This window comes from Pyrus communis, chromosome 3, assembly GCF_963583255.1.
Source record: "Pyrus communis chromosome 3, drPyrComm1.1, whole genome shotgun sequence".
Classification (NCBI taxonomy): Eukaryota; Viridiplantae; Streptophyta; class Magnoliopsida; order Rosales; family Rosaceae; genus Pyrus; species Pyrus communis.
Window position 1 is genome coordinate 23,737,648 of NC_084805.1, and position 282,287 is coordinate 24,019,934.

The 282,287-nt window shown below is 36.4% G+C and overlaps 33 protein-coding genes and 2 pseudogenes across 39 annotated transcripts; 18 read left to right on the forward strand and 17 right to left on the reverse strand.

The window, feature by feature from the left end:
* Positions 1-13,085: 13,085 nt before the first annotated feature.
* On the reverse strand, positions 13,086-17,197 carry LOC137729688 (potassium transporter 10-like). The gene is made up of 8 exons (XM_068468693.1): positions 17,078-17,197; positions 16,588-16,813; positions 16,093-16,338; positions 15,664-15,714; positions 15,294-15,554; positions 15,036-15,203; positions 14,451-14,705; positions 13,086-14,158 (listed from the first exon to the last, which is right to left on the reverse strand). The coding sequence occupies exons 1-8, from the start codon at positions 17,189-17,191 to the stop codon at positions 13,119-13,121; spliced, it is 2,361 nt and encodes a 786-aa protein (XP_068324794.1). The 5' UTR covers positions 17,192-17,197; the 3' UTR covers positions 13,086-13,118.
* Positions 17,198-20,376: 3,179 nt separating this feature from the next.
* On the reverse strand, positions 20,377-24,901 carry LOC137727872 (potassium transporter 10-like). The gene is made up of 8 exons (XM_068466709.1): positions 24,785-24,901; positions 24,142-24,370; positions 23,360-23,605; positions 22,644-22,694; positions 22,278-22,538; positions 22,024-22,191; positions 21,629-21,880; positions 20,377-21,410 (listed from the first exon to the last, which is right to left on the reverse strand). The coding sequence occupies exons 1-8, from the start codon at positions 24,896-24,898 to the stop codon at positions 20,377-20,379; spliced, it is 2,355 nt and encodes a 784-aa protein (XP_068322810.1). The 5' UTR covers positions 24,899-24,901.
* Positions 24,902-25,588: 687 nt separating this feature from the next.
* On the reverse strand, positions 25,589-32,167 carry LOC137727871 (potassium transporter 11-like). Its single transcript, XM_068466708.1, has 9 exons — positions 31,835-32,167; positions 31,115-31,465; positions 30,545-30,770; positions 29,719-29,964; positions 28,531-28,581; positions 28,122-28,382; positions 27,841-28,014; positions 27,044-27,298; positions 25,589-26,713 (listed from the first exon to the last, which is right to left on the reverse strand). Exons 2-9 carry the CDS (start codon positions 31,274-31,276, stop codon positions 25,671-25,673), a joined length of 2,418 nt encoding a protein of 805 aa, XP_068322809.1. The 5' UTR covers positions 31,277-31,465; positions 31,835-32,167; the 3' UTR covers positions 25,589-25,670.
* An 18,020-nt stretch (positions 32,168-50,187) lies between these two features.
* LOC137728476 (peroxisomal 2,4-dienoyl-CoA reductase [(3E)-enoyl-CoA-producing]-like) lies at positions 50,188-56,938 on the forward strand (annotated as a pseudogene).
* A 4,504-nt stretch (positions 56,939-61,442) lies between these two features.
* On the reverse strand, positions 61,443-63,788 carry LOC137729561 (uncharacterized). Its single transcript, XM_068468535.1, has 2 exons — positions 62,577-63,788; positions 61,443-61,885 (listed from the first exon to the last, which is right to left on the reverse strand). Exon 1 carries the CDS (start codon positions 63,570-63,572, stop codon positions 62,610-62,612), a length of 963 nt encoding a protein of 320 aa, XP_068324636.1. The 5' UTR covers positions 63,573-63,788; the 3' UTR covers positions 61,443-61,885; positions 62,577-62,609.
* Positions 63,789-74,642: 10,854 nt separating this feature from the next.
* On the forward strand, positions 74,643-77,826 carry LOC137727371 (MADS-box protein FBP24-like). 2 transcript variants are annotated; one of them, XM_068466240.1, is made up of 7 exons: positions 74,643-75,117; positions 76,129-76,216; positions 76,312-76,476; positions 76,820-76,861; positions 76,956-76,997; positions 77,115-77,385; positions 77,583-77,826. In XM_068466240.1, the coding sequence occupies exons 1-7, from the start codon at positions 74,930-74,932 to the stop codon at positions 77,585-77,587; spliced, it is 801 nt and encodes a 266-aa protein (XP_068322341.1). In that variant the 5' UTR covers positions 74,643-74,929; the 3' UTR covers positions 77,588-77,826. The 2 variants fall into 2 exon arrangements, with proteins under 2 accessions (XP_068322341.1, XP_068322342.1); XM_068466241.1 differs by having other exon boundaries at positions 76,129-76,195.
* Positions 77,827-79,370: 1,544 nt separating this feature from the next.
* On the forward strand, positions 79,371-82,481 carry LOC137727680 (probable arabinosyltransferase ARAD1). The gene is made up of 3 exons (XM_068466506.1): positions 79,371-80,407; positions 80,661-81,026; positions 81,879-82,481. Exons 1-3 carry the CDS (start codon positions 79,469-79,471, stop codon positions 82,065-82,067), a joined length of 1,494 nt encoding a protein of 497 aa, XP_068322607.1. The 5' UTR covers positions 79,371-79,468; the 3' UTR covers positions 82,068-82,481.
* Positions 82,482-83,208: 727 nt separating this feature from the next.
* On the reverse strand, positions 83,209-94,268 carry LOC137727679 (protein NAP1). 2 transcript variants are annotated; one of them, XM_068466504.1, is made up of 24 exons: positions 94,085-94,268; positions 92,537-92,973; positions 92,362-92,436; positions 91,858-91,938; positions 91,106-91,186; positions 90,894-90,973; positions 90,278-90,362; positions 89,911-90,036; positions 89,658-89,765; positions 89,405-89,449; positions 89,182-89,324; positions 88,799-88,931; positions 88,542-88,652; positions 88,343-88,421; positions 87,986-88,179; positions 87,251-87,396; positions 86,631-86,712; positions 86,412-86,522; positions 86,012-86,137; positions 85,775-85,914; positions 85,573-85,669; positions 84,499-85,490; positions 84,034-84,246; positions 83,209-83,871 (listed from the first exon to the last, which is right to left on the reverse strand). In XM_068466504.1, the coding sequence occupies exons 2-24, from the start codon at positions 92,948-92,950 to the stop codon at positions 83,388-83,390; spliced, it is 4,146 nt and encodes a 1,381-aa protein (XP_068322605.1). In that variant the 5' UTR covers positions 92,951-92,973; positions 94,085-94,268; the 3' UTR covers positions 83,209-83,387. The 2 variants fall into 2 exon arrangements, with proteins under 2 accessions (XP_068322605.1, XP_068322606.1); XM_068466505.1 differs by lacking the exons at positions 92,537-92,973; positions 94,085-94,268 and having other exon boundaries at positions 91,106-91,196; positions 92,362-92,394.
* A 4,805-nt stretch (positions 94,269-99,073) lies between these two features.
* LOC137728477 (uncharacterized) lies at positions 99,074-99,700 on the forward strand. The gene has a single exon (XM_068467254.1). It carries the CDS (start codon positions 99,074-99,076, stop codon positions 99,698-99,700), a length of 627 nt encoding a protein of 208 aa, XP_068323355.1.
* A 901-nt stretch (positions 99,701-100,601) lies between these two features.
* Positions 100,602-101,819, forward strand: LOC137727745 (F-box protein At2g26160-like). The gene is made up of 2 exons (XM_068466563.1): positions 100,602-101,434; positions 101,504-101,819. The coding sequence occupies exons 1-2, from the start codon at positions 100,602-100,604 to the stop codon at positions 101,817-101,819; spliced, it is 1,149 nt and encodes a 382-aa protein (XP_068322664.1).
* A 1,855-nt stretch (positions 101,820-103,674) lies between these two features.
* On the reverse strand, positions 103,675-106,000 carry LOC137729382 (glycine cleavage system H protein 2, mitochondrial-like). Its single transcript, XM_068468328.1, has 3 exons — positions 105,846-106,000; positions 104,693-104,952; positions 103,675-104,101 (listed from the first exon to the last, which is right to left on the reverse strand). Exons 1-3 carry the CDS (start codon positions 105,922-105,924, stop codon positions 103,976-103,978), a joined length of 465 nt encoding a protein of 154 aa, XP_068324429.1. The 5' UTR covers positions 105,925-106,000; the 3' UTR covers positions 103,675-103,975.
* Positions 106,001-107,018: 1,018 nt separating this feature from the next.
* Positions 107,019-110,386, reverse strand: LOC137730057 (pentatricopeptide repeat-containing protein At2g35130). Of its 2 annotated transcripts, XM_068469123.1 has the most exons (8): positions 110,334-110,386; positions 109,709-109,893; positions 109,381-109,613; positions 108,971-109,220; positions 108,658-108,803; positions 108,286-108,491; positions 108,036-108,160; positions 107,019-107,825 (listed from the first exon to the last, which is right to left on the reverse strand). In XM_068469123.1, coding segments are annotated over exons 1-8 (1,731 nt in total). In that variant the 5' UTR covers positions 110,336-110,386; the 3' UTR covers positions 107,019-107,241. The 2 variants fall into 2 exon arrangements, with proteins under 2 accessions (XP_068325224.1, XP_068325223.1); XM_068469122.1 differs by lacking the exon at positions 110,334-110,386 and having other exon boundaries at positions 107,020-107,825; positions 109,709-110,281.
* Positions 110,387-110,776: 390 nt separating this feature from the next.
* LOC137727793 (proteasome subunit alpha type-2-B) lies at positions 110,777-115,754 on the reverse strand. Its single transcript, XM_068466614.1, has 11 exons — positions 115,608-115,754; positions 115,451-115,527; positions 115,053-115,117; positions 114,553-114,599; positions 113,747-113,822; positions 113,522-113,589; positions 112,808-112,877; positions 112,231-112,316; positions 112,029-112,091; positions 111,817-111,882; positions 110,777-111,124 (listed from the first exon to the last, which is right to left on the reverse strand). Exons 1-11 carry the CDS (start codon positions 115,646-115,648, stop codon positions 111,076-111,078), a joined length of 708 nt encoding a protein of 235 aa, XP_068322715.1. The 5' UTR covers positions 115,649-115,754; the 3' UTR covers positions 110,777-111,075.
* Positions 115,755-115,895: 141 nt separating this feature from the next.
* Positions 115,896-119,052, forward strand: LOC137727794 (proteasome subunit alpha type-5). Its single transcript, XM_068466615.1, has 10 exons — positions 115,896-116,014; positions 116,306-116,348; positions 116,481-116,562; positions 116,676-116,756; positions 117,301-117,414; positions 117,488-117,589; positions 117,993-118,051; positions 118,235-118,337; positions 118,560-118,625; positions 118,733-119,052. Exons 2-10 carry the CDS (start codon positions 116,335-116,337, stop codon positions 118,823-118,825), a joined length of 714 nt encoding a protein of 237 aa, XP_068322716.1. The 5' UTR covers positions 115,896-116,014; positions 116,306-116,334; the 3' UTR covers positions 118,826-119,052.
* A 3,936-nt stretch (positions 119,053-122,988) lies between these two features.
* LOC137730071 (probable GPI-anchored adhesin-like protein PGA55) lies at positions 122,989-128,050 on the forward strand. The gene is made up of 2 exons (XM_068469138.1): positions 122,989-123,153; positions 123,237-128,050. The coding sequence occupies exons 1-2, from the start codon at positions 123,004-123,006 to the stop codon at positions 127,233-127,235; spliced, it is 4,149 nt and encodes a 1,382-aa protein (XP_068325239.1). The 5' UTR covers positions 122,989-123,003; the 3' UTR covers positions 127,236-128,050.
* Positions 128,051-128,390: 340 nt separating this feature from the next.
* On the forward strand, positions 128,391-134,383 carry LOC137729556 (uncharacterized protein At4g19900-like). The gene is made up of 5 exons (XM_068468531.1): positions 128,391-129,867; positions 129,955-130,104; positions 132,588-132,722; positions 133,304-133,498; positions 133,808-134,383. Exons 1-5 carry the CDS (start codon positions 128,495-128,497, stop codon positions 133,992-133,994), a joined length of 2,040 nt encoding a protein of 679 aa, XP_068324632.1. The 5' UTR covers positions 128,391-128,494; the 3' UTR covers positions 133,995-134,383.
* Positions 134,384-134,470: 87 nt separating this feature from the next.
* LOC137729557 (protein EXORDIUM-like 7) lies at positions 134,471-135,828 on the reverse strand. Its single transcript, XM_068468532.1, has one exon. It carries the CDS (start codon positions 135,796-135,798, stop codon positions 134,782-134,784), a length of 1,017 nt encoding a protein of 338 aa, XP_068324633.1. The 5' UTR covers positions 135,799-135,828; the 3' UTR covers positions 134,471-134,781.
* A 4,717-nt stretch (positions 135,829-140,545) lies between these two features.
* LOC137727244 (pentatricopeptide repeat-containing protein At4g19890-like) lies at positions 140,546-147,261 on the forward strand (annotated as a pseudogene).
* Positions 147,262-150,342: 3,081 nt separating this feature from the next.
* Positions 150,343-152,223, forward strand: LOC137730174 (heavy metal-associated isoprenylated plant protein 47-like). The gene is made up of 3 exons (XM_068469236.1): positions 150,343-150,452; positions 150,611-150,686; positions 151,842-152,223. Exons 1-3 carry the CDS (start codon positions 150,447-150,449, stop codon positions 151,979-151,981), a joined length of 222 nt encoding a protein of 73 aa, XP_068325337.1. The 5' UTR covers positions 150,343-150,446; the 3' UTR covers positions 151,982-152,223.
* Positions 152,224-153,078: 855 nt separating this feature from the next.
* Positions 153,079-155,556, forward strand: LOC137729501 (uncharacterized). The gene is made up of 6 exons (XM_068468463.1): positions 153,079-153,227; positions 153,936-154,174; positions 154,278-154,454; positions 154,540-154,764; positions 154,884-155,012; positions 155,141-155,556. The coding sequence occupies exons 1-6, from the start codon at positions 153,098-153,100 to the stop codon at positions 155,372-155,374; spliced, it is 1,134 nt and encodes a 377-aa protein (XP_068324564.1). The 5' UTR covers positions 153,079-153,097; the 3' UTR covers positions 155,375-155,556.
* A 2,988-nt stretch (positions 155,557-158,544) lies between these two features.
* LOC137729707 (uncharacterized) lies at positions 158,545-161,347 on the forward strand. Its single transcript, XM_068468714.1, has 6 exons — positions 158,545-158,659; positions 159,530-159,768; positions 159,872-160,048; positions 160,135-160,359; positions 160,479-160,607; positions 160,735-161,347. The coding sequence occupies exons 2-6, from the start codon at positions 159,556-159,558 to the stop codon at positions 160,966-160,968; spliced, it is 978 nt and encodes a 325-aa protein (XP_068324815.1). The 5' UTR covers positions 158,545-158,659; positions 159,530-159,555; the 3' UTR covers positions 160,969-161,347.
* A 4,920-nt stretch (positions 161,348-166,267) lies between these two features.
* Positions 166,268-172,032, forward strand: LOC137729708 (protein NARROW LEAF 1-like). Of its 3 annotated transcripts, XM_068468716.1 has the most exons (7): positions 166,268-166,421; positions 166,525-166,697; positions 167,641-168,153; positions 168,459-168,602; positions 169,581-169,821; positions 170,343-170,843; positions 171,026-172,032. In XM_068468716.1, exons 3-7 carry the CDS (start codon positions 167,653-167,655, stop codon positions 171,457-171,459), a joined length of 1,821 nt encoding a protein of 606 aa, XP_068324817.1. In that variant the 5' UTR covers positions 166,268-166,421; positions 166,525-166,697; positions 167,641-167,652; the 3' UTR covers positions 171,460-172,032. The 3 variants fall into 3 exon arrangements, with proteins under 3 accessions (XP_068324817.1, XP_068324818.1, XP_068324816.1); XM_068468717.1 differs by lacking the exon at positions 166,268-166,421 and having other exon boundaries at positions 166,446-166,718; XM_068468715.1 differs by lacking the exon at positions 166,268-166,421 and having other exon boundaries at positions 166,446-166,697.
* Positions 172,033-188,431: 16,399 nt separating this feature from the next.
* LOC137727613 (cytochrome c6, chloroplastic-like) lies at positions 188,432-190,408 on the reverse strand. The gene is given in 6 exon segments (XM_068466442.1): positions 188,432-188,770; positions 188,863-188,926; positions 189,260-189,291; positions 189,383-189,480; positions 190,143-190,272; positions 190,352-190,408. Coding segments are annotated over 6 exon segments (531 nt in total). The 3' UTR covers positions 188,432-188,620.
* Positions 190,409-191,623: 1,215 nt separating this feature from the next.
* On the forward strand, positions 191,624-196,210 carry LOC137728076 (lecithin-cholesterol acyltransferase-like 4). The gene is made up of 11 exons (XM_068466963.1): positions 191,624-192,053; positions 192,612-192,703; positions 193,157-193,275; positions 193,445-193,580; positions 193,747-193,798; positions 194,055-194,155; positions 194,505-194,687; positions 194,924-195,081; positions 195,236-195,290; positions 195,386-195,439; positions 195,550-196,210. The coding sequence occupies exons 1-11, from the start codon at positions 191,813-191,815 to the stop codon at positions 195,961-195,963; spliced, it is 1,605 nt and encodes a 534-aa protein (XP_068323064.1). The 5' UTR covers positions 191,624-191,812; the 3' UTR covers positions 195,964-196,210.
* An 878-nt stretch (positions 196,211-197,088) lies between these two features.
* On the reverse strand, positions 197,089-198,059 carry LOC137727410 (protein CYSTEINE-RICH TRANSMEMBRANE MODULE 10-like). The gene is made up of 3 exons (XM_068466278.1): positions 197,930-198,059; positions 197,512-197,812; positions 197,089-197,406 (listed from the first exon to the last, which is right to left on the reverse strand). The coding sequence occupies exons 1-3, from the start codon at positions 197,961-197,963 to the stop codon at positions 197,343-197,345; spliced, it is 399 nt and encodes a 132-aa protein (XP_068322379.1). The 5' UTR covers positions 197,964-198,059; the 3' UTR covers positions 197,089-197,342.
* Positions 198,060-198,967: 908 nt separating this feature from the next.
* On the forward strand, positions 198,968-203,170 carry LOC137729091 (phosphatase IMPL1, chloroplastic-like). Its single transcript, XM_068467917.1, has 10 exons — positions 198,968-199,387; positions 199,881-199,948; positions 200,138-200,271; positions 200,670-200,758; positions 201,078-201,135; positions 201,235-201,287; positions 201,430-201,528; positions 201,689-201,802; positions 202,413-202,514; positions 202,861-203,170. The coding sequence occupies exons 1-10, from the start codon at positions 199,082-199,084 to the stop codon at positions 202,957-202,959; spliced, it is 1,122 nt and encodes a 373-aa protein (XP_068324018.1). The 5' UTR covers positions 198,968-199,081; the 3' UTR covers positions 202,960-203,170.
* Positions 203,171-205,692: 2,522 nt separating this feature from the next.
* On the reverse strand, positions 205,693-207,162 carry LOC137727313 (protein PHLOEM PROTEIN 2-LIKE A9-like). The gene is made up of 3 exons (XM_068466179.1): positions 207,018-207,162; positions 206,818-206,897; positions 205,693-206,450 (listed from the first exon to the last, which is right to left on the reverse strand). Exons 1-3 carry the CDS (start codon positions 207,072-207,074, stop codon positions 206,045-206,047), a joined length of 543 nt encoding a protein of 180 aa, XP_068322280.1. The 5' UTR covers positions 207,075-207,162; the 3' UTR covers positions 205,693-206,044.
* A 2,508-nt stretch (positions 207,163-209,670) lies between these two features.
* Positions 209,671-211,324, reverse strand: LOC137730165 (uncharacterized protein C12B10.15c-like). 2 transcript variants are annotated; one of them, XM_068469230.1, is made up of 4 exons: positions 211,110-211,324; positions 210,939-211,031; positions 210,509-210,690; positions 209,671-210,289 (listed from the first exon to the last, which is right to left on the reverse strand). In XM_068469230.1, the coding sequence occupies exons 1-4, from the start codon at positions 211,279-211,281 to the stop codon at positions 210,209-210,211; spliced, it is 528 nt and encodes a 175-aa protein (XP_068325331.1). In that variant the 5' UTR covers positions 211,282-211,324; the 3' UTR covers positions 209,671-210,208. The 2 variants fall into 2 exon arrangements, with proteins under 2 accessions (XP_068325331.1, XP_068325332.1); XM_068469231.1 differs by having other exon boundaries at positions 209,810-210,269.
* Positions 211,325-212,496: 1,172 nt separating this feature from the next.
* On the reverse strand, positions 212,497-215,470 carry LOC137729608 (probable RNA 3'-terminal phosphate cyclase-like protein). The gene is made up of 6 exons (XM_068468586.1): positions 215,206-215,470; positions 214,923-215,072; positions 214,277-214,455; positions 214,009-214,184; positions 213,636-213,852; positions 212,497-213,041 (listed from the first exon to the last, which is right to left on the reverse strand). Exons 1-6 carry the CDS (start codon positions 215,408-215,410, stop codon positions 212,832-212,834), a joined length of 1,137 nt encoding a protein of 378 aa, XP_068324687.1. The 5' UTR covers positions 215,411-215,470; the 3' UTR covers positions 212,497-212,831.
* A 526-nt stretch (positions 215,471-215,996) lies between these two features.
* Positions 215,997-222,066, reverse strand: LOC137729969 (exocyst complex component EXO84C-like). The gene is made up of 7 exons (XM_068469020.1): positions 221,824-222,066; positions 220,632-220,726; positions 218,332-219,361; positions 217,159-217,683; positions 216,816-217,004; positions 216,512-216,648; positions 215,997-216,425 (listed from the first exon to the last, which is right to left on the reverse strand). The coding sequence occupies exons 1-7, from the start codon at positions 221,917-221,919 to the stop codon at positions 216,191-216,193; spliced, it is 2,307 nt and encodes a 768-aa protein (XP_068325121.1). The 5' UTR covers positions 221,920-222,066; the 3' UTR covers positions 215,997-216,190.
* A 1,994-nt stretch (positions 222,067-224,060) lies between these two features.
* LOC137728778 (uncharacterized) lies at positions 224,061-230,452 on the reverse strand. The gene is made up of 16 exons (XM_068467540.1): positions 230,091-230,452; positions 229,959-230,003; positions 229,830-229,870; positions 229,660-229,741; positions 229,468-229,512; positions 228,633-228,689; positions 227,935-227,994; positions 227,725-227,852; positions 227,234-227,471; positions 227,065-227,131; positions 226,729-226,799; positions 226,567-226,656; positions 225,850-225,958; positions 225,570-225,661; positions 225,145-225,250; positions 224,061-224,468 (listed from the first exon to the last, which is right to left on the reverse strand). The coding sequence occupies exons 1-16, from the start codon at positions 230,235-230,237 to the stop codon at positions 224,344-224,346; spliced, it is 1,503 nt and encodes a 500-aa protein (XP_068323641.1). The 5' UTR covers positions 230,238-230,452; the 3' UTR covers positions 224,061-224,343.
* A 3,627-nt stretch (positions 230,453-234,079) lies between these two features.
* LOC137729381 (vesicle-associated membrane protein 721-like) lies at positions 234,080-236,659 on the forward strand. Its single transcript, XM_068468327.1, has 5 exons — positions 234,080-234,419; positions 234,944-235,085; positions 235,175-235,295; positions 236,031-236,093; positions 236,288-236,659. The coding sequence occupies exons 1-5, from the start codon at positions 234,230-234,232 to the stop codon at positions 236,435-236,437; spliced, it is 666 nt and encodes a 221-aa protein (XP_068324428.1). The 5' UTR covers positions 234,080-234,229; the 3' UTR covers positions 236,438-236,659.
* A 931-nt stretch (positions 236,660-237,590) lies between these two features.
* Positions 237,591-238,830, reverse strand: LOC137730260 (transcription initiation factor TFIID subunit 8-like). Its single transcript, XM_068469319.1, has one exon. It carries the CDS (start codon positions 238,598-238,600, stop codon positions 237,860-237,862), a length of 741 nt encoding a protein of 246 aa, XP_068325420.1. The 5' UTR covers positions 238,601-238,830; the 3' UTR covers positions 237,591-237,859.
* Positions 238,831-254,939: 16,109 nt separating this feature from the next.
* Positions 254,940-257,206, forward strand: LOC137729906 (tryptophan N-monooxygenase CYP79A68-like). The gene is made up of 2 exons (XM_068468958.1): positions 254,940-255,787; positions 256,497-257,206. Exons 1-2 carry the CDS (start codon positions 255,002-255,004, stop codon positions 257,124-257,126), a joined length of 1,416 nt encoding a protein of 471 aa, XP_068325059.1. The 5' UTR covers positions 254,940-255,001; the 3' UTR covers positions 257,127-257,206.
* Positions 257,207-279,576: 22,370 nt separating this feature from the next.
* Positions 279,577-281,326, forward strand: LOC137729601 (BOI-related E3 ubiquitin-protein ligase 1-like). Its single transcript, XM_068468579.1, has 3 exons — positions 279,577-279,825; positions 279,919-280,258; positions 280,503-281,326. The coding sequence occupies exons 1-3, from the start codon at positions 279,761-279,763 to the stop codon at positions 281,067-281,069; spliced, it is 972 nt and encodes a 323-aa protein (XP_068324680.1). The 5' UTR covers positions 279,577-279,760; the 3' UTR covers positions 281,070-281,326.
* Positions 281,327-282,287: the final 961 nt, after the last annotated feature.

Consider the following 282,287-nt stretch of genomic DNA (forward strand, 5'->3'; position numbering starts at 1 on the left):
AGCTACTTCTTTTAAACTTCCCAAGGAAGATGCAGGAGTAAAATCAGTCATTGAACAAAATAATTTCACCAATCAAAGTCTTCATACCATAGGAAAACAATTAGATAAATTTGAAACAAAAATTGACAAACTTTCCTAATCAAAATCCATAATCAGGGAAAAACCCTGGTTAATTTCCCAGAATCTTCTTTAAAGGCAATAGCCTTGAAAACAACTTCCACAAGTCAAAAAATTGATCAAATGTTATCGGAATTAAAACAAGAAAAGATAGTTCATGTCTTAAAACACTTACTGATTCCCAATCAGAAGTATCTTCATCATTCTCTGAGTCAGAAACTGATTCAGATTCCATCCGAAAAGTTGAACAAACTTTTCATAATCTTGAACTTAAAAGGATTACCAATAAGCCTGTCAACTCATCATCCCTTACCAAAAATTGGTATCCCAGGCCTACACATTCGGCTATTCAGTTTGAGGAAAGAAACATTCTAAACCAATTCTCAATCTCCTCTGATAAACTCTATGAATGAAATATAGATGGTTTGTCAGAACAAGAACTTCTCAATAAACTCCAACATATCTCTATGGTTGCTAATAGCTATATTACCAATCATAATCTCAGTCAATCACAAGTTGTCGACCTTTTGGTCACTGGATTTACAGGAATGCTCCATTCCTGGTGGGAGAAACATTTCACTGAACAATCCAAAAATGAAATAAAAAATGTTGTTAAACAAGATGAAGAATGAACACCTATTTTTGATGAACATATTGGACAAGATGTCCCAGATGCAGTTAACACATTGCTTTTTACAATCATAGAACATTTTATAGGAACACCTAGTAATGTCACTTCCAGAATTCATGATCAACTCAACAATCTGAGATGTCCTACTCTAAGCGACTTTAGATGGTACAAAGATGTGTTCATGTCTAGAGTCATGCTTAGAGAATACCGTAATCAACCATTTTGGAAAGAAAAATTTATAAATGGATTACCAAATCTTTTTGCACACAAAATTAGAAGTGTCTTAGTAAATGAAGAAGGTATCATACCATATCATATCCTTACTTATGGAAATATAATTAATATTATCCAGAAGGAAGGATTGAAAATGTGTATCGATATGAAAATTTCAAAACAAATTAATAAGGACAAATCCATAGCCAAGTATGAGTTAGGAACATTTTGTAAACAATACGGATTACCTCCTATTGCTCCCTCCAACAAAAAGAAAAAAAATCTTAAGTCTATCACAAGTACTCCAATAAGTTCTCAAGTAGACAATACCCCAAATCCAACAAATACAAATCCAAGAATAAACATTTTGAAACCAATAAATTCTATGAAAAACCCAAATCCAACAAGTGGAAGAGAAAACCCTCTGGAAAAATCCACTCAAAAAATCCAAAACAAAAAGGAAATTGCTACAAATGTGGCAAATATGACCATTATGCCAATGAATGCCGTGTTATAAAAACAATCAATCAATTAAAGATCTCTGAAGAAGAGAAACTTCAGTTAATCCAAGTCTTAGATCTTAAGGACACAGACCAAAGTCAATTAGAAGATGATTTGGAATTATCCTCCTCTGATAATAGTTTCTCAACCAATCTTTCATCTCCCGACATCAAGCTAGGATATACTGATGCTTGTTGTAACAAAATTTCAGTCCTTAATAAGCAAGAAGAACAAGATGATCTTCTTATCGAATTAATAAGTAAAGTCGATGACTTTGAATTTAAATCTTTCTATCTTAAGAAACTAAAGAATGAATCTGGCACTAGCAAACCCCAACCAACTCCAAAAATCTCTCTTAGCACAACCTTGAAAAGGTTCAATAAGACAAAGAAAGAAATTACAATCAAAGACCTTCAACGTGAAGTTAATAAAATCAAACACAAAATTAGGTTTTTAAAGTCCAAAAACCTAGAAATTCGTACATATCTCAGTAGAGTTCATACCCAAACACTTGTAAATAACAATAACGGAGAACATGATGATTCTTCTTCAAGTCATAATTCAAACTCCAAGTATGAAGAAAAAGATTTAATCTTAAGGTCTTTTAGACAAGATAAGAATCCATAAAATGATATTCTAAAATCAAAATAATAATTGATGATTTTCATTTCGAAACCATTGCTTTGATTGATTCGGGCGCAGACTTGAATTGTATTCAAGAATGTTAATTCCTACTAAGTACTTTTATAAGTCAAAGGAAATACTTAGTGCTGCAAACCAATCACCAATGCAACTAAATTTTGAGATTCCGAAAGCGCATGTTTGCCAAAATGATATTTGTTTCAAAACCTCATTTGTTTTAATCAAGAACATTTCTAATCCAGTCATTTTAGGTCTCCCTTTTATACTCATATATCCTTTTAAGGTTCATCATAATATGATTACCACCCAAGTCTTAGGATAGAAAGTCACATTTGAGTTCTGCAAGAAAACAGATCTCAGAAACTTAAAACATCTCCAAAAGGATAGCATATCGCGATCCACAAATTTAATCAATCATAAAACACAACAAATTAATTTCTTAAAAGAAGAAATTAATCACAAAAGGATTGAAGAATAGCTAACAAATAAGTCTTTGTTAGAAAACATTAATAATTTTCAAATGAAACTTGTTAATGATATATGTTCAGATATTCCAAACACCTTTTGGCACCGAAAACAATACATTGTTAAACTTCCTTATATCAAGGAGTTTAATGAATAAAAAATCCTAACCAAAGCCAGACCCATCCAAATGAGTTAAAAAGTTATGGAATTCTGTAAAAAAAGAAATCCACGAGCTTCTTAATAAAGGTATCATTAGGAAAAACAAGTCTCCATGGTCATGCCCTGCATTTTATGTTCAAAAGAACGCAAAATTAGAAAGAGGAACTCCCAGATTAGTTATTAACTACAAACCATTGAATGAAGTTTTGGAATGGATTCGATATCCAATCCCCAACAAAAGAGATTTGATAAAGAGACTTTCTCAAGCAGTTATTTTTTAAAAATTTGATATGAAATTAGGCTTTTGGCAAATTCAGGTTCATGAAAATGATAAATACAAAACAACTTTTGTAACTCCTTTTGGACATTATGAATGGAATGTAATGCCTTTCGGCCTAAAAAATGCTCCAAGTGAATTTCAAAATATTATGAATGAGATTTTTAATCAATACAGCCATTTTTCAATTGTTTATATTGATGATGTTCTTATTTATTCAAAGTCAATAGATGAACATTGGAACCATTTGCATTTGTTTGCTAGAATCATTAAGTTTAATGGATTAGTTGTTTCTGCATCAAAGATTAAATTGTTTCAAACTAATATTAGATTTTTTGGATACAATATCCATTAGTCAACCATTCAACAATATATAGAGTAATTTAATTTGCAGATAAATTTCCTGATGAAATTATTGACAAACCCCAATTACATAGATTTTTAGGTTCTTTGAGTTATGTTTTTGAATTTTATCCTCATATTCATCAGCAATGCAAACCATTATTTGATCGTATCAAAGATAATCCTCTAGCACGGTCTACCATTCATACTTCTATTGTCGAACAAATTAAATCACATGTCAAGACTTTGCCATGCCTTGGCATTCCAACTCCCAACTCATTCAAAATAGTTGAAACTGATGCATCTGACATTGGTTATGAAGGTATCCTCAAACAGTCAATTTCTTCTGGATCTTCTGAACAAATTGTTCATTTCCATTCAGGAGTATGGAACTCTGCACAAAGTAATTATAGTACTATTAAGAAAGAGATATTATCTATAGTACTATGCATTAACAAATTTCAAGATGATTTATTAAATCAAAAGTTTTTAATTAGAGTCGATTGCAAGTCTGCAAAACATGTTTTACAAAAAGATGTTCAAAACATTGCATCAAAACAGATTTTAGCACGATGGCAATCCATATTAAGTATTTTTGATTTTGACATTGAATACATTAAAGGCAGCCAAAATTGCATCCCTGATTTCCTAACAAGAGAATTTTTGCAGGGAAAGAATGACAGAAAAAAGCAATAGCTAGCGAAGGCTTCCAACCACATCACCACCACCATTAACACAAAAATCAAGCCCAGATTCTTCATCGGCCTTAGCCATTACCAATAGATTCACTCCCTTAGGTTCCACCATAGGAAATTTCCGACCAAACTACCAAACCCCACGTCCCAATTATCAAATGGCATTAGTCAGTCAATATGACCTATATTGAATTTCAACCCAGCCATTTTCATCATCCCAATCAACTAGTTATACTAAAACATCCTCATATGTCAATAAAACCCCAAAAGAGTATCTATTCAGTATTCCTTTCAATATTCATCAAGAACAAGCACTAGAAAAAATAGCCAAAACAGTTTTCCCTCCTAATTTTCATTACTAGCCAACTGAGTCTTATAAGACCCTTAAATATTATCAAGCCATTCTCAGTGAGACTGAATCAATTTCAATTAAAACTCTTTACAGCAAAACCCATGAAAACAAAATCCTTTATCATTCTTTTTACATTAGAAAGTTTTTAACTGAATCCGAATGGGAACTCCATCTTTATCAGACTAAACCCCTTCATACCCAGCATGTTCTAATTCCTAATAACCATTATAATTACTTTGATTATATCCAAGCATGGACTAACATTTTTCTCCATTAAACAAAAGACTTTAGTCATTCATGGTTTATCAATTTTGACAAAACTTTCAGACTCAATTTCCTAGCATGGTTTCCCAAATGGTGGTCAGTTTATGATCCAACAGCCAGCCTGCTACTAGAAGATCTCATGACAGTCATTTCAAATGGTTTCCAACAGAAATTCGATAGAAGCAGATTCAACTACAAGATTACACTTTTACCATTGTTCATGGCCAAATACAAAGTTCCACGGATAATGAAGTGGAATTATGAAGTTGAAACAGGTGAAGTCTATAGACAAAGAACAGTCAAGTGGTGGGATAAATTCAACCATCAGAAGATCATTAATCTGGTCCTCTCAGAATTTCCCGTCACTCCAGTCTAAGCCATTCCGGCATCATCCACTCAAGCTATTCCAGTACAACCAAAAATGGCGTTGCCAATTATTCCAGAACAATCTTTATCAGACATTAGTCCATCCTCATCTCTCAAAAGAACTACCAAATCTTCCAAATCAACAAGCTTGAAGAAGAAAGAAAAATCTTCCCAGCTCAAAGATTTAGCCTAACAGCTAATGGCTGAAGCAGCTTTGCTCCATGACAAAGGTTCAGAATCAAACTTTTTGGATGCATCTTCTCAACAACCATCATATTCATCTAGCCAAAAAGCCAAGTGAGTCGATTATCAAGATTCCCAGGACCCGTTTGATTTGTAAATCAACCTACCCATGTGAACAAATAGTTTCTAGCATGTAATTCCAATAGGAAATGTGTCAGCTCCAGCACCGAAAGCAGTAACAATTATCAACAATCATTCCAGACATATCATTATTCATGAATAGTAAAATCACTTTTACTATTCATCCATCATTTCAACAGTAACAGCGTGATTCTACATTAAAAACATCATCATTCCCCAGCCTTTACAGCTTTTAGCACATGCAAGCAAGCGCAATTCCCGGCCTCAATCATCTTATCCAATTTTATAAAACAAAACTCAAGCTTCATTCCAGGGGGGACATTATCCAAAGACTGAAACTTTTATGCATTCTTATACCAAAACAGAAACAATATTTAGTCCAGAATAACCCAGTCAAAAATTGTAAACACTTGTATTTTAATTTCATCATTAAGGATGCCTGCGAGCTCCATTGTTTCTTTTATCAACTGTCAATAGACAAAATTGTAAGTTTCAAGTTAAGTTTTCAATAAAACTTATTTTCAAATATATCTGCATCATTAATTTTAATTTATTATTTTCATTATGAAGAATATTTTCACCACCATTGACTTTGATTCACTTACTCCTAGACAATTCATTGAGTTTCTCAAGTTCAAGGTAAACACCGATCAATTATTTGTTCAATTCTTTCTTTGTGTTTATGGCCTTTGGTTTGATATCTGCACACCTCATCATCATAATGACTGTAGTCTTGATTGTTACTATGGTTTGATATCTGCACACTTCCTCATCATAATGACTATAGTCTTAATTGTTACTATATATATAGGAAACCTTTAAGGGAAGAAATTTTTATTTTTTTTATAAAAATGGAAATTAATTGTGGAGTCCACACCACATCAAACTTTAACGATCTGAACCGTGTATTTTTCAAGTTGCACATCATATAGTCCTTGCAAAGTATTAACCAAATCGGAAATGTTTAAGACATCTAATTGAATTCAAATAAATTAACGAATACTTTGTTATATAAGAAACAATAAAATTTTATCTTGATAATTAAATAGGCAAATGGTTTCAGATTGAATTGAATTTTGTAAGAATGATCTATGAAACGAGACTTACAAAATAGACGGTTCGGATCGTTAAAGTTCGATGTAGAGTGGACCCCACACCTAATCCCTATTTTTTGAAAAAAAATGAAAATCCCTTTGCATACAGGGCATATATATATATGATTTGTTTGACAATGGATGTATGAATGGTAGACCATGCTGGAGGATTATCTTTGAGATGATCAAATAATGGTTTACATTGTTGACGAAGATGAGGATAGAATTCAGATACATAATTTAGTGACCCAAGGAATCTTTGAAGTTGAGTTTTATCAGTAATCTGATCAGGAAATTTATTAGCAAATTGGATGACTCTATCAATGGGTTGGATGGTTGACTTATGAATATTATATCCTAAAAATCTAATGTTGGTCTGAAACAACTTAATCTTAGATGCAGAAACTACTAATCCATTGGACTTAATTATCCTAGGAAACAAATGCAAATGTTTCCAGTGTTCATTTATTGATTTTGAGTATAAGAACATCATCAATATAAACAATTGAAAAATGACTGTATTGATTAAAAATCTCATTCATAATATTTTGAAATTCACTTGGAGCATTCTTTAAGCCGAAAGGCATTACATTCCATTCATAATGTCCAAAAGGTGCTATAAAAGCTGTTTTGTATTTATCATTTTCATGAATTTGAATTTGCCAAAAACCTGATTTCATATCAAATTTTGAAAAAATAACTGCTTGAGAAAGTTTCTTTATCAAATCTTTTTGAGTGTATTTATTTCTGAAAACATTCCTTCTTGGAATATTCTCTTCAGCCTCAATATCAGCACTGAGACGTTTTTTTGTTTCTTTTAAAAGGTTTATTTAAAACTAAAAGTTGATGATTAATCTGACCTGCTTCGAAATCAGATTCTGTTGGAGAAGTTTGTTCTCCTTGATCCTGGGTATGAGGTTGGTAGCTAGGATGTATGACTTGAGAGGTCGTTTTGACTGACTTTAGCTTGATATTAATCAAATCATTGATTAATTCTTTACTAATGCTTGCTGTAACAAAATTTCAGTTCTCAACAAACAAGAAGAATAAGAGGATATTCTTATAGAACTAATAAGTAAAGTAGATGACCTTGAACTTAAATCTTTCTATCTTAAGAAACTAAAGAAAGTAGTTTCTTTTGAAGAACCTGGCACTAGCCAACCTCAACCAACTCCAAAAATCTCTCTTAGCACAACCTTGGAAAGGTTCAATAAGATGAAGAAAGAAATCACAATAAAAAACCTCCAACGTGAAGTTAATAAAATCAAAGAAAAAAAATTAGGTTTCACCAATCAGAGTCTTCATATCATAGGAAAACAATTAGATAAAATTGAAACAAAAATTGATAAACTTTCCCAGCCAAAATCCATAATCAGGGAAAAATCCCTGGTTAATTTTCTAGAATCTTCTTCAAAGGCGATAACCTTGAAAACAACTTCCACAAGTCAAAAAATTGATCAAATGTTATCAGAATTAAAACAAGAAAAGACAGATCATGTCTTAAAACACCCTAGTGATTCCTAATAAGAAGTATCTTCATCATTCTCTGAGTTAGAAACTGATTCAGATTCCATCCGAAAAGTTGAACAAGCTTTTCAAAATCTTGAACTTAAAAGGATTACCAATAAACGTGTCAACCCAACATCCCTTACCAAAAATTGGTATCCCAGACCAACATATCCGGATATTCAGTTTGAGGAAAGAAACATTCTAAACCAATTCTGAGTCTCCTCTGATAAACTCTATGAATGGAATATAGATGGTTTGTCAAAACAAGAAATTCTCAATAAACTGCAACATATCTCTATGGTTGCTAATAGCTATATTACCAATCATAATCTCAGCCAATCACAAGTTGTCGACCTTTTGGTCACTGGATTTATAGGAATGCTCAATTCCTGGTGAGAGAAACATCTCACAGAACAATCCAGAAATGAAATAAAAAATGCTGTTAAAAAAGATGAAGAAGGAATACCTATTTTTATCATAGAACACTATTTTCATTATGAAGAATATTTTTATCACATCTGATTTTAATTGGCATAAATCTCTTACTCCCAGTCAATTCATTGAGTATTTCAAATTCAAGGTAAATACCGATCAATCGTTTGTTCAATTTTTCCTTTCTGTTTATAGCCTTTGGTATAATATCTGTAAGCCTAATGATCATAATGACTGTAATCTTGATTGTTGTCCTCATAATTTCTACCATTGTCAATAGACGGTAAGCTTCCACCTTCAGAAATGGTATTCTAAAATCAAAATAATAATTGACGACTTTAAATGGTATTCTAAAATCAAAATAATAATTGACGACTTTCATTTTGAAACTATTGCTTTGATAGATTCGGGCGCAGACTTGAATTGTATTCAAGAAGGGTTGATTCTTACTAAGTACTTTCATAAGTCAAAAGAAATATTTAGTGCTGCTAACCAGTCACCAATGCAATTAAATTTTGAGATTCCAAAAGCGCATGTCTGCCAAAATGATATTTGTTTTAAAACCTCATTTTTTTAAATCAAAAACATTTATGATCTAGTCATTTTAGGTCTCCCTTTTATGAATTATTTTGATTACATTCAAGCCTAGACCAACATTTTCCTTCATCAAACAACAGACTTTAGTCATTCATGGTTCATAACTTTTGATAAAAGTTTCATGCTAAATTTTCCAGCATGGTTTCCAAAATAGTGGTCTACTCACGACCCAACAACCAGTTTACTGCCAGATGATCTCATGCAAGTTTTATCAAATGGTTTCTAGAAAAGATTTGATCGCAGCTGTTTCGACGATAGAATTTCACTTCTACCGTTGTTCATGGAAAAATACAAGGTCCTTTGGATCATGAAATGGAATTACAAAATTGAAACAGGTGAAGTCTACCGTTCTAGGTGGGTTAAATTCGACTATCAAAAAATCATCAACTTGGTTTCATCATAATTTCACATTATTCCTGTCCCAATGGTATCTCCACCAACAACAAAGGCATTGCCAGAAATTCCCGAACAAACACAATCCTTATTAGACATTAGTCCTTCATCCTCTCTCAAAGGAAAGACTAAATCATCCAAATCATCCAAGACAACAAGTTCAAAGAAAAAAGAGAAATCCTCACAACTTAAAGAATTAGCAGACAAGCTTATGGCAGAAGCAGCTGTTTCTCTTCCTCAGAGATCTTCAATTGATTGATTGTCTTTTTGACATGGCATTCATTGGCATAATGGCCATATTTGCCACACTTGTAGCAATTTCCTTTTTGTTTTGGATTTTTGGAGTGGATTTTTCCAAAGGGTTTCCTCTTTCACTTGTTATTTTTGGGTTTTTCATAAAACTTGTTGGTTTCAAAATGTTTATTTTTGGATCTGTATTTGGGATAATGTCTACCTGAGTATTTATTGGAGTACTTATGATAGACTCGTGATTTTCTCTTTTTGTTGGAGGGAGCAATATGAGGTAATCCATATTGTTCACAGAATGTTCCTAGCTCATACCTTGGCTATGGATTTGTTTTTGTTAACTTGTTTTGAAATTTTCATATCGATACACATTTTCAAACCTTCCTTCTGGATAATATTAATTATATTTCCATAAGTAAGGGTATGATATGGTATGATACCTTCTTCGTTAACTAAGACACTTCTAATTTTGTGTGCAAAAAGATTTGGTAATCCGTTTATAAATTTTTCTTTCCAAAATGGTTGATTACTGTCTTCTCTGAGCATGACTCTAGACATGAACACATCTTTGTACCATCTAAAGTCGCTTAAAGTAGGACATCTCAGATTGCTGAGTTGATCATGGATCCTGGAGGTGACATTACTAGGTGTTCCTATGAAATGTTCTATGATTGTAAAAAGCAATGTGTGCTTTGCTGCACAATGAAGAAGAAGAAACAAGTTCCAACTCATCAGACACTTCGTCTTAGCCAGTCAAGTGGGCCGATTATCAAGATTCTCAAGATCCATTTGAAATTTGAATTTCAAAATGCAATAATTTGTAATCATTTAAATTTTACCCATGTAAATCGTACAGTAGCAACCATATGATTTTATCACCAAAAGCAGCAATCATTTCGTCAAAGAACTATTCATGAATAGTAAAATTACTTTTACTATTCATCGATCATTTCAACAGCAGCGGTGTGAATCCACAATAAAAAGCATCATCATTCGCTAGCCTTTACAACTTTTGGCATATGCAAGCAAACAGGATTCCCAGCCTCAATCATCTCATTCAACTCTACAAAACCAAAGCTCAAGCTTCTTTCATAAGGGAGTTTCGTCCATCATAACTGAGACTTCTGTGAATTCTCTGAAGAACAGAAGCCACCATTCAGTTCCATCCCATATCCAGCAAAATAATAAACACCTGTATTTTCATTTTCAATCAAGGATGCCTGCGAGCTCTTGGATTTCTTTTTTACAGAATTCCATAACTTCTTGACTCATTTGAATGGGTCTGGCTTTGGTTGTGATTTTGGATTCATTAAACTCCTTGATGTAAGGAAGTTTAACAATGAGCTATTTTCGATGCCAAAAGGCATTGGAAATATCTGAACAGATGTCATTAACAAGTTTCATTTGAAAGTTATTAATGACTTCTAACAAAGATTTATTTGTTAGCTGTTCTTCAATTCTTTTGTGATTAATTTCTTCCTTCAAGAAATTAATTTGTTGTGTTTTATGAGTGATTAAATTGATGGATCGCGATATGCTTGTTGTAATAAGATTTCTTTATTTTGTTTGATTGATCTGTGAATTTTATTAGTAGATTATTTAGATCTAATTCAATGGCCAACAATAACTCTAGATCCAGCTCTTCAGGATGCCAAGTCCTTGAAGGAACATAACCCTTGGCCTTAATATACAGAGTATATTATAAAGTCATTGGCAGAAACATGAATTTCCAAGCTTTAACTAAGAGTCCTAGAGACCACACACTTTAAATTCAAACCAATCAAGAAAATGCAAACATCAAAGTTCCTGGAACCATTAGGTGCTCAAATATCAGTCTACCTTCAGATTGGTGTTATATATATAGCATGCAGTGGGTATTCTTGACTACGTCCATACTCAAGGGCTGGACTATGTCAGCAACTGCGTACAAACAATACTTTCAATATGCGCCTTCTTCGCTCGCGTATGTCTGTTTGTTTTGAATATATTTGGCTTCACTGCGTTCACTGTGTATTCTCTCTGATTTTGTCAGTTGACGAAGATGACTGCGTTGCTGTTGAGCGTGGCTGCGATTGCTGCGACGATGCTTCCGTATCTGTCATTCTTTGAGGATCCGGAACCGGCGCCATTAATCAAGGAAATTAAGGAAACTGAGGAAAAGGACGTGATAATCTTTTGTGGCATAATTTTTTGATTTGGGTAACTTGCGTCGTGCCCCTTTGCGTTGTGGCCTCCGACACATTAATAAATTAAGTTTCGTTTTGAGCAACTTTAATTTAAGGGTACCAACTACCAAGTAGGGGAAAATCGAATCCTTTATGTTTCATCTAATTAATTTGCTATGTCAACTTTCAAATTTTAATGAAATTGTGATGAAAAATTCAGATTAATCTTCCAATAGGGATGTTTGATTTGTTTATTTATTCTTTCTTCCTTGTGAATCCTTTTCCTTATCAAAGAACGATGTCATAGAAGTTATACCTAGTTAGGGGGGACATAAACCTTACCCTTCATAGAACAAGAAAAATGAAATACAAAAGGGGGGGGACATACACCTTACCCCTTTTGAAAAAAAAAATTACAGGAAAAAAGAAAAAAAAAAGGCGCGGGGGGGGGGGGGGGGGGACATAGACCATAACCCTCTTGAAAAAGAAAATACAAGAAAAAGATTGGGTGGACATACACCCAAACCCCTCTATAAACCTTAAAAGGTAAGAACCTGCAAGACAAGCTGCAAAACGAAAAAGGAAATCCAAAAAGATTAGGTAAAAAAGGGAAATCACACGTCAAGAAGGGGAGACAAACTTGTAGGCTGGCATGCCCAAGAAATCTGGGTGCAGAAGAGGAAGAATCTCTATAGGAGGAGCGGAATGCCAAACAAGTGAAGATGAGAGAAGCCCTAAATTGGCTAATTTGTCGGTAGCATCATTTCCTTCTCGAAATGTATGAGAGCAACGGAAAACCATGTTTTGCAATCGGAGAATACAATTGTTCTAGCGTGTCTGGAGTGACCAAGGAGGAGAGAAGGATCTAGAAGCGAAGCAAGATATCACGTTAGAAGAGTCACTTTCAAGCCATAGATTTTGCCAACCCCGCGCATGACCCAATTCCACAGCAAGGATGACAGCATGGAGCTTCGCATAGAAAGAAGTGCGATGCCCCAAGCTTAGGGAGAAACCACCAAGAAAATAGCCTGCAGAATCTCAAAAAACCCCTCCACAAACCACAGGACCCGGATTACCTTTAGCAAGGCCATCAGTATTAACCGGTGCGTGCAAATGGTTAATTAACTTAAATGACCGATGTGAGATCTTAATTAGGTATTTAACTTGTTACTTTGAAAAAATTGGCCAAAAAATATATCGGTGTGAAGGAGGTTTTTGATCCAGTTAAAGTAAACTGAAATGGATGACAATATGTAAGATTGAATTGTTAAAAGTTTACAAGATTCTTCGTCCAGAAAAAAAAAAAAAAAGAGTTTACAAGATTGATACAGATGCTACACATAGAAAACCTGCCCGACATCCAAGAGACTCTCATGAGGAACGTTGAACATTACATTGTTTTCCCTACATACCCTCCTAAGAAATGCATATAGGTAGTCGATAGCGATCTTCTTCCATAGTTTCGATTCCCTCCCAGCTTTTACGACTGTATTTCCAAGTATGTGCACCACTCCTGCATTTCTACAGTTGTTCAAGAATTCTATCTCATCAGCCTCGGCCTGCCTGCTTGCCGGAATGGAGGTCCTGTTGTTTGCATGCAATGGAGAATCGTAAGTCACGATCGAGTCCACTGATTCAATTGACAGGTCTACTTGATTGAAGTGATGTATATTACTGCTATCACTCAACTGGCCATCTCCTGATTGATTAGTTTGTTGGCCAAGTAAACTAGGTACATCAGAGTTTGGTGACGCCTCCATCAGGGACTCAAGCTGGACAAACATGAAAAGGTTGTGAAAGAACTTGTTCTCCAAATCATCATCCTTTTTATGGTAGTCTTTATAACCACACCTTACAACACAACGAAACATATGGAAGTTCTTGGCTCCAATCCGCTTTATAAGGAACCGCTCATCTTCTGGGACTGTGATGACAGGAAGGTACTTCACGCAGACAAAGACAACAACAGAATGGATGGCGGGTAGGTTGGTGATAAAGTGAGAGAAGATCCGGGGAACTCCACTTGCTAGCTCAGTGTACACAAGGCCAATCCCAGGTATGCGAACCAGTCCTAAACTTGGACCAAGTCCAAGAATCCATGCCATTGAAACCTTACTGTGCATCTCAGTCTCGTAGCATTTGACTGTACCATAATGCCAAACATACATGATGATAAAGAAGGCTGCTGCGATCACAAGAGGAACCCAGCCCCCTTGATTGACCTTGAGGAGTACAGCAGAAGAGTAAGTGCCCTCCACAACCAATGATGAGCCAGTGAAGATCAGGATAAGAATCCAATGGCAGCGCCACACTAATATCATGACAAAAATCATAAGCAATGTGGTTACCAACATGACTACACAAACTGCCGTCCCTGTTGCAACACGTAAGATTATGTTAGTTGGTGCAATCTTAATCTCAACCAAGAAGCTTGGAATGAGATACGACAAGTAACAGTCAAAACAGAAGTTTGAGGAGAGAAAATTTTACCCTTTAATCCTAACTGCCATCATAGATTTCCTAATGCTATACAAAATTTTCATAGAATTTGAAGATGGCATATAATATGGAGGAGGAAAATTCTTTATTCACTAATGCTATGAAGTTATGTTTTAACATAGGAAGATACGTGCACAATAAAACAAGCGACGTCTGGTTTAACTTACCACTGGCATTCCCTAGGTTGGTTTGATTTTTAAGCCCAGCTGTAACGGCAATGCACAGGATCATAACAATCCAATTAATTTCTGGAATATATATCTGGTGACGGTATTTCCTTGATGTATGCACAATTTTGACTCTTGGGAAGCAGCCTAGTGCATCTGCCTGCTTGATTAATGAAAAAGTTGCAGTTATGGCGGCTTGACTTGCAATGATAGCAGCTCCAGTTGCAACAATAAACACGGGCCAATATATGCTGTCTACAAGAAGTTAAGAACGATTAATCAGAATCCTTCGGCAATGCATTACCATAAATACAGGACATTCATGCCACTCTAACTATATATGTAAAGTTTAAAGGGTTTCCTTGAACAATAGATTTCTACTTTACGTGAAATTTGAGTATCATAGCACGTTCACGTTTCGAAGAAAATACCGTACACTAGTTTTTCAAATGCGACATGCTATCTTGTATCAGTATTCTGACCATACAAGTATTTACTTGGTATCAGTTTCGGCAACATGGAAACAATAAACACCTAAACCTAAATGTTCATGTTATATTTTATAGTTCAAGAAATTAAACAAACCTGGAATGGAATGATAAAAAGCACCAAACACGTTATTTGGATTTTTCGCGAGGTATGCTGCTTGACCACAGTAGGCTAATAGAAGGCAAGGAAATACAACCACTGTGAAAGCAAGTTGTATGGATGGAACTGAGAAATTGGATAAGTCAGCAAAAAGTGCTTCAGTACCTATGAGTGTTCACAACCAGTCTTCAGGGACTAAGTCACAAACTTGCTTGAAATTCATAAGTAAAAGAGGATGGAATGTTGAAATTTTACCTGTTATAGATAGCATAAGACCTCCAAGGGATGTCCACCCATTTTTTCCTCCCCTCTTAAAAAATCGATGTACATATATAGGTGAAAAGGCTTTTAAAATCCTTCTATCATACTTCCAAATATTGAACATGCCAATTCCTCCAGTTACGAGAAACCAAAGGAGTACGATTGGTGCAAACAGGAAACAAAGTTTATCTGTACCATAAGGTTGCATACTAAACAAAAGTACCAGTATAACAACAGCAACAAGCACGACTACCTCTGTATAACAAAAGAGTAGCAATGATTAGATTTGGCATAAATGATAGATGAGAAACATACAAGATGAAACAAATGAAACAGTATCTTTATGCCAAGCATATGGAGATACCATTACTAATCTCAGAGTGGCGTACGTTGATCCCCCCAACCGCTGACAGAACTGCAAAATATAGCATCGATAAGTGTTGCTTGTACTTAGCAAACAGAATATATCTGGTTAAGCAGCTTCCAATAAAACTGATAAAGAATATCAAAGAACGTGTGTAGAATATTTCAATGTTCTTACTTGGTCAAAATGCATTCAAGGAAGTACCTTTTACCATTAGAAAGAAGAAGATAACAGTTTCATAATTAAGATTGGTCAGGGTGCAAGGGATTACAATACGCTTCCTTACAAGTTACTTCTTTAGGAACTAATTACGAATGTTGAATGTGTTAGGATACCCCCATAAAACAAAACTAGATAATTAAGCAAATTACCAATGAGGATAGTTAGGCAGAAGAATGATATTACAACATCAACAATGAAGATGGTTACCTGATATGGCTGGAGTCAGAATCCCATCCCCAATCACCGCGGAAGAGCCAACTAGGACAAGAATAAGTAGTGTGCTCTGCATAAATGTATTTCCCTCCAACCATCTCCTGGTTCTTGCAGCAAATGATTTCTCACCAAATTTAGAACGACTATATGTTGTGAGTGCCTCATCCGTTTGGTCTTGGTTAGGAATAGCCTTTATTTTTACATATCGACAGAGTAATGAATAGAGAGCAAACGTTCCACCTGCAACCATGAGGAGGATAAGTTTACATGAACTGAAAATCGCAGAATCAAATAGAGAAATTTACCTCATTTGGCACTACATTAGAACAAAGCATAACAGCATCTATAGCTCTCAATGTTAATGTCGCAACAATCAAACATAGATGCTTTAGATTAATGATCTGAGCATAGCGTTCAAGGCCTATGGTAAGATTAGAAAGGTAGGGAGGGGAGGAGCTTATATAAGTATGATAGATTGAGATCAATTACCTTCACCATTGTCATTTGCTCTGCAGACAATACAAACGTACTTCAGGAGTATAATAAGGGTGAGGGAATAGATAATAACAGATAAAGCTTCAACCAAATCCTCTGGGTCACCAATTCCATCAGGAAACGTATTGTAGAAAACATACAAAGGAGATGTGCCTAAATCTCCATATACAACGCCAAGGCTTTGGAATGCTACCTGCACGAGCGCTAATGCTGAAAATTTCTGAAGGGCATAAAAAAAAAGTGATCAGCAACGGGAGCAAAGATAGTTCAGAAATACCACAAAAGCTTCAAGATATGTTACATCCATGTCAGATATAGACAGATACGTTCGCTAATACATGTAATGACATCTTTTCAACCATATAGGACGAGAAGTGAAAATCAATAACAGATGTAAATCAATCGACTGCCTATGTCAAAAAATAAAACCATTCGGGACTGACATTTGCGCAGTTTCAATAGGGGTGAGGGAGTGAGATAATACCTTTTCCTCGTGCATGTTCCTCAGCCTTTTAGCCTCTTCATCCATGGGCTGATCAAGCTGCTGATCCAAAACCCGAACGCTGCTGCTCTTATCGGTATTTTCATCAGCAGCCATTCGAAACCCGATAATTCAAGCGATTCTACTTCCTTTCCACCAATTCACGTCTCCACTATATTTTTTTCAATCCTTCCCTCTATATTGAAACTTTAGTCCTAACTGAACAAAATCCAGATCCGATATCAGTAAGAGTCTGAAGATTCCGGTTTCGAATTACTAACAAATGACCAAGGGAAAATCCCAGAAATAACTAAACATCAACCTGCGTTCCCCGATCAAAATGCTTATGATCAAGTATAAAAAACAGTAAAAAAAAATAATTCAAGTGAAACAAATGTGCACTGCCCACAAATCCAACACAGAAGAGAACAAGCTGACCAAATTTGAACAAATACCCAGAACTCCATTGAATGCATGGCAGTCCAAGAACCCCCAGCACATAAATTTTACACAGAAAATGCAAAACAAAATAGGAAAAGATGGAAAATTTATTAGTGTTATTACCTGGTTGCAACTTGCAGATGATCTTCCCAAGTGGGTTTTGCCTCATAGGCTTCGAGTAGCCATTTGAGTATTGAAACGAGGGTGAGAGAGATGAGCACGCGCCATTTTCTAAGAGCAAAACAGGAGTTAAAGACTTCACCCTCATGTTGACCAATATTAAACGACTTCAGTTCATGGAGAATTATATTAATAGCGTGACCAGATAACGTTATTTTTTCCAAGTCTCATTTTTTCAATAATAATATGGAAGATTCTAAACGTAGGCAACTATAAGCACGATGTTTGTGTCTATTTTATTAGGGCAATGATTGTATGCCCTCCCACTTTTGTGCCCTCCGTGTTCTTATATTTGTGTGGTCACAATTAAATTATGTCAACATTGTATATTACTATTTATTTTTGTCTTATTATCTTTATAAAAAAACAATATAAAATGTTGACGTGATTTAACCGTGACCACACAAAACAGGAGGGTACGGGAGAACACCGAAAATGGGAGGGCAGACAATTTTTGTCCATTTTATTAAGCAGCTGAAATAATAAACAAATCAAGGGTGGGTGTTGACTTATTAGTTTTATAATTTTTTGTTTTTGTTTTTTGTTGCGTACATTGATATTTTTACATTAAGGGAGGGGGAGTTCAGCGAAACCACACAATGAGCAGCCTAATTTGGTATCGAATTTGTCATCCACAAGATTTGAACCTAATACTTCTCACTTCTAAGTGAAGAAGAATACTACCATGAGATTCAAATTAGTTTTGTAATTAAGCACAATAAAATATTCTAGAGCACAGGAAAAAACAAATCAAGGGGTGGGATCAAGGGTGGGTGAGGTCATTTTATTTTAAGAAAAATAAGTATAACGAATTTTGAAGTCTAACATATTGATAACATCAAGAAAGTGACTTAGAATATATGTGGCCGTTGAGCTTCACACGTGACATAACCTGCTCTAATACCATGAAGAAGTTGAAGTTTCACCATAAAATCAACTAGTAATATAAAAGTAGACCAACTTATTTAAAAATTCATGCAAGATCCCTCCTTTCTTGGACATGAAATTTATTTTCAACAATTTTTCACAACCATCGAACAAAGACTTTGTGAATTGACAACATTAAAAAAGTAAGTTATCTTCAATCCATTCTATATTGAAGAAAATAGTAGCAATGTTAATTTTAACTAATTGGAGTAATGACACTTTAATTAAAAATTTATAATTATTGGTCCCTTAACTCATGAAATATGTAACTATGGTTCTTTTCGTCAATCCCATCAAAATTTTGTCAAAATGAGTCATGTTAAAAGAATCATTGCTACAATTGGGTTAAAAACTATTGCTTCAATTGGATTAAAGTCGAGGGACCACTTCTCCGATTGGGTTAAATGAAGGGATCATTGCTACAATTTTTCTCATTTAGTTTTTCATATTTGCCCCTTGATTCAGCCTTACATGTGTGACACTAACTCATTTTGAAAGAAGTTCTAACGAAGTTGACAAAAAATGCCATAGCTGTCAGTTTTGATGAGTTAAGGGAACAATAGTTACAGATTTTCAATTAAAAGACCATTGTTCCAGTTAGATTAAAGCTAAGAGAACATATATTTGGTTCTAAAATAAAAGTGAAATTACTTCATTCGTCAAGTCCTCAGAACCTGCACTAACGTTCAAATCTCATTTATTATGATCAAAGTATTTTAGAATATCGGCCTGTCGAAAAAAAAAAAAGGTGGTCTTGTTCGAGTGAGCTTGTGTTTTTCTAGAGCAATCATCATGCTTCTTTTAGCAAATTTTGGAGTGAATGTTCTTGACCCGATAATGATACATGAACGCAAAAATATACGCTCCATTGCATGTAAGTTTTTTTCGAAATTAAGGTCGAGGATCCGCTCGCAGGAAAATTGTCACATCCTGGCCCGGGACGGATCACTTCATGGGCCCACTCCACTATCGTAGCACGATATTATCCGATTTGGGCTTACCATTCCCTCACGGTTTTGTTTTTGGGAACTCACGAGCAACTTCCCAGTAGGTCATCCATCATGGGATTGCTCTAGCCCCCTTCTCGCTTAACTTCGGAGTTCCTACGGAACCAGAAGCCAGTGAGCTCCCAAAAGGCCTCGTGCTAAGTAGGGATGAGAATATACATTTAAGGATCACTCCCCTGGACGATGTGGGATGTCACAATCCACCCCCCTTAGGGGCCTGACATCCTCGTCGGCACACACGCGATCAGGGTTAGGCTTTGATACCAAATTGTCACATCCTGGCCCGAGGCGAATCACTTCCCGGGCCTACTCCACTATCGTAGCACGATATTGTCCGCTTTGGACTTACCATTCCCTCATGATTTTGTTTTTGGGAACTCCTCGGGCCCGCTCCACTATCGTAGCATGATATTGTCCGCTTTGGGCCCCGATCACACCCTCACGGTTTTGTTTTTGGGAACTCACACGAAAACTTCCCGATGGGTCACTCATCCTGGGAATGCTCTCGCGCGCTACTCGCTTAACTTCGGAGTTCCCATGGAACCCGAAGCCAGTGAACTCTCAAAAGGCCTCGTGCTAGGTAGGAATGAGAATATACATATAAGGATCACTCTCCTGGACGATGTGAAATGTCACAAAAATCCACACTCTAGTGGTCCGGTTCCGAACGTTGAATCCTTTGTCTAATGGAGAAGGCAGAAGATGATTTACCGATTACCAATTGTTAATTATACTATCAAAAAAGTTTCACACATAGAAAATCTGTCCAACGCTCAAGAGACTCTCATGAGGAACATTGAACAACACACTGTTCCCTCTGCAAATCTTCCTAAGAAATGCATACAGGTAATCAATCGCCACCTTCCTAAAAAAATTTGATCCACCCCTAGCGTGTACCACAGTGTTCCCAAGTATGTGCACCACTCCTGCATCTCTACACCGGTTCAAGAACTCTATCCCGTCGAGCTCCACCAGCTGCTTGCTCGGCGGGACAGAGGAGTAGGCCAAACTCTGGCCGATATGCACCGGAGAATCATCAGGTTCGATGGAGTCTACAGATGTAATCGACAGGTCTGCATTCGAGTAAGGTATGCTGCTGCTGTGGTTGTTCCACATGGCGTCCTGGTTGAGTATACTAGATACATCAGAGCCTGGAGATCCTTCCATCAGGGACTCAAGCCGGACGAATGTGAAGAGATTGTCAAAGAGCTTTTTCTCAAATTCGTCGTCCCTATTGTGGTCGTCCTTGTAGCCATATCTTACAACACAACGGAACATGTGGAAGTTTTCGGGTCCAATCCGCTTAACAAGGAACCGTTCTTCTTCTGGGACTGTGCAGACAGGAAGGTACTTCACGCAGACAAACACGACAACAGAATGGATGGCGGGCAGGTTGGTGATAAAGTGAGAGAAGATGCGGGGGACTCCAGTCGCTATCTCAGAGTACACAAGGCCTATCCCAGGTACCCGAACCAGTCCTAAACTGGGACCAAGTCCAAGAAGCCATGCCATCGACACCTTGCTGTGCATCTCAATGTCATAGCGTATTTCTGTACCGTAATGCCAACCATACATGACGATAAAGAAGGCCAGTGTAAGCACAAGAGGAACCCAGCCTCCTTGATTGACCTTGGGGAGTACAGCCGAAAGGTAAGTGCCCTCCACCACAAATGTTAAGACACTGAAGATAAGTACGAGAGTCCAATGGCAGCGCCAAACTAATATCATCACTAACATCATCAGAAATGTGGTTACCAACATGACTATAACAACCGCCGTCCCTGTCGCAACACATAAGATTACATTAGCTGATGCAATCTTCATTTCAACCAGTGAGCTTGAAATGGGAAATTTGAACGCTTCGAGGGAAAAGTTGTAGATATGAAAGAAAGTAATCGAAAAGGATGAACTTAATCGGTTCATTCAGTACGTTATAGCTTATTACATGTTATTGTAGGACATGAAGCTGTAGCATGTGGAAACAAGAGGAAGAACTTACCGGCAGCGTTCCCAATTTCAGCTTGATTTCTAAATCGAACTGTTATTAAGATGCAGAGAATCATAAGAATCCAATTAATCTCCGGAATATATATTTGATGACGGTTCCTCGATGTATATACAACTTTGACTCTTGGGAAACAGCCAAGCGCAAGGGCCTGCTTGACTAATGAAAAAGTGGCGGTTATGATGGCCTGACTTGCAACAATAGCAGCAGCAGTTGCAACAGCAAACACAGGCCAATATATGTGCTCTGCAGAAACGATTAACCGGATTCTTTCAGTGATAAATCAGAAATTACCATAAAAACAGGGCTTAAACATATGATGTATATTTACATTCAAATTGTACTTCGTATTAGTTTGATACCAAACGAAAAACACCCAGAACACGAACCTGGAATAGAGTAATGAAAGGCATCTATTACGTGATCTCGGTTTTTCATGAGGTAGGCAGCTTGACCAGAGTAGGCTAAAAGAAGGCAAGGAAATACAACAACAGTGAAAGCAATCTGTATGGACAGGACTGGGAAATGCGATACATCAGCAAAAAGTGTTTCCGTTCCTGTAATGGTTCGAAAGCGGTATTCAGACTATTGATCAGAATAAAGAAGATGGATCAACTGCCATAACAGCATAAAGAATTTTTACCGTTTATACAAAGCACGATACCACCAAGCGATGCCCACCCAGTTATACCTCCCTTCTTAAAGTATACATACACATACATGGGTGAAAAAGCTTTCAAAACGCTAGTGTCATATTTCCAGATGTTGAAGATGCCGATTCCTCCAATTACGAGAAACCAAAGGAGCACAACTGGTGCAAACAGCCAACCAACTTTCTCCGGACCAAATTGTTGCACGATAAACAAAAGTACCAGTATAACAACAGAAACAAGTACAACTACGTCTGTATATAAAAATATGTAATCAGATTTGGAACATTGATAGATTCATTAACAGAAAGGATGAAGCAAATAAAAGACGGACTTTACATCCGGGAGCATGAAGATACCATTACTAATCTGGGACCGTCCCACATTGATCCCACCGACCGCTGACAGAACTGTTAAAGATAGTATGGTTAGCATTGCATATACTGATCAAATAGAATATGGTTTAGCAGCTTTCAATGGAACTGGGAAAGAATCATACTCACCTCATTTGCATTAAAGAAAACATTAAGGCCTCGTGCAAATTGAACTCAATGGAAACAAGGCCTTAATGTCCCCAGACAAATTGCACAAAAAACCAATATGAAAGCGAGTTATACAAATAAAGCTTGCGCAAAATCAACTCAAAGTTCCTCCTGAATTTAGACAAATTGATCGCTAAGGGATACCCCTGAAGTGGTCCCTAGAAAAGTTTGAAATTTCATCCGTATAACTCTCTTTCATATTGCTTTTTGTGCAACGAAAATGTGATTGGCAGAAGTTGTGCAGATAGTTACAGAAAGTGAATAACATATTCAACTTAGGAGCATATGCTCAATATAACGGCAACATGAATATCATTGGAGACAAGAAGTTCACCGCTGTTGTCTACTAATTACAAATAGTATCCGATAAACCTGGCTTATCCCATCACTTGTTCATTTTATACTTGCCTAATCTCATTTACTTTCTTGTGTAACCTACTCACTTTCAATATGTCGAAAAAGATCTGAATCTGTAAGCATATTAAAAACATACGTAGACAGAAGATTGATCCTACTACATGAAGATAGTATACCTGATATGGCTGGAGTAAGAATCCCATCCCCTATCACAGCGCAAGAGCCAACCAGGACAAGAATAAGAAGTATGTTCCGCATGACTGCGTGTCCTTCCAACCATCGCTTGGTGCATTCAGAAAATGATTTCTCACCAAATGTAGAACGGCTAAATGTTGTTAGCTCCTCATCACTTTGGTCTTGGTTAGGAACGGTCTTTATTTTTGCATGTCGACAGAGTAATGAATAAAGAGCAAATGTTCCACCTGCAACCACGAGGAGGATAAGATTACAGGAACTAAATGCTGGTAGAAACAAACAGAGTAATTTGCCTCATTCGGAAGGAATGTATATCAGAAAACTGCATGTTTCAGTATACTAGTATCAGATCAGAAGTATATGTTTCAAAGGATGCATAATATTGGTCAAACGTTTCTATTATGTAGGTGCGTTGTACACATTTACGTAATGTTTGTACACTAAACTTTCGTCTGCTCCCTCTTCCCTACCAACTTTACTCCTCCCACTTTCTAATTCACCAAATCTTCAGAAAGAAAACCTTCCATCAATTCTTCCCAAGGGAAACAAAAATAAGAACCACCAATCAATCCTAAGAGGACGAAGAGGAAACGAGTAAATGAACTGCACGGTTGGGGCAACATTAAACAACTGAACAAGCTCGAAAAACCATCCATAATCTTTTATATAAATCAGCACAGTTAGATTTAGATCAATTATCTGAGCATTTCTTCAAGTATTACCAACTAGTATAAAGGGAATTTATCGGTTGAGATCAGTTTACCTTGACCGTTGTCATTCGCTCTACAGACAATAAGAACATACTTCACGAGTACGATAAGAGTGAGGGAATATATGATGACCGATAAAGCTCCGAGTAAATCTTCCGGGGCATCGATTCCTGCAGGAAATATATTTTTGAAAACATACAAAGGGGATGTGCCCAAATCTCCATAGACCACACCAAGACTTTGAAATGCAAGCTGTAGAACCGTTCCCACTGAACAATACGTCTGAAGTAAACAAGGAGCAATCAGAAACAGGACCAAAGCTAGTCCTAAAAAAACACATTAACCTTAAATATAAGTTAAGGTAGCACATTGAGAACATGCCCGGCATGAAAAAGTTTACAATCAATAACAAAATTCTGACTAAATCTAATTGAAAAGAAAAGCTTTGGTAGGACATCCCGACCATACCATTCGTAGGACACAAATATGCATGGGACCTATATTTTGGACTCACCCGACCCCTGTTACCTCCAACCAATGTGGCGGTATTAAGGAAGTTTCTCTCCTAATTGAAAATGAAATCCTTTGGACAATTTCATTTCACTTATCCCTATCTCAACAACTTATACAAATTAAAGATTTGAACTTTGACATTTCTTGGTTTTAGAGAGAGAGAGAGAGAGAGAGAGAGAGAACCTGGTCCCCGTACACATTTCTGACCGTTTTAGCCTCCTCGTCCATTGGCTGGTCAAGCTGCTTATCCAAATCCCAGACCCCGCCTTTTTTCTCAGGGTCTCCATTGTCAGACATTGTTTGCAGTGATCTGCAACTCAACTGATTCAAATGGGTTCCTCTTCCCCTGCTCAAATGTCACCTATCCGGCAACAATTTTTCAATTTCTTCACTTGGGTAGTTTTTGTTTTTCCTTTTTTTTCTTGTTGCTTTCTTCTGGTACCCCAGAATTTGCTTGGTGCTTGGGACAACAGTTTGTGGAGGATTAGGGGCAGGAATTTTTACTCATCTCATGTTTTTCGGGAGGGCAATGCAATAGGATGGTTTGCTGCCTCGCCTATTTATAGATTTTGCATTGCTTACATGTAATAATGTAACACGCGTGAATTAAAACGAAATACGTACAAGACAAGACCTTTGGAGAAAATTCAGTGACACAATGCAACAAGCACGTAACTTTGCCATGCAATGCAACGAGTTTGTCGCGTTAAGAAAATTCAACTTTTTTTTTTAATAACATCTAGAGTTCAAAACATCAATTGTATTATGACAATAAAAAAAACTTGACGTTTGACACGCTTTCTGTTTAAAAAAAAAAAAAAAAAAAAAAAAAAAGGACTCATTTCAAATTGTTTTCTTATAAACAAAAAAAAAAAAAATTACAAAGGGGATTCTCGACCAATGTCAAATACCAGAATTTATATTTCTTGTGTCAAAAGCTATAAACAAGTACCAAGTTTAACACGACTAGCAAAAAACAGATACACATTTTTTTTTGTGCAACATTCTGTACCGTTTAATTTCATTCCTAATATTATACTATGTACTCGCAGTTGCAATAATAAAAAAATTACACATAGAAAATCTGTCCAACATTCAGTAGACTCTCATGAGGAACATTGAAGATCACACTATTCTCCCTGCAAATTTTCCTGAGAAATGCATAGATATAATCAACGGCTATCTTTTTGTAAAACCTGGCATCCCTCCTTGCTCTCACTACTGTATTCCCAAGTATATGCACCACCCCGGAGTCTCGACAATCGTTCAAAAATTCGAGCTCCTCCATCTCATTCTGGCTGCTCATCTGCCCTGATGAACTCACGGTAAAGTTCGTGTGCAATGGAGATTTAGCCGGCACAATTGCGTCCACTGATGAGATAGTGAGGTCTACTGTAGATGTGGTCGTGTTGCCATTATTAATTAAGAGGCAGTCCCTTGACCTCTCAGTTTGCTGGCCATAGATGCTGTACTCATCTGAGTCTGAACACCCTTCCATCATGGAGTCGAGCCGGACAAACACGAAAAGGTTTTCAAAGAGCTTCTTCTCAAAGTCGTCATCTTTCTTGTGGAGGTCTTTATAACCGTATCTTGCAACACAACGAAACATGTGGAAGTTCTTGGGGCCAATCCGCTTGACGAGGAATCTTTCTTCTTCTGGTACGGTGTATACAGGGAGGTACTTCACACAGACAAAGACAACAACCTGGTGGATTGCGGGCAGGTTGGTGATGAAGTGGGAAAAGATGTGGGGCACCCCGCTTGCAAGCTCGGTGTACACAAGTCCTATCCCAGGGACCCGGACCAGTCCTAAACTGGGGCCAAGCCCAAGGAGCCATGCCATTGAAACCTTACTGTGCATCTCAAACTCATAACGTTTCAACGTACCATAATGCCAAACATACATGATGAGAAGAAAAGCAGCTGCAATCACAAGAGGAACCCATCCGCCTTGATCAACCTTGAAGAGTACAGCAGAAAAGTAAGTGCATTCCACAAGCAGTGACAAGCCGGTGAATATCGCGACAAGAATCCAGTGGCAGCGCCACACTAATATCATGATTAGAGTCATAAGCAATGTAGTTGCCAGCATGACTACTACAACTGCCGTCCCTGTTGCAACATAAAATATAACTCAATTGAGTGCAAGCTTATTTTGGAAGGATGAGCTTATACTAGTATAAAATTCGTCATAAATTAATTTCACAACAGCAGGTCAGTAGCTATTTATCTACATTGTCTCAAAATAGTTCACCAACTCCCTACTACTTCACCTCCTAGTTTATCTCAAATACTTCTCCCGTCTCTTATTTTATTTGAAGTTTTCAACCATTTTCTTTTTCAAAGAAGTTTTTGCAATTACATTGCATGTTCTTCGAGTCCAGTTTCACAAAGTACAGAATACAGCTTAGCTCCACTAGATTTAGCAGAGGATGAACTTACCATAAGCATTTCCAATTTGGCTTTGTTTTTTGAACCCCGCAGTCACAGCAATGCAAAGAATCATAAGGATCCAATTAATATCTGGAATATATATTTGGCCGGGGAACTTCTTTGATGTATGTACAACTTTGACTCTAGGAAAACAGCCAAGTGCAAGAGCCTGCTTGATTATTGAAAAAGTTGCTGATATTGTCGCTTGACTCGCAACTACAGCAGCTAAAGTCGCAACAACGAAGACTGGCCAGTATATTTTTTCTGCAGTAAGAGAAACAGTAAGCATCTTTGGAACAACACACTGCCTACTTACAAGACACTATATAACTCGTTTCCCTGCTTTTTCTTAGATTATGTTGGAGATCGAATAGAGAAATGGGGCAGTGAAAATTCTATACAAAAAATATTAAATACCCACTCCAAAGACTATGAAATGAATTTGGTGTCATATCATTCTAATGATTTTCTTTAAAGCAATCACATTAGTTTTGATTGAGTAATCTCCCAAAAAGAAAAGCAGGGACTCAAAGCTCGACTGGTAGAGAATATTTAGTATTTATCCTGACACCCAAAGTTGAAGATTGAGTGTGCCCATCCCCCTTTGACCTCCATTGTACAAAAAAAAAAAAAGAAAAAAAATAGACCCAACAAGAAAGATACTGAAGAGTGAAGAGCATGTTCTTTAAATTCCATCAAAAATTATATTTTAAAATGTTATGCCTCAATTTCGAGAAAATCGTTTATGTGTACTACCATTTACGACATGGTCATCCTTTAAATGCAAAACAAAGATTAGAACAAACCTGGAATAGAACGATAAAATGCTTGAAGCAGGATTTTGTCTGAATGATTTTTCACAAGGAAGGCAGCTTGTCCGCAATAGGCTAAAAGAAGGCAAGGAAACACGACTGTAGTAAACGCAATCTGTACAGCTGAAACTGGAAAATAGGCAAGGTCGGCAAAGAGTGCTTCTGTCCCTGTAATCATTCAGAATTTGCCATCAGAATCCAACATAGCAGATGTGTTAAGAGTTCGGTGAAACTTAAAGAGTTGGAAAGTGAAATTAGGATACTTAAAACTTTACCTGTTATGCTAAGCATAATACCCCCAAGGGAAATCCAACCCTCTCTCCCGTTCCTTTTAAAATACCGAAATATGTACACAGGGGAAAAAGCTCTCAAAACAGTACTATCATGTTTCCAGATGTTGAATATGCCAATACCTCCAATTAAGAGAAACCAAAGCAGCACAATGGGAGCAAAGAGCCAACCAACTTTATCAGTACCATAGTGCTGCATGCTAAACAGACCTACTAATATTACAACAGCAACGAGTACGACATAATCTGTACCACAACAAAGAAAGTATAAGTTAAGAAATAGTTCACAGTAGTGACTGAGAAAGATGCAGAGGCAGCAATAATAAAAATTAGACAATTATATAAAAAATAAAAAATAAAAACCAAACTTTAGCTCCAAGGAATCTAACGGTACCACTTTTCATGCCAGGGCTGCTTACTTTGATCCCACCAGCAGCTGATAAAACTGCCAAAAGCAAAGCATAGTTAGTCATTTTCTAATGGACCTGAGGAAAATAACACAATTTTAACTTAAAATTATATTCATGTCTCACTTTTTGATCAAATTAAGTAGCAAAAAAAACGACTCCATGTTGTTTGGGAAAGATAACTAACGTAGCGAACCGCAATAATTGGGAAAGAAGGATGAGTCGAGACAAAAGAAAAAGCAATACAGTTGTACTTTCCTAATTATGTAAATTAAGTTGAGTAGGTGTGTTATAGTAAACAGTTAAACGAGTAGAAAATCTTAAGCAGAGAATTTTTTCCCATTTCAATCTTTTTCTGCTTCCAAAATCAAGAGAATAACATAGAAGATGTTGTTCAATTATGTGGTGCCTAAATCTCCAACTTTAATTGTCTTCTATCTATGGATAAAATACTCCTCTATCATGTCCGGTAGTACAAAGTACAGGATTATGTGACGGTAATCAACTTCCACTTATTTCAATCCATGAAACCAGAATTTTCTTTTTTCAATTAAACCTGTGACGCAGCCAGATACCAAGACTAATGGAATTCACTCTCTTGAGAACGGTGAAGATATTGACTCCTTAAAATGAGGACACTGATGGATTACTAAGGAAATCATTGAAGTACTTAGAGAAACATGGAAAACATAAGACTGCGTAAGCATGCAGCACATCAGCAGATCATTTCCTGATACACTGTCATGTGATTTGTCGGTCTTTGAAATTTTGTTATTTATGGATCATGGGTGCTTCCAAGAACATTCTTCGGCACTTGCTTCTTGGCATGGTCCTTAAGTATGATGAGGAAACTAATTTTCTGTTTGGAAATATATGTTAGAGCTTTCCGAATCCAGCACTCTACGTATTAGCTTAGGGCTAACTTTTGAGATTGTTATCCATGCTGATAACAACACTCACCCCTACATTATCTACTTCTAGCTTTCCTCTGTTTCTAGATTACCCCTTGTGTATATACTTCTTATGCACATCGGTTGTGCACCATTGGGCCTCTCCTTAATTAAAATCTTTTAAATCATGGTTCCAAAAAACCGCAGATAGAACAATAAAGGATGAACACAGATGGATTATTAGGAGACAGATCAGGAGAACGTCTACTGTGGAGGGATGTGTACCAGATATAGCTGGAGTAAGAATCCCATCTCCAATCACCATACAAGTGCCTACGAGGACCAGAATAAGAAGGGCATTCTTCCTTGATGCATACCTCTCCAACCACTTCTTGGTTTTTGCAGCATATGATTGTTCATGGAAAGTAGAGCGACTATATGTCGTTAGGTCCTTATCAGTCCGGTGTTGGTTGGGAATAGTTTTTACATTTGCGTGTCGACAGAGCAATGAATAAAGAGCAAATGTTCCACCTGAAACACAGAAACCACAAATTTCATAAGACTTTACGGCAACTCACTACCACAAAACGTAACATACAACTCTTGGAGACATGCAGTTCCAGAGCATTGAATACAAAGCAGAGACAGTATCATGTTTAATCAATTTCTGAAAAAAACAACTATATTAGGAAATTTGTTCAACACCTCCTCTATTCTAAATCAAGAAGTTTACATGTACCAATTGTCGCCAAAATAAACAGTTCATTCGTAAATGTAGCATCACACATTGCTGCGAATAATCAACAGTGACATGAGCTTGGGATTAAATTGGTAAGTAAAAAAAGTTAAAGGCGTGCATTATTAATGTTAGCCGAACACTAGACACTAGTATATGCTACTTTTGTAAACAACTCCGCCAAGAGAATTATTTTCCTTAGGAACTAGTATAACATACTTCTCTGCCAAAGATTACTTTATACTTTTAAGCGTAAATTTTAAAAGCATATTGGAACTGTAATAGTAAACATGTGCTTTGTCCAGTTTACAATCCCATAAAACACCAGAACATTTGAATTTGATGGAGCAAATCTACAGGTAGAGTTTGGTTTACCTTGACCATTGTCATTCGCCCGACAAACAACAAATACATACTTGAGGAGCGGGACTAGAGTAAGAGAGTATATAATCAAAGAAAGAGCTCCAACCACATCCTCCGAATCGTTAATTCCATGGGGAAAGGTATTGTCGAAAACATACAAGGGAGAAGTACCCAAATCTCCAAAAACCACTCCGAGACTTTGGAATGCAAGCCGCATAAGCAACAGCGAAGAGAATTTCTGGACAATTGAAGATTGGATCAGGAAACACAATCAAGAATATACATTATCCAGAATCCACTAATATCAGGCAATTACTCAACCTTTAAGCGTATACCACTTTGCACTCGTTTTGATAACAGTTGTATTATGTCCTACAAATACTACACAAGAATTCCAGATAATTACTTACTAAGTGTGTTCCCAGAAGGTATAAATTCATTGACAGGAGTAAAAACTCTTTTACTTCATTGAATTACTTCTAAACTCTTACATATTGGCATAAACAAATGTGTAAGGGGGGAGCGGGAGGATGACAGAAAAAGAGGGAGGGAGAGAGAGAGAGAGGGAGAGAGAGAGAGAACCTTTTCCCTGTACATGGTTCTAAGCCTGCCAGCCTCCTCATCCATGGGTTGGTCAAGCTTCTGATCCAAAACCCACATACTGCCTTTGTTGGAGTTATCACTGTCTCCATCAACCTCCACTTTTGAAGCCTTTGAAATTTCAAATGATTCTACAGCTTCCATAATTTTATTCCTTCTGGTATCCCCTCTCACTCCTCAAAATCCAAATCCCACAAATGGAAAACTCGAACAAAACCAATATCAACCTACTAAAAACTGACTTAAAGCTTGACCCAGATCTTCAATTCTTTATAAAAATCCACTCCCAATACAGCTTTGAATAAAAACCCAGCAACAAAAAGGCAACACAATCTGGCCACCAAGAAGCAAACAACAAACAAAACAGATGACTAGGATGTTATGTCCAGTTCAAAAACCTTATCTTTTAAAACAACAAATGACAATCCAAAGGCACTATGTAGAAATTGACAGAGCTCATAAGATTAGCACCCCCCAAAAGTTTGAAAGAACAAAAACCAAAGTTTTAGTATTTGATAAGAACCCACCAAGAAAATGAATTAAAAGTAAAGTATGATACTTCAACTCAGTGGCAAATAAACCCAAAATTCAGAAATTGACAAAACCCAGAAACCAAATTTTCAACCGAGGACAGAAGAGGTGAAAGAACACCTCACACAGAAAAGGAAATGGCAGAAGAGACAAGGAAGTGATAATTATTACTTTCTACCACTGGAATTCCCAGGTGGTGTTAGCTGGTGGGGAGGCTCAGTCTCAGCCACTTGATCAAGAAGTATCCCATGAGGCACTAAAGCAGGGAAGATGAACACAGAGAGAGAGAGAGAGAGAGAGAGAGTCGGTTTTCTGCAGGAAAAAAAAAAAAACGAAAGGGGAAGTTCTTTGCTCTGCAGGTTTTACAGTGGCCGTTTTGGCTGTTTATTTGTTCAAGGCACAAGCTTTGCAGCCAAATAACAGAAAGAAAAAAAAACACGGCTTCCTTAAGGAAAAGAGTTTAATCACAAAGCATCTATCTGCCAATTAATGAGAGAGAATCTAGAAAAAGACGCAGAGAAGAAAGAGAGAGACAAATAATTTGTTGATATAATTAACAGATATTCTATTAAAAAATTAAGATGTCATTTTGTATAATTTTTTGGCATGCATTTTAACGTAGTTAAGTTAGTTATAATAGTATTTTTTTGTCGTCAAATTCTGATTTGAATATCTTTTAATTTATAAATTATATTAAAACAGTTAACAAAATAGTTAGAACAATGTGTTCACCGTCATTTTAATAAGAATTCTCCTCTTATAATTTAGAATATTTAAGTTATTTTAAAGAGAGTTTTAACGAAATCTTCCGGTATTATTCATTTACAATACTTTTTTATCCTTTTAAATAAAACTCAAAATTTTCATACTATTTTCATTAGTTTTCATTATTTTAAAATATTGACCGTAAAAGAAGAAAACTTCTTCATTAAATAGACGAAAACTAAGAGACAGTTAAATAAGAAGGTTAAAAATGAAATGAAATTAAAATTTTGTAGTATTTGATATGTGAATCTCTTTTCAAATATGTTTATTTATGACGTGGGCAGGGTGTCACTTGTCAGTAAAAATTACTAGTGTAAGACTGTTGTGTAAAGCTTTTTAATGTCAGTAGTGGGCCCATGAAACTGATTGGTAGATTGGGTGTGTCTAATCTGGTGGAACCTCCACCTCCCTCCTTTCTTTAATACATTCGCACTGATTACCATATGCCTTCAATTATCCGAACTTTCCACCCGCAAATATACTTAGTAGAAATATTAAGGCGATTGTTTTGAAAAATAACTTCTTTATGAATTATTTGTTATTTTATATTTTAGTAGAGTAAAATTAACGTTAAATTGTAAGATGACAAAGAATCAATAAAGAGTTTTTTTAACATTCTCATACATAATACTGAGGCATTTTCCTTTTTTGGTAATACTGAGGCATTTTCCTTTTTTGGTAAAAGCACTTGGTTAATTATTTTTTGAGAAGTAATTAAATAACGAAGTGAAAGACAAAATTTCATTTAAACTTGTGGAAAAAAAAAACATAAAGGGCCGAAAGCAAAAAACTCTAAGCCCCCTTCTTGTCCCCCACTCTCATTTTTGGATGGAGTCGGTGCAACTCCTTTTACTTGTCAATTCAAGCTACTTCTTTCTCTTCTTGTTTGGCTTCTGGATATCCTTTTCTTTTGATCTTTAATTTCTAGTTCAATTGAGCTTTCCTCCTTAAGCTTGTCTTAGATTTGGGCTTTTATGCCCCTTTTTCCTTCCGATGTTTATCCCCGTCGTCAGTCCTCCACTGTCAACCTCAACTACTCAGGCCATTACGTGTCTCTTCTCCACGGCAAACTTTAGTGTTTGGTGGTTATTAAAGTGCTTTTAGCACTATTTAGTAGACTATGAGAGCAGTTTTTGCCCGGGTAGCTCACACACCCTCATTTTTTGTGCATCTAGTTTGTTCGTGGGTTCTTTCTCTTGTTGGTGGTGGCGGATCAGCAATGACGACACAACTGGAGTGGTGGAGTTTAAGTTTTCCAAATCTGGGGTTTTTGTTGTGGACTTACTCTTTTTAGGCTTTTCTGTAGTATTTATGTTTGGGTATGTATAACATCAGTTAGGATGGAATTGATCGGTGATAATGAATTCACTATGGAAGGGCGGTAGATTTTTCATGGAGGCTCATAAAATTTTTTCTAAGGGGAACAAGCAAGGGAGAAATCCTATGATCTTTGCTATGATACCATGCTAATTTAGGACTTTTTAGGCCTTCAATTTTTGATATTATTCTTCTCATCAAGAAGGCAAATATATATTACAAACTCGAACACAAAAATGCTTATTCTACACCTAACCTTTAGATAAAATATAAGCCTTGTCACTTTCTTTTGGTTTTATTGATTCACAATATGAACTTCTCGTACAAGAAGGAATAGTGACAATAAGACAAACTATTTGAATCAAGATATGCATTATTTTTTTAGTTTAACATGTGATGGATTGTCTTAATGATTAGAGTTTTCTTATTAATTTTTGTGTATGTGTTCGAGCTCTTCTCCCTCTTTTTATTCATTTTATAATATATATTGCTTATAACAACAGAAAATTTTGCAGTTTTCTCGGAGGAAGAGTTTTAATATTTTCAAACTTATTTTAATTACATCCAAGGTTGTTTATTTCATTTTATAATTAGCATTTTATGTACAAAAAAAAAAAAATTCCTTCTCTTCTATCTTCCTGCATTGCACTTAATAGATGAGTTATTAATGTAAAGTTGTGTTGTTTCTTTTAACATAAATGACATAGTAATTACGTTTGATACATTTGTCTTATGTATATTTTTATCATATTTTAAAAGTATAATATATAATATGAGCATACTAATTATGTGTTAGAAAACGTTGCACAATAAACCAAAAGTTAGACGTCTATAGGTTGCCGCTTTGGAGAAGTCAACTTATTCTAAATCTGCAAAAGGAGTTGAGCAAAATGAATGAAATCATGCCAAGCTTATAAAAAGTTGGGGCCATTTAGATTTGGATTAAAAAAATCAACATGATTATTAGCTTAAGTCCAATATTATTTTTTTCTCTGTTTTTAGTTTTTAAAATATTAAAGATAAATTAAAATCTTCTAATTTTAGTAAATTTACGTAATATCGTCTAACAAAAGATTAATATATTAACACAAATTCATCTAAAAAATATACGACGCTAACTCAAGTAATAAAAATATGAATGCATATATATAAATGAGATATAAAACCTAATTAAATGGTACAAAAACATAATGTACCTAAAAGCAAGATATATTAATTTGTCATATAAGTAGTTAAATACAACTAACTTGTAATATAGGTTGATTATAAAAATTAAAAATAATTATATATAGGGTCTAGAGCAGAAAGAAGAATCAGAAATAACAAAAAAAAAAAAAAAAAAGAATTAAGAAGAAATAATTAAAGAGATAATCAAGAGAAACTTAATTTTTATAATAAATCGTATCATTAAATATATCATTATTGATAATAAAATATTCCTAAATTTAAAGAGATTGGACTTTTTTAATAAACTAAACTATTTCTTATATTAGCTCAAAAAATTACACTTATATCAAATTTACCCTAAAAATTTTAGTTTTAGATGCTCAATTATTAACAGCCTAAAGTCAATTGCTAAATTGTCTTCTTCTTTTATTAATTTGGTATGTAATTAAGGTTGCTAAATGTAAGCAATGTTATGCAATTTTTTAGGAAACAATATTCTACTCCAAATTATTTTAATTTACAAAAAAAAAAAAAAAAAAAAAAAAAAAAAAAAAAAGGAACAGACTCACATGTAAGTGTCTAAAACAAACCCCACATTTGCAACTAATGTTATACATTAAAACAAACAAATCATGAAAGTGTAATTGATTAAACTAATTAGTCCTATGAAGTTTCATTGATCATCATATTAGTGGCTGATTAAAAAACCCTACATGCAGAGCATATACAACTTTCGAATTAAGCTACTACTAAAAAACACTTTTAATCAACTATATTAAAACGATGATTATTAAAAATATATGATCCACTAAATAACTTAATCAACTAATTTAAGTTTAATGAATGCCTTCGGCCAGTGGTCGCTCTGTCATTTAATGTGAATATAAAATAGTATAATAATTTGCTATCGGTCAAACCAATTCGAACTCTTATAGTCTTATATATTAATTAGTGTTATGGACTTATTCGAATAAAATTAGAAAATTCTATAGAAATTTATTTTCTTAGAGTTTATCACATTTTTTTTATATTTTATTTTATGTGAAGTACATATATAAGTGATACATTTGATTTATGAATAAAGGGATTTTAATCATAGTTTTTTATTTGCATGCACTATATATAAATTAAAATACAATAAGATTAATAAATAGGTCGAACTAAAATTAATTATCATTTGAAAAAGGATATAACATTACAATTAGTGTAACATCCCACATCGCCACATCCCACATCGCCCAGGGGAGTGGATCTTGTAAGCTTTATATGTATATTCTCATCCCTACCTAGCACGAGATCTTTTGAGAGCTCACTGGCTTCGAGTTCCGTAAGAACTCTGAAGTTAAGCGAGTTCGCGCGAGAGTAATCTCAGGATGGATGATCCACTGAGAAGTTTTCGAGTGAGTTCCCAGAAACAAAACCGTGAGGGCGTGGTTGAGGCTACAGTGGAGTCGAGCTCGGAATGTGGTGGGGGCCTGGACCGAGATGCGACAATTAGGGTATATGACTTGTTTAAGATTATTTCTGTAAGAATTATTTTTGCTTAAAAGTATTTTTGTTAGAAGTTCTTTTACTATAAATACGTTTACCCTTACACTATGTTTGGATGAATAAATTTAAAATTACTAAGAAATTTTAAAATGACGGGATTTTATTTTCTAGAATTTGTGAATTTTCTTTTTTGATTAACCTAAAAGAACAATGGAATTGAAAATGGAATTTGTTAATTTTAAACTCTCAATCGTATAATTTGGGAAATGACTCCTATTTATATGGAATTTAAACTTGGGAATTGGAGGCACCAAATTCCAAGTTTTTTTTTTTTTTTTCCCACGGAAATTCTAAATTTCTATGTTTATAAATCCAAACAAGGGAATTTTTGCATGTCAATTTATCAATTCCGACTTTTATCCAAATTCCAAGTTTATTTCCTTCATCCAAACATAGTGTTAGTTTTTTTTTTTTTTTTTCCCCATTAAAAATCATTAGAAATGCTTATTGAAAAAACATTTGGTGATGCTTCTCTAGAAAGTAATTTTATGAGCCAGAAGCACTTTTAAATTTGTTGGAAGAACAACAATCAGAATCAATTAAATTAATGGAAAAGTAATTTCTAATACAAGTAACTATACTATGAAATATATATATATATATATATATGAATATAATCACATAGAATAAAATTACAAAATGCAATGAACTAAAGGATTTTGTAGATAGAGGCTTGCGAATTTGTAATGTCCTTGAAACAGAATTTCGCCCCTACTTAGTGCTTGTGGTTCTTTAAGCGTCTACTCCACCAGGATTCAACTATCTATGATCAAAGTTTTAGCACCGAAACTTTGATTATGGCGAACTTCTATGTGTTTTTCTCTGAGGAAGGATGTATGAATGAGTATGCAAATTGATGTATTTGATGCAAGCTTGCGTTAGAAATATATAAGTAGTAAGATGTTGTTTCACAACAGGTGTAACTGTTTAATTCAAATTCAAACAGCCACAACCGTTTGAAATAATATGAAAGTTTAAAAATTAATTAATTAATCCCTAATAAAACAGTAAACCAATCAACGTTTTAATATGAAAAAAATGGCGTAACTGAAATTTGTGACTTTGTCGGCCGAGTTCAGAATTGGGCTCGCGATACCTTTTCGAAAAGGAAACAACGCCACGAGCAATAGTCATCGCTTTACCATGGTGCACGATGGATTTAGCCATCCAAGATCGTTTACTAGTCCAAAAACGCATTTAAAGTTTTGTAACAAAACTCTCTTCGTCAGAAGGAGAGAACGATCACAACAACGAATGCTCCCCTCAACAAAGCGAGAGAATGATCACTACCATAAACAGTAAAAGAAAGAAAAGGAAGGATCAAGAAAGGTTGCCGTTAACCTCAAAGCAAAAGGTTGGCCGGATTGGTAGCTGAAGGGATTTTTTTTTGGTTTTTTTTCTCTTGCAACTTGGGTTCTGTCCACGAATAGAATGAAGAAGAATATTCTGATTTCATTTCACTATAATTAAATGTGTCTATAAGATAAGAGAGAAGAATATTCTGATCATTTCATCCCACTAATCCAATCTTAATTAACTGTAACAAACTACGAATCAATTAGTCGTATAGATAAGATGGTACATGTATGATGTAACTCCCAGATGGTCACTATTCATGATACACACTATGAAAAAATATATTAGACCTTCAAACAGCCTACAACCTTAAAAGGTAAGACGTAATTAAGTGAATTCCTACAAATTAGAGATCTACACAAATAATTAAGATTAGTGTTTGTAGAGGAATTTTTCAGTGTGTTGGGTATACGGCCCGGTACACCAAGCTTTATAATACAAGTTCTCAATCAGTTGTATTATGACACTTGGTATACCGGGATGTGTTCTTGACAAACTAAGAAATCTCTCGTGTTTGTGGGACACATGCAATGTTTGAAATTTCTTCGGTACAATTGATATCTTCGTAGAAATATTGGAAAAATCAGAGAAAGATATGTAAATAGGGGTTGAAGTCTAAACTTTACTCCATACTAGAGAAACTATTAAATTTTGGCTTAAATCAACATATTTAGTCGATATTTTGACATATCGGTTAAGTATTAAAGAAACTCTTATATTTCATCTAAACCAATGTTTGACATTTTCTAAACTTTTATTTTAAATCTATATTTCCACATAATTGCATATCGATATTTTCACTAATATTGATATTTTATTGGAAACATGTGTGTCAACCTTTCGATTCTCTTAATCTTTTTGTAGGGCAAAATCCTTATCCACCTAATAAGGTATGTGTTTACAGAAACTTTGGCGTCGACCTACCAAATTTGGTAACTAGAATTTTCAGAATGTAGAATGTGACAAAACATTTTGGACAAGTCAATATTCTTTACCAACAAGATCATCTCCAACCGAAGGGTCCAGAGGGCCGAAAATAACTCGAAAATCGTTTCCAACCGAAGGTTAGGCCAGAAGGCTCGTGGAATCTGAAAAGGCCCCACGGAATCTGAAAGGGCTGGAGGGCTGGCTGGGGCTGGCCAGAAAACTGATCAACAGGAATACATTTATATTAAATATAATAAATGTATTACTGTCGGTTATAACCGATAGGAATTCTTAAAAAGAATTTTGAATCCAACAGCTAGCCGTTGGATTCAAATTTTTTTTTTCTGGGACTTTTAAAAAAAAAATTATATTTTTTTTCCTATAAATACCTAAACCATTCCTCACAAAATTTTCACCATTCTTACACCATTTCATTTCTCATATTTTCCATCCTCTTTCAAAAATCTATCCTTCAATTTTTTTTAATAATAAATGGCCTCGTCTGCAATGAAAGGTAGGGCTTGGACCCAAAAAGAAGATGAAGCTCTTTGCAAGGCTTATAGATGGGTGTCGGAAGATAGTGTGAGGAGGAATTGTCAAACAAATGACGGTGTTTGGACTCGTGTGTCCAAAAAATACTTAGAGTTCTATGAAGGCACCACTCCAGTGAATATTTGAAACCATGAGAGTTGTTCTTGAATAGGGAAGAAACATCTTCAACCAAGTTTGAACAAATGGCATCAAGCATTGTTAGCAGCCGCAAGTAGACATGAAAGCGGCACTAATTACTATGACGAAGTAAGTGTCTTCACAATTTATTTTAAATATTTAATTATATTACATTTAATTTCGTAAATGAATTTCCTTTAATTTTTTTCTAGGTACGCCAAGCGGAGGAATTGTATATGGACAACAGCTCGAAACCCTTTCAGTTTCACAGTTGTTAGGAAATTTGTAAAGGGTGGGTGTTATTTGAAGATCCACCACAGAGAGCTCCTACGCCGGTGTTCGAAACTGCATCGTCAGCTGCAAATATGGATGAATATGGATCTCCAACCATTCAACAAACAATGGTAGAAAATCCGTCTTCGGGTGAAGGTTCCATACCTAGGGCTATGGGACGAAACAAAGCGCGAAGGTTGAAGGAAAAGAGCAAGGCAAATGATGATTACGCCGCTCAACATGAAGTGGCGGCCTCATTGCGATTATTGGCGGAGCAAAATGCCCTTGAGGTGGAAGAAAGGAAGTGTAGGCATGAAGAATAGGCCAAACAAATACAAGAAGAGATGGATGATAAGAATATGGAAATGAACACTTCGAATTACACTCCAATGAGTAAGACCTATTTTGATAGGAAAAAAAAAGAAATTATGAGCCAACGGCAGTTGTTTACCTCTGACTATACTCCTATGATGGCGGATGATGAAGATGATGTTGATTATGGATATTAAATTTAAGTTGTTATAGTTTTTAAATTTAAATAATAAATTATGTTTGGCCCTATAACCCTCGGTTGGAAACGGAGGCAAATATAACCATGTACTGTTCATTAAAATATTAATATCTTGGAGGACCAGAGAGCTAAAACGAGTCATTTGGCCAGCCCTCGGTTGGAGATGGCCTAATGTATTGAAAGTTTTTAGTTATCCACACCAACCAAACTTGCCCAATATCTGCTAATATCCGAGGAATTTTTTTCCCCATCATTTTCTTTCCATAGAGCGGCTTGGTTACAATGAGAAATGGTATTTCGGACGCAAAATAGTTGCTAAAAAGTTAGATGCCCCCCATGTGATTTTATTTTTGTTAACATGTAGGTATGATTTATTGTTATATTATGAAATTCACAGTTTATCAACAGTTTCTTGAATGAACTTTGAACGCATAACTTCATTTAGCAAGTTGAATACAAAAATTTTAAAAGCTAACATCCAATTCAAAATTAATTGAGTATGAACGAAGAGATTTTTTTTTTTTTTTTAATCACGAATATAATGAATTGTATTAATATAAAATAGAGATGAACGAATTATATTGAACTTATACGTAAAAGATGAAGACATGGTTCATGCGAATGAATAAAAAGTCTTCTAAGTATTTCAGCAACAATAGGATTTGCTCAGAATGCAACGTGTAAATTTTGAGAGCAAGAATTGCCAAATATATAGTGATAAGGCTTCCACTAATCCGGCCTATTACCGATAAATAAAGCTTTGTCAAATCATAGGATATCATATAGAGTTCTAGTTAGTATAGAAATCTAACCAAATAAGACCTCTTGATTAGTTGCATAGAGTAAGACTTCAAATCTCTATTAATTAATAAAGCTCTCTTTATCAATAAAAAAAAATGGTGAAAATACTACTTAGTCTTCTATCACACAAAAAAAATGATGGGCAATAATGTAATTTCACATGTTCAAATTTTACTGTTTTTTATTGAAGCATTACTTATAGGTGATTTTAAAATACCTCCTAATAAAAATAAATTTAAAAAAAAAAAAACCCTCCCACTCCCATGTTCTCTCTCTCCCTCTTTCCTTATTTTCTAAAAAAATGTGTTCATACACACAAAATATATAGATAAATGCTAGTCTTTAATTAAAACAAGATTCCAAGATGTACTCAACACCAATTAACTCTTTAATTGAGTCACTTGATTGCCAAAAAGTCAATAAATCATATTCGTGACACTCACTAGCTTACAATCCACCCTCTAAAGGCAAAGACTTCTGGACCAAATGGTGATGTGTTGTGGAATGAGTGTCTTTTGCGATTGGCTCATACAAGTGTTGTACCATCTCTTATCGCAAGCAAAATGAATGGAAGAATGTAGTAAAAAGTAAATTTTGGGTGCTATTGACCATTTTGTTTGTTTTAAAATTTGATTCATTGTACCTGCAGTGCGGTCTGCGTCTGCTTTTTGACATTTTCACACAGGCCAAACGTCTTGTAATTTTGAAGAAGATTTTCATTGCAGTGCGGTCTGCGTCTGCTTTTTATGCAGCACGTATACTGTCAGTCTGTCATATGAAATCACGCTTTCATATGTTTTCTGGCATATGTACTGTTATATATATATTTTAATTATTTTTATTAAGAGAAGAGGAGATGATTTAAAAGTATTATAATAATTAAGAAGTGCATGGAATTTTAAACTAGAGATGCATAATATGGTTGTTGGTGATTAAATTATTATCTAAGTGTTGATGAACGTTCTTATTTTATATTGGTTATACATCACACGATTTGTAAATTGGATCTAAAAAGTTGGTTTACCTAGCATTATTCTTTAATTGTTTTCGTGCAAAAAACTTGAGCTTCGACTCTCAATGACGTAATTGGTTACACATTGTTTGGATGAAAAAATTTAAGATTAATAAAAAAATTTAAAACAACGGAATTTTATTTTCTAGAATGTGTGAATTTCTTGTTTTGTTAACCAAAAAGAACTATAGAATTTGGATAGGAATTTGTTATTTTTAAATTCTCTTCTTTTTTTTTTTTCTAATTTTTTTTTGACTCTCACTCATAGAAATTTGTAAATGATACATATTTTCATAGAATTTAAACTTGGAAATTGGAGGTCCCAAATTTTAAGTTTCTTTTCTACACGAAAATTCTAAATTTATATGTTTATGACTCAAAACAAGAGAATTGGTGCATGTCAATTTATAAATTTGAAATTTTGACAAAATTTCGAATTTATTTCTTTAATCCAAATATAGTGTTACAGTATAAAATTGAAACAAGAGATTTCACACAATTATCCTTTCTTCCAATGATATATTTGGGGATATCTTATATATAGATATACAGGCCCTTTATTAAAAAAGGATCTCATTTTTAGGGTTCACTTCACGTCGAATTTCAACGATTCGAACGTCTGTTTTGTAAGTCTCGATTGATAGATCATCCTTACAAAAATTAAATTCAATCCGAAACCATTTGCTTATTTAATTATCACAATTCAATTTCATTTGTTCTTATAAAACCAAGTGTTCGTCAATTATTTGAACTCAATTAGATGTCTCAAATATTTTTCAATTGGCTAATATATTGCAAGGATGATCCATGAGATCCAACTTGAACAATAGACGGTTTAGATCGTTGAAGTTTAATGTGATGTGGACCCCACAACTAATCCTCATTTGTTTGGAAAAAATAAGAATCTCTTCCCTTAAAGTAGGGATGGCAATGGTTCAGTTTGGGGACTGAAATGTTATATCCATCCCCATAACCACAAAAATTAACCATATCCATAACCACAAATTAACCATCGGGGATTATCCATAACCATATCCACCGGGTAACGGATTTTCAATATGTTATCGGTTATATCCATCTTCGTAAAAAAACAAAAAAAAAATATATTTGTCCAATTGACACATTATAAATTTTAGTATATACTAATTCCGTCATTAAATAGCAACATCCAATTACAAAAAACTAACAATATATTTGAAGTTGTTCATGATAACATGCACCAATTTCTTGACAGTGAGACTCTTGAAGAGAGATGAATCTGATAAACTTGTAATATTTGATAATTGATATATAAAATGAGGGAATTGTTATTGGCACTCCAAAAATCTCATTCTATACTCCAAATTTTCTATATTAGGAAAAAAAAAATACACTTCTGAAGAGTGTAAAATGAGATTTTTGGAGTGCCAATAACACTTCCCTAAAATGATTCAATGAATTAATTTGGTTGAGTATAACAATAAGAGTATTGAATTGATGAGGTTGTTGGTATGCCACATGCATGATGTTTGGTGCATAATAAAGATAGTATAGGGTTTGATGCATACATAATGAATTAGTGTCGGGAGAGTTCAGTAAATTGAATAAAATTATATTATATATCAAATATATATATATATATATATATATATATTCGGGTCGGATTCGGGGACGGATATGGATTGGGGACCCCTATAACCATATCCAAAACCATAACCGAATAAAGTTCATGATTTTTCCCCATATCCATATCATACCCGAATTTTCATATCCAAATCCAATCCATTCGGACGTTTATCCACGGTTATCGGATTTAACGGTTAGAATTGTCATCCCTACCTTAAAGACATCTTATAAATATATACATTTAAATATTTGATGAAAGATACAATAATCAAGATTTAATGGCTAAAAATTCTAGAATATAAGTTACCCGACCCCGACACATAATATAACGTTCGTAATATTTGAATCAATTGTATAGTTATTGAACTCATTTTCCAAAAAAGGAACATGAAGCGAGCAAATACAAGCTTTTTACCATGGGATGAACTCAACATATACCTAACCGTAGATTAGGTCATGTATTTCATCATTGGATTGTTGACACTCCCAGACCACTCTGCACCTACCCCGTGGATCTCTTAAGCCATCATGTGGTTTTTCTCGAGAAAATATCCTTCAATCACATTCGTTTATTGTGTATTGTGCAATTAGTTTTCGTCAAGTATTGTTTATATTCAATTTTAAATAGAGAGAGAATATCTTCCAATCACATTCGTTTAAAAAAAATTACAATAATTTTTAACCGTATAATATACGATGAATAGATGTGATTTGAAGATTCTCAAAATCCTCACAAAGAGGATCTTCGTTTTTTCTCTTCCATTTTCTTTTAATTTGGTTTTTGATTTTTGTCAGAGTTGATTGAACTTTAGGATGGTCCACTGGAGAGAGAGAGTTAAGTACATGTGCTATGATTTATGGTGAGAACATGATTAAAGTTACAAATGATTACAAACAATATTAATACTTTAAGCTACATTGAAGAAAAGATAATAATTTGAATAAATGACGCAGTAGATTGAAGAAAAATTCTCCATCTATTGGTACAATCCACTGCTTACATTAAGGCTATATATGATGAGTTCTCTAGTATAATTGGACCAAGATCAAAACCAACTATGAAATAATCGGATATCCATAGCACCTCTGTGAAATGAATTGGGGCTTAGGGTGCATGTTGACCGTTTACCTTTTTATACAAGTTATCCGCTAAACTAATAAAATTACAGCAAGAGTAATTTGAATGCACAAAAAAAAAAAAAAAAAAAAAAAAAAAAAAAACATTGTTCTAATCAATTTGATTAAACACAGATCAATCTTCAATTTTTGATAATTAGGTAACATATCTACGCACATGGAATATTAAACCATATCTTAGGAAAGTGGACCAAGTATATATCTAGCTAATGATATGACCTAATTAAATCATTTTCAACTTAGTCTCTATTGGGCGTGCATAACATATATGTACTCCAATTATTATCATGTCTCGATATTGTCCCTACCACAGCGTGTCTTCATCATTACCACAATTCGACTACAACCTCATATATTGTCCTTGTGGGTTGCTACACACGACATATTATATAAAACCTATGTATATGTCTGCGTTGATAAGTTGATTATTGATCAGCTATGTGTATATGGTCACCATTTTACCGAATTTTTTTTTAGTATGTTAGGCATATGGCCCCATTGTGTCCTAATATAAATAGTTGAATTTTTTTTTCTTCTAAATATCCAAACACATCTATTATAATACTTGATGTACTGAACTATACTCCCAACACACTGAAAACTCTCCCCATTTTAACAGCTTATGCATTGCTTGGCTAATAGAAGAAAGTAGGAATAATTGTTTAGATATCCTCTGACACATGGATTTAGGCCCATAGTTTTCTTTCTTCATTTTCTTATGCTAATCTTTGGGACTGAAATGACAATTTGAGCCGAGAAGGGTCGATCTGAGAACTACAAACCTTGGTTCAATATGCATCTTTTAGGCCAATAGGCTTTTAGTCCATAAGTAGGATCAATTCAACCGATGGACTATAAAGAGATCAAGTGTGCGCGGCTCCGTTGAGCCCTATACAAATTGAAATTGTCAGAGATTAAAATGAACCTTGGATAAATACAAATTACCCCAAGGATCAAAATATCTGCGTAATTGGATAAAGATGAACAAGTCTTACAATGAGATTGGATTCAAAGTTTTAGTTGGAATCAAAGAAGCCGAGACTGGATTATGATGATGAAGTTTTGGCCATGAAAGGATAAAGGGAATATTCAAGCAGATGTCGAGCAAATACAGTCCCATCTGGACTCTAGGTGAAACCCTTCTCATATCCCTGATAAAAAAAAACTAATTATATTGACCCTCCCGTCAACACATCTTTAGTTCGAACACATGAACAACATTGTGTTGACAACCAACGACATCTTCAGTTTGGATTAACAACATTGGAGCCGTAGAACCAGGTGATTCAAGAGCACCTTTAGTTAAGATCAATGAACAACACTACTACTGGTTGACTGTTATTTATCCAAGTCTTGGCGAACGAAGATTTCTCAATTTTCTCACCTAAAAAGTCATTTAATTAGCTTCAACGAGGTGAGATATTACCTAGTTACCCCTTTGTTTCGGCACAACGAAAGCCGAACCAATTATTGAACTTTGCAGTGATCTAGTAACCTTGTCTTCTGATCCTGGAACCCAAACAACGTTCCTTTCTTAGCTGTCGCTTAGGGGTAAAAGTCAGGATGCAGCGCATTTGACCTTACTACCACATTCATTTTACTTGCAAGTTGGCACACCAGTATTCACAAGAATGACGTAGTTAGCTTATAGTTACTCGGCATGTGCCATGTAGGCTTTGTAATTTTAAGATCAACATTTTACCATATATTGATGCATCTCTCGCTCTAATTTGACAACTTCCATTGCCCATGTTAGAGAATGTGAATCCGTTAAGCATTTTCTTCCCTCTTAGGGTTAGGCAAGGATTATTTCTTCTAGTCGTTTTTGTATTTTTTCAATAACTTTACTTGTATCCCAAGTTACTAACTTGTATAAATATATATACATATCATTACAATCATCCAAACTTCTTTTTTATAAATTCTTCTACAGCCCCATAACACACCTGTGTGCATTCATTAAAGATTTTTTTTTTTTAACAAACGATATTATTTACATTAAGAGAGTGGGAGAGTGAGCTAAGTCGCACAATAAACTAGGAATAATGTATCAAAAAAATTTTAAAAAAAACTAATAAAAATTATCAAAAGTCGATCATGATTCATGAAACACTTTGAAACTGATGATACAGTTAGTTAATTAATGAAAAAGGAATGCTAGATAACCATAAATTTATATCATATTGATTGATCATAATGAAATGATCAAAACACTCATTACACCTCATTAACCATATTTTGTTATTATCCTTACCTTAATAATAAACATTTTCCATAATTAGATGATACCAAAATAGAAAACTTTGATAGCAAAACTGTCTTGCCTTCGTTTTGTTGTACTCCATCAACTACTCTTTTTGCATTCCTCATCACTTCTATGAATTCAGATCCTTTCCAGGTCTTGAATATCAGAGCCAATGAATTGAGAAATTTGGACTGTTCAAGAGAGGGAGAGAGAGAGTTGGATCCTTAGTTTGTATGAGGTAGACTAGTTTGATGAGCTAATGAGGTCGTAAGATATAAAATGAGTAGTCCGAATTTTTTGATCTGTCAGCTCTGGATTGCGAAATCTCGATCCCACCTCTATGAATGAATTGTGTGTCCCTCTTGTTTTTCACCTCTTAATTTATAAATAAAAAAGATACTCTGCAAAGAAGTTTTAATCTTTTGTCATTCTAACATAAAGTTTTGAGATTTTATGAATTCACGTATTTCGTTTTGTTGTAGTCTAGTACGTTCTTGCACGTGCATGGTCAATTATCGTGAGGTGGTTTTTGAGCTATGTTTTCTTTGTGGTCCTCTCCTCTCCCATATACATCTCATTTCCACGTGAAGAAAGCTAGGGGATACCATATTTGCACAAATTATTTTCACCCCATGCCTTGAAATACGTACGGACGTACGTATGTATGGTTCGATAAAGTTACATAGAACCACATCCATACAATGATGGGCAATAATACAATTTTACAAAACCAAATTTTGATGTTTTTTATTGAAACTATCTAATAAAAAATAAAAACAAAATCGTCTTTTCTCACTCCCACTCACACGTTCTCACTCCCCCTCTCTCCTTCCCATTTAAGAAACAAAAAATATTCATACGCACAGTGTATAGACATATAATAGTCTTTGTTATACGAAAGACAAAGCAGTCTCTAGTTAGGGGTTTTTTTGTCGGACAAGAAAAGGTGTATATAAATTGTAAAAGTAATAAATAAATTTTTATTTATTATAAGTGATTTTCTACGCTAAAGATAAAGGAGAATGTTAAATCCCAAATGCAGTGAGTTGCCGAATAACTTCTACACGCGCCAAGCAACTGACCATTTGTAATAAAGCAAATATATTAAATAAAATAAGGGGAAACTTAATATGAGTCCAATTTTATGAGTCATTATTAGTTATAGTCCAATTTTGTTTTAAATTTTAGGTTAGGTTCAATGATTTATTATCCACTTAAGCTTATTTGTACTTTCTTGCCAAATTTAACCTCAAATTGACTAATTAAGTAATTACTGTTTTTTTTAATTTGTTATGAATGTTAATCTTATCCTTAATTATAGGGTTAGAGATTGAAAACTCTTTTTTTCATCTCATTTCCCCAACCATTAATTTCTCTTTTCTTGTTTCAATTCTCTTTTCTTGTTTCTCCCTCACAATATCTTTCTCTTCTTGTGTTATTTTGCCGAGTAATCTTCTTCCATAATATTCCTCTTCTCCTCCTCTTCCATAAGAATGATCAATATACATTTGATTTGTTAAAAAAAAAAAAAATAATTGCATTAGTGTTTGGATTCTTCGTCTTTTTTTTTTTTTTTTTGCTTCTTTTTCCTTTATATATATATATATATTAATTTTGAAGTTCTATCGAATTAGCATTTTTTCTAGTGTTTCCTCCCTCAATATCATTTTTCTTCCCCATTTTTTTTGGTTTTATCTACCTATATCACTTGTCCTTTTTTTTTTTTTTTTTTTTTATATTATAATGTACATGTATCATGAATAATTGTATTTATCTACCTATATATATATATTATTTTGTTGATAATTTAAGATTAATTGTATTTATCTACTTGTACCATAGGATTTTTTATTTATAATACTCTACCCATATTAGAGATTAATTGCATATGTATCATATGTTTTTTTGTTTGCAAATTAACTACATGCATCGCAGATTGATTGCATTGCCTACCTGCATCACAGATTAGTTGCATTATCTACCTACACCATAGTTTAATTAGATATTATTTAAATATATCTTCATGACATATTTTGTATTTATGTACCTATATGATAGGTTTTTTCTTTCTGTAATCTACTTTTATCAAGAATGTATATCACAGTAGATTTTGTTGTTGATAAACATGCCATGAATTTTAATTTTAATTTTTTTCCTTGGATATTGAATAGATTAAAGGCTTTAATATTCAAAATTTGGATAAATCAAGAAATTTAAATATATTTTCATTTAGATTATAAAAGGGCAAAATATACATTAAAAAGATCAATTGAACCTAAACTGATAAGGCACATGGAATTGGACTCAATTGGAAAGTAGCTCAATTTTTTGGACTCGGATCTAAATGCCCCTAAAAATAATGACTACAACATGGTTTAAAATATAGAGGTAGATTGTCTGCCCTCCTTTTACCATACCCTTCTCATCTCTTCCTATTTGTACGATCACGGTTAAGCCATATCAACATTTTATATTCCTATTGCTTTTTGTCTTATTATCTCTATTAAAAAATTCATATAAAATGTTGACATGACTTAACCGTGACCGCACAATATAAGAAGGGATGGAAAGGACGTGGTAATGGGAGGGCAGACAATTTGCCTCCTTAAAATATACACATATTGGTGTGATGATACTTACAGTATTAAATACTTTATCGATTTATTTAATTTTGTTACATAAAAGGACTTTTGATGATTAGAATAGGAATCACGCATGATCACATAAATTTTTATTATAAAACATGGTGCGACGGAAATATTCCTTTAAAACTGCCTACAGCGATTGTAACAAAATAAAATATGTGTCAAAAAACGTATATTTCTCAATCCTAACTTATGTAAAAAGAATTAAAAAATCACTACCATACGCTTCCTAAAACTAATTACAAATTAAAAAAGTTAAATGAACTAGGTTTTAATTTCTTTTCTTTTAAAAAAAGGGACAACTGGTGGCAATTCACGGTTATCCACCGCTTTTGGGCGAGGACATGCTATGGAGAATTTCAATCTGCTTGTGACCATAGTCAAGCAGACTCTCCAACTCAGAGCATCAAATCGAAAACCTTCCCAGTTTTTTTTATTTATTGGGGAGCCGATCAATCATTTTTCTTCTTGTCCCCCCCCTCCCCCTTCCCTAAACAATGAACTAGGTTTCTTAAATAATTAAATAAATAAAAATACAAAAACATGGAGGTTGACCAATACGTACATGTTCGAATATGCCATAAGCACATATTGGATTTGGGAGATGCCATTGCCGCTGTCATTTTACATGTGGTGGGGTCAAGGCAGGCGTGAAGAATTTGGGATCCTAGACGAGCCTTCGAAATGGGACCTTAGAGTTCTTTGACTCCTGACTCTCTGTACATTGATATGTGTGAAAAAAATTCACTAAATACATAAAAGTCTATTTCCATATCAAATATCATTAAAAATTAATATCAAAAGAAGAAAGATATACAAATATTACTCAAATATTACCCGTCTCATGTTTACATAATCTAATTTTTCAATCAATTCAAACAGAAAGAGAAGTTCCTACCTAGTACACCAAATTTCAATTATTTTTCTGTTGTTACAATATTACTTATTACATTCAATAAATGAATGAATGGTTGGATTACAGAGACAACATCTTACAACTAGGAAAAATACTAGAGTGACGAGGATAGTAATTTTCGTATAAGCGCCTAGGCGGACGAAACAGATATGAATAATTTATTATATATTTTATAAACTAATTAATTTGAACATTAAATAATGTCATTTTTCAAACAGGTGAGAGTTTTAGCCTTTTAGGTACATAATAAAGATATATGTGTTGTGATCTTAAAATAGGGTAATGAAACCCCATAAAAATAAATATAAAGGTGATAATTAAGAGAGAAGCAAAAAAGTAAAAATAAGATTGTGGGGACTATTTAAAAGGGAGAAGATGTGCAACTATAAAAAAAGATGGTGTGACCATCTTAAGTAAAATCGTGCAATTAAAATGATGTTGGAAATAGGGTTGTCTTCTTCCTCGCACAAGGCCGACCCTGCAACAAAAGATTTCTAAATTATGGCGTTTACATATAAGCCCGTATAGCTCGCGTCCATCCCCATACAGACCCGCCTAGCTCCACCTAAAAATTGGGGTCCGTTTTGAAGTGGGGGCCCTAGGCGGGCGCCTACTCCGGCTACCCTCAAGGCCGGCTCTGGGTGGGGTGACCTTTAATTACCATGTGTGAGAATTATGATCTTGTACTATAAGATTATTTTAAATTAATTATGAATCTTAGATCTAGAAGCACTTTATTCACAAACGTTTCTGATTTGGATCGATGGCTTCCCTTGACTTTATTAAGTGTTCCATTCATCTTGCATTCTCTAATAGTCAGTTAACAGGTTTGTATGTCTTATAGAAACAACACGGATTTATATTTTTCTGTTCAAGCAATCAAGTAGCGCAGCCATGGACATTATGCAGGCCCTTTTCAATCATTATCCAGAAAGGTTACCACTTGGTGAAGTTATGGATCCATGATATGCACCAGCATTACACGCTTCTAAAGATGTTTTGAACGTGTTTAAAATAGAGAAAATAATATTTAATAAACAACTGATTGAATCACATTATTGCTAGCCCATTGTGAGCCTAAGCCCACTTCTCTCTCTCTTAGTGTAGATAATATCATTTGTTACAAAAAAAAAAACAATCATTTGACAACTAATTTAATCACATTCTTATCTGCATTCGAATGATCTTTTTTATAACCGGCATTACACGCCTTTTAAGATGTTTTGAACGTGTTTAAAAAAAAAATTGAATCACATTATTGTTAGCCTATTGTGAGGTACTAATTAAAAAAAAACCACAAAATAATTCATTATTAAAAAAAATACTATTAAAATGATGAAAATGCCCCTACCTTATTTGATGCATTATTTTGGGATGCCTTTGAAGTTTTTTGTTTTGGGGCATTTTTGTCCAATTATTTCTGTTGAAGTTTGGCGACACCAAAACACTATTCGCCTTTTTCCATTCTCTTTATATATAATAGATAAACCCCTTTTTTTAAATATACAAAAAATAATAGAATTAAACATTACAATTTGTTAAAAAAAAAAAAAAAAAAAAAAAAAACGGTTCTTCAACTTAATTATCAAAATTTAGCGACATCAAATTTAAAAGTAAACATGTTGCCTAATATGCGTAACAAACTTCGCAGCAGTGGCCAATTCCAACATAACATCATAGCATATTTAAATGTAACCAACAAATAAAAATATAATACAAGATTAGGGAAAAATTGAGGGCTATCTGCAATATGGAATTGCTCTTATAAAAAGAAATATAAAATTGGTAGTATCTTTAATAATTCGCTTTAATTATATAAAATTGGTAGTATCTTTAATAATTCGCTTTAATTAAACAAGAGGTGGAGAAAAATCACTGTCAATACAATTAGTTAATTATTCTGGCCATACTTCTAAGTCTAACTAATAAAATAGATCACGTTCTTTTAATCATAAACAGACAAGTGCCTAGGTTTAATTTAAGTAAATCAAACTAATTTCGTCCTAAGCTAACCTTAATCAAAATGTAATGTGGATTAGATTTTGAGTTGACACTTGTGGAGTTTGAATCCTTCCGATTTCCTTTTTTTTTTATTAAGTATATTTTGTTAATATTCACAAGTGAGGTATGCATACATTGTCTTTTCCAATAATTCAAGTGAAGTTGGGGGTATATCTTAAGTTTTTTCCAGTATGCACAAAGCAGCGCATACTGATATTTTAGAGTGACAATAACTACTTTCTTAATAAGAAGATCTAAGCAAGATAAATAAAAGATAAAATAATTGACAATATTCGTATGTCTTTTGGTTTGTTTGGCCCATTTGTGGAACACAATGGGCTACTCCATCAACTACTCTTTTTGCATCCTTCACCACTTCTATGAACTTAAATCCTCTTTAGATCTCGCATTTCAAAGCTGATGGATTAAGAAATTTGAACTATTCAAGAGAGGGAGAGAGAGGTTCGGGTCCGGGCAGTGGGATGAGCTAATGAGGTACAAGGATTTAAAATGAGTGGTCCGACTTTTTCAATCCATTAACTACAGACTGCGAAATCTTGATTCCACCTCTATGAATGAATTGTGTGTCCCACTTGTTTTTCCCCTCTCAATTTATAAATACAAAAGATGCTCTACAAAGAAGTTTTAATCTTTTGTTGTTCCAACATGAAGTTTTGAAATTTTATGAATTCGTATTTTGTTTTTGTTTTGTTTTTTTGTTTTTTTTGTTTTTTTGACTATTTTATTCATTCACTAAACTGATGAGTGACAAGCGTAAGAGTATAGAAGCCACATCCGTATAACATGGACCAAAACTAATCATCATGGAGATTTCACTTCTCCTTAACCAATGCTTCTTATTCCCAAACAACATCCAATGACATGCTTTAGTCCCAATGGAATGGTGCACGTGAATAATTAAATTTAACGGAAGATTATATGATCAAAGAGACGAAGCCATACGATTTTAAAATCTCATAGTATAATGTGAGAAAATTAAATTTAAAAGCAAAATGTGTCCAAGGTTTGATTTCACTTTACCTCTTATAAAAAAAATATGACATTTAAAATCATTCACTTTATCTCAAGATCACTGGAGCTTTGATTGCCCACACTCGTCGCCAAGGCAATAGCATAGCCCACCGTTTGGCTTGCTATGCCCTCCATAACGCCCCTCCTGTTTGCTCCTGGTTTGAGTAACCCCTAGAGTTCATTTCCCATTTGCTAGTCAATGATTGTAATGGTCCTGGGCATCACCTTTAATGGCTTGCCTTCCTAGTTCCTACTGTGTAACCGACTTGCTTTGAAATCTTCTATCGTTTCTATCCACAGAAAAAAAAAAAAAAAAAAAAAAAAAAAAGGAAGACGTTGGGCTAAAAATAAGAGGTTCATTGACATGGACCTCATATAAGGTAGTGGTCCGACCCGGCCCAGCCCGTTAAAGAGTCGAGTATACCAAACCGAAGGCTGCCATTCAAGGCGGAGGTATTGGGGGGAAAAGCTTCCTGACGGTAGGAGCATCAGGAATCGGGTACGAGATTTCGGTTCAGTTTGGCAAACATTGTGCTTTGATTGCCGTCATGGGCCCTCGTAAGCATGTCATTGACTGTGCTGTCGATGTCCTTCGTTTCCAAGATGTTTCTGTAATTTTCTCACTACCCATTTTTTTAACTGTAATTTTCTCCAATTGTCATACGATCATCTGGGTATCTATCAGTACCATGTGTTGTGTGTTGTTTTCTTTGTTGTTGATTTTGGTTAACGGGTTTTGTTCAGTGATGCTTGTTTTCTGTTTGGTTGCTGAGAAAATTTTGCACAAAAAGAAAGTTTATTTCAGCTGTTTGCTGTGTTTTCCAACCAAATATGCAACTGATTATCTGCAGTGATGAATTTAACGTTTCTTACATTATATTGATTTGAATGTGCAAATTGCTCGTGTTTGCTGAGATATTGGGATTGTTGTATTTGTTGCAGCCTATCGGATTTGAGGGCGATGTGCGCAGCTAGAGTTTTGGAATCGACAGTGAAGCATTTTGGTAGGCTTGACATCCTTGTGAATGCCGCAGCTGGAAATTTCCTTTGTCCCGTCGGAGGATCTATCCGCGAATGGATTTCGAACAGGTCCAATCTCTACGAGCATCAAAACATAGCTAGTTTAGTTTTACGCATTCTTATTCCGTAAATTGGTTCCTGCAGATATAGACATAGACGCCGTTGGTGCTTTCAGAGTGTGTCACGAAGCGCTCAAGTATCTTAAGAAAGGGGCGTCGGGGAAGAAGAACTCGTCTGCTGGTGGATCGGTAATAAACATAAGCGCAACGTTGCACTATACAGCTACTTGGGATCAGATTCATGTGTCTGCAGCAAAGGTTTGTTAAGTCATCGAAACCTTTGGTATGTCTTCGCTCACGCGTGTACGTTTCATCAATCTGTGACCGTCCTAATTGAATCGGATTCCTCTGTTGCCAGGCAGCCATCGATATCATTACGAGAAGCTTGGCGTTGGAGTGAATGGTATTGCACCAGGACCTATTGGAGACACTGCTGGCTTCGGTAAACTTTTACCTCAGGAGATGCTGAGAAAACCCAAAGAGCAGATGGGATATTGCCATGGCTGCTCTGTATCCTTCATCCGATGCAGGTTCGAATTAATCTTCGTCGTTGAACTATCTGTTCCGAAAACAATCGATCGATGCTATGGTTCTTTCGGATTTCTCGCATGGAGACAAGATCTTATTCATTTGTTGGGTGCTGGAAGGAAAATACATCAACGGAACAACATTGATTGTAGACGGGGGAGGGTGGCAGACCAAACCCGCGCATAGTCCGAAAGAGGCAGTGACGCAACTTTCCCGAGCTGTGGAGCGAAGGTCTAGAGACAAACCAGTTGGTATTGCTAAGAGCAAGCTCTAAATAATTCCATTTCGAGCGCTATGTTTTCGCTCGACATCAAAAGTAAATTCATTGTATCACTTACAAATAAAAAGAAATACAAAGATTCGTGAATTGAATTTGAACACGCCTCACACACCTTGTTGGTTTCCTCCTTTTTCTTTCTCCAGTTGAGAAGTCGTTAATTGTCAAGTTGTTGGGTAAGCCTCTCTCCACTGCCGTTTTGTATAATCGTCTAAAAGGATAATGGGGCCCGAATGTTGGTTTTAAGCTTGTAGATTTAATTAATGGCTATTTTGTTGCAACTTTTGAGAAGGAGGATTTGGAATTTGTTCTTACTGGAGGACCTTGGGTTATTTCGGGTCAGTACCTTGTAATTCATAAATGGAAACCTGGGTTTGATGCTAATTCTTACAAAATTACTAGGACTGCTGTTTGGGTTAGAATTTCAGGAATTCAAGTTGAATTTCTTGATGTTTGGGCTCTGAAACGAATTGGTTCTTTTCTTGGTAAAGCTCTGAAAATTGATGCATTGACCTTGGCTCGGGCTAGAGGAAAATTTGCTTGAATTTGTGTTGAATTGGATCTAACTAAACCTTTGGAGGCTTATGTGCAATTGAATGGTGCAGGGTTCAACTTAGAGTATGAGGGTCTTCCTAATATTTGCTTCAAATGTGGAGTGTATGGTCATAGAAGAGATAGTTGTATTATCACTAATGAGGTGGTTGGTGATGTTTCTAGTGATGTACATGGTATGAATGTTGATATTGGTGGAAAGGAGATTGGTGCAAATGATGGTTGTACTGTTAATTCTGATACTAATGTTTGCAATACTAGTGTTGATGGTTCTGTTAAGGAATCTGTTTTGGGACCTTGGATGATTGTTCAAACAAAGAGAAGGGGGTAAGAAAATGAGTGGGGAAGTAGCTTCTGGTAGTAATAAAGGGGCTACTGGGTCACGTTTTTCTGTGTTATCGAAAGAAGATAATTCTCCTCTAGTTTTCAAGGCCAATATTGGTTCCAATGTTGGAGGAGATGTTGTAGGTACTAAAGTTTGGACTCCTAAGTCAAGAAGACCACTATTTCTAATAGAGCTCCTCTGGCTGATATTTCTAATTCTGTGCATAAAAGTGATACTCAAAAGGAGACTGGTTTTATGAAGAGCACTGATGTGAAAAATTCTAGTGTGATTCATTCTCATTTTGAATTTGGTGAATCTGTTTCAACTGATTGGTTTCGCAGTGAGGATTGGTAGAGACTTGTTGCTAGTCACTCAATTGGTTTTCAGGCTTCATTTAATGGTCATGAACCACATAATATCCATGCTCAAAGTAATTGTGGTGAGATGGACATGACTATTGGTAATGATTTGCATATGCAAGGTCAAGATGATTTGGTGGGTGGCAGTTCGTTACCTATGGATGATATGATTTCTACGGGTGGTCCTAATTCCCATGTTAGGGAGGGACCATTCTTTTCTTCTTGATTTACCTGATTGGGCCTCTTCCTCTATGGTAGTTGTTATGAATATTTTAACTTGGAATATCATAGGAGCTGGGAGAGATATGGCTGCCACTGTTGTGAAGAAGTTGGTGATGCAATATAAAGTAGATTTGTTGGTTGTTGTGGAACCCTGTATTAGTGGGGATAAAGCGAAAGAGATTATTCGAAATTTCGGTTTATGGAGTTGGGAGATTGTGGACGCTACAAGTTTTTCTGGGGGTATTTGGCTTTTATGGAATGAGACTAAAGTTAAGGTGAAGTTTGTTGAAGCTTGTAAGCAAGCTCTTACTGTTCAAGTATTTTATGATTGTAAGTGTAGTTGGCATTTTTCTGCTATTTATGGCAGCCCTGATATCAAAAAGAGAAATGCCTTATGGGATTTTTTCTATAATTTTAAGTCTAGATGTGATCTTTCTTGGCTTCTTGCTGGAGACTTTAATGAGTTGTTGGCCTGTGATGAAAAGAAGGGGGGCTCTGGAAGCATTAGTTTGGGTGGTTTTAAGGATTGGTTTGATGCTAATTTTTTGGTGGATTTGGGATTTTTGGGTCCTTTTTTCACTTGGGATGGTGTTAATAAAAATGGTGTAAGAGTATTTGAAAGGCTTGATAGGGCAATTTGTAATCTTGGTTGGAGGGAGATGTTTCCTGAAGCCCATATCAAACACCTTGCAAAAACTATTTCTGATCATACTCCTGTGCTCATCACTTTGGAAAGCAAGCATATTCCTAATCCAGAGTTCAAACCGTTCAGATTTAAGGCTATGTAGATGAAGCATGAGAATTTCAAGCATTATTTGGAGTCTAACTGAAAGTCCCAAGATGTTGGTATTAATCAGAAAACTTGGTTTTTTTTTTCTGGTAAGCTAAGATGGTGGAATAAAAATAATTTTGGTCGTCTTGAGTGGAAGAGAAGAAGGTTACTTGCTCGAATTGAAGGTGTTCAAAAGGCTCTATTTAATAATTGCAGGCCTTTTTTTTGTTGAGGTTGAATACTTCCTTATCTAAGGAATATAATAATCTTCTTGAGCAGGAGGAAGTTTTTTGGAAGCAAAAATCAAGAGTTAAATGGCTTCAAGAGGGAGATAGGAATACAAGGTTCTTCCATCTTTCTACCATCATTAGAAGGAGAATGAACAAAATTGAAGGTTTGTTAAATAATGATGGCGTGTGGGTGGAGGATAAGAAGGATCTCAAGCAGATTGCAGTACATCACTTTTGTTCTTTATTTGCTGATTCTTTTGATGGGACTTCTAACGGTGTGATGCCTAATCTTTTCCTTTATGTCGATCAGTCTTTGCTTGGTGCTTTAAAAATGTGTCTCTTCAAGAAGTTAAAGATAGTTTGTTTTCTATTGGTGCTTTTGAGGCTCCTGGGCCAAATGGTTACCCTGCTGCATTTTTTTCAGAATTTTTGGGCGTTATGTAGATCTGACATCCTTTGTCTTATTACTGAGTGTTTTAAGAATGGCTCTATTCTAGATGGTCTTGGAAGTACCTTAATCACTCTTGTTCCTAAGGTTGATGGCCCTCAAGATATTTCCCAATTTCGTCTTATAAGTTTGTGTTCTACTTTGTATAAGGTGGTGACTAAAATTCTTGTTAACAGATTGAGACCTATTATGAAATCTGTTATCAGCCCTAATCAGGTTAGTTTCATCCCTGGAAGACATATTACTGATAACATTATAATTGCTCAGGAAGTTTTGCATATGTTTTCCATCACTGGAGGGGTCAGAGGCTATATGGCTTGGAAAATTGATTTATCTAAAGTCTATGACAGACTTAGATGAGATTTTATAAGGGAAGTGCTTGTTGAAGTGGGTATTGATGATTTGACTGTCAAGCTTATTATGGATTGTGTAAGTAAAGTGGATTAGAAGAATGTAGTTAATGGGGAATGCTTAACCAGTTTTAGGCCAGAGAGAGATGTTAGGTAGGGTGATCCTCTCTCTCCATATCTTTTTGTGTTATGTGTGGAGAAGTTGGGGCATCTTATCAGTGAAGCTGTCTCTAATAAATGTTGGAAGCCTATCAAAGTGGCTAAAAAGGGGCCTGCCATTTCGCATTTTTTTTTTTTTGCAGATGATATTATTCTCTATAGAGAGGCTTCTATTTCTCAAGCTAAAGTGGTTAAACGTTGTTTGGACACTTTTTGTTGTTTGTCTGAGCAACAAATTAGCTTTGAGAAGTCTCAATTTTTTTGCTATTCTAATGTGGACAGCAGTGTTGCTGATCTAATTAGTGAAATTTGTTGCTCTCCAATTGTTCAAGACTTGGGAACTCATCTAGGTGTGCCTTTAATTCATTCTAGAATTAATTCCAGCACCTATATGGAGGTTGTTAACAAGGTTCAGAGTAAACTCTCTGCATGGAAAGCCAACACTTTATCTCTTGCTGGAAGAACTACTCTTATTCAAGCGGTTACTTCAGCTATTCCAGTTTATGTGATGCAGACAGCCAAGCTCCCAGTCAGCACTTGTGATTTAATTGATGGATTGAATAGGAAAATTTTGTGGGGTTCTTCTGAAGTCAAAAGTAAAACTTGTTTGGTTAGATGGAGTTCTGTTTGTCTTCCGAAGAACAAAGGTGGTTTGGGTCTTAAGAGAATGAAGTACATGAATGTTGCTCATTTGGCTAAGTCCAGTTGGCGTTTGTTACAACGGGATGATGGTCTTTGGGCTAGTACTTTCAGAGGTAAGTACTTAAGTGGGGTGAATTCCGATATTCTCAAATGGTCAACTGGTAGGGTAGCTTCTAGCTCTTTGAGGGCTGTGGTTTATGGTGGTCAATTGTTGAAGAATGGTCTTATTTGGAGGGTTGGCTCAGGTGCTAATATTAGTTTTTGGTTTGATGCCTGGCTTGATGATGGCATTCTCATTGATAAGGCCTTGATTCCTTTGGATGTTTCTGCTAAAGCTTCAAAGGTTATAGACTTATGCTATGGTAATTGTTGGAATGTTTCTGCCGTGAGAGCTGTTTTTCCGGAGGAATATGTTTAGAAGATTTATGCGATTCCTATTGGTCTCAACGATGGAGATAGTGATTGTATTATTTGGAAGCATTCAAATGATGGAAATTTTAGTGTTAAATCAGTTTATCTTGCAAGTATTGATGATGAAGTTTTTGCCGATTGGAGTTGGAGTGATATATGGAAGCTTAAGCTACCTCCTCGAGTGCTTCATTTTTTATGGCTGACTCTGCATTGGAGATTGCTTTACAATGAACAGAGAGCTAAGAGAGGTATGACTGATAATTCCTATTGTGACTTTTGAAATGGTTGTGTTGAATCTATTAATCATATTCTTCTACGGTGTGATCGTGCAAAGTTAGTGTGGAATCAATTGGGTATGCATTCAATTGTTCTGTCCTTGGTTGATATTGACTTTCATGATTGGATGAGAGTGAATCTTTTTTCGAGAAGATTGCTTTGCCATAATCTGCCTTGGCGGGGTGTTTTTGCCTTTGCGTGTTAGTGGTTATGGAAATGGAGGAATTTAAGCATTTTTGGGTCTAATTTCATTTTCCCAAGTCAACCTCAGATTTTCATTTTTAAAGCTACTAAAGAGTGGTTTAAGGTGCAAAATTTTGGTGCTAAGCCTGTGAAGAGTAGGATTTTTTTAGCCTGGGATCCTCCTCCTCCTAATTATGTCAAGTTGAATGTGGATGGCAATAGTAAGAGTGGCAAGGGGTGCTCTGGTGCTAGTGGGATTTTACGTGTTGTTGCAGGTGTGTGGAGTGCTGGTTTCATTATAAATATTGGTGTGGGGAGTGTGCTTAATGTTGAGTTATGGGGTCTTTTTCATGGTCTGTCTCTTGCTTGGAGATTGGGTTATAGAAAAGTGCTTGTTGAATTGAACTTTGTTGTGGCTGTTACTTTAGTAATGGATTTTAATTCCTCTATGCACCCTCTTGCTCATCTCATTACTGCTTACCGGGAGTTATTACACAGGGATTGGATTTGCTCGGTTTCTCATGTTCATCGTGAGAAGAATAGAGTAGCTGATGGTATGGCAGATTTAGGCCATAAGTTTAACATTGGTCTTCATGATTTTTATGAGCCTCCTCCACTTGTGGATAGGTTGATCTTTGAGGATGCTGTTGGGTTTCCTCATACCCGTTTTGTTAATAGTTAGTTGTTTTTCTGGGTCTTTTGACCCCCAATTTTACCAAATAAAAAGTAAATTCATTGCCAAAGTGAATTCCCTGTTGAGAACTTGGAAAGATTCATGGACACAACTTATAAATGTAACATTAGTTATAAGCAGGTGCCTCTCAAACAGGAGAGATCCAAGAGAAGAACAAACTCGATCATGTAATATTCGTTGGGTTAAGAGAACTTAAGCACAATTTCGCAATATCAACGATCAAAAAGTTCCACAATCCCTGCATTCTTATCAAACTCCAATCTTAACACGAAATTGACGCTGATTTTCTTAATGGCTGCATATAATTCTCATCCGTCCAGAACAACCGCAACAAAGAAATAAGCATTAAGTTACAAACATTATATGTCATGCGTCCCCGAGGATTTCGACATATAAATGATCTTGTACGCACCCTCAATCTGTCGGTAACTGTGTTTTGTTTACATTTGCGGGAATCAAACCTAGACCTATCCTAATCCTAACCCATTATAGCTAACCTCTAAGGCTTCATCATAAAGCAAAACCAACCAAACGATAGAGATCTCAAATTATGAAAACTATTTGAAAAGATTCAAATGGAATCAAGATCCCCAGGAGACATGCTTTACCTAAAGAATACTCCACCATGGACTTTTGGAGGAACACTAGTTTCACAAACAGAAAATATGCAACCATCCATAAGATTAGATTAAGGCAATAAAACTACCCGTAATATACAAAAAACTTGGGAGGTCTATAGGCCTACATGTTGATCATCAAGATCAAAACCGCTAACGCTAGAGACCCTGTAAGACAATCAAATATCCATAAGAGTGGTACCAGGCCAATGTGTTCTACTCAATTATTAGCGGTCCATCCAAACCAACAATGCTACTGTATAGTCAAGCGGCAATCGATATAGAATTAGTTTTAGCTGTCTATGTCCAAACCATAAACGAAGAGATACAGAACTTTTGAATATTGGACTAGACTTGAAACTAGTAAACAACGCTACCTGGCATACGATCCAACAGGAATGCAAACTACTAAGAGAACTGGCTCCTTCTGTTAAGATGATATTAATGTCCTTAGCTTCGGGTTCACGTTTATATTTTCTAAACAACCTGAAGGTTTTTCAGTCAGGTTAGGACAAAATACAAGATAGCATCACAAGATTAAGGAAGCTGTAACAACTAATTTTATTAATGAATCTCGACATTCAGACTTTGGATGTCGAAGTTTAGAATTAATCTGTTGACATTTAACAGTGTGCAATTACATCAGAAAAGTTTTCCGACATTCATCACAACACGAAAACTATAATCCCGAGCAAATTAATGCAATTCAACTAGCTCAAATGTTTATTAAGCGAAAAAAGAATTAAGTAACAAACATGTATATGTATCCACAAAGAAACTAAACTCAATTCCATCAAGGTTTTTTTTTTTTTTTTTTTTTTTTTTCAACCTTTCAAGCATTTAGTACACAGAAACTTACACATTCAATTCAAGCAATGTTGTTCCTTTACCATCAGACATCCAAGTTTTCCATCTGAATGCTGCTCTTGAGAGGTACATACTCTCCAAGATAGCCGCCGAGATGATCGTGCAAGGCGCTCTTGTCAATCTCCTGGTGATGATAACTCTTGCAGACATAGTAAAACACACTCTGCAATAGCAATCCAACCAAATTCACAATCACCAGCACACCCACCAAAAACCCACCAACCACAATCCTCACAAAAACCCCATAATCCTCCCCGCCGTGAACCACCACCGACCCGAAAACGGCACCGATGACCGCGCAGAGGGTCAAGTAGCCGAAAACGAGGACGAAGGCCATCCCAACCTTCCCTTTAAGGAGCTCGTAGCTCTTCTTCATGGCGGCGAACCCGTAGACGGGCTCGAGGACGGAGACAACGCTGGCCAAGTGCCAGAGGGCGGTGATGTAGACATGGACGACGAGGAAGAGGAGGAAGATGACAATGGCGGAGAAGAGGAGGAGAAAGGGGTTATGGGTATCGATGGCGAGGATGAGGAGGATGAGGAAGCCGACGAAGACGAAATTGTAGCAGACCATGAGGAGGGAGACCCAGAGGAAAGTGATGAAGAGGCGCTTGAAGACTTTGGGGATGGCGGAGAGGGTGTTGGAGAAGGAGACGGGCTTGGAGGTGTAGAGGGAGGCAGCGGTGAAGACGACGGCGGCGGTGGAGAGGAGGGAGAAGGCGAAGAGGAATATGAGGTAGCAGAATTGGAAGAGGAGGAGGAGGGACCATTTGTGGTGGAGCTGGGCGGGGTCGGTGGAGGAGGCTTGGAGCTGGTTGAGGAGGGGGTGGGTGAAGAGGGAATGGGCGAGGATGGCGAAGGAGAGAGGGAAAATTAAGGTTAGGGTTATGAGGTAGAAGGTCTTGGGGGACTGTTTGGGGATGGAGGTGGATTCTCTGAAGATGTCTGGGATGGTCAGAAATTGGAGCTCCTCCGGCGCCAGATCCATTGATTGCAGCAAAAAGAAAACTTTTGATTGATTGGGTGTTTGAGTTTTAGAGAGAGAGAGAGAGAGAGATGGTGAGCCCACGATCTTGTTTTTAGGAGATGAAGAGAGAGGAGAGAGAGAGAGAGAGAGGATTATGAGAGATTGGGGAAGAAAGGAAGGAAGAAGGAAGGACTGAAGAAGATGGTGGCAGAAGAGCGGTAATTATTTTATTTTATTGGCCACATTATCTTTATTTCATTGGTTTGTTTGTAAAAGGAGGAATTTAAACGTGTGATGTGAATTGTGAAATATTGATATAGAAACAAGATAACTAATCTCTGGTCTTAATTTCAGTATACATATATTCAAGGTTTTGAAAACGTTAGGCACTAGTGCTAGGGGATTGAGGCTGAGTCGGTTTAAACGATTTTATGTAAATTTATTATATATTGTATAAATAATTATCTGTTTATACTTAAAAAATTCATAATTGTATTGAGATATATAAAATAAAAAAGATAAAATGGCATATAGATTAGAAAGTATTAGAACATATTGAAAACATGGGAAAAAGAATATAATTAGTGTTCATTTAAGTGTTCAACAAGTCTCTTACAATTTATTAAAAAAATAAAAAAAGAACCGAAAGTTATCTATTTTCTGTCTACATGAGAGTCACGATTTAAGTGGTGCCTATACAGGTTATGCAAGCGCCTAAGCAGGTTAGGCGTTTAAGCAGGTTTATGTGTCATTTCTTGATTTACAAATGTCTATGCATTAATTAGTGAGGTGGCCAGAGCCTAACCCTAGGCACTAGGTGGAAATATTTAAAACAATGCATATATTTGCATTAGGCAAATTGATTAATGTTGTGTGTTCAACGTCTTTTCGCTCAAGTTATGATCATTCTGTAAATTAGAGGATATCAGAATCGAGCCCAATCATTGTAGTTACCATGTTATATTCAAACTCAATCGATGTTGCTATGACCCAAGTATCTTGCGGTTTCACTTCAGTTCCAATTTGCAAGTCGGATCAATGCAGTTACCATATTAGATTCGAACCTAATCAATGTAGTTACTTTTCGTTTATCTCAATATCTTGTAGTTTCAATTTGGATCTAATTTGTAGGTCAGGATTGACCTAATGGATAGGACATTCTTCTTTAACTCAATGTTTTCATGTTCTTTTAGTTTAGCTTAGAATACTGCTTACAAACACTCTAGTATATGTGGATCCAAAATGACATGGCACACCTCTTTAGAACAAAAAATGTGTTAATTTTTTTGGGTTAATAAAATTATTGAATCTTTGTGAGAATCTAGAATTTAATAATAAGAAGTCAATTTCTACCACTTACTATCAACTATTAAATTTTTTTTTTTTTGACAAACGATAGCAGTAGTGGTTTAATTTTTCGTTGTGCAATTTCATTTTGTCATTTCTCTTCAACTTCTATAAACCAAATGTTGTTCTTCTCTTTTCTTTTGATCAAAAGAAGTGATGCTTTTTTTTTTCGTCGAATAAAATAAAATACAATAAACTATTACATCTTTTGACCAAAAAAAAAAAAAAAAAAGAACACTTACACAAATACCTAAGAAAGTAAATTTCTTAAACGGTCGTTACAACAAGCACCACCAATACATTGAAATATCCACGTGAAATAAAATCGAGGACATAATAATAGTTTTCTTTCTTACATGCCCGTTTGTATGTGATAAGAGAAACTGAAAATATGATTTTAACCATTTGAATTTAATTTTTTTTCATATAAAACTTGACATAATTTTTTTACTCAAAAAGAACCCAGTGACTAGGATCCACCTAAGTGAATTCATTAATTACATATTACTTTACACATTTTACATTTTTTAAATGCCTAAAATACCCCTATTGCATATTTGATGTGCACAATTAATTCCATGCAGATTGTAAGGAGAGAGTAAACGATTTTGCAAAAAGAAAAATAAGACATTAATGCTAAAAAATTCTGTCACATCCCAGACTCCAACCTCTCGGATATTGTCCGCTTTGGCATTCTGGGCCTGGACTATGTCGCAGCCACCCAGCTACCGCACGGTTTTGTTCTTGCAGGCCGTAGCCCCAAAAGGCCTCCTCAAAGTTAAAGCTCTGGGCATAAATATATAAGGCCCAAAGACCACGCCCTCACGGGCGATGTGAGATACTACAATCCACCCCCCTTAGGGAGCCCGACGTCCTCGTCGGCACACCACGGCCGTGAGTCTGGCTCTGATACCAAATTGTCACATCCCAGACTCCAACCTCTCGGATATTGTCCGCTTTGGCATTCTGGGCCTGGACTATGTCGCAGCCACCCAGCTACCGCACGGTTTTGTTCTTGCAGGCCGTAGCCCCAAAAGGCCTCCTCAAAGTTAAAGCTCTGGGCATGGATATATAAGGCCCAAAGACCACGCCCTCACGGGCGATGTGAGATACTACAAATTCATTGCATATTAATATCAAATATGAGAATTGTTGGCTTAATTCTATGTATCTGGCATTATGAGTTCATATATATATTTTTACAAAAAAAAAAAAAGACCTAATATATGTAATAATACATAAAAAAAAAAGTAATTTACCTACCATTTACAAAAATGTTATTTGATTCAAAATGTGTATATATATATATATATAGATATAGATATAGATATAGATATGTGTGTGTGTTTATATAATTAGACCATATTAATTTACCTACCTACTATTTGAAATGTTCATTTCCAATGATGCAAAATATTGTATACCAACAACAAAATATTGCATAAACTTAGGAATTGGATCATGATTTTGATTTTATCTTTTACCTTCAAACAATCATATACATATTACTTTATATATTTTTACCAAAAAAAAGGTCCCTAATAGGCTAATATATGTAATAATTCATTAAAAATAATTTACCTACCATGTACACAAAAATGTTATTTGATTCAAAATATATAATCTAGGTTTTCTCAAAAAATAATAATAATAATATATATATATATATATATATAATCTAGGTATAGTATATATATATTTTTATATAATTGGAACAAATTAATTTACCTACCTACAAATTATTCCCAATAATTTACCTACAAAAAAATTATACCCCGTGTGTAATATAATATCTTTTTTTTTCACTAATACATGGAGAATAATTTACCCATAACAAGAAGAATTGAAAAATATTATGTCATACCTGTAGTATCCCACATCGTCCGTGAGGGCGTGGTCTTTGGGCCTTATATATCCATGCCCAGAGCTTTAACTTCAGAGAGGCCTTTTGTGGACTACGGTCCACAAAAACAAAACCGTGCGGTAGCCTGGTGTCTGCGACCTAGTCCAGGCCAGGAATGCCAAAGCGGACAATATCCTCAAGGCGGGAGACCGGGATGTGACATATTTGGTATCAGAGCCAGACTCACGGCCGTGGTGTGCCGACGAGGACGTCGGGCTCCCTAAGGGGGGTGGATTGTAGTATCCCATATCGCCCGTGAGGGCGTGGTCTTTGGGCCTTATATGTACATGCCTGGTGGTACCCTTTGAGGAGGCCTTTTGGGGCTGCGGCCTGCAAAAACAAAACCGTTCGGTAGCCTGGTGTCTGCGACCTAGTCCAGACCAGGAATGCCAAAGCGGACAATATCCTCAAGGCGGGAGACCAGGATGTGACAATACCTATATTTATACAACAATAAAACGTGCCTAATATATGTAACAATACATGAAAAATAATTTACCTACAAGTTAGAGAAGTGCTATTTGATTCAAAATATATAATACGGATTTACTATAATTTTTTTTTAATAATTGGAATAAATTAATTTATGTCACATCCCGACCCGAGGTGGATCACTTCCCGGGCCCGCTCCACCACCGTAGCACGATATTATCCACTTTGGGCTTACCATTCCCTCACGGTTTTATTTTTGGGAACTCACGAGCAACTTCCTAGTGGGTCACCTATCATGGGATTGCTCTAGCCCCCTTCTTACTTAACTTCGGAGTTCCTACGGAACCCGAAGCCAGTGAGCTTCCAAAAGGCCTTATGCTAGGTAGAGATGGGAATATGCATATAAGGATCACTCCCCTGAGCGATGTGGGATGTCACAATCCACCCCTCTTAGGGGCCTGACGTCCTCGTCGGCACACCACGACCAGGGTTAGGCTCTGATACCAAATGTCACATCCCGGTCCAGGGCGGATCACTTCCTGGGCCCGCTCCACCACTGTAGCACGATATTATCCGCTTTGGGCTTACCATTCCCTCACGGTTTTGTTTTTGGGAACTCATGAGCAACTTCCCAGTGGGTCACCCATCATGGGATTGCTCAAGCCACCTTCTCGCTTAACTTCGGAGTTCCGATGAACTCTGAAGCCAGTGAGCTTCCAAAAGGCCTCGTGCTAGGTAGGGATGAGAATATACATTTAAGGATCACACCACTGGGTGATGTGGGATGTCACAAATTACTTCCCAATTAATGCAAAATATATATATATATATATATATATATATATATATATATATATGACAAAAAAAGGCAAATTTTTGGTATGATATGGATACAATGAATGCAATACAACAATTTATATTTTTTATTTCACTTTTTCTACAACTTTTAATTTGGAATAAACTTAGGGATTTGGAAAAATAGCATGGGTGTAAATAAATTGTATTAGTAGGTCAATAGTATTCCGATGTGGCTGCAGATTTTAAATTTGAACTTTTATTGGACGTTTATATGTAAATGGGTTTTTATCTAAGAATCATGAATTGTAAGGGCCAAAATCTAAAGCACCCTAAGAGAAACAAATACATATTTAAGGTTTTCTTCTTTCTTGCATGTTCTATGTTTTACATGCTCGTCTAATTAACATATGTTTACCGTTTCTTTGCTTCTCCCACTAGTTTCCTTAACTGGTTTATGTTTATCCCTTACCGTTAAGTTTTCGAAATCCAGGACTTATGGCAGCCATGGAGAGAAGATATTTGCGCTTGGCAGCCTATCGAAAGAGAACCCAAGTTCGAACAAGGTAATGCGCATGCTACATTATTGCACACAATACTCAAAGAAGAAAAATCATTTGTTGATTACATTTGAGTTAGAGACGATGTTTTTGAGAGAAATTTGGGAATAATTAACAATTGGATGTGCTAATTGAATAATGTACTAAAATATAGACGTATTACTTGTATAATAAGTTTGCTTACCAATCACAATCGTATTACTTGTACACAGCCATAGGGTATCCTACAGCACCCCATCTGAACATAAAGTTTTGCTCTAGGTCACTTCTGAACAAGCCAATATTGAGATTCTCAGTACAGGGAAAGTTTCTAAACAGTTGATGACCTTTAACACATCACAGGGTCAAAGCACCTATGCTAATATTTGGAGGCAACTGCAGACTCGCTGCAGTTTACTCTATTTATCTTTTATAAATATATATATATATATATATATATATATATATATATATCGACCTTTCTATCACGTTCTGGATTGGTTGAAATGTTCTTAAGAGCTAGATAGAGAAAGATGAATGGCGGATTAATTTTATTGACAATTAATCTGATAAATGGCCTCATAACGAAATTATTGAGTTGGAACAGAGATGCTAACATGGACAGGCAATCAAAGGACTAAAATCCATTTTCAGTCTTACATCATGTTTTGGATCTAAACTTCAACTTATCTGAACACATGAATCTAAATTTTACAAAAAAGAAGAAGAAGAGGAGATGATGATACCTGCAGATGGCTGCTCCTGAAGGCTGAAAAAGCAAAATATCAGAGAAGTAAGCTAGGTTCTGTAGTAGTTTGTACAATTCAAGGCAATGTACGTAACATATCTTGATGTTACCGTGGGCTACTGGGGCTACTGGTTTTCTTCATTATTTTTTCATCATTATATCTTAGGAAAACTAATGAAAATAGCTTGAAAACTTTGAGTTTTAACAAAAATGACAAAATAAAAAGTAAAGTGAATAGTACCAGAATTGACTTTTTAGTGTAAAAATGTGATTTTTCGTTAAAGTAAACAGTACCGGAAGCTTTTCGTTAAAGTTTCCTTATTTCTTAGGTTGGGATGAAGAAAAAAATATCAACCAAAATTTATTTTGTACGTACATATATACATGCAATAGGAGAAAATAGGAATCCATGCGATGGATGCATGCAATGACTAATGTCTAATTAATGAGATCTTTTGATTTATACATAAGAAGAAAGGAAGAATCCGTTGGAGTTAATATTTGAACATTGAACTTAAATGAATGAAAGTCCAAGAGTGCTTAATTAAAGGAAACTTGTCTAAAGCCCAGCACCGAGCCCAAAGGTAAAATGAAGCCTTCTCAGTCAAATACAAGCCACGTGCTTACCATTGAAGTGACAAGTGATGGAGACTAACCTACTACCACCTAAATAATACTTTCTAGTGGCATTCCAAGTAAAAAGTTGATGAGTCACTACCCTCCAAGTGCTTTCGGACAAGAGCAAAAGCTACAGTAGTGGGGTTAATTTGCCTATAAAAGGAAGAAGAGGCTCTAGAGACAAGGACACTCAACCAATCAAACAAACAAACAAACATACAAACTCTACTCTCAAGGCCAGATTTGCATCCAAAAGCTGAAATCAACCCAAATTCAGTCATTTTTAGCGACAAGCTATCTCTTGTCCAGTTTAAAACTCTGCTATCTCCCTTAGTGGCGTAATCTCGATTCCCTTGTGTAAACTTGTTTACCATCCATCCATTTTTAGCATATAACCCCTGTTAATTCAAAGAGAAGTGATTGCAAGAAGTTCAACCTTGCCAGACAATGTGAAATCTTGCCCGATGCTCTTTGTTTGTTTTCTACATTTGTAGATCTATTACTTAATGCATTATCCGGTATGTATTCAAGTTATTTCCATCAGTTTTCCTATTTTAAGAGTTATTTGTATTTGAATCTGATTGGTTTAATGGATATGTTATCATTAAAATCAATCAAGAACCAAGTAAATGGCTTAAAGGGGCCTGGACTCCCTTCATTGTGAACATACAAAACTATGAACTGAAAGTCCTTATTTACAAGGCAAGAAAAAGAACTTAATGTGGACTTAACCCATCCACGACAATCCTTTGATAACAAGAAGTCTGAGTAACTTAGGGCGCAAGTAATCGACTAAAAACACACTTGTTCTACATCTGCTATACTGAGATAGCAGTGGCACTCGTAGCACTTAGTTAGTTTTGATTGTGAGCCTCAAGGCCTGCACCTAAGGCCCCACAAAGGCACATTTCAGAATGAACTTTGTCCTCTTCTTGTAGCACATTAACAAGCAAGAGTCCAACTACACATCGAAAGTGCCAATTCCTTGAGAAACTGTGCTAAGGTCCAAGGATCATTCTCTAGAGAAATCTTTGCCCGAACAGAATCTATAATTTTTTTCGAATCAAAATAGTTTTCCAACACATATTTTGTTATGGACACAATATCAATTAGAACAACTTTGGAGAGAAAGTATCAATTTGGAAGATTAAACATGCATGTCTTTTAACCTAAGAGCAGGTCAAGGCCCAAAACGCCTACACATAATTGGTTCAAATCCTAAGGACCGCAAGATCGAAAACCCTAATCTAGAACCCCCGAAGTGACGTTTCTACGTCTCTCATCTCTTCATATTTTTATTCAAGCTCTTTACCCCGTTGATATATTCTTTGTTACCCACTCTGTTTGCAGTTGCTTTTTTACTTCATTTAGTTTTCTAGGATGTTTAGTTGTAATTTTATGGAAAACCTAGCTTAATTACAACATTAGTAATGTTTGTTGACACCTATTACATGTGTTCACATGCTTTTTAAGGATGTGTTGTTGTTGGCCTTGTGGGATTAAAAAGACATCAAAGTGAGTTTGGGAGTATAATTTGTAGCAAAAGGAGAATGGTCTTGTGGTTGTGGTCTAAAGGGAAAAACAAAAGCACCTTGTGTTGTTTGATGGATTTTTTTTGGAACAATTTGAAAGTAGGTTTGCGGGTAGGGATTACTCATTTTTTTAGAGTGTTATGTAGTACTTTGAACATTTCATCTGAAATGGGTAACAGATAAAAACCGATGCCTATGCATCGGTCACCAATTAATAAATCGATTTTAAAAACACATTATATCTGTCTTCTAAGCCAAATTTGGTATAATACTGCTCATCATCTGGAGAAACAAAAAGTGAAGATTAAAGTGTACGTGTTCACTTTTAGTTTTGAGCCATATAATTGACCACCGAAAAACATAAGAAACTAAGCTAAATATGAACAACGAAATGTAGATGTGAAAAACAATTCCAGTCAAAATTTCACATGCATGCATGCGCGTAGATGACAAATAATTAACATCAATTTGTTTAATATTTGAGTCTGCGGAAGTCCATGTGATTCTGTGAAGACTGAGAAAAATATCAATGATGAAGGGGACGTAAAACTCAGTTCCATTTTAGGCAAACGACATTCTTAATTCTTCTTTCTGTGTGTGGCTCTCATCCGACTGTCACATTTTGAGCAATGAAGTTGGACCCCATAAAATTGACCTCCCTGCACATCAATATACAGAAGAACAATGATTATATTCTCATTGCAGAGTAGAAAAAATTTCGGGGGAGTAGGGAAGGGAGTGGGGGACCAATCAACAGCGTTTTATTGACACTTGCTTTTCTTCCTAGAATCGTAAATAGGTAGTTTATGACTTGGGGTAAATAATAACTCCGGTTATTTGGCGGAAATGGTAATCTTTTATGGCAAAAAAGTCACGAGTTCGAGTTGTGCAAATGGGTACGATAAACGTTCATCCTCCGACCCTCACAAAGCGGGGTGAGCTTTGTTGATTTGGAGTCTCACTTTTTTTTTATGTTATAACAAGGGCTGTACATATAATCAATTTAGTACGAATTCGAAGTTCGACGTCTCTATTTTCCCTCCTCAATATAGGATTTTGAACAATTTAATCTAGCAACTTTGATAAATAGGCCGACCGTAGCTAGGGTGACATAATCAATGGAGCATTTTATCTAGTACAGAGTTCGTGGTCTCTATTCTACATCCTCAATATAGGATTTGAACTATTTAAGCTAGCAACTTTAAATATAGTTTGAATGTGACAGTCTCACAAATGTGGTATTACTAATTTATTTGTAATAAGTGGACGAAATATAGTTGATACTTAATCAACCTATGATATAGTATTAATAAATAAAATACATGTAATACAAGTAGATTAGTAACATCACATCACAGTGTGTAATTTTTTGTCCTAACATAACTTTGTATATAATATCACCAATCATAATGCATGTAGTCATTTGTTTTTCCTTTTGTGTATATTCTTTATTGTTTATTTTCTTTTCTTATCAAACGTTGGTTGTTCATATTAGAATGCGATATTTTAAATTACTCTAACTTACAGAGAAAAATAATCAAATTCAAGTGCAAAGAGAGTGGAACATTGCCCTAATTAACCAACTAATCTAACTCAGATTCACATATACATAATAGACATATAGGTGTACAAACCAAAAAAAAATTAGTATAAACTTCGTATAGTTCATTAAAGTTGTGACTCACTTATACGTGTGCCAAAACAAAGGTGACTGATGCTTCAAAGAGTCAATTGCAGATTAATGATACATTTGATTAATGAGCAGAAATTTCATATAAAAAAAAAAATATATATATATATATATATATATATTATCTACACTAATTAGAAGGAGAGGTGGGTTTAGGCTCACAATGAGCTATCGATAATGTGTTACAAACTCACCTTTGGTGAGAATCGAATTTAAGATCTCTCACTCATAAGTGAAAAGAAATATCACTAAACCGTAGTACTAAGTGACATAAATTTCATATCATGCTTAATGACTAAGTCAAGAACATTATTAACACTAATCTGTGATCCATATCGAAATACATCAATATGTTTCAAACTGTTGTGAGCCAATTGTCCAAAGTATTTGATTTTCATTTCATTTTCGAGGAAGCTTTGTTTGCTCACACAACTTTAAAAAGCTTTCCAGATTTAGCAAAATCCAGAAAGCTGGGTTTGCAGACAAAAGGGCAGGGTGGTTAACAGTCGCTGCAGGCAATAAGACATCAACACTTTGTAGGTTTTCTCGCGAAATTACGTATATACCCCATAATTCAAAGCTTACATCTGTGCAGCATGCTTGAGTATTGCGAGATCTTCTTCGTTCTAATTAGGCATTGAGATTACAGACCATGGACCACTTTGCTCATCTGCAATTCCATGTGCTCCCGAACCTACAATTTTAATAAGCAAGCGTTAAAATTTACCAGTACACACAAGTAGGTGCAATCGAGTACTTCTCTATATATGCCCTGCGATCTGTATTAAAATTGACCAGTATGAATATATATATATATATATATATATATATATATATATATATGAATATCAATTGTCATTAATTGTTAATCTTTTGGAAAAAAAAAAATTATGAACAGGTAATCGACAATGTATATAAAGATGAACAATTATATATAATTAGTGCAAAATTAACTCGGAAACAAAGATGTATATACATAAATGGAACTGCTTGAAACGATGAGTTTACTAGTCATGGTTAAATATACCATTGTAAATAAATCAACAAAGGTTGTGATTAATGTTTGGTGTGGTTGAAATGTTACCATGCTATTTTTTTTTTTTGGGTCAACTTACCATGCTAATTAAGGAGGCATTTTGGACATATTGATTTGAATTTACATATGCTAAGGAGGCATTTTGGTAATATAGTTTGGAAAGATGGGCCAATTGCCAAGCTAAGTTATCTAAATATAGAGTCTCTGTATAAGTTCATTTGCCACAATTCATCTTGCCAAACTTGAAACCCAACAAGGCAAAGAGAGAAAGCAGAGGTAAAGCAGCAATCCCTCTGAGTCTTTGGCTTCCAAAGTCCTCCTTCTACCTCTCTCTCTCTCTCTCTCTCTCTCTCTCTCTCTCTCTCTCTCTTCTACATATGTCATCATTAGGGTTTTTAGAAAACTAGGTTCTTACTTCTGATCACAGTTCTTTTGTTTATTGTAGGACTCTTTCATTTAAGATTTTTATTGGGTACAACTCTCTCATCATTAATTTTCATCCAACAAAAACAAGAAGCCTTTAGTACTTATAGCATACTAATAATTAAACAATTTTTTTTTCCATATATAATCCACATATACATGCTTGTTTAACCCTCAAATATGTATTTTTAAACTAGCTAATTGTTGGGTTTTTGAGTCTTGATCTAAATCAGGAATTTGAGCACTGGTAGAGTCAGAGTTCCATAAATTTCTTCTAGCTTTTCCTACAAATTAAAGAAGAAAAATTACGTAAATATGGGAAGGGGCAAGATAACAATTTCGAGGATACAAAACAAAACCACAAGGCAAGTGACTTTTGCGAAACGGCGGGCAGGACTGATCAAGAAGACTCATGAGCTTTCTGTGCTATGTGATGCCCAGATCGGCCTTTTCATTTTCTCAAGCACTGGCAAGATGTTTCAGTACTGCAGTGAGGCATCAAGGTGATGAACTAGTCCTCCCACTCTATGTATGTTTTATTTTCTTGCTTTCTTGGGGACTTTTTATGGGTTTGTTTTATTTTTTCTTTATTCGACGTGTTTCTTAGATGGGTTTTATTTACTGATCTGGTTGCATAATTTGTGTATATTTGTTCTGTTTGCAAATTAATGGTTACAGAAGTTTGATTAGTGTTTCTCTTTTCTTTTTACACAGAAGATCATATTTTGGTTTCAGGTTTTGCTTTGTTTCAAATCACAACTTCTCTCTCCTTTCTTTTTTCTTTTCACCGATCTATGAGTTTTACTGTTGTTGTTGCCATTTGGGGTTTTCGTTTTTTCTACACTGTTCTTGCGCATGATCTGATCTTAGTATCTTTCTCCCAATCTGTAACTTATTTATTTTTCCTTGAATTTATTTTTTCTCAGCACCGCAGGTTGATTTTTACACAGTGCTATGCTTTGGTTTTCAGTTTTGGCTCAATAGCCTCATCAAATTTAAATGATTTGACCAATTGAGTTCATCTACTTGCTATTTGCTCAGATCTGCATATCTAGGGTTTTCGAAACCCTAATAATTTCTGACTGAGGCACTCATGCTGTCCTATGTCAGCAAAAACAAAGAGTAAGAAAACAAATAGTTGATAATTCACGGTCAACAAATAGTTCTGCCACAGACTGTCAATTGAATGTTGATGTCTACCTACTTCAATCTCTACCGTCTGATCTTACTCTTTATTTTCACTTGATCATTTTCCGTTTTGAATTTTGGGTAAATCCCTTTTCAGATTTTTATTTTCGTTATGGCACTCATAACCAATATTGTTGCACGACACGTTTTGGTGAATTATTTTTCCAGATTTTTACTGAGTAAAATGTAAATTAATATATGACATACATATGTCTGTTAGTTATAATGTTACACGTCTAATTAAGCTATATGTGATCCAACTTTAGAAATTAAATTCATGTTAATTAATATCATCATCTTCATGGTTTTGTTTGTATGTCTTATAGCGTGGAGGAGCTTATTCAAAGGTACCAGGTTGCTAAAGGGATTCGAATACCGCAACACAACGACACGGTATATGCACCCGGTGATTATGTACTGAATTTCAACTCAAAACCAATATGATTGTTCTAAGTGCTTTTGTTACAAGAATTATTTGTGACACACCTTCTATTTGTGGATATATATAGGAATATATGAATGCTGAGTTGGGAAAAATGAGGAGAGAAACTCACCATCTGGAATTAAGTTTGCAACGCTACACGGGCGAGGATCTAAATTGCGTTCGATTTGAAGATCTGGTGGAGCTTGAACACCAACTGGAGGCGTCTGTTAACAAGGTTCGAGCTAGGAAGGTATAATTAATCTTCAATTGTCTCCAATTACTACATTTTTTAGTTGAGGTTATATATAGTGTTACAGGTTTAAATTCGGTACTGTATGATTTGTAACATGGTCACATTAGAAGGTCCCTGGTCGATGGCCATTCACGAAAATTCTACCATGCTCTAGTGTATTCAGTAAACTAAGACTTTTAACCGTTAGATATTGATTAGTGAATATTTTACCAATGATTTGACGGTTGAAATCCCAGTGTATATGAGTCACGTGTTTTGATTACCTAGCTAACCTTTTTTGTTCATGAATTTCTTGGTTTTTTTTTTCTTTTCCAATGACTAATTGGAAATTGGCGTACAGTTTGAGGTATTGCAACAGCAGATAGCCAATCTTCTTGCGACGGTAAGTTTTTAAACCCATGATCGCTAGCAATATATTCACTTTTTTGGTGAATATGATCTGACATACTGATGGGTTGCATTGTCATGAAACTTAGACCAAAAGGCGGGAGGAAGAAAATGAGAAACTATTCCATCTGGTGAGTATCTGCAAGGTTATATCTAACTTTGAAATTTCCGAAACGTTGCTTACAAATTAACATGCATGACGAAGTGTTAAAAGTTTGATTAATTTAAATGTGTATATGGAAATTTAGATTAAGGCGCATCGGGCAGCAGCATTTGGTCATGATCTGCAGGCGCATCATGAGGCTCACGAGCAGTTGGAGAATCTGGAGATGATACCGAAATCTGAGGAGCACCGACACGTGCTCGATCAATTCCCATTTGCAGGTGAAGAACAACCAAGCAGTGTGCTTCAGCTAGCTACTTTGCAGCCTCAGCCTCAGTTCAACCCTTACCCTCACCAGCCTGCTCATCATCATCCCGGCCTTCTCGATTTCAACCTCAGCGGCCCCTCTATATACGGTATACGTATATATACAGCAGTTATACATATTATATATTTGATCATGATCACACAAAGTGTTTAATTAATTACACTGGTGATATATACAGCCTAATTTTTTATTCTTTTTTTTTTTTTTTCCAGCTACATATTCATACCACGGCTTACAACACTAATATAATTCTGTCTGAAACTTATTAGTTTTGTTGTTCTGCAGAGTGACAATTTATGAGAAGGGATAGCTAGCTTCTGGCATGCATGCATCAAGGAAAAAAGGGGTGTCTGAATCCTCTTCATGCTGGAATATTACAAATATCTGAACTACTTTTTCAGGGTTTTTGGACTTATTTATAAATATGACTTATTAAGAATATTAAGATGTGGTTTTCTAGCAAAAGATGATGTGGTTTTTGTTAAGATATGTTTATATCATGAATATTGATGATGAGTGAATCATAGATCAGTGCGTAATCACTTATATTTTACAATAGACTCGCTTTTCAGTGATCACTTATAGTTTATAATATCATTGAGATCTTACTTGATGCATGGTGCACAATTAATTACCTAGATTGTGTACATTTTTTTCTTCTTTAAAATTTTTAATCCCTTTTTTTTTTTTTACAAACGATTGAATAATTTACATAAATCTACGGGAGGGGAATTCGAACAGGGACCTCGAGTGCAAAAACAAATACTCTTAACCAACTGAGCTACAAGCTACTTGCTATAAGTTAATGCTTTAGAAATTATTGAAGTTAGTAAAAATGTACTAGAAATATATAGAAGTAGAGCTGTTGTAGACAAATCAAGACCAAACAAGATGCAATTTTTATGCATGTTTATCAGTTTGTAAGTAGAAGTAGGTAGTTAAAAATTAAAATTGACTATTCTCCAAAATGTTTTTTGTATATGGCATTTCTTCTTTGTTTCCTATTTCAGATCGATGTGAGGGGCATAAAACGAATGGATTGATGGGAGAAAGTCGGTTTTGGTAGTGTTTGTTTCTTGTTTCTAGGTTCGTTGATGCTGCTTGTGTGATTAGGCAACATTTTTCCTTCCATTGCGAGACTGGGAATCGTAGTGCGACTCCTGCTTGTATTTCTCTTGGCTTCAATCTTGGATCACAAGCTTTCGTTTAAGACAAATTCTTCAATGTGACTGTAACATCACTTTACTGATTCGCACTTTAACTGATTCAAATGTATCGAAGACGTCTTAGCTAACACCATGTCACCATTAATTAAGGTCCTTCGTTGAACCTTTGATAACAAGATAAACTTTACCATTTATTTGACTATCACGCTTCATTTTATAGCCTGAAGGTTCCTAAAATACCTTTGTGAATTTCTCCAATCCCTAAATAGATGGACTGCCATGTCGAAACCACAAGCTAATTTTTTTAAGAAAAAAAAAAAAAGAATAATCAACACACAACGTAGCAAAAATGTTTTTTCTTTTTAGTTTTGCATACACATACATAAATGAAAGGGACAAATTGCATATTTTTTTTCATTCCCAAGGGAGAAATAATTTAAATATTGTAATGTGACAATGAGAATTGAATATTCATATGTTTGTTTAAATACTCTATTTTATCCTAACAACACACATCAATAACTGTTTTTTAAAGGAGATTAGTTTGTGACTTTGTCAAGGTAGTCCATTTTTTCGAAAATTGAGAAAACTTACATAGATATTTCAACCTCCTCTAACCATCATTGTGTGATTCATCAACGCGAGAAATTAAACATAAATCATACCGTGTAGATTGAACATAATTTAATTGTTACATCGTTGCAATAAAAAAGATTCATAAATTCTCCCAATATTTTAAATGCAAGTCTAAAAATTTCCATTATTATTATGACATTTTTTGACAAACCATATTATTTACACTAAAATTTAAGAGCTTTTATTTATAAAAAAAAAAAATATTATTAAATCGTAAGGGTAAATGAAAATACATTCTCAATTCTTAGTAGTAAGTGGACGTACATTCTCAATTCTCAAGGGCCGCTTAAAGAGAAAACATACCTGCCTCCCTGTAACGCACTTGGCGCACGTTAGCATGTACGCCGAGGCCCCAAAACAACGGGTACGATGAGTAGTGAGCTCCGATCCAGCAAAGCCAAGAAGACTGCCAAACCCTCCTCTCCTTCTTCCACCAACTCCCCCCATGCCCGCCGCCGCCGCCGCCAAATCCTAACCCAATTCCTCTCAATGGCGCGAAAATCCTCCCTCCTCAAGCAATCCCTCGCCACCATCGTCGGCGTTCTTGTCCTCTACGCCTTCCTCAACAACTTCCTCACTCCCGCCGCCACTTCCAAGCTTGAGAACGCCTTCCCCTCCTTCTCCTCCGCCGCTTCCAATTCGATCTCCCACGTGTTTGTTTCCCGGGAAAATCAGCTTAATTTTCCCGGAAAGCCCGTCAAAGTGTATCTCTACGATCTCCCGAAGCGGTTCACTTACGGAGTCATCAAGTATCACTCGTTAGCCCGCGGCGGCCGGCCTGACGACGACGTTTCGAAGCTCAAGTACCCGGGTCACCAGCACATGGGCGAGTGGTACCTGTTCCAGGACCTGCTCAAACCCGAATCGGAACGGGTCGGGTCTCCAGTCGAGAAGGTATTGGATCCGGAAGAGGCAGACTTGTTCTACGTGCCGTTCTTCTCGTCATTGAGCTTGATTGTTAACCAGGCCCGACCGGCCTCCGGGTCGGAGAAGCCGTTGTACAGCGACGAGGAGAATCAGGTGGCGTTGATTGAGTGGCTGGAGGTGCAGGAGTACTGGAAGAGGAACAATGGCCGAGACCATGTGATCATGGCTTCGGACCCCAATGCTCTGTACAAAGTGATTGACAGAGTGAAAAACTGTGTGTTGCTTGTTTGCGATTTCGGGCGGTTGAAGGAGGACCAAGGATCGCTTGTGAAGGACGTGATCGTGCCTTACTCTCACCGCATCAACACTTACACCGGGGATATCAGCGTCGAAAATCGCAACACCTTGTTGTTCTTCATGGGCAACCGCTTCCGAAAAGAGGTACGTCTTCAGTTGCTTACTAAATTTCTTATCTTGATCATTGTTGTTGTTTATTGTGATGGACTATCTTGTGGGTTTGTTGGAAATGCTGCATTTTTAATAAGCATTGTGTGATTGCTTCTCATCTAAGTCTATGAATTACGGGTTTGAATATGAATCAAGAAACTTTATGGGGTAAATGTTTGATATTAGGATCAGTTATCTGTCCGCCTGAGCTAATGTGACTTTTGGGGCTTTTTTCGTGTTTGTGTAGGGCGGAAAGATACGTGATTTACTATTCCAATTACTTGAAAATGAAGAGGATGTTATAGTAAAGCATGGAACACAATCCAGAGTGAGTCGACGGGCTGCTACACAGGGGATGCATACGTCGAAGTTCTGTTTGAATCCTGCTGGTGATACTCCATCAGCCTGCCGACTTTTCGATTCTATAGTTAGCATGTGCGTGCCTGTGATAGTCAGCGATAGCATTGAGCTGCCATTCGAAGATGTGATAGACTACAGAAAGATAGCAATATTTGTAGAATCCAATGCAGCTTTAAAGCCAGGATTCTTAGTCTCAGTGCTGAGAGGAATCCCCACTGAGAGAATTCTGGAATACCAGACAGAGCTGAATGAGGTTAGTCCAAATCTTTGTATTTTGGGATTTCAGTTGCCTTTTCTCTCTGATGTTTTTCAAGTTTCATTCTGCTGTATTCGTGCTATTGTTTTCAAATTTTCTTCTGCTTCAGTTCTTGCTTGCTTCTTTTACTCATTTTCAGTTTGGAAGGTTTTACATTTGATTTGGTTGGAGACCAAGCATGGGGAAAAGGGTAATGGCGAAATGAAGATTAAGAAATGGAAAACATATGTAAACCATGAACATGCCTAAGGAAACTAATGCAAACCGATACAGGACTTGTATCATATGAGTGTCTAAGATGTAAACCCTGTACTTAGGTTCTCAGTTTTTGAACTGGAATAGTTGCACCGATTTCTCTTTCCTTGAATCACATGGGAAAGCAGAAGGGGCAAAAAATAATAGAGTTTTCACGGCTAGGAAGGTCTCGTACAGGGTAAAATCATGACATCTTATATCTCTGTCTCACTGGCCACACTCTGGCATTCTCTGTTAGTTGTGCATTCAGCAAGGTCTTTTCTTTTTATATTTCGTTCATCTTTGACACTGGACAGATGTGGGTATAAGAGCAAGGTTGAACACAAAACTGATATGCATCTCCGTAGAACCCTGGGATGATATTTGACAAGTGTCTAGGACTCTAGATAGATTATTTTAATGGTGGACTTTGTGGCAAAGTTGTGTTGATGTGATGCATAAGAGTTCCTCAAGTTTTATGTGCATCGTATATGTGACTGCAATTTAATGTATGAAAATGGTACAAACTTAAGAGTCATCTACTAAGTAATTCCAGTGCACAGTTAATGACAGTGGAAATTGTTATTCCTTACTAATCTAAATTTCGTGATTTAGGTGAAGCATTATTTTCAATATGGAGAACCAAATGGAACAGTAAATGAAATCTGGCGCCAGATCGCACAGAAGCTCCCCTTGATCAAATTGACAATCAACCGCGACAGGCGACTTGTCAAGAGGGATTCGAATGTGCGAGACTGCTCTTGTCTCTGCTCAAACCAGACCGGGATTATAACTAGCCTATGATACCACTCTCGTCAATGAGAGACTATTAATCAATCAGATAACACTCTCTACTTCAAAGGAGGCCGCTCCACCTCTGTCAGTCATTTGGAGCTTCATATTTTGATCGGAAAACCTTGGATCGACAATTAGTCATGAAGGATTCGCTTATGCATCTTCGGAAGAGTGATGAGCAGTCGGTGTTTCGTTATAAGCTGCTGCTGCTTTATGCTGGTTATGACGAAGCTGAATGACACGCAGTTCGTTCTTTCACAGATTGGGGTTTTCGATACGGGGCCTTACACAATTTGCTGTAGTTGTAGATACTGTTGTTTTACTTGGTCATGAAGAATCAGCAGCTGGAAAATTAAAATTAAATTACATGTAACTTGTAATTCATTTGTACATTAGTAGATAATAAAAACCATATTTGTTTCATCTATTGTCTTGCCCTCTATCCGTAAACACGTTGCGATCGCAGCCATTTTTGTCACTAAGGGCTCATTTGGAACTGCTTTTAAGACGGCTGAAAGCGTTTTTTTATGAAAATGTTTTTGAAACCAATTTTTAGTTAAAATGCAGGATTCAAGTGAATTGTGAAATAAAATTTTGCTTTTGGAAGTTGGAACCTACTATCATATTCTCTCAAAATGCTTTTAGTCGTTTTACAAGTATTTTCAAACAAACCCTAAATCGTATCAAACGCAATAGAGAACCATGTTACCAATTCAGTCACATATCAAGACAAACAAACAATATACAGATCTCTTCTGGTGATTCCGTCGAAGTGTTCTAACATCCAGGTTAAGAGACTAAGCATGCCACATTTCTCATATGGTATTAAGATTAAAATTTGTGGTGTGCCATCAGCTTCAGATCCTCAACCGGGCAGCCATTTCAGGCTGATGAAGTTCCAACTTCATCAATTACTGTCTGTCTTGTAATGAAGGCCGCCCGGACTTCTGGATCTAAACTCATCGTCGTTCTCATATCGCCGCTCCTCTTTGTTTCAGAGTGTAGTGTGTAGGGTTTTGGAGGAGAGTTCAGTTCCACAGAGTTGAAAGAGAGATGTTTCGAATACTTTTGGTTTTTCACGTCTCGCATTCTTGTTTCTTTGTGCGAAAATCATTTCCCTTAAATAAAGAAGCACCCAGTGCCGAGTCTCGACTCACATAGGATTAAATTTTATTTCTGTCTTAATATTTCAGCAACACTCTAGATATACAATTTGTCAAAATTCGTATGAACTAGCCCATCTATCTCTAATAACTGAGGCATTGACAGAATTACAGAGTAGATAAATTACCATCCCTTTTACCTTTTAACTCGGTTTCGCTTCGTTTTTCACTTGTAGGATATTGGACCGGATCTTGAGACAGCGAACCTCGGTAGCGGACTTGGGCCGGTACTCCCTGAAGTTGAGCCTTCCACAAACTTAACTTTACTACGGCTTGAGCTGTAATCTAAAGGCCCGGAACGACGAACATTCCTTAGCCTGCTTTCTGTGCTCCGTAAGCTTCCGCTGTCAGTTTCATGCTCCTGGCTATGGGATGATGATCCTTTGAAATAACTTGAATCATACTGAGGAGTGGAATCGCCGCGAGGATGTCGTACTCCAGGAGATGAATGTGAGAGTGATGCAGCAGGTGAATGGCGGGGTGAACCACTTAGTAATGCAAGTGGCGTCGATGGAGAGTTTTCATAATACTGGCTGTATATCGAACGAAGAATGGCATATGGAATATAGGGTTCCAGAGAGCTTCGTGGAAGATAAGGCGAGATCTCACAAAGTTGGTCTAGGAAAATTAGCTGTGCTACGAGATGAGATCTGTGAAGAACAGTTGAAATTATTAGCAGCTTGCACGGGTAAGTAGGAGAATTGTAGATAAGGTACATGAGCATGCAAGCAAGTGAAATCTTGTCTTGGTTTTACGTACAATCAAATGAATTACATGTCCCCGAACAAGTGAGAAGAGACGAATGAACTTACCGGTTAGTTTCATTCCATGAATCCAGTATAATGCCTGCAGAGAATTTGACGAAGAGCTGCATTGTGGATTTTATGCTTGCTTCAGCTGACGAACGGCTTTGCATTTCAGTGTCCCCATTATCAGCAGCATGTCCATTTGAGAGAGACTGTCTTTGTTGATGCTCACGCTCCAGTCTAACAAACTCACTTCCCGCGATTACAGCACTAATGCACCTGCCAACAAAATTTGTCCATGATAGGCATTAATGCATTTGGCAAAAAGACCCATTAATTTTTAGTGATCATGGAGGAATCAAGAAACTAAATAAACAAAAAATTTCCTGTTGGACTAAGCACTAGTGAATAGGTAAGGGTTTGGATAATTTGCCTTGACGAACTTTAAGTAATCACGAATCCCATCTTGTATTCAGAAATATCTAGCGTAAAATATAATTCTACTTAATGGTGAAGTAAATGCAAGTGCACCTTGCCAAGCAGTGGATATTGTTGTTGAATCCCCCTGTGTCCACGTTGAAGGCAGTTGTATTCCAAATATTTGACATCATGAAAGTGGCAAATAAATAAGGCAAGAAGCTCCATGAACCATCGTTTGCACCTCCAACCTCTTCTAAGATAAATCTCACCCACTGAGAATCATGATCGTAGACTACACCAAAATTGTTTGCCACCCCTCTCAATCTCCTGATTTCTATCTTTTCAGGTATTTCTTCAGGTATATGCTTAGCTATCCCGGTCAACAATGAATGTATCAAGGGTGCACCTTCTAAGAGCACAGCTCCAGAAGCTTCAGCTAGAAGTCTGTCAAAAGCCAAGGCCAGCCCAGCTTGGACGCAAAACCCAATCACAGTGTCTATATCAAGTATCTGCTTTATTGATGCGTCTCTTTCTATTCGGTCACCAGAATGCAGGCTTCCAGCAACCGCCTCTAGCACGTCACGGTTCGATCTCAATGTTGTGTCGATACAATTTAAAAGTGCAGCAGTGTGTTCTTTCAGCATTCTGTCTAACCTGTCAACTCCATAGCCACCAAAAATCCGAACAAAGGCCTTCAATTCTTTAAGATCGGTGACTGAATCAGCAAAATATCCACCAACAGGCCTTGTGCTCTTGAAACATTTGTGAATTGGAGCAAAAAGGATTCCAGCGCCAGATATATCCTTGATTATATTTTCAATGTACCAGTTACAAACAGCCTCAGTGGCTGATCCTGTTTGTTGCTCTGCTGGCTTCTCAAACAAATGCAAAGAAGAAACTGGTCCTGAGAAGGCCTCTGAGAGCAGAACTTCTCGAATACCCTGAGTTAGGTCCATGCTAATATGCTGCTCTGCCAGATGGATGATGCTTATGTGTCTGCGAATAAGTGACTCCAGAACAGAAGGCCGTTGGAGATCATTATCAGTTTTAAGTGCTGAAAGCAATCTCCTCCTAAGGTTCCCAAGGATGCATTCTCTCATGTACTGTGGATATAATAATTGGCACACTTCAGTAGAATGCAAGAATCACGTAATCTTGTGGTTGAAGAAAAAAGAGTTTAATTACCTCCCTTAAGACAAAAACATGGTTTAGTACACATATAGGCTCCATATCATTCAAAACTGAGCATAAATTGGTCAGTCTCTGCACTGCAGCTTCTAACCTGCCATTACCAAGAAAAAGCAAAGGCACTGTTAGCTGTGTCAAAATATTGGACTCCGAAAAAGAGAGCACACAATGCATGAAACTATGATGATTAACGACTTACATTTTGATAGAAGTATTATTTTCAGGATGACTCTCCTGACCAGGAAAAGGGAAACCAGATGGGCCCTTTGGAGATTTAGCTGAAAGATTTGATACTCTGGATGCATAATTCATATAATACGCTGCCTGCTCCGGGAGAAGCTGAAAATTTTCTCAAAATTAGTTCTGTAAAACCTAATTGAATAAACTGCTTCTTATTTCCTGTTATTTCAAAATTAGATCAGATAAAAGTGATTACCTGGATCTCAAGGGCACCGAATCCTCCTTCAGAATCAAGTATGTTGATTAATCCCTCGAGTCCTCCCATTATTGATTCAATCAGAGATTCAACATAAAGGACTGCATCCCTGCCAATTTTAGTTACCTGCTTGCAGTAAGGGGTTAAGCACGGTCATTTCATTTCTGGTCTCATGCATCCATGTGCATGCTGAAGCAAGTTAAGCTATACCATCCGAACATCAGAACATGCTTTATTTTGTCTCAATGCAGGACTTAGTAATGAATTTTTGGCAAGCATGTTAAAAGAATTTTTTGTGTTTTAAATTTGTTGAAACAATGATTGCAATTTGCTTGTTGGGACTGTAGATATGTATAGAAAGTTTTAAGGGGGCGTGGAGGAAATTGAGTTTATGGATCACCTCTTCTGGAACAATTGGGGAAGCGCATTCTGGAAAACTACTTGCAATGCCAAGCCATGCACAGCAATGCTGTGGGCGACCTTCTGGGCCAAACATAGTATTCCTGAAGACCTATTTCAAGAGAAAGAATACAAAAACAATTTTAATTTGTGTCAAGTTATTGTTACACTAAATGGGAACTTATCAAACCAATTACAGCTAAAGAGAGAAAGCGCTTACTGCTGTAAGGTGCTGATGGTAGAAATACAATTTCTTAAGACTCGCATGCTCTGATAATTGAGTTTCCAGTTCGTCAACACATCTAAATTGAAACATATACGTGTGTTATTATTGTCACCTTGACACCTTCAAATGCATGTGCAGCCATGTGTTAATCTAATCATGAAATGTTGAAGTTGAAAGCATTTTATTTACTTCAGGAACTGCTAAATAGATGTTCCAATATCAGCTGTGAAACTATTTTGATCATACTATGCTCAACAATATTGAAAGGAATCCATTAAATGTTTTTCACTTTTCAGGCAAAACATTGTGCTATCCTAGCTCCTATAGGTAACATAAAAAATGTTCAAATTATTTTCTTCTTTTTTTTTTTTTCCCCCTTTTAAATATCCAAGATGACTCATGCATCCCAAGATTAACAGCACTTGAGAATAAAATGGAACCGGTTAGAATAGCTTCTAGGAATCACCAATAAGATTTTAATTACCATTTTCTCCAACTGTTCCATGCATTTTTGTTAACTCGTAACAATATTTATCTGCATCGATGTAATTGACTAATTGCAATGATGGACTACAAAATCATCACAACGGGTAAAACAAAGTCAGAAGGAGCACCTGGACCAATTGTATGCAGCATTTCCTTCCGATAATAAGCCTTCTTTCCCAGTAGAAACTGTAGCTTTCTCCAAATGTCGTATGTTTATAGATGATCGGGAAGATGTGACTATCATCAATATTGATAACCAATCCTTTCGAAATTCCTGTTTAGTAATCACAAAATTAATGCCTAAAAAATGTATAAAAAGAAAACCTAAATAATTTGAGAACTAATATTCTAGAGTGAAGAGTACAATACTGAGAACAGTTATTCACATAGAGCAATACCATTAGGAACTATGCTAACAAATATAAGTTAAAACAACTCAAACTGAATAGACCTGATTGCATAAACTAATTAATTAAAAGAAATTCTGATTAATTAAAAGAAAATTTGATCCACCTTAAAACTCTGATAACGCTTTGTGGTAAATTGTTGGGCATGCGGGATTGGCACTTCTGACTAATTAACATACTTGAATATATACATGACACTATCTCTCAAATATTTCCCATTAATCACAATTTATAGTCCTTATAATTTATACCAAACAAGTAGTCTACACCTATTTCAGCACTTTGATATAAATTAAAGTGATGAAATAGCAAATGGAAAACTTTATATCCAACAGAGGTGCCAAATAAACACAAGCAAGTGATATCTCAGAATCTACAAGAAATATCAATTCGGCATCTGAAAACCTGGGAAGATTTATTCTAAAGAAAACTGAGCATAGTCTGCAGGTTTCTTACACTTAGATCACATGTAATGGCAGATACATTTTCACCCTGTGGTTTTGGTATGTTTTCAAGGTGCTGAACAATCTGCTGAAAAAGACCTTTCAAGCTTGAATCTAAGTCAAGAGCCACCATCCCAGGGGTATTCAACAAAGACCGGATTCTAACAGCACAAGAAGAAAGGTATGATAATGCATAACCTCGAATCGCTGCACAAGAAGAAATATCTTAATGCAGTAATATAAGTTTATATAGAATTTATCTTATTTCCTCTATTGAGAAAAATATACACATGAAGATTTCTTAATATAGAAATTATCATATTTCCTCTGTTCAGAAAAATGGCATGGCAGACATTAAGTTCAAACTAACCTGCAATGTACTTGCGTACTAAACAGCACAGATGGTCCATTCCATCTAATAAGAACCCGATAGTTGGATCACTTGGGTCCTGCAAATGAAATCGTCAAGGTTAAAATCAAGCACTTCATTATCAGGTTAAATACTAGGATAAAAGATTGATCATGATGGATCTCAATAGATATTAGATACGGGAAAATATTAAGCTTACTATGTCAACAGGTACCATGCGAGTGGTTTTAGATTTTGATGACGCAATCCCAACATGTTGGAAATACCAGATGACCTCACATTGAGCAAAAGCCAAGGCAGAGAATACCATCTGTAGAATACATCAAATCATCATAATATTATCAACAAGTTCTAGAGTGTTTCATTGTGCAAAATTTTCTACTTAAATTTAAAAAAATGCAGTTGAGCATACCGTTTCCAAAAGCACATTAATAGAAGCCTGCAATGAAAACGTACCTGTATGTTTGGAGCCAACAAACTAGGCTGATCAGTGAAGAAAAGCGCCATTCTTCCAATCTCTTGCTTTAGCAAGATTCTCCTCTCATGATGAATGGCATCACATGAGAGTAATGCTTGCTCATGCACTTCACTGCATGAAGAAACCAATTTTAATGCATTCAATGCACTAACACAAACATTGCCAATCATAAAGAAAGTTCATTTGATGGGAACTAAGGGTACTGATGTATATTCGAAACATGAATACAGATGTCCCAACATGGGATCCATGCAAATGAGAATTGTATAGTTCCAAGTTCCAACTTGAGAAAATGATAAGGTACGAACCTTATCATTTCTCAACTTGGTTTTCATATTTAGACTTCGTGTTATGTACGTACCTTATCATTTTCTCGACTTGCTTAGCAACACTATACTCCAGATCTGCTTCTTTTTGCTTCGTACGACCAGACTTTGCCATCTTCTTTGATTCTAAAATTCGTGGCAGGACATATAGCTGATAATCCTCATGCAAAAGTATATACTGCATGTTTACATTACAACAATTAACTACTGAAAACGATGACAGTATTTCAGCGACGGAAAACTGACAGCAAAAATCACCTCATCCCTGAACAATGTAAGAACCAGATTTTCTTTCAATACGACCTGAAAGCCACAAAAGTGTAACAAAAATAAGGGGAAAAAAAGCCAAACACATTATGCATGGTAATATAACAAAAAGCACCTACACGTCTAAAGAAAATTCCTAAAACAAAAGCCAAAACATGCATATCTTCTCTTCCCTTAAGATACGCTCAATTTATTCAATATAAAATTGGCAAGAGAATTTGAAATCAAACAGTGTAAGGTTTACCAAAGCAATATCAATGCTAGTGACGCGAAGAAGCTCATCAGGACAAACAAGATACCCAAATAATACCCATTCACGATAAGAGGTGACATTTGCTAGATCCTGAGCTCTCTGCAAATGGAAAATAACATTAACCATATAATGCAGTTTGCAATACCACTACTCTAACAAAACATTCAGATTGTCAATATAAAAAAGGAGAAACAGTTTAGGAGATTTTTGGTAATATTAAAATTACAAAGTTAAAATGTCTTACCATTGGATGAGCAGAATTTGTAAGTATGTCTGGATATCGAGGATGATATGGACTTAAAAAACCTTCATTTCTGAGCTTTCTTGTATCTGTTGACAAAAAAATAATAGGTCCCACAGCCTCTAGCACCTGGCAAAAGAAAAATGAAACTCAATGGCAATATAATTGTTTGTGCTTGACTTATTATCAACATCATCTTCTATAAAAACGTGTACAGTTACACTAACCAAACACACTGTAACTATAGACAAATTTGTTATCAATTATGACATTTGGGGAGTGGGGATTTGAACTCAGGTACGCCTCTTTATTCCGTGGCCACAAAATAATAATTATCAAAACCACAGTGATAAATTAAACACAAACTAACCTCTCCAATACGTGGGCTCACAAAATTTAGGTCTTCTTTTAATCCTTTCAACGGTGGATCATAACTGTCTATAAACTGAACCAACCTATTATCAACAGAAAGAAAAACATAAGACCAGAAGTTTTAAGCATGAACAATAAGAATAGGGATTTCCCATTAAGATGAATATCATATTGGGGGTAGGGCTGCACTCAAGCTGAGCCAACAATGAGCTCAGAAGAGCCCAAGCTTGTCACGAGCCTTCTTGTTGAGCCTCAGATCAACTGACTGATGACTGGGTGGCAAGTCACTAAGTTTGTTTGCAAGCCTAACTAGGTGGGGACTTTTGTGTGGGGGGGGGTGGGGACTTTTGTTCACTGGTTATGCAATGATACATGGTACACCAGATCTACCTACAGATATTCATGCATGAATATAACTAGGTCATACTCTTAAGTTCCATATACTCAGTTATGCAGAAGCCTATAACCACTACCCATGTGCTTCATGGAGTCATTTCTAGAATTCCATTTAAACATTTTCTGATCCTCTAATAGAAGAACATAGTAAGTAGAATAATCATAAAATAATTTGATTGATAATGATATGCAGCAAAAACAAGTAACTTAGTTCCTACCGATGATAAAAATCACAATCTCGGTCTCTTGACATGGAATGCAAAAGGTTATACATTTGTAGCATCATTTTCCTTGGTATCTGTTATAAGCATAGTGTTAGCAGAACAGTCAGTACATGTATGTATTAAGACAAAGCAAGTAAGACTCAAAAAATGGACAATGACAAGAAACATATTGAAAAAAAGAGGACGAAGAATGGTAATTAACTTACCTTCTCCGAGAAAAGGTTAACGCGTACAAAGGAACAAAAGAGATCCATAAATGCATGTAGTATAAGCGAGTTCTGATGGGGCTGCAAAGTACTGCACGAAGTTATTAGAGATGCCATGTAAAACCTTTATAAACAATATCATCTACAAACTTAAACTCCAAGGAAATAATGCAAGCATTATTTTTATTTTCTCAAACTCCCTTGTAAAATGTGAGATGTGACCTTAATTACTTGTTCACTTCTTAATAAACTCAAATGCATATAGTGGGAAGCACTTTATCAATTCACCTTTGCTGCATGTCATCAAATCAGTTACATGGAAACATTGCGTTTGTTAGCCAAAAAGGTGTAAGATAGATATTGAGGTTCTTCTTCTGTCTGAAAAGCAGAAATAAAAATTTCTGACTACAAATCTATATTCACATATGGCTAGTTTGAACAAGCACTGTACATCTGTTTCTACTACAATTGTTACACTTACTAATTAGACTACCCTGTTGTGAACAGTTCACTTGCTTACATAACCAGTTTCAAGGTTTGTTCAACTTATTCAATCTACACTTTCAACATGAATCAGTGAGGGTAAGAGACGGAGATATCAGAAAAACTTACCTATTTCACATCAACCCTATCCTTCTAGATATCAATTTGTTTGGCACAGTGTATAGAGTTGAAAGACAAAACAGTGTCAATATCATTGTTCCACCCACAATCTATAATTCAGAGGTAAAATAAGTGATAAAGAGACTCACCAACAAGGTAATAACTGTACTGCTCAGATCCAATATAAGTCGTAGAGCTTGTTCTCGGAATGCCATCAAATCAAGAAGCAGCTGTTGCATGCAAAAGAAAAGCTATTATTTGACTGCATCTAACATATGGTCATCGTAAATCTATAATAGGAAGTGAGCTAGCGATTTGCAGACCATCTCTCAAATGAAAACCACCACCACCCAACAAAAATAATTAATTGTAACCATTGGTGCAAAAGCTCCTGGACAAATCATTCATGAAATTGTTGTTGATAAACTCGCCACAAATTAAGAATTAGGTTTTAGCCTTTTAGGTTTCAGTAATAGTTGATACCTAATTCCTCTATAAAAAGATAGATGAAACAAGCACAATTAGACACTGATGATAACTACCATCTATCACCAAAAACATAAGCACTGAAAAGGAAACTAATAGTTCTGCAAAAGCATTTTATAGAATATGCAGATAATGGAATAATAGAAGTAAATATACTAACTTCATACCTGGATCCATGGCTCTAAGCTTTGTAAATGAAGTTCTGCATTTTCTTGCAAGGCATCCCAAGAAACCTTATCAATCTGCATCAATACTTTTCCATATTAGCAATACTGGCTAGCTCAGTAACGCCGACTAACAAAGGAATACCTAACATTTAAATGAAAACCAATCCATTCTTACGCGTTCAAGCTGTAACTTGCTATAATGTTCAGGGAACTTCTTTGAGAGTAACAAGCAAGTTCTTGGATGGTTTGGGAACACACCAGCTTTCCAAAATGCTTCTGAAAATACATGGCCAACTGGATCCGGGTAATCCAAAATTTGGTTCAGCCTATACATTTTAGCCATAAGGCCTTCTGCCACTTCTGTTAGTTGAACTACCCACTGCATGTTCAAGCCTTTGTGGGAGCCGCCTGAACTATGGACCTGTCCATCAGGACCAGAATTCCTGGAGCTCCTCAAATTCATTGGAGAAGTTGCCTCTGGACCCAAGTACTCAGTCCATCTTGATGGACCCTCCCATTCTCGTGATCGCACAGAAGTTGGTGACAGTGATGAATCTTGGCTAGAGAAATGTTGTCTCGATTTTGCCATTGGTAAGAGAAATCAAGACAAAACTGCATTTCAAGTTTTGGTTTGAAGTCAAAAATATTATAGAGTAAGAAAGAATTCAAATTTGATAACAATGTTAAATTAGTAAGAAAAAACTACAAAGCACTAGTCATAGAACACATTTAAGATAACTGATTCATTTGTTTGATATAAATTTGAAATTAATATATGCTAGAAATCATTTCAAGTCCATTTCTTTTCTTCTTTTGCTCCTAAATTGAAATCTATGAGGCTAGAAATCATTTCAAGTTCCTTTTTTTCCTTCTCTTTCTTCCAAATTGAAATCTATAGGGCTAGAAATAAGCTAATCAACTAATTTAACTATACAATGTTAACTAAATCCTTAGATTTGGAATTACTCCTTCCAAATGAACCCCAAAACTCCTACATATCTTAGAAGTTCTCCTGTTCTACATTGATTTCAAGCAGTTGACAAAAATAAACAAGCAAATGTCAAAGAAAGTAACAAAATTTGAAAAAGAAACTCAGCATTCATTTTCTCGTCCTTTCTGAGCAACCAAATGAGGGGCAGAATCTTGCTTTATTTTCAAACAATACAGCCTTCCAGCTCCTTAGTACTCAAGAATTAAGTTTTTGTTCACCACATTATAGCACAATGGTTCCACTCTTTCATTTTGCAACGAATAAAAGCCGATTTGACGGATTAACAGACTTCAACAAAATAAGACAACCTCACTAGTACTAGACTATTTCCTTTTCGATACACCAGCAGGGAAAACCCTTCAATTAATGAGTTCAAACTAGCAAATTAGTAAAACTAGATCAATTTCCGGAATATAGAGCATTTCGCAGTTTGGAACTGAACCGAATTAGTAACATTTGAACAAAAAGCAACAACATTTAGCCTTCCTAACCAAACAGACACTACATCAAGTAATGAAAATAAAAATCCCATTTGGCTGCTCAGAAAATGAACAAGAAGATTGCAAACTGAAACCGAAAATTACAAGCATTGTCACTACAATTGTCATTTCTCAGACTGTTTCCCTCTTTTCTTCCCCGCAGTTTCTCGGCAGCCAAACAGACCAAATACAGGGAGGGAGTGAGAGAGAGAGAGAGAGAGAGAGAGAGAGAGAGAGAGAGTAGTAGTAGTACCGTACAAGTCAAAGCTGCGAACTTGAAAGGCAGAGCAGGCAGAGGCAGGTGAAGATCATGGAGCTCAGATCTGACTCTCTCTCTCTCTCTCTCTCTCTCTCTCTCTCTCTCTCTCTGCTGTGAATTTCGATTTGAGAAGCTCTCCACTACGAGAAGAATGAATGCATCTCTAGAGAGAGAGAGAGAGAGATAGAGAAGCGTGGTTGGTTTAGTGGGAGAGTTGGGAATTTGGTTTAATAAATATATATATTAAAAAAATTTACAAAAAATGGTAAATTATTTTTTAATTAATTAGTATTACAGGCGGGGGAGCAGGTGAGTTTCTTTTATTTTCTCTCCTCTTTCTTTCTCAGAAGTTCCAAACGGTTAAAAAGTAGGGTGAAAGAAAAAGGGAGGGGATTCCCTCCGGATTCTTTTTGTGGAGATCAAAAGACCAATCAATCACGTTCGTTTATCGTACATCGTACCGTCAGAAATTATTTAAAATTTAAAATTGAATATAAATAGTATCTAATGATTTCTAACCCACGATGTACAATGAATGGACGTGATTGATTGATCCCCAAACAAAAAGAATCCTTGTCGGAAGAAAAATTGGGAATTTATTGTTTTTCACTCCTTTTTTACATTTTTGCTTTCTACTTTGTTCTTGGCAATAACATCCCAATTTACTGTTTCTCAATGTGAGGGTGACAATGACGTGATTTTAAAGTCGTGACATTTTTGTACGAGGTTTGCAGCTCAAGTAATTAAAAGTATTTATCGCTTGCATTACTTTGGCAAATTCTCAATTTTCCAATGTCGCTTTTATAAATGAAATTTTTGTGTCAAATTTGTATTTGGATTAAGTTTTGGTTAAATCTAGCTTGATTTTGATTAAATTTTGGTTAAATAATTTGTTACAAAAATAAAATAAGTTCTTTAAAATTATTACATCATAGGTAAGAATACGACAACATGTGAAAATGCCTCAATATATATATAAAAAATAAATAAATAAATTTATACCCTTTGGTAAGAGATAATAGATATGAAAATCATTTTGCTTTGAAGTACATTTTAGTAGCAATCACTTGAGTTTGAGTAGATAGCATGAACACATGATTAACCTAAGACCATATATATTATTATATCTATACATCTTAGTTAGTGGCACGCATGATATTGCTACATATTAAATTTGTTATATATTTATCTTAGCAGTTTGACTTACAAGATGTTGTTAGGTCTTCCACGGTAGTTTGAATGAGCGTGATATCTATATATAAGAATCAAGCGACCTGAGTTTTATACACATTATGTAGTATCCCACATCGCCCGTGAGGGCGTGGTCTTTGGGCCTTATATGTACATGCCTGGTGGTAACCTTTGAAGAGGCCTTTTGGGGCTGCGGCCTGCAAAAACAAAACCGTGCGGTAGCTGGGTGGCTGCGACATAGTCCAGGCCTAGAATGCCAAAGCGGACAATATCCTCAAGGCGGGAGACTGGGATGTGACAATTTGGTATCAGAGCCAGACTCACGGTCGTGGTGTGCCGACGAGGACGTCGGGCTCGGGCTCCCTAAGGGGGGTGGATTGTAGTATCCCACATCGCCCATGAGGGCGTGGTCTTTGGGCCTTATATGTACATGCCTGGTGGTACCCTTTGAAGAGGCCTTTTGGGGCTGCGGCCTGCAAAAACAAAACCGTGCGGTAGCTGGGTGGCTGTGACATAGTCCAGGCCCAGAATGCCAAAGCGGACAATATCCTCAAGGCAGGAGACTGGGATGTGACACATTACACTTCTACTACACCAGTGTGAGTTTAAGATGTTGATATCACACTCATGAGTTCGTTCCTAGGGATACTACAAGACTGCTATGACCAGGATCATCAACTCTGATGAGGTTTAATCTGTCATCAAGCCGATTGGAAAACTCTACTTCCAAGAAAGATCAAAAGGGCTCCAATGAAGAAGAACCCGTTGAAAAATCTCAACATTCTCCTCAAGTTGAACCTGTATGCTAAGACTACGAGGAGAATGTTGCAATAGTTATGGAGCAAAGTATGACGGCCCCACTCGAATTTTCCGACTCAATGTGATTTCTATATGACCTCAATATATCGGGTATCACATTCACTTTTTCCGACCTACTGTGGAAGGCCTTAGTGGACTTGTTCATCTTTCAAGCTATGTTGCTATGTCGTGTGCGTATATTTGAAGGCTGCACTCCTTGTTTTATGAGGTGGAAGACATACTTGGCTTGGACTTTAAGCAACCATCATTATATTATAATTATCATTTTTTTCAATTTTAGGGGGATTTGTGAGAGATCATTGTAGGATTCAAAACTACGAAAATTCGACTATAATAATACAAAGATTTTTTTCTTCCAATAAGGATGATTATCTTTATGGCCGTCCGTATTCTGATAATAATTAAGTTGCCTAATTAGGATTAGGTCGCAGGTAAGCTAACCATAGGCTTATGCAATGCTAATAGGAATGGTTCCAGATCGACATATTGGCATGATAATATGGGTCGGGTTGGGCCCATTATATGCACCTTGGAATAATTTTGACAATGAGTCGTAGCGAAAAAGTATTTCTTTATAAAATTGCATGAATTAATTTTCAAGTGACTTTACGGAGAAGCACATTTTCGTCAAGTGTGATTTTGGCTCTCCTTAAAATAATTCCAAATGGGCACTAGTCAATTTTGAATCATTCAAGTGGGTTTAACAAGACATAATAGACTACCTGTCAATTTTTGCTTAACAAAAATGAAAATCTTTCATTATAATAAATTATTTTATTTTTATTTTTAAAGAAATCTCAACAATTCGTCATGATACTTTATGAAATTAAAAAACCGAAGTTACACCTAATTAAGAAGACCTTTCAAAAAATGAAAAACGAAAAATACAAGTCACATCTCATACACAAGCGGCACCATAGTGATTTTTTTCCTAATGGTATTGGGTAGAACTTATTCATTGACCAAGACTTCAAACTCCCCATTGACTATTAGAGGACTTATTGACTTATGTTCTTCTTTCAGTTGATGAGCAAGACTCAATCACTCAGTTAACTCTTCCTTTTATTATAATTTCTAAATTAGGTTTCCTAAATCATAATTTTCCCTTTATGTTCTTCAGAAGGTTTAATTGATAATAATTGAGGTTTATTTCTGGGATTAGTTTCCAAAAGTTTGCAGATTTTGTTAATATGGATTATATGAGAAAGGTACCTCCAGCTTGTCCTTCCAAAATGGTTGCTTATCTGATTCTTGTTTGTGTTGGAAAATTTAATAATAATATTATTATATTAAATTTATTAATTGAATGGAAATTAGAGTTGCAACTTTTAACTCTTCATGAATATTCACATGCTTTCCAAAGAGGTATCTCCCATTTTATAAATAGGGAAGCCCCCTATAATCACAAAATAACTTTTCATTGTTTTACATAATCATACATAGAGTGTACTAAATATTAGAGAGTCTCATTGAGTCTATATGAGAGAGTTTTGAACACAATCGTGGTTCATGGAGCCTTGTGATTTGGAGTGCTACTATTACAAAGACGTGGTCGTTGTATCTTGAGAGACATGCGCCGATCAACCATGAGCACCGTAGTGGGACGTAAACTTGTCTTAAGGACAGAGTGTCTAATACTTGCCTCGACTGTATTTCTAGGTTTTTCTAATTCATTATGTCATGTTTATATAACATTGGTTACTCATGTGCATGCGTTACTTTGATATATAATTGCATGAATTATTTCTTGATATTCATGTGATTTAATATAGCAATTAGACCCTATTTTTTCCAACAGTTTGGTCCTAAGCCATGGAGTACTTCTTACTGCCCATGAAACGAATTCTTGTTTCGTTCCTTGACGGATTCTTCAAACTTTGCTTATCACTGGATGTAACAAAGTCTACAATGCGTTAGATCTGTACTTGAAAGACAAGATCAGCCCTTCAGCTCGGCTTCTCAAAAATTGCGCAAGCTCGGAAAAAGACTAATATCACCCTCCAGTATTTGAACAACCAAGAGTTCGATGACATGTCCAAAGGGATCCGGCTGAATTCCAAGAATTTCAAGTACAATTCAACTTCTTCTTCAAAGTACAATGTTCCGGATCGAAAAAGCAATATTTTGGGATTGTGTTTGACTTGCGACACAAGGAAAAGGTCATGAATTCGTACTTGCCTTACGTTATGGAGAGATTTAGGGCTACGAAAGATGAAGTCAAAGTTGTGAGGTTGGATTAACCCAACCGTGTGGCCCGTGATCAAGTTTTCACCACACTATCTGCAGTAAATTAGATTTACTGTTTGCGTGTTAATCTACGAGAAAAGCAAATGTGGGGTTTATTCAATAATTTGTGGGGTGTTAATATGATAAGTCTTTTTTTTTTTGTTGTCACGTTTTATCGTAAAAGGAAATACCCCAATTGCCTTTAGAAGTTACGTATACCCGTTCTTGATCTAGGGTTTCAGACCTCTATCCGTTTCCTGCAAGGAAAGACTACGTAATAATTCAAACATGAAAAGGTTACAATCTTCTGGCCTTACTAGGATTCCAATTGACCCATATAAATACTTCCTACTCAGGACCAACAAAGAACAATAATCACACAGGCCAAACCAAATAATAAAGCACCAAACGCGAAACCCTAACCCCAAAGACAAAAACCCTTTACTTTGCACCAAACCCCCCTTAATCCATAAAACCCCTAACCCTGGTTTATCTGTAAAATCATCGGATTCAAAACCGGTGGTCTGGTTGATTCGTTTGCAATTAAGAGGTAGACTGAAGGATATTTGTCTGCGGTGTGTGGAAGAAAGAGGTCCTTCTTCGAGGATCAATAGCCGCCCCTCACAGAGAGGCATCCTCCGTCGCCAGCCCTCACAAAGAGGCTTCGCTGTTCGTCTTCTACTACTACTCCCAGTCGCTTCTTTGATCCATATATTCTCGATCAGCTTCGCACTCTTTTTCTCTCACATGGACCCTCACGTTCTCGAGAGGGCATTGGAAGAATGTGGTGACGATATTGATGCGGCCATCAAGAGGCTGCATGAGCTCTGCCTAGGATCCGGGGAGGAGACTTCCGCATCTGTTGATCTTGAACAAACAGCTGATACTATAGCTAACGGTGTATTGGCTAATGATGAAGTTGCAGCCACTATGGATAATCCAAGCAACTTGCCTGCAGATGGTGCGGAATGGGTTGAATTGTTTATAAGGGAAATGATGAGTGCCAATAGCGTGGATGATGCTAGGTCTCGTGCTGCTAAATTTCTACACGATTTAGAAAAATCAATCAGTGCACGCGCTGGTGCTGAAGTAGCCAAAAGTTTCGAAAAGGAAAATATGATGATGAAACAACATATTGAAGGACTGGTGCGGGAGAATACTATCCTGAAACGGGCTGTGGCTATCCAGCACGAACGTTTGAAAGAATATGTAGAGAGGAACCGGGAATTCCAGCATGTGAAGCAGCTTGTGTCCCAATATCAAGAGCAGTGTAGAACGCTAGAGGTGAACAACTATGCCTTGACAATGCATCTAAAGCAGGCTGAGCAAAGCAACAACTCCATCCCTGGACATTTGAATCCTCATATCTTCTAATAAAAGCTCTATTTTGTTGAATTCATTTGTGAATCTATGTAAAACCTCACATGCTGAAAAATCGAATAAAAGTAGGAAGGGAAATTTTGCACTCTTTGACTTCTTTTCCCATGTTACATAATTCTCCCTTGTGTACAAAAGAAATCGACTACCCATTCGTGACAAGTGCCTGCTGCTGCCCCATTGGTCAAGACTAGAGATAGATTTTAGCTAAAAACTTAAGACAGGATCAGTTTTATGATGCTATTTTCTAATTCTCTGCATTGTATATACACAATTTATGATGTTAAAAATAAGGTTTGTTACTTTTCGAGCTTTCTAAAATTTTAGCCAAGGAGGCCCGAAGAGAGCACTTGCGTCATTTGGTGTCTAGGATCGATTGGAATTGATAGCCCTCTAGCTAAGTTCAAGGTATATTGAAGATATAGAGGAGGAGGATTTTTCATTTTGAGGAGATTAGGAATGGATAGACATGAAAGAAACTTCTCTCTTCTAATCCTACCATTTTAGGGAGGATTATCCTACCTCAAGTTGCCGTACTTTTTTTTTTTTCACTTCTTCCTTCAAAATACCTCGAAAATAGTAGTTTATCCATTACAATCCAGCTAGCTTGTTACTTTTGGAACCTTCTTAAATTATAAATTACATTATATTTTTGGATCCTTCTTAAATAATAAATTAAATTATGTCCATCTTGAACCATATAATATATTCAAGGAAAAAGATTTTAAATTAAACATGGCCGCACTGAACAGATATACAAGGAAAATGAATCATATTTTTTTCATCGGTTTTGCCGTAACGGAGGAGGACAACTCACCAATGACAAGCCTCCTTTGATTCCTAGATGTACCTTATCAATGAGATGGAGTTCCAATCCAGCCCTAAATACTGCAGCACTATGGAAGAAGCGTCGACCTCAGTCGCAGGCTGGGCATGGCTTCCGGCCGACGTTCTGGGTTTGATACTAGAAAAGTTGATACCCATCTCTGACTATATCCGGTTTACTGCAGTTTGCAAGCATTGGAAATCAGCTGCGTTACATCACAAGCAGCATCGCCTCGTCAAATCACGGCCCAACCAGCTTCCAATGCTGATGGTTCCGACTAAGGACAGCAGCAACAAAGGGCGTTCCCTGTATAGCGTCACACGAGGTAAGACTTACGGGTTTGAGTTGCATGTGCCTTATAGTAAGAGGTGCTGCGGTTCTTCCCACGGTTGGTTGGCTTGTGTCGATGACAAGTTGGTAGTAACCCTCTTAAACCCTTTTACCGGGCGTACCCTTAGGCTTCCTCCCGTCCCCGCATCCGCGTCTAGAGCAAGGGCTTTTTTTAGATGTGATTACTACATTAACAAGGTTGTATTATCTGCTAACCCTTCGTTGTTTCCAAATGATTATGAAGCTGTGGTCATCTATGATGGTTATGGAAAACGAATAGCACATATTAAGTCAGGGGATGAAGCTTGGACTTGCATCGATCAAGTGATCGGATTCGATGATGTGATTTATTATAAAGGTCAGTTTCTAGCTGTTAGTTTGGATGGCAGTGTTTTTTCGATTAATGTTAGTAGTGACCAAACTGCTAAACCCCATGTAAGCGTTGTTGTACCGATGTCTCCTGGCACTGATAACAAAACATACCTAGCGCAATCGTCCCGGGGAGATCTATTGCTGATTAGGAAGTTCCAGAGATTGACTTATTGTAAGCGCTTTGTGAAGTCTTTGAGCTTCAAGTTTTTCAAGTTTGAAAAGCTAGAGTTTGAACAAGTAAATGGTTACGATCGCTTTACGGAGACTCTGAGCTTCAAGGTTTTTAAGCTGTTCTCTTCTTATGAGGATAGACCCCAATTGGTTGAGGTTGAGAGTATCGGAAACGATGCTTTGTTTTTGGGTACAAATCAATCAATGTGTGTCTCTGCCTCGGACTTTCAAGGGTGTCGGCCAAATTCCATATACTTCGCCGATGATTGTGTTGATGTTGCTTGTCATAAACCTAAAGGGCCTCAAGACATGGGTGTCTTCGACATAGAAAACAAAAGCATGGGAAGGCATTACTGCTTGGATCGTTCACAGAAACACATGCCGCCAGCAATTTGGATTTTGCCCACCATGGTGTGAAAATACAGTTCCATTTTTTTCTTTATTGCCTCTTCCATTTGATGTAATAATTTGAAGCTGTGCTTTCATTTGTTTGCAATCGTAAATGTAAGCCTCAAATGTCGGAATAAGGACGTCGAGCTTCCAATGTGCATACCTTTGAAGATAGTAATAATAGTATGAAGTACGAACACTTAAAACTACAGAAAAAAATTGATGACCAAAAAGTATGTGGTACTTAAAACATAGTACTGCAGAGAAAAGTAGGAGAATGCACAATAGCAAGTTTAAGGGGAAAACCTTAACCGATATCAAACATAACGAGCATTCCCAAGTGTCCGAAGCAATGTTTTAAAAGGTGAAGGAGAAGCCAAGGCGTTTCATAGATAGCCCCGCCTAAGCGAAAGCCTTGAGGTTTAAGACGATACCTCACAAGGAGTAGCCCAACTTATTTATAAGCCCATGAAGGTCACTCTCCCATCAATTTGGGATTCATTCTCGACAGAATGCTATGCCCATATTGAACCATACAAGGATAAAAATTCATAACCTAAGGAATCCATAGGCTACTAAGAATAGCCTCCTCCCCTCATACCTCATAAGTAGTCAATGATTGAATCCATGCCTAAAAAAGTCATGTCTACCACTCTGAAAAACGCATCGAGGCCCTCGATTTTAGGCTGGGCATGGCTCCCGAGCCACGTTCTGGATTCGATCCTAGAAAATTTGATACCAATCTCTGACTATATCCGGTTTAGCGCGGTCTGCAAGCATTGGGAATCAGTAGCTTTGCATCACAAGCAGCAGCGCGTCAAATATCGCCACAACCAGCTTCCTATGCTCATGATTCCTACCAAAAACAACAGCGGCGAAAGGCGTGGCTAGCACAGTGTCACGCAAGGTAAGCCTTACAACTTTGAGTCGTTTGTGCCTTAAAAGAAGTGTTGCGGTTTTTCCCATGGTTGGCTGGCTTTTGCGGATGACAATTTGGCAATAACGCTCTTAAACCCCTTCACCGGACGTACCATTCGCCTTCCATCAGTCACGGCAGTCCCACCGCAGGCGGAAACTTTTGAATGTGATTACTACATTACCAGAGTTTTATTGTCTGCTGACCGTTCTTTGTTTCCAAATGATTATGAAGTTCTGGTAGTCTTTGATCATACTAGACGCAATGTAGCCCATTTTAAGTCGGGGGATGACGGTTGGAGTCACATAGTCATACGTACTGCGATCGGATTTTGTGATTCAATTTACTATATAGGCCGGTTTCCGGTTGTTAACTCTGACAGTCAGGTTTTCTCGATTAATGCCGGCAGTGGCTCGACTGCTAAACCCGACGCAACCCTAGTTGTAAAACATGCTCCACAAGGAGAACACCTTGTCGAATCGTCCAGTGGAGATCTATTGCCCATTAGGAAGTCTGATCGATTTGATTTTCGGTTTGGTAGGCTGACTCACAGCTTCAAGGTTTTCAGGCTGGAATGTGCTCACGGGAATAGACCCGAACAAGCGGAGGAGATTGAAAGTACTGGAAATGAAGCTTTGTTTTCCGATTGCCCTGACTTCCCATAGTGTCGGCCGAATTGCATATACTTCGTCGTTAATGACTGGGAAGGTCCTCTTAATGAAGGACCTCAAGGGCCCCTTCACATGGGTGTCTTCAACTTGGAAAATAAAAGAACGGAAACACATCAGTACTGCATCAATCGTCCAAAGGCGAACATTCCACCATCAATCTGGATTTTGCCCACCACTGTATGAAAAGATGCGACTCAGATTCATAAAACAATTCGTTGCTGTTTACTGAATCTATCATCTCATTTGAAGCTTAACCTCGAAAAAAACTATCCACATCGCAATTGACTTCCCAAGATTTGAAATTATTCCTCTTCAATTTGTTGCACTTCATTCTCAATAAAGAACATTTCACAAAATTCCAGATCTGCTACAACATCAATGGACAGACCCAATAGGAGAACAACAAAACTTATAATTCATTATCCAGATCGAAACAATAATCCGACTAAAATTGATTACTCATGTGGAAGAAAAGCGGAGTAAAAACAGAGCATAAAAGTAGAAAGGTGAATTTGCAGTTTTGACTACCCCTGTTACATTCTGTGCAGAAGCAACCCATCCTTGAAGAACCGCCTGCTGCCATTGGCCAGGATCAATCAATGTGCATCTTCTTCTTCACAAAACTTGGTGTACTTTTCTGAGTCCAACAACTTATTCAGTTCACCACTATCGCTGATCTCAACTTTCATTATCCATCCTTCCTCGTATGGGCTTGCGTTGACCTAGTTCTCAAAAAGTGAATCAAACGTTAACACAGGGAAGACACTAGGGGGTGACCGGTGAGGAATCTTTTCTGATGTGTCTATAATGAAGTGATGTTCGTAGCGCATACATAGTTTAACAAAAGCATCACTTTCAAAGACGAAGACTTTTAATGGTTGGGGATAAAAGTTGAAGAGATGATTAAAAATTTCTCAAATGGCCAGTAACTTTAAACTAACACCAATAAACCTATTAGTTGCAAGTGTCTTCTAATGTTTATCCAAGTGTTGATTGTGTTTGTGTCCAGCATCGGAAAATAGATGAGCTTATAACCGAAATAGTCATTTAGAACTAACTTTGTTTACTTTAACCTTTCAAGAGATTACAAAGAAGTCCTTCTTTCATGACTTCTCATTTAAATATGGGGCATCAACAATATTCAAAATGTTAATTCTTAATCATATTTCTACTTTAGATATAAGAACTTACCCAAATTACAACGTAGCAAACTACTAATAAGAACGACAACAAAAGTAGTAAAAATTGCACACAAATGCAACCTGGGCATCACCATGCCGACTCTAGAACTAATATAGGATAAGGGTACCTACCAAACCAGGGGAGTTGCTAAGCTCTTCATTGACTTCAACCACTTTCCCTGATACGGGAGAGTAAACATCACTGGTTGCTTTGACACTTTCGACTGCTCCAAAGCCTTCACCCTGCTTCACAGAAGCCCCCACTTCTGGCAACTCAACATACACAACATCACCTAAATGATCTTGAGCATGATCGGTTATTCCAACAGTTGCAGAGTTTCCATCAACCTTAACCCACTCATGAGAATCGGCATACTTGAAATCCTTCACAACTGCAGTAAACAGAAAAATAAAAGCTGAAACCACCACAAAGCTACGGAAATTTACCCGTTGCAAATCCAAACATGAATCTAATTACAATTCCATCTATCAACACATTAATAACACTTCTTTCTGAGCTTAGACACATAACAATGTAGAACTAGCATTAGGTCCAAATGAACACGATAACTCATCAGGTCATTAGGCAAAAACAGAACAAAAATACTGCTTTTTTGGTCGTGAAAACCCACTTCAAGAGTGTTTTAGTTGCTTTTTACAAGCAAAGTTGCAACAAGAGACAGAACGAGAGATCCTTTACCTCCTCAATGAACTTTTTGCTCATTCAAAGTAATACAGAAACGATATATTTATCTAGACACGAACTTGTAACTCAAACAAACGAAATGAAATTCCCGAATACGTACCAGTCAAACACCATTCACAATTTCACAGCACTTCACAGCTGAAACCAATTCTAATCAATCAAAACAACTGTTGAATCACAACGCACAGATATTATACCTCACTAACATCAAAAGACGGAAAAGACGCACAAACCCATTAACCTCTTGAAGATTAAATCCACAACCTATATCAAATCAAACCATTTGGCAAAAACACACGCAACCCATCAGGAAAAATCAAATCTTTTGCTGCAATAGTCATAGATCAGGCATTTCAACAAACACATAACAGAGATCCACATCATCACCAACACCAAAACCATGTTACAAAATACCAAATCCTCAATAATCCCAGCATTAATCAAGAAAATACAAGCAACCCATGTTCAAAAGCATTCATCTTTCTCAAAGATCATTGCAGAAACAATAAAGCCAATCGGAAAAAAATGAAAAAATGATCCAAGGAAAGTGAGAAGTTTGTGGGGTTTTTGTTAGCTTACCAGAAGCAAACCCTCTATGGGTGGTTTGGATTCTGAGGTAGGAAGCAGCCCTTGAAGCCCACAGCAACCTTGAAGCCATTTGTGAAATCCAACAGAAAAACTCTCTCTTTTATTATAAAACCTACACTCCTTTTTTATATATCGTGGGTTGGTGGGTGTGCTTTTTTATTTCTTTCCACTTTCTCTAATTATTTTTTATTTTTTTTGTTGAATTATGATACGTTTGGAAATAAATTAAAATATATAGAAACGAGTATTTGAGAATACATTTCCGGAAAAATAGAAAAATAAATGGAGATATGAGATGGTGTGTCAATTCATCAAAAAAACCTAATAGGTCGAAGTTGGTGAGTGTCACTGTGGCAGAGTAAGTGATAGTGTCGGATTATTATTAATTAATTTTTATATTGGATATCAGCGGTTGCATGGAAATTCTGTAAAACCATGGCCTTTTTAACACAAGTGGAAATTATTTTATTATCATTTTATTGAAAGTATGGCCACTGGTGACATTTTTGTTTCTCCCTTTCTTGTGACTAAAGCGGATGGAGTGCGAAAATCGCTTCCGTTTCTTGTTACGGTCGAAATATTTGTGTTGTGAGATTGGAAATTTCATTACTCATAGACATGAAATGTTTGTCATACTCTCGAGCGATACTCAAAGCGCAGGTGGAGAACAGAGTAATAGACATCCAAGTTGGTTGAGTGGTTGAACTAACAATCTAACAACGTAACAGTTATTCGGGCATGCTAACTTTCCTTTTGCAGTTACCCTCAATCGCATAGAGAAGATATGGAGCTTGAGCAATTTAGCCATGAGCATACCTTAGAGCATCTATAAAGAAAATGTCAAATTTTGAATATAAAATTTAAATTTGACAGCCTAGGGGCATTTTGACATCTTTTAAAGTTTTACTGTCCACCCGATATGTCAAATTAAATTATTATTTTATTATATTATAAAATAAATGATTAAATTAATAAAAACTTAATAAAAGGCATTTAATAATTATGAAATCAAGACCGTTCATCATTTCTTTTTAACAAAAGGAGACCGTTCACTTGCCTCGATTGAACAAAAGGGAAACAGGTCAACAACAACCTTAATTGCAATGATGATGAAACCAAGAAAAAAATTAATAAAAAGCATTCATAATTAATTTGAAGCTGCTGTCAAATTTGACAGCAACTCTCTTGCTGCCAATCCATGTCATCGCCATATAGGATTTGACATTTTGGATGGAGAACATTAGTGTGGTCATTTTGTTACTGTTATAGCTTATGTAGACATTTTGACTCTTAATGTCTAATCCTTTGTGATGATTTTGATGAAGTGATGGACGGTTAGGATGAGAAGATGTATTACTTCATGATCAGTATTTACAAAACCCATCCATCAGATAGGTAAAACAGTCCTGACCTCCTTGTGCATAGTTCTAATAACAGTACTAACCTGCTCGGTTTGATCGTCGCTTGAACACGCTCCAAGAAGTACCCTGGCAGTTCCGGCATCTGGATAGCAACCGGCATCAATCATTTCTTCGAAAATTTCCAAGCATCTGGTGTATAGTTTCTTTCTCGAGTATGCTCCAAGACGCGAAGTCCATGTCACAACATCCGGTTTCAAGTTTTTGAGTGGAAGCGACTGAAACAGCTCTTCCATCTTGTCGAAAAATCCTGCCCGTCCATATATGTTAATCAAGATGTTGTACGTACTGATATCAGCTGCGTAGGGTCCTGTTTCCATTGCTGTCAAAACTTCTTCCATCTTTTCTAACTGGCCTAACCGGCCATACAGATTTAACATGCTGTTAATGACGAAAGTGTCTAGCTCCAACCCGGACTCTTGCATCTGGTTCACAATGTCCTCGCATTTTGATACGTTGCCAGCTTTGGAGTAGGCGGATAAAAGTAGCATATGGGATTTCACTGTCGGGGTTATTCCTAACCGCTTCATCTCTTCAAACGCAGCTTGTGCATCTGATATGCATACAGAGAAAAAAAATACATGATGAAGATAATAGGATTTAGAATATAGTGATCGAAAACAGACTCTGTCGTATTAGTTTCAATCGCAATCACAATGGTTCCTCGAAACAATTTCATCTCATCTTCAAGTGAAATGAGTGAAAATCAAATTATTTCAAGGGAAATGAGTGAAAAGTATGAGGTCTAATTGTTAATTTTTACCTTCATGAAGGCCAGCTCTCCCATATGCATCTACCATGATATTATACGAAGCTCTATCGGGTTCACATCCCATGTGCTGCATTAGAGAGAAAATTTCTGCAGCTCCGTAAGGAAACCCTGCACGACTGTAGGGAGCGAAATCTTACAGAAGTTCGGGTTTATAGTGCTGCTTATCATACAGTGGAAGTTTTGTACAGTTGTACTTGATCAAACTGCTCAAATTAAACTACAGAATTCATCAGATACTAACCTGTAAGCTTCCATAAGGGCATTGTACGCATACACATCAGGCTCATACCCTGCTTCTTGCATCTGCTCAAAAATTTCTTCCGCTTTCTCACAAAGTCCGTCCCTCGCAAATGCATTTACCAAAGCTGTATACGTGCATATGTTGGGTCTACATTTCTGCCTTTTCATTTCTTGAAACAGCTTTAGAGCCATAAAAGATTTCCTTTCCTGCACAAACCATAAATCTTGAGGAGATTTCTATCGTATTGTTTAATAAGTAAACGACATTTTCTTGTTAGTTATCTGACGGTATGGAACTTAACCAGCATAAGGTCATAGAAAAGCAAAGGACTTGAAGCTCACAGAGACTAGGAGAAAATCCAGCAAGGCTCACCCTTCCGTATAAATTGATTAGCATCGTATACGTCTCAGTAGATGGCTGGCATTGATCTCTCTTCATCCTCTGAAAGATCTCTACTGCTTTTTGAGGGTTTCCGCCTTTTAGTAACCCGTTAATGTAAGCATCGAACACGATTGCACCTGAATAAAATTAGGTTTTTTCTGCATGAATTCACATTGTACTTAGTTTGAAGGAAATGCAATCAGTCACATCTGATATACTAACAAGCTGGGACAAGGTTTTGATTTTTGAGATTCAAACAAGATTTATGCACTGTAAACGGCTACAAATTGGAGCGGAAGCGTACTTGGTGGAAGACCATACTTCCGCATTTCGCCAAAGATGGCTTCAGCCTTATCGAACAACCCAGACTTGCAGAAGGCCTTTAAAAGAAGAGCATAGGTGTCTTCAGTAGGTACGCATCGAGCTTCAAGAAGTTCCAAATATGTCGATTCTGCATCTTTATGTTGCGACTTCTGCCCATAAGCGTCGATAAGCAAATTGTAGCAGATGACATCTGGCTTGAAGGAGCTCTTGTACAATATCCACTCACATATCTGGACAGATGATCACAACATTACACTAAAAAATATCGAGTTGAAAGTTGAGCGTCACGCTATGGAGTGCAAGAATAAGAATAGCAACAAACAAAAAGCCTCCAAAGGAATTTTAGGAAAGGATCAATGATATCAATATGAAGGGATGCTAGTTTCTCACCAAGATTATGGAACCCCACTGTTTGTTGAGACGAAGCTGAACAGCTACGTTAATGATATCGTCCCATATGGTGTGAGAGGCTGGAAGGGTGTCAAGAATTTCCCAAATACTGTTTTGATCGACTTCCTTCTGTACAAAGTCCAGAATCTGCTGACCAGTGGGGCTCATCACAGGGAAAACTCCGTCCACAAACCCCGATCCATATTTCCATCCCCGGCCCCTTAGAGAACCACCTAGACAAAGAAGATGGTATGCATTGTTGAAGATGTACGTATGCGAGATAACATGTATTGCTAAGACAACAAAATGAGTACAATGTTGTGATTACATCGTTTCCTAGACAGTTTCTTGTTATTGAAGCTTCTGAATTTTCCGCGTTTGTCAATGTAAAGTCCGTCGCCCTTGCTCTTCTCAACAGCTCTACTACTGGAACTCTTGGCTTTCCATCTTGCATCACTCTTGCAGCTTCTTGGCGCAACAAAAATATAACTAATGGCGCGTTCAGCGATCAACCTATGCATGCCATCAAATGAAATTTCTATCAACCATCGGAATGCTCATTCGAATCAACTTGCATACCTCAGAAAGTATAGTGCATACAAGCGATCAACACAAACTAAGTAGCCCTTATATTAAATTAAATTAAATTTCCATGAAATTTAACACAATGCACCCTCAATAACTGTGAAGCAGTCAGTATTGGGGATTTTCATGCACACCCGATTCGAAGAATCCGTTGAATCCCTTAGAAACCAACAATCCGGAAAGAGAGAAGTTTAACAGACTCAAAAACCAGTAACAAGAAACAGTAGAACTGTATTGTATGCAGACGAAAATTTTTATGGTGCTCCGAGCATTTTAACTGTTAGATCTTTGATTTTTGTATACCGGGACACCGGAAAAATTCCTGTATGCAGACAGACAGAGAGTGGGTGAAGGAAGAAGGAGCTCACATGAATGTTTGGAAATTGGAGGAGGAGGAGCTTTCCAGTTTGTGAGAAGAAGATAGTGTTTGATGGCATGCAGGTAGGTAAGGACAAAACATATAAATTTCAAAATATCCCACACCTTAGATATATAAAGGAGAATATATCTCTTATCTTTATTGTTTTCTCATTCTCTTGTTCTTATTTACCCACCTTAGCTTCAATCCAAATTTTACTCTCTTGCTAAAATATAAATACAAACCATCTATAGATTCATATTATGACATGCCTTTTTGGAAAAAAGGTTGTTTTAGGATTTAACGACAGTGACCAACTAATTCTTAGTCTAGTAATACTTCTCGCCAAGTGAAAGAGATGTCAAGTTCGAATATCAAAGAATGACGATTTTATGTTGAGTATTCGGGAAAGTATGCGGGCGTGAAGTCCCGTAGACTGGCAACGAACAGATGGAAGTTCCATTTTCAATTCATACATGCAGAGTTCATAAAAAGAGTGCACATTTTGGGGCCAAAAAGTTCAAAGCTGTTCGCAACGAGTATAGGATTTGTCAGGCTTAAGGCTCTACAAATGGTGGCAATGTAATGCCTGCTTGAGCTCGATAAGTTTGTGATCCGGTTCCTGAAGATTCACCCGCCCGCATGAAATCGTGTACCAAATCATTTTTGCTAAAATATGTAACCATCTTGCAACATAAATTGGGAATTTTTAAAAGTAATGTTTTTGAACTTTCTGCAGTAACAGGCACACACTACTCCACCTCAGCCAAATAATCTTCAATCTCTGCTGGGGTTAGCACTCTGCAACAAGGTAAGCACAATCAATTAGAGATACACTACAATGAGCAATGAGCAATCGTTTATAATTAAAAACCATGTTTTGAAGGGCAGTAGCAACTCAAATTAGCTACAATGAAAAAGAATTTGCTGCCATCCTGGATGGCTCAAGGACTCTGGCGCGGCGTCACAAGCGCATGCCTATCTGTTCATCTCTTCGGTGTCTATACCAAGTACATTAAAAACAAAGGAGTTTTAACGGAACACTCCCGGTACTGTTCACTTTTAACGAAAAACCACATTTTTACCTTTTCCTGGTACCATCCACTACACCTTTATTTGTCAATTTTCATTAAAACTAAAGTTCTGTTGGACTTTTCGTTAGTTTTCCTTAGGTTTGGGGTCCAAAAACACAGTCCAGATTTAGTTACGCCTTCTTTAAAGAGGCGGAAAATACTTTCAATTTTGAGAAATCAAAGCTAATCCTTTAGCACTTAGCTAAGAGTTGAGTAAGTTGGCTCCTTGGACCTAAATAAGAGTAGGGGGTGAAGGATTCCCCTTCCTAACACGTTGGCATAATACCATATTTTTTCATCGGATTTTGCATGTCACATTGCATGTTTACATGATAAAGTACTTCATGCAATGAAAAATATCTTTCAGTGAAAGGAATTAAGAGAAACGATGCCTTAGCAGGAAGTAATGACGGAGCTCACCTGAACTTTTTGTCTGTGCCAATTATCCCAATCTCAATGTTTTTTCCTGAGATTTGTCCTTCAAATCTGCATCAAATATAAAGCAACTACTTATACCGCCAACAGATAACAAAGTTTCTTCCTCTTTCTGTGGCTCCTAAGCATTATGTATTCATAAAAGAATGAATAAATAAATAAATAAGTTCACGAAGTTAACAGTTCTGTATATATACCCCTCCTTCAAAGTCAAAATAGCCGTGTGCACAGCATCATCAAGCTCCATATCTTCAGTATACCTATTACAAAAAACATAATAATGAGACGCACTTCACCTTTGAGGACTAAAAAAAAATTGAGACTGAAATTTTAGTTAAAGTATCCAGCATAAACCATGTCCAAGTGTTCGACCGAAAACAAAAATACATGTCTGAGTACCTCTTCTCAAGAAAAGTTTTTGCATTTGAGACATTCTTCCCCATTGCAGATGCTTTCCACGAGAAATATGAACCCGAAGGATCAACCTACAGGGAAATATAGATTAGAAATAACAATAGTTGCAGAATTAGCTATCATATTACTGTCAACATAGGAACACAAATTTCTTAAGACTACTATTCCTGACAGCAGTTTCTCATTTTCGACCATCCAAAATAGAATTATGATCCAAGAAAACTAAAAGCAAACAGAAGTACAACCTATTGCTTGAAGAGGTTGAAATGATTAATTCAGCTCAAGCAAGATTACTAATGGTCAACTTAACAACCCAATTTTTTTTGGAAGTAACATATTCCACATATTAGATATTTCTACAACGGAAAAAAACAATTGTTTAACTAAACAAAACTAAATATTGAGCAGTGACCCAACTAAATATGCTACAAAAATTTGTTCCAAACTCTGTTAAATTTAAATTGAAATGTTCTTTCCTTAGATGGCATCATAATTTGCAACCAGAAACAACAAATAGGGAAAAAGTTTACAAGAAAATAACACATCGGAAAATGAAAAATACCTGGTATAGTTGGGGACCGCTGTCATCAAACCCAGCCACCAGAAGAGATACTCCGAATGGCCTTACACCACTACAAAAGAAGGAAAGAAAACTATTTCAGTAAATTTTAACATGAATATCCTTCAGTTACTCATCTTCAAGTTCAACTACCCAAACTCAGCTGCAATTGCCTTAAAATAATAAATATCACAAGCAGAAACCTTTACTATGAATCTTCATAAGTTATACTTCTCAATTCTCATAATTTATCACCTTTTATATTCTCTCCTCTCACTCTTTCACACACACGAGCTATATCTTGTTCTGCTGCCTAAGACTTGCAATATTGTAGTGACCGATTGCAAGTGTTTTAGTTTATAAGTCCAAAAGCTAAAGATTTTGGAAAAGGATCCAATAAATAAATATCTTCATACAAGAAATATTCACTAAGGTACTTGGTACTCAATGCTTGAAAAAGGTTATTTGAGCAACCACAAAGTTATTGTCGGTCCAAATGTTTGAGAAAAAGCCACCCGTGCAAAGAGCACCTTACACCTGTAAAACTTGACTACAAAGTGTTTACCATGGATGCAACAATCATTAAAAAGCTAACATCATCTAGAGACAATTGGTTTCATATATGGGCAAAAAATTTCTCAATGTGAGAAAAAATGGGCATAGGCCTTGTGTATAATGAACCACAGTTTATACAGATACAGAAAGTGTGTTAATTACCCAGATTGAGTGAACTCCTGCATAACAGCTGCAGTTTCCCTCACAAGTTGAGTAACAGGGATAGGTTCCTAGAAACATGATTGCTTTACACAAGTTATAACCTTCTCAAAAGACAAGAACATCTTATTCTTATAGTTCGGAAGAAATTGATAAGGGAATGATGAACATTTGTCACATCACCTTAAAAAAAAAAGGATCAAATAGAAGAGAAGAAAAAATCAGTACCTTATATAATCTGTGATACTGTTCTGCCTGCTTCCTGCTTTTTCGAACCAAGACTCGAAAATCAGGACCCATGCCACTGCAGGAGAGTAAGTAAGGGTAAGAATAACTACATACTGAATGACGACAAATAAAAGATTCAACAAAGCCACAAAATATTAGGATGCTGAAACTGCTGTCAAAATACAATAGTCAGGTCTCATGTCGATCCAAATGTGATCATTCAGGAGCCAGAATTGTGGTCTCCAAAATTCCAAATGCAAGTTCATGCATGCAGTGTTTTCTATTTTTCTTCATTTAGAATCTACTTATCACACAGTATTGCATAATCAACACATGTTCCATACTCACATCAATAATATGATCCTTTAGAGTCTATATTTCACAGTAGAAAGCTCATCAAGTTTCTCTAAATTCAATAGTGTCTGAATTCATCAGTAGAGTAAATACTTAAGCAAAATAGAGGGGGGGGGGGTGTGGAAATTCCTCACAAGTAACACTAAGCAAAGAAAACTAGTGTTTCTCTTGAAATTGTAGGTAACTCGATATACCAGTCCTCTAGGTTGAGCTTTCTAATGCTAGCTTTATGGTATTATACCCAAGTCTCTAATACACATGACCTTGTAAACCATGTTACAGGGTCAAAGGTGAAAGAACTTTACAAGAAGAGTAAGGACTAATGACTGGAAAGTCCACAAAACGAAGCATCATTTAATCATCCTTACACTAACTACTAGATGCAACATCGTCTTTATGAAGTAACTCAGTAAAAAAGGAGCCTCATCACAGGAATTGGCCAGAAAGCAAACCTGTAAACAAGTCCAATATTTGGCGTCAAACTCTGTATTTTTTGAACCTGGCCAAAGAAAGTAAATATCATCAGAAATGAACATGTTAGGAGAGAAAACCTGGGTGACTCTGAAACCAAGAAAGTGGAACAATTTACAATTCATCACAGTAATTATAGTTTATTGTAAAACGAAGCTCTACAGAAAACAAAAAAAGACACTGTTAGAACAGGAGAGGGGAAATTTAACTATGCAGATCAGACCATAAACAAGAGAAACAACCCTATGAAAACAAAAATGTTGTTCGGGCACATCTATTATATGAAGCATGCTTGGGGGACCTTAAGTTGGCAATGCTAAAAGTGATACAAACTTGTAATCATCATATGACTCATCACAAACCCTAAGCTATATCACTAGCACATAGCCTCGATTTAACATAAACAAATATTAATATAAGATGGTTTCATAAAATTGAAACTTATAATAGAAACCATCCTGAGAGACCACGAGTGACTTACGGATGCTTCATCAACCAAGATTGAAGGTAGCTTCTTCTCGGTCGCAATAACAACCCCATTAGCAGCTGCAGTAACCAGATAATCACAATTAAACAACCCAACTTTTAAATGTGCCTTTCACATCATTACTAAATTTTCCAATCGCATCTAAATATCAAATAAAACATTTGAGCCATCAAAAAAATTGTACACAAATTATTTTCTCTTAAAACTTTCAGCTCAATTCAGTTCGGAGGTGAAATAAAAAATCGAGCTTTTCATCCAGATTTTACTAATATTTCAATAATCTAATTACTGATTCAGCAAACCGATTCGATAGTAAGGATCCCACATCACAAAGAAGAGCAAAAGGACTAATCTTTCAAAGGGTGCAGACTAAACGCTGAGTGCATTGTTACCTTTGATCCCCAGAGAGGTTTGGCCAGACCCGACTGCCGTCAAAGCATGCTCGATCTGCACTAGCTTCCCTGAAGGACTGCTCACCATACACAGCAAACAAATCAGAAAACACAAAAACCAAGCTAAATTTCTAGAGAGAGAGAGAGAGAGAGTTACCTGAAAGTGGTGAGAGAAAACGAGTATTGGCTGTCTCCCATTGTTTTCTAGAGAGAGAAAGACTGAAGCTTTTTATTTTCTTCTGAGAATCGAAGACAGAGAGAGAAAGAGAGAAATTTGAGGGTGGTTTTGGCAGAAAGAACAGAAAGGGGGTCTAAAGACTGGAGCTTTACTTGTTGGAGAAGAAGGTTTTGAGTGGGCTTTTCATCGATTCCGTACGGGTTGGACCAAATAATATAACCCGACCCGAGCCTGTTTACATTTTTTGTTTTAAATTTTTTTTAAGAACACGAAGAAAGAGGAAAAACCCTTCTTCTCCAATACGAAAGCACATCATAAATCTCTCTCTCTCTCTCTCTGTGCAGAAGCAGCACTCTTCGCATTGAAGCAAATCGCGTACTAAATCGGTAACTCTCTCTCTCTCTCTCTATACACGCACTCATGCTGGTGTGGATATCTGTGACTACTGAATCACGAGTAAGAGTCGATACAGAACTGAGCTCTTTTCTCGCGATTTCTCACTGTTTTCTGTTTGGGTTCCGAGAAATTTCAATTCTTTACCATTGTATTTAATTTCGCCCTATCATATTTAGTATAGAATGTAGTTGGGTGAAACCCCTATTGCTGGTTTACGAGCTAGAGATCGATCTGTCTGTATTCTCTGATAGAAATTTCGTTTTTTATTGTTGCTGATTCAGATCAATCTCAAAGTTCCAATCCGAGCAAAATGTTTCTCACAAGGTGAATTGCATTTTTTGAGGATTTTTTGAAGTGAATTAATCGTCTCAAATGTATATACACATATAAATATATATTTATATTTATACTTATTTTCTTCTTGATTTGATTATGGGGATTGTGGGTGTTGTGAAGGACTGAGTATGACAGAGGAGTAAACACTTTCTCCCCCGAAGGCAGGTTGTTTCAGGTTGAGTATGCCATTGAGGCCATCAAGGTACTTAACCTTATTAGTCCTCGCTTTTGCTCAAATTCAAAAATCTTAATGATTTTTGGCTGTATTTTTAATGAAATGTAGGATTTTGAGTAGTTGGTTTTGATGTATTACAGCTGGGTTCGACTGCAATTGGCCTGAAGATGAAAGAAGGTGTTGTGCTTGCTGTGGAGAAGCGTATTACTTCGCCTTTGCTGGTCTGCAAACTATCTCTTTATATGACTTCGTTGTACTTACCCATTACCTTTTTATTATTAAAAGTTTTTATGGCTATAAGTTTAAAGTTCAAACCAAAGCTGCTAGATCACCTCTCTTCTGAAGGAAAATTACATTCCTATGAGGTTGTTTCAAATGTATATAATAGCATCTCTTACTTTTTGGAAGTTGAATTGTTAGAGACCCTTTGTCCTTCAACACTTGGTACTTTTTATGTCCGGCGTTTGCAAGCTGTCAGTATCATGTTGTTAAGAATCATGCTTATATTAGGAGCAATAAGGCCTCTGAAAGGTTTATATTAATATCTCATCTTAAAATTGTATTGGGTGGATCAACTTTTGTCTTCCAAAATGTTTCCTTTTTCCTCTCTCTCTCTCTCTCTCTCTCTCTCTCTCTCTCTCTCTCTCTCTCTCTCTCTCCCTCCTCCGCCTCCTCCTCGTTTTTCATGGATATAGTTGTTCATTTTCCATATCTGGAGATTTGCAGTTTCATTGATGAATGCTATTCTATACTTTTTGCTTTCAGGAACCCAGCAGTGTTGAGAAAATTATGGAAATTGATGACCATATAGGATGTGCCATGAGTGGACTCATTGCTGATGCTCGTACACTTGTTGAACATGCACGAGTTGAAACTCAAGTAAGTTTCGTGGTGGTTTTTCCCTTTGATCTCCTAACCTTTTTACTTCTTTTCTAACTTCCAGTTTTTGCAGAATCATAGGTTCTCCTATGGTGAGCCAATGACTGTGGAGTCTACAACACAAGCTCTCTGTGATCTTGCCCTAAGATTTGGTGAAGGTGATGAAGAGTCCATGGTAATAACCGTTTCTTTTGTTAGTTCTATGAAAATTCCTGTTTTTAATCTTTAGTCAAATGATTAAATTTGCTTACTCTGGTAGGAGTTTTTTTTAATGTCAGTTTTTATTAGGATTAGCATAATTTTGGGAAATGCTAATATAATATAATACTCGTCTTCATTTAACTGGTTATTATATAGCAACTTATGATCAAGCATTTTAGGATGATATTCCAGAGTTTTTAAAGATACCTGTTTATCTTTGAGAAAGAGATGAACCATGATATACTTGGCTTTATTTTTTATACTGGTGAAGTAGCTTTTGGCATCTATTTAACATCCCGTTTGTATTGTTCCTGTATTCTTACTGATAAGTAATACACCATTGCTATACGCTTGGCTCTTTATACTCCTTTTCGCAGTCTCGACCATTTGGGGTATCTCTCCTAATTGCTGGTCATGATGAGCACGGGCCCAGCTTGTAAGTGATACTTTGTCTACTTTGTCTTGCAGTATTCGACATGTATAAACATTGATAGGTTATAAGATGCTTTATAAAAACTGAAAACTGAAAAACTCCCTAATCGTTGCTTCTATTTCGTATGTCCTCTTCTCGTTTACATACTCATGTTTCTCTGAATTAAATCTGTTTCCTGTACTGCAGGTACTACACTGATCCATCTGGCACATTTTGGCAATGCAATGCAAAAGCTATTGGTTCAGGTTCAGAAGGTGCAGACAGCTCTCTTCAAGAGCAATACAACAAGGTATCTTTGCTTGTTTTAAGTTTAACTGTGTATTCTTATTTCTATAAACATATCTTATCGGGTCATCAGAGTTGTCAACCTTCCAAATAAGGAGCATGAAATTTTTCCACACATGATTGACCTTCTAGGGCAAAGCCATTTTGTTTTTTCGACTATTTTATGGTGGAAACAAGATATGGAGGAAATTCCTTCTTCATTTATTCACTTATCGATCGTTTGCAGGACCTGACTCTTCAAGAAGCTGAGACAATTGCTCTGTCTATCCTTAAGCAAGTTATGGAAGAAAAGGTGAAGCTTTATATTTGATATAGATTTTGTATGCATACTATTCTTTCTTGGGCGGTGTTCAAATTTGCATACGATTTACACTGGTTGACCTGTGGTACTGTTTTCAGGTGACACCCAACAATGTCGATATCGCAAAGGTTTCTCCAACGTATCATCTGTATACCCCTGCTGAGGTGGAGGCCGTCATTGCTCGCCTATAAGTTCCCATGTTTCTCTGATCAAATCTGTTTCCTGTGACTGCTGTATGTGTTAAGTTTACAGAAAAGGATTTTCGGATTTGTTTCTGGTTTGGTGTTCCTAACCAGTGAAATCATGCGGCAGTGCAGTACAATGCTAAACATATTCCATGGATATTATCATCAAACTTCGATGAGCAGATGCCATCCTGTGCGCCTCTAATGAAAGATTTCATGTGAACTCGAGAAAATTTTGTTGTCATTTTGTTTTGTGCTCAAGTTTGCGGTCGATGCTTGGTAGCACTGCAAATTTGATGCCTTTTATGACATCTGTTTCTGTTCATGTTTCAACTGCATGCATGCAACAGTACATTTTATCTTACACATTGACATATGATATTATTGAAACCAGCCAATTAGTTCATAAGGGTGTTTGATTGCAGGACGGTAATTAAATTCGGAGCTATGAAGGCTGTTTCTTTTACAGAACAACACTGCTCAAAAACTTCATAGTTTCGGGTATTAATCTGCATCCCTTGAAGGCCAGTTTATCAAACTAAGAGATGAGAGCTCAGAAGTTGAACTCGCTCATCCGGGCGTTTAAGAATATCTACATTTTCGGATATTCCATGGTGCGTGTCACAAACATAGATCTCTTTGGTAAAGATCATCAGAAGCAGCGTCAGCTTCGCGACATAAAAGCGAAAGCGATCGGAAACAAGAACCGTGTAATTCAAATTCAGAATCAAATATAACTACATATGAAATTAGAACAAATCAAAATATACAATCAACTACAACAATAATAACAAAGCCTTATCCACTAAGTGGAGTCGGCTGTATCTCAACAAAGCCCTAAGTACAGAAAGTCATATCTTGCTTTACCTGAAGAACATTAGGTCATTAAGTTCAGTCATAACTCATGCCAGGGTTGCCCTCTTGCCTTTTGCATCTCCCGACTGCAAAACCGTTAGTCTTACAGCAAATTCTTTCTTTAAATAATGGAAGCATGAGCATTGCAACAATAAAAGGAGCTTAGAGAGGGATGGGGAGAAAGACCTGTGTAGCAACACATCTCTTTGAATCCAAGAACTGGTTGTATATGCCATACAACTGAATCATTACATGCCCTTTAACAACTGCATCGGAAATCAACAGCCGAACAATTGCTTCACGGTTGTCCTTTCTGATATTTCCACCGTTAGATTCCTTTGGAGTTGACCTGCTTCTTGTTTGCAACCCATCGTTTTCAGAATTTTTCATGCTCTCTTTTGGTGATAACCTTGGCACAACAACTACGAACTGAAGAGATTGTAAAGAGAACATTTTGTTTCTGTTTCAGGGTGAATCATAGGAAATTAACAAAGTATGAATAATGAAATAATATTGAACAGAAATATAGAAGATCGAGGCTTGCGTACCACAATGTCCTTGAAACAGAAATTTCGTCTCTACTCAGTGTTTGTAGTTCTACGGACGTCTGCTTCACCAGGATTCAACGACCAAGTCAGAATTTCAGCACCGGAAAAATTGACTTCTGGCGAATTTCTATATGGTTCTCTCAGTAAGGATGTTTTGGATTATAGAAGAAGAATTGTTTTTTCTGTATTCTAAATGTCATGTAGATGGATGTATATATAATATGATTATGCCTGTTCGCAACATATATGAGGAAGGGATGCATCTGTCAGGAGACATCTTCTCAGAGGGGTGTCTGTTGGTAAAAAATAATTAATTAATTAAATTGGAAATTAATTAAAAATAATTATTTAAATCCGAACAGATTAGTACATCCCAAAGTCCAACCTTAAGGGTGAACCCAATTTTAGTCTCCAAAGTCTATCACTCTCACTCCAATCATTTTTTATAAGGGACAAAGCCTTATAAAGTGAGGAAACCTTTTGGGAATGACCAGTGTGAGACAATGAAATTTCTGCTCAAAATTTCCAACAGGAACAACACCAAGCTCAATGCCTTTGAAATAAGTTTTGTGAACTAGTCTCCCGTCTGAATCTTGAACGCGCAGTAGTGCCCTTGTAATATGATTCTTTCCATCAGAAGAGAGTATGGAGGATCACCATGCCGGTTCACGTATGGAGGATCACCATGCCGGTTCACAGTCTTCTTTTTGGAGCAACTGCAACTTCAGTCCCTCTCACCAGTTGCACTGGCAATATCCCACAAGTAGACCAAGATATCAGAATACAAGCGTTAAGTTGCGCCTCATGGATTGCAAATGCTCAGAATTCATTGAATAGTTGAATTACAACAAAGCATACAGCATCTTACCCACGGCTTTCTTCGGGAAGGTTGAAGCAACTTGGAATGTAATGGTAGTGCGGCCGTTCAACCACAAAAGGAAACCTCATTTCTTCATGGAGAATCCTCACCTGCATTTACCAAAGATGCAACAAACTGATGTAAACACACAAATGTATTGCTTACAAGCAACCGAAAAGTACCTGATTTAAAATTGCAGCCTCTGCAAAACTCAGCATTAAGCTCCAAAACTCCCAATCATCCTCCGTAGAAGGCTCAATTCAACTGTGACCAGAGTAGCCTTCGGCACGTTCAAAAGAGCTCGAACTTGAACCCTGGAGCTATCCGGTAACGAAATGATAAATAATGTATGAAATGGAAATGTTTTATAAATGCTGTATGAAATTGTAATAGCATCCAAATTTGAGGGGGTAAAATTTAATTTATCTAAAAAGTTAATAACTTAAAAAATAAAATTTTTCACCATTTATATAAAAACACATAATGTATTCTCCGTTCTCCAATCATAATAAAAAATTTCTCGTCCCCACTAGAGCTTTCTCGAGTTGATTAAAATTACTTCATCTTCCTTCCCTACAAAAAAAGAAAAAAAAAAAAACCAAAAAAGAAAATATGAAGATACAAAAAATGGAAATGACACCACTCCAATACCAGACGACACCGTATGGGATCCCGTGTAAGTAAGGAAAAACCGTCAGAGGGTCCCACTCAGGCACGACGTGGTATGATATATTATCGCAGCTCCACCACCAAACTTAGAGCCGAAGTTCTGATCGCTCACACCACGCTTGAGAAGCCACACCACCACACGACGTCGACGTCCTTCCTTCTCTCTCCCTCCTCCTCCTCTTCTCTCTTTCTTCTGGTAATGTCCTTTCATGTCCTCCTGCTCTCCCCCGCTCTCTCTCTTCTCTCTCGGTCTCTCTCTGTAAATGCTTGGATTGCGTCCACATGTATTCTTCTATTTTCTCACTATTTTTTCTCTGAGGTTTTTTATTTAATTTTTTAGTCTGTTCGTTATTGCTCTCTGTCTAATCTGGTCTAGGGTTTCAGTAAAAGTTTCTCGAGAATTTTATTGTAATTGTTTGTTTTTCGCGCTAATCTTTGCACATTTAATCGTGAAAGTACTTTTCTGTAAGAATAAATGCCGTTTTAGTGATTAGGAAGAGTTACATGATATTAATTACATTTTAGTGATTCGTGTTTTCGGCATTCGGGGTATGTAGTTTGAGAAAATTTTGTATTTGCTAGACTAGGGTTTAGTGAGAGAGGTGGAGAAAGAGAGGAATCTGTGTATGGTATGAACTTTTTGATGGAATCGGAGTGGTGTATAAACTGCATTACCAATTTAGGATACATTTTTTGGGAATATGTTCGTAGTTGTACCTTCGTTGCTGTAATAAATTGTGTTTAATTATGGTGAAAATTTGAACTAGACATGCGTCACTGCAAGGAATTATATATCGCTCAAAGTACTTTGTTTTGGTTGCTATGATTACCTGAGAAAGGGATAGTTATGGTTGCTATGAATAGTGAATTTGGTAGCCTTTTGCCAAGAACACCAATGGAGTCAGACAAGGGGCAGGATTCTTTTCGCGGGGTATATCCTGAATACGGTGCAATTTTCATGTCGAGCGGTGCAATGAAAGATGAATGTTTTAAACGGGGACTGTTTGGCCTTCCATCTTCACAAGGCCAATTTGTAAAGCAGGTTAAAACTGGAATGATACTGTTTCTGTTTGAATATGAGAGGAGAGAACTTCATGGTGTTTTTCAAGCATGCTCTGATGGTGAAATGAATATTTCGCCTTCTGCATACACTTTATCAGGAAAGCAGTTTCCTGCTCAGGTACGAATAATGTCTAGTTTCAGTTCAACAATCCACTATTTTCATTTATGCTTTGATTTATTTCAAATTTCCAATGGGATCTATTCTTGTTATATTCTTTATGCAGGTAAAAGTCAAGCCAATTTGGCGTTGTCATCCGCTGGCAGAACCTGAATTCAGTGGCGCGATCAAAGATAACTATTTTTCAAATTGGAAGTTCCATTTCGGTCTCTCCAAGGCTCAGGTTTTCTCCTTTCCTATTAACTCAGACCTTGATGGGATTTAGAATTGCCTTCTTTAACAGTATTGTTTCATGTATATGTGTAGGTCCGAAGGCTTTTAATGTTGTTCAGTTCACGAAAGTTAGTATATCAGCCGTGGCAGAGAGAATTAGCCAGTAAAAGAGAACCGATATCAGTAGACACTGCTTGTAGAGTCAAGGAAGTCGATGATGGCAGGTCTGTATTGAGTGATAGCGTAAACAACAAGCTTGATGCTGACAATCATAATGGGTCAGCAATGACTCAGTCACCGGGGAATGTCTATGAGAATAATGGAAAAGAAGATGGTGGCATGTTGGCAAGTGATAAAGTGGGTGATCTTCATAAAGTAGACAAGAAGGTTGGGGAGATCATGCAGAGTGAGTATCTTGGGCCCATTCCAGGTGAAGTTGGGAAATTGCATGCTGCTTTTGCAATGTCTGAGAGGGCAGGGAATAAATTTAATGTGGATGTTGAATCCGTGTCATCTGAGCATCCTATGTTGGGTCAATCTGGAAGAGGTGACAACAACCTGGTAATTCATGACGATTCCAGCCGTTTAATGGGCAATCAATTACAAATTGGCAGTAGTGAAGGTAATGTTTTTGGGCCAGTTGGACCAACTGAGAACCCTGCTTTCTTTCAGTCTAGTCTTGATAGACCTGTCTGTCGTGGCATGCCTGTTGAAGAAACAGGTTCTTTGATTCAAGATCAAACTAAATCAACTTCGACTGTTGGCCTGCAAATCACTAGCCATTCTTGTTCAGCATCTCCATCTTATAGAGATGCAATTGTCCCCGCCACTCTTCCCTACGATCCTGATGCTCTTAGTCTGAACAATTCACTCTCACCATCAATTGGGGTCAATAAGCGTTCAAATTCCGTTCAAGATTGTTATAAACAACATGGCATTCCTTCCATTACAAATCAATCATATACAGGGTCAACAGGAATCAGTCAAAGCCTAGAATCCACTTCAAAGTTTGATGTTCATGTTCCAATCGCATCCCCTGACCATTATGAGCACTCATGTCTGGGGAACATCATGCATTTTCCAGAGGTGGCATATTCTGAAGAAATGGCTGTAGATTCTTCTGGAAAACAGTGTTCCCGGGAGCCAGTTTTGAAGAATTCTTTATCAACTGAAAGTTTATCCCAAATTGGAAGTAGTGCGAGGGAAACCAAGAGCCCTTCATCTTATTCTCTCAGTCCTAGTAACTGTCTGTCCTTTGTGATTGATCGTGCTCATCATGTAGCATTACAAGAAAAACTTGAGCAAGAAATGGCACAGAAATTGAATGATGAACCATGTACTGCTTATGTAACTTCATCAGATGAGCTTCAGTGCCAGTTGCAATGTAGTGTTCATCCTGATGATCATAGCAGCGTGGACCACCGTGATCAGAAATCTTTTGATCATGATCTCAAGTCTTATGCATGTTCTGAAGGAATGTGTTCTGATCTGAAGAATCAAAGAAGTGTATTTTCTTGCTTGACTTCAGATACGCCTGGAAAAGAGAATAGTACGCATGCTGACTACGAGGAAACTGATAATGATGCATCAGTGGATGAAGTCATGGCAATGTTGAGTGCGAGTAACTACAGCTGGGTGAAGTCAAAAAAATCTAAACGACCTACTAGATTGCACGATGACGAGAAGTTTAGGAGTAATAAAAAGACCAAAGTGGACTCTGAGTTGGATAGTAATGACTTGGAGTCAAACATGGCTTCTGCTACACGCGTTGAAGATAAAGTTGATCAAAGGCGTGAAGAGATACCATTTGTGGATTTCAAGAGGCGGAGTGAACTGTGGAAACGTAATGGTGATACCAATGCTAGAGCGAAGGATGAAATTGCAGGAAAATATAGACTGTTGGGTGGGCAATGCAAGAGAAGGAAGTTGATCAGGCCGAAGTTCAATGACAATGAGCAACGCGATGAAAAAAGCATAAATGGAAACATATCTCTGAATTTACAAGCATCATCACAAGAATCTTCTGTTAGTGAAGATGTTAATGGAAAGAGAAGGAAGCTGGTGAGACCAAAGTTCAGGGTGAATGAGCCATGTGATGACAAAAGCATGAATGGAAACACTTCTAAGATTTTACAAGTGTCATCTCAAATATGTTCAACTAGTGAAGAAAGTGGAAGTTGCGAGGCTTCTATTGGAAGCCAAGGTATGTTGTTACCGCAAGGTACCGATTTGTCGCTTGTGGTGTGTCAGAGCAGTCATGAGAATGCGAATAATCAAACTGGAAGATCTTCAAAATATGAAAGAGAAATTGAAGTTGACAGCTCTGCGGCATCAGTCAACTTTGGAGATGAAGGTCGAAAAGAGCCTCTTTGTGATGTTGGCAGCCAAATTGCTGACCTTGCAATCCCTAAGTTGTTACTGCAATGTACAGAATCATCTCAAGTGGTTCATGAAGACCTAAAAGAGCTTCTTCTTGACGTTGGTAGCCAAATTGTTAACCTTGCAATTCCTAAGTTGTTACCGCAATGTAAAGAATCGCCTCAAGTGGTTCATCGAACCAGTCGTGACAATGAGAATATTGAAATGGAAAGATTTCCAGAATACGAGCAGGATATTAAAACTGAAATTTCCGGGCCATCTCTCAAAGTTGGAGATGAAGGTGGAATGGAGCCTCTTCATGATCTTGACGGCCTTGCAATCCCATATGGAGACAAAAAATCTAATGTTCAGAAAGACTCAGATTATAAGGTTCCTATTGTGAACAAATCATCTCCAGATTGTAATGATAACAGGCACATCACTGTTCAGAAGTCTGCCCTGCGATTACCTGAAGCAAATTCTGGAACAGAAAATGCATTTTATGCAATGGAATGTGCAAAAGGCAATGAACTGGAGTTGCTTCCAATAGTAGAACTTTGTGCGGAAAGTGGTGATCTTAGTATCAGTAATGTAATAGGCAGCTCAAGGAATCTAAACTCTGAGTTGCAAAGAGGAGCCAAAGAAGTTGCTATTTGTGTAGATGCTGGTGTTGGTGATAACCACTTTGAATCCAGTAATAAACAGTCTGAGGCATCTCTTGACACCATGGGTTGCTTGGACAAGCAAGAACCATCTCAAGAGCACAGATCCGGGAAATTGTCTGAGGCATCTTTTGGCACTGTTGGTTGCTTCACAAAGCCAGAATCTTCTCTAGAATTTCGGGACCTGAATATGGGATTTGGAGAGCGACTTTTTATACTTAGTAATAGTTTCAAAAGCTCTGATGTTAATGCTTCCAAGCATGTGGGTGAAAGGAGAGATGCTCTTCAAATCAGCGGTAGTAGTGTTTGCAACAGTTCTGACATTCGTACTTGTGAGAATGTAGAAGATACAATTAGCAAGGATCTTGTTCCAAGCAGAAAATGTGAGCTCAAGGCAGCCAACAACCACTCTGATATTAATAGTTCTAAGCATGTGGGCGATGCTCAGGATTCTTTTCCAGTCAGCGGTAGTAATGTTTGGAAAAGCATTGGCACCTCTGGCAATGTGGAAGAGAGAAAGGATGTTCTTGCAAGCAGCGGTGGAATTAGAAAACGTGTCCTCAAGAGAGCAATCAACCGCTCTAAATTTGATACTTCTAAGCATGTGGAAGATGTGAAGGATGTTCATCCACTCAGCGACAGTAATGTTGACAAAAGCTTAAGTACTTCTGAGAATATGGAAGAGAGGAAGGTTGTTTTTCCAAGCAGGGTTATAATTAGAAAACGTGTACTCAAGATAGCCGACAGCGGCTCTAAATTTGATACTTCCAAGCATGTGGACAATGCAAAGGATTTTCTCCCAATCAGCGGCAGTAATTCCTGCAAAAGCTCAGACAGTGCGACCTCTGAGAGTGTGGAAGAAAAGAAGGATGTTCTTAAAAGCAACGTTGAAATCAGAAAAGATGAACTCAAGAAAGCCTGCAACAAAGATAGTTTAGCTCATGATTTTGAGTTTGGCGATGATAGTGAAACTGATGATAGTAAAAGAGAAAACAAGAGTCTGTGGAGTATTCTAACGGCCAAGTTGAAGCAGTTGAAGGCGGCTCAACAAACAACAGTGACAAGGTTCTAGCTTTCGGTCGATGCTCATGCTCCTCAGCATCTACTCTAGGAAAGAGAGTCATTGCAGTTGACAGATAGTTTTTCAAGTTTTCGTTTAGTTGAAGTTAAGGATCAACCCGCATTCCTGTAAAAGCCAAGTACTACGGCTTTTCAGCTTGTCGTGGTGTTACTAACCGAAGAGCTGGAAATACACGCATGAAAGCTGCCGCGTTCTTGAATTTCTTCCGTTAGCTGTTTTCGAGTTGCTTGGAGTGGAGTGGAAGAATGCAACGTTTATGCATGCAAAGTGATCATTTTTTTTGTTAAGCTCTGATTTTGGTTAAAGATTGCAGTTTTTTTTTATAAATATGTTCCCAGGATTTGTGAATCTTTTGAATCAGGAAGAATGAAATTATAATTTTGCTTTTTGTACTGCAGTTGTTTGTGAGGGTGATGCCTTTACATTGCACGTTGAAAATGTGAAAAGGTGATGACATCCAAATCAATGATCAAATTCAGGTTTAATTTATGATGTAATTGACCATTTGCTCAATCCCCATATTTCATTTGTACAGGGCTAGTGGCACAAGTGATTAAAAATGTTCATTTTTGCACGTCTTGTTTTCGAATTCCTCCTCTATAATATTACTTTATAAGGTTTCGTATTCTGGTTGTGAGGTCTTATGTTTAACTCCTTTTTATGAGGTTTTTTGTTCAACTCTCATTTCTAAGGTCTTATGTTCCAGCCTTTTCTTTTTTGAAAGGTCAGGTGTTCGAATTTCCTCTAATATTGCTTTATGTGGTTTTGTATTCAAATATACTCATCTTGTTAATAAAAAACAAACACTTGGGGCATTCGGCCACAAATTAGGTTAGGATCTTTACTGAGAATTTCTTTAATATGTCGAAAACATGGTACGTTAAATTTAGTGTACTGTATTAAGTCCACCATTAGACTTCGATTGAGTTCTTTGAAAATCGTCAATTCCGCTACTAATGACTCTACCTTACAGGAATAGAATATAACCATGAATAGTTAGTGTTTTTTCGCTGCTTTGATGCAGCATTGTTAGCTTTGTTGTCTGTTTTTCTTTTAGATGCTCCTCTTTGTTGCGTGTTTGTATTTTCAACTAATCTTTGCTACTTGTATTTTATTTACACAAAAAAAAAAAAAAAAATTAGTGTGCTGTATCGTATTTCAGACAAGCTAAAAAAAATCTCTCTTTTCTCACTGCCCACTTCCGATGCCGCGATGACACCCGATTCCGTTAACTCCCAAACGGACCCAGAATGCTGAGAAGTATTCGATCCCGGCGGCCCCACCGACCGCGTTACGGCGTTTACATCTGCGCCGTTATCTCCGCTCTCCTCCTCCTCCTCTCCGTCTCTCTCCTCTACACTCGCCTTTCTCATTCCCAATCTCACCACTTCCACTACCGCCGCCAGAACCCCGATTCTCAATACGACGACGTTTCTCTCAGCAACCCCCTCGTCTCCGATGAGGGCAACGACGTCGGCTCCATTGCCACCGAGGACAAGATCGACGAGCTCGACGACGTCGTAGAGGAGACGCCCAAAGACGAGGAAGTGGACGATGAGGACGACCCCCAATCGGAGATTTCGCAATCCAGGGTTTCCGGGTATGTATTCGATCACGTGACTGGGGTTATCAGGAGGGGTTTCAATAAACGTAAAATTGAGGATTGGGAGGAGGATTACAATGGGTTTAACATGGGATTGGGTGCATCGGATAAGAGCAAGGTGGCGTTCGGTTCGGACGATGTGCCGGTGGATATGGAGGTGCGGCGGAGGATGAGTGAGGTGGCGGGTATTGAGGACGCCCTATTACTGAAGGTGGGGAAGAGGGTTTCGCCGCTAAGGGAGGGGTGGGGGGAGTGGTTTGATAAGAAAGGCGATTTCTTGAGGAGGGATAGGATGTTTAAGTCCCATGTGGAGATGCTGAATCCGTTGCACAATCCAATGCTGCAGGACCCTGATGCGGTTGGGGTTACTGGGTTGACAAAGGGTGATAAGGTGCTGCAGAAATGGTGGCTGAATCACTTTAAGAAGGTCCCGTTTCTCGGGAAGAAGCCGCTGGGAGTTTCGGGGAGGCCCCGAGAAGTGAAGCTCCGGGAAAATGGCCATGAGGGTAGGAAAATGGAGAGTGATAGTGGAGATGGTGTTGTGAATGGAAGGGGAAATGGAATAGGTGTAGGAACAGAACTCGCTGAAAATGAGAGTAAGGGTTTGAATTCAGGTTCAAGTGGTAATTCTAGTACCGACAGGAATTTGTCTTACATGAGTAATGTGAGTGATAAAGCGATAGGGAACACCGTTGAACAAATTAGTGAGTCGGATCCGGATCAAGTGGGTGGCTTTAAGGATGAGTTTTCAGGTGTTATATATGCAGATGGCAAGAGATGGGGTTACTATCCCGGTTTGGATCCGCTTTTATCATTCTCTGATTTTGTGGATGTGTTTTTCAGGAAGGGGAAATGTGAGATGAGGGTTTTTATGGTGTGGAATTCTCCCCCTTGGATGTATAGTGTAAGACATCAGCGGGGACTTGAGAGTTTACTATCCCGTCATCGAGATGCCTGTGTTTTGGTGTTGTCTGAGACAATTGAGCTTGATTTCTTTAAAAATAACTTTTTGAAGGACGGGTACTTTTTCAAACTTTGCTTATCTGATACATTTATTTGTTGGTTTTCTAATTTTCATTTTGTACTGAGGCAATTCTTTTTCCGTAGTTACAAAGTTGCTGTTGCTATGCCAAATCTTGATGAATTACTAAGGGATACACCGACCCATATATTTGCTTCTGCCTGGTCTGAGTGGAGAAAGACCAAGTATTATGCTACTCATTACAGTGAGCTCGTCCGCCTTGCTGCTCTCTACAAGTAAGTTTATTTATTTGCAGATCTGTCCTTCTATGGGTCTGTCAATTTTTATTTTTATTTTAAATCCAGTTGGGACTACTGTGAACGTTTTGATTGGGATGGAACAAAAGAGTATCGCTGAAGAGTGAAGATAATGCATGAGAAATCTAAGTTCTTGTCAATTTACTTTAATGGTAGTTTAAGTTTTACTGTAGCTATTCAACATTGTCAATCTGATATGCTTAGGTTGGCATAATTCATGGCTCTAACTTTTGTCTTTCTTGTCATTTGGGTACACAAAGTTTAACAAGTTAGAGTTGCGTTAGGATTCATTATTGATGTTGAAATTAAATGCACAATCATATTCAGCTTTTTGGCTAGGAGCTTTCACCAGTTCGGAGCAGGAACTTAAACTAAGGGCTAAAAGCCTAGAAGTTTTAATATTTACCCGGCTTTTTAGCCAAAATGGTCGCTAAGATTTGCATAACTCCGCACTTTGGTCCCTGAGTTTTGAAATCAATAGAAGTGGTCCCTGAGATTGTCTACCATTAATCATTTTGGTCCTTGGGTGACAAATTATGTTAAATAAGGATCAAAATGACAAAATTACCCTCAATTTAATAAACAATATGTTGAGAATATCACGTTTAAAAATGGGAAAAAAAGGAACAAACTCCGAAAATCGAAAAACAAATAACCAAGATAAATAACACCAAGAATTTACATGGTTCGGCAATATGTCCCTACGTCCATGGGACAGCAACAACAATCTTTCACTATATCAATAATGAGTACAACCAATAATCTTGCCAAATCTCTAGAACTAGGAATTGACGAAAAACCTGAAAGAACAAGAACAAGAAATACACTCTCTCTTTTCTTTTCTATCGCACACACTTTACAATATTCTCTCACTCTAATCCCTTGAGTGGTATACAATTTATTGTTTTGCTCCCTCCTCAAAACTAGTACAATAGTCCCTTTATATAGACATAATAAAGGTCTTCTTCAAAAAGGATTACTAATCCTAATTGGAATCTAGTTATGAATCGTTCTCCAATTGAGAAACTAACTCCAATTGGGAAAACAATTTAATCCTCTAAGATTATAATTCCTTATAGACGTAGGACAACTTATCATGGGCTGGGAAAAACCCAACACAATAGGCCAAAATGGTTTGACCAAAATGATTGATTGTGGACAAACTCAGGGACCAATTCTATCTATTTCAAATCTCAGGGACCAAAATGAGGACTTATGCAAATCTCAGGGACCATTTTGGCTAAAAAGCCATATTTACCCCTTGCCAATCTATGGAGGAGATAATGGGTAGAAGTAGGATTCAACATAATATTTTAACTTGGTCGTTTCATACATGCCGACCCCACTTAGTGGGAATAGGCTTTGTTGTTGTTTTTGGTCGTTTCATACATTATAGATATATCATAATGGAAATTTTCCCTTCGTATGTTTCTGTTTATATCCATTTTATATAATCTGGTATTTCATCAAAAAGAGAAATTCTGTCACTTTGGCTTAGAAGAAGACTATCTGGCTGTTACTTGGTTAAAAAGAAAACTACAGCCATTAGCAACTTTGGGTGAGATGGTAGTAACTATCCATAGGTTGTTGATTCTTTATTTACTACCTTAGGCAAGGAATTTAGCAGAATAGCTACAAGTTAGTATGGAGTTTGACATCTCATATTAACTGGACCTGCACAATTGTAGTCAACCTTGCAATAATTTTCAAGCATTCTTGAGTGGGCACTATTAGTCTATTAGTTCTCCTTGTCGTTGCTAATGTTGTGAAAGGAGTTTAAACCTTAATCTTTCCTAATTGAATTTCATCTCTGTACAATTTTTATTTTTATTTTTTTGAATTGTTTGTTGTAACAGAGCTGTGTGCTGTAAGTTTTTGTTGTAAAGAGGGTAATCAAATGATTTCTTTTCCTTTTCTGGCCTGTAGAGAAGTATGAAATATTGTTTATGCAAAATGTAATTCCTCTTCCTGAAGTTTTGATTTTCCTTGCTCCATTTTCACTTTCAGCAAAAATTCTTGTACAAATAAATGAGTTCAAGAGTTTTCATGGTATGTGCTTTGGTGGTGAGTTTTAACAAGTCAATGAGCTCCATTTTCACTTCAGCAAAAAATTCTTAACAAATAAATGAGCTCAGAGTTTTCATAGTATGTGCTTGAGCAGTTGAGTTAAAGAGACTGCAAGTTTTGCTAGATGAGCTCGATGCTACTAAAGAAGAGTTAAGTTTCCTGCTGAGCCATATATCATGGAAAACTTAACGCATGTGATGACTTTTTAGGTTCAGAGTTTTCATTCTTTATGCCAATCTTAAGCATGGCTATTATCATCCTGTCTGATATGATCTGGTTATGCATAACGTTTTGGATTTTAGATGCTGATATGTGCAAACAGAATGGTGCATTAAACATAACATTGTTCTGTTGAGTTTAAAGATCTCCCTAACTTCATTTCTTTGCATTTGCAGATACGGAGGAATATATCTTGATTCTGATATCATAGTCCTGAAGCCTTTATCATCACTTCACAATTCTGTTGGTAAAGAGGATCAACCTGTGGGAAGTTCTTTGAATGGTGCTGTAATGGCATTTAATAGGAGGAGGTATGAACATGACTTCATCTCTAATTGTGGGAATCAAAGTACTATTTCAGTTGAAATCATTTTGAATCAGAACAGACTTGTATTTATCATTGAATTTTAATAACGAGGTTTATTTTCCTTTTTATCTAAGTGTGCTTTTTATACCGGTGCATTGCGTAGAGTACTAGAGTTTTCACTTACTGCTGTCCCTTTACCTCATCCATCCTACCGGTTTAGGATTCATAAACAGGAGCTTTCGATGATTCTTCCTGACATTACACTAAACCCTAAACCCTTAACCCTTCAAAATAATTATATTTGTTTGTGTGTGTACTGGGCTATATGTTTGCGTGTTTTATGTGTCTTAAATTGTTTTGAATTGCAAACCCTTTATTGGGTAAACGCCAAAGAAAGAGTCCAGGAGAATCGCATGAAAATTAGGAAATTGTGTTATATTTGAAAATTTAGTGGCATTGATCTGTACATTTATTAGCTGTCCTATATACAAATTTGAGCGCCACTGATGAGGAAAATTATAAACTAGTATATTTGACTTGTATGAAAATTTTGGATTTTGATATTTGCATCACTTTTCCATGTAGCCCCTTCATAATGGAGTGCCTGAAAGAGTTTTATATGACATATGATGATACTCGTTTGAGATTGAATGGGGCTGATCTTTTGACAAGAGTTGCACGAAGGTTTTTGAGTGGTCGTAATAAATCAGTTAGACAGCTGGAGCTGAAAGTGCAGCCTTCTTTCATATTTTTTCCAATTGCTTCTCAGAATATCTCAAGGTAATCTTATATGAATTCTTTTCCAATGGAGAGGAGTGTTGTGGGCTGTGAGTGCCTATCGATCTGTGAAAAGTCACCTTTGATCGCCACTCATTTCCCACAGCAGTCGGAATATTCATCCCGCATTGAAGAAAACCCCATCTTCTGATTTCTTACACTTCCGTGTTTTATATTTGGATGCATGGTGGTGCATTTTTTCAAATATTCTTGAACCTCTTGTGCTTTTGTATAGCAGTTTTTAACTTTTGGTTTACAGTTCTCCCGTGAGCTTTCTTCCTTTATGAATTAACTCAATTGATGTGGAAACAGATACTTCACTGCACCGTCAACCGAGACTGAAAAGGCTCAACAAGATGCCCTGTTCAGAAAGATTCTAGATGAGTCGTTAACATTCCATTTTTGGAACAGCTTGACATCTGCTCTCATTCCAGAGCCAGAGAGCCTTGCTACCAGGCTTATTGACCACCCTTGTATCCGATGCACTGATGTGTTGTGAGTTAACATAATTCCTCTGGTTGGTCGGTACTGAATGGGCCAATAACACTGAAGCTTATCAAGTTTTCACTTCCTGTCAATAATTAAAAGATAAGTGCAAGCCCGTTCGTGTAGCTGTTAGATTGTGTATCTTCTCTGTATGCTCGTGAAAAGACGGAGTTCTTTTCTTTATGAAATGCTGGTAGAAGCTCTGTTGTATTTGGAAATTCTTTTTTCGATCTAGCTAGTTTCTGAGGTGGCTCTTGTTGTTTAATCACTAGTCTGTGCCATTCTTCTTCCGATTACCAGCGGTTAAAGGTTTTGAATTCGAATTCAGGTTTCAGCTGTAGTGAAGAAACTATTTGTTACTAGTTTACATGGAAATATAGAAAGATGTCTGATTCTTTGTTATGTATGCCTTCTCTCTCTCTCTCTCTCTCTCTCTCTCTCTCTCTCTCTCTCTCCACACAGAATGTACATAATCTTATTTATTCATATGGTGGTACAATTGCAAAATAGTGCCTTCACTTGCATCTTCTACATCAATTATGCATTACAAAAAAAGCAGCCTATAAATAGAACACGCAAAGCATGAAAGTGCTTTTGTCTAGTCTCCATGACAACCGCTAATAAGTAATAATTTCAAACAAATCAAGCATCCTAAATCGCCAATCCCTTTACCAATAGGGCCCTCCACCATCCCTCTCTCTCTCTCTCTCTCTCCTCTGACCTCAAAAGCAAGAAAGAGATTCATGAGAACTTTTGCACAAAAGCATTAAGCAGCTGTTAACCACAGTTCCATCCTCCTCCTAGTCCATAGCATTGGGACCAAAGCATCTTCTTTTCACAGGGTTCCAAATCCACTGTACCAAAAACTTTCTTCCTTTCACCCCATTTACATTAAACCCATTTCCCCATCTGTCCTTTGAAACCGCCCCAACATACCCTCCACCCCCGCCACTACCATAAACCCCCATACACAAATCTGCAATTTCTGTCGGTGCAATCGGATCGTCACCTGCGTACCACGCATTCACAAGCGGGTTGCTCGAGACCTCCGCTAGCTCATGAGCTATCACACTTATCATCCCATCAGTGCCCGCATCCCCGTTGGGCGCGCGCATAATGGTGTTCCCTCCAGGTGTGCCTGGTGGCGGCCTGCCTGAGTCCTTAGGCCAGGCAAAAGGGTAAGCGCAGACGCCCGGACACTGACTCCCGCTATAACCCACCCATGCATACGGCACAGTCACACCAACTAGGGTTGGAAATGTGAAGTAGTGAAAACCACAAACCGCCCTGCAGAAGTCTTGAACCCTAACATCAGATGAGCTCAGAACTAAGTAAACCCCGTTTCTCGGGTTGAGAGGCAAGGCTCTTGGATGTGAAGTGACAGCATTTTTTATGATGGACTGCATCGAAAGGCGGCTGAGAGAGCTTCCATGGGAGTAGGAAGAATCGTAAAACTCTCCGGAGAGAGCAATGGTTCTAGTGATGTTTGAGCCAGTTTGATCAGTGTAGAGCCTCACAGTGCTCCACCAATCAGCAACAGAAGGGTAAGGGGCAGGAGAGGAGAGAGAGTAGAGGAAGTCTCTAATGGTGGATTGATAAGTAGGGTTCCAGTGGCCATACCATATGACATAAAGGTTGATGGGAGAAGCAAGGACAGGACCCATATGGTACTGAAGGTCCACCAGATCTGATGAACCCTCATAGTTTTTGGCTTGGTTGAATTGTGTGTTCTGGCTCCATGAATATTGAGCCAGAATTGTAGAGAAAAAAAGGGAAGAGAAGAAGAAGAAGAAACTGCAAAGTTGCAGATTTTGCATGTTTAATGGTTGGTGGTGAGAGACCGAGAGTGGGAGGTTCTTATAGAGAGAGAAACCAATGAATGTAAATAATGGGGTTGGTGAAGATTCTTATATTATAATTTTTGCTTGTGGCAATGAGCAGTTGTTTGCATGTTTTGCATAATTTCAAGTCCTCGTCTACTTTTCAATGATAACTATGTTGTTTGCATTTTCTTTTGTTTTGGTAACCCTTTTTCACTTCTTACATTCTTATTTATTTCTGGTTTTTAGATCAAAGAAATAAGGAACGAATCAAGAGACATACGTAAACATGAATGTGTACAAAGAAAAAAAAGGAATTGTTAAAATTATTTCCCTTTCCTTTTCTATCATTATAGGAAGAAAAAAAAATTGCAAACATGTTCATCAAAACTCTTTTTTATTGTACAAATTTAAAGATCTAGTTTTTGAACGGAAAAAAGCTATGTACACGACTGTCATTGTAATCGACTGTTATTTCTTAGTAACGATTTAAAGACCTAAATTGAACAGAAAAAATTATAAACATAATTTATTGCACTCAATCGTTATAACACTATAGATGAGGAGTTTTTGTATTATGTAATTTTTGTTCTTTTGTGTGTTTTTTACTAAGATCATTAGTTGTCATGAACTAAATTAATTAAATAAAAGAAGAGCTCTATGATATTCTTATTCCCATATTAGAATAAAGGTGTTATGCTAACCAACCTCTTCATGTATATATAATTGTTCTAGCCTACACTTGGGGGTAGAAGATTGGGATCATAGAAGAAACAGTTTGTTTGTCCCCAAAACAATTATGGCACTAATTTTTATATGTGATTCTTTCTCGACTGAGAAATTTTTCAGTGTGTCGGAAATACTGTTACATCAAATGTAATAATACAATTGATTGAAATTTTTTATTTTCAAGTTTCCAATCAATTGATTATTACACTTGGTGCACCGAACCTTTATCTAAGCACACTGAAAAATCTCTCCTCTCTCTTAGATTTTTCTTGCGTCTTGCCACCTCTCTTCAATTTTTCAAGTTTAAAAATTTGTGATACCATCAGATGCTAGATTACTGTTGTCTCCATGTAGTATAATACTTTGTGTGATGAAAACATTGGTTATTGTCAAACTCCACAACTTTCTTTAATACAAAACTTATTTTTCTGCGGTTGGCCACATGTTATGGTTCTTGCTCATAAACTAACTTATCATTTGGATAATCAGCAACCTGATTAACTTCCAATGACTAGAAAGACTACTTAATTTGTTCAGTTTACTCTGACAACTGATAATATTTAGTGAGAAACACTGAAGGAGTCAAACTCCAGAAGGAAAAGAAGAAGAAAAAATGAAAAAACCCTAGCTTGTGGTGCAATAGCAATCGGGTAGTGCAATTGAGAGTACATAAATTTTTTCTTTGTTCAAAGCGGAGGTTTAAGGGTTTTTGATGTTCACGTTTAAAATCAAGAGTCTTATGCACTGCCAATTATCCTTAAAAGAGTCCCACACGGTTTTGCATCAATGGAATTGTGATATACTTTTTTTCATTAAAAGTTAGAACAATCGACGAACTGTGATTACCCCATCTCTTCTCAGATGGTTGTTCGCCTCAATCCCCGATTGTCGGTGGTTGTGGCACTGAGCAACATTTCAATTTGGGAACTTAATTTCCTCTTTTTGTTTATCTTCCAAATTCTCTCTATTCCTTGCTATTGTGTTCCAAATTTCCATTAGCCCCAAATGAACCTCAAATCCCTAACGCATACGGATCCAGCACTCAAGACTCTATTTTGCCGTCAATTTGCCTACTTTCGATTGAGAAATCCGACCGAGCAGCTGTGTCCGCTGTCCACCTCAAGAGCGAATCGTCGCTCATTTAGTTGAAGGTGTGTGGAACTAGGACTTTGAAGGTTAATTGGTGATAATTTTTCAGTTTTGTTTTGGGTATTTTAATATTGTTTGTCGCCTGCTTCTGATTTTACTTGTTATAATCCCTCACGTAGGCTTGGTTTTCTCCACTAGCCACCCTTGACCTCTATTGTTTGGCCTTATGTGGAGGATTTTCTTTTTAGGTTGAAACCCTTTCATGTTTTTTCATTTATGTAATATTTCGTATTTGCTGTAGAACAACCATTACTCATGTTTAGTTAGCGTAAGTGGCGTTTTCTTTCTGTATGCCGGTCCTTTCTAGAGCTATTAAAGTTATAATTCGTCTGTTTGACTTCTTTTTATGAATGTTTCTCTACCATTGACAAAGAAAAACTGTGATTAGGGTTTTGGATAAAGGTGTCACAGGAAAGAAGAAGAAGCAAAATGATGAGGGTCAAAACCAAGTGTAAGACAATGAATGATGGGTGTGGTAGAAAGCAAAGCATGTGATGCCTTTCCATAATTTTCTCCCATTTCGACTACAGTCTACACCCCTTCCCTTTTCATGATCATTGACTATCTATGTTCTTCCCTTTTTTTCATTAGTTAATGCATCAAATGCATGGAATAGTGCCTTCTTATGAAATTTTCTGACCAAATTGATTTCTCTCTCAACAAGTTAATTAGTGTAAACCACTAATAATAATTAATAACAGCGAAAAACATTTCAAGAATTAAATTACACATAAAAAAATTTCACGTATCAATATATAATAAATGGTGTAATGCAAGTTTTTTTTCTTTCCAAAACAGTATTTTAAGTGTTTTTAACTGTAAAATAGTGTTTTGAAGAGTTGATTTGTGAATATATATAGGTAACTTGAATTGATGGTATTTCATAGTCTAGAGATTGACAATAGGTGGGAGCATAGCACATATTCAACTCTCATCGGCCCTTAAAATTAGGGATTCTTAAGGGCAAAGCTTAAAAGAAGGGAACTATGAGAATTGCTGGTCTGCTGCCACCTAATCATCGTAAAAGTCTTCCCTTCCAATTGAGTGTCAAATACCCGAATGCTTTTCAGCTACCCTTCAGAGTGGCACTCTACTGCTAGTACTTCCTAAAGTTCTAAACCCGCTTTTAAATAACTAAAAACACTTGTAACAATTTGTACGTAAAAGAGCTTCTTTCAACACTGGTTGAAAAACCTTGAAGACTTTTTTTGTAATAATCACATGTTACGTGTGCTTTCATAGAAAGCAAGCAATTATAATAGAAATGTTTATAAGCAGTATTGACTCATATAGGAGCAGTCTTCACGGACCTTAGAAGTATATTATAAAAATAATTGGATAATAATTTTTTTTATTGTGCTTCTCTAGTAAGTGCTTCTAATAAAAAGCACTCCTATACAAACATCAAAACCTATTTACCATATTAAGGGGAGCAGAAGAAAAATAAGAATCTAGTGCACTACAATCTGAGGCTATATATGTTCATGACAACATCATAAAGTGCACCCCAAGAGAATAATTGCAATGGATTATGCTTAGTTCTTTTGTCTTTTTCAGTATATCTAGAGATGGTGGTTAGAAGGATATTAGAAGATCTTTATTTTCTTGTAAGTAAGTAATCCTATCACATTACCAATTAACTATGTGATTTAGTTAATGTGTCATTACAATTACTTAAAAAACGATTCATAATTGCTAATGAAAATTGCAGTGTACCTTGAAAAATTTGGAAGTTCACATGCAAGTTAAATAATAAAGTTAGGTGTATACTTATAGGAGGGCGAGCTTTGGCGCAATGGCCATGTTGCTCTTTTGTGATTGAAATGTCACATGTTCGAGTTGTGAAAACAGTTTTTTTTTGCAAAGTAAGGGTAAGATAGGCATTCCCTCCTAACCCTCGCAACCTGTTTGCAAGACAAGAGTAAGAGACTATGTACGATAGGCGTTCTCCCTGACCCTCAAAAGTAAGGAACCTTGTTAGCTTGGGATCACCCTTAGGTATATACTCAGTAATAAAACAAAACCAATATTTTTGTACATGTGAGTTCAGGTTCTGAATCCAATCACTTCTTTTCTTCCATACGAATTTACTTTATACTTTCACTTTGTATGTATTAATGTCGGACACGGTATGTAGAATGTATTATACTAGAATTAGAATAATTAATCTGATCTGAATGCAGTGAATTATATAGAACTTTACTTCAACAGCTTCAAAATTATAAAACTACTACAATTAATTGCAGCCATAAAGATTAGAGACAAATAAAAACATCATGGCAAAATCCCCTTATGATCTGGAACCCAAAGAAAAGCCCAATGTTCAAATTCGTCCAGCCCGGCCCGTCCAATGTCAATGAAAATAATAATTCAAAAACATTGAAGGAAAAAACAAAACTTGAAAGATATAACTTAGAGCATCTTTAAAAAAGACGTTAAATTCAAAACATTAAATTTAAATTTGATGACTGACTTGTCAATTTGATATATTGTCAATATTTTCCTTCCATCCTATGCCAAATTTTATTGCTTCATTTATGTTTTTTTAAACAAAAAATAATAAAAGTTTGATTGTTGTTGGTTTAAAAATAATAAAAGAATACTTAAATATGCTAGCATTTAAGATAAAACAAGTGCAATGCTTTTGGAAATATCAAAAATCAAATTTGAAGGCCGCTTCAAATTTGATATCTTTTTATCCATGTAAGCTTAGCTTTCTTTTCCATGTTTTCTTTGATATCTCGATTGAAGTAAATGATACGTTATTGGTTACTATTATAAATCCATATCATCTGTTACCGTTATAAGTCTACGTTAACATTTTGAACATCATTTGTTACCGTTATATATCCATCTCAGATGGGTCATGGTTTCTCTGCGAATTCTGAGAACCCATGAACTCCAACAGCAACAGAAGCTATTATCCCCTGCTCCAATACCCAGTTATCTATTCTGCACCCTCTTCTCTCTCAGAGCACTCTCTTCCTACACTCACTATGACGCCCCAAACTCCACCGCCGTCGCTACCGCCATCGCTTCTTCCCAATCGCAGTCACTGGTCAGTTCAGTCTGCTCATTGGTATTCCAATCGTATTCCCCACAAACCCATCTGAGATCTTCACCACCCAAGCTCAATATCGACTTAAATTCTGAATCTTTGACCCACGAGCAGGCCATTTCCGTCGTCGCTTCACTGGCTGAGGAGGCAGGTTCCATGGTGGCGCTGAGTTTCTTTTACTGGGCAATTGGGTTTCCCAAGTTTCGATATTTCATGCGGCTGCTTTACATATTCTGCGCAATGTCGATACTTGACAATGGGAATTTGGAGAGAGCCCATGAAGTGGTCCATTGTATGGTGATGAAATTCGCTGAGATTGAGAGGTTGAAGGAGGCTGCTGATATGGTGTTTGAGATGCAGAATCCGGGTCTTGCGTTGAGCACTCGGACGTTGAATTGCGTTCTCGGGATTGCCTGTGATCTGGGTTTGGGTGAGTATTCAGAGAATCTGTTCGAGGAAATGTGTGAGAGAGGTGTGTCTCCTGATTCCTTGAGCTATAAGTCTATGGTTGTTGGGTTTTGTAGGAGCGGGAGGGTTTCGGAGGCGGATAGGTGGTTCAGTAAGATGCTCGAGAGAGGTTCTGTATTGGATAATTCTGTTAGGTTTTGAACCCACGTTTAGGTATCCTTATCATGATATGTGTAAGTTCAAAACCTAACATTCTCCCACTTTTGAACTTCCACTTATCATGTTCCTTGTCCAACGTATTAAGCCAATCCCTTTGTGATCACTCAAGTCATGTCAACCATACAACAACTCATATCTGCCATGAATAGCTTCAAAAGTTGAACCCCAGAAAATTAGTACTTCATAATTTGTACTAACACTCTGAAATCACATCCCCCAAAACTACTCATGCATGATATTAACAGAGCAAACAAACATATTTAACATGTCTATTATTTACACTCCCACTGATCAAACCAAACATCATTGTCAAGCCATTGTTTGGCTCCAATGATAAGCCTTTTACAATAACCAGCACATTAAACCTCGGTTTGATTAGTAATTCATCATTTCAAACATTGCATATATATATGAAACAACATCAAATATGATACAATCATATTCGATCCTTTATCAAACTCCAATGAGTTTACCTAATGCTTCCAACCGAGCCTCAATTCTGCCTTATGTAGATAAACTAGTCATTGAGTGAATAACCATGACATGCAATTTTATGTAACACCTTTGGGCAAGAGACATAAAATATCAGTTATGCAATCTTAATCATGCATCCTTATTTGCAGAGCTATTTCACAAAAATTTCAAGTTACAACTCAAATCATGTCTTTGGACAAGGGAACAAAGTTGACTTTAAACTTTTATAAAATACTACACACTACATCACAGTTCAAGCCATTCACTATTTCTTTCTTTTGAAAGATTGGTCTTATGCAATGAATTGTCACTCACAAAATTCAATTAAGAATCCTTTGAACAAAATTTCCTAATAATTCCCACTTTGGTGAAGATTTATTCAAACATTTGTTCAAGTATAGAGATTATTAGTGTTGAAAACCTGCATAAAACTTTAGCATTTCAATTTGATTGTAGAAATCATCCAAACGTCAAATGAAAAACCAATTTTCTACACAAGTAAGTTACAATTATAGATTATTTTCACATGTATCAGGAACCTTGCAACCTACCAGCCATATTCAAGTTCAACATAAATTTACTAAGCTACAATCTACACCAATGCCTATTGCCAATACATATTTAGATATCAAGAAACTGATTTCAATCATATACCAGATTTCAATCAGATATCGATCATCGTTTGTGAATCTGAAACAACCATGACTACCAATTCTAGAATGATAAAAGCGCAGCTTACAGTGTTTTAATCTCCAAACCATATATTCCTTTTCCTGCTGTGAATAAAACTTTGGCAGCAGAATATGGCATTAGAACAATTAATCATGCTATAGAAAAACTGTACCAATCATCATACGAATTTTATACATGCATAAAGCATTATGATTTCTTATCACAATAAACAAATAGCACAGGTTCATAGCCGAGGTATTCACTGAAGAAGACATGGAAAAATCGTTGAAATGCATGCTTATAACATACCTTTAGTTAAAACTATAAGCAACCATTCATTCTTTATTGTACACCCACCATTACAAGATCTTTTCATGCAATTATATCAAGTATATGGCAGCACCATCTGCTGTCTTCTGACAGCACGGAATGGAAAGACTTGTGTAACACACATGGGAAAGAAGTCTGAAGGTTATACTTTAACAGTAACAACATGGGAATGCTTCTGACAGCATACATGGGAAAGAATGAAAGCATTAGAGTGATACCTCAGCATCTGCTTCTGCCCGCATAACACAGCAGCGGCACAATCTCAAAACGTGAAGATTCCCAGTCCTTAAATCTATCCTGATACGCCAGTTGAAATCATCTGGAAAACTATAAGGACTATCTTAAGAAGACATGGAAAACTTGAAACAATCATTAGTGATTGTTAAATGCATGTTTATATCACACCTTTGGGCAAGAGATATAAACTGACATTGACCTTCATTGTATAGCCATCATTCAAGGATCTTATCATGCAATTATTACAAGTCTTTGGACAAGAATATGGCCTGATCTCCATGATGCCATACACTGATTAAAACCACCAACAATTTATACATCCCCTTCTTTGGAAAAGAATGCGAACATTTCTTGAGTTTTAAACCACAACCATTCTTCCTTTACTGTAATCGAACAATGTTCTTAATTGTTCTTAACATTTACTGCAAACCAAACTGTTAGTATAGTGGCAAAAAAGATAAAACTCAAAGTGATATAGTCCCAACAATATACGGATCATTATATTGATCACAACAGAAATAGATGAAAAATGCATTCTCACTGCAGCCAAACACGTTGCATATGCAGATCATAAAGCCACTTCATCTTCCATTTTTAAATAAATGGGATATAATCATACTAATAAACTAATGAAAAACATCATTTGATTAGTCATGTCCCGAAGCATGCACTCAATCTGTTGTTTAACGAGGAAACTTTACCAGAAGAATCACAGCAGCAGATAGCACACACACTGCAGTATAATTTTACCAAGATACATTCTCGCAATGTTCATTTACACACCATCAACCAGTGCATGAAAATAGTTTAGTTTCAACTTTACTTGCATGCACCCAAGGAGATCAAGGAAGAAAATTGAAATAAATAAAAAATACGCATGCTTATGAAGAGAAAAATTTACAAGCATCCAACATTGCACAAAAACAAACCACTCAAAATTTCCCTTCTTTGTAGAATTTGCCTAATTTTGTGTCTTTTCAACCAAGATGAACGCCACATGCAGGTTCTCTAAGCAGAGATTGGGTTTCACAAATTTGGTGACCTAATCATCTTTTTACTTGTACTTGCATATATAAACAATCAAGAAACATTACAGGAACTTGTAATTAGGAATTAGGCAACAATATATCGAGGCAATCATGAACCAAGAAATCAAAATAGTCATAAATAAATGCCTCAAAATAATAAATGAAACCATCATTAACCAAGGCAGCCATGACGTAGGGAATTAGATGTTGTCATGAATGAAGGCAACAATCACCGATGCTAACATTAGGGGCTAGGTTAAGGCAATTTTCTTCCCCGTACAGCAAATATTCCCAGTTAATGATATAGGTATAAATGTTAAGATAATAAAGTTCGAATCCAAGTAGACTAACCTTGCTCTGATACCAAATGTAGGAACTATAAATGGTTAGTCTTCAACAAGGATCACAAACAACATATCTTACATATAACATTACAAGAGTTGGCATTAAAAAGAGATCGACCATACCTGAGAACCCATCTGCCCAGCAACAAAGACAGCATCAACACCAACTGAAAAACCTGGGTTGGCATTAAAAAGAGATCGACCATACCTGAGAACCCATCTTACACATATCATGATAAGGATACCTAAACGTGGGTTCAAACCAATTAGGAGTCATGGCCATGTCAATAACTGATCTCCTAGAATTAAGGGATATGGGACGTGATAAGGATGCTTACATTGCTCCACGTCAAAAGAAACTGATTGCTGCAGTTCATAGCAGTTGCTATCCAATCATCTTGATAGATGGAAGTTGGAGAAGTTCAGTTCGATATAACAAAGGATTCCCTGCTCACAAAGAACACGTTCTGTAATCAGGGTTCTATCACCATTGGAACATAAGGTCTTAAGTGAGTAGAAGAATTCTTATGTGTTACCAGTAAACACACCCTGTACCAGGTTTTTCAGTTGGTGTTGATGCTGTCTTTGTTGCTGGGCAGATGGGTTCTCAGGTATGGTCGATCTCTTTTTAATGCCAACTCTTGTAATGTTATATGTAAGATATGTTGTTTGTGATCCTTGTTGAAGACTAACCATTTATAGTTCCTACAAATTCATCGTTTACTTTGATCATAAACATGTTTTGCGAGAAGGGTCTTGTAGGTCGAGCGTCGTGGTGTTTTGAAAAGATGATTTGGATGGGTGTGAGGCCGAATTTACGATGATTAATGGGTTGTGCAATGGAGGAAATGGTGAGGAAAGGTTGGAAGCCTAATGTGTATACACACACAGCATTGATTGATGGGCTCTGCAAGAAAGGTTGGACTGAAAGGGCGTTTAGACTGTTTCTTAAGCTGGTCCAGAGCGATAATCACAAGCCAAACGTGCATACGTATACTGCTATGATCAGTGGATATTGCCGTGAGGACAAAATGAGCTTCGCAGAGATGTTGTTGAGCAGGATGAAAGAACAAGGATTAGTTCCTAACACCAATACATATACTACTCTCATTTCGGGGAATTGTAGAGCTGGGAACTTTGAAAGAGCATATGAGCTCATGGATATAATGGCTAAAGAAGGATTCCCTCCTAATATCTGTACATACAATGCAGTAATTGACAGTCTCTGTAAAAAGGGGAGGGTTGAAGAAGCAAATCAACTGATTAGGAGAGGCTTTCGCCGAGGATTGGCAGCTGATGGGATCACGTATACCATTTTCATATCCGAGCACTGCAAACGGGCTGATATTAATAGGGCCCTGGTGTTTTTTACTTAGATGGTGAAGGTTGGATTGCAGTCGGACATACATTTGTGTACAACTTTGATTGCTGCCTTCTGCAGGCAAAAGAAAATGAAAGAAAGTGAGAAACTTTTGAGTTTGCTGTGAGGGCTGGCTTGATTCTCACCAAGGAAACCTATACATCCATGATTTGTGGCCATTGTCGGGATGGAAACATTGCTTCAGCTGTTACGTATTTCCAAAGGATGGGCGACCATGGTTGTGCACCGGATAGTATTACTTACGGTGCTCTGATGAGCGGGCCTTGCAATGATGAGACATTGGAAGAGGCTCGTAGGTTATATGATACCATGATGGACAAAGGGCTGTCGCCTTGTGAAGTCTCTAGGTTGACATTAGCGTACAAGTACTGCATGAAAGATGACTCTGCCGCTGCCATGGTTATGTTGGAAAGGCTAGAAAAGAAGCTCTGGATCCGCACAGTGAATACATTGGTCAGGAAGCTTTGTAGTGAGAAGAAAGTAGGGATAGCAGCATTGTTCTTTCATAAATTAGTGGACAAGGACCAGAACGTGGATCGCGTGACATTGGCAGCATTTATGACCGCATGCTATGAGAGCAACAAGTATGCTCTTGTTTCGGATTTGACTGGGAGGATTACTAAAGGAATTGGGTTGCAGCTGAAATATACGAAAAAATTGGCTCGACTTACTGGCTACCAAAATCTGGTGTTCTTCAGAAGTTGAACTGCTGCAGCAGGTCTCCCTTGTAAGAGTAAACAAGTATTCAATATAACCACCAGGAACACAAGGATTGATCAAGTAAATCACAAATCTTGAACTATGTAAACAAGAAGCAAATAAGATACAAAACATGTTGATCGAAGCATACCTGGAGACATGTTTGTGGATGTAGAGGCCATATGTAATCCGCACACAACCTTCTTCTCTCTGCAAAGCACAATACTCTCCAACTTATAGGCTATTGGAACAATATGAGCGATACCTTTGTGAGAGCAGGGATTGTGATTTTATACTACAAGTTCCGGACTACCTATAACAATCCTACAAGGAATATGAAACTAAATCCTTGTATAATCATGAGTACTAAACTCATGTCCCAAAACAGAGCTCTAATCCAAAACCAAATAGGATTCGCTCTCATAAACATATTGAGACTTCTTTACGTTAATCCACAATAACTTAACCGTGTGAAAACATACTCACATTCCTACATCCCTTTCATCGGTGATGGCACTGTAGCCGTCTCCATTTGTAACTGAAAGGGTCGAAGCGCAACCAGCATGCTAAGCCGCTGATTCTTCTTGCTTGTGCTTTGAGGTGCTCTGCAACTCAAAACTGCAATTGATATCGACTACTCTTCTCCTAATGACAGAGACAGGTTTTCTAAATTGTTTGTGTACACTGCAGCTTGCATACCAAACTGGATGTTTGTTATACACTTAAATATGATCAATTAGGGCCTTCAATTTTCAAAACAAGTTGTAATTACTTTAGTCTAAAGTAAGGTTTTCAAATGCGATGTTCAAATGGACATTGTTCAAATTTTTGTTTGTGCAAATATTTTTGAAGCCCAAGTGATTCAAATTTCAAATTTATGTGTAAATTGATAAGTGTGGGTGTAGACACCCAATATGGCTTTTACATGGTGTTGCTATCTGGTTTTTGACAGAATTATATTGGGGACTGTGCAAATTTTGGTTTAGCTGCAGATTAAGCAAGATCAAAAGGTTATAAATTAGAGGTATAATTTAATTTTTATATGGGAAGCGACACTTCAAAAATCTCATTCTACACTCCTCGTAAGTGTATTTTTCTTTCCTAATATAGAAAGTTTGGAGTGTAGAATGAGATTTTTGAAGTGCTAATAACAATTCCCTTTTTATATTTGATGCATTGTTAGATTAATGAATATAGTAGGAACATTGACTTGACGTATGTGTTTTCGTTCATTTTTTAGAATGGAAAACTGAATTTTGTGTGCTTATAAGTGTGTATATACTCGGTACTTATTTTAATTACAATGGAAGTGATTGAAAATTATCGAGAATTAGTACAAGTTTACACACCAAAAGAAATATTTCGAAAATAGCATTATTTAGTAGTAAGGAAAATTAGGGCAAACACCAACTTGAGCAGTTGTCGATGCTTGTTTTGTTTTGGTTTTGATCCACATCGAATATTTCATTCATTTAATTGGAAATGTTTCCTTTAACACGTAATTAGGTTAATTTCATCTTACGAAGTCACTTTCGGGTTTATTATGAATGCGAAATGAGGTATTTTGATTAAATTTTAATTGCACTCCTTGCAGTGGTTGACTAAGAGAAACAAAAGAGCGCTCTATGAAGCTCTTGAGAATATACTATTAAGGCTCCCATCTTCGCTTCTTACAGTAGGACAAGACCACGTTTCAAATATGTGCACATAGAAGGATGTTGAAGCAACTTGGCATCCATACAATAATAAGCAAGCTGTCAAATCACACAAGGGCAAACATAATGGACCTTTGTCTGCCCTTTCCATCTTATACATTTCTCATCTTCTCCTATTTCTGTGATTATGGTTAAGCTATGTCAACATTTTATATTAATTTTTTTATAAAAATAATAAAACAAAAAATAATGAGAATATAAAATATTGACGTAACTTAACCGTGACCACTTCCGCATAATGGGGGTGGGGGCCGATTTGAGCTGCTGGATATGACAAATGTGCAACCAAGGTGCACTGAATTGTCCATGCATTTAGTTTTATAAAATATGACAAATTGATATACATGTTTTCTCTGTTTTTTGACCTATACGAATGAAATTAAATGTGATTTTGCAAGGTGCTTTGATTGCTGCCAATTTGATTAGGAAAAGCAATTTACACTGTTGTCTTGCATATGATCTTAAATGTTAACTTCGTAACTACGAATGTGCTATATTTACTGTTAACGTGATTCTTAAATCATCTGTGTTAATTGTACAATGTCTTTTCATGTCAGCGAAGTTGAATGTATATAAAAGCCAAGTTGCTTATCTTACCAACTTCATTCACTCATCTATCCCTGTGTTCATTCATGATTGTGTTGAATTTATTTAGGTTAAATATGTCTTATTCATGCGGTTGAGGTTAATACATTCAATTCTCGCAGCAAAGCGTAGACATATTTTCTAGTTAATTAGAAAAGTCATCCAAACTTTTTCGTTAAAAATTTCCTTGCACAATCCAATGTAAGTCTATGGCTTATGTTACTTTTATGGGCCAAACCTATTATATTATATATCTTTCAAGGTCTTTATAGGTCATTTTACAAATGGATAAATTTATAATTAAAAATTTTATTAAAAAGTGGGTGAAGACATGAGATACTGGGGTTAAGAATAGCTCTAATTTAAAATGAGTTACTCAACTTTGAGAGGGCTCCGACTCGAACTCCAACATTACAAACTTCAAAAATACAATTTTCATGACACGAGTACACTATCATGTAATATCTCGTATCAATAAAACAATGATATGTGAACAAAAACTTAAACATGTCTTTATTTTATTAAAACGGAACACCACCGTGGTGGTTTTAAGCCCATACAAAATAGCTATAAAATTATGTTTTCAACCATTAGGGATTAGAAGTAATCTATCCCTTGTACCACGTCAATGATTGAGGCTATTTCTCTTTTTCTTTTTCTTGAACTGTCGTCTTCATTCGTACTTCAACCTAGAAAAGGCGTTGCATAACTTAAACTGCAATGAAGAGAAACTACACCTAATTTGAGTCATCCAATAAGTTAGAAACTTGCTTAGTTGAAGCCTAATCAATAGGTTCTTCCCCCGTGAAAAATAAATACGCTGGTTGAAGCTGAATGGAAAAAGTCAAATATTGTAATAAGAAAAATTGTTGTTAACCATCACCATCAAGTCGTCTTGCATAGCATATATGCAATATGGAGATAGCAAAGCGCACAGCCATCGGGCATATTTCTGGTATGTGCATGCCTTGTTGAAACAGTTTGATTAATTTGTTTGAGACTGTCAAGGCTAAAAGGCTAAAGAACAGCCATTATTGGCCTAGATATGTGCAAAACTAAAAGGTCAATAAAAAAGATAGACTAATAATTAGGGTAAGCTTACCATACAAGTTCATTTTCGATGACGCGGTTGTACCTGCACTGCAGGAAATTTTCCAGAAAAAACTAAGTGGGAGTGGGGTAGTCATAAGTCATGACGCGGCGTCAATGAGTCTTTGAGTTGGAGTCTTTGAGTTGGACCCACAACAGTTTCTTTCAACACAAGTTAATCTTCACGGAAAACTTCCTAGGAATCGTAAAGATTCCGTGATCTCATCTGGTCATTGTACATCGTGCGGTCAGAATTATTTTAAAATTTAAAATTAAATATGAATAGTACTTAACGAAAACTGACCGCACGATGTACGATGAACGGATGAGATCACAAGATTCCTAAAAAAAGGATCCGCCGAGAATCCTTCTCCAATCTTCACACCAAACTACTGCTGACATCAGTTCTATTAATTTATAGCTATAAAAGTACTGCATGAACGTAATATTATTGTCTCTGGCAAATTTGGCCTTGGCTCTTGCAGATCGCCGAGTATCGGTATAAGTCTGGGCAAAGACTCGAGCAAAATGAAGGTCTATAGATTAATCATCACCGTCACTTAATTTAAAGAAGAGTTTCTTCCTATAATATATAAATTACATTTATAGCTATATATATACATAAATTATATCTCAGCGGCCTTCCCTCCCCCAATTACATAACCCAATCGATTTGTTTTTGTTTTTTGCAGAAGATTGTGATGAAGGTATCGATGAATTGCCGGAAATGCCAAACGAAGGCGCTCAAAATTGCTGCTACAGTAGAAGGTATTTATGTTTGCTCCGGCAGCCATCACTTTCATTTACTGATTATATTAATTATATGCGGTTTTACTAAATTAGCTGAAGAACATCCGGTTTCATAGGATATTAAATTGTGAAATTAATTAACTGAGGTTATATTAATTTATGGAGAAATTAGGTTCTCATGCTTCCTTTTGTTATTCCATTAATTAAAATCCTATTCCTTTTCATTTTTTGATCAAGGTTCTTGGGTATTACTAACATTATTAATTATTTCAATAATAAAATATATTTTTATTTCTAAATATAATCATTTAATGTTAAAAATGTTACAATTAGTATATTTATATTTATGACTAAATTTTTTATCATATATTTTTAGTTTTAGTTTGTACCCATTTTTAATTTGTAATTCTTTTTTTAATTTGTACCAATTTTCTTTTCAGTTTTAATTTGTACCCATATATTAATTTCTTTTTGTGCCATATTTTTTAAAGTTTATTAGTATTTGTACCTATATATTATTTTTATTTGTACTTTTTATTTTTGCTAAATGTACCCATGCGAATTATATGTACCTATTCATGTAAAACTTTTTACTTTGTTATATGTAAAATGTACCCTTTTTTTTATATATAAAATCTATTCAATTTTTTTTTAATCCATTTTTAAACTTATATGGTTACATTCTTTTTTCTTTGATTTTAAAATGTATCCATGTCAAGTTTAATCGAAGAAATTTACTAATGTTATTAAGCCTAATATCTTTTATTTTATTTTATTTTTTTATTTTGAAGAATGTACTCATGTTTTGATACCATAATTTTTTTGGTTAATTTTGATGAATGTACCCATTTTTATACATATATAAACACACACAATAGTATATTTATATTTTAATATTTTTAATCCCGCAAATTATGGTTTTTTATTTAAAATCTCATTTATATAAACAACTAAAATTTCTAATTTTTAATTTAAAAAATATAGTAATGTACATAGAAATAAATTATCACATTGATTTCAGGGATCTTGATAAAAAATTAAAAACCAACAAGGTTTCAATCAAAGAATATTTATAGCTAAGGACCGCATCCAAAGTCTTCCTTAATTTATTGTGATTAATAATACTATTATTGACATGACATGGGATTGATCATGGATACATGCAATATGCAGGTGTGAGTTCTGTGGCGTTGGGAGAGGAAAATGACAGAGTGGTGGTGATTGGGGACAGAGTGGACGCCTTTAAGTTGGCCAAGAACTTACGGAAGAAATTCAAGGCCGCCGACATTCTCACCGTCGCAGAAGTCAAGTGAATAAGTGATCATCCAAGATTGCCTACCTAGGACGTCCTATCTCGCTGCAAATTAATTAAGCTACCTGATGATGATCAATTAATATCCATATACATTATAAATTACTCGTTAATTTAATTAAGTACTTCATACATGTGGTATGACACTGAGATGTATTTTATGTGCGATTGAGATTCTATATATTAATTAAACATGTTTAACTAGATATCATGATTGAAATATATTTTATATGCGATTAAAAATCTAAGATGTATTTGGCAGGCGGTGTTATTGAATTGAACCTTACAAGGGAGAAGATGATGAGTAGTGAGTACTAGTTTATTATGGAAAGTTGAAAATTCCCAGCCTTGTCCTTGTTTTGGAGAATGTGGGGTCTTCTACTTAAGACTAAAATAATACATAATTCATTTGGTTCAGTCTTCACTTTGTTAAGGAGCTCTTGAATTCAAATATTATGAACGACAAATGTTAATAAAAAGAATGACTTAACTCGATACAAGTAATTCAAAATTGAAATTTCATAAAAGATAAAAGGTAGTTGGACTGTAACTAAATTTGAACAAGAATATGATCACAACCACAATTACTTTTTGGTAAACGGCTAATTAAGGGCTTATTTGGAGGTGCTTTTAAAATTATTGAAAATGTTTTTGATGTAATTAATTTTGGATTCTAAAAGCACATAAGTGCTTTTTGAAAGAAACATCAGATATGTTCTTCTGCATAAAGTACTTAATGTAAGATCCCGCATGGGAGTAGATTATGTAAGCCTTATATGTATATTCTCATCTTTACCTAGCACAAAGCTTTTTAGGAGCTCACTGGCTTCGGATTCCATAGAAACTCCGAAGTTAAGTGAGTCCGCGCGAGAGCAATCCCATGATTAGGTGATGGGTGACCTAATGGAAAGTTCTTGTGTAAAGTCGAGCCAAGCTTGTGGTGGGGGCTCGGGCCGAGATGTGACACTTAAAGTGTTTTTTTCAAGATCCACTTAGATTTTTACTAATGATTGGTTTTAAAAACATTTTCATCAAAACCGTTTTCAGTCATTTTAGAAGCACTTTCAGATGAGTCGTGATCTCGATCACTCTTCATCCAAACAAGATGACGTGACTGATGATGATCTTTTCCTCGTTTTCAGACTTTTCTTTTTCTAGTTGGTCGGACGCAGAGCTCACCAACAGCACTACATCACGACTCTCTCTCTCTCCAAGTCTCTCCCACAGATCCCCTTCAAGCCTTCAAGGTAACAATTTAATCTAAGTTTTCATTTAGTTTGCTCTGTTTTCAATTTTCGCATACAAAGCTGCTGAATTTTCCTTTAAAAGTTTTAATTTTGTTATTCTGCTGCCTTTGCAATTCATATTTCCTTTTGCTTCTGCTGGATTAATTCATATTGTCTTCGTTTTAATTGCTAGTTTGATGATTGATTATTACTCTTAAGTTTTCTTGTTCTTCTCTTAATTTGATGCATTTGGTGGTTGTGAATTTTTGAATCACACTGCAGTGGAAAACAATGAATTTGGGGTGGTTGGGGAAAACAGTCTAGAGAACTTTCCAAAAACAGTAATCCATTTAGTAAGAATCTAAAAAATGTCGAATTGATTATCGGTTAACTACCCAGAAAAAAAGATTGTCCATTTAGTTTCATCCAACTAACTGCCCATTACTCAGATTTTAGCGAAAATTTTCGTGTCAGTTGTAATCAAGGGTTTGAAATTTCTAGGTGTATCTGGTTCTAGCTGAATTGCAGATAATGATGTAAAGTTTCTTTAAACAGAAATCTTTTCAATCCATTCAGGTTTCCTTTGATTTCGAATCCAATCCCGCGGGTTTGTTTGCGTGTGGCTGTATGAAGCTTCAATATTTGCATTATCATCTTAATGTACACAACGTTTCTTAGGTGTGCTACTTCAACAATTGGATAAAATCTTAGATGTGCCAATTTCTGCAGGTATTCATTCTTCAGCACGCAATCAAATGGCTCGATCTGCACTAGACGAGACCTCACTATCAGGTGCATTTGTGAGAACTGCTTCTGTATTTCGTAACTTCATTTCGCGGGACCCGAATTCTCAATTTCCGGCAGAAGCTGGAAGATATCATCTGTATGTATCATATGCTTGCCCTTGGGCTTCCAGGTGCCTTGCATACTTGAGCATAAAAGGACTCGATAAAGCCATCAGCTTTACGGTATAGTACTGTATATTAAATCGTTACTTACTAGATTCACTTTCTAAGTGCCAAATTAATCTTATCTGTTTGTTTGATTGTTTGCTTGTTTTGCGTCACTTAGTCAGTCAAACCGATATGGGAAAGGACAAAAGAAAGTGATGAACATATGGGTTGGGTTTTTCCTGCTTCCGAAACAGAGCTAGCGGGAGCTGAACCTGACCCTTTGAATGGAGCAAAAAGCATTAGAGAACTTTACGAGCTTGCAAGCACACAGTATACTGGAAAGTACACAGTTCCAGTATGTTCACTCATATTAAGTGGCCTTTTTTTTTTTTTTCGTTGACTATCTGATACCAAATGACTGATCATTTTACTTTTGGTAGGTTCTATGGGATAAAAAACTCAAAACAATTGTGAGTAATGAGAGCGGGGAGATTATTCGCATGTTCAATACTGAATTCAACGATATAGCTGAAAATGCGTCTTTGGACTTATATCCTCCTCACTTGCAATCCCAAATTGATCAGACAAATGAGTGGATATATGACAAGATAAACAACGGTGTCTATAAATGCGGGTTTGCAAGGAAGCAAGAGCCTTATGATGAGGTATGTTTTTGAAGCTGTAATTAGTTTCGACTGTGTAGGTTCTGGAGTTTACGTTCTCTTCAAGGACCATTTGTGCTATCTCAAACACATTGGTTAATCTTTCTCTTCCACTTTCTCAGGCTGTGAAACAATTGTATGAAGCTTTGGATAAATGTGAGGAGATACTTAGCAAGCAACGATACCTGTGCGGGAACACATTGTCTGAAGCAGATATTCGGTTGTTTGTCACTCTTATAAGATTCGACGAGGTACTGTTTTTTGACTCTTCAAGCAAGATTTGTTTTTTGTCAGAAAATTCCGCCTATTTAATGTTTTTCGATCTATAATATGAAGAGAACCAAGAGCCATGCTAGTTTTTTTTTGTCATTGATGACAGGTTTACGTAGTCCACTTCAAGTGCAACAAGAAAGTACTACGAGAATACCCGAATTTGTTCAACTACACCAAAGACATTTTCCAGGTTCCGGGGATGAGCAGCACAGTCAACATGGATCACATAAAGCGGCACTACTACGGAAGCCATCCGTCTATCAATCCATTCGGAATAATTCCTAGCGGGCCAGATATCGACTACTCTTCTCCTCACGACAGAAACAGGTTTTCGACGTAGGTTTTACACACTACCGATCATAAATCGAACGACGTATAATTTGCGAATTGAGTTTGTGCGTCTTTGTTGTGTCTGTAAAGCTCGTTTATCAGACCGTCTATCGTCGTGTAACATGTTATGTTATTAAACTATTACTCAGATCTTTGAGATCAGCTGGTGCTTTGAAAGAGTGTTGTTTATCATGCGATGGCCACGAGTGATAAGTCCATGTAATCACTTAGTTAATAATCCTCTCCTAAGTTGATGACGTCCGCGTTTCAAACTGATCATGCAACACTGAAAATTTAAGGTTTGGAATACTATCACCTTAAATGATTCCCTTTCGTATAATTCTTCTGGTATTATTAACTTCTCTGATTTATAACTTTTCCCCTTTTAAGTAAAAAAACAAGACGAGACTGGTAGCAAAAATATGTTGATTGTATCGTCATTAGAAAAGTTCGATGTGAAGAACGTCTTCCTTCAAAACGGCGCACACAAAAAAAAGGCTTAATCCAAGAAAATGGAAGAGGATCCTCTCCTGAGCATAGGATGGGGATCTTCCTGATCACGAAATTCAAGCCATTCAATTTTAATTCAACGGTTGAAATTATTATAATTTTTTAGGGGACTTTCTGTTTAGAACCGTTGGATTAAAATTGAACGGTCCGGATTTCGTGGTCAGAGGATCCTCATCCTGAACTCAAGAGAGGATCCTCATCCCAAGAAAATTACGTATTTTCTCTTTTTAGCATTCTAATTACAAACCAATAATTACTTAAATATTATTGTATTGATCAACATTTGAGCTGAGGCGGTGTTGGTGCGATGAGAGGCAGACCGAGAGCGACAACTGAGCCTCTTGGCACTGACTCCACTTCAGCCCTGTTCCGCCACTCCCGCACAGGCTCCGAACCGCTTCCCACTCGTCCTCGCATGCCACCGACACGAAGCACTCTTCAAATCCTCTGTTCAGGTGTCGGCACTCCGCCTTCCGACCCTGACCTGGCCCGATCCGCTTGTGGAAATCCGATAACGCGCTCTGCAGCCCATCGCACTCGCTCAATTGCGTCGTCGTTCTCGGCAGCTGCGGTTCTGACATCGTTTGTTAAATTCGTTTTTCGCTCGTCTTCTCCTGTTAGGCCATCTCCAACCAATGACTGGCTCGTTTTAGTCATGGCCCTCTAAGATTCTACAAGATATTAATATTTTAATAAACAGTACAGGGTTATATTTGCGTCCGTCTCCAACTGAGGGTCAATGGGCCAGAGGGCTCGTTTTAACCCTGTCATAAAAAACCGTCTTCAACTGAAGGCCAAATGGCCATAGGGCCAAACATAATTTATTATTTAAAAACTACAACTTAAATGTTGTTGAATGTTTTTTTTTATGTTGTATATTTATGTTGTATAATTTTTATATTGGTTAATGTTATTAATATTGTTTAATGTTGTTTCATGTTACTTAATTTAATTTAATGTTGTATGATGGCTTAGGAGGTTATAAAAAAAATATGAAACAAATTTTGTGAAATAGAAGTTATAGGAAGAAATGAAATTTAAAAAAAAAATGAAACAAATTTGTAAAATAAAAGTTATAGGAAAAAAATAGAATTTAAAAAAAATTATATGAAAAATAGAAGTTATAGGAAAATTTTTGTAAATAAAAAAATAAAAACTTTTAAAAAAAATATTCAAAGAATTCCTGTCGGTTATAATCGACAGGAATACATTTGTATTATTTAGTATAAATGTATTACTGTCGGTTATAACCGACAGGAAATCTAACATAAGCAAAAAAAAAAAAAAATGGCCAGGCCCGGACTAGCTGGCTGGCTGGATGCAGCCAGCCCTCGAGCCCTCTAGCCCTCTCCGATTTTGTGGGGCCCTCTCATATTCCAGAGCCCTCTGGCCTAGCCCTTGGTTGGAGACGATTTTCGGACTATTTTCGACCCTCTGACTCTTTGGACCCTTCGGTTGGAGATAGCCTTATGCCTCCTACGTTTTGAGCTGAGCTTACGGAAATCATGCCACGTCAGCAATTCGAATGGTGAATTTGGCCCAGTGGGCTGTTTGTTTTAATCTCTTCCAAGTTGTGTTTGGGCCGAACTGGAAACAAAACCCAATTTACAAACAGAATTATTAGCAACCTTTTGTACTAAACTTTGCATTTGGACTTTTTTATTTTTTCTTAAACAATACGTGTTATTTTCTTACATTTTCCTTGGTAATTCTTAACCAAAAACATTAAACGTTTTGTTTTTATAATAAAAAATGATACGTGTCATTTTTTTTATTAATGATATTATTTACATTAAGAGAGTGGAGGAGTAGATTAGTTACAATTTGAACTCTTTTTACGATAATTAAATTTAAAATCTCTCACTTACAAGTGAAGCAGAATACCCCTATATTTTATATGCGATTGAGATTCTATATATTAATTAAACATGTTTAACTATATATCATGATTGAAATGTATTTTATATGTGATTGAGAATCTAAGATGTATTTGGGCCGACGGTGTTACTGAATTGAACCTTACAAGGGAGAAGATGATAAGTGGTGAGTACTAGTTTATTATAGAAAGTTGAAAATTCCCTGCCTTGTCCCTGTTTTGGAGAATGTGGGGTCTTCTAGTAAAGACTAAAATAATACATAATTCATTTGGTTTAGTTGCATTCAGTCTTCACTTTGTTAAGGAGATATTGAATTCAAATATTATGAGCAACAATTATTAATAAGAAGAATCACTTAACTCGATACAAGTAACTCAAAACTGAAATTTCATAAAAGACAAAAGGTATTCGGACTCTAACTAAATTTGAACAAGAATATGATCCACAACCACAATTACTTTTGGATAAACTGCTAATTAAGGGCTCGTTTGGAGTTGCTTTTAAAATGATTGAAAACGTTTTTGATGTAATTGATTTTGGGTTCTAAAAGCACTTAAGTGCTTTTTGAAAGAAGCATCAGGTATGTTATTCTTACATAAAGTACTTAAAATATTTTTTCAAGATCCACTTAGATTTTTACTAAGGATTGATTTTAAAAACATTTTTACCAAAATCATTTTCAATTATTTTAGAAGTACTTTCAAACGATCCATAATACCCCACACGATCACTATTCATCCAAACATGACGTAACTGATGATGATCTTTTCCTCGTTTTCAGACTTTTCTTTTTCTATTTGTTTATTGTTACCATTCAGATCTGGTTGGTCGGACGCAGAGCTCACCTCTCTCTCTCTCTCTTGCTCTCTCTCCGAGTCTCTCCCTCAGATCCCCTTCAAGCCTTCAAGGTAACAATTTAATTTAAGTTTTCATTTAGTTTGCTCTGTTTTCAATTTTCGCATACAAAGCTGCTTAATTTTCCTTTAAAAGTTTTAATTTTGTTATTCTGCTGCCTTTGCAATTCATATTTCCTTTTGCTTCTGCTGGATTAATTCATATTATCTTCGTTTTAATTGCTAGTTTGATGATTGATTATTACTCTTAAGTTGTCTTGTTCTTCTCTTAATTTGATGCATTTGGTGGTTGTGAATTTTTGAATCACACTGCCGTGGAAAACAATGAATTGGGGTGGTTGGGGAACCTTTCAAAAACAGTCTGGAGAATTTTCCAAAAACAGTAATCCATTTAGTAAGAATCTTAAAAATGTCGAATCGATTATCGGTTAACTATCCAGAAAAAAAGAGGGATGTGCTATCCACACATCCTTTTTTATTTTTCACACACCTCTTATTAATTTATGTACTTTGATCTTATTCAATTCATCTGATCCAACAGCCGAAAATTAAAAAGGTGTGTGAGAAGTAAAAAAGGGTGTGTGAATATCACACCCCAAAAAAGATTGTCCATTTAGTTTCATCCAACTAACTGCCCATTACTCAGATTTTAGCGAAAAGTTTCGTCAGTTGTAATCAAGGGTTTGATATTTCTAGGTGTATCTGGTTCTAGCTGAATTGCAGATAATGATGCAAAGTTTCTTTGAACAGAAATCTTTTCAATCAATTCAGGTTTCCTTTGATTTCGAATCCAATCCCGCGGGCTTGTTTGCGTGTGGCTGTATGAAGCTTCAATATTTGCATTATCATCTTAATATACACAAGGTTTCTTAGATGTGCTATTTCAACAATTGGATAAAATCTTAGATGTGCTAATTTCTGCAGGTATTCATTCTTCAGCACACAATCAAATGGCTCGATCTGCACTAGACGAGACCTCACTATCAGGTGCATTTGTGAGAACTGCTTCTGTATTTCGTAACTTCATTTCGCGGGACCCGAATTCTCAATTTCCAGCAGAAGCTGGAAGATATCATCTGTATGTATCATATGCTTGCCCTTGGGCTTCCAGGTGCCTTGCATACTTGAACATAAAAGGACTCGATAAAGCCATCAGCTTTACGGTATAGCACTGTATATTAGATCTTTACTTGCTAGATTCACTTTCTAAGTGCCAAACTAATCTTATCTGTTTGTTTGATTGTTTGATTGTTTTGCGTTACTTAGTCAGTCAAACCGATATGGGAAAGGACAAAAGAAAGTGATGAACATATGGGGTGGGTTTTTCCTGCTTCTGAAACAGAGCTAGCGGGAGCTGAACCTGACCCTTTGAATGGAGCAAAAAGCATTAGAGAACTTTACGAGCTTGCAAGCACACAGTATACTGGAAAGTACACAGTTCCAGTATGTTCACTCATATTAAGTGGCCTTTTCATTTTTCTTTCGTTGACTATCTGATACCAAATGACTGATCATTTTACTTTTGGTAGGTTCTATGGGATAAAAAACTCAAAACAATTGTGAGTAATGAGAGCGGGGAGATTATTCGCATGTTCAATACTGAATTCAACGATATAGCTGAAAATGCGTCTTTGGACTTATATCCTCCTCACTTGCAATCCCAAATTGATCAGACAAATGAATGGATATATGACAAGATAAACAACGGTGTCTATAAATGTGGGTTTGCGAGGAAGCAAGAGCCTTATGATGAGGTATGTTTTTGAAGCTGTAATTAGTTTCGACTGTGTAGGTTCTGGAGTTTACGTTCTCTTTAAGGACCATTTGTGCTATCTCTAACACATTGGTTATCTTTCTCTTCGCACTTTCTCAGGCTGTGAAACAATTGTACGAAGCTTTGGATAAATGTGAGGAGATACTTAGCAAGCAACGATACCTGTGCGGGAACACATTGTCTGAAGCAGATATTCGGTTGTTTGTCACTCTTATAAGATTCGACGAGGTACTGTTTTTTGACTCCTCAAGTAAGATTTGTTTTTTGTCAGAAAATTCTGCCAATTTAATGGTTTTCGATCTATAATATGAAGAGAACCAAGAACCATGCTAGTTTTTTTTATCGTTGATGACAGGTTTACGTAGTCCACTTCAAGTGCAACAAGAAAGTACTACGAGAATACCTGAATTTGTTCAACTACACCAAAGACATTTTCCAGGTTCCGGGGATGAGCAGCACAGTCAACATGGATCACATAAAGCGGCACTACTACGGAAGCCATCCGTCTATCAATCCATTCGGAATAATTCCTAGCGGGCCAGATATCGACTACTCTTCGCCTCATGACAGAAACAGGTTTTCGACTTAGGTTTTACACACTACCGATCATAAATCAAACGACGTATAATTTGCGAATTGAGTTTGTGCGTCTTTGTTGTGTCTGTAAAGCTCGTTTATCAGATCGTCTATTGTCGTGTGACATTATGTTGTTAAACTATTACTCAGATCTTTGAGATCAGCTGGTGCTTTGAAAGAGTGTTGTTTATCATGCGATGGCCACGAGTGATAAGTCCATGTAATCACTTAGTTAATAATTCTCTCCTAAGTCCATGACGTTGGCGTTTCAAACTGATCATGCGACACTGAAGGGTTAACACGTAGTGAGGTATGATAGGTTTGGAATACCATCACCTTAAATGTTTCCTGTTTGTATAATTCTTCTCGTATTATTGACTACTCTGATTTATGATTGTTCTTGTTTTAAGTAAAAAAAAAAAAAAAAAGACGAGACTGGTAGCAAAAAATATGTTGATTGTATAATCATTACAAAAGTTTGATGCGAAGAACGTCTTCCGCTTAATCCAACGAAATTACATATTTTCTCTTTTTCTAATTAGCATTCTAATTACAAACGAATAACTAATTAAACATTATTCATTCTTCACATCTTCCGCTTAATCCAACAAAAGTACATATTTTCTCTTTTTCTAATTAGCATTCTAATTACAAACGAATAATTAATTAAACATTATTCATTGATCAGCATTTGAGTTGAGGCGGTGTTGGTGCGATGAGAGGCAGATCGAGAGCAACAGCTGAGCCTCCTGGCACTGACTCCGCTTCAACCCCGTTCCGCTACTCCCGCACAGGCTTCGAACCGTTTCCCACTCGTCCGGGCACGCCACCGACACCAAGCACTCCGCCAATCCGCGGTTCAGGTGTCGGCACGCCGCCTCCCGACCCCGACCCCGACCCGGGCTGATCCGCTTGTGGCAATCAGTTAGCGCGCTCTGCAGCCGATTGCACTCGCCCAAATTTGCCATCGTTGTCGGCAACTGCGGTTCTGACATCGTTCGTTAAATTCGTTTTTCGGTCGTCTTCTCCCCTTCTGCCTCCTGCGTTTTGAGCTGTGCTTACGGAAATTGTGCCACGTCAGCGATTCGAATGGAGAATTTGGCCCAGTGGGCTGTTTGTTTTAATCTCTTCCAAGTTGTGTTTGGGCCAAACTGGAAACAAAACCCAAATTACAAATAGAATTATTAGCAACCTTTACACTAAACTTTGTATTTCGATTTTTTTATTTTTTCTTAAACGATACGTGTTATTTTCTTATATTTTTCATTATTAATTCTTAACCAAAAACATTAAACTTTTTTTTTTATAATAAAAAATGACACTTGTTATTTTTTAAATTAATGATATTATTTACATTAAGAGAGTGGAGGAGTAGATTAGTTATAATTTGAACTTTTTTTACGATAATTAAATCTAAAATCTCTCATTTACAAAGGAAGCAGAATACCACTATATTATAGTACTGAGCGGTGGCACGCGTCACTTAATAGGGTAAGAAGGACTACCAAAAACAAAATTTAATGCGAATGTTTCAAGAAATAATATGCAAAAATGGAGATAATTTAGATTTAGCATGTAAAATGGAGGATGGTAGAGAAAATTCAACCTTGTGGGACTTAGAGCTTCACCAAAAGGGTGAATATTGGGTGGGCCACCGCATTAAGAAAACTTTTTCATGGGGTGTGACAAAATTCAAAAAAGTCCACGATTTTGTGCGGTTGACCTCATCATTGACCAAATTTTTTTCTCCATTATATACTATAACAACACTAAGGAGGCTCTCTCACGTCACCGTTTAACATTAAGTTATGTGCCAATATTATAACATAGTGTGCAAAAAAACATAAAGAGTTTCACTTTTAAGAGAGTTTTCGTAGCATTTTTCTATAAACTATTATTATTCACATTTACAATACAACTTTAGTGAAATTTACAGTATCGTTCTTGATATTTTGTACTTTTCACCTATTTTTGTACCAAGAAAATAAAAGTTTGTTTAACTTTTTTCTTCGGGATATCGGATATGAGGAAGGTATTCTCACAATATGTCCCATGTAAGGGCCCCCAAGACTAATGAGAATGAAAGGGGTTACAAATTGTGAGAGGACCTTTTTTCTTACGGGTTTCGTAGGGAATAATGCTTCTTCAATCCACTCATAAGTCTCACAGACCAAATTTGAACCTCCAACCTTTTCTTTAGACGGAAAATATGTTACTTTTGTAAGTAACAATATAATATTCTAAACTGCTCTAATTTACGAGAATTTAAAAAAGCATTTATCAGCTTTGATTATCTCTCGACAAATGGTTGCACTTTTGAACCAGAAGATTGGCATATTATGCAACAAAACAAAAGACAATAAATGGGAGAGAGAAGAAAAATTGTGTAAAAGAACAAGATCATCGTGGTGGAGTGCTCCTACAATTAACAAAATCAAAACTCCTTTTTTAAAAATAGAACAAGATCATTGTGGTGGGGCCCATATTTATGGACAGTGATCAAATAATTGCATTGCAGAATTTTTTTTCCTGAGGATGATGACACCATATTGGAGTCTTTTGATCTCTCTCTCTCTCTCTCTCTCTCTCTCTCTCTCTCTCTCTCCGGAAGGATTGAGGTATCTGAGTAAATTGCAAATTTAAATCATTGTCAAATGTAGAATACAAATATATACAAGACACAAAAGATTACATATCCAAAGTTGCAATCTTCCATATTGGAGTCTTTTGATCCCTCTCTCTCTCTCTCTCTCTCTCTCTCTCTCTCTCTCTCTCTCTCAAGCTTGGGAAGGATTGAGGTATCTGGGTAAATTGCAAATTTTAAATCATTGTCAAATGTAGAATACAAATATATACATGACAAAAAAGATTACATATCCAAAGTTGCAATCTTCCAACTTCAAAGGGTCCCAAGCAATAGACTTTGCAGGCTAAAAGTGATTGCTGGCCTTGTTTGCTTGCTTTCTGTTATCTATATCTCATATAATACACACACACACACACATATATATACCTATATATATGTATGACTTTCAATTATGTGTGATGTAGTATTATTTAGCATGAGCAATCTCAATCTGTGTTTGATAATTTAGTCAGAGTAGAGTGATTAATATTATCATTATATCATGATTCATAATTGGATGATGAGTGCAGAAGATAATGTGGTGTGGTGTAGGAGAAAAGTTGGAAGATAATGCAGTAAAGGCATTTCTGAGTGGATGTAGGGAGAGAGAGATAATTAGGGTTCTAGTCTTCTAGAAAGACAGTGAGAAACAACTTAGCTCTTTTAAGGTCAAGAAATAGTTTCTCTTCAAAATACTTCATGACCTATTCACAGAACTCTATGTTTATGATTGGAACCGTTCACATTATAAATTACCCTTAAAAAATTATCCATATCAGAAAATAAATTAAAACTAAGAACGTTTAATCAATTAGTTGTAGCAAATAGAAAGACAATTCATCATGCTTTTACCGAATCCGTCCATCTACTTTTATATTGTGACATCCCACATCGCCCAGGGGAGTGATCCTTATATGTATATTCTTATCCCTACCTAGCATGAGGCCTTTTGGGAGCTCATTGGCTTCAGGTTCTGTAGGAACTCCGAAGTTAAGCGAGAAAGAGGCTAGAGCAATCCCATGATGGGTGACCCACTGGGAAGTTCCTCGTGAGTTCCCAAAAACAAAACCGTGAGGGTGTGCTGGGGGCCCAAAGCGGACAATATCGTGATACGGTGGAGTCGGGCTCGGGAAGTGGTCCCGCCGGGGTTGGGATGTGACAAATTGGTATCAGAGCCTAACCCTGGTCACGAGTGTGCCGACGAGGACGTCGGGCCCCTAAGGGGGGTGGATTGTGACATCCCACATCGCCCAGGGGAGTGATCCTTATATGTACATTCTCATCCCTACCTAGCACGAGGCCTTTTGGGAGCTCATTGGCTTCGGGTTCTGTAGGAACTCCGAAGTTAAGCGAGAAGGAGGCTAGAGCAATTCCATGATGGGTGACCCACTGGGAAGTTGCTCGTGAGTTCCCAAAAATAAAACCATGAGAGAATGGTAAGCCCAAAACGGACAATATCGTGCTACGGTGGTGGAGCGGGCCCGGGAAGTGATCCGCATCGGGCCTTGTAACATCCCACATCGCTCAGGGGAGTGATCCTTATATGTATATTCTCATCCCTACCTAGCACGAGGCCTTTTGAGAGCTCATTGGCTTCGGGTACTGTAGGAACTCCGAAGTTAAGCGAGAAGGAGGCTAGAGCAATCCCATGATGGGTGACCCATTGGGAAGTTGCTCAGGAGTTCCTAAAAATAAAACCGTGAGGGATTGGTAAGCCCAAAGCGGACAATATCGTGCTATGGTGGTGGAGCGGGCCAGGGAAGTGATCCGTCCCGGGCCGGGATATGACAATTTGGTATCAGAGCCTAACCCTGGTCACGAGTGTGCCGACGAGGGTGTCGGGCCTCTAAGGGGGGTGAATTGTGATATCCCACATCGCTCAGGGGAGTGATCCTTATATGTATATTCTCATCCCTACCTAGCACGAGGCCTTTTGCGAGCTCATTGGCTTCGGGTTCTGTAGGAACTCTGAAGTTAAGCGAGAAGGAGGCTAGAGCAATCCCATGATGGATGACCCACTGGGAAGTTGCTCGTGAGTTCCCAAAAATAAAACCGTGAGGGAATGGTAAGCCCAAAGCGGACAATATTGTGCTACGATGGTGGAGCGGGCCCGGGAAGTGATTCGTCCCGGGTCGGGATGTGACATATACAGTTTGATGACTAAACGATCTTTGTTTTAATTGATTTTTGCAGAGATGATCATTACATAATACAAAATATTTGAAGGAGTGGAGGGGGGTTTATAGAAATTTCACTATTGAGATAAAACCAAAGAACTCTCTCTCCCACATGCCCCCACATGTAATCATTCCCTATTCTTTGACTAATTATCTATCAACCCTTAATTAGCCATAGCTTAAAAAAATTAAACACATTGAAACCCTAATGAATTAAGCAAACAAAAGGAGCTTAATGTGAATTACAATTGCTAAAGAGAATGCAAAGAACATGGAAAAATGAAAAATTGATCACTCTTCCCCCAAACCCTAGATGAGAATTGAATTGAATTGAATTATTAGGGTGAAGAATGTGCTACTTTTGGGGAGCAAATATGGATGGGGCCTTATTCCCCACTACCAAATTAAATATCAATGGGATCCAAGAAAATGAATTTCCCTTTCTCTGCCCATCTCTCCTCCATTAAAACACCCCCACCAAGAAAATGTGATGAGGTGCGAAAAGGAGAAAGGAAAAAGAAAGAAAATAAAGATAAAAGTGTGCCATAAACAAATACTCAACAAATTGGTTCTTTGTATTATTTATAAAACAAATACCAGATACTAGATATCTCCTCTCTCTCTCTCTCTCTCTCTCTCTCTCTCTACAAAGTCCAAACCAAAGTATGGAAAGTATAAACCTTCTCATTCTCCTAAGCTTTAAAGCTCCTCTTTCTAAATATAGCTGCTCTTTTTTCTCACTCTGTCACTTTTTCTCTCTCTGCAGAAATACAATTTGATCCTTTTTGCTGGATGGTAATTAGATTGTTTGATGGAGTTATTGTGGCACACAATCTAGATGTTTTAGATGATGGGTGTGGGGGGAATTTTTCACTAGGGCATGAAAGTCTTCAAGGGGCTTTGCTTTGAGGCCCTCCACAGCTCCACCATTGTTGTTCAGTGAGCTCTCTCTCTTTCTAAGTATGGATTTTAAATTTGCTGTTGTTTTTGGTTTTGATAAATTCTATCTGGGTTCAGTCTCTTCTTCTCATTATGAACAATATGAACAATCTAGGTCCCATTTTCTCAGTTTATTTCAACCTTTTTCATGAAATGGTATGTGGGTTTTGCTCTCTCTCTCTCTCTCTCTATATATATATATATATAGGATATATATATATATATATGTATGTATGTATATGTATTTTTCTTCTGCTTGTAGCAAGCCATCCCGCCGTTTATCCCTCTTTTGCTTTAATTTTGCTTGTTATTTCTGCATAAGAAAGGGGTGTTTTTCTTGTCATGTATATGCATTTATTAATTTTCTTAAAGTTCCAATCTTTATCATGGGATTAATTTCCTCAGATGCATTTTGAAGAGTTTGTGAGCCCGTTTGAAACAGAGAGAGTTGCTGATATGCGTTTAATGTCTGTAATTTTTTAGTTTTCTGGACGAATTTTTGTATGTAGTGTTATGCTTGAGATGATTAAACGTATGTAAAATTGTCAGTTTAGATAAATGACAGCTTAAATGTGTACTCTGTATCAAAAGAGCTTCTGCCATTGTCCCCTTGTTTCAACATTTACTTCTTGGATTTCTTTTCAGATTAGATTGATTTCATCAGTCTTTATGAACTCGCATAGTTAGTTGGCATGCTAATAATTTTCTTTGTTTTATCGAGCTATCTCATAGTAGTCTCTTATCTTTTCTTTATTTCTTTCTCCCCTTCTTGTGTGCTTTTTTTTCCGGGGGTCTCTGTTGACGAAGGGATCAAAATTCTTTTGTGATTGAGTGCTTCTTTTCTTTTGAATCTAAGCATCATTAAAGGCAGGTTATCTTTATAGACTTTGTGCTTGTGAACCATAAATATGGATCTCCTGAGAGATGTCTTTATGTGATGTAGGAGAGCGGGAACATGGACAGGACCAGATTAGATTTAAGATTTCATCATTACTCTGGATCAACACAGTCTGGGGAGTCTGCTTTAGACTTGGAAAGGAATTACTGCGGTCATCATCCTAATCTACCTTCAGTTAGTCCATCGGCCCTCCAGCCTTTTGCATCTAGTGGTCAGCACTCCGAGAGCAATGCTGCCTACTTCTCATGGCCTACATTGGGTCGATTAAGTGATGCAGCAGAAGATAGAGCAAACTATTTTGGAAATCTTCAGAAGGAAGATCTTCCAGAAACTTTGGGCAGGTTGCCATCAGGGCAGCAGGCTACAACCTTACTTGAGCTGATGACCATCAGGGCATTCCATAGCAAGATATTGCGGCTTTTTAGTCTTGGCACAGCAATTGGGTTTCGGATTCGAAGGGGTGTCTTAACAGACATTCCGGCCATTCTTGTCTTTGTTGCCCGTAAAGCTCACAGGGAATGGCTCAGTCATGTGCAGTGTCTACCCGCTGCCCTTGAGGTGGAATTTTGGTGTCCTTTTTCTATGTTTTGGTTTTCAGATTAGATTATGTTGTCAATGACATTTTACTTTGAGGTTAGCTGCATTATATTTGTTTAATCACAGTTAAGTTAATTTCCTTATTTCACATCAATCATGATACTGGTCTGAATGATATGCTTGTGTATTTTTCTATTGATTGAAACGATGCGGGTCAGAAAGATAAGCTTGTCAGGGTATTGATTTTTTTTAAGTGCTAATTCGTTGTTTTGATCCTTGACTAGGTTCTTGTTTTGTTTGGTTTCTATATTTAAAAAATGGTGCAGGGGCCAGGAGGTGTATGGTGTGATGTGGATGTTGTCGAATTTTCCTATTATGGTTCCCCAGTTTCAACTCCTAAAGAACAGCTGTACACAGAGCTCGCAGATGGCTTGAGGGGAAGCGATCCATGGATTGGTTCTGGTTCCCAGGTATTCATACAAATATATATGTTAATATTTCGTACTTTTCTTAATTTTAATGTGATATAAAGATTTTTTTTTTTTTTTTTTTTTTGAATAATGCGTAAAACTTCCTTTTGGAGGGCAACAATAGCTGTGCTCATAGACTGAGTATCCAAGGTGGAATTGACCTGAAGAGAGGGTTACACAAGTTAGCTAGTTGATAAGGTAATAATCTTATGAGTGGCTGGTCTAAGAAGATTATTACTTCTATCAAAACTGGAAAAATACCTGAGTGCTATTTAGGCCTTTACAGCTCCATTAAAATACTATTCAAGGATGACATAATGAATTGGTGAGGTAGTTTGCAATATATAATAGAGTTACCGTTGCTTCACTTGGCTTGCTTGAGTTCAAGTAAATGGTTTCCAGGGATGATGCATGTCATGTAATTGGTTTGGTTCATATCCTTAAACACTTATCGTATGAGTTTCTTTATGGCTGGATGGTAGTAACAATACAAGCTAAAATCATGCATTGGTATATGCTGGATGTGATCTAAAACATAATCAGTACATAAGATTTGGTTGGGTCTTGTTTGGCCAGTAATTTGCTCATTACTCTCAAAATTACAGGATTTGTGGTTCGCTTTATTTCTAATTCAAGGAACTGAAAGTATTGTGAATGGTGGTAAACTGAAGAAACTTATCAGAGTATTAAAGCGGGTGATCTTGAGTTCATATCCCTGCCACTGCAACCTCTCTATGTTGAGTTTTATGTGTTGGTTCCACTAGTGCTAGGGGGAAGCCCAACATGAGGGAGAGTATTAGAATATTGGCCTGCACCCCAAGATTTCCAACCGTTTAAGCTTTCAGGAATAGTCATGAACTTACAAAACTTCCCATACCCTAGTTGTCAAATTTATTTATTGATCAGAGATCTGTATATACATTGAGCTCATTGTGTCTCAACTATTTAAGTTTACCTAATTGCTTTTTTCTTCTTTAGGTTGCTAGCCAGAAGACGTCTGGAACTCTGGGTGCTATTGTTAAAAGCCGAACGGGAAATCGACAGGTTGGTTTTCTCACAAATCGGCATGTGGCAGTTGATTTGGACTATCCAAACCAGAAAATGTTTCATCCATTGCCACCAAGCCTTGGACCTGGGGTGTATCTTGGCGCTGTGGAGAGGGCAACATCTTTTATCACAGATGATCTTTGGTACGGTATATTTGCTGGAACAAACCCAGGTAACAACAACCAAGCCTTATCCCATAAGTGAAGTTTATGTGCATCTTCCGTTGCAAATAGTCAGCAGCTGTTATTTATGAGCTTGAAGGTGTGTCTAGAACATAGGGGAAAATTAGATAAGGACACTAGGGGCTATCGTCGCTTAGTTGAGGAAACCAGTTTGTGTATCCACAAGTGGGGATTGATTGATTTGTAAGTTTATGTACCTTGCGCCTTGTCCTAGCCCAATATGTTTACATCATAATACTTTAAATTCTGTCTACACGGTCTAAGAAACAAAAGCGTTCAACCATTCAGTATTTGGAAGGCACAACTTGGTTTGAAGGATTTAAGGCACAAACATACAGTTGAATTTCTTGTTATAAGGTTGAGTTTGATCTGCCACTAATTTATTTGAGTAGCACTCTGGAGCAAGATAATTTGTAGTTTCTCAATTTTCTGCAACTTATCACTTTTGCTATTGGGTTCTCATCGTGTTCTGACTCCAGCCTGTGCCTATTACGATTTGGTGCCCCTGCAGAAACATTTGTGCGAGCTGATGGTGCCTTCATTCCTTTTGCCGAAGATTTCAACTTGAACAATGTAATTACAACTGTAAGAGGCATAGGTGAGATTGGTGATGTCTACACCATAGACTTGCAGTCTCCAATCAACAGTCTTATCGGAAGGCAAGTGATGAAAGTTGGGAGAAGTTCAGGCTTGACGACTGGGACCATCATGGCGTATGCCCTAGAATACAATGATGAAAAAGGGATATGTTTCTTTACTGATTTTCTTGTTGTCGGAGAGAATCAGCAGAGTTTTGATCTTGAAGGCGATAGTGGAAGCCTCATTTTATTGACCGGTCAGAATGGGGAGAAGCCACGACCGGTTGGGATCATTTGGGGTGGGACAGCTAACCGTGGTCGCTTGAAACTAAAAATTGGCCAACCACCTGAAAATTGGACAAGTGGAGTCGATCTTGGACGGCTTCTTCAGCTCCTTGAACTTGACCTGATAACAACCAAGGAAGGGTTTCAAGGTTTGTGCGTCTAAACCAGCCAATTGTTGTTTTTCCATTTCCCCTTTTTTTGGGTTCTGCTGTTCTTAGTCTAACACCGTCTGCAAACTCCTAAAATACGAATGGAGTTCTATGTTTTTGCTGACTCTTGGCTTTGTTCAGCATATTTTCCTGACTCCTGTTCTGCTTTGTTGTTAACATAGCTGCTATCCAAGAGCAACAAAATGCTTCAGCTGCGGGGATTGGTTCCACAGTTGGGGAGTCATCCCCAGCTGTTCGGCCCTCATGTAAAGATAAGCTAGAAGATGACTATGGACCTTTGGGTTTCAATCTTCAGAAAATTCCAATTGAAGGTGAGTCCCGTCAGGGACTGATTCGACCATTCATGCGTGGTGACTTTCACATAGAAAATTGTGTTGAAACTGCTCCAAATATAGAACACCAATTCATTCCCAGTGCCACCAGCAGATCTCCAGGAAATCAAAACAAGCAAGAGGGAAATCAGGTACCAAAAAACCTTTTGCCATTGCAGAGTAGCTTGGATGAAGAGATATCTGTTTCATTGCAGTTAGGTGAGCCTGAACCGAAGAGAAGAAAAAACTGCAACTCTCTCTTTAGCAGTAAAGGACCCGTATGAAGTAGGAATGAGTAAACTGTATTTCTTCTTGGAGTAACTGTCATGCGAGGGGTTGCTTCAAAGCGAGGACTTTAAATTCTCAGTTCACTTTATTCCAGATTGCAACTGCAGTGAACTTCATTCATCAGTTGCTATATTCCTCCTGAGAATATTTTGGTAAGGGCAAAAAGTATAGGTCATATATGTGGAGCATACAATGTTTTAGAGAGATGTTTAGGCATTACCTGTGCTCGATTTTACTTTTGATTTGTACCGCTTTAGTGAATATCCTTGTTCCTTATAGCATTAGCACCCCGAAGTGGGAATATAAGCAGCTCTTGTAATCCGAACGACATAATGTAAAATGTTGCGTTCAGGTAGCGAGATTAGTTTGTTCAGAGCCGAATTGATCGAAGGTCTCTTTTTGATGGTTGAAAGAGGAGGGAGCATGGTGGACTACACCATTTGTATCTTCATAAGTGATAAGTCTAGTAGTAGCCTATAAGGGAACTCACATTGTGGCTATATTTGTAAATGCGGCTTCAATGGAGACATTGTCTTCTTCATTATCTTATTTGTTTGGCATGTCCTTTTCGTTCAAGTTCTTTAGATGCCATGGAAATTTAGAATCCTTTTGGTGTTGAATCCTTTTGATGTTGAATCTTGCACTGGCATGTATATGCACTTACGTCATCGTTTTCAAATTGTATTTATTTTTCCTTTTAAAAATAACCAGTTAACGCCACTTAATACTACGGTTTAGTGGTATTCCTCTTCACTTGTAAGTGAGAGGTCTTAGGTTCAATTTTCGTCAAAAAATTTGAACCAAATTATTATTAGCTCATTGTAAGGTTAAGTCTATCTCTTCCTTTTATGTAGATATTATCGTTTGTCCAAAAACAAGTTCACAAATTGAGGTGAAATGGAAATAAGATGATCCTTGTCACTGTAAGGTTGAAGGGAATGCTCATGTGGTGGAAATTGTTCGTGATGGACTAGATTTGTGCTTGGAAGTTCAGTTTCTTGATATATGGAGTGAATGTTTCAGCACTACTACTCTTCCACAGGGAGTGTTCTTGGACTAGAGAAAAGTTTTGGGTTTTTAGTTGGAATCGCTATTTAGCTAATTGGGGAATGCTATTAACACCCTTTTTTTTACGTCGCACACACATTTTTTAATTTTTGTCCATTGATATTCTTCAATTCATTTGATCTGGTGGTGGAAAATTGAGAGGGATATGTAAGAGGTAACAATGAGCCACCCTAGCTGATAGTGTAGAAGCTGCCCTCATGTTTTTCTTTTAGAAGACTTCATGACACACAAATGGAGTAAAAAGATGGTCATTCCCTTGGAGTTTTTTAAGGGGTCAAGTAAAAAGACGGTCATTGGAGTTTTTAAAGGATGACCCATCCTGGAAGAATGAAACTCGTCATGTGAGAGTTGATGGTCATGAACTACAGTTGCATCAGGGTGCGAAAAATCTTCTTGTGTATGATCTGAAAGAACATACGATTACGAAGGTCGCACATAATTATAGAGAGCCCTGGAAGAAATTCTTTGTTAGCTACAGTTTCACTTGCATGCATGGGTTCTGTTCGACACGGTTACCTTTTGTGATCTATTAGGCATTTGATTAATCTGTTAAACTTCTATCAAGTTTAAAAAGGAGAGTCTCGTGGAAATACGAAAAATCTCAGTGAGTGTTAGTGTAATTAATATTCTATTATCTTTTACGAACACTTTAATTTTGTCTCTGAGAACGTCGATCGGATGGTTTGAAGTGATAAGAAAATTATAATTTCACACTGGGAAATTTGTTCTACTAGAAAATTAAAAAAAAAAAAAAATGGTAATCCAAAAGATTTCGGGAAATTAGCCTTCTGAGATGTATCAATATTTCTTATTAAGCACTACAAATCCAAGTGCTCACCAAAGAACTTGCGTAACCCAGAACCTAAACCCTAGAAATGAAAATATGAGAATACTAGAACCGAAAGAAGTTGAAGAACTTTATCGGGGTTTTCACTCCTAACCCTTTTTCATTGAAGAAAGCAAGAAGAAGAATAAAAAAAAAAGTTGACATGGATGGGGTGGCAAGGTTTTATACCATTTCCAGGAACACAGTGTACAGGGGCGAAGCTACATAGGTGAAAGGAGGGGCGGTCGCCCCTCTTCTCGCCGGAAATGATGCCCAGCAGCAATTTGCTGCCCCCTTTAGATCGTCGAAAAACCTGCAAACCATTCCTTTTCCTTCCTGCTGCTGCGCTGCGGGCGTCTGTTCTTTTGGACCTGGGTTTATGAAAAAGAAACCTTAAGGAGAACGACATCGTTTCGGCGTACTAAACAAATAGTAAGAAGCTAAAAACGGCGCCGTGTGATCATTGAAAGTTAAAAAGATAAGGGGACCACCTTCCATTCGTCCGTGTCCCCTTCCATTCCAGCTTCAAGCCTTCAAGCCTTAGCCAGCGGCTTCCACCTTCCATTCCAAGGAGCCTCGAAGCCTTGAAGCCAACATCTTCCAAGCCAACTTCCATAGCCACTTTTAATGTAAATATCTAATGTTTTTTTTTTTTTTTTAAATTTAATTATCCTTAATCGATAGTTTAATATAAAATTTTGTTTAATTGATATAGAATAATTGATATGAATTGTATGGTTATTGATGAATGAATTGTTGATTATTGATGAATTTAACTGTTGATAATTGATTAATTGAATTTTTTATTCTTGATTAAATTAATTGTTAATTATTAATAAATTTATATAATTATTAATATTAATTAATTGAATTATTGGTCTAATTAGTTATTACTCGTGGGAGACTCTACTCTAGGATTAAGTGACTTTTTTTCTTTCCATTATACATTTAGGTAATGGAATGATACTATAAGTTATGGGGAAGGACAATCGATGTTTTATCACCTGTTAGTTTGATAATTTTGAATGATTGAAGTATAGTATAGCAAAAGATGTAGAATTTTGCCGTTATTGCTACTTTTCAAATGTGATTTTGATAAAGTGAGAAATGATGGAAGTGATGTCTTCACTGAGAAACGGTTTACTAATTGGAGGTAAGGATTCGAAAATTTTCTCCCCTCCACCCAACAATTCCTAGCTTTGCCACTGACAGTGTAGCAGGTTTTTACCGTTTTCAGAAGTCAACAGCAGTCCATTTCTTGATACATGGTCCAAGGAAAAGAACTCCAGAAAAGGTGAAAGAGAAAAAGAAATGGCAGTGCAAATTTGGCAAAATAACATGTTACATACACAGAAGGATTAACGAGTCCTTGGAGCCTCTCCATTATTACCGTGCAGTTTAGGGGAAGCTAGCTTAATTGTTTAAAATTGTTCGATCTCTTTCACTAATAAATGAGTCCCCATATGCAAGTGCTTTGAAGAACTCATTGTGTTCGACCAAAAAAAAAGAACTTATTTTGTGTGTGTGTGTGTGAGAGAGAGAGAGAGAGAGGGGTCACAAGTGTTGGTTAAGGTACATTTTGCACTGCGAGGAACTAGGTACGATGCCAAGGACTCGCTGGCTCATTCTGTATGTTTCGGTGGAGAGTCTTGATGGAGTCACTAAGCTTGAGCCGGAAGTTGGCTGGGAGATCCCTTCCCTCCGTTACCACATCCAAGTTGATTGCAAGAAATGTAACAGAGAGATTTTGGAAATTGGTCATCTTCCATTGTATTTGTGTGCAGGTGTGATGGAAGATGCTCAATACCATAGAGCCTTAACTGTAAGTTCTAACTAGAAAGTTTAGTCCTTAAGTTTTATTTGTCTCTGACATATGACTTTCTCTGATATTGCTTAGCAAAATGCATGTGTGACAATCAGTCACATGACACAATGTATGAACTAACACACACACACACATATATATTAATGTGTGTATGTTTTTATGTACATGTGCAGTGCCCAAAGTGTATGGGGAACGGTGGTTTGAGGGTTCTGAGAAGGGGAGGGAAACCAATCACTGTTGAAGGAGAAGAAGTGGCAGTGGTAGAGATAGAGGTTGTTGGCCCTTTTCATGTGCACAAGAAGATCAAACTGTTCTACTTTTGGTGGATATGCAGAAAGGTAGAATACATATAAAACTCCACAAGTTCTTTCTTTGTTAGTTTCTTTTCTTAGTAAATGTGCCAATTTAGGGTATTACAGAAATAATCTTCATTTCGTATACGTGTCTGCAATTTGTTCGAATCCCCCAACAACTTGTTCTAGTGTAAATTAGAGTAGTGTAAGTATCAGTTTGTCACAGGATGATGGCAGTGGAGAACTTGTGGGGCCTTTTTATGTGGAAAATGATGGAGACTCTGCCTTTAGGGTTTCAGGCGACGAATCTGATGATGAAGGTGAACTTTTGGAAATCAAAGGGATCAAAGGATGGTTCCAGGTCACACCATGGGAAGAAGAGGTGGATGGACTCGGGATCAAGGAGGCTTCCAGGTCTTCCCAGGCTTCCGATTCTGATTCGAGTTCAGAGGATTCAGATGATTAATTCAGGCGCATTGGTGCATGCTTTAGGGAGGCTAATATATATACATATATATCTATCCATCTATCTTCCAACTATTAATTATATTTTCTGTGTAAGACTGATATCTTAGTTTAGTTTTGCTGGATAGGATGTGGAGGAGTTTGTTTGAACTTTCTGGTATTTCTTAACTAGCTAGTTTTCATGTACTTCAACAACTCATTATTTGGTGTTAAGTTGAAAACTTATCGGTTTCCATATATGTATGCAGTTGCTCTGGTAAAGCAGCTAAGCATAGGTTTGCACTTGACTGATAGAGGGTAAAATGTTCATCTTTCTTTATTATACAATTAATTTAGCAAGCTTTTTTTGTACATGTCATTTCAATTCATAGCATGTGGTGGTTTAGAACAAAGACCTTGATTTGTCGATTCATAACTGAAGTAGATAGATATGTTGATTAATGTATACCTAAATGATGTGGACTTTTAACTCATAATTTGAAAACCCCATCTCCAAAAGTAATTTGGGACAAAGAAATTAAGTTATAAATTATAAATTAACAATAAATGCATATGTGTGAGCTGGCTTGGTCATTATGCTTGTGCTTCGACACACAGTTCGAATCTCCATCTTTATAAACTAGACTAGTTTAGAATATCGCTTTCCATAAAGAAAAAAAAACACATTAAGCCCCAAAGCTTTAGCTGTTGATGTTCAAGTTGGACCTTGTAATGTTGTTTAATGGTTAAATTAATAGTATAAGTGAACTCTGTACATGCTTTTCTGATTGGTGGTTGAAACATTAGCCATCCATGTTTATGTCATGAAAACTAAATATACTACTGATGTGGAAATAACAACGAAATTACAATCATTGCATATTAATTAATTTTAGCAGAACCATATATCTCGAAGAACTTGTTTCCTGAGACTCTTGAGTCACCATTTATAATATAAATCATATAAGCTGTTGTGTTTGTGTAGCTTGGACGACGGACATCCGATAAATTTGGAATTATACGAACATTGTAGTTTCACACTGGTATGCAATCATAGAAAAAATGACTTTCACGCACTCTTTTTTTCTTTTGGATGACCCTCGTATTTACTCATGTCATTTGATTGTTTTTCAATTTGTTTAATTCAAAGGTTAGAAATAAATAAAATTGTGCATAAGAAGAAAAATGATGTGCAGAAATTACTTCTTTTTCTACATTCATATTTTATGGGTTACAAAATAACTCTGCAACTATAAAATATATACTATGCCACAATTAAAGAACTTGTTTTGATGAGAACCTGAATCACCATATCACTTCATATCATCAAATAAGCCACTGTGTTTTGTAGCATTTGATTTTTATATGCCAAGGGATGTAACCCTGCACCAAAATAAAGAGAGAAAAAGAGAAACCAATAATCCTAGTACCACTAGTGTTTTGCCACTTTGCAAGGCTAATATACAAATGTAAAAAAGAGAAAGAGATCCTCTCCGGATCTCTTCCATCAAGGTCATCGGATCAAGTGATCTGGACCTTTAAAATTTCATCCAACGACAAAAAATTATTATAGCTCTTAAGGGATCAAAACAGTTGGTCCGTTGGATGAAATTTCAAAGGTCCGGATCACTTGATCCAGTGACCTTGGTGAAAGACATCCGGAGAGGATCTCTTTCCGAAAGAAAGGCCTTTGATAGAGACTTCTATTGAAGTAATTAAGCTTTTACTATAAGATTAATGAACAAAAGTTTTTCACAATCTTGTGAAGATGGTCCAGCGAAAGATAGATTTGGATGAAGAAAGTTGAGGTTCCACAATAAAATCAATTGGCGATATGGAGAGAAACTAATTATTTTTAAGCACATGTAAGGTTCCTCATATTCCCGACGTGAGATTGATACTCTCAACATGGCCCCTCATGTGTGGGGATTTTCAAGTTTAGCGCGTGGACAACACAAATCGGGTGATGTGGAGCATGTGTGGCTGTTAGGCTTCATGCACGAAGCAACCTGCTCTAGTGCTATGAAGAAAGTTGAGATTCTACCAATCAATTGATAGTATGGAGGATAACTCAATTACTTATAAGCACATATAAAATCTCTCATTTCTCGAGGTGGAATTAATTCTCTCAACTTAGTGCCGGGAATTAACCAGGGACATAATATGATTTCCACTTAATCGTTTTAGGCGAAGATGCACGTTCAGTGGTCTCAAATAAATAAACAGCAGGTATACCTTTATAGATGGGACTTAAATTATAATTGAATTATGAAGATAAGATGCACAATAATCAACAACTACTGTTTTCAACACCTTAGGAGCTTCGGATGATAGCTAGAACTCATATAAGTGGTGCACTACAAACTCATTGTGGGGAAATGAAATTTCAGTACTGATCAATTGTCTCAGGCTAAAAAAACAAGTACTGACTTTTGTCACTAACTCAAACACAAAATTAATAAATTAAAAAACATATAATCATTAGTCTGCTGCTATTCTTCCTTTGACAGATAAACACAATATATGTGTGTGTATTCTACATGCAAAAACTTACTCAAAACACAAAATGAACCAAAAAAAAAAAAAAAAAAAAAAAAACAAAAAAAACAAAAAAAATTTGTAACTCAATTGATTAAGAACATTCACCTTACGACTGAGATCTTAAGTTCATTCCCTCGCTTATATGAAAGAAAAATGAACAATTGGATTTTTGTAATTATATATCTGGCTTATGGGATTAGGTACTTCTATATAATCTCTACATTACAATCACAAAATCTAACTAATGAATGGTAAAATTTGAATATTGTAATTCCAATATCAGATTAATTAGTGATCCATTTGAAAATAAGATGAACTATACTGGTGCTCTAATTAAATGACCAAAAGCATGCATCTTTTATATGTTAGTTTTCTTGAAGAACACCAGTTGGTGATCTGATCTGATGAAAGTACATTCAGATTATCCCCCACCAAAAAAACAAATTCAGTATACACTTAAAATTCCTTGCTTAACTTTTATGTCTTAAAATATGAAATTTGTTTTGCATATGCTAATTCTACGAGTTTTATATTGGCAGCCTCCAAGACAATATGCAGCAGGCATTACACACAGAGAGAGGGAGGGAGAAATAAATACCTCAAACAAAGCTGTCCTTGGGATGACAGTAATCACCTTCTCCACAAGAGACCTTTTGTATTCTTAGTTCAGAAACATTTTCTATTGTTGATGAGTGAGTGATTGAAGCTGCAAGATGATCTGGTTGAATAACCTATATACATATATATATATATATATATATATATTATATCTAGTTAATTGAAAATATGAATGCAAGATTGTTTTCCAAAAACAGGCTTCTGATCAATCTGTATAATTTTTAATTGAAACAGAAAAGGAAAAAAAATTGTAATCAGCAGGATATATGCCAATTACTCTCTTGGTTAATTGACTAAAAAATAAAAACCCTTTTCTCCAAAAACATGAAATAATCAAGATCTATATATAATTAAATGAGATCTCAAATACATATATATGGGGAATACTACGTATATATGATAGCTGTGGTTATGTACATCAGATCATGCTGGCAGCTTCAAGCTCTCAAACCAACAAACCAGACAAGGGAAGAAAGATGAACCAAGAAGCTGCATAAAGGTTTGGCCTTCGTTGGAAAATAAGCACTTTTTAAGGAAACAGCTGAAGCAGAATTTCACTCTCAGCTTAGCCTAGATATAGAGAGATTTGCTGAAAGAGGCACACACAAGGTATGCATGTTCTAGGTAAGAGAAAGAGGGGGAAGCCTCGTGACAATCCTCCTAGCTTTCTCTCTCTCTAGATTTATTCTAGCTAGCTAGCTTCGCTCATCTCTATATACATGACAGCTTTATGCACCTCTAGCCATCACCCTTTCTCTACATCTTTCATCCTTTATAGCAACATACATGGCATGCCAAGTACGTTGATCATGTCCTCATTGTAACATTTGGTGCTAATAAAACCATAACATGTAGAAAGAATTTTACACATAACATTTTATTATTGATACAAGACATTATGATAACCAGGTACATGTACTTTATGAGTCTCGCTTCCAATGTATATTTACTGTAGCATTACGATGTAGAGTATTTAATTCTTAGGTGTTTTGGAACTCCTTACAACTATTGACCTGACCCCTCTCTCTCTCTCTCGACACTTGTTTACATAACATGTCTATACAAATCCCTATAATGAATAGATTTAAAGACGAAAAAGGGGACGGATTTGGATCTTCTCCTGAGTCCAAAGTGAGAATCCTCCTGACCAAGGAGTATGGGCTGTTGGATGAAAATCCAACGGCTACAAACTGGAAAATCCCTTTAAAGTTATAATCATTATAGTCGTTAGATTTTCATTTAACGGTCCACACTCCTTGATCAAGAAGATCACACCTTGAGCTTAGGAGAGGATCCAAATCCAAAGGGGACCACCACGTTCTGTTCACAAGAGTAATATTAAAACCCTATCTTCTTATACTTTTCTTGTTTTCCCAGATGATTTTTTAAAATTGATTCATTGTGTAGTCAAAACTTGTGACCTATGGGGCAATATTAATTTTTCTAGTTAAGGGATCAAATTTGTCCAATCAGTTGACTTGAATTACCAAATTCTAAAGGAAAGAAGTATTTCTGTAGTGACCTAATTATTCATGATGACTCTACAGTCTCTGGCTCGATTGAGAAATGTTTTTTAATGTTTGAAAATGCTTTTTAGAAAAAATATTTTTGAAATCAATCTTCAATAAAAATGCATGTTAATCTTGAAAAGAATTTTAAGTGTTTTTTGCAAGAAAGCATTTTAAGTGTTTTCTAAAAAAACATTTCAAGTGTTTTTGAAATTCAAAACTATGTTCTCTAAAAACATTTTCAATCATTTAAAACTACTTCATAAACGAACCATATATCGTGTGTGTGTGTGTAATGCAGCTGCAGGGAGCCAGCCATAGATATTATAATCTCATATGGGTAACATTAGGAAGACTAAATATGTAGACTAAATTTTGTAAACTAAATAACATAGAAGTTAATAATTAGATTATTACTTAAATGTTAATTAACGTGTTTATTTCTTATTGATAACATATTATTTAATTTGTAAATTTAATTCACAAATTTAATCGATTTAACATTACTCCACTCAGTCTATTTGAGCAAAAAGAGAAGTTTGAAAAGTTGATCAGCGTGCTTTTCTATATTGGTCTGAAAAGTTAACGAGCAAGCATGCTTGATTTGTTACATTATAGGCGTGTCTTTTACTCAAAGCATGGTGTAGGGTTTCTCCATCCATAACTACTAGGATGGTGACAATTAATAGACCTTACTCTTCTCAATAGATTTATAATCACTACCAAATTTGTAGCATGTCTGAGAAACCCTTTCTAGGCCATTTGAACGTGGGATAACAAATTTAAGGATTTAGATAAATATATTATAAGGCTAAATAGTTTGTTTAGACTATTACAATTCCTAAATCGCAAATTTGAGTGAGAAGAAAAGGCAGACAAGAAATGAGTCTCCATCATAATTTGTAATGTCACACAATGATCTAAACCGTCTATTTTTTGGATCGACTTAAAGATCAACTTTCCTAGAAATCAACCAAATATGAAATCGTTTAGTCATCTAATAAGTAATCCAATAAATATATAAAATAACCATGTTATTTAGTTAAAATTGAATTTTTTTACAACTTTGATCGAACATTTCAACGATTTTTTATATGATTGACTTTTGCAGAGTTAATCTTTAAGGGATGAATCACAAAAAAGATGACATTGATCATTGTGCAATGTTGCAAGATGAAAAGAAGAACAAAATAGATAGAACGAGAAGGTTTAACTAAGAATGTCCTCTTATTTCAACTAACGCATTGCATGCATATAGTTATTTCAATTCATGTGACGTCTAAATGCTTTATTTTTTTTTTCTGAGTAGCAAATTTAGCATTGTTCTGAAATCCCGGTCCTTTCTTTCAACTCCTCCAATTGGCCATCACAATAATTAAGACTTCAATAACTAATGGGATTAATTACTCCATCAGTTTTAGCAGCTAGCTAGTAAGAGGAAATGTGTGACCATGCATGTGACTATAGCGGCCGCTTGGTCCCTACAACAATACAACTTGAATATCTTGTGTTCAATATATAAAGTTAGATGATGGGCAGGAATTGGTCTGGTTGGTGGAATCGGTTGATCGATAGAGTGCCCTCCTTTTGTCTTTAGCTTTGGGTGGTTCCTCTGTCCTTGGTCGACAACTACAATGACATGCAGACAGACAAGTCCTAATGGGGAGATAGGACCACATCTTTTTAATTAGGGTTTATAAATTTAGGCTCCAAGTTGGTATTTATGCTTCATTTCATTAAGGTTCAGACCCCAAAAAAATCATTAAGGTAGGTCTAGCGGTAGTTGTAAAATATAAAAGGAAAATTAATGAAAATGATTTAAAATCTTTGAGTTTTAACGATAATGACAAAATAAAAAGTAAAATGAATAGTATTTGAATTGACTTTTTAATATAAAAATGTGGTTTTTGGTTAAATTGAACAGTATCGGGAGTTTTTTGTTAAAGTTTCCATAGCAATATATTCCAATATTAGGGTTTTATTTGCAAATTCTGTTGCCATTTTCATGCAGAGAATGATTCTCTCCCCATCAAATTTTCCTTCTTTTCAGTTTCTTCATATTTGAACAGTTGTAATTAAACCACGTTAATATCTTATATTGACTTCTTTATAAAAAGAAAAAAGTGAGAGAAAATCCTACTCATTTCATGACGGAGTAGTTGTTGCATGCAGATGCAGATGGGTTTTGTTTGCTCCCTCTTCTATATTATTATAAGTTTCTCTCTCATATTTGTTATTTAAGAGTGGTGGAGAATCATTTTGTAGATTACATTATCTCTAGCTAATCAAACTTTTGTGATAACTGATCTTATATGATACTTGAAGGTGAGAATGCTTCACAAATTGGTATATAAGAAGACCCATTTCTTTGGTTGTCATATACTTAAGATGTTGCATGTTTTCCCATTAAATCTTGCCTTCCATCCTCAAGCCTTTTATCTAATGTGTCCTCTTTTAAGTTTTCCATAGAAAACTGGATAAACCTTTGAAGTATGTCAAAGACTTCATTTAATGCAACTACATTACTAAATTTAAGCATAATTCATAGTCACGCACAGAGTAATTAAAATTCTAAATTAACCCATAACTCTAAACCTTGACTGCCCTGTACTGTTATAGAATTTATCGCACCTCCATGAAGAACCTCTAGAACAATTAACCGATTTATGGACCGGAACTTGGTCTCCACCAATCTAACTACACATAAAAACGAACAAAATTCCTTAACTACCTCACAGTATAGTCCTTCAAATTACTTATAGATTTTAAAGTTCGGAGAAAACAAAAGATCATGAAATTGAAGGTGAAATGGCATAAACGAGGAGTTATACTTCATCTTATAATTAAATTTCATTTTTTCCTAGTTGAAATTTGGAATGTAGATCATAAACTTTCCGTGCCAAGGACATCAAGTGGCACCATATGTTGAACAAATATTGGGGATGACACGCCTCACATATGACAGGTTGTGCAACCAATTTATACTTCTTTCGTTTATCTTCCCATTGACATTTCTGTCCCACTTAATATTCATTGAAAAAATGGATCTATAGGTTGTCTTATCCGCTGAGCATCATTCATGGAAAGCTTTCTCCCTTCATTTCTTGTATTAAAAAGTAACAACAACTAAAAGAGGGTTAGCGTGACTTGTTAACTGCATTACAGTGACCTCTATGACTTGATCAGTCATTGCTATTTTATGATAAATTATAAGAAAGCTCTCTCAAAAGTGAGACTCTCCAAACTTTCTGTCTTGTCATGTTTTGGACACAATATTTTATAATGTTGGTATGAGAACTAACGTTAAACTGTAAAATGAAAGATATTTCATGAAGAGTTCCACTTTAAAAGAGTCTCCTTACCATTTCTCATTACTTATATAACCAAGATTGATTAGTGAGAGGGAGAGCTTAACTACCCCATATATGTAGGAATTAGAACTTAATTAAAATCTCAAAGCTCTTGAGATTGATAGTGTTGTTCTGTTAGACTTCATGGTCCAAGAGAAATGGTGATCACTCACTACTGAATCTTAATTCAACGGTAGGTAATCATTTAACTTTTGTTGTTATACTTTTTCTCTTATTGTTAAATTAAAACCAAACGTAAGTGACCACCATTTTTTTGAACTATAAAGTCTAGGAAAACAGGACTTTGAGATTTAAGTAACTCATTTTTTTTTTTGCTTAATCCCCTTGGAACTTGGTAATTAGTTTTTCAACCTTACTTTTTTTTTTTTTTCTTCTTAATATGAGCTGGTGCAACTACTAAATTAATAATCTTCAGTCTAACATACTACTAATTGTCGTAAAAATAATGTGCAGAGGACCATTTTAAGTCACTTTCCCAACATAAAACCATCACAGCGAAGACAATCGAATCATCTTGTATCATGTACTGAACATCTATTTTTCTTTGTTTACAAAATTATTAAGTTTAGTAAAAACGACTTTCTGCCACCTTATATTTTTGGCATAATATTTTATAATGTTTGTAAGAAAATTTCCGTTAAATATGAGGTGATAAAAAGTCTATGGAAAGTCCCACTTTGATAGAATATCCTTAGCATTTTTCTTCTACAAATTCTAGTTTTCTCGCTTAACAGTTCATGACTACAAATTGTATCAGAAAGTGATAATTAAGAGTCAAATAGCGATGTGTGATGATCTTTTCTAACATTAAAAAGAAAAGTCTCACTAAACTGAGAGCTATTATTTTAGATAGCCGGAACTATCTAGTAATTTGCTTTCTTGCATAAGAGTCTTTTGATCACACTCAAAGTTTTATTAATTTAATTTTGTTTGGTTAAATTAATTAGACATGGCCATTAGTTGGTGACATTCCACGTGGTGGGGGGCATGTATATTGTGATCATGTTTCCATGTTTGCTATGCTAAACATATCATTAATTTTTTTTTTAAGAGATCAGGCTAGTGAACTCGTCACAATAGTTCATCATTTTCGGAATTAAGAAGGCTTACAAAGGCATTAAGTCTTCTTCTGGCCAACATTGTGTAGTTCATAGTAGAACCCGTGATGTGCCGTGAAGTATACGAGCTGGAATTCATCTTCAATTACTAATTCACTTCGTAATGATATTAGATAATGATGGTTTTGTGAGTATAACTAGGGCTGGAAAAAAATCCCAAAAATCCCAAACCAAACCGAAAAAATCCCGATCCCAAACCAAAATTCCCGAAATTTTCGGTACTTCATCCCGAACCAAACCGAAATTTTCGGTATGGGATTCGGTATTGCAGTTCAATTTTTTCGGTATTCCCATACTGAATCGAAATAAATATTATATATATATATATATATTATTTTTTAATTATAAGAGAATTATTTCAACCGTTCATTTTGTTTTAGATTTAATCTGTGCCGTTCATTTGTTTTTAGGTTAGATCTCTCCCCCATTTCAGTTTTCACTTCCGTTTCCATACTTCCATCAGCGCAGCCGCTGTGCCACTCCCACTGCCAGTGCTGTGCCACCAGCCATCACCACCCAGCTTGCCTTCCTTCGAATCGTCTCTGACTCTCCAGCGGCTCAGCCATCCTTCTCGTCTCTGACTCTCCAGCGGCTCAGCCTTCCTTCACAAATCAACACCCAGCTTGTTTGACTATGCTTTTGCGCGGGTTCGTTTTGTTTTGTACTTGCTGTCAACTGTGCACTTTTCTAGCTTGCAGTTGCTAATGTATTCACCGAATTGTAGTTACATTTTTTTAGTAGTTACAAATGAATTGATACAGTTTTATTTTACCTGTTTCTTCTTCAACAGCCTTTTATTTTCCTATTTAGGCATTGTTCTGTTGATTGCGAATCTCATACAAGATATGTGATTCTGAACTTGAGCTTTGCTGTGGCTGCTTTCAAATAATATTGGTTGGACTGGAGTTCTCAGAGCTCAGGTAAAAGCCGCCTCTTACCTTTGCAAATCACCAGCAGGATGTAAATTGTGATGAACTTTGTTAATGTAAAGAAAACTGCTTCATTTCACTGCCCGTATTTGTAAGAAACATTTAAGACGGCCTTATTATGTGCAAGAGTTGCTAACATTCATAGAAAATCTATGGGCATGTGTTCTTCATTGCCCTTCTGCTTGTCATAAACTCTTTGTTGCCGTTCATAGAATGTAGTAATTCAATGTAAATGATTTGTGGTTTATTGTTTTAGGCACGGCTAATTTGGGAGGTGAGGAGAATACAACACAAGAAAATGAAATGCCACCTCCACCTCCTCGACCACTCCAAGTTGAAGTTCAACAACGTCAAAATCAATCACTACCTCCACGACCACCCATTGCAAGGGGAAGGGCTCAACCATCAACATCAAGGGGAAGAGTACAATTACCAACAAGAAGGGAGCAACCACAAGCATCAACAAGATCAAGGGGACGAAGGGGCCGAAGAGGCCGAAGAGGCCAACAATATTTATAGACTTTAAGCTTTGCTTTTTAGCTTTTGGTTTGTAACTTAATTATTGAAACTTTGGCTCATAACTAATATTTTTGATTTTGGGTTTGTTACTTTATTTATAGACCTTGGCTTGTAACTACTATTTTTACTTTTGAGTTTGTTACTTTATTTATTACTTTATAATATGTCAAATTTTAGCCCAAAAACATAATATGTCAAATTTTAGTCCAAAAGCCCAAAAGCATTTCGGGATTCCCGATTTGTCCCGAAATCCCGAAATTATTTCGGGATTCCCGAAAATTGGGATTCCCGAAAATTTGGTTTGGGATTGGGATTGAATTTGGGATTCCCAAAAATTTCGGTTTGGGAATCGGGACAATGGTTTCGGTATGGGATCCCATACCGAACCACCCCTAAGTATAACCACCATGGCAAACACGTTTAGTTCATACCAATGTATGAGGTAATTATTATTAAGTGCATTAATCAAAGTGACATGATATGAATTATTTAGTTGTACCGTCATCTAGGACTCGTGTCAAAACCATATGCATGTTGCTGCTGCAAACTTTAACTTGGTTGGACACATTCCATATTCTCATTCATTCACACTAGCTACATAGCCAACATTTTCAATTAGCTTCCTTCTTTTTCACATTTATTTATTTATAATATTACTTTTGAGGTTTTCCTTCTTATTGAATTAGCATTTCTCAACCTTGACAAGTCCCAGTTATTTTCATGTTAGTAGCTCTTATGAGTACAATATATATGGCACGAGTGCGTTATTATCACGATATATTATTGTTAATAATACAATATTATGTAAAGAGAAATTTACACATATTATTGTATTATTGACAAGATAAGTTGTAGTTGCATTGAAGTCCTCATCTCTTACAGGAGAAACCTTAACACGTTCCTTATCCTCTTGTCTACTCTTCAGGTGATATGTGAGATAATAATGAGTCGAGATTGATAAATTTGAAAATGATAACCACATTCTCTCCCTACACATCTTTATTTAATTTTACTTGGAAAATGATAACCGCATTCTCTCCCTACACATCTTTATTTAATTTTATTTGTTGTTTCTATTTGATTTATTTAATCCATATCTAAAAACAAAACAAAAAAAATGTGTAATAAAAAAGCAATGATGCGTGGTTATTGTTTTCTTGATAAATATTTTGTCTTCTAGGGTTGGGACTTTTTCCATCTTGCATAAAATTGGGGCGCAAAAGTTGAATTGGGGTTGGATTATCCTCCCACAACTCAAACCAACCACTTCATGTGCATATGACTGGAAAGACAAAACCCAACCCAGTCATTTGCCCTCTCTTTGCCTGTCCTCTCCCTGAGGAACAAAATCATAAGCCCACCCCAACAGAAATTCTTGCTAATCCTCTTAGCCCAACCCATATAACAATCCGCGATTGACTTAAATATCCAACATGACATCTCAAGTCAAGGCATGAGCAGGCTTAGATACCGCTAGCGCAGTACTCCAGGTGTAAGGAAGTCATTTTCCATGAGCTAGTGCCCAAATTAAATCATCTTCTACTTCAATGGAAGATGTTGGAAGCAGAAGCTGCTCTTGCAACGTTTTCCATGGTCTAATTTGGAACCAGAGGTTCCAACAGATGATCTTCTTTATGCATTCACTACATACATGTTCTAAGTATGTAGTGATCGAGTGAGATCGTAAAATCAATGTCTCTCCTCACTCCTCAGACTTCACACGTGTCATTACAGGACTGAATCAAAACAGTGCTCGATCTACATATCAGTAGAATTTCCATTAAGATCATGAAACATTGAAGTATAAGGTGTACAAATCACAATCTTAAGAAATATGAATATATGAAACCAAGCTCATGAACGTGCAAGAAATTACAGAAAAGGCCTAAGGGCAGAAACGGAACATTATCTTCCTTGCATGTAATCCAGCATTACGTCGATCAGTGTTCATTTTTGAGAAGTGAACATGGCGTAGAAGGATTGCAGGCTGAAACCAAGAGTGTAAGAACACTAGCTACACTGAATCATAAACCAACATAGATTCATGCCCAGAATTAACGTGCCGATTGAATATATGCAAATAAACAAAGAAGCATTTTACCGAAAACTTGAGTCAACAATTACAATGTTCGGCCAGTTTTGATCAGCCTGTAACTTCACAAACTCAGCCAAAATCTTTATTTCTTCATCCTGCAAACGGGCTCCAAACGTGCACTGGCCCGTCGGTGCGCATTTCTCAACAAAACCCTAAAAATTCCCACAACATACACTGTCTTCATTTGGATGCAAACAGGATGGTTTGAAGGAAAAGTTTTCAAATTAGAATTGGAAAAACTTACGGGCATTCTTCCCTTGTCAAAGTAAGTAACACGGTATATCTCCTCTTCTGTGTCAATTCCGTTTCTACAGAAAAAAATGTTCTAGTTCTTTTTATCATTTAGTTAATTTAAGGCAACTAAAATCATGGCATACTATTACACTCATTCAATATCAAGTGGTTCAAAAAGCTGAAACCGGTCCAAATTATGAAAACATGGCCTTGTTTCTTCTTCCTTAATCGTGATGGAAGGACTAAATTACATTGCACATACATGGCTGTAAGCAACATCGTACTAAAAAATTCTCCAATATCGATCATTCAATTCCATTACCGAAGGGTTTTCAAATTGTTATCTGTTTGCCTTGTTAAGATGCATGTTTCTAACTAAACAATTGATGGAAGTTGCGCCCCATTACCTTTTTAGATCTTTAGTAAAGAGTGTTGCGCCCTAGAAAGAAGAGGAAACAACGGGATAAGATCAAACAAATATTTTGAGCAACAAGCATGTGAGATCTGTTAACAGGTAAATGGAGGCTTACTGGTTGTATTATGTTACCACCTGCAGCATGGCATCCAATGCAAGTTTTACGAAATAATGCAGCTCCTTTTTGAACATCTACGGCTCCTGCATGTGAGACTGCACAACAGCAACAACAACAACAACCAAATTTGATAACATATTGTTGGAAATTATATATTATAATATGAAATATTGTAATATATAATTTTAATAATTGAATGAAAAATATTGTTAACCAATTTCTTAGAAAGGTTATGTTGTTTAGGTGTATTCCCTTGATAAGTGATGTAAATTTATAGATGAAAAGTTACATCTCTTTAATAAGCAAAAATTGGATTCTATATAAACCCATGAAACCATTGGTATTAGTATACATCATTGGAATTATATTCTTATTTTCATATTTTCTAATATTGCTCCCACACATATTTGTGTCAATCTATATCCTTTTACCTGCAACGGGGTATTGTGTTCGAATCCCCCCTCGACCACATAGAGACTATCTAGATTCGAAACTAAACCGACTACAACTACTATCAGTAACCACAGAACTACATGGTTTTAACTGATTAACCTATTACCTGTAGAGCAGCAGAGCCAAAACATCATAAACAAAGTTTGCAAACATGCCCAACGCCAAAGCATCACTGCATAAAAAACAATGGCAGTGTTGGAAATTCGAGGGAAATGCAGGAGGAATGATTAAACTATGCACGGGAGGATAAACCCTGAGGAATTTGTGACAAGTGTGTGGTTGGTTACTTAACACTAGTAATTACCAGGAGTGATGGAGAGTGGAGATAAGGTCAGAACTGCAGCCATTAGAGGGGGAGCCAAGCTCTTGAGAAACTATCATTCTTCTTGCTTTTGGGGAATTGGGTTATGTCCTCCTCCTTGCTTCACTGCACCCTTTGAGAACACACACTCAACTTTCTCAAACTTCAGAAACTTTCATCTGCCAATTAAAAGAGAGGGAGAGAGATATTACCTTAGGGAAGCAACAAGTACCATTACTGCTAGTAGATATCAGAGATGTAAGCTGCATCTCTCTCTCTCTCTCTCTCTCTCTCTCTGGACGACACAGTGAAAATGTGCTTGAAACTTGCAGGCCCAAATGCAAAATAACACATATGCTCACTAGTTTTTGAAGTAGGATTTTCTCCCTTATTTTTTCCCTCCCCTTTATTTTCTTTTTATTTGAACAGTCACGGTTAAACCACATCAACATTTTATATTAATTTATATAAAAAAAGAAAGACAAAATAGAGAATGTGAGAGAATGGGAGGGAAGGAGATGGAAAAGGAGGGAAGAGAATCCTAATCTTTATTTTTTGGTTTTTGGTTTTCTCCTTTCCTATTAACAACTCTTTTTTTTTCTTTTTTTTTTTTTTTTTTTTTTTTTTTTTTTTAATTTGATGAAATTTCCATCTTTTTATTTGTTGTTGGACTTCATAGAGGAAAAAGGGTTTACACCACCAAAATGATAAATTTCTTCAAAATAAAAACTAATGTGTCAATATTATTTGTTAATTTTAACAAGAAAATACCAAAATTATGAATGTGGTGTTACTCGCAAATACGTGAATTATATATGTATTAAACTTCAAAAGTACATAATATGTGAATAATAGTAATTTTGATTTAAAAAAACTGCATACTTTGTTGTATCATTTTTCATGGGCGAAATAATTTTTTTTGTATCATTGAAATTTGAAAAGTTATGAACTTAACATTCTCCTACTCATCACTTCTCATTCTCAAGACTACATTTACTGCCATGACTTCATAACATATACGTTTTAGATAACTTCTTTTCGTCAAGGTTGATTGGTAATTTTAATCTAAAATTTTAAATTTAAACACATCCATGCTTCCTTAATATAAGTAATATCGTTTGTTCAAAAAAAAAAAAAGTTTTCAAGACCCAAATTAATGTTATTCATAATATGTTTTTGAACTACATTTTCATACCATCTTTGATGTGGACAGTCACATCATTTGAATTAATTAACTTTTTAAATTTAGTTCATTATTTAATAAACTAATAATTAAGAAAAATTAGTTAATTAAATGATGATTGTATTATACGAAGAATCCTTCCCCTTCATTTTCTTGAATTTTGTAAAATTTTTAAATGATGTAATTCTCTATATCAGATAATACAGTATAAAAATATGATACGAAGAACATTAGTCAAAAAAAACTTACCTAACCCGCATATAGAACCTGTCCAATAATTCCGCCGATTTGTCGTTTTGCGAGTTGAATCTCTCTATTTCTCGCCATCGTCTCCCATACTCAACGTGGAATTGCATACCTTCCTTCACGGCTCTGGAGCCCTAATTTCCCCAACCTCCATCAAATTCCTTCAAATTTCAGGCACCATTTGCAACATTCGACATCTGTTCAAGTCGAAATTCGTAATTTAGGGTTTTGATTGGGGGGCGAAATGGCGATGCTGTTGGAGGATATTTTGAAGTCGGTGGAGCTCTGGTTGAAGCTGATCAAGAAGCCCCAGCCCTACGTGGACCCTCATCTCGACCCGGTTCTGCTGGTTCCGGGTATCGCCGGTTCGGTCTTGAACGCCGTCGATGAAGAGAGTGGTGCGGAGGAGCGCGTCTGGGTTCGGATCCTTGGTGCTGACTACACGTTTCGGACCAAGCTTTGGTCTCGTTTCGATCCTTCAACAGGTAAATTCGTTGATAAGTATGAAACTCCTGGGAAGAAAATTTGGCTGCTTTGTGTTTGGTTGCTGAGAAAATTGTAGAATTTAGAGAGAGAAAATTCTGCTGGTTCTATTTGCACGATAAAGTTTCTTGTGTATACGAGTTGCCATAGTTCAATTTTGTTTCTGAAGCTGAAATTGTGTAACATACAACTTTTTCATATGAAGGGAATGCTTTGTGATACAAATGTGATAACAAAGTATCGTCTTTTTTTGATTTACATATACATAATTTGAAAGCCAGCTCCGGCACTTTGCTGGTAAACTTTTAAGAGATTGTTACTTCAGTTTATGTGTGTGGCACATGTGCCCTACCTGCAATGGTGTATGGCAGGGCACGAAAACATATCAGCTCTAGCTTGAATTGTTTGGAAAGCTTTCTAATGCACTGGTCAATATCCATCACTCCCTCACATGCATATAGGAAAAACAGTTTCCGGATTCGAACTATATGAATGCATTTGGTATAAATATGTTGGTGCTTCTATGGAGCAATAGAAATAATGATCTATTTGTTAAACAGGTAAAACTGAGTCTATGGATCCAAAAGCAAGGATAGTGGTCCCTGAAGGTAGATATGGACTTCGGGCAATTGACGCCTTGGACCCTGACATGGTATGTTACTATGTTGTGTGTTCTAAATTTACATTGCACATGTATAACATAATTACTTTGGAAGATAAATTTGATTTTTTATGGTTCTTTTCATGCATGCCAAACTGAAATTGTATATTGGCACCTATTGCTTCTTTCCTTGCTAATTCCTACACCAATTGAAACTTCTTTTCTTCCCAACTACAATCTAGAACTCTCAAATAACCCTTTTATTTGCTTTCTATAAATTGTGCAAGCGGTTGTTTTTGGCTATTTATTTGTTATAAACTTATAACTTACAAGTGGATGATTCATTACATGCCAAACTGATATAGCAATGTTATTTTGGTGAAAACTTATAATAATAATTTAACTTGTTATAGGAAATCTTATCTCATGATTTCTTGAGTGGTTTTCTGGAAGTAATGAGGTTGAACCAATGATAAAATTCTATTGACGGTTTGTCCCATGCAGGTCTTTGGACAGGAATGTGTATATTATTTCCATGACATGATTGTTGAATTGACCAAGTGGGGTTTCCAAGAGGGGAAAACACTTTTTGGGTTTGGATATGATTTCCGCCAAAGCAACAGGTATCTGCTTTATTTCAATGCCACTTAAAAGTTCAAAAGATTTATTTGAAAGTTTATAAATGGTTTTCGCCCTTTCTCCAACTCAACATAGAATTGTGAAGGATTTGCTTTGTTTAGGTATTCACCATGGTCATGGTTTTCAATAGGGTTATGCTTTGTTTTCCTTTAGGCTGCAGGAGACATTGGATCGCTTAGCTGCAAAATTAGAGGCAGTGTATGAGGCTTCTGGAGGGAAAAAGATAACCATCATAACTCATTCTATGGGGGGCCTTCTTGTGAAATGTTTCATGTGCTTGCATAGTGATGTAAGGCGTTCACTCTTACCTCTTGAGTAATAATATTCTTGTTCTTTTTCTTCTTTTGCTAAGGTCACCCCCCCTTTCCTTCATTGAATCAAATGCAGCTTGATAATATGGTCTAATTTGTGTCTTACAAATTATATCCTATAATTTGATGCCATGTGTTTCACAGGTTTTTGAGAAATATGTGAACAAGTGGATTGCAGTTGCTGCACCATTCCAGGGTAAGTGTTCATGTACAATTATTATTTGTATAACAAAATGTAAACTGAAGTTTAGTTTGAAGTCAACCTATAATAGCTTGTATAATCTCACTTTGAAGTGTAGAACAAATTGTAAACTGAAGTTTAGTTTGAAGTCAACCTCTAATAGCTTGTATAATCTCAGTTGTTGCGCTGCTCCTAGATTCATTTCTGAAGTTTAACTATTCAGGTGAAAGATCAAACAAAAGCTAATTTGTGGCTTTTCATTGTTGTGCAGGTGCACCTGGATATATTACATCTACCTTTTTAAATGGAATGTCATTTGTTGATGGGTGGGAACAGAATTTTTTTATATCAAAATGGAGCATGCACCAACTGGTATGAGTCCATTAATACAGGCAGTTAACATTCTAGACCTTAAGCAGTTACACCCCATTTATGGAATTTGAAACAAAATCGTCATCTTTTTATGGGGTGAAGAAACTTATTGGTTAGAAGAGAATATTTTTAAACTAAAACAAAAGAGAACATAAGATGGTAGACGTATTTGATAGTATAGCATTTGACAAAAAATTTCTTCATGAATTAGTTGGATTGTTAAAGGAAGATCCTTATTGGTGCATAGACACACGCATGTATTATATTCTAAATCTGTGCATTTCACAAACAGTTATTTCTTCTTTGCATCCGTTTTTTTTTCTTACTGAGGATTGTTGCAATGTTCCAGCTTATTGAGTGCCCATCAATATATGAGTTGATGGCTTGTCTTGATTTTCAATGGGAACATCCTCCGCTTCTGGAAATGTGGAGAGGTAGGCCTGATGGTGATGGGAAATCTCAAATTATGCTAGAGTCTTACCCCCTGGTAGAGAGCGTACGGATTTTTAAGGAAGCTCTTGCAAATAATACGGTATGTGCAACCATATATTATTTGATGTTCCTTTGAAATTTAATTTAAAGTTAAAGAGTTTACTTGCATGGTCCCTTCTCTCCTATGAGATGAGGTTGCTTGGTCTCTTCTCTCCTCTAGATATTTTTTTGTTATTCTCTTTAAAGTTATAATAATATGTTTATAAATTGGTTTTCCTTTTATTATACACTTGTATGGCTTATTTAAACTTACACTGCATGTTTTCATAATTTCAGGTCAATTATAACGGTCAAGATATTCCCCTACCATTTAATATGGAAATCTTGAAATGGGCTAATGAAACACGCAAGATTATATCTCAAGCGAAACTTCCTCCTCAAGTTAAATTCTACAATATATATGGGATGAATCTCGACACACCTCATAGTGTTTGGTAATGCCTCCATGAAATGTTTTAAAATCTTTCTGCTGCTTGCCTGCTATTTTAGATAATTCTAGTACAAAAGTTTCAAGTCATAATAAAACGCTTCCAGATATGAATTTCTTTTATCATCACTTAATTTAATATCTAAGTCACTACTCTGCAGCTATGGAAATGAACAAACACCTGTCACAGATCTACAACAGCTACGATATTTCCAGGTTATTATCTTTTCATGGTGATGTTATGATGTGTTTGTATGATTTTTCAAGGAGATAACAATTATAAAACCTAACCCAATTTTGCATTTGATCAGCCTAATTATGTATGCGTTGATGGTGATGGGACAGTCCCAGTGGAATCAGCTAAGGTTCGTCAACTCATCTGTCCATACTTTTAACTGGATTTTCACTCATTCAAATCTGTTTTGGTCATATGAATTGCCAATATTAATAAGCTTCCATATTTTGTGAATTCCAGGCGGATGGGTTTAATGCTGTCGCAAGGGTTGGAGTCCCTGGTGAGCACCGAGGAATTCTCTGTGAGCACCATGTATTCCGGATACTGAAGCACTGGTTGAGGGCAGACCATGACCCGTACTACAACCCTGTAAACGATTATGTGATTCTACCCACTGCGTTTGAAATGGAGAAGCACAAAGAGAAAGGTCTAGAAGTAACTTCTCTAAAAGAGGAGTGGGAAATCATCTCAGAATGCCAAGACGCTGATCACAAGAATTCTGATTCAGCCGCCGCTGATGAAAAGCCTGTGGTGAGTTCCATATCCGTTTCTGAAGTGGGAGCTGAGGCCTGCGCAACTCTTACTGTTCACCCTCATAGCGAGGGAAAGCAGCATGTGGAGCTGAATGCTCTAAGTGTGTCAGTCGATGCCTGAATATAAGTAACGCATCCTCGGTTGTATTTCATGAAACAATGCTCTTCTGTATATATCCATTCATGTGCTCGGATTCGCTTGTGTGATTGTAACGTGTAAATAGGAGCTGCTCGTGAAAATAGAGCTGCATTCTTTCGTGAATGTTGGATATGCAGGTGCCTTTTTATATATAACAAGATCTTCAACTCATTGGCAGATTATACAATGAGTTGTTCGAACTGATATCAAATGACACTTTTGTGCCTTATTTCTTCTCCCTCCGTTTATTGTTCACGTGCGATAGGGTCTTGTATGCGGGTTTAAGTAGTTACTATATAACGATCAACGTTTTAAAAGGCTCGCCTCAGGGCGCGCCTAGGCGCCCTGTGAGGCTGAGCTTGAGGGTTGACGTCTCTGTTTTGAGGGAGTGGGCGGAAGGTGCCGGAAGGCGTCGCTGGAGCCGCCTAGGCTCACCTTAGGAGAATTTTTTATTTTTTTTATTTTATTATTATTATTATTATTATTATTATTACTCCCAAACCCAAATTTTCGGTAGGGTTGTAACTACCTCATACATTTTCCTTGCACTATCATCTCTCTGCCTTGTTTTCTGATTTTTATTTTTTATATAAATGATGTGTGTGCCGTCTATGTGCATTGTTATATGTGTGCTCATTATGCTTTTCATCATCTATTATATATATATATATATATATATATATATATAATATGTGTATATGTATTTATAATATATGTCTGTGCTCAAGATGATTATTGATTAATAATTTTTTTTTTATAATATATGTGTATGCTCAGTGTATATATTAAAAAATTTAGGTCTTGTGAGGCTTCACTTCACGCCTCATGCCTAGGCTGTGCTATTCCTTGGACGCCTCGCCCACGCCTCACTCTTTTAATACATTGATAACGATGAAATGATTTGTCCTAAAATTTCGATGTTATCTTATTTAGACGAGAATGGTGAAGCACTCGGATCATCTTCTTTCAAGGTCATGCAATTCGACGAACAATAAACAAATTGCGCATTCTAATTGAACTATTGTGAATCGAATGGGGAACTTGCTTAATGGATTTCTCTATGCATAGAATGAATCAATTCAAACTGAATAAAGTTAAGCGTGCCGGAAATCTATAAAAATTGCGGTTGAAATCGTTGAATTATATTACGAAGTACACAAAATGTGTGTCAAAAATCGTGTGCCATTATATACTACAAAACTTTACACGTAAGAGAATGAATCTTCACTGTATGGAAAGCAGCTCGCATAGACAGAATTAAGGAAAGATTATTGAGATTTGAGAGACCGGCAGTCGGTGCACGCACGAACCAGATACAAGTCAAATTTATAGTTACAAACACCAGATGATCTTCCAAAAGATTAAAAGACTGAGCAGGGCAAGCAGCATAAATCACAGAGGCAGCAGCAAAACATGGCAGAACAACTGCAACATATATACATAAGAAATAGTTAGTTGATTTTGATTACATATTTTACAGAAATTAATTAATTAAGTAGGAGGATATATTAAGAGAGAATGTTTAATTACCATCCGGCCCAAAATCCACCACCTCTGTGATGGCGATGAGAGTTTGGTGGCTGCTGCTGCTGATAGGGAGGTGGCTGTTGCTGCTGCTGATAGGGAGCTGGCTGTTGGGGGTATCCAGCTCCAGGACCATCACTTTTCATAGGGTAAGCAACTGGTGGTGCAACAACATATGGACCGCCTTGAGTACTAGTATTGTATCCTTGATGAACTTGTGGTGGTGGTGGATACGACGGAGGCGGATACCCTTGGTATGCGCCGGCAGGCGGCGGAGGGTATGAGGTGGGGGGTGGTGGATATACCGCTGCAATTCGGTACGTCAAATCAAATTATTATTTTGTTGAAGATAATCACAAGTACTAATTAATATTACTACAACCACTTAAAAACAATTTCGTAATTATGTATGGAAGATTTTTACCTGGAGCCTGATGATGATGGTTGTAGTGACTCATGCTACAGATTTTTACAAAAAAAATGAATTTAATTAGGAGAATGCGGATTTAGGGTTTTGAGAGAGTATTTGTATCTCTGCTCAATGAAAAATCTTTCCAGGATTAATTAGCTTACAGCATATGGTTTTATGTATATATAATTGTATAGTCCTTCAATATAATTTTTCAGACTTGGCGGCCCCAAACGCGTGAATATATGAAGTTTCGTTGCATTTGTAGCAGAAATCTGAAATTCTGAAATAATCTTTCGCCTCCATTTCTCCCTCTCTCTCTCTCTTACATAAAACTCATGCAGACCTATCAGTGTTTGACACGTGGCATACTGACCTGCTCCTCCTTCCTGTCTGCTTGTTTGTTTGTTGGGTAGTTGATGATGCTTTCAAAGTCAAAGGAGAAGCTTCTCTGCTTTGTTTCTATGTTCAAACCGTGAAGTCTTGAAGACGATGGAGAGAATAAACACAATAGGGGTTCGTTTGTTGCACCGCGTTATGTGGGAGTAGAATGGCTAAGATTAAATCCTTACATATATCTTACTCCTAAAACGAGTATTGGTATAAATTTACTTCTTAGATGAGGATTGATATAAAGGAGTTTTCAGTATGTGCATTCAACCGTCTATTACTTCGATGTCTGTCATAATGCTAGAGCACATAATAGAACTTTCGTGGTATATAACATCAATCAAATCTACCAACTAAACGCTTCATATCTAAATACAAAATTGGATGTAGTTACATGCCAAAATAACTAAATCATTAGCAAACATGTTAGCTTCTTTGGAAATGTATATATTTAATGGTGAAAACTGAAGTCTTGCTAAATTGAATGTTACAAATCGATGGTAGCAAAGAAAGAAAAGAAGAAGAAGCAGCCATATTTACAGTGAGTAAACATTATAGAGGTTAAAGTTTTTTTTTTTTTTTTTTTTTTCCTTTTTGGAGGTAAAATATGAAGGTAAAAGGTGAAAAATGAGAGGAACAAGTGTCCAAAGTGTGTGGAACACAAAAAGATGCTTCCATCTTCATCACCTGATACCCTAGAGCAAATTTCGTGGCAGAAACACACTGCAAGTTAATGCTGAGGAAAATTAGCAACACCTTAATCTTCATTCGGTTCAAATGGGCAGGTCCCTGGTTTTCTCCCCAAACGTTCCTCTGAGAATATCTCAAATACCCAGATCAATTTTACCGCCCAATCGACCTAACCACTCACTTTTACTGAACTCAAAGCAAAAATTGCAACATGGGTTTCAAAGATTTGGACTTTCAGTTGCCAAACCGGCGAGAAGTCTCTGCACAAAGGCTGTGTTGTCTGAAACTCCAAACCAGGAGCTGTATGTGAAAGTTGGCGCCAATTCAACTGGACCAATTCCAATTGGTCAGCTCGTTGGAGTGGTAGAGAAGGCTGCTAAGACTGGCGCTGAGGTTTTCTCTTTAGCACTCTGCTTTTGTGATTCTTTGAATGTGCCGGCATTTTGTAAATTCTGTAATTTGAAGAAGAACCCAGATGGAATTTGCATTTGTTTCTTCTGGGGAATGCTTGAATTTTATTGTTTTTAATCCTGTTGGGTATGTTAATTTGATTTTGGAAGCATTGTTGCCTTTTGATAATGCCTTTGTTTGCTCTGAGAGTGTGTTAATTTACTCCGATAACGCCTTTTGCCCGTTAAATATATGTTTAGGGAATGAAAGTTGTTAAATTTCATCCTGATAGGAGTTAGCAACTGCACATAGTTAAATTATTTCCACTAAAAAGTGGTATTAAAGAAGAAACATTGCCGTTGTGATATATGATATTATTGTTTTGTTGCTAGAAAGTATGTTGATTCACGCGTTATCTGTGGTACTTGCCGTTTTGTCCATTGTTGAATCATCATGAACTTCTTATAGCTTATGGTATTTACGTCTTTTTTTTCAGGTTGTGATGGAGGCTGTTAATAAGCCTCGAAATATTACCTATAAAGGACTAACAGACTTAGTCACTGAGTAAGAACTAAATCGACATGCTTTCACTAGCAGCGTATGCTTTCATCCTTAATTGACTTGTAATGATAACACTTTATAATATAGAGTAGAAGTTTAAGGTTGAACCTTTTACTTACAAGTAAGATTCACTAATCATGAAGGGAAATTCACTTATCTGGAATTTTCGTGTGATATGACAACAATTTGCAGGACAGATAAAAAGAGTGAAGCAGCAATTTTAGAAGTTGTGAGAAAGAACTTCGAAGATCACCTTATTCTTGGAGAGGAGGGTGGAATAACTGGAGATACATCATCTGATTATATGTGGTGCATTGATCCTTTAGGTTAGTATCTTCTAAGGTGCAGTATAGCTATGCTTGTGCATATTGGGGTTTTCAAGACTCTATCAAGTATGATATGGTTTCTGATATTGGTGTTTCGGAACATGATTTACTATAAATCAGTTACCAGGTTGTTGCAGCCTTCATAATTCTTGCTTCAATACTTTTGACCGTTACTTTTTCCGTAACTAATAGTAGCTGTAAACCTTATGTTTATATAGATAGCCAAAAGTTCATATGAGTGAAAGTGTAGAGTTGGACTTTCTAATGACAAAAATAAAATTGGAAAGAGATTTTAGGGTGGTAGCTGGTTATGTCCAGATACCCGTTATTTAACTAATAGTAGCAGTAACTTGAAAATTCTTTAGTTTTGTCTTATCTAACATCTGATATCTTTGTAGACGGAACAACAAATTTTGCACATGGTTATCCGAGTTTTGCAGTTTCTGTGGGAGTTCTATTTCGAGGAAAACCTGCCGCTGCTGCCGTGGTACTGATCGCATATAGTAGATTTTATTTGACATGTTGCTTGCATGATTGCATAATGTGTTAAGATGTCTATTTTATTTTCTAGTACTCCCCCTTCACATATGGGCCTCACTATTAGAGTCAAAAGTGTTATTTTGCAAGGTTGCAATGCGATGATTTGAACTCAGGATCTCTTACTCTGTTACCATGACAAATGTTATTGATTTATCATTATTCTTAAAAGCTGAAACTGTTATGTGGACCAAGAATTATGTTATACTATAATGTCTACGATTGACATAGTGGGGAAATAACATGTTGGTTTTCTGTTATATTTTCAGGTAGAGTTCGTTGGGGGGCCTATGTGTTGGAATACTCGCATTTTTTCTGCTAGTGCTGGTATGAAAGTTCTGTCTAAATAGTTGTCTCTGCTTTATTTGATTTTCTAAGTATACTGTGGAGATTCAATTGATGACCTGTGTTATGAACTTATGATAGGTGGGGGAGCATTTTGTAATGGCCAAAAAATTCACGTGAGCCAAACAGATGAGGTCAGTTATTGATTTTATTAGAAGGAAAAAAGTGTTGAAATTTGTAAGAGAGAATGATGAGCTATCTCATGTGTCAAGGCGTACTCTGTAAAGGTGAAACCATTTCATATTTCATAGAGGCTCATACTTTTCCATACTTCAGGTGGGACGATCACTTCTTGTTACTGGATTTGGTTATGAACATGATGATGCATGGATCACCAACATAGAGTTATTTAAAGAGTTTACTGACATCAGCAGGGTATATATTCACCTTTTTTTCCGTATCAAGCTCTTTTTATTTGAGCTTTAGGATTAATTAACTTCCTAGTTCTCTCTCTCTCTCTCTCTCTCTCTCTCTCTCTCTCTATGAGTTTAACTCATTGTTCGCCTTGCTTTTATCCCAATATTGTAATCTTCAGGGTGTTAGAAGGCTCGGTGCAGCTGCAGTAGACATGTGCCATGTAGCTCTTGGGATTGTAGAAGCATACTGGGAATATCGACTAAAGCCATGGGATATGGCAGCTGGTGTTTTGGTATTGTGTTTTCTCACACATGCATCTGTCAGGGTTTACAGCATAATAATTTTAATTCACAAGCGGTCAAATGAATGATTATGTGGAAGTATTCATTGTTATAGCACACTCAACAGAACACCTTCATGTTTTCATTTTGTTAAAACATAATAGTTGCCGTAGCATTTTCTTTTTTATCTCTTAATTTTAGTTTTATTGTTTTTCTAGCAATTTGGGCCGATTTAACTAGCATAATTCTACAGCAATTTGGTCCTATTTAACTCGCATAATATGTTCTCTATTTAATTGTCTGGTTGTACTTAATACTTGGAAAAAGTTGTGAATACTCAAAGTATTCATCAGGAATCAAACACGTAACGAAATAATGTCAATGAATAGTTTATTCATGATGAATATACAAATAGTAGACTTTCTGTCATTTACATATCCTTTACATTTTTATGGCAAGTATTTGGAAGTGTCGTGTAGGAGTAGGACAATCTAAATCTCATGTGACAAGATGCTTAAACTGATGCATGAAGATTTAGTCCCCCTTTCCCTCAGCAGATATTTTGGTGACCAGATGTGTGATTTCAATTATTCATAGAATATGTAATGCAATTTTGAGCAGATAGTTGAAGAGGCCGGAGGAAAGGTTACGTGCATGGATGGTGGAAAATTTTCTGTATTTGATAGATCTGTCTTGGTATCCAATGGTGTGCTGCATGGCAAGGTTAGTCTTATCTTCTTCTTTATCCATATTCTGTTTGCAAAACCTTATGTGTTGAGATCTAACCACGTTTATATAATGCATGATCTTAATTTTCATTGCCTTTCCATTACTACCACTAATCTCATGAAGAGATAAGTTTTCCTTTCCCTTTTCCTTTTTTGTCCTCCAATTTTTGGGTTAGGGTAGGTCGGGGGGAGTGAGTAGAGCAGATGGTTACTGTAACTCTGTAACAGAGGTCTGAGTAGTGCTTTACTTTCCTTTGAAAGACGTCGTAGATTGTAATCGTATTAAATGTACTAGTGGTTTTAAAGAAATAATTCTAGAATTTACTTATTGTACAATGCAGCTTTTGGAGAGGATTGCACCTGCAACTGAGAAATTGAAGAGCAAAGGAATCGATTTCTCATTGTGGTACAAGCCGGAAGATTACACAACAGACGTTTGATGCACCTGCCAGTTCTTTTTTCTTTGTTTTTGCCAGTCGTGCTGAGAACTTATCTTCAACAGGAAGGTGGTCTCTCATTGTTTCATTAGCGACGTTCTCTGTAAATTACATGTCAAGCGCAAATGATATATAGACAAGTGGCCGGAATGGGTTTTAATTGTTCTAATTCAGAAATAATCGTCGTTAATGATCATGGACCATCTTTGTCGTCGATCCTATGTGAAATCATTTTACTCACTTTACTGAAGAAGTAAGAAAGAAAAATGTGAAGTTTGGGGAGTTGTTAAAAGTGTATCATTGTTTTATTATTCTGTTCCGATCATTTCGTACATATGCACTTCTCTCATTTCTGCTTTAATAAAAGGGCCCAGAACGTTATTTCTGTGCTCATCAGCGAAGTTGTTGAGTACTCTGCAAGGACGAATGACGACGTCCTTGACGATCACAAGCCCTTTCTTCCATTTCCCACCTCACTGCTCGATAAATTGCTTAAGTTTTGATCATTTGGAGCTAACTTGGTAAGGATCTTTCACTATGGCTTCATAGTTATGTGGGAGCTGCAGCTGCTGTCGTTTTCTCTATTTCCTTAACTTCTTTCGCTGCCGCGGCTTCCTGGTTGTTATCCACCGAGAGTTTGAACTGATGATCAGCAGCTGTTCTCTCTACTGCTGTGGGTTTAGAGACAGTCGCTTTGCTTCTGCTCCCTTCTCCGCTTCTACCTTATTGTTAGGCGGTTGCTCACTAGGCTGAGACTCTCAGTGTGAGGCCTCATCTTGTGACCAACTGGACCCCATCTCTTCATGCAGTTCTTCAATCCAGTGATGTTTTTACTTTATATAGATAGCAAGACAGGGCTAAACTAGTCGTTTCTACGAGTGAGGACTAGGGTTGTTGCTTGAAACCCAAGAAGATCCCTTGCGAACCTTTTATTCTTTGGTTTTGGTCTCTCAGAATGTTGATATCAAGCATGATTAGTAAGCAATGGCTTGGAAACTCTGAAATTTTGACCATGTGGGAAAGCACTAGATTGGGAAGTACTTTCAGAAAAGCCTTTATCCCATACGTGGTAAAACTTTTGTTTGTTTTATAATATATATTCCATTATGCAAGAAAAAGCTTCATTCTCAAATCTGGTGTCTAGCATCACATTCGATATATTATTCTCGTTTATAACGTAATCATTGTTTTTGCAAGTGATCATGTGTGGGAACATAAAATATCACGATGAACAGGAACACGCCACATTTACAACTTATCAAATATGACTTCTTTATCCTTGAAGGAATACATAAACCATTAGTAAAATCTTAAAAAAAGACTAACAGGTTACATTCTTTACGAAGGTCCTAGAAGCCCACAATCAACATGCGCCTCAGAGCCCAATTCATCGCAAACTGTCAAAGTTGATCACCGACCTGCGAAGATTCTCTGAAGCATATTCCAAGAATCTCAAAGGAATATTCTTTCATCGGTGTGCAGCCTAACACTCTGGTAACGGGTTTAACGAATAACTCGTCAATTCTCTATAAATAGTCACGGTTAACCACTTTATTAGTAATCAAGAACTTTCAACACTCTTATTACTTCCTACAATTTTTCTGACCCAAATCTTTTGACTAACACCATATATAACGATGGTAATCTTAACTCTGTTTGTCACTTTTCTTTGTGTATAGGTTTTTGCTAATTCAATCCAAGGCGGAAATTTGCTTCTACATGGAGCATCTTAAATTCTTGATTTACCTTGGGAAATCGATTGAGAAGTTTCCTTTACTGTTGTAGATTAATTATTTTTTAAGGCCTTCTCCTTTTCTTTATATAAGTTGGAAATCTACCCGCTAGAATTTACATTGAAGACTCCCGAACAACCTTCAAGCTGACCGGTTTCTACTGCCAATATCTCTTTTTGGAGGTGAGTTTTTGCTCCTGCAGTTGGAAGCTTTGTTGTTTTAGTAGGATTTGATGATTTTATGAACTAGTTTTCTGAAAAAAATGAACATGAAATGAACAATGGCAGTTGCTCTATGAAGGAGAGTGCATTGCTCTCTATTTCCTTCCTTGTATTTTCTTAGATCCGATTACAAAGGGAAGCCATCACGCATAAAGTGTGATGCTAGCAAGGGACAAAGTAATACCTTTAGGATTTCACATGGTTCACTCGTATTAGAGTGATCACGTGCACCGCATGGGTAAACTTAAAAACACCATTCACTAATACACGTGACTAACTCCACATCGTTTAGATGTTCTAATCTAGGCCGTTCATTTCATTTGAATATAGGGACCTTGAACGAAAAGCTCTTGGTATTGTTCACTTTAACGAAAAACCACATTTTTACACTAAAAAGTCAATCTTAATACCATTTACTTTACCCTTTATTTTGTCCTTATCGTCAAAGGGTAAAGGGTAACTTGGGTTAATCACGCTAGCTAACTCATGAACCCGAGTTCCAAATGTTCAAAATTGAGTTTGTTTAGTTCTACAAACTAAATAATAATGATTTATCGTACATAAACAGTCACTTTCGTTCAGTACCAAGATGATGATAAACGTCCTTTATTAATCCTGATTAAAGAATAATGTTACGCAGAAACTGGGAATTAATTGCAGCATCAGCACATCTAGCTATATGCGAGTGTAGTTCCCGTAAACTATATATGAGTGCGCTGTATGTTTAAATTCCGTGAGCAGTGATTGGTTGTCTTGATGTAATTTCAGCCTTCTGAGTTCTGAGTGTTTTAGTTCCCCTTCCTCCAATTCTTGCTGAGTTGCTGGTGTGGTGCATCCATTGAAAATTTGAAGCTAAAACCGGGCATATATATTCTTGGTGTACGTATACACATACATGTATTTCATTAACTGGCTCTGAATATATAAGAACTAATTTATTCATGTGACTCTGAGATACAAATAGATGCTACAGTAGCAAATACTTCATCCTAGCTAGTATATGATCTCAAATAACCGTATATGAGGTAAGTTCTCATTATTAAATAGTCACATGTATAAAACCCAACGTAGAAAATATTTCAATACGTACGTGTATTGTATATACAGAAAATACCATGTGAACTGCGGACTAATTTAAGCTAAGGTCGAAGTTACTTCTGTCACATTTGCTTGATGAATTTTCAAACCCCCCTTCCATTTTTCACTCCAGACTTCATACAGACCAAAGTGAAGCATGTTATCGACACTAGCGGGCAGAACTTCAATTCTCAATGGCGGGCTGGTTTTGTCAGGAATTGTGAATCTGCCTACGTTTGGATCCTGCACTACTTTAACTTTGGTCCATTTGTACTTGCCCCTTTTCCCTACCTTGGCCATCAAGAGAGCTTGTATGTCTCTCCAACCAAATGCACAAGGTGTCAGTTCTACGTCAAAGCTGATTTGGTACGTCTTCGTAGGTATTAAACTAACTGAGCCGGTTACTTCTAGCCAAGAAACCTGTTTCAGCTCCGCAGGGTCATTAGAGTCACCTTTGGATAGCCTGAAAAATGTATAGTACGTAGCCAATTATTCACATAGGCGAAGCCGAAACAAAAGGGCTTGGTGATATTAGAAGTGGAAACTCCCATATATAAATTGCATATTATTTTTTGTCATATGCCTGATGTGGAATCCTATTCTTCAACAATATTTAAACGTTAACGAGTGCAGAATAACAAACTGGAACTGTGTCTAAACATTACATTTACCAAACACAGATCTCAGAAGGCGGGAGAAGCACACATAAGTGGAGTAGATGCGCAGTTCCCATACTTGTGAGAAATGATATTAGCATTTTCCTATTATCTGATGTATATAACCAATTACATTTAAGATTTTGTCGTAGTTCCAGATAATTTATTCCTTACTTCTTAGGTAATTTCCAGTAGTGTTCAACATTGCCCCATACAATGCTAAGTCCCCGTGGTTTGAGGATGTAACTATCTCCCTGTAAACACGAAAATACAATTAATCTCTTTTTAACAGAAACGGATTAGATATATGCGAAAGATTGTTTTCCGATGTTAACAAGATTTAGCAATGAATTAAGAAATTTGTGAGGCCTTACCTGTTTTGTTATTTCATCTTCCTCTGCTTGGAAATGAGGTTTAGTACTCAGAGACATTTCGAAACCTAACTAGGTTTTCTGCTTCTTCTTCTTTCTTCTGCTGCTGCAGTTATGTTTTCTTCTTTTTTTCTGGCTCTATTTTTATTTTTGCCGATGTTTTGATGCTTAGAACCTCTAGTCTACCTCCTTTATATAAACCCTTGATCCATTGGGAAGAAGAGAATCTGATGCTTCCAGAAAACAAAACGAAAATGTGAAACCAAAACAAATTAATAATGAAATTGAATTATGTACAGAGAATCAAGTGATTGCTTTCGACTTGTTATAAGGTTTTTTTTGTCGAAGGGATTCCTTAGCTTTTTAAAAGAAGAATAAATATGTGAGAGTTTTAACAAAAAGCTCGTAGTACTGTTCACTTTAACGAAAAACCATATTTTTACACTAAAAAGTCAATCCTGATACTATTCACTTTACCCTTTATTTTGTCCTTATCATTAAAACTCAAAGATTTCAAGCTATTTTTATTAATTTTCCTTAAATATATATATATATATATATATATATATGTATGTATGTATGTATGTATATGTATATGTATATGTAGTTGGATTGCTAGTAAACGGTATTGATTAAATGTTCCAACGTGTGATGTTCTTAAAAGTTTGTCAACCTACTTTCTTCGGCTGCTATGTAAAATATGAATTTGTATTAGAATTAAGCCAAACTTTATAAATAAATAAAACAAATTTAACAATATCAATTGCTGGACGAGAACAGAAGTTCAACTAGCTAGACCACGAGCAAGTTTGTTTTGTAATACAAATGTTGAATGTGCCAAATTCTATATCCCAAGTTCTTTCTTGAATTGAAGAGTTAAAACGAAAACCTTTTCACCCTATAAATCCAAAGCACAAATAATTAAGTTAAAAATTTCTAGGTTAAGTAGATTGATAGATTATGATCTAAGATTTCTACTACTAATATTTTTCAACGGACGAAACTAGCCACTTATAAAAGGTTTGGCTTTGCATGCATGCATGCATACTACGTACCATGCAAGCTGGCTTTGCCAACCAAATCCATGCACACTGACAAGTGACATTTATAGAGCTTTTCTGGATCAACTTGATCTCAGTTTTCAATGGTGGCCGCCACTTCATCAAGAAGCTGGCATCCATTACAGGTACGAGAATCAATATTAAGAATATATATATTGTTTCTTAATTTTCATTGCCCTTTCGCTTTTCGGGAGGCTAATCATATATAAGTTTACCACCAAACACGTAATCGTGACAGAAGAGAAACTGTTAGATGCATGAATCCCCTACGGCTGCAGTTGCCCATTGGTTTCTTTTCCAAGGGTATATTATATATTTTGCAACTCATACTTTTGGGACGCAAAGCATTTCGATATATGGATCCCCTCGAATATCACTATCTAGGTGCCAAACGCGTCCTGAGTTAATGGGATAGGACTATCACTGGATCCCAATTGTAAACTGGTAAACCAAAACCAGTTGACAAAATACACCTTTTCAATTTCGCATATCAACTAAAGTAACGGGAAAGTTCATGCATGCGTTAGTGACATTCCATAAAGGTCCATTTGGTCAAATTGGAATCCAATATGCAATTTGGGTTTCACTCTCTGTGGATGTATCTACACGCCCACCTAGAAGGGGATCATATTCCCTTGTGATTTTTTCTAAATTCGCAGAGTAAGATGTTAAATATTGACGTTTACAGAACCACAGCAGGTATGAAGGAAGAAAACGAGCAGTTTGTTTTTTAATTTTATTTTTTAGAGTTCTTTTTTAACACTTAACCTTACTAAAAATTTAAGTCTGCAAAACTGAGATATAAGTAAATTCATTTCTTACAACCTCAATGAATATTACAAAGGTTCCAATTAAAAAGCATTTAATGTACACAAGTGTTGTCAAGGCAGCTACTAAAACATCTAAAGTCTTCCAAAATCATCAAAAGTTCCTCAAATACATCCAAAACATGTAAACTTCTCAGCCAAGCTGATCTGAAAGGGAAGGGTAAAAGAGTGAGCTATAAAGCCTAGTAAGTAACGATATCTGAAGCGCAATGATTCGAATGCACAATCAAAGGATTTGGATGCAAGAGCGGCAACACAATGAACACAAGAATTCAATGAATCAATAACAAGACAAATAGCTTATGTAATTCCTCACTAGTAAATCCAGTGAGAACTTATTCCCAGGTGGTCACATGTGTCTTTATACCAACTGATCGTCACAGAGAAGGCACAAACACTATGATTCGGATGAACTGAATCAACATGTTCAGATGCTATTTGATGTTCGATTACAAACACTTTGAGCAATGAAACAAGGCAATGGTATCTGAATCAATCATCAAAACAAGGTTCAAATATCAGAGGCAACTGAACTGAATCCAAGGTCAAAATCAAAGTAGCTCAGAGATTTAGAAACATAGAAACAAAGCAAACAAAACCAACAACACTCAGATTCTTCCAGCTTCACTAACCTTGAAACCATGAAATCATGCAGCTGAATTCCTAAGCTTAAATAAATCTCTCACAAACTCTAACCTCTTAGTTTTGGTTCTAAAATAAGCAAAATGGGCTAAGAGAAGCAAAAGCTGTCACTAAAAAGGAGATAGCTTTCTTTAGGCAGGTGGTAGAACTAGAAGGTTACTTTAGTTATGGTTTGCTTGTCAAGAGGTGGCAGCTTACTTCAAGTGAAGATTTGCTTTAAGTAAGGTGACAACTTAACTTTATAGATGGTGCCTAGTTGTTGTGCTAAAATCTATCCTTTGTCACCCAAATGTTTGACAAAATAGAGCCTCAAAAGGCTGGGCTGTTACAAAAATAGCAAAGTTCTGATCTTTTTAGACCTTGCATCCCAAACTGCAGAAGAACAAAGCTGTTCATGAAGCCTTGGTACTCAACTAAAATGAGGTTTGTTCAGACCCAAAAAAAGGAACTCCCAAGTGTTCCCAAATTGGTATTTTTTCTAAATTAGATTCTATTGCCAGTATAATACAAGTCTATATGTTAATGTTACAACCTTACAAGCATTCAAAATACAAAAATGCTAATTTCTACCAAAGAGTTATTAAGTACTTTGACATTCCTGACTTTTTTAGTACAATGAAAACGCGGGGGAAGAGATACAATGCTTACTGTTTCTTTAATCAGTTCATCTTTTCCAATGCAGCTGATGCAGAAACCAAATCTCCGGGTGTTGCTGGTTTGTGCATCTGCAGCCATAAAAAAATATCTGGTGTAAAGTGGCAGGAAGATTTCAGTTTCCTAAAAAACAAGGACTTCATGGAACGTAAATATTGGAAGCTAATCATAACTGTTCCAGATTAAATATGTACTGACAGATGATAGAGAAACAATAATACACGAAACCGAAACCAACAGACAACACACATGGCCATAGAGTAATGTAACAAAGATTCATGAACCACCATATTGTGGAGAACAGACTTACAGATTTTCCTACGGAAAGCCAGTGAAAACAACGCAAGAATGCATCATCCTGTGAAGGAAGGCTGTCGTGATTCCAATATGAGATGCTTTTGTATTTCGCATTCATCTCCCAACAGTTTGAGCTCCCATCTGAATTATCGGAAGCTTTTCTCTTGCCAAGACTCTTCTTCCCTAGAACAAATCCTGCAAAGAAAATATTACCAAAGAGGGTAAGTTTACAATTTAAAACAAGTTAGCTTATTTGACTAACTCAGACCCAAAGTTAGAGTCTTTACTTGCCACCATAAAAGTCCCAACTCAAACATCAATACAGAAGCACCGAGGTCTAAATAAGCCGAAAAATGATGGAAGAAATCGAGGTCACAGCAACCACAACTCATACACAACAATAAAAAGGTACTGCATTTACTGACTGAACTACATTGACATACCAGAATACCCATCTGGAATCGGAATCGAGGCTCCTTGCAACTTCCTTCCTCTGAAATAAGCTTCCTGCGTCCTTAAACCCTCCGATTCGATTCCTTCAGCCCCAAGAAAAAACCCATTACTCAATTATGCCTTGTAAATTGTATGTAAGTAAAAGAGGGAAGATTCTTTACCAGTTGATTTGGGTTTGAAGTATTGGGAGACGGAGGAAGGGCCATTGAATTTGATGGAGCAGGGGAGGAGGTGCACCTGACCACTCAAGTCCACCACTCTTTCTTCTTCCCCCTGTGACTCTTCGTTTCCATTTCTTCTCAGAACTATGCTGCCTTGGGTGCCCTGCTCCATTCGATTTACCCCCAATTTGTTCAGATAAAAACCCTAATTTCTGTATCAGTGTTTCAGTCTCTCTCTAGTTTTGCTTTCTTCGTAATTTGGCTACATATGGGCCACCTTTCCCGCGCTTTTTCAATCTTGGGTTACCATTTGGTCCAAAGTGATTATATTTAGGCCCAGCGCAACCCCATATCTTAGGCTTTTATACAGAGATGTTTAATAAAACATTTTCGATACTGTTCATTTTTAATGAAAAATCACATTTACATCTTTCTCTGGTACTATTTACTATACTTTTAAAAAGGGCTTTTCATTAAAAGGTAAGTTTTTTTGGATTTTTTGTTAGTTTTCCTTTTTATATATGTAGGTCTTTTTTTTTTTTTTTTTTGTATTTTTTTTAACAAACGATATTATTTATACTAAGAAAATGGAGGAGTAGACTAAGTCTTACAATGGGCTAGCAAATAATTTGGTTTAAATTCGTCTTTGGCGAGAATTGAACCTAAGATCTCTCACTTACTAGTGAAGAGGAATACTACTAGACCGTAGTACTAAGCAACATATAATGTAGGGCTATTAAGTCATTCTTTTTAAAAGTAGAAATTCTTCTTTTTTATATTTTATTTTGTTATGTAAGCAATAACGGAACGGAGGAAGAATTTAACATAAGACTTTAAATACGGAGATAAATGCTCTTGAGTCTTGACTTGAGCTAAACCCTAGTAATTTTGATTACACCAAAAGTTTTCTAGACACCCTTTCTCTAGGCGTCTATGCTAATGCTAGTTTTCGGATACCCAAAATTAAATAAAAAACAGCCAAAAATACCTCTCACAGTCTCTCACAGTCTCACGTGAAGTTATTTAGTTATTTATTTTTATTCAAGTGATATTTTAATTTAATCCTAGCTCCATCTTAACTCTGCAAAGCCAAGATTAATGCTATAAACATTGGATTATAATTATGCGTGATGCTATAAACTCAACTTAGTGGGTTCAATAAAACAGGTTTATCAAAGAAACTTTAACCCATTGCGAGAAGCGTACTTGAGTTTGTTCACTATCAATATATTCATTAAATTATCACATGATCAACCACGCGTCCATCTTTTTAAGGGTAATTATTGTCAAACCAACTCCTTCAATTAACAAAGATGTTGATAAATTTTTCATCAAATGATCAAAATAATTTACGATGAACAAACTAGGAGACCACTTCTGTCAATTTGCATTGTCAAGCACCAAAGTGAAGAGTTGTGCCAAACTATTTTGGCTAAAAGGCCTTTATATTAGCACATCAAAAGAAAATGTTCCCATTTGTATCACAATGAACTGCGAGCATAGATATTGGTGATCGAAAAGAAAAAAAAAACTCGTTTACAACATCAAAATCTGAGTACATGGTCAAAAATTTCCAAAACTTCTTAGTGCAAATCCATTAGATTATATTCCTCCTCCACGGTGTGGATCCCTGAAATGCCTCCCGGAGTCCCTACTGCTATTTGCCATCCAAAGAAACATTCACCAATACTTTAGAAATACGTACTCCTCGTATTGTGACAATCATGAGATCCTTCTCGATAGGTTCCTTAACCCAGAGCCAACGCATTTAAGTATAACAGTCCCTGTGGATGGGTCGGGCTTAATGACAAATTTAACACCGAGAAAGTCCTTGATGTTTCTGAGTGTTTCTATGCCATAAGGAGAGAGCTTTCCAACACGAACCTTTGAAACATCCTGTGGACATAGTGCACAGAGAAGAAACAACAAGCCCTACAAGCCAAAATGACAGCAAACTATCAGGGATCGACAGAATTCAAAAGGGAGCATAAAGGGAACCTGCAATCGAATACCGTATGCATTTCTTATAAGGGCCATAAGGCGCACCCTATTTGTTATAAGAATGCCTTTTAGTACTTTTACCTGTCATGGAACAAGCTGGAAATAAAACAAAGCAGGAAAGAAGAGTACGACTATTGGAAAAAGCCATCATACTTGCATCATTTGATTTTAGGACTACCTTTAAATCAACATTAAATTGTATTTTGGGGATACTATATGAATCAACATCACAAAATCCATCTATAAACAAGATTTTCCTTTTCCTGCTTTACGGAAAAGAATTCCATGTCAAATTGTGAACAAAAGCAACTTGATTAAAGATCAGAGACAGAGAGGATGAACATCATGATAATCAGTACGGACCCATACACATGTATTGACAGAAAATGTCTTCAATATAAATTTGAATAAATTTGTACGATATGGCTGAATATTAATGAGCATGCACTAACAATCTAAGATCAATAAAAATGTGAAAGCAAACTCAGCCGGTATGGAAGAAGTACAATACATCAAATCACAAACCTGATGTGTTGAATCTACCACTCCACCCTGCTCAATCTCCCCAAGCAGAACATTAGCCATTTGCACACCAACATCCTCTGGAGGCATAAGATCTTTCTTCTCCTCATCTTCAAGTTCAACTGTTTCTTCCCCTCGAGAGTAAGAAATTGCTGTATCAGCAGAGATACAGCAACCAGAAGTTGTTTCCGCAACCAGTGAAATTCCATAACCAGGTGAACTGCCATAAGATCATTATTGTCTACATGAGCCTAAGTGTTGCTAACACTTAAATATAACCAAACCTCAAAACAAAATAAAGAAATACTTCAAACTTCTAAAATGTATCTTCTATAAAAAAAAATATAATGATATTTTGTAAAAAATGAGAACATACAGTCCAGCTTGTGCGCCACTTCTATGGTCAGTAAATATGTGAACATCTGGGAGTAAGAGATTAAAGATTCCACGCGCGGCATACACCATGGTATTTTCAAACTGCGTGGACACTCTTGTTGAGAACGTAACCCCTCTAATCCTCTTAACCATCCCCTCATCAGTCCAGTTTACTGCCTGTAGAGCAAAACACATAAACAATAACAAATCCAAAACCCGAAAAACTGGTGAAAAACATATATAGTATCTCATAAGTCTCAGAAACTCACAGTTAGACTTTGAACAATCGGGATTGACAAAAACACTTCACCGCCACCTTGAGGAGCAGATCCACGACTCTGTATTTTAAGGTCTAGCCCTTCTGAGGGAACTCCAAAGTGTTTTAACATGGGTAAGGTAGTGGACCGGAACGTATCAACTGATGGGTCCTTGGGATCATTTGTAATTCCTAAAAAAAAATTATGAGACTCACAAAAAATGGCAGAACCTTCTTAAAGCTCAATTCGACACCCACAAAAGATTTATTGTGCTCTATCTACTAGTATGGTCAGGGGAACCCTTTTTCGGTTACTGATTGGGGTCAGGTCATTTGTTCATAAGTAGAAAGGTAAATAGTCAATATACAAAACAGAATAGAAAGAATTTAAAATTATCAGAACTGAGCTTTTCTGTTCCCATATTGGTCTGTGACTCAATATTAAAACAGTACCAAAAACCTCAAGGAATTGTCTTGAAAAATTAGATAACTGGCAGTATCAGGAGATCATTCATAAAAGAAAAACAAGACGTTAGAGCATGAAAATGTTCTAAAATTCATGTTCCTTACCTGGACCAAAACCAGAACCTTGATTGGGGCATTAATTCAACACCAATAAAAAAGCTGCACACAAAATTCGCAACAACGAAAGCGGTTACCTTTAAGCGTAATGGTAAGCGGTTTTTTGGCAAAGAGTCCAAGCACAATCAATGGCTCCAAGAAATATCCAATCGCCCGACTGAGCCCGCAGTCGTGCACCAAATTCCTCCCACCCATCACTATCCCCGGCTTGAACTTCAATTTCGTACCTGCCCACAAACCCAAACACAAATTCTCAAAAACCCTAAAACCCTAAACCCCGAAACAAAATTGGAACTTCAACTTTTCGCTAAATTCGAAAAAAACAAGTGCTTTGTGATTGGAATCAGCTAGTAAGAGTACCAGTCTCGTTGATTTCGACGACGCAGTCATCGGAGACCTTCTCGAGGAGGCGGAGGAAGGAGACCTCGTGGGGGCGGAGGCCTGGCCACGTCTCCTCTGCGCGAATGTCCTCGATAAGAACCGGTGTGGACGCAAGCGCCGCCAGTACGAGCCGCTGTCTTAGGTTTTGGCTTCCGGTTAGCTTCTTGTAGCTTGTCTTCCCCATTTTCGCTTCTCTCTCTGGTCTCTCTGTTTCTCTGCTCTCTGCTTTTGGTGGAGGGGGCGGGGCTTTGCTATCAATTTCTCGTCTTTCTGATTTTTCTCGTTTATACTTACATAGAGGGGTAATATAGGAATATTATGCTGTTCACGTATAAACAAGGGTAATATAGGAATATTATGCTGTTCAGACTGAACAGCAAACATTAGATTTTCAAATTATAAGCTAAAAAAATATTATTAGATCGTAATTTTCATAATTTTAATTATTTTATTTTAGTTTTTGGTTATATCACACAATGATCTACCATAATATAATATTATCGTTCACAGAAATGCTCTCCTAATGTCCTAAATCCTTTTTCCTAGATTAATCAACTTATTTAATTTATGTTACACTAAAACATAATACTTCTACAAAATAATTAAATTAATAAAAAAATTCTTGCATAAAACATTCCATCTCCTTCCCTCTACCGTCTCTCCTCTAGATCCCCTTCCTCTCTTCATCTCTCCCTCGATCGTTCACTCCCCTTCTCAAATACTACAGCTATCCTCGGAGGAACCCAAACAACGGTATTTAGAGACATGAAAAGCAGAAACAAATCTATAAATACAACACTCAGAGAGAGTGACAGATACTTGTGAGTCTCTGTCCTGCTTTTCATATAACAATACTACAACTTGCATAAAAATTTCATAACGCTACGAGAATATTGTCAACATACTTCCTACAAACAAAAACTTTTTTTGTTCTTGTTTCCTTTTGATGGGAGGGCAAAATTTTTCAACCCTCTGAATCGTCGAAATGCTTCGGGCTGTCAAGTTCACCCATACTTGCAGAAGCAAAAGACTCGGAAGAATCTGCACTTGAAAGGGAAGAGACAGAATCATCTGAATCCAACACGATGTGATCGTGAAGAGCAATGTTATCTTCATCAATTTCGGACTCTGCTCCTATAAGTAGTTTGCTTATTGCTGACTTTGCAGTTTCTACAAACCACTCGTCCTCAGGTAGTGCACTAATAAAACAGAAGAACTTTAGTTTCGGGTCGTGTTAGGAGGATAAAAAGGGGAAAATATATACGCCCACATGCATACAACTGACCTTTGTACTTCTATGCCTCTAGCAGCAAAAGCCCGGATAGCACGAGCAATTATGGCTGACGCGATCTGGTGCACATGCCTAGATGGGTAACCCGCATAACGTGCAATTTCAACAGTGAAGTGCATATCGAGAATTAACTGCAATAACAAAGTTGATTATCAGCTAACTGTGAAGCTAAATTGCGAATATACAATAACTTCAAGATAGAAAGATAAATAATCGAAGTTCACCCCACAATTTTAGATTAGTAGCAGGGTGTAACCAGGAAAACTCTAAAATGGACAGTATGGAAGGATACAAGTACCTGCTGCAACCCAAGTGGCTGAAGCGGACCTGTATCATCCTCGAACACACCCCAAAACTCTTGTTCATCGGACAACCACATTACAACCGTCTCTGTTAACCTAGCAAGCAAAATTTTCTGTATTTTCTCTTTTCCAAGTAACACATCTCCAGCCACCGTTGCTAACTGCTGTAGCTTTGCGAATAATGCCTGCAACAATAGGACAATCTCATTACTTGTGCCAAAAATGGCACGATAAAGAAATATTTGGATATATAAAAACAATCATATTAAAATAAAAGTAATTAATATGATTACATAGAAACCGTGTATATAGAAAGCATAATAGAGGAAGAAACGAGACCTGAAATGGAAGCGATGGCAAAGGGGCTGAGTCCAAGTACAAATCATCACCATTCTCATTTAAATATATTTGGGCATCCAATCGTGTCTGTCCTTCTCTTGAATAAATGAAGCTCAAGACATATTGCCGACAAAAATGGTCTCTTAGCTTGTCAAATGAATGCTGAAGATGGCGCCTCCAATCCTTTAACTCTGTAGAAGTGCTTGGAATAGGTGTGACATTTTCAGCAAGTCCACTTTTTGGTTCCCCACTTTCACTCTGCAGCTTCCAGAGGGTCATTACGGCATTTGGCAGTAGTTCATCCAAGATGGTAAATGCAACTCCCAAAACGGCAAGCTGTTCTGAATCTGTTTCAGCTCTAAAAGATACAAACTCCTTCAGCTCAGTGAGATTGTCATCATCAGATGGTCCTGGTAGGGCTTTAATTAAAGCATCCATGTATTTATCAAAAAGTTGTCCAATCCTACTCAGTATGTTTCCACCAAAATGAAAAACGGTCAAAGGGGTCAACTGTTCCAATATATCCTGCGAAATTTTTTACCAATATTATGAACTGATAGTTGAGTCATTACTTGCAAATTAGTAATGCATCGATGAACTTGGTATTACTAGTGAACAATACCAATTCAAATGCATATGCACAGACAGACAAAGGAAAGTATACTGCAGAAACAAATTGCATCCTTATAAAAATTCTGTTTACACGCACAAATCAGATGTGCCCACATGCAAGTACGAACAAAAAAGTAGAAGGTACCTGCATACTTAATTACATAGGAAGTGAGTGTACGATTGTAAAATTTTATTTACTTCAATACTTTATCGCACATCCAAATTCATGAAAGTCTGGCTGAGGGCAAGCAAACCTTTCCCGAAAATAAAAATAATTTGAAGAATTCCAAAATTTTCATCCTCAGAGTAGTTCAGATGAAGGCTTTGTTAAATCACCTAAATATAAAATTAAGCATTCTATAGCATTTCCCTAAATCATAAGAATCTTTTTTTTTTCCATGCGTCATTAGTTCTGAAATTTTGCCACCATCTTAATTCCTCATGTTCAATCCTCAACATAAAACCTAACAAGACCAGCATAAGTTAATATAATGCTTGTATCAGTACAAAGACATGGAAATAAAAATTATATGAAGAAAGATAAGTATGGGACTAACTTACTTCAACAATGCACATAAATCTTATCCCACTATCAGCAAGCAAGCTATGTGATGACGTTGTGAATGCAGACAGCAGAGGTGCAAAGCGAGGTGACAATGACATGCACTCATCAGTTTCTATCAAGTCAAGGACACCTTTTCTTGCTCGTCTAAAGTTCAACTCTAAAACTTCTTCAATAAAAGGCCGCAACAGCACCAAAATCAATTTTGACAGTTTCAGCCCTTGTCGTTCCAGCATCAAGGAGTAGTTGAGACTAGCCTGAACACAAATGCTAGCTCCACGTAAAGCAGACACTGTATCAGAAGATGCATTCTCTTTCACCAACCGTACAAAGTATTCGATTTCCCACTCTGCCCATTGGACTACTCTGTTTGTATAAACAGGATTATCACCAAATATTAAACCGGACTTCGTCGTTGCCAGTGAGATTGTAGAAAAAACAAGCTTAGACAACGTTGCTGGATATGTCCTTGGACAGACAGAAGAAGAAGGAAAGAGAGCTTCAATGCTCTTCTCAAGACGGGACCCATAAAACTTCAGCAGTAACTGGTGTGCCAAAGGCCCTTTTCCAAGCTTGATTAGCCCACTTAAGGCCTTCTTCAACTCAACAAAATTAATAAAAGGTTGTCCAGTAATCTCAACTAGCTGATCTTCAAGCAGTGCTTTTCTTTTCAAGAAAACGGATCTGTATGAGGATCCTTCAGTCGTTGAAGTATCTCCCGAGCTTTTCAGCTCTGGAGAGTTTCTCTCTTCAGCATCTAAAGCCTCCAATGCTTCTTCTACTTTATGTTCAGCTAAGAGAACATCAACTTTCTCCAAAAAAATCTTGTGATGGTCAGTTTCAATTGGCAATGGATCTTGAAGTTCTTGATTATCAGGGTTTGGCTGGACTTCACTACTAGACCGATTCCATTCTTCCAATTGATGGCATACACCAGTCATCAAATCCTGCACAAGAATCCCTTGAGTTGAAATATGCTTTCGGAGCTCAACCAACTCATGCTCCATTTCTACAGCCTCCTCAGATATCCTGCAATTAGCAGTAAGATTAGATCATGCATGCATGGATAAGCAGGATTAATGAACTTATTGAAATTAACTGAAAATCAAAACAGTTTACACCTACTAAGAAAGCAAAACAGCTTTGGGGGGACCATGTTTCAGGGTTCTGGATGGCAAGCCCAAATAGACCTCAAAAGATGTTGTTTTTGATATAGAGATACAGAGAATTTAGAGATAATCAACGAGCCATAGGAGAGATATCAAAGAAGCATAGTTTTGAGAAATGAAAATATAGAGGTTAATAACTTAATATGAATTGTCCATGCCCTTCTGGGGTTCCAAAACAGTGTGTCTCCAAGAAAATTGAGGTGGGAGACTTGATCAGTCCTGTAAAACCCTTCAGGGCTATGTTGGAGAAGCTCTCACACACAGCGTGTGATTATCGGAAGGGAAAAAGGTTGAGATGCATGTTAACTTTTTTTTCAGTTAATCAGCCACACACATGCAAACGCAGACATTGAGACAAACTTCCAGTTAAATTAAACTAGGCTAGCATCCCCCTGCTGAAGAATCAAGCCAAAATGGAATAATGGTCAAAAATTGCTCAAAACACAAACTTACCATTATGAGCGAACTTTTTCAATGCCATATGTGTAATAGTTTTCTAGGTTTCAAGTTATAAATCTAACAGTTGAGCTTTCACATCCCCTTCATGACAACCATTACTTCAAGTTGCCAATCTTGTTGGACTAGTTACATAATAATAGAATCATATCAAACTAAGTAGTTTTGCTTCACATAAAAAGTTTTTCTTATATGTAGTTAATATATTTCGATTACTGCTTTAGTGTTTATGAAATCCTCATCATGTCACCTATAAAAAATTTAATACTGGTAAATCTCTCCACATAAGATAAGAGGCCCTTGATGTGATTTGAACCATATATGATCCCGAAATTTTGGAACTTTTTATTTTGTTATAAGATATCCTAAAAATTTGTAACTAGAGTACACTCTTGTATATAGGATCACTGAGCAATGTTCTTGTCGAGTATAATACAAAGAAATATTTATGTGGCAGACTATGTTCCTTAAAGCTTTTTCCTATATTCTCTTCCACTGTGCCCCCAAGCTCAAAATAGTAGATCATAAGCATGAACTATTTCAAACTTGTGAACTTCTTGCATGGACAACTTTGTACAGATCTTCCTTTTCCAGTAAAATACTAATCGTAAATATATACTTATATTGCTTTATTGTTTCAACAAAATACAACTGATTCAGTGTTACTGATTTACCTCAAAAAAGCCAAATACTTTGTTCGCATATTCCCACATAAGTTCTCCACTGCATCTTTTAAATCTAACAGCTCACAGCATAGCTTTCTAATTCCCTGCATAAACAACATATACGTATAGGTGATAGGAATGTCATTATTGTCCTTAACACACACACACACACACACACACACGCGCACACACACACACACATACAATTATGACAACAAACTGCTCACTGAAAGAATACAACAGAAGCATCATCAACAAAGCTTATATGAATCTCTACAGTAATGCAATACTTGCAGCTGCTAACCTGAGACAGCAACTCACTGTCCTGATGGTGGCAAAGTCCATAGATCTTTACCGCAAACAAGCTTACAGAAAACAGAATGCATTACTGCGTGTTCCGAAGAAGAGCATAAATTCATCATTTATATCTACATACGATTCGCTTGTAATGAGCATTGTGACTCTCACATCATATATACCACGCGGATGGACAATGCCACTATACTATTACACTTTTTCATAACAGTATATATTCTAAACAAATTGCAGTGAGCCATTCCTATTGCAAGATATTAATACTACCGTAACCAAACTCTAATTGTTAACCACCTTAAACTAAAAACCCTTAAGGGCTTGTAAACTTAAGGCCTACGAGAATGCATTCGGAAAGCAAACACTAAGTACAAATGCACCAACCGATAACAGAAAATCAATTGGAGTAATCTTTTCAGTAAACTTAGTCATATTTCTATGCAATTGATAACAATTAGAAGAAAGATGAGCCCTTTCGGTGCTGGATGGTAAAGGAGCAATCCTGAAGTTTCGCTCTTTTACAGCATTAAATAGGCAACCCAGATGGAAAATCCAACTGTTCCCTCAAATTGTACTTAAGAAAGTGAAAACCCAGATAAAAAAGTAACAGATTCAGCTAATAATGTGTGAAAAATCATAATTACACTCAAAATTATTGATTAATTTGAAACGGGCAACTCTCAAACAACTCAGAGAGATAGAAAATGGGGTCCAAATAAATTGATTGACAAAAAAACAAAAAAACAAAAAAACAAAATAAACCAAAAGAAAGGGTGCGAAATCAAATGTTGAAACTTGCATAGAAACAGAGGTGGGAGGGCAAAAAGAGCATTTATTTGTTCATATCGAACAACTTGACATCAGTTGAAGAGGGAAGAAGAAGAAGAACCTTTTCAGTATGGGATTGGTAAAGAGAGTCGACTTTGGACTGGGAAGTGATGCTCTCGATCGATGGGAAGTCGTCTTCTTCTTCGCTGCTCTCCATTTTCTACTGATCTCTGCTTTTGCCTTTTGCCTTCGCTCTCTACGGAGACGGAGTGGCTTCAGCCTCCGTAATACTGCGACTGTGTTCCTGGAAATAGTAAAACCTTGCCACCCCAACCGTTTCAACATTTTTCTTCTTCTTGCTTGCTTACTTCAATGAAAAGGTTACGTGTGTCTTCAAAAAAAAAAAAAAAATGAAGGGGTTACGTGTGTGAAACCCCAATAAAGCTTCGGTTTAGTATTCCACGTAGAGCTGTGATATCCATACGCTGTACTTTACTTCTTATACACCTTTTGAATTTTCGAGCGTTGAATCGAATGAATTGAAGAAGATTAATGAATAAAAATTATCAAGAGGTGTATGAGAAGTAAAATAGGGTGTGGATAGCACATCCCTTCCACATATTTGGTTGAGTTTGCCCACCATCAAATATTTTGGTATCTTGTAAAAAATATTCATTAAATAAGCAATAACGTAGCCAGAAATTATTTAGTGGTGGGTTAAGCTAAAATTATTATTACGAAATCAAGTTTTTAATGTTTCTTTGCTTATATAAAGCTATATAAGGAACTATTAGTGGGAAGAGTCTTGCTCTCATAAGGTCCTCATTTTGAGGACTTGTGAGGACAAATGCATTATTAGTCACAAAATTATATTAGTTTGTATCCAAGGGCTAAAAATATTTGGCAACATAATAAAGCAAAACAAGAAAATAAGTTTTCTAATGATTTGAGGATTTTAAGTTGGTTTTGCTTGATTAAGTTGTCAAATATTTTAAGTCATTGGATCTAAAATGATATAATTTTGTGGTTAATATGCATTTGGTCCTCACATATCCTCAAAATGAGGACTTTAAGAGAGCAAGATTGTAGTGGGAAAGGGATTCTCTTCGAATCCCTTCTACCAAGTCCACCAAGGCTACAAATCTGAACCTTTGAAATTTGATCAAACGGCTACAAACAAGGGCCCACTTTAAAAATTATAATAACTTTAACCGTTAGATCAAATTTCAAATATTCGGATTTGTGGCCTTGGTGGACTTACTTTACCCTTTATTTTATCCTTATTGTTAAAACTCAAAATTTTCAAACCATTTCATTAGTTTTCCTTTTAATTTATTACTATTAAATTATAATGTTGGTTGAAGTGATGAGTTTATTTAATACTTATTAACTCTTATTTTCCTTAAATGGAGCCTTAAGAATAAAAATTTCATTTGCTAAGTAGAATGACAATTAAAAATCATAAAATAGCCCCAAAGATTAATATTTTTAGGCTTTTTTAATTTCAATCATTTGATCTTCTTCAATTCATTAAATCCGATGGTTGAAAATTAGAAGGGTGTGTGAGAAGTAAAAAGGGATGTGTGGATATCACACCCCTATTTTTAAACTTAAAATTCAAAACTCTCCACTATAGCCTAGGGGAGTCTTATACTTGACTCCGCTAGTGTAAATAATGACTAAAATAACAAAAATACCTTCAATTTAATAAACCATAGGCCAAAATGATTTGATAAAAATTGAGACATTTTTTGTCATTTTCTCCTTATTTAAAGGAGATTTTTCATACAAGAACCAAAATGGTTGACAACAGTTTTCTAGTGCTTAATTAGAAACTAGTATATGCCCACACTGTGAAACTTTTTGCTTTTGTTTTTAAAATTGAAGGAGTGAGAAAGAACGTGGGAGTGGGAGAGAGAATGAGAGAGGTTCCTTCTTCTTTTTTTTTTTTTTTTTTTTTTTTTAAATTAGAAATTATAAACTCATCCGTAGGCGAGACTTAAACAAAAAAATAACAAAATTTTATTTGTGAAGTTATGTTACTATCCTTAACTTTTTTGTTGTGATAAATGACAAAAATATTTTTTCACCCTCTTTTGATTAACAACTAGATTTCATTAATATGTAGTTTAGATATTGATCTTTTTGCCGCCCTAACAACTTAGACTTCCAACCACTTAGTACTACGATCTGATAGTATTCCTCTTCACTTATAAGTGAGATGTCTTAGGTTCGATACCAAATTAGGTTGCCCCTTATGTGATTTAGCCGAACTCTCATTTCCCTTAATATAAAAATACCGTTGTACTAAAAATAAAATAAATAACAAAAAAAACAAAAAGGCTGAGACTTCCAAAATAGTAAAATTGTACTCGCTGAGATTCACATTTTGCTAAAATTCGGAACATTCGGGTTCTAAAAACATGGTTTGAGTTTGCTTCTAAAAGTCTTTCCACTGCCGACCAAAACATTGGCCCCTTGTAAAGTTCGATCATTTAGTACCATAGAAATGGACGTTTATATTCCATGCAAATTTCACATAGCAGCATGAGCTCATACATAGTAAAGTTACACAAGCTCGAATTAGTACATAGCATTCCTTTCCCGTCGGAAAAAATGGGAAGAGAAAAGGGTAATAGAATTACACCGCCGACTTCTCTGTTACTGCACTATCTTTCAAATCGTAAGCAGCATCAGCGGAAGAGGTGTCGATGTCATTCAGACCCAATTCTTCGTTTTGCTCCCATGACCTCTCGTAATCCTCAACTGGAGTCAGCCGGCACCAAAGAAAATAATGTCAAGCATAAGAAAACAACGACTGGTGTCTTAATCGGGTAAAGGAAATGAACAAGCAGTACAATATAAGGAACTTGGAAAGAAAAATTAAAATCAAACGCAAATGAAAAAACTGGTTAGCATATGACGTCTGCTTGCCACACAAGCGTTTTGCGTAGATATATGACTTGACATCAGTTTTTAATAATGTTCTCCAAACAAGTTCTACCGTGACTTAATCATTATCGCACTTGAAGATTGTCTGCAAGAAAACTGTAGATCCGCCAGAAATTCATTGGTGGTGAACAAGGTAGCTAAAACTGCTTAAGGTGCCTACCAGGTTAGGTTTGTGAGACACCACACAACTTGAGATGCATACAGCGACACACAACTGATGTAGTTCTAAGAATCTTTTTGCAAGTAAATGTAGTGACAATGTAGAAAAACAACTCGATTACATAGACGCTGCAGAATCTAAATGAACAGACAAAAAACCCTCTCTTGACCCAGCCAAGGAAAAAAAGTTATCTCTCTTGCATGTCACATATATGATTGTCAGCAACTCAGCAATCATCCTCTACTATTGTTAAGTGTTAACTATGACATTTTTTTAAGGAGGAACCATGAATTTTTAAAGTACACCTGAGATGGAAGAAAGAAGTCTTACACATCAACTGATGGTCATCTTTTATATCGTCAGTCGCCGGTGCAATAAAAGAATTAGCCAATGCGTCATCAAGAATTAGAGTCCAAGGCTCTTCTAAACACAGAAGCTGCAGCAGAGGGAGAGAAGTTAAGGGAAAAACTGATATTGTCTGTGGAAAAAGTAAAGCCACCATAATTATACATAAAAAACAACTACAATAAAAGAAAGAATAAAGCAAACCAATTTTCTGCAGCCATTACGAAAAAGAACGTATCCATATTTAGAAATTTATGCCATCTTTACAATGTTCGAATAAATTTCTGGCACGAAAATTTGAGTCCATCTACTATGTTCCATGCATTGATGAAAAAGACTATTACAGAAATTAAAGGCTGAGACTGCATATTTCTTTTCTATATATGTTCCAGTGAAAGGCCATCTAGTACCTTTTTCAGGCTTGTGTGAAAATTTAGCCACTTGCTTTTCTTATTCTCATCAATACTGTCTCCAAAACTAAATCCATGCACTCTTTCAAGACCTGCAAAACAAATTATAAAGTCACCCTCTCAAAACCATAACGCAGGTGAACCATATCAGTTCCAGGTAATTAGAACAGATACCAACGTTAAATTCCACTCTTTTAAGGTACTCATAAGGAATTAAAAGAATCATAAACTAGAAGCACAGCATGTCACGGACAGCATAGACAGAAATATCAGCACTTACTTTCACTAATTTTCATTATCAAGCCTTCAATAGTTGTAACAACCCCTCCCAGAGTGCCACTAGCCAGCTCCAACTCAATTTCTGGAATTATTACGCTCGCAGTATCTGACTGAGCCAGCATGATAGTTTGTCAGAAAACGGTTTGCAACTTTATACTAAAAATAAAGGTATTAACATCTCATGGACTCGAAACCAACACACGTGTCACATCTTAAGTTGATATTGTTATTCTCCACATTCAGAATGCTTGTATGTATGTCTATAACTATATAAACAAACTAATCTGAACAAACGAAAAAAATCTTGTAATACACTTTTTGTCACATTCTTATGGTATATATCTGTACATCACTTAGTAGTTAGCACCACAAGCAACGGCAAAACAAAACCTTTATTTTTAGAGCATTGATAAACCAATAAAACAGTCCATACTCTCCCATCCTTTCCACAATTTTCTGTCTGATGGAAATCTAAAGTTCCTTATTCTTGTGCAGAAATTGCAGCAAAATTCTCTAAAGATTCAGCCAACAACCACTCTAATCGGACCCATTAGAACTCAACCATGGGAAAGCAATGTCAAGTGCTACACGTTACTGGTATACGGGCAAATGGAAGTGCTATATGCACAGATCATAAGATAAAGACAAGATATGATAAGAACATGGTAATAGACATCATAAGATACAGATGAGATATGATAAGCATATGGTAATAGACCTTTATTACATCACGACTAAGATCCTTAACATTCTTCACACGAAGAATAATTTTCTTTCCTTTCTCAGGAACTCGTCCACCAGGCTTCAACTGCACAAGAGAGCTTAATTTAACAACAAAGCATGGAAGAGATTAAAAGAAAATAAGCAGATCGGTACAAACCTCAGAATTGCGGTAACCGCAATTGTCACAAGTGGATGCCATGACAATTACCTCTTGAAAATATGGAATGTCTGTAAATGGTTAAGAAGAAAAAAAAATATTGCAAAAAGAAGTTCTAGAGGTATCCTAAATTTCTTTAGCAACCAACTGGATTGTTTTAATCTCTCTTTGGATGTGTTCTTTTCCAGTTATTGTGGGATCTACAGATAGGCCATTGGTTTAAAGCAGAAAATCCATTTTCACAAGACTAAAAACAGTTCCATTAGATCAGCAATAAAAGAGAAGCAACTTATTGACTCAAATATCTGAAGACTGGTAAAAGATGCAAAGGGATACGGGTGACAAACATTCGAGTTTCACACCGAGCAGTACAACCTCCGCATGTTGATGGGAAAGTCATCACCTGTCAAACAGTGGAGATATTCACTAAATATTTCAAAATCTAATCTATAAATGCTGAAAAGATACAGAATTGTACTGCATAGAACACTTAATAAATGTGTACCTCCTCTGGAGCTGTGTATCGAAACAAAGATTCAGCAATTTCAGCACTATTACTCTGAGCAATGGCCCGATGACCAGCTGCTGCTCCAATTGAGCCATGTGGGACTCTTTGTACTTGGTCAGAAGTGCTAACTGCTTCTGTTGATGCTGCATCAACAACATACCCTAATGTTTTTTGTTGCTCTGGAGTTCGCTCATAAAACCTTATACTCAATGATGGATCAGGGGATGGAGCAAACCTGCACAAATAACATTTTATACCCTCAGTCAGTGAAAGGTTCGAACAGAAAGCAACATTTAAGTGTCAAATTATAGCGACAATGAAGAAAATTTCTGAATCCACCACAAATGCAAGGCACTTATGAGACATTAGCTGCATTCCTTTTAAAAGTGACTCCAACTTAAACTGTATATTGAATTATTGATAGAACGGACCCCAAGGACCAAAGTTATAACAAAATGGTTCTCTTTTCAAAATTGATAATCTCTTACAGGTTCTCAACAAAGCTGTTTCCAGCTGGATCATCAAGGATGAAGGTGAAGGACAAGTCTGCTGTAGCACAGGCTCTCAACTTTAACAAAAACTGGTCTAATGCTTCAGCAGTCTGAGGATCCACTTTCTGAAAACTCAAAAGACAGCAAGTAAATATTGAGAAAAACTATATTATCTTATAAAACAGTAACTGTCAGACGTATATGAACCTTGCGCTCTTCTTGAAGTGCTTGTAATTCATCTGCCGCTCGTAACAATATCCCCTCAACCTAAATTATCAGACAAATATAAGATGTTTGAAAAGGGAGAGGTTGGGGTGGGAGTGGAATGAAGGTACTTCGGGAAAAAAAAAAGATGAGAAAAAAACTGAACTGAAGATACAAATATATGAGAAATTATACACTAAAGACAAAACTACATAATTAAAAAGGTGATACAGGGAGAACCAACCACTTAAGCCTACCCATCCTAAAAGATAATAAATAAAAGGTATTTAATTTTCCTAGTTATCACCCTTGCACGTATGCCTAAAATATGTGCCAAAGGCTAGAGCCAATTACAAATAGATTTACTTTCAGTCAGCACCTTTTGCATATAAAAAAATTTAAATCAAACCTTTACTCTTTCAACTATTACAGAAACGGTCCGCAAGTCCCAAAAGGGGATAAAAGAAAATGATTGCCTTGACTGAAGGAAAACAGAAAAGTTAAAGAAATCTGTTAAACTCAAAATGCTACAATGTACAATCTGTTGAATACAGACCACAAGTCATACAAGTAAAAAATAAGATATTGCTACCGACCACAAAATTACCAAAAAAGAGAAAGGAATCCAGGTGAATGGAGCTAATCCACTAAGCAGCAATTTGTACAACTCTACTAAAGAAGAGGGGGGAGTAAAACAATACCGTTGACAGAGATCCACGCTGAGACTCCGGAGGAATCTCAAAATCCAATTCGGGAATCTGTGGACACAAATGAAAGAGAATGCACAACTCAATACATTTTTGTTACCTTATAGAAATAGATATTATAGACAATCCCACAAGCAATAAGAACAGATAAAATTAATCTTAGTTTGACTAATTTTGTAGCTTTTTATTATCACTCTTCTTGATCATCTAGTAAGAGGAATTATAAAATAATAAATACGAAAATCATTATCATTTCTATTAGTGTCAATTAGCACCACAAAGGGATATATTATAGCAGACTGGAAACTCTAGGTCAAAAATTTTTATCTGCAGCTCTTTTTTAAAAACAACAGAAAAAATCTACAATTTATATTTTTTTTTTATACCACCTGATAACCTAATTAGCTAAGATCTGGAAGTACTTATGTACAGTATATATTCAACTCGATTCATTTATCTCACAAAGGAAAAATCGATGGGCCACTACTGGGATACAACCCCAGTCTCCCCAGCCAGAATGTGAAAACCTTACCACTAAACTGGCTAACTAACCTACATTAAATCAAAGTTACCACTAGAAACTCTAAGTCAGCATTCAACCAATTCAAGATTTAGAACTTTTTTAACAATAATGAATAATGATTATGTTACTCTGAACTAACAAATCCAATAAGCTCTCCAGCTAAACTCGGATAATATGAAGACAACAAAAACAAGTTCTTTTATTAAAGTCAACATAATTGAAGATGTTAAAGAAACTGTACATTACAGAAATGTAAAATGGAAAAGAATTAATGCATTGAACTTCAAGCAGGATATACTCAAGTACCTTAATAGTAGCAGACTCAGACTTCACCACTTGTCGATTAAGCATCTGCACAGATAAATTCATCAATTCTGCAATTCTGAAGGAGGGGGAATGTTCAATACACTTCAGCGAAAATATCATGTATCGCATTGTGTAGTATAGAGATAAAATGATCCATATAATGTCAATTAACAAAATTTTGATTAGTCTAACCTTGGGGTCGCCAGAAGGCACCTCCAACTGGTAGCAGCAACCTTTGGGTTGGAGCTCACCAGCAAACTGAACCTCATTATTCCTGCAGCAAAACAAAACATACAAGATCGAAAATTTCAATCAGCAATCAAAAATTGAACAAATTATCATCACATAGTTTGAACTTTTACCTCTCATTGCAATGAGGGCACTCGAAAGCCGAAAGCAAAATCTGCACACCAACAAACACTTCCATTTACACACAGCAACAACAGAAAGAACACGAAATTGGCGAAATTGATCAGAAATTAGATGCATACCTTTCTGAAGTGTGGAATCAGAGTCAGCAGAAAACTGGTAGTACCCTGAAATTAACAATAAACTTAACAAATCGGATGATAAAAATCAAAACAGAGAAGCCCTAAGAAGCAATTAAGAGGGAGAGAGAGTACGTTTTCGCCGCAGCGCATGCAGAGGCTTTCGACTCGGTAAAGGGGGGCGTCGGAGTCGTCGGCGGAGACGGCTTCGACCACCGAGCGGACATCCACGATTTGGTTCTGGTCTTTGGCGTTGCTATTGCTATTGCTATTGCCTTCCATGATTATCTTTCCCTGCGATTGAATGTGCGGGAGTTTTGAGGTTTTGGGTTGGAGGCAGAGGCAGAGGCGCTGTGGTTGTAAAAAGAAGCAACTCTCAGTGTTGTATGTTTGGAAGTGACCTACGCAACGCGCGCAAACAACCGTTGAGAAAGTGCTTGGAACCCTAACACCTCAAATTCACCTCCCATTGTCTTCTCCTAATACATTGGAATTGAAGTTACAATGCATTTTTTTTAATACAAACTATATTCTACATAAAAGAAAAGAGGGAAGAGTTTAAACGTAGAACGCACTGAGCTGACAATAAAGATTCTAACCACCAGAACAATCTACCACTTCCAGAAAAAGAAAATAAAAATATTATACAACTGAGGTAAAATCTACGACCTAAAATCTACCTAATCCAAACCCACTCAAGCTCAAAGACTACTAGTTTTGTGTGTTATGAATAGGCAAAAGTGAGAGAGAATCTTTGTTAGAGATCGAAGTGGAACATGAGTTATCACAATGTTTATTTTCGTAACTGTACTAGACAATGGATGCAGGTAAAGAGAATGGAGGGATATTGATATGATCACTTTCTACTTTTGATCTTGTGTGTTGTTTTGAAGATACAAGCATACCTCTGTATATAGAGATTTTGATCCAACATCTTTTGAAATGTACGAAGAAAACTTTACATATCAAAATAGTAAAATTCAAACGTATACTATTTAAGTTTACAATCTTCACCGATAATATTAACTTTCATTCTTTCATTTTTAGTCAAATTATGTGAGTAGCCACATAGTTTTACAGCATTGTGAACATTTTTCAAGTTGTGACATTTTTACAATAGGTTTTTCAAACCGTGCTAATTTTGGATGTTTTTTTTAAACTTTTGCTTGTGTTCGGGGTTTTGGGTTTTGAGTTTATAGCTCTCTTTCTCTCAGTCCCTGAAAATCGAAGAAAACGAATAAAAAAATCCGAAGACTGGTTTCCGCCATGAATTCAATAAGCAGAGCAATACAGTTATGTGTGTTTCTATGCATCTAAAAACTAAGGTCTAACCTTGTTAGGTTTTGGTGCATACCCTCAACTTTGTTGAAGAATCTTCACAACTAAATAAAAGTTCTAAAGCTGACGGAAGAAGAAAGGACTACCGATCACACCGGTAAGTTTGTTCGAGTGATCATCAGCTCCTACTTTGTCACCTTAGTTGGCGTTGTACATTTATTTTCATTTCTGGGGAGGTTTAACCAAAAGAAAACATAGCAAATGAGTTGCATGCATACCTTTTGGTAAACTTAGAAATTCAAGAAACATGAGACAACATTTGTCCCCCAGAAAATATGCTAGGAAAGTACAAACATGCAATTGAGATATACGACACTCAATTAGTGATTACTTTGATTCAAAATATATGGTTTATATCCGTTCAAAACGTTTATGCTGTTCCTTTCATGCTTGGCATGCTCGCAACTTTGTATGATGTTTGCGTGCATTTTTCTTGTACCTTCCTCCATGTATTGTTTATGTTTATCGATTTAGAACCATTTGTCGTAGCAGTTGTCGAGGATGATATGGATCAGTCATGGAAGAAAGACACCTCGCATGGAAAGATTTGAAAGAGGTAGCAAATTTTATATGGGTTATTTCATTTGATTTTTCGTTGTTACACACTCGTGTTTTATATAAATGGGGATGTGGATTCTTTATTTAATTTTTTTGTAAATAGTTAATCGTACCTGTTATAATTTGTGCCCAGGATCCAAAAGATGCAGCATTTGAACGGAAGAACCATGCACTATGGAAGGCGGTCATGCACTATGGCTTAACAAGGCACCACACTCGGTTTTGTCAGAACTTGAAAGCGTGGACAATAGTAAACGAGAGTAAAGGTAAGCCTGCACAAATTTATCCTTACGAAATAGAATGAGATAAGGCGTTCCATCCCACGTTTGGTGCGCCTAAAACGGGTGGAACGAGCTGTTCCACGGGACGAGTTTTGAGTGAATTTTCGTTCCGCCTCACTCCCCTAGAACGACTCGTTCCACATCCGTGGAACACAAAATTATAACCTCTCCGTCTCCTTCTTCTTCCTCCTTGTTTCCATCCGAGGACATCTTTGCTCCCGTTCCGTTCCGTTCCGTTCCGTCCTGTCCCGTCTGCATACCAAACGAATACCTTATGTATTCTGTCATCATTTTATGCAACCTTTGAAGGGTTATGGATTTTCTTAACTTTTTCTGGGTTATGGATTTTTCTTAGTTTAGTTTTGACAGTCAAGAGCATAGAGCACTCAAACCAACTGCACAATTCACCGAAAACTGACTCCGCCTATGATCAGTCATTGATGTCGAAATATGATTCTAGTTGACCTCTGGCATCTGAGTAAAATATCGAAATATCGAAGATTAATGAATGTGAACTGTACTTAAGTTGTATGTTAAGATTCTTTATTTATGGTTAATTAGCTAAAAGAATCCTTGATTGCTTGTAGGAGCAATGTTCTTATGAAAATTATTTAAGCTCTTAATCGGAAAGGCATTGGATGAAATATGTCATTTTCTTTATGCTTTTTTCACTTTTAACAACACTTCTACTCGTATTTTGAAACTTGTTTTTCTTTTTGTGATTTAAGTTCATTTTACATATTCTCGTATTGAAATTTGTACAATAGTATGTAAAATTTTTTGTTTACAAAAAAAAAAAATTTCAGTACGACAGTATGTAAATTTTTTTTCTATTTTCCTTCTTTTAAGCATATGTACTCTATATTTTGAGATAAATATATTAAAAAAAATCAAAAAACGAAAATAATTATTATATTTCTCTATATCCCTCTCATTTCTTTCTTGTGGGTGTGAGACTGAGACGGTGATTGTGATGGTGAGGTGACGTGTGAGGCAGGCAAATTGATGTTTTACCTCTCTTCATCTTTTTTATTTGTTTACGCTTCTTTTTTTGGATTAAAAACCTGAAATATTTGTTATTCCATGCAACGCAGGTTGGAGAGCGGTTCTCACATGGCCACCTGAACTCTGCCACGTGTACGAGGCCGAATGAAACTTCCTACTCAAATAGGGAACGAAATGCATTTCCGATTTTATGTTCGGAGCCTAAGGATCCACCACTCAATTTTAATTATACAGCTTCTATTAGTCTATTTTACTAGTTCATCCCATAGAATTTAAAAAATTTGAACAGCTTAGATCTCTTTCTCTCTTTCTTGAACTGCATAAATTTTAGAGTCTTTAAACTTCGAGTGAACCTCAATTCCTCAAATAATATCAACTTGAGTACAGTTCACATAATATACATTAAATGATAAAAATGTGCAATAAATTCATCTAAATTGAGATAAAGAACATATTGTTAAAGCTAATTTGGTTAAACATATATATGCATATTTAATTTAATATTTGATACGAACAATTGTCATATTACGAATCAAAATTGGAAATTTTTAGATAATTTCACTTAATCAACGGCCTTAATTTATACATTAATGATGAAACATATCAACAAATACGCATTAATCATTACAGATCCGTTCCTATAATCTCACTTTCATTATGATAATCACCTTGATTAAGAAAAGAAATAAAGAAAGACCTCATGAACCTCTCATGATCCCTACCTCACAGCAACCTTTCCCCAGAAAATCCCTCTCACTCTAGTTTTCCTTTAAAATTAGTACTCCACATTTTAAAAATTTAAACCCCCACATTTCTTCTTCCACACTTCTATCTCTACTTTTTAAAACCTCATTAAAACCCCCTAACCTTCCCTTCTCTCTCGATCTCTTTCTCTCTCTAAAACAAAAACCAGTGTGGGAGGACAGATCATAGAGAGAGAAACAAAAGGTGCGCTTCACAAATCAAAAACCCAAAAAATCCAACCCCTAAATTCGGAAAAAAAAAAAAAAAAAATTACAAAATCGCTGTGCGTCTCTCTGAAACCGAAACGCACAGCAGTAAGCAGAGAGAGCGGAAGGTTCCAGAGAAAAAATGGGGCAGAAGGCACTGATCTACGCGTTCGTGGCGCGAGGGACTGTGGTTCTCGCGGAGTACACGGAATTCAGCGGCAATTTCAACTCCATTGCCTTCCAGTGCCTCCAGAAGCTTCCTGCTACCAACAACAAGTTCACCTACAACTGCGATGGCCACACCTTCAATTACCTCGTCGACAATGGCTTCAGTAATCTCCTTTCCCTCTCCTTTTATTTTCCGTTTGTTTCCCGAGAAAATGCTAGAAATTCTACTTTATGCTGTGTTGATTGTTTGATTTGTTCGTTTCGCTTGTTTGTGCTGCGTTTGATGTGCCTAATTGTTGCTAGATCTGCGCTTGATCTCGATTCTTTGGTTTTGCTTTGTAAATTTTGATTTTTCGGCGCTGAATTTCGGTTTCTGTGCATTGGAGTTCAAGATCTTGGATCTTAGGCTAATATTTTGAAGTGTGAATTAGTGAATGCAAATCTGCTTCCAATTTTATCCAATTATCAAATGCGATTCCGCTGTAGTTATTGTAGTTGCATCTTATTGCATTTCGAAAATATTTCCAATGCCTTGATTTCGTGGATGCTGAAATTGTTAGGATATTTGAAATCCTATGTATTTAAAATCTTAGAGATGAGTGTTTTTAACTTCTTTTTAGTGTCGATTCGAAAGTTACAGTTACGTTATTTAATTGTTTATACCAACAGAAGTTTCCTCTTGTTGCAGCATACTGTGTGGTTGCGGATGAATCAAGTGGAAGACAAGTACCTATTGCATTTCTGGAGCGTGTCAAGGATGACTTTGTTGCAAAATATGGCAGTGGAAAGGCTGCTACGGCTGCTGCGAACAGCCTGAACAAGGAATTTGGGTATTATACCCGACCAGATCATGTAAAATGCAGGCTGATGGAATTTTATCTAGTTAAAATTGCTAATTTTGTTCTCCCGTTAATTGCAGGTCAAAATTGAAGGAGCATATGCAATACTGTGTTGATCATCCTGAAGAAATAAGTAAGCTCGCAAAGGTGAAGGCCCAGGTTTCAGAAGTTAAAGGTGTTATGATGGAGAATATCGAAAAGGTAGACAGCATTGGTTTATCTCTATCGCTCACTTGGCTTGTATACGATTGTTTGATATGGATGGGATACAGTATTATTGATTCTAATTAGTAACTGCCTGAGCTTCGCGCATCCATTTATTTCTTAATTGTTTATGTCTTTTGGCCATTTTACTTATTTCGAATATGGGAAAGAGATAGAATTGAGGGTTTTCGCCCTGACTTTAGGAAGAAATGCTCTTCAGTAATTGTTGAACATTTAGTTGTACACAGATCCGGACACATGTCCATAATTGAGCACGTGCAATCTTGTGTGTGTTGTTAGAACCTAAGCTACTAACAGATCAGGCAATGTGGAACAAGTAATGATAGTTGGGACTTGGGAAGGGGATGTGGCATGAGTCTTGAGGATAGTGGTTCATTCGAACTTTGTTTCAATGTTAAGCTTCTCTTTTTCCCGGTCACAACTTTTCTGTATTCTTCGTGTATATGAATAAATTCATAATAATAATGTTGGTGGTATCCAATAGCAATGTTTCTGTTGAGGTGTTGTATTTTACATGGGCTATGTTCGATCATTGATTCGTTGTTGATTTTGGGTGTATAATATATACATCCATTCTTATAGAGACGTAGAACAAAGGTCATTTGACGGACTTGTGACTTGTTTGCTCGCGGTGTCTTTCTCATACCTTGGATCTCTACACACTGTAGGATAATCTTTCTTCTCATATGTTTGTTTTGCATTTTGATGCAGGTTTTGGATAGGGGGGAAAAGATAGAGCTTTTAGTCGATAAGACTGAGAACCTTCATCAACAGGTCATATCTCGTTCTCTCTCACAATTGCATGCCCTTGTTTAATAAACTGAATAGTTATTGTTAAAAGTGTTTCCCTGTTGGATAGCATGCCACCCGCATAAGTACAATGTGTGGTGTCTCATTCTAAATTGATTCATCTTTTCAAAAATTTGTTTACGTTGAAAGAATCGTTATTCTGTGTTCCCTGCTTACAGGCACAGGACTTTCGGACTGTGGGGACTAAAATGCGGAGGAAGATGTGGCTGCAGAACATGAAGGTGAAGCTGATTGTTTTGGGAATCCTGATCGCCTTAATCCTTATCATAATCATGTCTGTTTGCCACGGTTTCAACTGCGGTAAATGAGTCCGTTGCCGTTCTTAAGAAAATATTTTCGCCTTGTCACCGAACTTTTGCAATTTTATTGTAGCATTATAAGAGAAAGATCATATATCTGTTGCAACTCTGTACTTAGTTAAAAGTAGTGATTTTCCGATGTGGCACGAGTCGGAAGACGTATTTTTTGTGCGAATGGACCTCATATATTGTGTTACTATGTTATAAGAAATGAGTGCGTTGCTTAATGAAGTGATTTTTTCTTTGCGGTGGATGAAGAGATAGTCTTTGGTTTCCTGATCCTAGTTCTAATTGCTCACTCATTGCTTGGAACTTGTAACCTACGACCTTTGGACCCCGATGGTTATGAGAGAACAATTCCTATGGCACAAGTTGACCGCCACCGTGGCGTTCTATGTCCATAACACAAGGACATGTGGAAAAAAAAAGCTAACAAATGTCCTTGCATTATTGGCACGGGATGTCATGTGGCGGTGAATTCATGCCTTGCACCTTTGGGGCATAAGCACCCTCTTGCTACCCACATGCTAGGCGCCGTAGTCCTATGAGCGGCTATGAATTGCGCTAATTTTGATGGGGATATGTTAGGGAGGCGTGTGAGATAACCTTTATCGACAAATAGCAGATCCCTTTTGACATTGCATGAACTTATATCTATAGACTTGTCAATAGATCGGATTTTAACCCGAATTTAATCCGAATCTGATTGAATTAATAGGATATAGATTGCGACTTTCAATTCGATTATTCAAACAAGATCTGAATTCGATAATTTGATTGTAAATGGATCCAGATCGATCCGATAATAATCCGACCCAACTTAATATATTATTTGATTTTTATATTATTTATACTTTTGTGTGATGGTGGTTTTTTATACAATAAAGTTAAACTTATATCCTATTTGCTTATTGTTCAACATGAAGCTTTTAATTAGAAATAGAAAAATATAATCCACGAATGAGGTTACTAATGATATTTTAATATTTTCTAAGTCTTCAATTAAATCCGATAAAGGTCCGATTTGATTATCAAAATTCGATGCTAATAGTATTTGAACCAACAAATCATATCCGATGATCTGAATAAGTATCAAATCTGTTAATCTAATTATAAATGAGTACGAATACAGTTCAAATCCGTCCCATTTAGGGGTCTAAATATGTATCACTATTTGGACTGACATGATTGAAAGCAGCATTGGGCCACCAACACTTTTTGAAAGCGGCTAGAGTAACGTATTCGATCTAGTTATCAAGGTTCAATTCCAAATCATTATTCGAGAACAGGGATTTGAATTTGAATTTCTTCTGTAATTTTAAAAAATAATCCCGTTAAAATCACGAGATTTGAACTTAAGATTTCTTGTATAAACTCAAAGAGAGTCCCACCAAGACCAATAGCCAGTTCATTTACCTTTGTGTACACATCTCACTCCTCAAATCCACATCCGTTCCCTCCTCCTATCCTAAACCTCACTCTTCCCCTCTTACTCTTTACCCCCGATTCCCAGCATATCGCTTTACCATTCCCGCTCCCACTTCCACCGCCATCGCCAACATTTCCGGCCGCCACGTTCTCCCACAGCTCCTCCACATTCCTCCTCTTCCCAACCGCCTTCTTCACCTCAGGCAACGCCGGCAGCCATCTCGGCACGTGCAAACCCCTCCGGGAATCCAATTCCCGCGGAATGGGAATCACAGTCCCACCTTCCTCCGCACCCAATTCCTCTCCCCGCGGAATCGGTCTGGCGAACGGGGTTTCCTGATTCCGCCTCACGAAGCCGGCGAGATCGCTCAAAACACTCGAACCCAGTACGCAGAATCCACTTTCGTGGAGGGCGGAGGCACCCATGAATCCCTGCACCGACTGCAAGTCGTGGAGGGCATTGGCGAAGTCGAAGACATTCGTTTTGGTGCGGTTGGTCATGGCGGCGTAGGAGGCCGAGGCGGAGGCTACGGCGCCGATGTACTTGACGGCGATGTGGGTTAGGGTTTCGAGGGCGGAGGGCTTCGTGGATTTGAATCCCACTGATTGGGTGATCTGAGAAACCGCGATCCTGGCGATGCCGAATTGGAACTCGGGTGGGGTCGGGTTTTGGAATGGGGGTGTTGGGGTTTGTTCTTGTTTTGGGGTTTTGCGTCGTGATTTGGATTTGGATTTTTGGGACATGGTGGCGGTGGTGGCGGTGGTTGATTGGGGAGGTGGATTCTGTGCTTGCAGGCGGTTTAAAGTCCGAATCTTCGTGTTGGTTTTCTTCTGAGCCCTAAACTATTGGAAGAAAGTTTGGCTTTTTATTAGTGGGTTTTTATTTTTGTTTTTTTTAGTGGGAAATAATTTGTTTTTCTTTAAGATGGTAAGTAATTTTCATCGCGTTTTTATTTTATTTTCAAACAGTTCATGCTTATTTTTTTTTGAAAATTAAATAATGTAAGGAGAATTATGGTAATTTAAAATCGAATTGTGTAAATGCAAAAATTTGATCGCCATTTTTATGTTTTTGAATTTTTTCAAAAAGAAATAATGGTTTGAGTTTTCATTTATAATTCACAGAATATGGTTTGAATTAGGAGGAACAGTGGTGCTCTGCTAAGGGCATTCCATGAATGCTTCTATAATACATCTCATAATAACTAGAAGTGTTTTTAAATTTAGAAGTTTCTGTGAGTTGTAAAAGTACTTTCTAAAGAAGCACACCTTCATAAAGTCCTTTGGAGTGCTTTCAAATTTTTAACAAAAATATTTACATGTAGGCTCGGCCCTGGCCTAGTGCAGACAGTGCAATTGTCCAGGGCTCAGAATTTTATGGGGCACCAAAATTTGCTATACTAACAAATATGGGGATATATAAGAAAATAAAAAAATAAATAAAAATTTGCAAACCCAGAAGTCGCGTCTTTTGAGTTTGACTCTTATCTTCATATTCCTTCTTCGCAACTCGGAAGTTGCGTCATGACAGGCCACAGATCATAGAGTTTTATTAGGTATTATTCTATATATTTTTTTTTTGGACGAGAGGTATTATTCGATATTATATATTAGGTTTTCTGACTCTTTTCTTAGTAATTTATTAGCATTTGCCTACACACTTTGTATGTATAAACACATGTTTTAAGGAAATGAGAAGGAGAGAGGGAGAGAGAGAAACCTTGGGGGAGTAGGAGATTTTTGTTTTTGGTTTTTTTTTTTTTTTTTTTTTTTTGGGAATTGTTATTGACATTCAAAAAATCTCATTCTACACTCCTCACAAGTGTATTTTTCTTTCTTAATATAGAAAGTTTGGAGTGTAGAATGAGATTTTTGGAATGCTAATAACAATTCTTTTTTTTTTAATTTTTAATATTGGAGGTATTTTAACATCACATGTAGATGAGGTTTCAATAAAAAACTATAAAATTTAGACATGTGAAATTACATTATTGCCCATCATTTTTTTTATGTGATAGAAGATTAATTTATCTTTTCACCATTATTTGATTGATCAAGAAGATTTTATTAATTAGTAGAGACTAATTTTTACGATGTATGTTTGTTGCAATGATTGCGGTCTGGCCTTTCCTCCGATTTGGCCTCTTTCTTTTTAATGGATTTATTTTTTATTGCAGTTTGATAATGGATTTCTGGCTCGATTTGCAGCCAAATGTGAGACTGCATTTTGAGACGTCTGCAAAACCCGATTGGCGACTGCAAATTGCAAAACTCCTCTTCTACGAATTTCAGATTGGCATGGTTTGCTAGCTTGGGTTGATAATATTAGGTACTTTTCATAATATATATTAGTAATTTTCTATTATATAGTTGGAATGATATGTGCAATGATAATTGATATGTTAATGATTTTTTTAATATATATTTGAATGATAGGTTAGCATTTGAAATCTTACTTGCGACCATTATGACTCAAGGTAGGCTAAATAAATTAGCAATTTTATGCATTTGGAGACTTGAATTATGATAATATAATTGATGATTTCACTTCAATAAATGAAGAAGATGATTTCTTAAAGGTTGAAATTTCAAAAGAGTTTTGTTTTGGAGTTGTTGAATATGATTTTTCTTTTGATTGTCTTTTCACCCCTTTTGGTTGTCTTCAAAGTAATATAATATGAGCGTGAGGCTCTAATCTTCAAACTTCGATTAGATTCTAACTCTCTTTAAATATTTATTTTAACATATGTTCTTGTATTTAAAAAAAAGGCATATTTTGAGCGTTTGCCCCGGACACCAAAAAACTCAGGACCGGCTCTATTTACATGCTTATAGTAAAAGCACTTCTACAGAAAACACTTATGATATGAAGGGTTTCCAACAAAACCCAGTTCCGAACCGAGCTTCTTTCTTTCTCTAGGCTGTTGAAATTTTGGACAATTCAAAATTATTGTTTTATGGTTGGACAATTGAAACTTCAGCGCGTTGGATTTGGGCTAAGCTCATTGTTGTTGAGCAAAGGCGTTAAAGTGATGTGTTTATTTGGACCCGCCCAACCCAAGATCATCTTGTTTGCTCTATGGGGATCACCATCACTCAAAAGGAGTTGTATGCAATGCAATGACATTGGGAAAATGTGATATTGTCCTTGGACTTCAATGACTGCTTACTCGAAATTCATACCTCTCGGATCGTATTGCGAGATTAGTTTTGGTTAGCTCGATTAAATTATGAAGCAAAGGGGTTTGTAACTTAAGTTGCAAAGAGCAATTCATGCACACCAGATCTTGTGTTCGATTTCTAGTTTCCTCCCTATCTTTGTTGGCTTGTTTAAGAATTGTAATCAGAATTGGATTGAGGATAGTCCAAGTTCAAATTTCCATTGAAGCTATTACTCAAATATTTTGGTATTGGAGTAAGAATGATATTAATGTTATATAAGTTGTTTACTAAATCACTTGAATGAACATCAATATGATTACTAAAACGTCATTGTTCTAAATTATAATACATTATTTTATTAGTAAACTGGAAGATAGACCCACCCCATTGTCCTATTTTCCCATCCATATTATAATTTCACCCACTATAAAAATTTTAAAAACTAAAATCCCAGTTCCCCACCCAATATTATTCCTAAAATAACCTTATATCACATCACCACCTCTTCAGTGCACTCTTTGCACCCCAATCCTTCCCTCGACTTCCTTTAGCAGCAAAATCCGTTAATTGGTAGCCATGGTTGCGAGTCAAGAGAACAAAGTGGGGAAGAAAGAGTAGCCCGTGAAGGACAACTAACCCTCTTCCCCCTTATCATCCCACCCCTCTCCCCCTTTCGCCTCTATTTTCAACCTCGCCAACCTAAAATCCCTATTGAAATGATACAAGGGCAAAATCCCAGACCCACCCCATATTCCATATTTAATTGTATCTAAGTATTAGAACATGAAATGAATTTCAGGGAAAAAATGACACAAGGGCAAAGGAAGCCTACAGTGAGGCTACAATGAAAGTACTAGACCAATAACAACTTCAGTCATGGCGGTTGAAGCTGAGGAGAGAGATGAAAGGAAAGAGAGAAAACTGGAGACAAAGAGAGAGAGAGACGGTGAGGGAGAGAAAATGGGTAGGGTTTAAAAGTCTTTCTCTAGAAGGATAAACATGTCTCTAATATTTTCATTAAAATGTGGGTGAAGAAATAAGACAATGGGATGAGTTTATCAGCACTCTAAAAATAATGTGAGGGAAAGGGATATTCAAACTTGGAATTTTACTGCTATAGCCCTTGGATGCTGATGGAATCATTTTTAAACTTGGAATTTTACTGCTATAGCCCTTGGATACTGATGGAATCATTTTTGCAATTTATTAAACCCTATATTTATGACTTGTGAAGCAAGGCATCATAGTTTGGCGTTACGTTGTCATTTCGACTCACTGCCAAAATGATTCTGGACATTCTACTACTAACACTCTTGCAGTATTGTTCATCTTATAACGTATTGACGAATTATTACTTTGTTTTACATTGTTTGACTCAGTTCTTAAAACGCTCATCAGCCGAATAAATATGCAGGTTGTAACTTGTATGACCTTAAATTGGCGCAGGGAGCATGTTCTTGGTGGGTTGTTATCTAATTTTGGAACTTCATTCAGTTACTACTTCATTACCTTCCTTTTTATTAGGGTTTCTTACTGAATGATTTACTTGTTTGGGTCCAAGAGTACATCGGGTTGTTCTACGAGCACAGTAACTGCGTACCATAATTTTAGACCTACATTCCTACAAATGACCAAATTATAGACATTTTGACAAAAAAAGGAATTCATATATAGAATGTAGTTTGACTTTTTATTTAAGGTTATAAAAAATGCTAGGTTATAGTCAGGCAGAGAGCAAGGACCTAGTGTATAGACAGATTTATGTAAATTTATTATATATCTTGTAAATAAGTGCCTATTTACATCTAAAAAAAAAAACTAAACTTGTATGGAGAATAAAAGTTCAATATATAAAAAGTTCAATATTAAAAAAATAGTAAGCATATAATCATAATGAGGAGGATTCTTGGATGATAGACTAAATTCTTCTTATTCATGATCCTTGCATTGGATTGGACATAGACTAAATTATTTAACCTTGTTGTATCTAGTTTATTTCTTTTCTTTGTATGTATCCCCTCAAAAATGCTCCAATTCATTTCACTATTGGATGAACTTGTAGTAAATCCATCATTTGCAAATTAGGTACACCATTTCCATAAGTATACCACTATGAAACCAAAAAAGAAAAAAGCACACAATTAATAAAAAATTAAAAAAACTACCTAGGTGCCGCCTAGCCCTCCACCTAGGAGCCACTTAGCTCCAGACCGATTTTTCGAAACAATTTGCCCTAAATCGCGATGGGCCTTCACCGCCTAGCGCCGATTTTTAGAACACTTTCATCGCTTGAGATTGAGGGGGAAGTATAGACAATTTGTTTCTAAACTCTTTTTGCACAAAGAAAAGCGACAAATTAGTCTTAAAAACAACGCATTTGAATCGTGCCCTGACTCAACGTTCTCATTTTTCTGTTATTGCCTTCATATCATACCTTTCCTTCATTTCTTTTATCTCTCTCTCTCGCTTTTTCTTCTTCAAGCTTGCTTCTCTTTGATTGTTGGATTGACATGTTAATACTTAGATTGTACAACAAGATCAGTTTGGTTAAGCTTCATCGTTAACCTGATGAAGCAAATGATACTTGTAAATCAAGTGGCCAAGAACAATTACCGGTGCTCCCGAGATCTTGTGTTCGATATCATACTCTCCCACTACCGTTTTGCATGAAAATAAAAAACAATAACTAGATGAAAAGAATTGGGTATGCAATCAAAATTTGCTGCTTGTAGGCCTTTCAAGTGTGTTTAACTTGGGCTATACTTGAAGTTGAAGTTGCTTTAGGCTAATCTAGAGTTGAATGTTCAAACTCCAAATGTGAGTTGGCCCAAATGCTCTTTTGCTAATTTTGCTCTCAACGCTCCTCTATCACACAATCTTCGACCAGTATTTTGAAATATCTATATAGGAAAAAATATTGATAAGCAAATTTATAGAAAATTGATGGATATATCAATATCGATATCAGTTGCATTTGATGGAAATTATGTAAATTTGCAATGGGGTGGTATATCAACTCACTAAGATTTAGTAAAAAACTAGAGAAAAATTTCAAAAAAAAAGTTTAAAATCCCCAATGGATTTCAGCAAATATCATTGATATTCATTGATTTTTCTATATCTCACCAATATTGGGTGAACTTTGCATTTCACACCCCTCTCTATATCAGTCCTTAATTGTTCGTATATTTCGACGAAAATATCGACAATTTCGTAGATATTTTAACTCAACCAAATTTCGTTTTCCTTCTCACATTTTCTTGATGATTTTTACTTGTGGCTGTAATGGCTTCTTCTATTTGAGGTTTGTCCACTCTAGTTGTTACACATCATATTATCACTATCTATTAAATCACCTATAGGACAACCTCACCATCCTTGACCAGGCCATGCTTTTCCTTAATAAATTTTGGAGCAGATCTGGTTAGACCGACTTTATTATTTGATGATACATTACAGCAGTAAGGTCTACCTGCCTCAGCATGCTGAAAAGTTGAGATCCCATTTAGAAAATTGCACCATATCCACCCTACGAATTTATTCACATGCTAAGAAAATAGAGAAAAGAGATAAGTCCTGTTGCACATAACTTAACCTAATTTTGGAAGATTCTTTGTATGTCTTGACAAAGATTCAAGGTTTTGGATTCCTTTATAGCTACACATGCAATGTTGGGGGTGGCCAACAAAGCGTGATGGTCGAACTTACTCTCCTTTTTTTCAAACGTTCATGGTAGTTGTGCTTAAAGTCTTACTATATTTTTTCTGGCTCAAAATTTAATCGAGTATGTAATATAGGTGCTAATTCTACTATTAGTTTAGGGAATTGTTATTAGTACTCCAAAAATCTCTTTCTACACTCCAAACTTTCTATATTAAGAAAGAAAAATACACTTGTGAGGAATGTAGAATGAGATTTTTGGAGTGCTAATAACACTTCCCTTAGTTTAGTTTTAGGTCACTTTCTATGCCATCACCCTTTTTCTTCAACGCTAAACATGCTTCTTTCAAAGAGAGGAAAAGTTGGAAGAACATCTGTTTTCCTCCTCTTCTTCTTTTTTCTCCTTGTTATTTTTTTTTAATCTTTCATCTTTGTTGATTATGACTTTGAAATTACTCTCATAACCACAAACTTTTGTTGCAAATAAACATCTTGAAATTACTCTCTCTCTCTAATTGTATACATATGTGTGTGATTTTTAAAAATAGCCGTTCCATATGGACAACCTTTAACAAGTTCCCATATGTTGTCACCATTATTCGTAAAATATTTACAAAACAGTGTTAAGATGATTTTTTTTAAATTCAACTTCAAAAGGAGTAGGTAGTTGAACCCTAATTTAAAAGAAAAAAAAATAAAGTCAGTGATGTTTAATTTAAATTGTTAAGTATCACATGAATTATAAATTAATTGTTAATTTGAAAAGAAAAACAAGTTTTATTTATTCATCAATATATATCAATCTGATTGAGTATAAATTTTACTTGTACAAAGATGTAAAATTAAAACAACCTAACACCTATCCCTCCACATAGAAAAGACATATTTTACTCTGTAATCAAGACTTTTAAGTTTAGGGTTTCAAACATAAATCAAATATATATATATATATATATATTTGGGTGTTATAAAACAAGTAAATAATAGAGAAAATTGAAGATGATGGGGTCTGCACTAATTAGATTTGATGTTGCAATCTTAAATAAACCAATGAATGGGATTACGGGATGAAGAGGTTATAGAATTGTAGGCTTTAGCTTATGGGATTTTTGTCGGTGGGATAAGATTATGTGCTTACAACAAGGGCATATATTTTCTAATTCAAGACAAAAATGGGGCAATTAAAGGTCCGTGTTATGCATGTGTGTTGAACAGAATTACGTTCCTGATACTTCAAACTTTACGGGTTCTTGATTCCACCATGGAAAATTAATAATCGCCCATAGATATTATGCCCAACCTTTGCTTCTACTCCACGATCTCTCTTATCCTACCAAATCCATATTCCTAAAGCAAACCAACGGTAGTCCTCAAAATTCCCACATAAAGGATATGCTCCTCTCTCACTCTCTCTCTCTCGTTCGTCAATTGTCATATGAGTGGGGACAATGTTATAAAGGGAAAATGTGTTGTGAGAGAGGAGAGGGAGCAACATCAAATTTTAAGGTGATGATTAAAGCTGACAGCTGGATTGTGCCTCTCACCCAACATTTTACTACACATCATATGTATGGGACCCTAATATTTTTCTTTTCTTTTAATGTCTGGAGATCCATATTTTATGCCATGGCTTTGTCCACTCCATCACCATCAAAATTCCCCACCACCTTTGAGCATGGATTGGAATATGGATATATCTGCAAAGTAGACTTGCCATCTTTATGACACCTTTCCATTTCTTTACCTCTTTTTCCTACTGGGACCAATGCCCTAATCGAGCATTCAAAGACTAAACAGTAGGGTAGATAGACATCAAAATTGCATACTGGGATCCTCCAAATTTGGGTCAGCTAAAATTGTGCCCCCACTCCTCACAAACTATAAAACTAAATGAGTGGGGCTCTGTGTGTGTCATTTTCTTACTTGTTTGACAATACAGAAGATAGAGGAGGGCCAGTTGAGCATACCATGTGGTATGAACTAAGAAGTTGTCCTCTTTGCCCTCTAGTATTGTTGTCTTTACAATATGGACACATATATATGCTGTCAACACATCGATTCATAGTTTATTTTTCAATTTTTAGAAGGCAGGAAACACATCATCTTATTGTTTGGTGTGGTGGGTTTGTGAAAATTAACTTCAAGTCTCCACCACCTTGAAATGCGACTGATCATCATTGTACATTTTCCAGAGAAATTATTACATAGGCCAAACGTACTCTAGATCTTGCAGGTTATATTTTCGAGAGTTATATTATACAAATAAAGTTTTGAGTTAAAATTTATTTTCTTTATGACTCAACACACAAATGGTAACAAGCAAATCAAAGTCTTAACTCTTAATACAAGCAATTAAGAAGAAGATTAAGATTCTTTGATATAATTATCTTCTCTCATGACGGATATATATATATTGTGTTTGTTGGACTAGATCTCCAATTACACGGTTAATCACATTTATAGATTTACAATATGACAGTTGACGAGTTTGCTAATCTAAGCACATACTTATAGTCAATCTTGTATTTAGTTTTTTTTATTTTTCTCCTAAAATAGTTCCTAGGCTCTTATTTGATTTTTATGGTAATATGATCCGTATACGATCCAGTTTGTGATGTTTATATTTAACAAAAAAAATTACAACCAAACATCATAAATGTTATACAAGAGAAAAAAAACAGAATTAGATATAATGCATGCATGATTAGGATTCCTCTTTGACCAACCCAGAAAAGAAAATCAGCTTCATCTTTGTCAATGCTTATTTCAACTAAATGCAGAGTTTATCTGTGCCATACGTACTACATCGTGCAGTGTTGCACGTTACCTACATTTTATAAATTATTCGTGCAGAGTTAGCAGAACTCAGTTTTAGAGAAAGGTCTAGGAGGCCATATACCTGGCAATGTGAAAAGATATGATTCTGTTACACAAAACAAAACCTTTGATTTGATATTATTTTTAGGTCAAGAACGGCATGGAAATTGGAAAGCAACAAAGTTGGGTTTACTACTTTGTTCGCACTTCATCGATCTCACCCTTATTTTATGAATCGAAGGTGACAAATAAGGTGGTTAGTTTCTCTTAATCACTACATCACACCTAGGAAAGATAACCCTATCAAGTTATCATATTTAATCAAAACCATTAATTTAAGAACACCTCACAAGTCACATACGCCAATAATCTTCACAACTACATTGCATATGACGGTGACAAAGAATAAAACAAAAGTGAAATATTCCCACTTATGTACGTACACATATAATATCTTTATATTTGTTCAACCAAAAGATTTAATAAATATTGAGTTTTGATGTAAGGTGGTGGCCATTTTTTTATCTTGGATGCGTGCCGATATTAGATATCACGCATATATAATATTCCTATAATTATATATTTGGGATGACGCTGACGAGATGGGATGATGGGTCTTCTATGCCACTACTTTTTTATGTCATCTAGTACATAAACACATGGTCACGGCCAAAAATCCCACGCAACAAATAAAGGCCAAAGATTCATTGCAATTTTGAGTGGTCCGGACCTTGAATGATTATGAGGAATAATAGATGACCAACACATAAACTGAGTGATGCCCTCAAGGAGTTCAAAAAATTTAGTCAATTTTGAAAGAATTAACGGTTAATTTGGCCAACAAGTGGAGCTCTAGAGTTCCAAATCCAATTATATGGGGACACTTTCTAACTTCCAAATGTCTGAAAGTTAGTTGGTTGTTAATGTAGAGGTATTAAGAAATCTACCAAAATAGATGTGGGCTTTGTGAGTTCGAGGTTAGGGTTAGGGTTTTACAGATAAATTAGGGTTTTAAAGTTTAGGATTTATTTGTATATTCAAATAGTTAGAACTATTATTCAGGGTTTGTTTGTAAGTATTTTTAAAATGGTTGAAAGTACTTTTAGTGAAAATGTTTTTGGAACTTATCCTTAGTAAAAATGCAAGTGATACCTGGAAAAGCACTTGAAGTGCTTTCTACAAGAAGCATAACTGGAACCACTTCAGGTGATTTTGTAACCCAAAAAATGTTGACATGTATTAGGATTCCTACCATATTTGGTTTCCTAGTTTAGGATGTAATGATTTTTTCCTTTATTATGATAGGATTGTATATGATTGTACATATACCTTTGATAGAGATGAAATGCATTATCATTGAAAAGCATTATTTCTTCTTGGCACCAGAGCCAGGTTAGAAAAAAAAAAGACAAGGAAAACACTGAACCCTAACTGTTTTTGTATATGCCGTGTCCCTGATCAATTGCAGCGAGCAACTTAAAGTTGTTGCTGCCCGTGTTCCTGATCCATTGTAATGAGCAATTGAGAAGTTGTTGCTACCCCATTCTATCAGTTCATCCATATTGTTCCAGATTCCACAACGCTGCCCAATTTTTTTGTCAGTTAATTACCGTGTTCCAAGTTCCCATCAACGCTGTAAGTTTTAGGCTATACCGACAGCAAGAGAGATGGCTAAAAAAAATGGGGTTGGTTCTCAGATTGTTCCAGCGGCTGCTCCAATTGGGGTAGTCAGAGAATTCAAGCTTTAATATTGGTATGATTTTGGATGAAAAAACCTATGATTTATGGGTTCCTCTCATTCAAATCCATATTGTTGGAAGGAAGAAGACGGGATAGCTTTGTGGGTCTATCAAGGAACCTAACGAAGACGATCCTAAATATGATGATTGGTTCTCTGAAGATCAAAAAAATTAAGAGTTGGCTTTTGTCTTCAATGAAGCCTGAGATTATGAAATGGTACATTCGGTTGTCTACATCGAAGGAAATTTGGGACTCTCTTAAGGCAGCCTACTATGATGAGAATGACGAGGCTCAAATTTATTCGTTGAATAAGAAGGCATCACGTCTTCGTCAGAATGGCCGACCTTTGGCTACCTATTTTGGGGAGCTAACTGAGATTTTCTAATAATTGGATCACTTTAATAAAGTATCCATGAAGTGTGAAAATGACGTCAAAGTGTTTCAAAAATCCATTGAGAGACAACGAGTCTATGTGTTTCTTGGTGGTCTCGATAATGGGTTTGATCAAGTGCGTGGAGAAGTGCTGCGAAATGATCCCCCACTTGGTCTTTAGGCTTCTTATTCATATGTTCGTCAAGAAGATGGTTGAAAGGGAAACAATAAAGATGGAGGTTGATAAGAATGAACCCGCTGCCATGGTAGCAAATGCCAATATATCATCTTCTTGGTCGAATCGAGGCGGGTTACAAAACCGGTCAGGACAAACTCGTCTTAGCCAGACAATCCGGGATCATCCCCAAGGTAAATGCCCACACTATAGCATGACATGACATTCCAAGAGTCGCTATTTTGAGCTAATTGGATATCTCGAGAATTAAGATAAGACATGTAATACTCGGTGCAACAAATCTCGAGCCTCTGTTGCAAAAACCAAAAATGATTCGGACCAGATAGCAGACAAGGCATCTGCCATGATTGCTGCAGTAGGTAGTGATGGTAAGACACTAAGTACTTCTACTCCTGTTATGAATAATACATGGATAATTGATTATGGGGCTACTGAACATATGACTTGTGATTCTAGACAGATTCCATCACTAAAAACATCCACACAAACCGTGGTCAATGTTGCTAATGGTAATGTTGTCCCTGTTACTAGGGAAGGCACTGTTTCCCTGTTTGATACCATGAAACTTGACACTATTCTTGTGGTTTTCTCTCTAAATTATAATTTGTTATCCGTTGCCCAAATAACCCTTGCCTTACATTTTTTGGTTGTTTTTTGGCCCTATTTTTGTGTATTAGAAGAGGGAAACTTTATTACTTGGAGTTGACCACCAGTAGTTCTAGCTTGCTGACTCAAGCTCTTTCCGTTGATGATTCTCAAGGGGATACTAATTAAGTGTCAGATATCTGGATGTGGCACTGGCACCTTGGGCATGCTATATTTGGTTATCTGCATAACTTATTTCCCAGTTTGTTTATCAGGAATGATGTTTCTTAGTTTAAGTGTGATGTTTGTGAAATGGCTAAGAGCCATCAGACTTCTTTTCCTCCCAGTTTAAATAAAAGTACCATTCCTTTTATGATTGTACATTCTAATGTATGGGGATAGTTGAAAATAGCTACTCTTGGTGGTGCTCACTGGTTTGTTACTTTTATTGATGATTGTACCATAATGATTTAGGTTATTTTGTTAAAGTCGAAAAGCGAAGATAGTTCGGCCTTTCAAAAGTTCCATAAAATGGTTGTTGTGCAATACAACAGGAATATCCAGGTTCTTAGAAGTGACAATGGTGGCAAATATGTTAATATGGAACTTTGTTCCTTCCTTGAATTGCATGGTATTGTTCATCAGACCACGTGCCTGTATAATACTCAACAGAATGGGGTTGCTGAACCAAAAATAGACACCTATTAGAAATGGTTCATGCTTCACTCATTGAAGCACATCTGCCCCTATATTATTGGGGAGAGGCACTTACGTGTGCAGCCTATCTTATTAATTATCTTCCTTCTCGTACTATCAACTTCCATACGCCATTTCAGGCTCTCACATCTCAGACTAGCAGTCCACCGACTTCAAATCTTTCTTGGGGTATGTTGCTTTTGTTCACCTCTATCCCCCTCAACGAAATAATAAACTTGAGCCTCTAGCCATTCATTGTGTTTTTTTGGGTTATGCCACTACCCATAAAGGATATCGTTGTTGTATGAAGAGCAGTTATTGCAGTCATTACACCTGGAGTCCATGGTATCTAGAGAATGGTAGCAGCTCACGTGTTTTGGTGATCAGCCGAGGAGCAGCAAAAAAATCAGGAGGAAGAGCAACCCACTGGTCCATGAAAATGAGTTGCAGCCCACTATTTGTAATGGAACCGAGCAACAACTGCAGCAACTGTCACGAGATTTTTCTCCCGATGTTATATCAGGTCCAAGTATGAACTCGTCTTCTGTGAATTCTCATAACCAATCGTCTCTTACACCGAATGCACCTCCATTTCGTCACCTTCCTAAGTGTAAACATAAGTATTCCGTGAGTGAGCCAAATTCAAATTCAAGAGTGAGATATCCATTAAACAATTATGTGTCTACCTGTCACCTGTCGTAATCAAATAAGTCATTTGTATATCAATTATCTACTGTATCTATTTCTAACAGTGTGCATGAGGCCTTAGCAGATTCCCGCTGGAAAGATGCAATGAACGAGGAATTGAGATCGTTGAAGAAGAATGCTACTTGGAAAATAACTGACTTGCCAACTAGAAAGAAATATGTGGGATGCAAATGGATTTATAGAGTGAAATACAAAGCAGATGGAACGATAGATCGTTTTAAAGCAAGATTGGTGGCACATGGGTATACACATAAATATGGCATCGACTACACTGATACGTTTACACCAGTGGTAAAGATCAATATAGTTTGTGTTCTACTGTCCTTAGCAGCAAATTTAGATTGGCATTTGCAACTGTTCGATGTAAAAAATGCATTCCTCCATGGAGATCTAACTGAGGAGATTTACATAGACCTTCCACCATGGTGTAATGATCCGAACATACGGAAACAAAAGGTATGTAGACTCAAGAATCATTGTATAGGTTAAAGCATTCTCCAAGAGCCTGGTTTGGTAAATTTTCCAAGTCTATGAGAGCATTCGAGTATAGGCAAAGTAATTGGGATCACATGTTATTCCTAAAACGCCAGAATGGAAATATTACAGCTTTCATCGTATATGTGGATGATATGGTGATTACTGGTAATGATCCTGTTGTGCAAGCAGCCTTGAAAAAATATTTGTCCACAGAATTCGAAATGAAAGATCTTGGTTCTTTAAAATATTTCCTTGGGATTGAAGTGTCCAGATGCAAGTCTGGGATATTTCTATCACAAAGGAAGTATGTTCTTGACCTGTTGGAAGAAACAGGTACGATGGCGTGTAAGCCATTGTCTACTCCGTTGGTCAAATGAATGAAATTGGGTATCGATTGGAACCAAGTACTGGTTGATAAAGGGAGGTACCAAAGGTTAGTAGGAAGATTAATGTACTTGGCTCACACTAGGCCGGATCTTGCTCATGCCTTAAGTGTAATTAGTCAATATATACACAATCCAGGAGAACAAAACATGAGTGCAGTTATGAGAATATTGAGTTACTTGAAAGGAAACCCTGGTAAAGGAATTTTATTTTGGAAAAATGGGCATTTCAGAATTGAGTGTTATACGGATGCTGATTGGGCAGGATCGACGGATGATAGAAGTTCGACATCTGGGTATTTGACCTTTATTGGGGGAAATCTAGTAACGTGGAGAAGCAAGAAGCAGAATGTTGTATCAAGGTCAAGCGCAAAAGCTGAATTTAGAGGCATGGCACTTGGTATTTATGAAATCTTGTGGCTTAAGTCTCTGTTACAAGATTTGGGGGTCAAACATGATCAGCCGATGAAGTTATTTTGTGACAATAAAGCTGCTCGTGATATTGCTCATAATCCAGTGTAACATGATAGAACCAAGCATGTAGAGGTTGACATGTTCTTTATTAAAAAGAAGCTAGATAGCAAAGTAATTGAGGTTCCTCCCATAGGAACAGAAGACCAAGTAGCAGATATTCTCACTAAGGCGGTTTCTAGTGACAAGTTCTCGAGGTTTCTAGACTGGGCATGTGCAACATCTATGCACTAACTTGAGGGGGAATGTTCACTTGTATTAGGATTCCTACCATATTTGGTTTCCTAGTTTAGGATGTAATGATTCTTTCCTTTATTCTGATAGGATTGTATAAGATTGTATAAGATTGTATATATACCTTTGATTGAGATGAAATACATTATCATTGAAAAACATTCTTTCTTCTAAAACATTTTATTCAAAAGAGCTTTCAATCATTATAAAAGTGCTTCCAAACGAGCGATTATTCTAGGCAATTTTGTGGTTACTTATCAATAATTAATAATATCTTCCTAAGCCTGGACATGTAAGCTCGATCGTGCCCTGAAGACAAAGCTTGAGTTTTCAATGGGCACTCTATTTTTAATCAAGGATAAAAGTCAATTAGGCTAAACCGATCGATCCAGGCTCTAATTTTATACTTTAAAAGGTTAGATAAGTCGGTTTTTATATTCATAATCTAATGTATGATGGAGATACAAAATATATAAGAAACATTCGTTGGGCAAATGATGGAGATACTAAATCTTTTGCAAGAGTTAATAATCTTAGAATGAGACTCTTGAAGAGTCTAGAAAGATTTTAAAGTGTCGAAAGGAATATTGTCTCGAGCTGTAGTCGAACAATATGTCAACGTAAGTCTTATCCATGATGTTTATAGTATTAAAGAACCATATGGATTGAAGATCATGAGTTGAACACTCAAGTGGTTAATTATATTTAGACACTAAGAAAAATCATTCATCCTCGTGAAGGAAATGATGAATTGATGTTTGGTCTAGGAGTACCATATCTTAGTGAAGAATTCAAAATCAGGGGGAGATACTCATTGGGAGGAGCATCCAAAACAGATTAAGGTTTTAACGAGGCAACCGAAATTGACATATGACTATCCAAGGGCGAGTGTTGTAATATAATGTGTGGATGGCCCACAATGAATAGTTCATTACTATTCATCCAAAGAAAAGCAGATGGATTATTGGATGAGTATTTCACTATACATTTGAGAAAAGTTTGTAAAGTGAATAATGTTGCTATAGCGATTCTTTTGTCTATAAAATGAATGAGAGGAGAAGGAGGAGAACCATACAACAAACGGAAGAAAGAAAGAGGAAGGAAGCAAGAGAGAAAGAAAAGAAGAGAGAGGAGAGGAGGAAGAGAAAGAGAGATACATAATGAAATACCAGTGAACTGGGCTAGAGAGAAAAGAGAAAATAGTGAGAGTTATCTTTATATTCCTATTATTTCACGTAATGAAAGAAAGTACTGCTGCTGCCTCGAGGACGTAGGCATACTTGCCGAACCTCATAAATATTATGTCTCATTTACTTTATATTCCACTACACACATATCGTCGATTTTATAACACTTGATGCTTATTTTATTTCCGTGTCTTATTTTTCTGAGAGTGTTGGTGAGAGGTGTGGTATAGTTTCTAAACTTATCAACCACATTGGTTTGGTAGTAGTTCATAAACTAAATACCAACAATTATTCCATTCACATTTGAATCTTAACCATGAATATTCCAATTGCAATTTTCCTTGCATCAATTGCAATCTTTCTTTTCCACTTCATCAGGTTGAAAACCAGCAAACGAAGCAAAGAAATTCTCCCTCCAGGTCCAAGGCCATGGCCAATTGTTGGTTGTGTACCACAAATGTGGAGGAACAGGCCAGCCTATAAATGGGTACATAGCATTTTGGAAGAATTCAAGACGGACATTGCCTGCGTAAAATTAGGAAATGTTCATGTCATCGCAGTGAAATCACCAGAAATTGCCAGGGAGTTTTTGAAGAAAAATGATGCAGTTTTTGCATCAAGACCTGTTACAATGGCCACCCATATTTTAAGCAGTGGCTACGTGACCACAGGCGTTGTGCCTTGGGGAAGCCAGTGGAAGAAAATGAGAAGGGTCTTGATTGCTGATGTGTTCAATCAGTCTAGGGTTCACTGGCTACTTGGTAAAAGAAATGAAGAAGCTGATAATCTTGTTAAGTTCCTATATAATCAGTGCTCGGTGAATCCGAATGGTTCAGTAGTGAATGTGAGAACTGCAGCCCTATTTTACTCAGGATGTGTCATGAGAAGGATGATTTTCAACTCAAGGTACTTTGGCAAAGGGAGAGAGGATGGAGGGCCTGGTTTGGAAGAGGAAGAACACGTATCCGCCCTTTTGACCATTCTTTTGCATGTGTACGCATTCTGTGTATCGGATTATCTTCCGTGGCTCAGAGTGTTTGACATAGGCGGCCATGAGAAAAAGGTGAGAGATGCTTTGAAGATTACCAAGCAGTATCAAGACCCTGTTATAAACGAGAGATTACATCAATGGAGAGATGGGAAAAGGACGGAGCCTGAAGACCTGCTTGATGTTTTCATATCACTCAAAGATGCAAATGGACAGCCTTTACTCTCTAGTGAAGAAATCAAAGCGCAAATCACAGTGAGATATTCTTACCACCCTCGAATATTTTGTATCCTTTTGTAATGTTTAATTTCCTAAATAAAATTGTGCGCTTATGTTAAAACTATGATTTATACGTATTTCCATTTACTGTTTAATGTTTTGTTGTCAAAGTTGTGGTGTCGTCTCGATGTTTTGTTGATGTTTATTGAGCTAAAAAATTTCTCATGCCCTAATTTACGAAGATTTAGACTTTCATTTCATTTTTTGCCCAATTTAATTATATGAGTTCTAAATAGTAAAAATAAAACTAAATGTAAAACGTTCATAACTTTGAAATGCAAAAGCGTAAGCATAACATAATAGAAGCACATAAACATAAGCTGACAGTCCTATTTCTTATTGTTTACGTGCAGTCTAATTCGATTTTTGTCAAAAGAAAAATGGTTTCAATATTAGGAACTGAATGGAAATGTTTTTTTTTTTTTTTTTTTTTTTTTTGACATTTTTGCATTTATATTTAGATCAAATTTGAAAATTTCAACTGAACAACCCTAAATGATTGAAAATTATGCAGACAGTAGTTTGAAAGTATAATATTAACGGTATGCTTAATTCCATAAACTACTGTAAGTCAGACTTAAAAAAGGAAATGGATACCATTTAATTCCCAAATTTAAAAACTATTTTGTAACCAAATCAAATTATCTAGAACCCAACTTATGTATGCATTGTATTAATTGAATAGGAACTGCAGCTTGCAACAGTGGATAATCCTTTCAATGCAGGAGAGTGGGCTCTATCGCAAATGCTGAACCAGCCTGAGATGCTTAAGAAAGCAGTAGAAGAACTAGATCGGGTGGTTGGAAAGCATAGGCTTGTTCAAGAGTCTGATATCCGTAAGCTCCCTTACATAAGGGCTTGCTCAAGAGAAGCTCTTAGGTTGCATCCAGTTGCACCGTTTAACCTACCCCATGTGTCCAATGCAGATGCTGTAGTTGCAGGCTACTTCATCCCAAAGGGGAGTGCTGTTCTCCTCAGTCGTTTAGGCCTCGGGCGCAATCCTGAAGTTTGGGAAAATCCATTGAGATTCAACCCGGAACGCCATCTGAATGGAGATGCTGGTCAACAAGTTGAACTGGAAGAGCATGAGCTGAGATTCATTACGTTCTCTACCGGAAGGAGAGGATGCATGGGGGGTTCGCTTGGGACTACCATAACTGTAATGCTCCTTGCAAGGCTTCTACAAGGGTTTACGTGGAGTATGCCACCCAATGTAGACAAGATTGACCTCACTGAGGCTCTATCCCTCTTCAAAGCCAACCCTTTGTATGCACATGCTAAACCGCGGTTGCCTGCTACTCTATACTTGGTTTAGTGACCATGCATAGATAATTTGCCGTTAATAAAAAAGTAATTATGGCGTATTTCTTATGCAAGCAATAAATGAGATGTTTTGTTTGTCTTTTTTGTTTAAGAAACGATATTATCTATACTAAGGAGAAGGAGTGGATTTAGCCTCACAGTAGGCTACCATGACACGTCCGGACCTCGATGTCTGAAGGACAACGAGATGGCCATGTGCTGGACGACATCCGAAAGTGACACAAGCCATTTCATGAATGCATATGACGAGAACATGTAAAACATGCATAAAATTTTCGCGCGTAACCATGCAATGTAATATCCAAAAACAAACCTTAACAAAATAAAAGTAATAACGTACGGGTCACTGGATCAAACGAGAATATTCAACTACGAACAATTTAAAAGTGATAATGCATGAACATGTTCAGAGTATACTACTAATTCAAAATACAAGCAGAAGGAATATTGAAACTCGGATTTCTTTCTTTCTTTTGTTTTGGTAAAGTCGATACTCGGATTTCTATTCTTTCCAACAGAACTTTAAAAAACACGTTATATGCGACGGTTAAAATTCGTCGTATAAAACGAAAAAAGAATCGCAATTGGGCTTTGGTAACGGTAATGCCGCTTGTGATAGAGTCACAACAGAACTGTGTCGAAAAGTTTCTCCAAACTTATTACAACGGATTGTCAACGTCGCAAAGTGATTTTGGACGGCTTTGGGACATGAGACTTTGGCCTGGTTTGGTACTGAGGTGATTCTGAAAAAAACTGGTATAAAAAAAAGCTGGGAGCTGTTTTTGTATTTGGTAAACATTCAGCTTCAGCTTTTTTTTCATAGTTTTGGGTTGAAAAAAAAGCTAAAAACAAGAAGCTGAAAAATCCAGTTTTGAAAAACCGGCTTTTTTTCACATCTGTTTTACATAAAAGTTTACTAAACACTATAATATTGCTTTTTTTTTTCCTTTCAAAAGCACTTTTACAAAAAAAGTTTACCAAACACTATATTGCTTTATTTCACAGCTGCTTATTCTTACAGCACAGCAGAAGCAGCTTTTTTTTCAAAGCACAACAATACCAAACCAGTTCTTCGCGTCGCAACAACTTTGACATTGGAATTAAGCAAACCATTTAGGACATGTTCATCGCATTGTAAATGTATTAATTCCGACGGTTCAGTTTTGTCGTAATAAAAATACGTTAGAATTGAAATTCTTCATGAAACAGTTTGATTTAATTTTATTTGCGACATTTTAAAGTTAGGCTTCAACTTTTAATCTTATACACAATAATGCTAATAAAAAGAATAAAATAATATATGAAATAAAGAACTGCACTTTTGTAATTGCCATCATTAAAAAAAACAACATTCATGTACTAAAAGTGTGCCATATAACAGATCAACTAAACATAATACATAATCTGGCTAAAAAATCTAATGTCATATACAGAAAAAAAAAAAAAACTTGTCTCGAAAGTGCTAGAATATATATTTGGTTTCAAATGCCCTACTTGATTTCCATAGATATAATGCTAAAAACATTATGATCGAGACTCCATAATCCTTCCATCCAAGCCTGAAAATCATGATTACACGCACGTCCATGTCCATCAGGTCCCCTAACTTGATGAAATTGATAAGCCTCATCTTGTTCATACTGTTCTCTTTCTGCCAAGTATTCATTGAATTGATTCTACGTAAACATTATCCAATCAGTTCACATGACCAAAAAGATAAAAATGATGCACAACCTCACTAATAAAATGATGTGTATAGTTGAACTACATCATAAAATTTGTTTGAGTAAAAAAACAAAGTACTTCATACTTACAATAATGCCGCTACTTTCCTCATCAAAAATATCCTCATCATCATTCTTTGTTTTCTTAATTTGTCCATGTTTTAATAAGCATGCTCAACCGATATGTTTTTTCTCCTTTCTCTATCATCTTAGGAGCACAAGAAATTCAATCATGTTAGCAATGAAGGTTCAAATTAAGATATACTCGCACGGTAAGTTTTGTAAGTGATTTTTACCGTGATGTCTTTCCAAATGTCATCTAATATATGATCAGGCATTGCCTTTTATTACAGGTGTTTACCAACACCAATTACCTTAATTAATCCTTATATCGCCCTTATTGCTGTAAATTTCAAACTTCAAAATATTTTCAAGCCCCTTCTTATTTACCACAAATAATTCATGTTAAATAAAGTAGTTTTGAATATTGCTTTGTAAAAAAAAAAAAAAAGAGTACATTTCCTTTTTTCCTTTACAACTTGTATCTTTGAATTGAAATTCACTACAAGAAAATTTTCAAATCTTTCAAATCACAATTAGCCAAAGTGGCCCTTTATCATAGTGGTGGAAATGTGTTTAGCCCTTGCATGACGGCTTGGGTTCGAACTATGTCTGTAACTAATTTAACATCTAATCTAACAAAATTTATCGTTTGACCCAAAATAACAAAAAATCAGAATTAGCCATTTCTTTTGCGTTTTCTTTTCTTCAACAGAAAAAATCAAAACCTAGAACCTCCCAAACATGCCCAACAATTGATTAAGTTATCATTTGAATTGAAATTAACTAGAAGACAATTTGTAGAACTTTCAAATGTAAATGGCCCTTTCGGTTGTAGGCAAGATTACAAACTAGCTAGACATCATAATTATCATAATTTTGTTTTGAAAACAAAGTTTGAATTGCACTTCATCACTTATAAGTCTTTTTTTTTTTTTTTGGTTTCATTCGTTTATTTTCATATAGTTTTTTCATGTCGTGGCAAACTGTAACAATGTCAGAATGAATAATTTGACTATTTTTATGAACCAAAAAAAAAATATATATATATATATATATGTGTGTGTGTGTGTGTGTGTGTGTGTGTGTGTGTGTGTGTACTGTTCAATCATATCGGTAATAATTTCATAACGTTAAGCCGGTGTTTGAAACCAAATTCAAATATGGAATGGTGATTGTTTGGGGTAAGTCTACATAGTCTAGACTACCTAGTAGTTCGGTTTGATATTTTATTAGATTGACAAGTAATACAAAAATAGTATTGTGTCAATTCAATCATAACTGTTAATTTTTTTATTAGTCAATTATCTGGATTATTGAAGAAAAATTGGGGTGTCAGGTTAGGAATATTTCGAAATTAATGTTTGTTCTGAGAAGGGCAGCTCCGTGGGGGAAGTGAAAGGGAAATGTTTAAGTGGTAGTCCATCTGTCAGCATAGTGTTAAGATCATGCGAATGCGAAGTGTAGCTTATAGGATTGCTTGTTTTGTTTTGTTTTGAAATTGTAGTTATTTGGATGGAGAAAGATCCAATTTGAGGAGAATGACATTGCACATTTAAAGTCACTAGCATCTTCATCAATTAGTCTCAGTTGCATGTTCCAACTTCCAACTTGAACATTGATGCTATCAAAGCGAAAATTTCATTCGCATGTCATGTCTCAATACATGACGTATTAGAAAACAGAGACCTCATCTATTGCCAATTGTGTTTTACTTTTCTTCACAGATAACCAATTAAGGTTAGGCTGGACACTCCAACTAATTTAATACAAATTTCATCATATCTCCACAAAATCTAGAGTGATTTTCGAGGTGTGTTAATGAAAGTGGATTTCATCTTAAACAAACAAAAAGCTATAATAACTTAATATGAAAACAAGTTAATTAGTTTCTATCACGACAATCAAAGTGCTTGTGACATAATTTTGTATTTGATTATACGAACATGATTAAAAGAATGGTCCCAATAAATGATAACGAATCCTATCGTGTGACCCATGCAATTTAATTTACATATTGAATTTATGGTTAAATTCTGAATTTTTGTTTTATTTAATGAACCGATAGTAAAGAGGGTGAATTGAATCTAGAATTTTGAATACTGATAAATATTCTTCACTACTTGAGCTACAAGTTTCTTAGAATGATTAGTACCATTATATAGCTATGAAATTAAAAACTCATTTTAGGTCAGTTTGAACATTTAGTGTAGCGTTATATCTAATTAATTGATTCTCCTTGAAATTCCAATATGAGCAATATGACCAAGTTCCCATTCTTCAATTTCTTCTTAACAATTTGGACTTAAATTAACATATAGAGGGGACTTGATAACAAATTATTAATTGACATTAGAGATGGTCTTACCAATTAGTTCAACTTTCGCTTTCATTTGTTAGCAAAAGAACACAGAAGAGAATGACAAAGAAAAACCTTCACTTTCTGTAGTTTCATTTCGTGTGAATCTATTTGGCATTGCAAATGTTCTTCATATATGACGCCTTGATTAATGCAAGAGCAACATTTGTGCCTCAATGATTTGAAAAGTACTTAAAACAATCATTTTTTTTTCTCTCATTCTTTAGTCTATTTCTGTCAGCAAATCGCAATGAGGTATCTAACTCACATCCATGGAGAATTAAATTAAACGAATAAAGTAATTAATAATAACTCATTTTTGAGTCATTGAACCACCGCAGACATCATAACAATATAAAAAATTGGCTACAGTCACCATCCAAGATTCGAAATATGCATATAGTTTGGATAAAGACGGCCATATTACATTTAGGTTTTTCAGTCAGTGGGAGGGATGGATGATGCTTCATTTAGTTTATAAATTATGATAATACCTATCCCGAAGGTTTATGAATAGTATTTTAATTAACTAACTTGTTTTGCTTTTTCAATTAGTCTTATGCTGGTCACGCAGGGACAAAAGATCCCAGGTCACGGAGGGACAAAAGATCCCAAATAAATGGGTCCAAACCAGTTTTGGCAAAATCCCACAACAAATCTGCGTCATCAAATGTTGCTTTCAAGTCGACCATCCGTTATTTATTTATTAATGATAGCAACTGCAGTACTGCTACAGATACACGCACAAATAAGGTTTACAGTTTAGGATTAACTAAAAAAATACAGGGAATATTATAAGTTATAGGATTCGCAGGTGACTAATATAAAAACCATATGCATGTGATGAATGAATTTATTTGAATTGTACGTGTGGTGTGGGGGTTGTGTATAAACCCAGTCATTTGCCCAACAAAAAAATAAAAAAAAAAAAAAAAAAAAAAAAAAATAACTCAGGGCTTTTACCCCATATATCTTGTGTATCAAGCTGCACTGCTAGTTTATCAGTTGTAGCTGAGACACATCTTGGGTATATTTGTTTTAACAATTGTAGCTTCTATTATGCATGTTGAATTTCCTGCTTGCTACGAAGGGGACGACAGAAGCGCTGTTGGGAAAAAAAAAAAAAAAAAAAAACTTTTTGTTTGTGATTTATCAGTACTGATGCTGTGAAAGCTTACCAACAAAACCAACAACAATTCATTTTTCTCGTTGTTATTGTGTTATTGTATATTTCACACATATTGGATCGAAAGGTCATTTGCTTTGGGGAGACTTTGGATGTGGTCCTTAGTTATGAATATTCTTTGATTGAAACCTTGTTGGTTTTTAATTTTTGATAGAGGTCCCTGAAATTAATGTGATAATTTATTTCTAAGTACGTTACTATATTTTTTAAATTAAAAATTAGAAATTTTAGTTGTTTATATAAATGAGATTTTAAATAAAAAACCATACTTTGTGGGACTAAAAATATTAAAATATAAATATACTATTGTGTGTGTATATATAAACATGGGTACATTCTTCAAAATAAAATAAAAAAAAAAGAAAAAAAGAAAGATATTAGGCTTAATAACATTAGTAAATTTATTCGATTAAACTTGACATGGATACATTTTAAAATCAAAGAAAAAAAAATGTACCCATATAAGTTTAAAAATGGATTAGAAAAAAATTGAATAGATTATATATATATATAAAAGGGGTACATTTTACGTATAACAAATTGGTATATTTAAGAATGAATACATTTTAAGATTAAAAAGTTTTACATGAATGGGTACATATAATTAGCATGGGTACATGTAGCAAAATAAAAGGTACAAATAAAAAAAAATATATGGGTACAAATACTAATAAACTTTAAAAATTATGGGCACAAAAAGAAATTAATATATGGGTACAAATTAAAACTTAAAAGAAAATTGGTACAAGTTAAAAAAGAATTACAAATTAAAAATGGGTACAAACTAAAACTAAAAATACATGATAAAAAATTTATTCAAAAATATAAATATACCAATTGTAACATTTTTAACATTAAATGAATATATTTAGAAATAAAAAAAAATATTTTATCATTAAAATAATTAAAGATGTTATTAATAACCAAGAACTTTGATAAAAAAATTGAAAAGAAATAGGATTTTAATCAATGAAGTAGCAAAAAGAAGGATAAGAACCTAATTTCTCCTTTGCTATGTTGTTCTCAAAAATGAATGGCCCATAGTTGATAAGAGCAATCTTGGAGATATAACTAAAATCTCTCGGAGGACCGAATACATCATGACTTAGCAGAAGTGACGGTTCCGCTTGTTTTTTACGCTATTTAGTTTATGATACCGGAGTTTTCTGCAAGTGTAGTTCTATCAATGGACTTCTGGGATGTGCCTGCAGACTAATTCGATATCCTCTCAATTTGTCCTAGTGTTGATAGACTTTTTTAGGGATTGTATCTATTCCGGTGCACAATTGATGTATATACTGTTAAAGCGGATGATATTCATCTGAGGGCTTGCTATATGTGCAGTTGTCCAGAGGGTGAGCTGGCCTAGCTAATACATTGTAGGTGGACTCTATGCCCTAAATATGATTTTGTATTTTAGGAATTAGAATACAAAATTGCTCTCATTTACAAAGAAAGCGTGGGTCTATCATGTACTAATTTTGTATTATACTTTTATTATACCTTAATTAATACTAACGTACGTGTAGAATTATCATAAAGACAAGCCGAAGGCTCATTTCCAACAACACCGACATTGTCCCTAACTTGATAATTCCCACCTGCACAATTTGTCAGGTGTGGGGTTTTATCACTAAAGGCATTGGTATTAGTTGAAGTGAGATTAAGATACTTAAACTCTTCTTTGTTTCTTTCTCTAGCCGATGTGGGATTTCAACAGTACTTTCCTGTTTCAACCCTAAGTAATACATTTCTATCTTGCATGAAATGCATTGTATTAACAATTATTTGTTAAGCAAAATGAGCAATGGGAATGACCACTTTGACTTGACAATCGGGAATCGATAAGGATTCATTCTTTGAAGTTGATATATCAACTCCAATGGATGAATATCTTTCCACACATATATTATATATACACATATGATATATAAATATATGTACTAATTTCATTTTGATCTTTTTCTCAAATACTAATAGCTTCCACGTCTTTCTCCATTACCCTCAACTTCAACTTTGCGATGTCCAAAAACTATTTAACCATAAAAAGATATATAGTACCCTAAAAGACTCAAACCAATAATACAAGTATTTAAATAATTTAATAACGATAGGTTCAATCTCATCGACCTGTTTAATTTGTTGTTTGTTAGCTAGTGACCGATGATTATCATATTGATCCAACCTTTTATTTTTTGTTTATCGTAACTTCCACGAATGCATTTAGATAATGGAGAAAGCACGACGATATACATTGAATCAGAATTAAGCTCCAGATACATATGAGTTAGAAATGGGACACACATATTCTACGCACATTTTAACATATGTTTTTGTGAGATTCATTTTGTAAGGGAATTGTTAGTAGCACTCTAAAAATCTCATTCTACATTCCAAACTTTCTATATTAGGAAAGAAAAGTACACTTGTGAGGAGTGTAGAATGAGATTTTTGGTATGCCAATAACACTTCCCTTCCGTAATATATCTTTATTATCCAACCATTTATCTTTTATGTCTTTACTCAAAGATATTGTCTACCAAAATCACTTAAATCCAAAGTCATATGACCATTGGATTAGATTTAGTGTTTCTTTGTAGAACTGTATTCGTCCATGTGTGTTCACTACAAATGAATGTCTTAATGATTTTAAATTTATAACATAGCACACCCCACCCCATCAAAAGCCAACATTAAGTTTGTGATTGTACGTAGCATCAAAGGCATCATTAAGGAGAAGAGATACCACTTCACCATAAAAGAGTCCGTGATAAAAAGCTTAACTATATAAGAATTTCTGTATATAATTATGTAATGTCTGTCATCTACTTCTCAATAAAATAGACAAAAATGTTATCTTCTTAACTTCTTCTGAGAAAATATCAGTTAAGAAAGACGAGGTTGAATTCATTAGTTTGAATAGTACATATTTTTAAGATAATATATCCCAATGGAGGAATGAACATATCTTATTTCTTATAATTTCTTAATCTTTTTTTTCATTTAAGTAATATAATTTTTTAATCTTCATTTGTCGATCATTTCTACAAATAGATTATTTAAATTAGAAATTATTTCGGTAAACCAAATGTAATCAATTAAATAAATAGATAGTTCATCATAAATAATTGAAGATTGTTATTTGGTACTCATACCGTCAATTATTTTATACATTTGGATGCATAAACAATCTCTGGTTTGAATGATTTTTTTTTTTGTAGGGATGATATTTATATGAATATTAATAAATTGAATGGTTCAGGTTATAAAATTAATGCACTAAATATATGTTATTTGCAAGAAATGAGATATGTGTCTTCCCTTATGAGAAGATGCAAATATTATTTCTTCTTTTTTATGTAAACAGAAACAATACACCCAAGCGTTTGTTTGGTTTCAATAAAAAAGTTACAACTTTGCATTGAATTAATTTTTTTACAAGAAACGACATTTTGATATTTCAAGGATCATTCAAAACAAATACAAAGGTGCCAATTATGTGACATCCCACATCGCCCAGATAAGTGATCCTTAAATGTATATTCACATCCCTACCTAGCACGAGGCCTTTCGGGAGCTCACTGGCTTCGGGTTCCGTAGGAACTCCGAAGTTAAGCGAGTAGCGAGCGAGAGCACTCCCATGATGGATGACCCACTGGGAAGTTGCTCATGAGTTCCCAAAAACAAAACCGTGAGGGAATGGTAAGCCCAAAGCGGACAATATCGTGCTACGGTGGTGGAGCGGGCCCGGGAAGTGATCCGCCCCGGGCCGGGATGTGACAAATTGGTATCAGAGCCTAACCCTAGTCGTGGTGTGCCGATGAGGACGTCGGGCCCCTAAGGGGGGTGGATTGTGACATCCCACATCGCCCAGGGGAGTGATCCTTAAATGTATATTCTCATCCCTACCTAGCACGAGGCCTTTTGGGAGCTCAATGGCTTCGGGTTCCGTAGGAACTCCGAAGTTAAGCGAGTAGCGCGCGAGAGCACTCCCATGATGGGTGACCCACCAGGAAGTTGCTCGTGAGTTCCCAAAAACAAAATCGTGAGGGAATGGTAAGCCCAAAGCAGACAATATCATGCTACGGTGGTGGAGCGGGCCCGGGAAGTGATCCATCCCGGGTCGGGATGTGACAAATTAGGTACATTGTTCCAGTGATCAAAAGAAATGATTTGGAGTGAATTTGCTCGAACAGACAACTCAAGTAAAACCCTAAACACAAAAACTACAAATGCCACCCATACTAATAAATTATATGTCACAAAATAATACACGCAACAAATATGTATTGGCTACTACAACATGTCATCACTAAATAACGAGTTCACATAAAGTCATTACAAAAGAGTGAGGTCATATAAAATCATCATTCATAAATGAGATCACATAACTCATCCCAAGGCGAAAACAATATACATTGAATTGTTACTTCCATCTGAAAGGTAAAAGGAATCAATAATATTCCATGTCGACATGCGATGCCAATGCTCACTTGATCTTTTCTCTTCTTTTCTTTTCTTTTTTCTTTTTTTTTATATTTTTATATCTATACTTTTTTTTAAATTTTTTATCCTCCTTTCTTTTATGTTTTATCAAATGAATCTTAACTAATATAAGGATCAAGAGTGCACATATGATAGGCATATAACATGTAACTAAGAGGTCACTAGCTAAATGAAAAATACAACTTAAGTTACTTAACAATTATAAATTCATCAGAAATAGGTATAACATTGAGGACTAAAACCTTACAAGTCATATAAATATCGCAAAGACACCATGAGAAAAAAAAAATGCACCGTTAAAGGAAGTAAAATAGTGAACGATCTGATTATGATATGATTTGGAGTAATTGTACATAGTATATCTCATCTGGTCGAACCAACTTCCTATGAACAGGCCTGTCATATGACCTCAAATGAATTGTAGCATGCATTATAAGAATCAAGCTCATAAAGACAACCACACCTCGAGTGTGGTTCCCTTGCCTTTTGGCCAACGTTGCATTGAATGCAAATGCATCTTCAAGATCAAATACCATTTCGACAACACCATCGAATAGTACAAAGCCCGTCTCGTTGTAAAAGAATTCGCTCAACGTGAGGGTATCGATTACAAAGAAATATTTGCCTTGATTTCTAAAATTAATTAGTGTTTATTGTCTCTTGACTATTGTCGTTGCTTGAAATTGACATTTACACTAGATGGATGTGAAAAATGCACTTCTTCATTGTGAACTCCATGAGGACGATCATACATATGTTACCGACTCGTGATTATCTTTGACTGGGGAGAACATAGTTTTCCGACTCTACAAGTCTTTATATGGACTCAAATAGGCCTATAACAATTGGTTCCAGCGATTCTCCTCTGTCATTCAAGAAATTGGTTTTCAACAGTATTGTGTTGATTAGTTTTTGTTTACTCAAGTTCATGGAAATTCTATTACAATGGTGTTGTTTTACGTTGAGACATGATCATTACAGGGAATCAAAAGGAAGAAATTAGTAATCTCTAGAAGTTTCTCAGTGGTTGTTTTCGAATTAAAGATCTTGAACCATTGAAATACTTCCTTGGTGTAAAAGTTGCACGTTGCAAAGTTGGGATTTTCATATGTCAACAAAAATATACATTGATATATTGGAGGAAGCCGATTTACTTGGAGTAAAACCCGCAAAAGTACCTATGGGACATGATTTGGTATTGACAACAACGGGAAACATTGCTCTCTAAGACCCAACTCGATATCGAAAATTGATTGGGAAATTGATCTATCTTACAATCACCATGCTAGAGATTACATATGCATTGAACATCCATAACCAGTTCATGCAAGAACACAAGCAACATCATCTTAAGGTACCACACCGCCTTCTTTAATACCTCAAGAAATCACCATGACAAGTCTATTGTTTTCTTCACAAAATCAACTCAATTTGATTGGTTATTATGATACAGATTGGGCTAGATGTCCAATCATACATCTTTAATGACATGCTATTTCATTTTTCTTGGTAAGTCACTTATATCATGAAGAAGTGAAAAGAAAGTCATTGTCTCAAGGTTTTCAGTAAAAGCTGAATATCGCTCCATGGCTGTAACCACTCTTAAACTTACTTGCATGAGGTACTTTTTGAAAGATTTACGTGTACATCATCATGGGCCATCGATATTTTTTTTGCGACAATCAAGTTGCCTTACACATTGCAGCAAACCCTGTGTATCATGAGCAGAGCAAATACATTGACTTAGATTGCGATACTGTCCTTGAAAGGATTCAAAAGGGATAAGTCAAGACCACTCATGTGCAAATTGGGAATCAGATAGTTGACATGTTTACAAAGACATTAAGAGCACCCAATATTCACTCGCATCTTAATGAGTTGGGTGTCATTGACATCCACACTTCAACTTGAGGGGGAGTGTTAAAGGAAGCAAAATAATAATGATATGATTTGGAATAATTGTAGGATTACATAGTCAATGATCCATCTTGGAGTGATTGTAGGAATGCATTGTAACTAGCATAGAATTAGCTTCAGTTTAGCTAGAATAAGTTCATAACTTTGTAATGAGGATGTTGACAGAGTGGCCATGGGCCCACTCACTTCACCAGCAACTATTCCAGAAGATTGGAACCTGGACCTAGACAATTTGGGCCCACAATTATGTCTACTAAATTTGATTACTTCTCAAGAGCAATCCGATGATCCAGTTAACACAAGCACAACTTTGATTGCATCTATTGATCTTGATATAGGTTGGATCATTGATTTCGGAGCCACTGATCATATGACTTATGATCGTAATTTATTTAATTCTATAACACCACCACCACAGGATAGTATTGTCACTGTCAATGGAGGTATTGCCCTAGTTACAAGGGAAGTTTCGATAGCACTCACTCCTACTATCTCATTACATAATTGTTTACTTGTTCCCATACTCTCTAGCCATTTGTTATCAGTGGGTCAAGTCACGGAGCAATTAGACTGCGTTTTGCTAATGTTTCCATCTTTCTGTTTACTTCAAGATATTAAAACTCAGGCAATCATTAGGCGTGGTACTAAAAGGAAGGGGTTGTACTATGTTGACGATGTTGCACAAGGCCGTGTTCATCAAGTTCAAGGTTGTAATAGTGGGAAGTTGAAGACTGTTTAGTTGTGGCATTGTCGTCTTGTTCATGATTCCTTTGGTTATTTACGGAAATTAATTCCATCATTATTTCATAATATTCCGAATTCTTCACTATAATGTAATGTTTGCACTTTAGCTAAAAGTCATCTTGCTTCATGTTCTCCAAGTTTTACTACATGAACAGTTCCTTTTGAGTTAGTTCATTCTGATGTGTGGGGACCATCTCCGGTTACCACTCAGCATGAAGTGCGTTGGTTTGTAACATTTGTTGATGACTGCACCAAGATGACTTTGTTGTATCCCATGAAAAATAAGAGCGATGTGGGTGACATCTTCAAAATGTTTTATCACATGATTTACACTCAATATTCGCTCTCAGTTAAAGTACTTCAGTCTGACAAAGGTGGTGAATATCTTAATCAAGATCTGTCTCAGTTTTGTAAAGAAAAGGGTATTCTCCACAAAACTATTTACCCCCAGACCCCACAACAAAATGGAGTTGCTGAATGGAAAAATTGACACATACTTGAAATTACTTGTGCCCTCCTCATTGGTGCAGGTGCACCTAAGACTTATTGGGCCAACGTGGTAACTTATGCCATTTATCTCATGAACCGAATGCCATCGCGTATTCTCTCTTTTCGAACTCCCTTAGCTGTGCTTGCTGATCATGTTTCTCTTCTTTCCACCCTTCATCTCGAGCCACGAGTTTTTGGGTATGTGGCTTATGTCCATCTTCATAAAAATCTACGGAGTAAGCTTAATCCATGTGCAGTGCAATGTGTTTTTATTGGTTTTAATCCTCAACATAAAGGGTATAGATGTTAACATCCCTCTACTCGACATGTATACATAACTATAAACGTGACATTCTCCGAAGATAAACCATTTTTCCTCCCAACCATTCTCTTCAGGGGGAGACGACTGGAATAGAAGATTATGAATGGGTGGATGTCCCTGGCCTGCTGTATTTGGGCCCATAGAAGGTAGTCCAAACAATGGCAGCAACATAGTAAGCCATGGTGATTATGCTACAGGTGGCAGCAGCCCACGTGATCGAGACCCTGCATGTGGTAGCACCTAAAGAAGAATAATTGTTGATGAAGAAGGCCCAAGTGGGCACGGTAACCAACAAGCCCCCAATGGGCATGGCAATGAAGTATGCTGCTGAATTAGACAGCAGCCCACAAAGCCCAAATAGGCACGGTAATGAAGCAGATCCTGCTGAAATGGATAGCAGCTCACAAAGCCCAAATGAGCATGATGTTTTTGGATGTTACACCGAGAACAACCAAGCCAAGACAATAAGTGGGCATGCTGCTATCTCATGGCTGAGTGAAGTCCAAGGCTTGGGTGTGAATTCTTGTGAGCACAACAACTTTTCTCTAACTTCTCGAGTACATACCCTTGGTCATATGGATATCCTTCTTGAGGTAAGTATTGATTCAGAATCTAATAAACAAATTTATGTGTTGCCCCTTAGACAAAATCGACGAAAACCATCAGATAAGTACTCTCCAGAAGAGAATGTACGATATTCAATCGCTAACTATGTTTCCATTCACTGAGTCTCACCAAAGTACTGCGTGCTAAATGGAAACTATTAAAATACCTACCAAAGTAGAGGAAGCCTTGAGAGACCCAAAATGGACAGAGGCAATACAAGTTGAAATTGAGGCATTACAGAAGAATAAGACTTGGCGTGTGGTTACACTTCCCAAGGAAAAAAAACCGGTTGGGTGCGAATGGGTGTTCACCATCAAACATAAGGCGGATTGAACGATTGACAGATACAAGGTAAGGTTAGTAGCTAAAGGGTATGCTCAGACCTTTGGTGTTGATTATTAAGAAACTTTTTCTCAGGTGGCTAAGATGAATACCATTAGAGTTCTATTATCTCTTGCAACTAATCTTGATTGGCCTCTGAGACAGTTTGATGTAAAAAATGCGTTTTTCCTTGGGGATTTAGAGGAAGAGGTATACATGGATTTTCCACCAGGCTATGGCATTGAAAACTTCAATGGAAGGGTATGTAGACTTCAGAAGGCATTATATAGTTTGAAATAGTCAGCAAGAATGTGGTTTGGGTGATTCACTCAGGCTCTGAAAAAGTGTGGATATCGTCAAGGGAACTCAGATCATACCTTATTCATCAAGCGTAAAGGTGGTAAGGTGACTTTGCTCATTATTTATGTGGATGATATATTGTCACATGTGATGATACAATAGAGATTGAACAATTGCAGGTGTACTTGTCCTCTGAGTTCGAGATGAAAGATCTAGGAGGTCTTAAGTATTTTTTGGGAATAGAAGTTGCCTGGTCTCAAGAAGGCATATACTTGTCACACGTAAGTATGTGTTGGATTTATTCTCAGAAACTGGTATGTTGGCATGCAAACCAATGGACACTCCGATTGTGCAAAATCATCACCTGGCAATTTATCAAGATCAAGTTCCAACGAATAAAGAGAGGTATCAAACGTTAGTTGGGAGACTGATTTACTTATCACTTACGAGACTTGATATTGCGTATGCGATAAGTGTGGTAAGTCAGTTCATGCATGCACCAAGTGAGGATCACATGACGACGGTAATACGAATACTTAGTTATTTGAAAGGGGTTTCTAGAAAAGGTTTGATGTTCGAAAAGCATGGGCACATGGAGATAAAAGGGTATACTAATGCTGATTGGGCCAGGAATATTACTGATAGGCAATCTACGTCAGGTTATTTCATGTTTGTTGCTAGTAATCTTGTGACCTGGAGAAGTAAAAAAACAGAATGTAGTGGTGAGGTCATCAGTAGAGGCAGAATACAGGGGAATGGCTCACGGTATTTGTGAGCTTTTATGGCTTCGGATTTTACTCACTGAGATAGGATTCAAGCCCAAAGAATCTATGATATTTTATTGTGATAATCAAGCAGCACGAGAGATAGCTAACAATCCAATACAACATGATATAACCAAGCATGTTGAGGTGGATAGGCACTTCATAAAGGAGAAGTTAGATGTTAAGCTCGTCGATATTCCATTTGTCAGAACGGAAGAACAGTTAGCAGATGTTCTAACTCATGTGGTCTCTGTTGGGAGGTTTTAGGACTCACTTGACAAGTTAGGGCTAGCACCAACTTGAGGGGGAGTGTTGACTTGAGTCCCTATTCGAATAGGAAGGTGAATATAAATATAATTGTTTGATTGTGTTTCCTAGTTAGTCTAGGATTCATTTACTTTCCTTGTGCTGCAAGATGTGCGGCGTATGTATTTATATGTTTCCTCCGAGAGTGAGAAGAAATAGAATGGAGATTAAATCCTAAACATAACTTTTATCTACTACTTCATTTCTTAATATTAAAAGTAGTAAATCTAACACGTGCAACTCTTGATTTTTCCGTTGGTTTCTTTAATTTTAACAAGGTGTCATAAGAAGAATCATCAACTTACCTACCTGCTCAATCCGTCAGGTGTAGAGTTTTACCACAAAATGTCTCGATATTAGTTAGAGTAGGGTAATCATATTTAAACCTCTTTGGTTTTCTTGCACCCACCAATGTGGGAATTTAACACTGACGTGCCTCACACCTAAAGCCAATAAATCTAAAGTGCGTACGTGAAAGAGCCATCAGCATTATCTCAAGACTCAAACTACCCAATATTGGTAATTACTGTGATATATGCATGAAGCTGTATTAGTCCCAAATAATTCATAATTTCTCATTTTTAATATCTTCTTAACAAGGTTCTCCAATTGTGATTACACAAGTGATTACAAATGATGCGTCACCGTAATGGGTTCATGTCAGATATATAGAAAGAACAAAATTGCATACTTTTCTGAGGTTTTTCTATGCATGCGTTCCAGAATGTAGTTGGAAGTTGAATTATACGGGATAATGCTATGTTTTGGCTTTATATAGCAAATGCATGGGGTCTCATTAGGCACATTCGTTTAAACAAGAAAAGCTTGTCATAACAAGTTAAGGCTTTCTTAGTCAAAGAAAGAGACATTTTTAGATTGAGGTTTTGATTTGAAATAATAATATATACATATATAAAATAACTTATAAAACAAATTAGGGTTACATTTTTCTTGCGGTTTCCATTTGGAAAAGACAGAGAGATACATCAATTTTTTTGACTAGACCCAAAAGATAGAATCACCTAATTCAAAAAGGAATATAACCCTATGATATAATCATATCATTGAAAGACTGAAAGCAAAATATTGGCCGACAATTGCAGGGAAGTAGCATAATTTTGATAAAGTACGTGACTAGTGACCACACTATGGCCCCTATAATATGCACAAATTTTCTCTATCAATCCATGTTTTGTCCTGCAGCCTCCAATAGAGAAATTCCAAGAAAGTGACATGCCCACGTCTCAATCGATCGGTTTGGTTTCAATTTGGTGTTTGTTTGTGTTGTCAAGAAGTTTACAGTTTTTACTTAGCAAGCATTTGTTTGTCAATTATACACACACAAATCAAATAATGGAATGGTGTGGAGGCCTACGGTTCACGTAGTTGCGGCCAAGAATAATACTAACCCTAATATGCCAAATAGTCGATTAGTCTCTCGGAGGAAAAGAAAGGATGGCAAAATATGGACTGTAAATGTCTCTGTCTTCATACTTCGTCTTGTGAAGGGAACATGGATGAGTGGGAGATTTCAATTGTTTCTTTGACAAAATAGTATAACGCGTCTAAAGTTGGGAATCAAATTCGTTTGATGCAATGATTTTTCAACTATATATATATATATTTTTTTTTTCTTTATTTCTTTCTTGAATTCTAAGCTGATCAATTCAAAGATATCATCATTGAAGGAATCATGATTAAAATTTTTATTCAAATCTAAACAATTTAAATAATGGGTCCAATTAGTTATTATTTTCAACAGCGCTGAAGGTGCGTTTAGGTGAGCAACACAGGAATCTTCATCCTGACTTTTTTTCATATTTTTCTTAAAAATTAAAATAATAATTCGTAATCAACGAAAATTACAGATCAAAATAATTTAAAAGTGCGTGCTGTACTGGCCATGCAATGTGCATAATTTGCCTACTCCATAACATGTGAAACAAATGATTATTAAATTGAGCCAAGTTAATTAGGAAAAGTTTCACGCTAAAACATAAATTAACAATTGAGGCGGCGGCACTAATGAACACGAGATGGTGGTGTCGAATCATCTGATCTCAATGAGTGACCTAATTTACACTAATTGGGTTTGTTTCTTTTTCAATTAGGTCGATAATCACATGATTTAAATAAGCGAATGTCCTCAAGTTGCGGATCTCTGGACTTTTGAGGGACACTTTCGAGGGACCAAGTGCTCCTTTTTTGCTTTAGTATAAAAGCATGATAACTTTATCATGACTTCCCAGATTTGATCATTTAGCTACCCACTTGAGAAGAGCTCCCCAATCTTACATTCCTACTTCATCTCTTCTTTCACAAGATTATATTGCTTAATTAAGGTAATTGCGTTTTCATTGGCAGTGCTAACACGTCATATTGTCAATTTACCAATCCATACATACGACCTTTTCACCTCCAATTCTATAACTAATAGTTCAAAATTCATCATTTTTCGCCAACTAGCATAGCATATCAAATTGTATAACCACAACATAGTGAAATAAAAGCGTAATTGTTTTACTAAAGATTCATAATTACAGTCTGAAAGTTTTTAGCTTTTCGAACGATATATATAATCCAAGTGGAGTACTAATCATAGCGCTTATAAGATCAAACAAGGAGATATGCTTCTTGGTTATCAGAACCACACTATATACATATGGAGATGCTTTCGCATCATGATGTTTTTTCGCTATTAGTGTGGTTCCCACATTTGAAAAACTTTTTAAAATCGTCATGGGATCCTCCGAGTGGTTTTAGCATGTAAAACCGACCTCTCCAGATATAAAAGGAGAAAATAAAGTGCCGGCATGGCTGGGTAGTGGCCATTGATGCTTGAAACACTAGATGTGAAAAGGGGGAGAGAATTCTAGGAACGTCCTTGGAAACTTCTAAAAGAAATCTAATTGTAACCAGCTCTCTCTAACAAATAAGGGGAAATAAATAGTGCAGTTACGGTCACCATTAAGACTCCACGTAGATATCGTAATAATGCAAGAAAAACAAACGCAACGTTAGAATATGCCATTGTGCTCCATATTTTTAGAAACTAATATGTCCACTAGTTTTTTCTGTCATGTGCTTGGACGGGTAATTTTTTGACAAATCGAAGACAAATCTGCTAATATATCCCATAGCTTTATTTTGTTTCCTGCCCTTTTTCACATATTCCAATCCCACATATTTTTGAGATATTTTATTTAGACCCATGTATCATTTCTACACCCAGCTTAATCATTTTTTATTTTTGAAATTCCGAATCTACCACAACAATTCTCTTGCTACACCAACTGATGTGAAGATGGTGGTGTATATGTAACGTGTTGGGGCACAAATTGTAGCATATGTCTGAACGGGTGCAATGAACCAGCAAAGTTGTATAAAACCCTCAAAGAGTTTCATAGGCACCATTGTGGTGCCGGCCAAGAACCCTGCGATGATTAAGTCATAGAGCGTATAATTCTCCATGACATTCGGGTACCTCCCAAGTTCCTACCATTGTCATAGGCAGACAATATGTCAGCACATGTTGTGGCTGCATTTGCTCGTAGGGAGAACAACAATTTTTATTGGGATAAATTTGAGTCATTTGACTCTTCGACATTGAAGAAGTTGAGATATCACCATAAAACCAGTTGGCAATATAGAAAATACCCAACTACTTATAAGCACATGCAAGGTCCATCCTCTCATCAGTCTGAGATTCATTCTCAACAAGTACCCTTGTTGCAGGTGGAATATTTACACACGTCTTTGATTTATTTCAATAAAAGTTTGTCTTTTGAAAGAAAAAAACATAATTTTATTTTCCTATTCTATATATGTTACTATTACCAAATAGGCACACATTACAAATACCAAGTTACTAATATATGCATGCAGCAATCTTAACAATGCAACGTACTATATTCAATTCAGCCATTTGGTTTTCATCGATCTCCCACTTTTATCTATTTCCTTTGCCTTCTTTATATCATAGGCATTTGCGTTTGCTTGTGTATCTTACCCTAATTTTCTTTTTCTTTTGAGGTGGTTAAAGTGAAGCATACGTTACGAACCCTATTGGGATGATGAACGCAAACAATATATAATCGGTGGAATGAAAAAAAAAGAGAGAGGTGAGTAGTGATAGTGGATATGGGAATCCATCTGTCTTCATTTATATTTGCTGTCTTTTTTGGTGGCAACTCCTTTTCCTTTTTTTTTCTTTTTTTTCCTATTCTTTGTGTTCTCCTTTTCTTTCCTATTCAATTGTGCGTGTTCGTGTGGGAATTAAAGAAGATGTTAGATAATTTCAGACAATGTGGGGTTCACTGTTCTGTCGAATTCATCTCGGATTCTCAATCGGTCAATACCCCATAATTTGGTTGCACATTTTGGCCCCTCCAATTCAATTTTGGTGTCGGAACTAAGAACTTTGATGCCAATATTTTGATTATTTTCCTTGCTGTTAATTTATCTGGTATAACTTCATCATTGACCTTGACCGTATGTTAATGTCCTGTATATATTGGTGCAACTGCATGTTGTGAAAATTTGGTAGGAAATGAAGAGAAAATGCAATAAATATTTCTTGTACTTGTTAGGAAATTTTTTAACCGGAAATTGAAAACATATATGTGATTTTGACTATAAAAATTGCAATATCATAAAATCGATTGGGACTTATTAGCAAATAAATCCGTATGAGAGAGATGAATTAATTACAAAATTTTCTTACGAGCAACCTATTCCAAAACGCTATTCACATAATTTCTAAAAAGAAACACTTTTTTTAACAACTAACTAGCATATGACCGCACACTAAGTGTGTGTGAATTTTTTTTTTTTGTTTTTTTTTTGTTAAAATAGAAGGAGAGAGGAAGAGAGTGAGATAATATGTGAGTGGGAAGAGAGTAATTTTTTAATTAGAGATATGTTAGAATCACATGTAGGTGAGGTATTAAAAAAAAATAACAAAAATTTTAATTGTATGAAATTACATTTTTACCCATATTTCTATCCATGTTCAATTTTAATTAGAGGGTAATTTTATATGATTTTGGTTGATAATGAGAGTTCTAGGGGGTTAAAGTTGTTTCAGTCGTAAGCTACTACTCAAATCTCCTTTCATCATTTTTTTTTAATCAGAAACGATAGAAGATTTCATTGAACCAAAGATTAGTTCAAGCACAAGAAACAGACCACAATTACATTTTTAACCAGTAATAAGGTCGGGAGGATCTTAACGAGGAACAAAATGTGCCGGAAAGATGAGCAGTTCGAACTAGTCGGGCAATGCGGTTTGCTTTCCGATTGCCAATTACCACATGGAGACAGAAGTTTCTGCGTACCTTCACCACTCTAATATTATGCTATTTGGCTTGGCTTTCTAAAGGGTAATAGTCATTTAGTACTACGGTCTAATGACATTCCTTTTTATTATTGAGTAGTCTTATGTTCGATTCGCGCTAAAAGCAAATTTGAACCACATTGTTACAGGTCTTTTATTATACTTAGCCCACCTTCCAACCATCTTAGTGTAGATAATATCGTTTATTAAAAAAAAGGTAATAAAACAACTACGCACAGTCTTACAAAGGAAATTGATTATAAGCCTTAAGCTAGAGAGATTTTTTAATGTTCCGATAGCACATAACGAAACATCACATATCATTATATAATTATATTAATATTTGAGCAAAAAAAATTTCTAATTATATTATAACATGTAGCGTACTATCATGTATCTATGCAAAGTGAAAATTGTAGCCTTAAGCCAAAACAAAAGGAACCACATGGCCTTAATTCGCAAAAGCAATAATTAATTGGAATGCACTTGTTCAACCTTCTGCATCTTAATTAATTTGTTCATCCATCCAGCATCTTAATTAAGTCGTTCAAAGTAAACATGCTGTAAAATCTCATCCAGCATCTTAATTAAGTCGTTCAAAGTAAACATGCTGTAAAATCTAATTTCCTCTTAAGACTAATTTAATTGGATTAGTAACCAAGGATTATGGTGCGTCATTTGACTAATAACGACAAAAAGTTTGAAAGCCATCATTCACCATTGACCATGACCACGATTCCACGATAGTACCGTGCATAGTCTCACACGAGATTACTCACCCGGAATCCCCGCCCGTCCGTACACGGAGACCGCCAGTTAAAGAAAGGAGACAAGGTAGCAAAAACGGGGAAACCGCTTGCGAAACGGAAATACGGGGCCCGCCACCATTGTCCCCACCTCCCCTTAAAAAAACAGAGTTGGTCCCGCCGGACGTGGCTAGTGGGGTCAGCTTTGTTGTCCTCACGCACGCACACCCGTCACATGTGGGACACTCCCTCGTGGGCCCCACTCCCTCCCCCTAATCCCATAATAGAAGTCACGTACTCAACGAGCGCTGCCTCCAATTTCGGGAAAAGTCCTCTCGGACTGTACCTTGTTGCTGACGTGGGGGACCTCTGAGGAGGGCACCAACGCATCGGATACGTGGCGGGGGTTGCCATCAACGGCAGAAAATCACAGGCCCTCCATTTTCTTTGCTGTCACTTTCCTAAAATTCCGTTAAAGTCCCTGGAAGTTTGGTCCAATTACGGAAAAATCCCAGGACGAAATCCCCAAGAGTGAATGGGGAGGTTACTGTGTGGTGTGGATTAAGGAAAATATCAACATAAATTAAATAGGACCAAATCTGACAAAATCTGTCACTTCCATGTATTACAATTAATTTTTTGTGATTTTTTCAAGGTTTTTTTTTTTTTTTTTTTTAAATTTAAGTTTCCCAAAAAAAAAGTTGTATAAAATTAGGATTTTCATTTTTCTTGTTGGAACACCTTTAACTTTTGCTCCTCTCTTTCTCTCTCCTCTCTCTCTGCCTAATAAATTAGATGCAAGCTCTCCAGTCGCCACCTCTATTGCGTGCTATCTCCCTTCATCGCATCCTCGTTCTCTTCAAAAGCTCTCTCGTTTTATTTCTCTCCTACCTTCTTCCTCTCACAAGAAAAACTACACCACGAGTCTACTCCGTGTTTCCATGGCAGTTGAAGCTCAGCACCCCCACCATGCAGTTCTAATCCCAGCGCAACTAATCCCCAACAGGTACTTTCCACCCTCCAAGCAATCAAATTTAAAAACATGGGCTTTGTTTATTTTTCATTTTTCTGATTTGGGTTGTTCTTGTTTTTTGAATAGAGATTTCATCAAAACGAACCCAGGAAATCCAAATATCTACAGTACCCAGATGGATTCCGGCCTTCTTTTGTCGACAACAATGCCGGAAAATCTCCTTCCGATGTATCAATCTCCTTTCTGTGATGCAAATAAGGCTTCCATGAACAAGGACGCGACAGACAGTGGCCTCACATACAACAACATCTCCGCTCCTCGGAAGCGGCCGAGAGACCAATTAAGCAATGACTTCAACAATTTCTCGGCCCCTCACAAGAACAAAATCTCCTCTTTTTTCGACCAAGACATTGCTTTTCAGATCCAACAACAGCAATCTGAGATCGACCGGTTCATTGCCCAACATGTAAGTTTTCCACCTTTTTTTACCTCTGTTTTAACCCCACCGTGTAGTAAATTTTCAATCTTTGTTTCTGAAAGTTTGGTGCCATTTTACCGTAACCGATGACAAATTTTAAAAAACCAGTATTTTATTTTTTCTAATCTCGTTTGGTTTTCATTTCATCATGAAGAGAGCATTGCCATGAAATTTGAGTTTTTTGTTTTTATTTTATTTTTTTTCCTGTACTGATTTTTATTTTATTTTTCAGTCGGAAAAAGTGAGATTGGAACTGGAGGAGCAAAGAAAGCAGCAATCGAGAATGTTAGTGTTGGCAATCCAGGAGAGTATCGTGAAGAAACTGAAAGAGAAAGATGAGGAGATTCAGAGGATGGGAAAGCTCAACTGGGTTCTCCAAGAACGGGTCAAGAGCCTATTCGTCGAGAATCAGATATGGAGGGACATGGCACAGACAAACGAAGCTGCAGCCAATTCCCTACGCACCAATTTAGAGCAAGTCCTGGCGCACGTTAGCGACGACCACCACGCTGGTGGCAGCGGTGCCACTGCTGCCGCTGTGGCTGATGATGCCCAATCGTGCTGCGGAAGCAACGACAACGGGCCGGATATTGATGCTGTGGACAGCGGAAATGTGGCGGTTCGCGGTGGTTGTGGTGGTGGAAGTAGGATGTGTAAGAGTTGTGGGGTGAGAGAGTCGAAGGTGTTGTTGCTCCCATGCAGGCATTTGTGCTTGTGTACAATGTGTGGGTCCACCGTGCTCAATTGCCCTGTATGCAACTCTGTCATGAATGCCAGTGTGCATGTTATTTTCTCTTAGGAATTTTAGTGCTCAGAAAATTGAACAAAAATGTTTGTCAAATACTTTTTGGACAAAGAGAAAAAATGAAATTAGAGTACAATTTTTTTCTTGTTTAATTAATTTTTCGTTCTCTCTCTTCTTCTCTTAAGGTAGATATAATTTTTAAAAGATGGACAGTTAGTGGCAAGTCACGGTTATTCACCTATTTCGAGTTCGGAGAGACTATGGGTAAGTTCATCCTACTTGTGGCCATAATCATGATGTAATTGTTGATAATTGAATTATTACTTAAGGTTTAATTACATATATCTGCATACCTAACAGGTCTCACTGATTTAAGAAGGCAATTCAAGTGATATCACTTTCTTCTTGTTTTTTGGGCTGCATTAAGTTGTTATCCAAAAGCACGAAAATCTTGCAATGCATAACCTACACACACCACATATCATACACCGGTACATTACATGGCTGAATTTACATAACTGAATTATGATAAGTTCGACTTATCCGTCCAAACATCGGTACATTTTGTACATCCGTGTTCTAAATAAATATCCTTCCAAAGAAAAGGAAAAGGAAATTGTTAAACTCTTACCTATCCCATATCTTAACTTTTTAACTTGAGGTGTGCCTTTACTTATCCCATTTGGAGTGGTAAGGAATCTGCAGCATGGAAAAGCTTCTTGAGTGGTGGGTTGAACGTATGTTGTAAAGAACACGATGCATGTGAAATGGGGGCATCTGTGCTGTTGCTGTGCACTGTTTCAGGGTCATGCATTATTGTGCAAATGCAGCAGCAATGCCAAAGCCTTTTAAAAGTTGGGAAGACAGACCTAAAAATGTCATAAAAAGCGAAGGGTTAAAAATGGAGCATGCCACAATCCTGACATGTCAAAATTTGCATCATTGTGTTCATCTACTCCAACGTGGGGACCTCCTTTACTATTCAATTGCTCTTTTGTACCTTTCCGAATTTTTCATCCGTTTTCTCTTTTTCTGTTGCAGTTATCTTTTCCAATTCTTTTTTATTTTTTTAAGTGTAATATTAGAGATATTAAATTTGTAAATTAAATGATATGTCACTAATATAAATTAGTACATTTATCAATACTTAAGTAATAACTTAATTATCAACTTTCATATCATTTAGTATACAAAATTTTATCTACAAATTTATATTCTCTAATATTACCCCTTTTTTAATATTAGTATTTTCAAATTTTCTTTTTAAAAATC

Excerpts from the sequence above, each read along its gene's own strand:
- LOC137730165 (XM_068469230.1), bottom strand. The coding sequence starts at position 211,281 with ATGGAGCAGGGCACCCAAGGCAGCATAGTTCTGAGAAGAAATGGAAAC. Across the intron at positions 211,032-211,109 it reads CTTCAAACCCAAATCAACTG|GAATCGAATCGGAGGGTTTA; the intron begins GTAAAGAATCTT and ends TTGGGGCTGAAG. Across the intron at positions 210,290-210,508 it reads GGCTTTCCGTAGGAAAATCT|ATATTTTTTTATGGCTGCAG; the intron begins GTAAGTCTGTTC and ends ACTTTACACCAG.
- LOC137729608 (XM_068468586.1), bottom strand. The coding sequence starts at position 215,410 with ATGGGGAAGACAAGCTACAAGAAGCTAACCGGAAGCCAAAACCTAAGA. Across the intron at positions 215,073-215,205 it reads CGTCGAAATCAACGAGACTG|GTACGAAATTGAAGTTCAAG; the intron begins GTACTCTTACTA and ends GTTTGTGGGCAG. Across the intron at positions 213,853-214,008 it reads AGTGGCGCACAAGCTGGACT|TTCACCTGGTTATGGAATTT; the intron begins GTATGTTCTCAT and ends ATCTTATGGCAG.
- LOC137729382 (XM_068468328.1), bottom strand. The coding sequence starts at position 105,924 with ATGGCTTCAAGGTTGCTGTGGGCTTCAAGGGCTGCTTCCTACCTCAGA. Across the intron at positions 104,953-105,845 it reads CCATAGAGGGTTTGCTTCTG|TTGTGAAGGATTTCAAGTAT; the intron begins GTAAGCTAACAA and ends TGTTTACTGCAG. Across the intron at positions 104,102-104,692 it reads TTAGCAACTCCCCTGGTTTG|GTCAACGCAAGCCCATACGA; the intron begins GTAGGTACCCTT and ends TTTGAGAACTAG.
- LOC137730174 (XM_068469236.1), top strand. Across the intron at positions 150,687-151,841 it reads AATTGCTGCTACAGTAGAAG|GTGTGAGTTCTGTGGCGTTG; the intron begins GTATTTATGTTT and ends TGCAATATGCAG.
- LOC137727745 (XM_068466563.1), top strand. The coding sequence starts at position 100,602 with ATGGAAGAAGCGTCGACCTCAGTCGCAGGCTGGGCATGGCTTCCGGCC. Across the intron at positions 101,435-101,503 it reads GTGAAGTCTTTGAGCTTCAA|CTTCAAGGTTTTTAAGCTGT; the intron begins GTTTTTCAAGTT and ends GGAGACTCTGAG.
- LOC137727410 (XM_068466278.1), bottom strand. The coding sequence starts at position 197,963 with ATGAGTCACTACAACCATCATCATCAGGCTCCAG. Across the intron at positions 197,813-197,929 it reads CCATCATCATCAGGCTCCAG|CGGTATATCCACCACCCCCC; the intron begins GTAAAAATCTTC and ends ACCGAATTGCAG. Across the intron at positions 197,407-197,511 it reads GGTGGATTTTGGGCCGGATG|TTGTTCTGCCATGTTTTGCT; the intron begins GTAATTAAACAT and ends TATATGTTGCAG.
- LOC137728477 (XM_068467254.1), top strand. The coding sequence starts at position 99,074 with ATGGACCCTCACGTTCTCGAGAGGGCATTGGAAGAATGTGGTGACGAT.
- LOC137729906 (XM_068468958.1), top strand. The coding sequence starts at position 255,002 with ATGTGGAGGAACAGGCCAGCCTATAAATGGGTACATAGCATTTTGGAA. Across the intron at positions 255,788-256,496 it reads AAATCAAAGCGCAAATCACA|GAACTGCAGCTTGCAACAGT; the intron begins GTGAGATATTCT and ends TTAATTGAATAG.
- LOC137729707 (XM_068468714.1), top strand. The coding sequence starts at position 159,556 with ATGGCTCGATCTGCACTAGACGAGACCTCACTATCAGGTGCATTTGTG. Across the intron at positions 160,360-160,478 it reads AGCAAGAGCCTTATGATGAG|GCTGTGAAACAATTGTACGA; the intron begins GTATGTTTTTGA and ends GCACTTTCTCAG. Across the intron at positions 160,608-160,734 it reads CTCTTATAAGATTCGACGAG|GTTTACGTAGTCCACTTCAA; the intron begins GTACTGTTTTTT and ends CGTTGATGACAG.
- LOC137729556 (XM_068468531.1), top strand. The coding sequence starts at position 128,495 with ATGCTGAGAAGTATTCGATCCCGGCGGCCCCACCGACCGCGTTACGGC. Across the intron at positions 129,868-129,954 it reads AATAACTTTTTGAAGGACGG|TTACAAAGTTGCTGTTGCTA; the intron begins GTACTTTTTCAA and ends CTTTTTCCGTAG. Across the intron at positions 133,499-133,807 it reads GCTTCTCAGAATATCTCAAG|ATACTTCACTGCACCGTCAA; the intron begins GTAATCTTATAT and ends ATGTGGAAACAG.
- LOC137728778 (XM_068467540.1), bottom strand. The coding sequence starts at position 230,237 with ATGGAAGGCAATAGCAATAGCAATAGCAACGCCAAAGACCAGAACCAA. Across the intron at positions 229,871-229,958 it reads TGATTCCACACTTCAGAAAG|ATTTTGCTTTCGGCTTTCGA; the intron begins GTATGCATCTAA and ends GTTGGTGTGCAG. Across the intron at positions 227,995-228,632 it reads AGCGTGGATCTCTGTCAACG|GTTGAGGGGATATTGTTACG; the intron begins GTATTGTTTTAC and ends CTGATAATTTAG.
- LOC137729969 (XM_068469020.1), bottom strand. The coding sequence starts at position 221,919 with ATGGAGAGCAGCGAAGAAGAAGACGACTTCCCATCGATCGAGAGCATC. Across the intron at positions 219,362-220,631 it reads AAGTATTTGGCTTTTTTGAG|GATATCTGAGGAGGCTGTAG; the intron begins GTAAATCAGTAA and ends TGCTAATTGCAG. Across the intron at positions 217,005-217,158 it reads TGCCATCGCTTCCATTTCAG|GCATTATTCGCAAAGCTACA; the intron begins GTCTCGTTTCTT and ends CTATTGTTGCAG.
- LOC137727313 (XM_068466179.1), bottom strand. The coding sequence starts at position 207,074 with ATGTCTCTGAGTACTAAACCTCATTTCCAAGCAGAGGAAGATGAAATA. Across the intron at positions 206,898-207,017 it reads AAGATGAAATAACAAAACAG|GGAGATAGTTACATCCTCAA; the intron begins GTAAGGCCTCAC and ends TCGTGTTTACAG. Across the intron at positions 206,451-206,817 it reads TACTGGAAATTACCTAAGAA|GCTATCCAAAGGTGACTCTA; the intron begins GTAAGGAATAAA and ends TACATTTTTCAG.
- LOC137729561 (XM_068468535.1), bottom strand. The coding sequence starts at position 63,572 with ATGGATCTGGCGCCGGAGGAGCTCCAATTTCTGACCATCCCAGACATC.
- LOC137729381 (XM_068468327.1), top strand. The coding sequence starts at position 234,230 with ATGGGGCAGAAGGCACTGATCTACGCGTTCGTGGCGCGAGGGACTGTG. Across the intron at positions 234,420-234,943 it reads CCTCGTCGACAATGGCTTCA|CATACTGTGTGGTTGCGGAT; the intron begins GTAATCTCCTTT and ends CTCTTGTTGCAG. Across the intron at positions 235,086-235,174 it reads AGCCTGAACAAGGAATTTGG|GTCAAAATTGAAGGAGCATA; the intron begins GTATTATACCCG and ends CGTTAATTGCAG.
- LOC137727680 (XM_068466506.1), top strand. The coding sequence starts at position 79,469 with ATGAGTAGTGAGCTCCGATCCAGCAAAGCCAAGAAGACTGCCAAACCC. Across the intron at positions 80,408-80,660 it reads GCAACCGCTTCCGAAAAGAG|GGCGGAAAGATACGTGATTT; the intron begins GTACGTCTTCAG and ends GTGTTTGTGTAG. Across the intron at positions 81,027-81,878 it reads ACCAGACAGAGCTGAATGAG|GTGAAGCATTATTTTCAATA; the intron begins GTTAGTCCAAAT and ends TTCGTGATTTAG.
- LOC137729091 (XM_068467917.1), top strand. The coding sequence starts at position 199,082 with ATGGGCAGGTCCCTGGTTTTCTCCCCAAACGTTCCTCTGAGAATATCT. Across the intron at positions 199,949-200,137 it reads CTAACAGACTTAGTCACTGA|GACAGATAAAAAGAGTGAAG; the intron begins GTAAGAACTAAA and ends AACAATTTGCAG. Across the intron at positions 201,288-201,429 it reads ACGTGAGCCAAACAGATGAG|GTGGGACGATCACTTCTTGT; the intron begins GTCAGTTATTGA and ends TCCATACTTCAG.
- LOC137729501 (XM_068468463.1), top strand. The coding sequence starts at position 153,098 with ATGATGATCTTTTCCTCGTTTTCAGACTTTTCTTTTTCTAGTTGGTCG. Across the intron at positions 154,175-154,277 it reads ATAAAGCCATCAGCTTTACG|TCAGTCAAACCGATATGGGA; the intron begins GTATAGTACTGT and ends TGCGTCACTTAG. Across the intron at positions 155,013-155,140 it reads CTCTTATAAGATTCGACGAG|GTTTACGTAGTCCACTTCAA; the intron begins GTACTGTTTTTT and ends CATTGATGACAG.
- LOC137730071 (XM_068469138.1), top strand. The coding sequence starts at position 123,004 with ATGGGATCTATTCTTGTTATATTCTTTATGCAGGTAAAAGTCAAGCCA. Across the intron at positions 123,154-123,236 it reads TCGGTCTCTCCAAGGCTCAG|GTCCGAAGGCTTTTAATGTT; the intron begins GTTTTCTCCTTT and ends GTATATGTGTAG.
- LOC137729601 (XM_068468579.1), top strand. The coding sequence starts at position 279,761 with ATGGCAGTTGAAGCTCAGCACCCCCACCATGCAGTTCTAATCCCAGCG. Across the intron at positions 279,826-279,918 it reads GCGCAACTAATCCCCAACAG|AGATTTCATCAAAACGAACC; the intron begins GTACTTTCCACC and ends TTTTTTGAATAG. Across the intron at positions 280,259-280,502 it reads ACCGGTTCATTGCCCAACAT|TCGGAAAAAGTGAGATTGGA; the intron begins GTAAGTTTTCCA and ends TTTATTTTTCAG.
- LOC137727794 (XM_068466615.1), top strand. Across the intron at positions 116,757-117,300 it reads GTATTACTTCGCCTTTGCTG|GAACCCAGCAGTGTTGAGAA; the intron begins GTCTGCAAACTA and ends TTTTGCTTTCAG. Across the intron at positions 118,052-118,234 it reads GATGAGCACGGGCCCAGCTT|GTACTACACTGATCCATCTG; the intron begins GTAAGTGATACT and ends CCTGTACTGCAG.
- LOC137730260 (XM_068469319.1), bottom strand. The coding sequence starts at position 238,600 with ATGTCCCAAAAATCCAAATCCAAATCACGACGCAAAACCCCAAAACAA.
- LOC137727872 (XM_068466709.1), bottom strand. The coding sequence starts at position 24,898 with ATGTCTGACAATGGAGACCCTGAGAAAAAAGGCGGGGTCTGGGATTTG. Across the intron at positions 23,606-24,141 it reads AGCGAATGACAACGGTCAAG|GTGGAACATTTGCTCTTTAT; the intron begins GTAAACTGATCT and ends TCGTGGTTGCAG. Across the intron at positions 22,539-22,643 it reads ACGGTCCCAGATTAGTAATG|ACGTAGTTGTACTTGTTTCT; the intron begins GTATCTTCATGC and ends TTTTATATACAG.
- LOC137729557 (XM_068468532.1), bottom strand. The coding sequence starts at position 135,798 with ATGCAAAATCTGCAACTTTGCAGTTTCTTCTTCTTCTTCTCTTCCCTT.
- LOC137727793 (XM_068466614.1), bottom strand. The coding sequence starts at position 115,648 with ATGGGAGACAGCCAATACTCGTTTTCTCTCACCACTTTCAG. Across the intron at positions 114,600-115,052 it reads TCTTGGTTGATGAAGCATCC|GTTCAAAAAATACAGAGTTT; the intron begins GTAAGTCACTCG and ends TTCTTTGGCCAG. Across the intron at positions 112,878-113,521 it reads CAGGAGTTCACTCAATCTGG|TGGTGTAAGGCCATTCGGAG; the intron begins GTAATTAACACA and ends CTTCTTTTGTAG.
- LOC137728076 (XM_068466963.1), top strand. The coding sequence starts at position 191,813 with ATGGCGATGCTGTTGGAGGATATTTTGAAGTCGGTGGAGCTCTGGTTG. Across the intron at positions 193,276-193,444 it reads GATTTCCGCCAAAGCAACAG|GCTGCAGGAGACATTGGATC; the intron begins GTATCTGCTTTA and ends GTTTTCCTTTAG. Across the intron at positions 193,799-194,054 it reads AGTTGCTGCACCATTCCAGG|GTGCACCTGGATATATTACA; the intron begins GTAAGTGTTCAT and ends ATTGTTGTGCAG.
- LOC137729708 (XM_068468716.1), top strand. The coding sequence starts at position 167,653 with ATGGACAGGACCAGATTAGATTTAAGATTTCATCATTACTCTGGATCA. Across the intron at positions 168,154-168,458 it reads GTCTACCCGCTGCCCTTGAG|GGGCCAGGAGGTGTATGGTG; the intron begins GTGGAATTTTGG and ends AAAATGGTGCAG. Across the intron at positions 170,844-171,025 it reads AACCAAGGAAGGGTTTCAAG|CTGCTATCCAAGAGCAACAA; the intron begins GTTTGTGCGTCT and ends TTGTTAACATAG.
- LOC137727871 (XM_068466708.1), bottom strand. The coding sequence starts at position 31,276 with ATGGAAGCTGTAGAATCATTTGAAATTTCAAAGGCTTCAAAAGTGGAG. Across the intron at positions 28,383-28,530 it reads CAGCCCTGGCATGAAAAGTG|ATTATGTCGTACTCGTTGCT; the intron begins GTACCGTTAGAT and ends GTTGTGGTACAG. Across the intron at positions 28,015-28,121 it reads TATTATGCTTAGCATAACAG|GGACAGAAGCACTCTTTGCC; the intron begins GTAAAGTTTTAA and ends GAATGATTACAG.
- LOC137730057 (XM_068469122.1), bottom strand. The coding sequence starts at position 109,901 with ATGCATAGGTTGATCGCTGAACGCGCCATTAGTTATATTTTTGTTGCG. Across the intron at positions 108,804-108,970 it reads GAAGTATGGTCTTCCACCAA|GTGCAATCGTGTTCGATGCT; the intron begins GTACGCTTCCGC and ends AATTTTATTCAG. Across the intron at positions 108,161-108,285 it reads GCCCTTATGGAAGCTTACAG|TCGTGCAGGGTTTCCTTACG; the intron begins GTTAGTATCTGA and ends CGCTCCCTACAG.
- LOC137729688 (XM_068468693.1), bottom strand. The coding sequence starts at position 17,191 with ATGGCTGCTGATGAAAATACCGATAAGAGCAGCAGCGTTCGGGTTTTG. Across the intron at positions 15,715-16,092 it reads TCTGACTCCAGCCATATCAG|TTCTGTCAGCGGTTGGGGGG; the intron begins GTAACCATCTTC and ends TATATTTTGCAG. Across the intron at positions 15,204-15,293 it reads TCTTATGCTATCTATAACAG|GTACTGAAGCACTTTTTGCT; the intron begins GTAAAATTTCAA and ends GAACACTCATAG.
- LOC137727371 (XM_068466240.1), top strand. The coding sequence starts at position 74,930 with ATGGGAAGGGGCAAGATAACAATTTCGAGGATACAAAACAAAACCACA. Across the intron at positions 75,118-76,128 it reads TACTGCAGTGAGGCATCAAG|CGTGGAGGAGCTTATTCAAA; the intron begins GTGATGAACTAG and ends TATGTCTTATAG. Across the intron at positions 76,217-76,311 it reads TATATGCACCCGGTGATTAT|GAATATATGAATGCTGAGTT; the intron begins GTACTGAATTTC and ends GGATATATATAG.
- LOC137727679 (XM_068466504.1), bottom strand. The coding sequence starts at position 92,950 with ATGGCAAAATCGAGACAACATTTCTCTAGCCAAGATTCATCACTGTCA. Across the intron at positions 90,363-90,893 it reads GATTGTGATTTTTATCATCG|GTTGGTTCAGTTTATAGACA; the intron begins GTAGGAACTAAG and ends TGTTGATAATAG. Across the intron at positions 88,932-89,181 it reads CAAGTCGAGAAAATGATAAG|TGAAGTGCATGAGCAAGCAT; the intron begins GTACGTACATAA and ends TTCTTCATGCAG.